The 288,358-nt window shown below is 41.5% G+C and overlaps 2 protein-coding genes across 27 annotated transcripts; one reads left to right on the top strand and one right to left on the bottom strand.

Moving 5' to 3' along the window:
- Positions 1-60,295: 60,295 nt before the first annotated feature.
- On the bottom strand, positions 60,296-224,382 carry LOC308612554 (uncharacterized protein). Of its 20 annotated transcripts, none has more exons than XR_014015116.1 (8): positions 224,271-224,332; positions 122,242-122,313; positions 121,152-121,228; positions 114,803-114,884; positions 105,590-105,650; positions 95,310-95,512; positions 88,570-88,638; positions 60,296-60,333 (listed from the first exon to the last, which is right to left on the bottom strand). XR_014015116.1 is itself a non-coding variant. In XM_081225090.1 (7 exons), the coding sequence occupies exons 2-6, from the start codon at positions 122,267-122,269 to the stop codon at positions 88,617-88,619; spliced, it is 270 nt and encodes an 89-aa protein (XP_081081216.1). In that variant the 5' UTR covers positions 122,270-122,313; positions 224,271-224,332; the 3' UTR covers positions 60,296-60,333; positions 88,570-88,616. The 20 variants fall into 20 exon arrangements, 13 of the variants coding, with proteins under 13 accessions (XP_081081216.1, XP_081081213.1, XP_081081214.1 ...); XR_014015117.1 differs by lacking the exon at positions 60,296-60,333 and adding an exon at positions 70,082-71,713; XR_014015118.1 differs by lacking the exons at positions 60,296-60,333; positions 95,310-95,512 and adding exons at positions 70,082-71,171; positions 87,501-87,535.
- PROX1 (prospero homeobox 1) lies at positions 224,300-273,891 on the top strand. Of its 7 annotated transcripts, XM_081225085.1 has the most exons (7): positions 224,300-224,387; positions 224,523-224,628; positions 230,285-230,327; positions 232,392-234,189; positions 241,114-241,215; positions 247,109-247,303; positions 272,128-273,891. In XM_081225085.1, exons 4-7 carry the CDS (start codon positions 232,459-232,461, stop codon positions 272,311-272,313), a joined length of 2,214 nt encoding a protein of 737 aa, XP_081081211.1. In that variant the 5' UTR covers positions 224,300-224,387; positions 224,523-224,628; positions 230,285-230,327; positions 232,392-232,458; the 3' UTR covers positions 272,314-273,891. The 7 variants fall into 7 exon arrangements, with proteins under 7 accessions (XP_081081211.1, XP_081081205.1, XP_081081208.1 ...); XM_081225079.1 differs by lacking the exons at positions 230,285-230,327; positions 241,114-241,215; positions 247,109-247,303; positions 272,128-273,891 and having other exon boundaries at positions 232,392-241,017; XM_081225082.1 differs by lacking the exons at positions 224,523-224,628; positions 241,114-241,215; positions 247,109-247,303; positions 272,128-273,891 and having other exon boundaries at positions 224,302-224,387; positions 232,392-241,017.
- Positions 273,892-288,358: the final 14,467 nt, after the last annotated feature.

The raw sequence follows: 288,358 nt of genomic DNA, 5'->3' as shown, positions 1-288,358 counted from the left end.
TGTTGACTTGTGTTTCCTCATCTGTCTAATTTATTCATTCATGAGCATTATTGTCCACTCCGTGTCAGGCCCTGCTCTAGACAATTAGAGAGTCAGATTCCTTACCTTTATGAAGCTTGCATTTTACCAGGGAAGACAGAATACAAACAGAGAAACCTGGTTAAAGCAAGCACTAAGAAAAAAGAGTGAAAGCTACCATAAAAATAACTACATCAGGATAAAAAGAGCATGAGAAGGGGGGATAGGGAAGGAAAGGAAAGCTCTCTGAGGACGTAACATTTTACCTAAATGTTAATGAAGAGAGGGTGTGAGCCAGGGGAAAGTCTGAAAGAAGAATATGCAAGGGAGAGAAAATAACAATGCAAAGTCTTCCTTATACTTAGGGAACAACGAGGGAGCTTGTAAGAAATGGCCGGTTCTACAATAGATAGTAAAAGTGGAGTTGACAATGCTTGTTGCTGGATTAGATGTGGGGATGAGGGAAGGGGAGGAGTAAGATGACTCTGGGGGGTTGGTTTAAGAGCAAGGTGAAAGAGGAAGATGGGATTTAGTGGGGGAGGGAGGCAAGAGTTCTGCTTTAGACATAATAAACTTGTAACATTTTTGTAAACTTTAGAAAACCTGACAAATGGAGATCATAACAGTACCTACGTACTGGTGTTTGAGATAATCATGGAAAAGGCCTAGAAGAGGATCTGTTATGGAGCAAGTGCTCAACAAATTGTACTTATAAGGAATAATGGACAGAAGTGTCAGATGAAGTTGTGGGGCAGGAGTGGTCCTTGTACAGTCTAGAAACTAGACAATGATGACAGTGTGGTGGCCACAGCACCAGCAGAAGGGAATCGAGTTTAGGAAGGAGAAGCAAGAGGGGACTAAAGACATTAAATGCCTCACAATTCTGCATTCAATCCACCTTACGTTACGTGGCATGGAGAAAAACAGAGGGGCTGTTTACAAGGGGCTACCAGATCAAATGGTCCATTCTGTAAAAAAAAAAAATTGGTTTTTACTTTCTTTTTGAGTTGAACGACTGAATTATGAAGACATTGCTTTGGTCCAGTAGGTAGAAATGATGTGTAGTGACCACCAAACTTTCCCTCCCTTGATGCTGCAGATGCAGCCTAGGAAATGTGCTCATTCTAAACAAAAATAAAATGCATTTTACCAAAAGAGAAATGCTTTCTGTTCCTCTGTGGTATAGTAAGTCTATGCCAAAGATTTTATTTACCAACTAGGTCTATCAAACTAACAACTTCAGAAGCTATTGTTTACCACCTACTTAGATGAATATCAATAAGTCTACTAGAAAGTTTTGCTAAACTTGACCTATTTCCTACTGTGCATTTCTTTTGAGTTTGAAAACATCAAAGCAAACCAAAACCAGAGCCACAGAAATTCCATTCCTCCCCCTGATTCCCTTCCCACACCCCTGTGCACACACTTATGAGTCATGCAGCAGCTGTGATGGAAAAGAGAACTACAGGAAACTTAGAGTTAATCGTGCCAACTGGCTACAGATTCTCAGGAGAGGGAAATTCTGGTCCTTCACCTGACACCACAGAGATGGCCCAAGCTACAAAGTCTCTCTTACACTCCTGGGTCTGACCCCCTAAACAATCTGCTACGGAAACTTCTGAGTTGGTGGATACAGGTATGCTGGTCTCGGTTGGACAATTGAGATGTGTGTATTTGAATGATAGAGTTGTACAGATAACCTTGAAATTTTCTATTCTCCATGCATAAACATATAGACTCATAGGTAAATTTCCTTTTGGGGGGGGTAGATGTTAAAACTTCTGTCAAATGACTTCTTGGAGGTGAAGGGGAAGAAAATAGCAGGGGTTGACCACACATCCCTATAGAAATCTGGGAGCCTGAGATTAACCAGTGTCCTTTGGGAGAGTCACATGGCCCTGAATATAGAGCCAGTGAGAAGGGGCCATGGGGAGGGAGGTAAAAGAATAATGGAGAGAAAAATGTAGAATTCAGCTGAACTAATTTACTTGAGAAAAGAAGATTTGAATTTAGTTAATAGCAGTGGTGAATTTTTTCCCTTCTGTTGCACATGAGTGATTAATTATGTCTCTCTTCCCTTCTAGACTGTAAGAGCCAAACAGGGGAGGAACTGAATATTGTTCAGTCATCCATCTCCAGCACCTAGGATAGTACCTGGCACATTCCGATCTGACATGAAATATTTGTTAAATTATTGAAAATGTTTGTGTGCATAGGCACAGCCTCTGAAAGAGTTTAGTATTAAAGAATTCTAGGGAAGTAAGCCTGAGCTGTTTCATGAACTGCCAAGGTAACTCAAATTGAACCATGTGCCTGGGTTTAACAGCTGTAACTCAGGTGATCCTTCTCGACTAGTAACTATGTCACCATGGGAGCACATAGTTCGCTATGCCTATTCGGCCCTTCTTAATCTTAGACAAATTTGTTCACAAATCGCAGAAGCTTTGGAAAACCATCCTGACCCAGGTGAGGGGATGAAAACACTTCCCTTGAAACAAAAAGGCATTCTGTCATGTCTATTTGATAGTGCAGTGTGACCGATTGCTTGGTTAAGTCTATATCTACTAAAAAAGTGACAAGAAAACAGTGACAAGAAAAATGAGAAAAGAATTCAGGATAGTGCTTTCACAAATTTGTCTAATGCCATCCACATTAGCCTCCCACACGATTCCCTACTGGAAACTTTTGAATAAGTCAAACTTGATAGGCTTTTGTTACTTGTGACTGTTAAATGAAAGTGTCTTTGTTCAAGGTCAGAAAAAATCATTTTCTCTTAAATTAACAACTTTTGATTATCTGTAATGTGAAAGGAATGTGATGATACGGATAATCCAAAGCATAATAACCTAAAAGCTCTGGAATGAGTCCCTTCTTTGGGCAAATAGTTTAATCACTTTCCCTTGGGGTACAAATCAAAGGAGAGGAGGAGATTTTCTTAAAAGGGGTGAATTGGCCCAGCAGTCCAAAGTCATCACAGCTAACTTACATAATAGTGAACCCACAAGTGGATGATGGAGGGAGGTAGAGTGGGATTGGGTGTGGTTACAAAGCACATTCCAAATTGGCTTATCCTGAATTCCTGTTCAGCTCAGATGCAGAATTCTAAATATTTACTTCAGATTTGAATCCATCCCATGGTCATTTGATCAGGTGAGTGATCTTTACCTTGACAGAGTGTGTGATCAATGATATCTATAACTTTCTCTCCATCATCATTAGTGAGCAAGGCTTAGGGAGGTGGAGTAGCGGCCTGACAGAGAAGACAAAGCTCTTTTCTTAAGGAATATGCAGTCAGAAAAGAACATGCTATGTTCAACTACAGATATTTTGTGTGCAACAGGAAATGCTAAGTTTAGAAGAGTTGTCATTGTAACCTCAGCTAAAAAGCAGAGGAAGTACTCCATGACTATTTTAAGAGGGAAAGAGAGAGAGAGAGAATATATGTTTTGCTATAACATCCACTATCCAGTGTTTATCCATGAAACACAAACACCCTGCCATCCAGAGAACAGAGCAGCAGCTGCGAAGATTGGCTTCTGAGTCACTTTCACTGAAGTGGAACTATTTGTACAAGTTCAAAGGCAACAAAGACCTTGACAATCATCTGCCCTAGTGAATGTCAAGACATAAGATGACATCACTGTATACTGGTAAACTTGAGGAAGATTTCCTATTTGGAATAGGGAACCTCTGGGGATAAACAAAGCTTTATTCCTTCTTTTAACTAGTGGCTTCATCCAGGAATGTCTCTGACCCATAACCCTTGATGATATATCATCCATCTAATTTAGCAAATTGTGAGCTCTCCAGAGAGAAACGTGGTTTCTGTAATAATTACAAGGTGGTAAAATGTCTTATTAAAGTGGCAAATGGCTTTTCAGACAAAAGAAAGAGAGTGGCTTCTATATGAAAACAAACTAGAAAAGATTAGGACCTCTCAGTTGGAAAAATCAAGGCCTTGGGGAACCATGGTAGTAAATCTATAAAATATAAAGATCTGGAATAGGATAATATCACACCTATTCAGGAATTCCAGGAAGACATGTTTCATTGTCCTGCATGGAAGCATGAAGCAGCTTTTTCAGGACACATAAAAAAAATGGCTAAATGAAAGCTAGAACTTGAAATTCCAAGAAATGATGTGGGCTGAAAATATAAAGCGATAGGAAAAAAAGTTTTAAAAGCTCTTATAGAATCTTGTTTAAAAGGAAGTTTGAGTAGTCAGTCTTATGTTCTTCACATAAGGCAGGATGTTGGGCAGAAATGTGATACAGTCTTTCCTAACAAACTCATTGTATTCCAGACACCAACAAAACAGTGTCAAAAATTTGTATTAAATTTCACAAATATGTGCATGTAGGCCACTGTGTTAGGTACTATTTCTAAAGACTCATTACTCTGTTCTAGTGGAAGAAATTTCTTCTCTTCTTATGGGAATTTCAACAGGAAGCTGATTCACTCAGAAATGAAAAGATAAGAATGCAAAAGCAACAAGATGGGAGGTAGAGGGGAAGAAAGGGGTAAGTGTTAGGGATCCCTACTGTCCTAATTTATCTGGAAATAATAGTCTGACCTTATGTTTACATAGTATTTCACTTTTACAAATTGCTTTATGATTATACCTTACTCTAGCTTCATCACATTTCTATCAGGCTTGAAGGCAGACGTATAACCTCATTAAACAGATGAGGAATCAGACGAAGAATAGCTACTTAAGCTCAAGGTCACCTAATGAATGAGTGGTCAAGTGAGGTCTAGGTCTCCACTTGCCCATTGTTGTTACCTGCCTACCTCTGCTGGCCACCTCTGACTTTAATATTTCCTTGTGCACAGGATCCAGATGGCTCTGCTTTCCTGTAACTGCACTTCGTATGCCATGTTCTAGTGAAGGGCGGTGGCATTTTGATGAACCTCTGAGATGCATTGAAGCCGTTAGGAACAGTTGAGAGATCACAGACCAGATCACCTGTTTTGGCCACTAACTCTTCAATTCCCCAACACTGTGCCCCTGGCCCTCCCACCCTTTCCTCCTTCTCTACCTCCCATGGTGCATCTCAAAGAACATTCACACACACAAAAGAGAATCACAGAGCTGTATGAAGAACGCTTAGGCAAGTCCAAAACTCCAGGCTATGTCACCGTTTTGAACATGCACTTTTGATAGTCTCTCCAGTTTAATAGGAAGAGTGAGATTTAGAACCAAACGAAGCCAGGTGAACATAGCATTGGAGCTCAAAATGAGTATGGTCCTTCTCTCTATTTCTTCTCTTCCTGTCGGCCACTGTCACCTGGTCTATAGGCAGGCCAGCTCTCATCTCAGCTGGCCAGCTCTACCTGAAGTATATGGAAGTCTGACAAAAACCCAGGTTAAGGCTTCAAATGTGAGTTTACCTTCCTGCAAACTCTCCCTCCCTTTAAATGGGGACATTTGTTTAAGCCCAACCCTTCTTTCAAGTGAATAGAGAATGCTGTGGGCTCTTATTTGGAGTCCAAGAAAGAGCTGATATTGCATGGACTCAGATTCTGGAATTTTCTCTCACAGAATCACATGGGTGGCATAAATATAATTAAAATCGAATGTGAATGCATAGCACTCCTCAAGGAGAAAGAGACGAAGTCCAGATTTTAGTCCTGTAAAGCAATCCCTTTAACCTATGGAGAGTCTGAAAAAGCAGAATTTTCACAGCATCTCAGAGGTTCATTTGGGACTGACTTATCCAAGGGAACCTTCCCCCAACCTCCTCCATCCCCTTCCCGGCTGCTTCCTCCTAACTCAGGCACTCCTGACATTTATTTGTGCATCTTGGACGGACAGCCACCCCTTGTGTCTGACCAGGCAGCAGTCTTATCATGACACACTTAATGGATTTGGCTGTCATTTTATAGATGGGGAAAAGAGCAAAAACAATAGCACATAAAGAAACAGAGTTCACAGTTTTCCCCAGAGAACAGGTGGGATCCAACAAGGACCCTCTTCCCCATATGATCTCTCTCTCCTCCAAAAGATACCAATTCCCAATCTCTGCGTCTGGAATTACAGGTTCAGTCGTGGGATTGGTGAGCCTTTTTGAATGGTTTGCCCAAGGTGGTAATTTTGTAATCCACCGTAGCTGAAGTGAGTATAGACCTGAGCTGGCTCTGGCCTCCTTCCTTCTCCTCCCTTCAGCCCCGTGTCCCCACTTAGATGAAAACACTTTGCATATAAACAAACTCCTCTCAAAGACACCTCAACCTTGACATTTCTTTCTCCCTTTTCCAAACTTGCTTCCTTGTAAAACACCTAGTGCGCTGCCATGCTCCCACGTGAGGCCCAATTATCAGAATAATAATTAACAGGTTCTCATTATTTAGGATCAAACAATGCCCCCCTAATGAAGCCAAGAATAGCCAATGTGATCCCTTAAAATGGGGTGTGAGTTTTCCTTACACCTTGGGGCGTCTAATCCACTGAAACCATTAGGCACCGAGCTGCCCATAACAGCCTGGATAACATTGAGTCAAGGACAGTTAATGGATGCCAGAGCACAGACCAAAGTGCTCCAAGCATGTCAGTCAAGACTAACCGGAGGCAAAAACATCAAAATGCAGGTTGGAGTTTTGACATTCCTGCAGGCTCTGAACGCCTCGCCAGTAAATTTTTAAAGTCAATATCCCCCTTATGCTCATGAACACTTTTCCGTCTGATGAGTAGGACTAATGTGGATCTGATTGAACTGTGACTGAGGCAAGACTTTAAAGGCAGCTTTGAATGTGTGGGGGGCAGAAAGGGTTTTTTGGTGTGTGTTTTGTATGTGTGTGTGTTTTCTTTTTATTTTTTCCAGAAATGTCTGTGATAATAATGAAGACAGTGTACACAGATTATCACAGGCTGTGTCTTTCGACTTCAAGGTTATGTGATTAGAAAATTAGAAAAGCGACGAGATTAGAAAAACCGCAGAACATTTTGAAAGAAAGCTTTTTTTCTTTTTTTTACAAATTATCTGTGTGCTGGATTTACACAGAATCTAATAGATGGATCTTCTAATGTTTGGAAATGGATAAATGCAACAATGCAAATAGGAAGAACGGGCTTTGGAGCCGATTCCTGGCAGAAGTTCAAAACCCATATTAAGTATTCTAATTCTCTTAACGCCTGTTACTTATATTTTTTAAAAAATTGCCGTGTACAGACATAAAGCAAAATATAACCGTTTGGTAAATAAAAAGGTAAAAATAACGACAAAGTTGTTGTTTATCACAAGGCAAGAATTTCCTTCAGATTTGGAATAAAACCTTCACCTCCCTGCCCTTTCTCTTCTCAGAGCTGAGAGCAATAGTTAGAAAGACACGTAGCAGGAAGTCCAAGCAGAATTGGGTTTGGGTGGTGGTCAGCATCCTGCAGGTGGTAGCTCAAGGTATGATAGAAGTGTTGGAACTCCAGGTCACAGCTTTACTCAGCTTTCTTATGAAGGGGAAAATAAAATTTTCCTGTGTCGAAACCCAAGCTGGTCTAAATAAAAATTGCATTTAAAAAATCCTCGCCCCACCTTTTTTTCCTGCCTGATGACAATGGTGTATTTCTGAAATATATAAGCAGATGGCTCTGTCATCAAAAAGGCAGGCTGAAAGAGTGTCAGAGGCTAACCTGTGTCTGATGACACATTTTTAGGGTGATTTCGGCACCTAAAAGAGGGCAAAGGAGTGTTTTGTCTGAGGAGAATAGATTTAGAAGCCTCTAATGCATCCATGTCCATATGTAAAGGCATAAATGATAGCGAAGTCATAGGGATCTTTAAACTATTTAATTGAACGTTTGAGTAGGTAGCATCCTGAAATTCTTAGGAGTCAACTCTTTGTCACCTGATTTTGACTTCCCAGATGTGAAAATATAAATAGGCCAGAAATCCACTTCTAGATCAGACTTGGATCTTCCAGACCTCTGCTGGTGATGACGGCAAGCTTTGGGAATGAAGGACATCACACTTAAAGTTTAGGGATGCGCCTAAAGCACACATGTTGTCCTTAGGACCTGATTTAAAAAAAAAAAATTTAAATCTACTACTTGGAAAATTATTTAAAAATTTGAAATTCTTTTGATATTCAACTCCATGTATCTATCTATCTATCTATCTATCTATATATATATACAAGCATGGCATGGAGATATTGCGGGTTCAGTTCCAGACCACTGCAATAAAACAATTATTGCAATAAATTGGTCACAGGATTTTTTGGTTCCCCAGTGCATATAAAAGATATGTTTACACGATACTGTAGTCTATTAAGTGTGCAATAGCATTCTGTCTAAAAACAATGTATACACCTTAATTTAAAAATAATTTATTGCTAAAAAATGCAAACCATTCTCTGAGCTTTCAGAGAGTCACAATCTTTTTGCTGGTGGAGGGTCTCACCTTGATGGTGGTGGTTGCTGAAGTTTGGGGAGATTGTGGCAATTTCTTAAAATGAGACAACAATGAAATTTACTGCAACAATTGATTCTTCCTTTCACAAGCATTTTGTCTGTAGCATGCAGTGGGGTTAGATAACATTTTACCCCCAGTAGAACTTCTTTCAAAATAAGAGTCAATCCTCTCAAACTCTGATGCTGCTTTATCATCTAAGTGTTTGTAGTATTCTCAATCCTTTGTTGTTATTTCAACAGTCTTCACAGCATCTTCACCAGGAGTAGATTCCATCTCAAGAAACCACTTTCTTTGCTCAACCATAAGAAGCAAGCCCTCATCTGTTCAAGTTTTATCATGAGATTGCAGCAATTCAGTCGCATCTTCAGGCTCCACTTCTAATTCTAGTTCTGCTGGTATTTTGACTGTATCTGAAGTTACTTCCTCCTCTGAAGTCTTAAACCCCTCGAAGTCATCCATGAGGGCTGGAATCAACTTCTCCCAAACTTGTGTTAGTGTTGATATTTTGACCTCTTCCCATGAATCACCAATGCTCTTCATGGCATCTAGAATGGTGAGTCCTTTCCAGAAGGTTTTCAATTGACTGTGTAATAGATGTTGTATTAGCAAGCATGAAAACACTAATCTTGTACATCGCCATTGGAGCTCTTGGGTACCCAGATGCATTGTTAATGAGCAGTAATATTTTGAAAGGCATCTTCTTCTCTGAATGGTAGGTCTCAATATTGTGCTTAAAGCATTCAGTAAACCATATTGTAAAAAGATGTATTGTCATCCAGGCTTCGTTTTTCCATTTATAGAGTACAGGCAGAGCAGATTTAGCGTAATTCTTAAGGGCCCCAGCATTTTCAGAATGGTAAATGAGCACTGGATTCAACTTCAGGTCATCAGCTGCATTAGCCCCTAACAAGAGAGTCAAAGCCTGTCCTTTGCAGCTTTGAAGCCAGATATTGACTTCTCCTCTCCAACTATGAAAGTCCTAGATGGCATCTTCTTCCAATAGAAGGCTACTTCATCTATATTGAAAACCTAAAATCTGTTGTTTAGTGTAGCCACCTTTATTAATGATCTTAGCTAGATCTTCTGGATAACCTGCTGCAGCTTCTACATCAGCATTTACTGCTTCCCCTGGTTCTTTTATGTTATGGAGACAGCTTCTTTCCTAAAACTTTACGAACCAACCTCTCCTAGCTTCAAACTTTCTTTTCTGCAGCTCCCTCACATCTCTCAGTATTCATAGAATTGAAGAGAATTAGGGTCTTGCTCTGGATTAGTCTTTGGCTTAAGAGAATGTTGTGGCTGGTTTGATCCTCTATCCAGATTGCTGAAAATTTCTCCATATCAGCAGTAAGGCTGTTTCACTTTCTTATCATTCGTGTGTTCACTGAAGTAGCACTTTTAATTTCCTTCAAGAACTTTTTCTTTGCATCCACAACTTGGCTAACTGTTTGGCACAAGAGGCCTGGCTTTTGGCCTATCTTGGCTTTCAACATGCCTTCCTCACTAAGCTTAATCATTCCTAGCTTTTGATTTAAAGTGAGAGATGTGTGGCTCTTTCTTTCACTTAAACACTTAGAGGCCATTGTAAAGTTATTAATTGGCCTAATTTCAATACTGTTGTGTCTCAGGGAATAGAAAGGCCTGAGGGAAGGGAGAGAGATGGGGGAAATGACCCGTCAGAGGAGCAGTTAGAACACACACATTTATTAACTTCACTCCCTTATATGAGTGCAGTTCATGGCACCCCAAAACAATTACAATAGTAACATCAAAGATCACTGATTGGGCTTCTAGAAGAAGCCTAATTGGGCTTCAGAAGATCACTGATTTCAGACCACCAAAACAAATCTAAGAATAATGAAAAGTCTGAAATATTGCAAGAATTACAAGAGCACCAATAGGCTTGCTCGACACAGGGTTGCCACAAACCTTCAATTTGTAAAAAACACAATATCTGTGACTTGCAATAAAGCAAAGTGCAATAAAATGAGTTACATCTGTATATTAAGAAAGATTCTGAGACTGTGTGTGTCTATATTCATTCGTATGTGTTTATCATTCTGAGTTTAGACCTAAGTGCCCTTGGTTTCTGAATCTGTTTAAACCTCAGAACACAAGAAAGGCTATAAAGGATTACAAGGCCGTTGACTTTGTTGGGAAATATAGATGTTAATTTCATATTAGGCACCTAGAGCTCTCTGGAGAGAAGTCCTCTGCCAATCTAATGAATAAATAAAATACAAATAAAGCTTCACACTCAAGTCTGTATGCCCCAGGGAGATAGTCTCTTGGAATTCAGTAATCAAGATGCCTGGAATTCTGTTCTGGACCAGTCAGGGAGACTGGGCTGCATCAGTGCCCAGATTCTCAGGGCCTAACAGTAGCAAAGCTAGCCCCAAAGAAAGCAAATAATTAAGCAGGTCATTAGGAAGCCTATAAAAGTACGGATGTGCAGCTACGCCCTGCCGTTAACTTCAAAAGGTGACCAAAAGGCAGAGATTCTTTGCAGCAAAGGAAAAAGCAATGGAAAAAGTGAAGTCTCATGACACCTAAGGGCTTACTTGGGTAGGAGTTCATTCCATAAAAATCCAGTTGAGCCCAAGCAGACCAGTGGCTTCTTCATTTGCTTGGTCTGTGCTCTCAGAACCCACCCAGGGTTAGGCTGTGGCTGAGGTCGGCTCTGCTTCATAACTATAGTAGGGCTAGAGGTGGACAGCGCTTCCCCAACAAGGCCAGCAGACCTGGGAGTCCCAGAGCTTGCCCTTCGGCCTTGGCTGGGACAAAGCTGTGAAGGGTGTCTCTCTGTTTCCTTCCTTTAGGGCCCTTCCCACTTACATGCTTAGTGACCTCTGATTGACCAGGGTCTGTCTTGTTTGGGCAGGGGATGAGATAGGATTAAACTCACTCACACTCAAATGTAAATGACCTAAGTATCCTATTTAGGCTCACTCAAAATTTCAACAGTTCTCCAGAAAGAGGACAATATTTAATGATGGAATTTTAGGCACTGTGACCCTTATGTGGAGGACAATGTTTTAGACTCTTAGAAGTCTGCTTTGTCTGGTCCCCAAATCGTATTTCCCATTCAAGAAAGGTGAGGCCACGCCTCTTTGCCCTAATGGAATGCAGACCCATAGCTCCAGGTCAGTGCCACAGTCTCTGGGCTCCTATGTTCTGAGCTTAAAATGGACTCCTGTGGTTGGACTGGAGCATACTGGTCCCAGGACATCCTCCAGTTCCTCCCAATTCTAATCTGACCCCAAATGGTTTGGAGATGCCGAAAAAGAGTGTGAAATGCCAATAAGAGAGAATGAATTTGGTTGGGGTAAGGCTACTCTTAAGTGTTCATTTGGGAAACTAGCCAGAATATTTTCATGAATTCTTCCTTCCCCTCTGTCTGCCCTCCTGCCATCCATTGGAAATAACATTTCATTGGGTACAGTTTTTCATTTTTAGAAGACCTGTGTTCCTTTACTAAATTTGTTTATCTAGTGGAGCCCTGATGTGATGTAATTTTGGGAAAGGACAACACTGAATTGGTGTAATTATTTCTTAATATTTAAAAGCTCCCTTGGTTAATGTGTTTTTGGGAACAAGCTGTTAAATGATTAGGGATGGTGTTTTGCAGCCTTTTTCTAAGCAGCGGCTATTGCTGACTTGAGCTGTTGGGCTTAAAGACCACCCTGGCCTGAGCTCCCCATGAGCGTGCTGGTAATAGAAAGATCAGCACCTAACAGGCCTATTTACTAAAACTCTCCTTGATGGATGTGATCATAATTGAAAATTTTTATTTAAAAAAGAAAACTAAGGGAAGTTTTCTTGTCAAACTTTATGGTGTTCCCTAGGAACCGAGGGAAAGAGAAGAAACTTCTGGAACCTGGAATCCACAGGTGACTTAAGAACTCCTTCAGCTGTGCTTATTTATTGCAAAGAAGTAGATGATGGTGCTGAGAGCAGTTTGAGATAGAACAGGAAAAAAAATGATCTGTTGTGGTGCCAGAGAAGAGAAACAGGAGTAAAGTATGATAGACACAGTGAGGGAAGCTTCAGCTCCATTTGAGGATGACTTTTCCTATAGACACGATTCCCAACTGACAGGGAGGTGCCCTTGCGATAAGGAATTCCACATCATGGGTGGTGCTCCAGAAGAGTCAGGAAGAATACAGCCCTGGTAGAAGAAATTTACATATGGAACAGGAAGCTGGAGTGGTTTACCTCCAATTTCCTTTCCGAGGCTGATGTTCCCTTAATTATTCTCTGATTCAATATGGAAATGGGAAAACTGGGAGCCAAGGATTCAGGTTGAGTTATTGGTGGAGGGATCACTATCATGGATAACACGCATGGTCAAGAATACTAGCTTGGGCAAATCTTTGATGGAAATAGGAATCATAATCTCACTGTGCTGTCCATATGTGCCTCATCTGGTTACTGCAAACAAAGAATAGTTCTCCTGATGGATTAGATGGGTGAAAAAGAGAGGAGCCGCAAGTCCAGAAATAACACCAACCTGATCGTGTCATCAGTCTTTCTTAACAGACACTAAAACATTTCATGGTCTTTATCTTTTCTTCTTTTAATCTGGGAGCAGCAAAACTACTTCAAAAATTCAGTACGTGTGATGGTGTGAGGTGATTTCAACTTTTACTAAAGTTTTACTTGTTCAGCATCTTGTTATGATTAGAAATGAACTAATGATTTTCCAGACCAGTGATAGTGGACCTCAGCTGATGGGACGGCGTGGCTTTGTGAAACTCACAGTGAAAGCCTTCTGAGAGAAGGTGGCAGGCTCAGCCTGACTATTATTGCCCAAGGCACTTCTTCACAGCTCTGGAGTCCGGCAGCCTCAGTCTCCATTCCCTTGTCCTGAGGAGCTGACGTGGAGCTCAGAGAGACTTCTGCTGACCTGAATCTCTCTTCATCACCTGGTTTCTCCCTTGAAATTGCTGTCATTTTTGTCATCTTAGTGACATCTTAATGCAGTCTCATCTTCATGGACTGGTGACAATGACATGCTTTTGATATTCTTTCAAGAGTTCAAATCATATCCAAGGGAGAAAGAAGGCAGGCTTACTCTTAAAGAAATATACACATCCTCACACATATGAAGCAAGTTTTTTAAATTTCACTTTATTTTCCTTTTACTGCATTCCCAAGACATAATTGTGATTTTGTTTCCTCTTCCATGTAATACTGTAAATAAAACTTTGATTAAATTTGTCATGTGTATATGTCATATATAGGATGGTATATATGTTACAAATTAAATATACATAAATACACAGGCAGAAAGTAAAAAGAAAGGATAAAACTGACTAGAAATAACTTGCTTTATTAAGGAGAAGGAAACTGCACAGGTAGGTGGATTAATGATGTACACTTAGGGTTTTCGGAGCCCATCATTATGTAGGACAATCTTCTTTGAGCTATGCTTTGGGAAGAGAATGGATAACGCAGAGAAAGGAAGTGGCTTGTTAAAGGTTAACTGGCTAAGACACTGTGTGTTAGAAAACATGTATGGAAGACAACTGCCCACTAGATTAGATTACTTATCCCCAATTCGGTTTTCAAACAAGGGCAAGATATGTGAATGTATGAATACGCTACTTGTGTTCAACCTCTTTTGTGATATTGGCAGCCCCAGTTATTTTATCAGTTGGCGCCATGCCACAAACTGGGAATTTGAATTCAGAATAAGTAAAGGCACTGTTTCCACCTATGATGAGTCTTAAACTATAAAGAAGGAGTTACGCCTCTCTAACACATTCTAAGAAATATATAAAAACAAATGATTGGGAAAGACGAGCTGTGTACCAACTGTAGTGGGGATGGCTCTAATGGAATTGAGTACACCAGCCACGGGGCAAAGAACCACCAAATGGATTTAACTGTTACCACTTTAAGTATTTTTAAGTCATCTCCTACTGGAAAAAGCAAATCCAATGAACGCAGAAAAGGGGTGCTCAGAAATTCAATCTGCTGTTGCTGCTTTGTAAAGCTAAACATAAATGATTTTTAGACTGTTTACTGCTTAAGATTTTCCGTACCAGTAAGACCTCCAATAGATGGATCATAGAAGATGAACTTGACCTCCTATGTAGAGATACACCTTTCGCTATCAGGGAGAATATGGACACGCACCTTCCTGGCTGGCAGATCTGTATCTCATTTTTATAGCATAGATTTTTGTGTTTAGGGAGTACCATTTGACATCTGTTAGGTGCAAATCTTTATACCAGTGTTAAAGGCCGTAACTAGGATTTGTCCAGGACATTAAGTTGGATTCTCTTTGCCCTTCTTCATCTAGACTCTTCTCATTTCCAAAGGCACTGGGAAATTGTAACAAATGCTTTGTTTTTTTAAATTGGGTAGAGTTGATTTACAATGTTGTATTAGTTGCAGGTGTGTAGCCAAGTGATTCAGCTATATATATATGTATATTCTGCTTCAGATTCTTTTTCATTATAGTTTATTATAAGGTATTGAATATAGTTCCCTGTGCTATACAGTAAATCCTAGTTGTTTATCTATTTTATATATAGCAGTATATACCTGTTAATCCCAAACTCTTAATTTATCTCTCCCCCTGCTTCCCCTTTGGTAACCACAGATTTGTTTTCTAAGTCTGTCAGTCTGTTGTTGTTTTGTAAATAAGTTCATTTGTATCATTTTTTAGATTCCATATATAAGTGATATCATATGATATTTGTCTTTCTTTGTCTGTCTTACCTCAGTTAGTATGATAATCTTTGGGTTCACCCATGTTCCTGCAAATGGCACTATTTCATTCTTTTTTATGGCTGAGTAATATTCCATTGTATATATCTATATATCTATATCTATATATCTATATATCTATATATATATATATACCACATCTTCTTTATCCATTCATCTGTCTATGGGCATTTATGTTCCTTGGCTATTGTAAATGGTGTTGCTATGAGCACTGGGGTACATGTATCTTTTCAAATTAGAGTTTTATCTGGATATATGCCCAGGAACCATTTTAAGGAACCTTCATACTGTTTTCCATAGTGGCTGCACCAATTTACATTCCCACCAACAGTGTAGGAGGGTTCCCTTTTCTCCACACCCTCTCCAGCATTTATTATTGAAACAAACCCTTTCTTAAAGACTTCTCTCATGGGATAAAGACTTGGCCAGAGTCTACTTTGGATATTCAGACTATAGACAGAGTCAGTTGACAAAGAGCACAATAAAGTTAATTCTGTGGATAAGTTTCTTGGCCTTCCTTTTAACCTTCTTAGGTTTTCATGGAAAACTCCTAGTTCAGTGTCTGACATAATAGGCACTAATAAAGTAGGTATAACTTAGCTGGGATGAGGCTGGGGTTCATTCGTTAACTTTTTTTTTCCTTGTTGATGCCCACCTACATTCTTTACTATAAGTAGGTCCTCCTCGCCGTTGATATCTAGATCTGCATAAAAACAGAACTTCCCTGGAATCTTGACTACTGAGTTCTCATTTTTTTAATCTTTTTTTTAAGTCTTTATTGAATTTGTTACAATATTGTTTGTTTTTTGTTTGTTTGTTTGTTTTTTGTGGTACGCAAGCCTCTCACTGTTGTGGCTTCTCCCGTTGCAGAGCACAGGCTCTAGACGCACAGGCTCAGCGGCCATGGCTCATGGGCCCAGCCGCTCCACGGCATGTGGGATCTTCCCGGACAGGGGCACGAACCCGCGTCTCCTGCATCGGTAGGCGGACTCTCAACCACTGCGCCACCAGGGAAGCCCTGCTTCTGTTTTTTATGTTTTGGTTTTTTGGCCACGAGGCATGTGGGATCTTAGCTCTCCCATCAGGGATTGAACCCACACACCCCTTCATTGGAAGGCGAAGTCTAAACCACTGCACCACCAGCAAAGTACCGAGTTCTTATTTTATCAGGAACTCTGGGAGAGTAATTCTTATGGAATGTGGTATTTTATGTCATATTGTCTCCCCCCACCCCCACCCCGCCAACCTTTTTCCTCTTTCTCTGCATTGCTGTGAATTCTGTTGACTAATTTCTGGTTGAATTTGACACCTAATAGTCATCAACTGATTGCATTCAATTAACAGCCATTATATTCTTCAGTTACTCTCTGTTTAGACATGAGTTTATTGATCTGGTATGATTTTATTCTTCAGAAACATAAACAACATGCCATTTAATTTGGCCTCACTACTGTCTCTAAGCACCACGAGAGAGGCATTTAAAGAGGCAGTGTATGGGAGGGGGGGAAGGCTATCTTTCTTTCTAAGAAGAGGGGGAAGAAATCAGGTTAAACTTTGATCACTATAATCTCACCTTTGGACTTTTATTAAAACTGTTTGACACAGCTGTGCTGGCAGATAGAGTAGGAAGATAAATGGACCTGTGTGAATAGGTTTAATATCAAACGTGGGTATGAGACATGGCAGGTTATCTCATCCAGGAAATGTTCACGTCCTACAAGATTTGCAGGTTACTGTTAGTGATCCTTTCGGGCTCAGGGGGCCAAAAGGTGAACATGACTGAGGTACCTTTTGCCATGAATATTTCACAGCCTGAGTATCCCTTTCTCATTTGGGGCTGTGCTGACTGAGGCCTTCTTCAGGATGAGTCCTCAGTTGACTGATGAATACAAAACGCCTCTCTGAACAAAAGGCATTCAAGATTCGCTGAAGACAAGACAACCTACTTTGGTTTCTGTGTCTGGTACCGGGGTATCAACGGAGATAAAACACTGAGCGACAGGGAAGCGAAATACAGAATAACACAATCTATTGTTCTTCCATTGACTGTAAGTATAATGGGAAAGTTAGCGAGTCACCGTAATGTCATGGACCGCTGTGAACTTGGGAGAACTCAAGGATCAGAAAGTAACATGAAACAAGGAGGGAAATGAAGATAATATTGGGTTACTGAACATTCTCAAATTGTACTGAAACGCATCCCATCCCTTTGGCGGGGGCATGTTTTTGACAAGGAAGACAATGGGAAGAAACTGTTGGCTGTAACAATATCACCATTTTCTTTTACTACGGGCCGTAATGTGAACTTCTTAGAAGACACCTTCTTTCACCACGGCTTTGTTGTTTGGTCTATTGAGGAGTCCAGAGACCAAAGTCGTTGCCTTGTTCTGGGGCTGTCTAAAACCAAGGAGCCTGGTTCTCCCAGCCAACGACAGCTGCTCTGTTGTGAGTTACAGAGCTGGTTTGCAGCCAAGGGCAGAGGAAAGGAACTGAGAGGGAACGAGAGAAGCAAAGACAGGGAACAGGCAGGGTGAAAAATTTGGAGCATACAAGAGAAAGAGTAGGAAGGAAAAAATTAAGGCAGGGAGGAAAGAAATGAGAAAACGAGCTTTCATGGCAGGGGGTGGGGGAAGGGAGTATGGCTGCTTTACCTTTCCAGGGTCTGAATGACGTTCCCCTCAAACTAAATAAAACAAAACAAAAACAGCAAGAACAGAATTGCTTTTGGAGTGATTTTGTTGGAACCAGAAATCTACCCTTGGATTAACTATTTTCTGAGAGAAATTTCACAAAGGCATGGTAACTTTTTGTTTTTTTAATCTGTGACATTCTTGCACTAAAGCATCCTTTGCCAAGCACATACCATGGAGAAAATAGCTATTTATCCCATGTCTTGACATAAAGTCTACTTATAACTAGCAATGGTGCTGATGGGTCTCTTTTCTTGTAGGAAAATGAACATAAATAGACAGAGACAAAATTTTGCACAAAAACTTTTGTGTGTGTGAGTTTGCACACTCCTGAAGTCCATTCATAAACCTCTCAGAATTCTACAGAAATAAGTTAAGAATTGCTACTCCAGAACGTCTAACAAAGAGCCTGCATAGAGTAGATTATCAATAAACTCTTACAGCCTCAAATTATGCAAGTGTTCTGGTTAACTGAATATTCTAGTTGGCCAAAGTTTACCATATATGCTTTCACAAATAACTGGTTTTCAAGGAATTAGAGATAAGTACAATAATTTCAATATCAAAAGTATACTCATTGCACTATAACCTCTGTGTTTTTTATTTTTTGATGTTTAATGCTATACGTAGAAAGGATGAATAAGATGGGTCTGAATCCACGGTCACCCTAATACATTCTCTAGAAGTAATTTTTTATTAACCCATTCTGATTATCAGTGTGTTCCCTTGTGTTTTCATCTCCCTTAGTAAAAGTGGAGTTGAGAGCAGTTTTGAATATTAGCTGCTAGCTTATGTAGAATATAATTGCATTCTGAGGATGAGTGTGAGAGGGGTGTAAATATACCACAGCCAGCCTCTCTCCTCTCTGCCATGAATACCAACCCTTCCATCCTCTACCCTCACCATTTGGTTTCTTATCATTGAAACTGACAGACCTTGGAGGGCCTGGCTGCTTAATGTTCAAGATAACTTGGAATATGGCAGGTTGCTTCCTGGAGCAGTTAACTGAGGCACAGAATGAGGATGAAGCATGCCTGAGAAGGAGGAAGTCTGAACTAGCAAAGCAACAGTGGAAGCTGATCTCAAGGAATCAGTAAGAAGATGTGGTCAGTAATCCAGGGAGGAGGACTAATTCCTGGGGACACCAGGAGCATGTAGAAAAAGACACATTCGATAGAATAGGGAGAGAAGTGTCAAAATTACTCATATTATAAGAGCATCGCCCTTGTTCCTCATTGCATGCTTCACCCTGCAGAGGGTCACCGGGTTTGAAGACACAGAACTGGCTTGAATAGGAAAAAGGAGATCCAGAAAACCACAATGAAATGAAATTCTTCCTGACTTACCAAAGTGCTACGAGGGGTTGGGTGATAAGTATGGAAGCAGGAAGCCCAGAAGCTAAAAGAGCAGACACCTCCCAAGTTATGAAGGAACTAAATTAACAGAAGGCGTCTTCAGGACACAAGCATCATTAGCAGAAAGTTCATTCTAACTTGCAGGAGGGTTTGAATTATAACATTTATTCCCACCTCCATCACCTCCGCTACCAGCACTTCCCAGGGGACAGGGGTTGGACTCATTTTCTTTTTGTCTGTTAACCCAGTTCATGTATGAATGGAATCTTCATTATGATCCATGAAATAAATAGTACCATCCTCATTTTACAGATGAGGAAAATGAAGCCTAGAGGTCATTAAGTGTCCATCCCAAGGCATCCATCCAGTAAGGGGCTGATGTAGAATCCAAATCCAGGTTCTACTGAGGCCAGAAAGTGGCCCCTCATGAGAAATGGTGTTTATTTCCACGGGCAAAAATGGACTTCTTGGGACCAAGAGAAGCTCTGGATTTTAGAGAAACAAACAAACAAAAAACAGTCCCCATGCCCGATCTTCCCAGCGGGACTCTTCCCAGTTTGGTTTGTGGTTACTTCCAGCACTCTTCTTGTAACTCTGGAGTCACTGGTGATCTTGGCCACGTTATCTAAACTGTTTAAGCCTTAATTTTCTTTTATGCTAGATGAGGCAATGACATTTAACACTCCAATCTTTTTCACCTCCAACATTCTTTGATTTTATTAGCATCTATAATATAGCCAGCGTGCACGGAAATTGTAGACACTGCTGGAGATACAGCATCGTGCACGGTGGGGCTTGCTACCTCAAGGCTCCCCACCAGACCCTGAGCTCTTCCAGAACAAACACCATGTCACTCATCTCTGTACCTCTGCCCAGCCCCTCCCCATGCCTTGTTCTCTGTTCACGTATTAGAGATGCTCAATGAATGTTTATCAAAATTATATGAAAAAAGGGAGCTAGTCATGATCAGTAGTTAATACAAAACAGAATGTGGCAAATTCCTTAGAAGCAATACAGCATAATGAGATATGCCATAGGAAAGGAAAGAAATACCAGCTGGAGTGATCAGGAGACCTCCATGGAAGAGCTGGCTTCTGACTTTGAAGGATGGGCAAGGCCTTGATAGGCAGACATGGGACATCATGAAGAATCTGAGAGGTGGGCAAGTTTCTGTTGTCTAGTTTTATCTGTCAAATGGTGTGTATAAGAGATGGTAATAGCAGATAACACTAGAAAGGAAATTGGGGTTGAATTATTAATCACCTTGAAGTTTTAGCCTTAGATTTTAGATTGTTCTGTAGGAAATTAGGGGTCAGTGAATGTTTTTAAATAAAAATGTGGCATCAGTGGTTACTTCATATTTATAATCCAGTCAACATTTGCACTTTGTATGGGGACTTTCACATGCTTTTGTTTTTTTTTTAATCTTTTAAAAATTTTAATTTAATTTAATTTTTTAAACATCTTTATTGGAGTATAATTGCTTTACAATAGTGTGTTAGGTTCTGCTTTATAACAAAATGAATTAGCTATACATATACACATATCCCATATCCCCTCCCTCTTGCGTCTCCCTCCCACCCTCCCTATCCCACACCTCTAGGTGGTCACAAAGCATCGAGCTAATCTCCTTGTGCCATGCGGCTGCTTCCCACTAGCTATCTGTTTTACATTTGGTAGTGTATATATGTCCATGCCACACTCTCACTTCGTCCCAGCTTACCCTTCCCCCTCCCCTAGTCCTCAAGTCCATTCTCTACGTCTGTGTCTTTATTCCAGTCCTGCCCCTAGGTTCTTCAGAACCATTTCTTTTTCTTTTGTTTTAGATTCCATGTATATGTGTTAGCATATGGTATTTGCTTTTCTCTTTCTGACTTACTTCACTCTGTATGACAGTTTCTAGGTCCACCCACCTCACTACAAATAAATCAATTTTGTTTCTTTTTATGGCTAAGTAATATTCCATTGTATATATGAGCCACATCTTCTTTATCCATTCATCTGTCAACAGACATTGAGGTTGCATCCAAGTCTTGGCTATTGTAAATAGAGCTGCAATGAACATTGTTGTACATGACTCTTTTTGAATTATGGATTTTTCAGGGTATATTGTCAGTAGTGGGATTGCTGGGTTGTATGGAGTTCTATTTTTAGTTTTTTAAGGAACCTCCATACTGTTCTCCATAGTGGCTGTATCAATTTACATTCCCACCAACAGTGCAAGAGGGTTCCCTTTTCTCCACACCCTCTCCGGCATTTCTTGTTTGTAGATTTTTGGATGATGGCCACTCTGACAAGTGTGAGGTGATACCTCATTGTAGTTTTGATTTGCATTTCTCTAATGATTAGCGATGTTGAGCATCCTTTCTTGTGTTTGTTGGCAATCTATATATCTTCCTTGGAGAAATGTCTATTTAGGATTTCTATCCATTTTTGGATTGGGTTGTTTGTTTTTTGATATTGAGCTGCATGAGCTGCTTGTAAATTTTGGAGATGAATCCTTTGTCAGTTGCTTCATTTGAAAATATTTTCTCCTATTCTGAGGGTTGCCTTTGTGTCTTGGTTATGGCTTCCTTTGATGTGCAAAAGCTTTTAAGTTTCATTAGGTCTCATTTGTTTATTTTTCTTTTTATTTCCATTTCTCTAGGAGGTGGGTCAAAAAGGATCTTGCTGTGATTTATGTCATAGAGTGTTCTGCCTATGTTTTCCTCTAAGAGTTTGATAGTGTCTGGCCTTACATTTAGGTCTTTGATCCATTTTGAGTTTATTTTTGTGTATGGTGTTAGGGAGTGTTCTAATTTCATTCTTTTACATGTAGCTGTCCAGTTTTCCGAGCACCACTTATTGAAGAGGCTGTCTTTTCTCCATTGTATATTCTTGCCTCCTTCATCAAAAATAAGGTGACCATATGTGCATGGGTTTGTCTCTGGGCTTTCTATCCTGTTCCATTGATTTATATTTCTGTTTGTGTGCCAGTACCATACTGTCTTGATTACTGTAGCTTTGTAGTAGAGTCTGAAGTCAGGGAGCCTGATTCCTCCAGCTCCGTTTTTCTTTCTCAAGTTTGCTTTGGCTATTCAGTGTCTTTTGTGTTTCCATACAAATGGTGAAATTTTTTCTTCTAGTTCTGTGAAAAATACCATTGGTAGTTTGATAGGGATTGCATTGAATCTGTAGATTGCTTTAGGTAGTATAGTCATTTTCACAATGTTGATTCTTCCAATCCAAGAATATGGTATATCTCTCCATCTGTTTGTATCATCTTTAATTTCTTTCATCAGTGTCTTACAGTTTTCTGCATACAAGTGTTTTGGCTTGTTAGGTAGGTTTATTCCTAAGCATTTTATTCTTTTTGTTGCAGTGGTAAGTGGAAGTGTTTCCTTAATTTCTCTTTCAGATTTTTCATCATTAGTGTATAGGAATGCAAGAGATTTCTGTGCATTAATTTTGTATCCTGCTACTCTACCAAATTCATTGATTAGCTCTAGTAGTTTTCTGGTAGCATCTTTAGGATTCTCTATGTATAGTATCATGTAATCTGCAAACAGTGACAGTTATACTTCTTCTTTTCCATTTTGATTCTTTTTATTTCTTTTTCCTCTCTGATTGCTGTGGCTAAAACTTCCAAAACTATGTTGAATAAGAGTGGTGAGAGTGGGCAACCTTGTCTTGTTCCTGATCTTAGTGGAAATGGTTTCAGTTTTTCACCATTGAGAACTATATTGGTTGTGGGTTTGTCATATATGGCCTTTATTATGTTGAGGAAAGTTCCCTCTATGCCTACTTTCTAGAGGGTTTTTATCATAAATGGGTGCTGAACTTTGTCAAAAGCTTTTTCTGTGTCTATTGAGATTATCATATGGGTTTTCTCCTTCAATTTGTTAATATGGTTTATCACATTGATTAATTTGCATATATTGAAGAATCCTTGCATTCCTGGGATAAACCCCACTTTATCATGGTGTATGATCCTTTTAATGTGGTGTTGGATTCTGTTTGCTAGTATTTTTTTTTTTTTTTTTTGCGGTACACTGGCCTCTCACTGTTGTGGCCTCTCCTGTTGCGGAGCACAGGTTCCGGACGCGCAGGCTCAGTGGCCATGGCTCACAGGACTAGCCGCTCCATAGCATGTGGTATCTTCCTGGACTGGGGCACGAACCCATGTCCCCTGCATCGACAGGCAGACCCTCAACCACTGTGCCACCAGGGAAGCCCTGTTTGCTAGTATTTTATTGAGCATATTTGCATCCATATTCCTCAGTGATATTGGCCTGTAGTTTTCTTTCTTTGTGACATCTTTGTCTGGTTTTGGTCTTAGGGTGATGATGGCCTCATAGAAGGAGTTTGGGAGTGTTCCTCCCTCTGGTATATTTTGGAAGAGTTTGAGAAAGATAGGTGTTAGCTGTTCTCTAAATGTTTGATAGAATTTGCCTGTGAAACCATCTCGTCCTGAGCTTTTGTTTGTTGGAAGATTTTTAATTACAATTTCAACTTCAGTGTTTTGATTGGTCTGTTTATATTTTCTATTCCTTCCTGGTTCAGTCTTGGAAGGTTGTGCTTTTCTAAGAATTTGTCCATTTCTTTAAGGTTGTCCATTTTACTGGCATATAGTTGCTCATGATTCTTTGTATTTCTGCAGTGTCAGTTGTTACTTCTCCTTTCTCATTTCTAATTCTGATGATTTGAGTATTCTCCCTTGTTCCTTGATGAGTCTGGCTAATGGTTTATCAATTTTGTTTACCTTCTCAAAGAACCAGCTTTTAGTTTTATTGATCTCTGCTACTGTTTTCTTCATTTCTATTTCATTTATTTCTGCTGTGATCTTTGTGATTTCTTTCCTTCTACTGACTTTGTGTTTTCTTTGTTCTTCTTTCTCTAGTTTCTTTAGGTGTAGGGTTAGATTGTTTATTTGAGATTTTCCTTGTTTCTTGAGGTGAGATTGAATTGCTATAAACTTCCTTCTTAGGACTGCCTTTGCTGCATTCTATAGGTTTTGGGTTGTGTGTTTTAGTTGTCATTTGTTTCTATGTATCTTTTTATTTCTTCTTGGATTTCTTTATGATATCTTGATTATTTAGTAGTACACTGTTTAGCTTCCATGTATTTGTGTTTTTTACAGCTTTTTTCCTGTAATTGATATCTAGTCTCATAGCACTGTGGTGGAAAAAGATACTTGATGTGATTTCAATTTTCTTAAATTTACCAAGGCTTGATTTGTTACCCAAGATATGATCTATCCTGAAGAATGTTCCATGGGCACTTGAGAAGTGTATTTTGTTGTTTTTGGCTGTAATATCTTGTTTCAGGTGTCATTTAAAGCTTGTGTTTCCTTATTTATTTTCTTCTTGGTTGATCTGTCCATTGGTGAAAGTGAGTTGTTAAAGTCCCATGCTATGATTGTATTACTGTCGATTTCCCCTTTTATGGCTGTTAGCATTTGCCTTATGTATTGAGGTGCTACTATGTTGGGTGCATACATATTTACAATTGTTATAACTTCTACTTGGATTGATCCCTTCATCATTATGTAGTGTCCTTCTTTGTCTCTTGTAATTGTCTTTATATTAAAGTCTATTTTGTCTGATATGAGAATTGCTACTCCAGCTTTCTTTTGATTTCCATTTGCATGGAATATCTTTTTCCGTCTCTTCACTTTCAGTCTGTATGTGTCCTTAGGTCTGAAGTGGGTCTCTTGTAGACAGCATATATATGGGTCTTGTTTTTGTATCCATTCAGCCAGTCTACGTCTTTTGGTTGGAGCATATAATCCATTTACATTTAATGTAATTATCGATATGTATGTTCCTATTACCATTTTCTTAATTGTTTTGGGTTTGTTTTTGTAGGTCTTTTCCTTCTCTTGTGTTTCCCACCTAGAGAAGTTCCTTCAGCATTTGTTGTAGTGCTGGTTTTGTGGTGCTGAATTCTCTTAACTTTTGTTTATCTGTAAAGGTTTTAATTTCTCTGTCAAATTTGAATGAGATGTTTTCTGGGTAGAGTAATCTTGGTTGTAGGATTTTCTCCTTCATCACTTTAAATATGTCCTGCCACTCCCTTCTGGCTTGCAGAGTTTCTGCTGAAAGATCAGCTGTTAACCTTATGGGGATTCCCTTGTATGTTATTTGTTGTTTTTCCCTTGCTGTTTTTAATATTTTTTCTTTGTATTTAATTTTTGATAGTTTGATTAATATGTGTCTTAGTGTGTTCTCCTTGGATTTATCCTGTGTGGGACTCTCTGTGCTTCTTGGACTTGATTATTTCCTTTCCCATATTAGGGAAGTTTTCAACTCTAATCTCTTCAAATATTTTCTCCGTCCCTTTCTTTTTCTCTTCTTCTTCTGGGACCCCTATAATACGAATGTTGGTGTGTTTAATGTTGTCCCAGAGGTCTCTGAGACTGTCCTCAATCCTCAATTCTTTTCATTCTTTTTTCTTTATTCTGCTCTGTGGTAGTTATTTCCACTATTTTATCTTCCAGGTCACTTATCCATTCTTCTGCCTCAGTTATTCTGTTATTGATTCCTTCTAGAGAATTTTTAATTTCATTTATAATGTTGTTCATCATTGTTTGTTTGCTCTTTAGTTCTTCTAGGTTCCTGTTAAACATTTCTTGTATTTTCTCCATTCTATTTCCAAGATTTTAGATCATCTTTACTATCATTACTCTGAATTCTTTTTCAGGTAGACTGCCTATTTCCTCTTCATTTGTTTGGTCTGGTAGGTGTTTGCCTTGCTCCTTCATCTGCTGTGTATTTCTCTGTCTTCTCATTTTGCTTAACTTACTGTGCTTGGGGTCTTCTTTTCGTAGGCTGCAGGTTCGTAGTTCCCATTATTTTTAGTGTGTTCCCCCAGTGGGTAAGGTTGGTTCAGTGGGTTGTGTAGTCTTTCTGTTGGAGGGGACCAGTGCCTGTGCTCTGGTAGATGAGGCTGGATCTTGTCTTTCTGGTGGGCAGGACTGCATCCGATAGTGTGTTTTGGGGTGTCTGTGAACTTATTATGATTTTAGGCAGCCTCTCCGCTAGTGGGTGGAGTTGTGATCCTGTCTTGCTCGTTGTTTGGCATAGGATGTCCAGCTCTGTAGCTTGCTGGTTATTTAGTGGAGCTGGGTCTTAACATTGAGATGGAAATCTCTGGGAGAGCTTCTGCTGGTTGATATTATGTGGAGTCAGGAGGTCTCTGGTGGACCAGTGTCCTGAACTTGGCTCTCCCACCTCAGAGGCTCAGGCCTGACATGAGGCCAGAGCACTAAGACCCTGTGAGCCACGTGGCTCAGAAGAAAAGGGAGAAAAAAAGAGAAAAAAAGAAAGAAATGACAAATAAAATAAAGCTATTAGAAATATTATTAAAAACAAAAAAAATAAAATAGTAATTAAGAAAAAAAAAGAAAGAAAGAAGAGAGCAACCAAACCAAAAAACAAACAAACAAACAAACAAATCCACCAGGGATAAAAAGTGCTAAAAACTATACTAAAAAAAACAAAACAAAACAAAACAAAACAAAAGACAGTCAGAGCCCTAGGACAAATGGCAAAAGCAAAGCTGTACAGACAAAATCACACAAAGAAACATACACATACCCACTCACAGAAAGAGAAAAAGGAAAAAATTATATATATGAAGGAAATAAAAGGAAGAGAGCAACCAAATCAATAAACAAATCTACCAATGATAATAAGCTCTAAATACTAAACTAAGATAAACATAAAACCAGAAACAAATTAGATGAAGAAAGCAAACCCCAAGTCCACATTTGCTCCCATAGTCCACTGCCTCTATTTTGGGATGATTCATTGTCTATTCAGGTATTCCACAGATTCAGCGTACATCAAGTTGATTGTGGAGATTTAATCTGCTGCGTCTGAGGCTGCTGGGAAAATTTTCCCTTTCTCTTCTTTGTTCGCGCAGCTCCTGGGATTCATCTTTGGATATGGCCCCACTTCTGCATTAGGTCACCTGAGGGCGTCTGTTCCCCACCCAGACAGGACAGGGTTAAAAGAGCAGCTGATTCGGGGGCTCTGGCTCACTCAGGCTGGGGGGGAGGGAGGGGTACAGTATATGGGGAGAGTTGCAGTGGCAGAGGTTGGTGTGACGTTGCAACAGCCTGAGGCGCACCATGTGTTCTCCCAGGGAAGTTGTCCCTGGATCACAGGGCACTGGCAGTGGCGGGCTGCACAGGCTCCCGGGAGGGGAGGTGTGGAGAGTGACCAGTGCTTGCACATAGGCTTCTTGGTGGCTGCAGCAGCAGCCTTAGCATCTCATGCCCGTCTCTGGTGTCCACGCTGATAGCTGCAGCTCACCCCTGTCTCTGGAGCTCATTTAGGCGATGCTCTGAATCCCCTCTCCTTGTGCACCCCAAAACAATGGTCTCTTGCCTCTTAGGCAGTTCCAGACTTTTTCCCAGACTCCCTCCTGGCTAGCTCTAGTGCACTAGCCCCCTTCAGCCTGTGTTCACGCAGCCAACCCCAGTTCTCTCTCTGGGATCTGACCTCCGAAGCTGGAGCCTCAGCTCCCAGCCCCCGCCTGCTCTGGCCCGTGAGCAGACAAGTCTCTCAGGCTAGTGAGTGCTGGTCGGCACTGATCCTCTGTGTGGGAATCTCTCCTCTTTGTCCTCTGCATCCCGTTGCTGCGCTCTCCTTTGTGGCTCCGAAGCTTCCCCTCTGCCACCCCTGTCTCTGCCAGTGAAGGGGCTTCCTACTGTGTGGAAACTTTTCCTCCTTCACAGCTCCCTCCCAGAGGGGCAGGTCCCATCCCTATTCTTTTGTCTCTGTTTTTCTTTTTTCTTTTGCCTTACCCATGTACGTGGGGAGTTTCTTGCCTTTTGGGAAGTCTGAGGTCTACTGCCAGTAAGTGTTCTGTAGGAGTTGTTCCACATGTAGATAGATGTATTTCTGATGTATTTGTGGGGAGGAAGGTGATCTCCACGTCTTAGTCCTCTGCCATCTTGAAGGCCCCCCTCGCATGTTTTTTTAAATTTAATCTTATTTAACTTATGACTCGAAACAGCTTTGTAAATTAGATAGCTTTATTGTATGTTAGTTATATCTCAATAAAAATATGTAATAAAAAAATCTCCATTTTTGAGGTGAGAGTGTACAAGCTCCCTCCCAAGAAACAAACAACCAAAATCAAGAAAGCTGTCATCTCCTAAAACTTCATTTAAACTTTTGTGTGGTACTCTTTTTTACCCTAGAAGAGAAAGAAAGAAAGAAAGAAAGATAGAAAGAAAGAAAGAAAGAAAGATAGAAAGAAAGAAAGAAAAAGGAAAGAAGGAAGGACGGAAGGAAGGAAAGAAGGAAGGAAGGAAGGAAGGAAGGAAAGAAGGAAGGAGGGAAGGAGGGAAGGAAGGAAGGAAAGAAGGAAGGAAGGAAAGAAGGAAGGAAGAAGGGAAAGAAGGAAGGAAGGAGGGAAGGAAAGAAGGAAAGAAGGAAGGAAGGAGGGAAGGAAAGAAGGAAAGAAGGAAGGAAGGAGGGAAGGAAAGAAGGAAGGAAGGAAGGAGGGAAAGAAGGAAGGAAGGAGGGAAGGAGGGAAGGAAGGAAGGAAGGAGGGAAGGAAGTGCAAATGGAGGGAGGGAGGGAGGGAGAGAGAAGAAAATCTCAAAATTGCAGCCCCAGTTTTCTGGCTGGATGGGAGGAAATTGTGGTGGACCATAAACCCAACCTGTCCAGATTAGGTCAAATGAACCATTACTGAGCTTCAGGCTTGTATAAGAAATCTGTTTCTTCCACTGCCAACTCCATAACCAGATATATGAAGATTTTTTTTAAGCATCTGAATTCAATTTGGCAGTTTTTAAACTCTGCATATTCTGTGTCTCCAAGCAGTCTATCCCTGATATATATATATATGTATTTTTTTTCTTTTTTTTTCCCCTGAAGGTAAAATTTCCAGGACTGACAATGCTGCTGCTAAAACCTTTCTTGAGACAGTTCATTTAAGAAGATTGTTTCCCATGGGACATGCCTCTTGGAGTTAGTTGAGTGTGTTAAAGAGATTTATTTCTAGACAAATTGGCTTATAAATATGAACCAGTCTGTGAGAGGGAGTCCATAGGGCAAGTCTTGAGGGAACTATTCTTTCTACTTTAGGGACTGGTTTTATGAAAGATTTAATAGGTAGCTCCTTTTCCTACTACCAGCCTTGTGTATTTTAGCTCACACAGAATATAACCATTCCTCTCAATGTACTTAAGACAGCCATCCCCAAAGGCCTGTAAACTCGTAATTGGACAGTGGAGATTAGGAGGTTAAGAAACTGACACAGAGAGAAGGCTTATACGTCTGTAAGCAACTTTTTATTGGCTGAGGATTTCTTAAAACACTATTTTAATTGTCTCTTGAGAGAAGCTTCCCTTGTCCCATCATCCACCAAGAGAAAACTGACAAGATGGAGCTGGCAAGCCTGTCCCACGTTCAGAAAGCACTGGCTTCAGCCTTCAACTCTTCATTATAGAAGGACTTCTTGGAAGTGAATGGAGAAGATAAAGTTGTACTCAGGTTAACATTTAAGAAAAAATACAAAAAGCCACTGAAGGACTTTAATTTAGATCCTAATGAAAGCCTCTTGTTTCAAGTGCCTCATTTAAAGTGTCCTGAAACATTCCAAGTTTCTCTTTATTTCTGGAAATTTTACTTACTGTTAGCTTCTGACTGCTGTTTATACTAAAAACCCTTAGAAAATCCCCAAAGGCTATGTCCTTCTGGGGCAGGTAGGCAGGGAATCTGTTCTGTGGTGTTAATGGGAGATAGAGCCATAGTTGGTTCTGGAAGCAGGGAAGCAGGAGGACAGTGTCTAGGGCTGTGCCTGGGTTGGCTCACGACCAGCAAGTTTGCTTCTAGGAATCTATAGCGAAGAATGCTCCAGCCCACCACTGTTTCCTACTCTCTTCACCTCGAAGCTTTGGATCTGAAACTCTTTACAGATAGGATGAACCTCAGACTCACCTAGCAGCTGCCATCAGGGCAAAGGTTGGGGTTAGAGCAACCTGAGATGCCTATTAAGTTGATAGAACCTTCCAAAAGGGTTCAAGGTCTCTAGAGCAATGATACACTGCTCCTAGATTTTGTACAGAATTTGAACACATGGGTGTCATTCTCAAGGGCTGTCAGGAACCCCAGAGGGAAGAGGCACGGCTGTGAGGTCCAGCCCAGGTCTTTCTGCCCAGACATCTTTCCCAGTGTGCCCAGTGGAAGCACACCCTTTGCTGCTGGAGTCCTTTGCAGCATCTTCCTTTCTGCAACACTCCTGCTTGTCTGATTTGCATTCCAGAAGGCTCTAGAATCCCTCCTTGGAGCAAAGACACCAGGAGGAATTTGGGGGAGTTCTGGAGGGCCATAGAGAGATGGAGTAGCACACCCGTAGGGGTTGATGGCAGTGAGGCCCAACTTGCGGGGCTACTTCCAACTAGAGGGAAATGCACTGTTGTCCTTCCTCTGTGCTGGCTGGGGACATGGCAAGGGCAGGTGCAGAGAGGAGGATGAGAATCACAGAATCTTAGAAGCAGAAGCAGATATATCTTCTCATCTGTTTGTTGGTAAGGACTTAGAATATTTTCCATTGTGGGTCCCAATACAAGTGCTTTGGAATCCGCCAGGCCTGAGCTGGAATGCCAGCTCCTCCACTCACCTCCATGAATCCTCATTTCCTTCTCTTTCCTTATCCCACCTTGCTGACAACATTTATGAATAGCTATTCTAGGTCAAGCACTGTTAGAAGGACTTTACATGCATTAACTCATCTAATCTTTAGAGCTACCCTATGATGTAGATTAGAGTCTGTGAGCTCCCATCCAACAGATAAAGACCCTGAGGCACAGAAAGGCTGAGCAACTTACCCCAAGTCACACAGCCAACAGACAATTGAGCAGGGATTTGAATCCAAGTAGTCCAGCTCCAGCGTTCATGCTCTGACACCACTTTACCTTGCTTCTTCAGGGTTAAATGAGAGAGCAAAGCCATAGATATTCCATGAGTAATAATTATTACTACTCCAAGTCATCAGCAAAGTAAATGAGCCATTACCCCTTGAGCATTGTTTTTTTGTTTTGTTTTGTTTTTGCGGTACGCGGGCCTCTCACTGTTGTGGCCTCTCCCGTTGTGGAGCACAGGCTCCGGACGTGAAGGCTCAATGGCCATGGCTCACGGGCCCAGCCGCTCTGCAGCATGTGGGATCTTCCCGGACCGGGGCACGAACCCGTGTCCCCTGCATTGGCAGGCGGACTCTCAACCACTGCGCCACCAGGGAAGCCCTGAGCACTGTTTTTTAAAGCTAGAAATCCAAGTAAGCATGTTAGCCCAGTAGACTTTAAACTTTTTGATCATACACCCAAGTTGTAAAATATTATCGAACTTGGAGGCATGCATCCTGTAAGTATACATATACTTATTTGTGTATAAATTAGATAAATGTCATATTATACATATGTCCATTATAAAACACCTGGAAATCAGAAATTAAAAAGAAGAATTGATAACATATAGAAGTTTGAATAATGATCCATGTTCTTCAGGAGATTATCTTGCTCACTCTACTCTGAAGACCACTGAGAAGCTCACACTTTCCATCTTGCCCACAAAGACTGAAGAGGGAGCCCAGACCATCAGATTACCCTACCTCACCACACTGGCTCACTCCTGATCCTTTCAGTCTGGGTTTTAAACCCAGTCGTCTCCTTGTGGGGCACCAGGGCCAGTCATGGGCAAATCTGTGAGCTCAGCAAGGTAGTGTCTTCAGCCTCTCTTGTTTCTGTGTCCTCTTCCCCTCATCAGCACCCTGTTCCCGGGCCCTCTCAGTGCCTGGTGGTGACTCACTCCTCCTACCTGAACAAAAATATCTAATTTCCATCCACCTACTTGAACTTGTCTCCCACAGGGTTATTTGCATTTCAAGCCTTATCTCTGATTAAATTCAAAAGCTCATTTTCCTCAACAGCCAAATGAGGAGGTTAATTCCTCATGTATACAGTGCTGTGAAGTTTAAACGAGGAATCACTTATGACCATGCCAGCACAGAACCTAGAGAGAGCTGGGCACTCCATAGGGCCCCATGCACGGCCATAGAGTCTGAATCTAGAAGGGAAGACTCTCTTCTTCCTTACAGGGAAGTAAATGAGAAGAGATATTACCCTAAAATGACACTATATCCTGCTAAACCCTATCCAAGCCAAATGACACTATGCTGGCTGCGAGCTTCTGGGGCCTTGTACCCACCGAGAGACTCTGGGTGAGTGGTACCAAGATGTGGATGCTGCCTTTGGCTTCCTCACTTGGGGATGGGGTCGTGACAGTGACTCCCTGTAGCTTAGTCTCCCCAACCCCACAGCATAGGCAGACTTTAGTTCCCCTCCTCCCCAGAGCCCCTCTCTGTTCCTAGACCTCCCTGACCACTCATGAGAGAGGCACTGGGCTGAGGCCAGAGAAGGAAGGGGGTGGTGAAGCTTGCCCCACAGGGCTGAAGGGCAACTGTTTATATTATAATTAAGGTTTTACAGCATAAGCTGAAATGTAGCTTGACTATTCCAACAAGGCCCTGGAAGTAATTACCACTGCTAGAGGCGTTCTCCACTGCCAATTATTTCCCTCCTTAATTGAATAACTCAGGCCGCATTGTAGAGGGACAGGGAAAGACAGAGGTTGCTTTCAAATATGGCTGTTCCTTCAGAGGCCTCAGAACAGCTCAAAGCTTAACACACCTTTCTCCTAACATCCTTTCCTGGGAGTGTGGTATACAACACGGGTCCTGGGGTCCTACTACTTACTGGCTTGGGCAGATTACTTAAACTCCCTAAGTCTGTTCCTTCATCCATAAAATGGGTCTAATGGAAGTGGAAACTTCATAGCACTCTTGTGAGGATTAAATAAGTGATAATTATCCTGGTACACAGAGAACATTGAATAATTCTGGCTACTGGAAATGGCACCAACAGAGGGTGTGGCCGTGGAGGGGGAGGTGTTTTGTCTTCTCTGACCAGAAGGGGGAAATTGAGGCAGAAAGCACACCTCAGTCCCATGTGAAAGAGCTTGGTAAGTGAGGCCCAGTACCAACAGAAAATGTGCCTCCTTAACTTACAGGGAGTAAATTCCTGTGAGTTGTAGAGGAAATAGCCTCTCCTAAGGAGGTTAGATAGATCCCAAGATATCCAGTCCTTGGGAGGGTCCACCGCTTCCTCCGCCTTCTCCGTAGCCACACAAAGTGTCCAGCACTATGCATAGTACCCTGGTCACCTCCCCAGACTCTGGGCAAATCTGTGATTAATGTCTGTAGATATTAATATTAATATTTGTAGAGCACTTTCTTCTATTTAAATGTTATTCTACTTTCACATATGTTTTCTCCTTTGATCCTCACAACCACCTTGAAAAGAAAAGTATCATTCTTTGTTTACAACTGAGGAAATGGAGGCCAAGAGAGATTAAACAAATAGCATAAGCTCAAGCAAGGACTAAAACACAGGTCTTCTGCCTCCAACTTCCCCACTGCTCCAGGGGGTGGGGAGGGCCAATTCTGCTCCTAGGGTTAACCACTCCCTTCCCAATGTCCAGCTCCTTGGCCATTGAGATCATAGAGTGTGTTTCAAATATCTCAAAAGTCAGAGATGATAGTGAGTCTCAAACTTTGGTGTGTGTAGGAGTCTCTTGGGAAATGAGTTTACAAATACATTGTCCAAGGCCACCCTCCAAGGGATTCTGATTACCTGGGTCTAAGAGGGGCCCAGGAATCCGAAGGTTAACTAAGTCCCCGAATCTTTCTGATTTCAGTGGTTTAAGAGCCACACACTGAGAAACACTGGACTGAGGGAACTTAGTGGGGGCTTAAGAATGGGCCTCTGCAGTACCACCTATTTGACCTCAGTTAGTTGACTTAAACTTTCTGAACATTAGTTTCCTTAAATGCAAATGAAGATAATAATATTTACCTTTGGGGATTTTGTGAGAATTAAATGAGGTAACGCATGTAAGGTGCTGAGCACGATGCCCAGCACATATAAAGTACTCAGCTATGTTAGTAATTATTAACATACTGCTGCTGTTGTCATTAACACTGAAATATAGCCGAGTCTGGTGCTACTCAAGGGATAAGTTACTATAGCTTGAAACCTTATCATTTGGAGTCACTAATTCTATAGCATATTGGGATATAGAAGAGATAAATAGGATTTGATAAACAAATCATTTTAAAATGAGTGACTCATTTATACTCATTTAGCTGCTTTGGGGTGGGGTGCAGGTAGATTAGCAACTCTTTGGACAAACAAGAGTTTGTTCTCTAATTTGTAGATGCTGATGAACAGTAGGAATGGGAGGCAATTTGCGGATAAGCCAAGAAGGGCTTCTTGAGAACTGGATTTAAATCAATGTGCTTGGCACATTCAGTCAACAGCAGACAGCACTGATGTGGACAAGAACGTTGACACCCATCCCTAGTGATGCCAGATTCCTCCTAATTATCCCTCATTCTCCTGGGACCTTAGCAAGTGCATCTGGGGACCTCAGGTGTCTTCAAATGGGTCTGATGTTAGAGCAGAGGAGGACGGACTCTGCCTTTCTCCCGGAAAATGCTTGATCTGAGGCTGTCCTAGGACTGCTCTCCCATGGAGGAAAGAAGAAGAAATAGCAGAAGAAAGTAAAATAAACGGAGCTAAGAGATGGCCAACAGACAGTCTGCAGTGCAACCTCTGTCTGTCTCTTCCAATCTGTCTTGCTCCCCTTAGGCGTGAAGTGACTTTGTCAGCAAGGACGACAAGGCTCCCTCACCAGGGTCTGGGGGCCTGAACTTTGTCAGAGAGCCTCCTAGAAATCTATCATTTTATCTGGGCCCCCTCCCTCCCACACTTTATTGTGGCCAACACATGAAACCAAATTTCTGATTAGAGAAGGTCCAGAGACCTACTCCAGTGGATTTTGGCATCTTGGGGAATATGTCCCAAGAGAGGAACCTTAGCATTTGCACGACCCAGTAGGATGGGAGCAGGTGTCCATCACAGCTGAGTGAGAAGCATCAGCCTCAACCTTCCCTTTGGGAACCTGAATCTCACAAGACATTTTTGGGTGAGAGCAAATTACTGTAGAGAGTTGCCTTATATTTAAGCTATGCAGGCAGCTAACTGCAGAGTGGGAATTGAGAGCCCCTGGAAATCCTGCCCCAAGTAACCCTTCCCACAAGGGCAAGTATTTCTGTCTCCAAATGGTCTTCTTCTGGCCCAACATAGTCAGTCTCTAACCTTCCTCTCAGATCCAAGCCCCTGAGATGACCCAGGAGCAGAAGGGGTCCTTCAGAGGGTAAACTCTACAGAAATAGGAGACTAAAGTCAGTCTCATTCTAAGTTTTTCTCTAGATTGCTACCCCCTTTTTATCTTCCCTTCTTAGTCTACTATCCTTTAAGACCTTCACTTGTCTCTGCCACCTGATCCCTGTGGCTTTTTTCATCTCTGAATCCTGTGTGATGCCAGCTCAGTGCTGGGCACACAGTGAGCTCACGGATGAATGAACAAGGCAGAGGAGCTCGGGGGAACCATTCAGGGGGAGGGGGGCAGCACACCTATTCCTGGCCTCCTTTTCCCCCCTGGAAGCCCAGAAGGAAACAGACCCTGCAAAGAAAAGACTGGTCATGTTTTACCAAAAGTCCAGCTCCACAGTAACGTTCTTTGCTTGTGCTAACTGGTGGCAGTAAATGTGGTAAAAGCACATATTTGCCTGGAAATCTGCTGCCTTTTACATGAAAAGAGTCAAGACTGCCTCTATGTTTCAGTCCTTATTTTCTCTCCCTCTTCTGGTATCCATTTCTATAATCCACTTCTCTCACAGGTCCAAAGAACTTAACCAACCACTGTCACCTTGATACCCTGCAATATACCTTGTCCCTTGCCTGTTTCCTTCCCCATCACTCCTTCCCAAGCTAGCCCCTCCAGGGCAGCAGGTTAGTGAGGTCACGGTGCCTGAGCCACTCAGATATCTTTTTTTTTTTTTTTATGATTCATGCCCTAGGAGGTGAAATTATCAAGAACAGGAAATACACATGTGATACTGCTGGGGAAATATGGCTTCAGACATGACAGGGGTGGGCAGGGATGGAGGTTACCTGCTTCATGCAAAGCAAGGAGCTGGGGAGAGGCTGCCCTCAGTGGGGAATTTTATTTGCTTTAATATTATCATTCCAGGAATGTAAGATAATACTTCTCTTAATTGCCCTCAAGAAGGAGCCTCTTCACGATAGGTTTGTCATGCTCTTGACGAGTTGCCATCCTCTAAAATGAAAACATCAAGGTTGCATTCAGGCACTAAAAAACTGCTGGGTGGGGCTTTCCTGGTGGTGCAGTGGTTGAGAGTCTGCCTGCCGATGCAGGGGACACGGATTCGTGCCCTGGTCCGGGAAGATCCCACATGCTGCAGAGCGGCTGGGCCCGTAAGCCATGGCCACTGATCCTGTGCATCCGGAGCCTGTGCTCCACAATGGGAGAGGCCACAACAGTGAGAGACCTGTGTACTGCAAAAACAAAACAAAACAAAAAAACAAAACAAAACAAAACCTGCTGGGTGCAGCAGAAAGTGCCCCTGTTAGTCTGATAGTTCTCATGGTCAGGAACTTTCACTGGGTGACCCTGGGGCCAATGTCTCACAATCCCCTGTGTGCCTTCCTCTGACTACTCAGCAACATTTTACACTAGACACTCCATCTTTCCCTCTCAAAGTGCTTTCTGTATTTGGTTCCCAGGGACTCCTGGTTTTCTCCCTACATCCCAGGACACTCCTTTGCTGGGTCTTTCTCCTCTTCCTAAGTCCTAGTATTTAGAGTAACTTGGGCTCAGTCCTTGGACTTTTTCTCTTTTATTCTATTTTCCCTTTTCATCTCTCTCACTCATGGAGTTAAATACCAGGTTGAATCATAAGAAACATCTGATATTCAATCTTCTTCACCTACGAAAATGGAAATGTCACTGGTCCCACCTAATCCTAAGTCTATGATAACTGCCAAGTCCATATCTGTATCTCCAACCCCTGACCTCCCCTTGAGCTCCAGATTCACTTATCCAACTGCTTACTTGATGCCTCCTCTTAAATGTCTAATAGGCATCTCCACACTAACCAAAGCAGTTCAGAGCAGTAATCTAGGCTTCCCTGCCATATTAGGTCCTCTCCCAATTTTCCCCATCTCAGCTAAGAACAAGTCACTTTTCCAATTGCTCAGATCAAAAACCTAGCAGGCATCCCCACTTCCTCTCTTTCTCTCACATGCTCCAGAATTAAATTCTACTAGCTCTGACTTCACTTCTCACATCTCCACTCCTATCATCCTGGAGTTGTTGCCTGGATTTGTGTAACAACATCCTAACTGGTTTCTGCTTTGACTCTTGGACCCCCTATAATCTACTTTGTGTTCAGCAGTCATGACCATGATCTTCCCAAAGCATAAGTCATATCATGCAATTCTCCCCACCCTCCCCACCCCAAATCCTCCAATATCTTCCCATCACACTCAGAATAAAATCTAAACTCCTTACCCTGTCTATTTTCCGGCCCCTGCCTGTCTCTCTAACCTCCATCTTCTTTGCCTTCTTCACTCAGCTGTCAGTCAAGGCCTTTGTACCTCCTATTCCCTCTGCCTCTAACACCCTCACTCCACTCATTCAAGCCTCTATTCAGACATCACTTCCTCTGGAAAGGCTTTCCCAGGTCATCTCATCCTCAGGTAATACTTATCCCTTGACGCTGCTCTATGTCATATATTTACCACCAGATAGTATATTTTATAATTATGTGTTTATGTATCTATCTCCCAACTAGAATCTGTATTCTCTGAAGGCAAGGATTTTTGTTGGCTTGGCCAGTGCACTATCCTATTTTCTGGCATATAGTAGACACTCAAGTATTTGTTAAATGGATGAATGAATTGGTGAATGAATGTGCAAGGCCCCCAGCTCTCTAGCTTATGAGAGCTCAAGATATGTTTGATAATTGGCAACCTGGGCCAACAGTTGAATAATGATGTGGGATTAACCAAAACACGAAGACTTGGCTCTTCATGCAGGGACCGTGACATCTTTGGTGTTGGCCATCACAACCACACACAAGTCACAACCACATCACACATCATACCATATACAACATCACAGCCACACACAAATCACGTACCAATAATGATAAAAACAATCAGACTTTTATCAAGATCGTATATGTCCGAAACACTATTCTAAACTGTTTACATACCTTATCTCGTTTAGATGACTTAACAGCCCTATAAAGCAAGTACAAATCTGATCCCCAATTCAGATGAACAAACCGAGGTAAAAAAGAGATGAAGTAACTTTTCAAAGTTCACACAGCCAGTAAGAGAAAAGGCCAAATGTCTCTGAGATTTTTAGTTCTGGAAAAGGTCTCTTATGAGTACTACCCATAGAAAATCTCACTCTCTCCCCTCACACCTGTCTAGATGTAGTTCAGATTATTCAAAGCTCCAAAGAATCCCATAAAGTCAAGGGCAACAACCAGTGAAACAGTAAGGACAACCAGTGAGAAAGACTCTAGATCCTGTGCTTCCTGAGGGGATGTGATTCCACCAAAAATGTAAGCGTGTCAGTGACACGATGAGAATCTGTTCCCTCAGGTTCCTGTGAGGGCACCCTGCATCCCTCTCTGCTGACCCTCATCCCCAGCCCAGTTGAAGGACCTGTGTTTACCTCACACCCTCGAGTGAACAGCCAGAATCCATGTAGCAATTAATTCACCTCCAGCCTCATGCGTCAGTTCAGCTCCATCTGGTAAACTGGAGTCCTGAGGCCTCAGGTTCTCAACCCCCTCGCCTGACAGGTAGCACCTAAAGAAGAAGGCCTTCTGAAAACATCACAGCATCTTCACTGCCAAGAAATGGGGCACCCCCAGGCCTGTGTGCTGATGCTCACCTCCTGCCTTCCTGTCAGTGGTACGGACGGGCTGCTTGGAGACCCGCTGCTTCTCTCTGAGGAACAACTGACACGAGGCAGTGGGGCCCGGCCCCCAGCAGGCCCCTGTCCCCTCCCCTGCAGGGCCAGACCAGAGAAAAAGGATAGGGGCAAGGGAAGGCTGCCTCTCCAAGTAAGAGAGCAAGTGAAGAGATAAATGGAACTGATTTCAAAAGGAGTTGTAGGGCATCTGGGGAAGCAAGACTCCTGGGTTACAGTTAAACCTCTGAAGCATCAGTAATAAGTTTCACGTCCATGTCACTCTTCTCTTGGACTCACCAAAGGCTCTCAGGGGTGACCCTGGGGTCTCCTTCTCACAGCTAGATAGGACTCACCTTTCACAACACTAGAAACAAAGACTGCCAGTACTCAATATTATGTGCCAAAGCTGCTGGTCTGGATGTGGACACAGAAAGATTTGAAGGCAGACTCGCAGTGCAGGTCTCCCAGAGAACGTGTGGATAAATAGAAGACATGAGAGAGAGAAACCATTAGCTTAAGAAATCGCAAGCCTCTGCCCCACTGAGCTCTCCAGGCTGGATGGAAGCTGAGCCAGGACTGACATGCTCTTGTCTCTGCCTTGTGAGGTAGTCAGTACCAGCCCCGGCCTATTTTCACTGGATTGTCCAGGTTGGAGTAAGTTGTCTGTACCCCAGACTCTGCCCCATCACTCTGTCCAATGACCCAGGACATTGGTGAACCCCTTGCTAAGCACCAAGGGAGTGTACCTTTCAGAAATCTCCTCAACTGCAAAATGAGCCATGGAGAAAATGATTTCTGAGATCCGATGTAGTGCCAATATTCTGGAATTTAATAAGAGCCTATAGTGGAATATTATCAGGAAAAATCCTTTGCTCTTCATGGAATGGTTGCCAGCAATCTCAACAAAAATAAGCAGTAGTGTCCCCTATATAACCTGGCTCTTACATTTTAATCAAAGCTCATGAACTGAAAAACTCATCACAATATGTGATGGGGGAAGGGGTTGATTGTATAGTAACTTCATTGTTACCCAGATATGTTCACTATCTCTCATGAGGTGTGTGATCACCTTATTGGTCATATTTAAAATTACTTATTGACCAATAACTAATGCCCAGGACTATGATGGGCTTTTTGGGGAAGGCAGAAAACTAATAATATATCTCCATCTTTAGGAGAAAGAAAATTAAAAATCTATTTTTAAGAACTAGAAATTAATACAAATTAATTAAACAATAAATTGAGAATCACACTATAATTTTTAAACCTTAAGATCTGACTACTGTTCAGTTTAAAGTTGACCAGCTATTGAAGTCCAGCTAATGCTAAACCTTTGAAGCACAAATAAAAATTATATCCCTAAAGACGAGTAATCACTGGTTCCATGTAAATGTGCGTAAAATATTTACCTTAGCCCCGTTATCAAATTCTCTTTAGGCAAAATCTGACCTTTCTTTTTTTATTTTTATTTCTTTAATTTTTATTTTATATTGGAGTATAGTTGATTTACAATGTTGTAGTAGTTTCAGGTGTATAGCAAAGTGATTCAGTTATATGTATACACATATCTAATTCTTTTTCGGATTCCTTTCCCATTTAGGTTATTACAGAATATTGAGTAGAGTTCCCTGTGCTATACAGTAGGTTCTTGTTGATTACCTATTTTACACGTAGTGTATATGTGTTAATCCCAAGCTCCTAATTTATTCCTCCCCCAGAAAACCTTTCCCCTTTGGTAATCATAAGTTTGTTTTCCAAGTCTGTGAGTCTGTTTCTGTTTTGTAAATAAGTTCATTTGTAAGTTCATTTTTTTTTAGATTCCACATATAAATGATATCATATGATATTTGTCTTTCTCTTTCTGACTTACTTCACTCAGTATGATAATCTCTAGGAAAATCTAACCTTTCTTGATAAGGTAATGCTAAGGTTGGTCATTTTAGTATCAATACATAGACTTTATTTTTATTTATTTATTTTTGTGTGTGAGTATATTTTTATTTCTTTTGGGAAGAATTTGGGGGTCTGAAAATAACATATTGTTATTTTTATTTGTTTCTCAGAGTGAAGTTAAATAACTTTTCATATGTTTCTTGGTCATTTATATGTGACTCTGAGGTTGTCACCTTTCCAGGACTTGCAGTGACTGAGGGCCTTTTGCATGTGTGTCACTGGATGTATGTGGGCAAAGCAGTGTAAGTGTCCTGGCTACACAGCCCTGTAGACTTTGATAGAATTGTGGACTTTCAGGACTGGAAAAGGGGGCTGGGGACCATTTTTCTTGGACCCTCACATGCTGTCGAAAGCCTACAACTGAAGCCTGCTGAAGCTTGACAACTAAGGCTCTGGGTAAAAGTGATTCAGACCAAGAAATGCCACCGGGCTCCGATTACGGAAGAGAGTCTTATGCTGAAAGGATGGGGTCTCTGGGCAGAACAAGGCTTTCCCGTAACAACCTTGACCTCCAGCTCATGGTTGTGACTTCGACCCCGGGAAGAACCTCCCTGCTGGGGACTCTATCTTCTCTATGAGGCTATAAGTCAGTTACAACGAGTGTGAAATGAAGAGCACTATTCCTAGAGGGAAGAACTAAACAGCCTGGCCTTCCACCTTCTAGAACTGTGATTCTCCAACTTCAGCTATGATAAGAATCACCTGAGCAGCTTTTTTTTTTTTTTAAATGGAGTTTCCCATGGTCTATCCCTTTGGGGTTCTGGGTACATGGGTCTGGGTAGAGCCCAGGAATCTGAAGTTTTAACAAGCCCTTCAAGAATTCTGATGTAGGTGGTTCATTCTTTGGGAAACATCATCTACAGAATGGTGGGAATGTTCCCAGAGAAGGCTTAGCAACCACGCTTCCTTCACCTTAAGAGCAGCGTGAGCGGCAGTGCCACTCCTAGGAGAGTTTAAGCAAGTCAGATAACACACCAAAAGAAGGAGGAAATGCTGCCCCGAGACTCGCAAGTGGATGATAAATGCCAAGGCCCCCTTTTTTTTTGGTCTTTTTTACTTTGGTTAATAATATTAACCAATATTTTTCTTTTTCCTGGAGAATGTCATGCCCCACAGCATGACTTGCCATCCACGAAATGATGAGGCTTTCTCAGGTAAACTTTTCTCATGTAAATGGCTTTCAGGACCCGTCTTTCTCCCTCTACCTGCTGGTTCCTCTAAATACCATTTAGCTTCTAAGGCTCTAATTTCGAGGAAATTCCTTTTTCTCAGAATGAATGAGAGTCATCAAATGTTATTGCTGAAAAAGAACTTTGGGAGAAGTCTGTCCAGCACTATCACTCTATAGGCAGGGAAATGATGCCCAAGGAGGCCAGTTGGCTGACTAGTCACACAGACAGGTCACTCTTACAGGCATGGGTGTGGCCACGTGAGCAGACCACACAGACGCACAGTTCACAGAGCCCCCAGGAGGTCCCTTCTCCCTGCGGTGCCACATCACACAAGCAAGCTGACCCTGCAAGCATGTCTAGACTCTCTTCACTGGATTTCCCATTAAAGAGATGCTGAAACAATTTTTTTTTTAATCTCCAGAAATAAATGGATATATCATATAGCAAAAATACAGCAAAGAGGCAGGAAAAATCCACCTTGCACATGTTTTAAAAAGTTATAAATAAACAGGATAGTCAGAAACCAGATTAAACTTCCAAGTTGAAAACGGGAAGTGGAAGATGAAAGACCAGACCTACTCCTGACTCATGCTCTCGCTCAATGGTAGAATCCTCTGCTGGCTACACAGCCCTGTAGACTTTGATAGAATTGTGGACTTTCAGGACTGGAAAAGATTGCAGAGGTCAGAGATTGTCTAGCCCAACTTCTCACTTTGGGGATGAGGAAACTGAGGCTAAGAGAAACGAAGATGCTTGCCCGAGGTCACACAGCTCAGGTGTGTTAATCAACCAGGGCTATTCTTCCAGCCAGTGAAGGAACCACAATGGATGGGTTATTTGGTCTCAGGCAAAGAAAAGTTATTACCTAATAGTTTGATGTCTTTTCTGTATGGTATAAAAATCTTAAATGGATCACCTAGTAGGGAAATGTAATCACAGTTTTTAATTAACATAAAGTCTCTGCAACATTTTTTTTGTTGTTGTTATATTACGTCTATACAGTGCAAATCAATTAGGCGAAATGGGCTAGTGGATGCAGAGAGTGGCGGTCAGTCCCTGGATGGATAATTGCTCTGTGGCTGAGATTAACACCTTCTCATGCTATTAGGACCGCTGATGAATCTTGTAGTCCTGATGAAGCCTACAATTTAGGGACTATCCATTCCAGCTGTCTCCATTTCTGCAGCCTCCTACATGCAAACAATTGTGAGCTAAGTGCTGCATTTAATTAAAGGCCCTTCCCATGTCATGGGTATAGTCACAGGAAAGACAAGAGACCTCGTTTATTTAAAACACACACACACACACACACACACACACACACACACACGTTTTACCGGTGATTAGTTAGCTTTAAAACAATCAGGATTAAAGTCAGGGAGACCACCAAAGAAGGGTAAGATATTGATGACTTTTAAATTGGAAATTGCAATGTACACATCATGTCTCCTTCTAGGAGTTAATATCGAGTCACAGATGAGAAATACGACCCTGGGTTTCTTCTCACTTTAAGAGGTCATTTCATCAAAGATTGGCTTTCTCTGCCTCTTCCCAAAAGTCTGACCAAGCCTCTCACCCGAATTGTTTTTAACTACTAGATTCTGATGTGAGAGGCCTGAATCTGGTGATGGATGGGACAGGTTGAGTAAAGCATGGCCATAGGCATTCAGGTTGCTTATAATATCAAAAAGAGAAATTCATCTACAATGTAGCTTTGCTTCCAGTTTAACAAAGGGAAGCTTTTCCTGGGACAATTCTTACTGGAATAGGAGACAACCAAAAAAAAAAAAAAAATCAAACAGGCAACAAATAATTTTACCATTACCAGGTAATATGTGTTAATTGCTCAGTTTATATACTCAGAGTGACATACCATTAGAGACTGTGTATGCATTGTAACCAGAGCATTAATAAATTTAAAATGTGCCTGTTAGGATGACAGCTCTGGAGGTGCAAAGGAATAACAGTTATCACTTGGCAGAAGCTGCTCTCACCCCATCTGCTGAGACTTTGCATACATTTTCAGCTTCCTGAGCAATGATTAGGCCTGTCAGAACCTCTTTAACCTTCTAACTGCTGGTCCCCACTGGCCGTAATTAGAGACTAATGAATTCAGAAGATGCAGGCCGTGAGGAAAACTGCCTTGACAGTTTGTGTACAAATTAAGCCCCAATTACTTCATGCATCTTTTGCATCGCTGATACAAGTCTCTGTTATTATTTTTGAATATGGTCATTTTAGCAGAAATGAAGAACTTGGCTAATGTATTTTGTCATTTTTATGGCTCGTCATAGAGAAAAAACATACTGGGCGGGTCATGAATATGTGAAATAAACTACAGCGGATTATAAAAAGAAATTAATTTTCCTCTTGGGAATACCATGTCACCTTTTCATCCCCCCTGGTGTATATGCTTATTAATATGGTTATTGTTATTCAGATAATATCTGCCATTGAAGGAGGCTGACTAACTAGCAGGTTGTCTGGTTTAGGTTTAGACCCTGAGTAAGGAGCATTTGGAAGTGAGATGTCCCTCATCTTTCCTCCTGGCTATAAAGATCGCTTGGAGCACACTGGCAGGAAACTCTTTGTTGTCTGCCTTTACCTGCCCCTCCACTATCTGTGGCAATGACAAAAGTTTGTAACTCCAAAAGTTATGACTTTAAACCAGTACGAAGGTTCAATGTCACATTCCCTTAAAAACTCTTAAAATGATATTTAATCTTGTCTCAGTCCCCACTGGTCAACCCAACCAGATAGTCAATCTCAATCATTTGGGGGGACCCTTTCCCCTACTCTATGAGGTCACACAAGAGTCCTGGCTTATATGTTTCTAGAATGGTAGAGGAGTAGGTGGGCATTTCTGCATGATGGTCATCACCTTTATGGCCCTTTCTTTAGCTATAAGAGACTGCTGCTGAGATCTGGTCCTGCCATCTGTCTGTGGTTCCCGCTGCTCTGGGCAGCTCAGAGATCACTATGTTGGAGGTCCCTCCCCACTGAGAACCAGTGTCCTGCAGCCATCCCCAATGAAGTTCCTGCATGCTGAGGGACTCCTGTCTCTGTTCCTTGTTCCTGTCCTGCATCAGCCTCAGAGAATGTTTAAACTCTCCGTTCTGTCTGGCCACCTTTACCTCACCAGCTCAAAGCACTTCCCTCCTGTGGTAGGTAGAATAAGGCTGCCCCACGCCCAAATCTACCTCCTAATCCCTAGAACCTGAGAATATACTATCTACCTTACATGGTAAAAGGGAATTTGCAGATGTGATAAGTTAAGGATCTTGAGATGAGGAGATTAGCTGGGTGGACCCAATTTAATCACAAGAGTCCTTATAAGACGGAGGCAGGAGGATTAGAATCAGGGGGAGGAGATGTGAAGACAGAAGCAAGGGGTTGGAGTGATGCAAGGAGGGGGCAGCAAGCTAAGGAATGCAGGATGCCTCTAGAAGCTAAAAAAGGCCAGGCAACTAACCCTCCCCTAAGTCTCCAGAAGGAACCAGCCCTGCTAACACTTTGATTGTAGACTTTGGACCTCCAAAACTGTGAGAGAGTAAACATGTGTTGTTTTAAGCCACTGAATTTGTGGTGATTTGTTACAGCAGCAATAGGAAACAAATACACCTTTTTCTATGGAAACATAAAAATTTGGGTTTGACGGGCTTCTCTGGTGGCGCAGTGGTTGAGAGTCCACCTGCCGATGCAGGGGACATGGGTTCGTGCCCCGGTCCGGGAAGATCCCACATGCTGCGGAGCGGCTGGGCCCGTGAGCCATGGTCGCTGAGCCTGTGCGTCTAGAGCCTGTGCTCCGCAGCGGGAGAGGCCACAGCGGTGAGAGGCCCGCGTACCACAAAAAAAAAAAAAAAAAAAAGATTTGGGTTTGAGTTCCAACAATTATTATTCCAATAAAAATAATTATCCCAATAATTTATCTGGTCTTATATTCTCTGTCTTCTCTAAGATTGAAATCAAACTATCCTCATGAAGTTGTTATGAGAATTAAAGGAATTAAAGAAACTAATTTGATATGTGGAACATGGTAGATAACAATAAAAAGTTGACCAAGTGCATCTCAAAGCTGAGACTTTGTGTGAATATGAACCAAGGATGTCAGCCCCTTCCTGATTCCCTCACAACTGGATCTATTGATGGTTTCCTCATGCAGGTTCCATCCTATTTGTTTCTGAAAGGCTGGAAACAATAGTCTCTTGTCCAGTAGACTTGTACCTGACCTACTCTCTCAGGCTCTGGGTCCTGTGACCCAGACCCGTCTATTTGGTCTCAGGTCTCCCCTCCAGGTCTCTTTATCAACCAAAAATTATCTGGGCCCTGAATCTGCTGAGGAAGATTCTGATGCCTGAGTAGCTCTGAAGTTCTAGCTGAACGTCCCTACAGTGTTGGCTTCATTTTAGAATGGGTATCTGCCTAAGTAATTCAACCTTAAGAGGAAGAAGCCTTAATTCTGTTTGCTTGCTCTGCTGAGGACTCCTGTTCTAGGACTAGAAGCCAAACCCTCAACCCAGCTAAGGCGTAAGACCCCACCTTACTCTTATCCACCCCTTTTCTGGACTTATATCCTTCCCCTTTACCTCCAGATTTAACCATATACATCAGCCACCCTTGGAAAGATTCCTGGGTGAAAACAAAAAGCCAGCTCAATTCATAGCATTTGACCCACATCTGAATGCCTTACTGTTATACTCCAAGCAACTGATCAGATATCTTGGGGCCAACATTTTTCAGAATTAGGACTGAGGTTCTCTTACTCCATCAATGTTCCTGGACCACTGAATTATCCTCTCCATACCTACCTCAATAGTGGATTTCCCTCAGATCAGCAAGTTCTCATTCTGGATATTCCTCTCCTCATGTTCTATGTTGCCATCAGCATATTGTAATGGTGGCTTTGAGTTCTAATTATTAAAGAGAAAGGCTAAATAAAATCTTGGGCCATGGCCTTAACACTAACTCAGAAATTCACTTCACTAGAGAGATTTATTAAAAAGCAATACTTAGGGCAAGCATAATATTAATTTCTTTAACACTATTCTATTTTATAATGGAAATGTGGCATGAATTGCTATGGCATAGCTTCTCCTGGCTCAAAGGGATTCATGCTTGGTGGGATGCTCTCCATTATTCTCAGGGTGTGCAACAACAGGTTAGGTTAACCATATGAAATTGCTGATATTCAATTGTTTTTGACTTACAGAAACAACAGTTTCATATGGTTCAACTTAATATAATGTTGTTCACTGAAGAGTAGAACAGGATACCATTAGTTGAATATGTTGAAAATTTGCCAGTGAACCTAACCCTGTGGACACTCCTCTTTTCCTGAAACATGGTAGCAGATCAGATTCAAAATTCCTATAGAGAAAGTAAAAACTTAAATTGACAAAAGTTACATAATTAGTGTAACACTTTGAGACTTAGAGATCCTCTGTTTCTGGCTTTGCTGCCCATTAATACAAAACTCCTATTGCAGAATTGACTGCCGTTAGCTGTTGAAAGCCAATAAGAATCATAATCCTTCTCTACTTGGGTGCCATGTGAGAGTGGCCCAGGTGTGAGTGCTGATAAAAACACAGCTGTCCACAGAGGGTGTCTCATTAGCAAATTTCCCTTTAAGTCTATCTTCACTGATTTTGCACAAAAATTTCCCTAATCACCATTCAGAAGCTTTTCAAAAGACAGTCCACGAACACCTTATACAGTTCAATTTTAAACTCTTTTTAGTGGTTTGGATAGTTTACAGATAAAAATGATAAGATCTGTATACAGAAGTCCAGCTAAGCAATGTCCAAAACAGCATGATCTCGGAAACACTTATAGTACCCTCTCTTAGCAGCTGGAATTCCCATCATTTAATATTCTCCTTAATTAAGGGTTGGAGGGCTTAATAAAATTTCAGGTATGCCATATAGAAGAGGTACCACACAAATTTTTAACCAGATATGTATTTGTACCTTAGTGTGAGCTGTTTAGTATATCAGCTATTTTGATAAATCTGGTATGAGAGTACACAACACAATTAGGGTTAAGTAGACAGTGAGTGGCATGATCTCTATCACAAGATAAGTTTAACTGGCATGTCATCACGGAGGGCCTATGGTCATTGGGGTTAAGGGCAGCGGGTCAAAGAAGAATGGAGATTCCAGAATAGTGGATATTCGATCAAGTTTTCCTGCATCATAGTTTTCATAAAGTTCTACTCTTTCTTATGGGGTGGGTTGCCTGCCTTATAAGAGCAGTATATTTCAGAGGAAAGGGTCTTCTGAGCCACCTTGACACAGTTGGCTGGTATAAAGTCGAGCCTCTATGATAAATACCTATTAAGAATTTATGGGGGACACTGGCACCACCACACAAAGGAAACACTTGAAAATCCCCAGCCTAGATAAGGATCAAGGGTCCCATGTTATTCTAATTTGCATTCGAGTCATTTTTCTAACGATACTTTTGGAGTTAGGTTTACAGAAGAATAGACTCAGACTAGTGGAAAAGTATGCCCAGAGACATGGCCTGCAGTGACAAGGTACAGATGGCCACCGACTCAGGGCTTCTCATAGACCTTGCCTTCCTGTGAACTCTGAACTTGGCCACTGCTTGATAGAATGGTAATGAGAAGTGTTAGAGTTGGCGGAGGGGTGGGGAATAGCTCCCCAGCCTTCTCCAGACAAGCTCTAGGAAGGGCTGAGAAGAAGAGGGAAGACTAAATGACACAGTCCACAGCTGTGTGCTAGAGTCACAGAACGCAGAATGGAAAACTGTGGCCCAGAAAAGCCAGGTCATGACCACCTTTTTCCTCTCTGTGATGGAGACACGGCAGGCTACCACTGCCCCACTACATACTTGGTACTTAACTGGCAACTTGAGACACTCATTATGTAATCACATCTTCATGGTGATGGTCTTGAACTTCAAGAAGTGATAGTGTGAGCTGGGGTCAGAAGACTGCACCCCACTGATACCCAGAGCACCAGGTTCTTATACAGTCTCCAGGAAGCCAGGTGTTATACCTTCATTCTCCCTCTAGGAAAAAGAAAATCATTTCAGAAGATTTCTACTCAAATCTGGGATCATTACTTCATATGTTAGACTGACATTTAAGACTTCTGATAGACCTCAACCGCTGATGAGGTCCTGCAGTAATGGCTCCACCATGCTGTCTGGAATCTGGAACGGCTTCTCTTTGTGTCTATTCTACTGCCCATCCTCCAGCTCTTGGCTCTGAGATTTCCACACTCATCCAACATAGGATCTCTTTCAGAGGAGATTCTGTGGCCAGTAGAAATGTAAAAATTCACATGGAAGCTTGGTAAACAACCTAAGATCCAAAGAGAGATGCGCCTGTCCCCTCCACACCCTGGCACTACTCTGCACAGAAGCATCATCCAATTCTAAGCTAACAGACTCCTCAAGCACTGGAGTCAAGTGGGAGGAGGCAACACGCGTGCAGGTGCTGAGCCACAGATTCCAATTCTATCCCAGCCACAGGAGGGACGAGCCAGGCGGCCTGCTACTGACTGGGTTGGAAGCTTTTAATCTCATTCCTGCAATATTCATTTTTAGAACATACCACAGGATTTTCCTCAGAAAGCCTCATTCATTCTCTGGGTCTGCTTCTGAATTGTAGATCAAATTACCATGACTTCTTTTAGGGGGAGAATGTTAAGTTCACCCAGATGGGTTTAAATTCAACTGTGATTGGTCAGTAACGGTTTACTATGAAAAAGCAAAAAAGGTTCATCACAATACTGGACCAACCTGAGCCCCAGTGTCCCATAACTGCCCTTACAAGGGCATCCTTTCCACCGCTGTTCAAGTCCATTGCCTTACCGTGTTGTTACAAGTTACTTTATCTCACTAAAAGCATCCTCCTTCAAGGATGGAGACAGTTTATTCATCTGAGTATCTCTCCAGAAGTTCTGTGTTTAGCTATAGCAAAGTCTTCAAAACACATTGTAAAATCAAATTAATATATATTCTTAACAATGAACATATTCTTTATAATTAAAATGTACCTTTAGCATTTAAAATATATTCTCAGTAGTTAATTTCTAAGGGGCTCCCTTTCACATAGCCCTGCTTGTACACACACAAACACTAAAATGATTTCCTAAAACAGAGAAGGTAATTTTCACAGCATCACTGCCCTCACAGTGTAGAGTGTCTGAAGATAAGGACTGAGTGTTTTCTGTACTCTGTATTTGGTATAGTTCCTAGTTTATGGGACTATCCATTAATCAAACATTTATCTAGTGCCTTTGTAGGGCTGGGGAGATATCAGTCACTAACAAAGTCTCTATTCTCATGGGGTTTGCATTTTAGTGTGTGGTGGGGAGGTGGGGTAGTGGGAAATAGATAATAAAGAAGCAAATAAGAAAATAGCAGATATTATAAAGTCTTAAAAAAGATAATGGATAGTGACTAGATGTATGGAGAGTACCACTTTATATTAGGGTTCAGAACAGGCCTCTCAAAATCAAAATTAAATAAAACATTTGTTTGGTGTCCACACGACAAGAAGGAGCTAGCTTCGTGATCAACGTCTAGAGCAGGAGCATCCCAGGATCACAGGAAGAGACAACAGCCAATGTGTCAGAGGATGGACAGGCTTTGAGTTGAGGGCTTGAAGGAAGGCCATTGTGGCTGAAGCATCATGAACGACGAGGAAAAGTTCAGGAGACAAGTTTGGAGAAATGGGCAGGAACCTAATCACGGGGAGCACTGTGGGTCTTGAAACATGTTTGGATTTTTGCAAAGGCAGTAGAAGCCATTAGAAGTCTTAGGGAGGGAAGTGATTTTTGTTTTTGTGATCTGATTTTTGTTTTTCAAGATCATCCCAATGGCTATGTGCAGAATGGTGGGTGGGTAAGAGGAGAAACAGAGTGACTAGTTAGGGGGCTACTACTGCAGGATCCCTGGGAGACAGCTCCACCCGGGGGGCAGCCGAGCAGTGGTAACAACTGCTCTAACATCCTCAAGAAATGCAGGAAAAGGCTTTCTGCACAGAGGAACAGCTTGAACAGAGGAGGGAACACATGGAAGGCATCTGCAAGTTCTGTGAGCCTGAGAGTTCAGTACATCTGGAGAAAAAGCTGTCAAACAAATAAAACAAACAATTAGAACCGAAACATGCCAAACACATAGGTGTCAACAAGTAAAACAAGAAAAGCTTTTTAAAAAGATAGCATAAACAGACCTAAGGGATCTAGAAAATGACTAGAATAAGTGTAGACACACCCCATACACTTGGATTGGCAGATTCAACTAAGATGTCGATCCTCCCCCAAATTATTTTATAAATGTAATGCAATCCCAATCAATCCAAATGGTGTTTCTGGATGAGTAACTCAGCAAAAATCTCCTCCAAGTCGTGTGGAAGAATATCTATGTGCAAATATTGAAGATGTACACGCTCACAGTTACATGTGCTAGCAGCCATGGCATGTGTTAACAGGGACAAAGGAGCCCAGGGACTCTACATCCCCCCATTTCTCCACCTCCCCTTCTCCTTCCAATCAAGGTTGTAAGAAAAGAGCGACTGTCCTTTCACACTTAGCCCTGCAGCAATATTTTGAAACTTTTTTGACCATGACCCATGTAAAGAAATATGATTTACATAAGGACACACATATATTATTGAAACAAAAATTTTATAAATAATACTCTGACTACATGTGACTTATTTTATTTTATTCTATTCTGTGGAACTCTATAAGAAATAATACACGGTCAGATCCCTCTTAATTGAGTTCATGGTTCCCTAATGTGTCAGGATGTACAGTTTTTAAAAGCACTGCCCTTGGGACATCTGTCCTCCTTCCTGGTCCTCTAAGGTGATCTCATCCCCAAACCCATCTTACTGGCCGAGCAGCAACCCCTTTGGCTGAAGTCTCACTCACTTTGCTTAAATATGAAATTCAGAAAGTGCATCCTTTAGATTTCCTTCTGGCCCGAGAATGGAGAGAACAAGTCTGTCTCAACTGATTGGGAAACAAAGGAAGGGAAGTGGAATTTGCGGTTTGTTTTTTTATATAATGATGATGGTGATTAAATAAAGCTCCCAGTCGTTGCTTGCCGGGAGCCGAGGCTCCCGTCTCTGCGTGATAGCTTTTCCTGTCCATTTGGTAGACCCATTCAGCTCTTCTATTCCATCAGTTTTTAAAAAACAGAAGGAGGATTTAAGAACATATTCAACATTATTTCATGGAAGTCAGTAACCTTCTAATGCAAAATATTTGTTTTTAACTACACAGATCTAAAGTGCCTTCTAAAAACAAAGTCCAAGCTACAACTCTGTTCTCTTGCCATAAAAAATTTAAAGCACATTGATTACCCATCTGGAATATCTTCAAATTATTCATCTCTTAGTAGACTAATACTCCCTTCAGAAGCAAAACAAGTAAATATACAAAGAGAAACATGATTAATAATTTATTTGTGTTCTGTTTTTCAGGACAAGTCCCTGCTCATTCATGCTCTCCACTGAAAATGTTTCATAACTATACCCCAAAACAGGTATGATAAACTGTCCCCTGACTATCAGTTTAAAGGAAAGGGAGAGACACGGGAGCGTGTGTGTGTGTGTGTGTGTGTGTGTGTGCGCGTGTATTTTTAAACACGTTTTACTAACTCTTATCTCTATTCTGTCATATATCTAAGAAGTTCAGTTTTGCCTCAACAAATCAGTCTTCTGGATAATCAGGCAAATGTATTTGATTGAACAAGCCACACTGCTTACACTTAAGACAACATACTATTTTTTAAGATGCTGTATCATATTAGGCTCATTGTTCCAGAATGCCTGATATCCTACTAGACAAATTGCTAGACAAATTATGTACACTCAATCAAAATTGCACAGAGTCCCCTATGAATTGCCAGTAATTCATCTTTAATGCTTTTCTATCATTTTCTTTTTACCTCTGTCCCCTTTCAGCATCCTTTCCCCATCAACATCCTACAGGAACCTCCACTCCCTTGTTGCCATACAAAGAGAAATCACCAGTTTCCTAGTAAAATTTTATATGCAGTTTCTATCATGAAAACTTCAAAATGTAATGTTTTTCTTCCTTGAAGTACATAAAGAGAAAAACCAGGCTATATCTTACATTGTTAGTTATCTATTCAGTATCCACACCAATATTCTTCCTTGAGAATAGAACCCCAATATTCTTTGAAGTGGCAATATGGCTAACTAAATATTTATTTTCCCAGAATTCTTTGCATCTTAGAGTGACCATGTGACATATTTCAGGCCAACAAGCCCTAAACGGAAGTCTACTGGAAGTCTCCAGGGAAGTCTTTATTTTCTTGATTTTTAGGGAACAGAAATGGCTGGCACTGCCTTTCCATCTTCTTTTTGCCCTGAGCAAAAATGTGATGTCTGGAGCTGAAGCAACCTTCTTCAGATCATGAGGCAAAAAGCAAGAAAATCACAAAGACATTAGCTCTGAGATCTCTGAGCCACTGAACCAACACTGGCAGCCCACTCCCTTCAGACTTCTATTTTTATGAGAAAAATGGAAAAACCTTATTTGTTTAAGCCATTGATTAGTCAGATATTCTGTTACTTGCATCCTAACTGAGGTACATGAAAGATTTCATAGTAAGTTCCACAGCCCAGCGACTCTGTTGGGGGTGCCTCAGGAGCTAAGGTGGAGAATACAGCAAAGGCTAAGCCAGCAGAGAAACCCTCATTTTACTGGTATCTGATTTCCCCAGACTAGCTCACCTTTTATCTCACATGCTGAGGTTATAATTAAGAATTCATTTGAGAAAAATAAATTATTCTGTTTAAGACTCTATGTTTAAAACCACTGGATTAGATATATTTGGATCAGAAGATTTGTTGGCTTTATTATGGAAAAAAGCCTAAAGAAATGAATCATTACTAATGGGATTTTAGCAATATGGTGTCTATAAGAGGAAGGGATTTTGATAACAAAAAACTAGCTTGGATCCTCTCTGATTACCTCTCTCTCTCTCTTCCCTGCATATGGCCTGTTCTGAGTACCAGGCTGACATCATATATTTTTTCCAATTAGGTTGATTGGTTGTTCTACCAAGAGATGCAAAGAGGGCCCACATAATCCTATATTGTCACAGAATTCAGGGATCCAAGCCTGAGTAGGAGGTAAACACAGAGACCTCGGGAATGTTTCTAAATTAATAACAGGTGCTTCATAAGAGCAGAAGCTGCACAGAGGTGGGGAGGCATTTCTCTGCAGTTGTATCTCTCTAGAGTCCCCAGTGACCCTGGTCCTGGGGGAAGGCTGCTTTGCTGAGAAGTCTTGAGACCAACATTCTCATGAGTTTCCTTCTGTACCAAAAGGGCTTGATGCCTATTTAATGTAATGTTGGTGTCCTGAAATGGTCTTCATAACCTGAATTTTGGTGTTCGGACTGGAAGTTTAAATTCATTATGGCCTTTCACTAGTTAAAACCAAGAATTGTTTAAGAATGAGAATAATGCCCACCCACCTCTCCTCACCTCTCACAAACACACCCTCCTGCACATTGAAACCTCCTCAGACATTCAGTGTTGTAGAGTGTGGGCTTTAGAACTAGAGAGGCTTGGGTCTCATCCCAGGTCAGCCATTTACTGCCTGTGTGACCTTGGCTAATCGCTGAATGGCTCTGTGTTTCAATCTCCTCATGCCTAACTGGGGTATGTATAAGAATAGTACCTACATGTGAGGGTGGTTATGAGGCTTAAATAATTTAAAATATGCAAAGTGCCTAAAACAGTTCCTGGAACTTGTTAAGTACTAAATGAGTGTTAGCTATTATTGTTCTTGTTGTTCCTTACCTGCTCCCAAGTTTCATCTCCCCATTTGTAAATGGGGATAACAATGCCCCATACAATTAGCTCTTAGCAAGTGGATGGACAATCAGTTGACTTCCTAACCTTTGTTGGTGGCTCACAGTTTCCCCCATTGGAAATGCTTCTCCCCTAGGCTCTGCCTGCTCAGAGCTTCTTAGCACCTTAGATCCTGCATAATTCAAACTTCCTGTGTGAAGCCTTCTCCAGGTTCAGAAGTCCACCTTGTCTTCTCCTATTACAAATACCCACAGCTATTCGTATTGGTACCTTGCAATTTAGTACCAAATCATAGGTTGTCTTTTTTGCTCTTTATCACTTCAATTTCCTATTAAAACTTTAAGCTTCCTATGTGCAAGGATTCATTCCTCCATGTTCCTTAATACGCTTTGGTATATCACCCAATGCTGGGAACATGGGACACGCTTAATAAAAATTTGTTGATTGCTCTACTTATCTTTAAGTCCATATTTTTATATGTATGCATGGAGTTCCTTTCAAAGCAGGCTATACCTGTAGGACAGCAAAGTACCACAAAAAGCATTCAGTTGATCTCACCTAAACTAGAATTGGGCATAAACCCAGTAACAGAGGAAACTTGGAAAGAGTTTCCTCCCTCTGTGATGCTGGGGGGACACAGATGTCGAGTGAGGCAACATCTTCTTGATCTTATTTCATCAATTGAAATTCCCCCTTCCCCTAGACCTTACCATGGCCAAATTCGAGAAACAGACGTTTGCATAAAAAAAACTCCCTGGAGTTAGTGTGGCTGTTTATCCAATTTTCACTCTGCCATCCAGACTTAGGCTATGTCCAACAGAGCCCAAACAACAAGCTGGAGTGTATGAACTTCAGCCTGTGGAAGAGGTCAAGGAGAGGTGAGCTGGCCATACATGAGGAGTGCTGGAGAGAAGATCTCCCTTTCATGAGAAGTGGGACAAGAGAAATTCATTTCCCACAAAGAGAAAACTTCTTTTCTCAGCTCTGGATCCATAATCCTTTCTTTCTTTTTTATTGATGTATGCAGTTGATTTACAATGTTGTGTCAGTTTTGGGTATACAGCAAAGTGAGTCAGTCATATATATATATTTTTTTCAGATTCTTTTCCTTTATAGGTTATTACAAAATTTCTAATATAATTCCATAATCCTTTGATTCCTACTATTTTCTATGTGAAGGCATTGTCTTTGGACCACCTTTCTCTGCTTCCATTACCCCTCTCTGGTCCCCCAACAGAAAAAGTAAGGTTTCAAAATTTTCTAAAACGGATAGGTCCACAGAGCTGTTCCATATTGATGAACTAAGGGTGTGTATCTCTTTCTTTTTGATTTGCCTGTTGAATCTGTACATTTTGATTGTAACAATAGCTGTGAGTAATTGCTTCAAGTCTCAGTGATCTACAAATCTGTTAAGTTCATCTATTTCAAGTTTTTTCCTCCAGCATTACCTTAGTAAGTTGTATGTGAAACATGAAGAGTGTAGGAGAGATGTTTTTAATGCAATTTACAACATCTCAGAGGTGAGAATTGAAAGCCCAGCTCTGACTGAAACATCTGCTCTGAACAAGGGCATCGAGGGACCTGCCATCAGATTTTTTTGTCTTAAGGATGATCACCATGTATGTTCACAAATAAAAACGTGAAGCGTTCTGACAGCCAAGCAAACCGTGAAGAATTAAACTTCCGAAACAGGAAAACACACTGCAGCATCCTTGCTGCTATTCATTTGAAGAAACCACTCTATTCAGAGCCTTTTCACTTCCTTCCCTGACTGCCTTCCCAATCCCTGTCAGGTTCATCCCTCACAGACATGTTTCTGCACAAGGGCAACATTCCATTTGGAGAGGGATTTGTCCAATGTTGAAGGAATCAGTTTCTTAATGATAAAATCAGACTTTTCTAGTAAAGATGTTTGAGTCAGTGTATTCAGTAGCAGTGAAAAGTGGTTTGTAAAATAACCAGCACTGTCCAAGACATAAGTTTTCAGTGACTCACCAATGCCTTCCCAGCAAGTCCCTTGAAATTTCAGCCCCTCTGTTCTCTGGCCTCATGTCTATCATTTTTACTATAGCCCCTGCTATACTTCAGTGAGCTCCAGACAACGTGGACCAGCCTGTCTTCCCTGACCATTTTCATCCTCATGGTCTTCCCCGACTGCTTTTCTTATGCCAATATTTACAACGCAAATCCTCTCTCCACCTTGTCACTGACTGAAACCCTACCTCCCTTCAGTGCCTAATGCAAGGGCTCCTTCTTCAGGACCCTCCCTTGATCATTCAGCTGGATGTGACCACTCCATCCCTTACAGTGCTGTAGACCCTTGCTTTTAGCATATATCACATTCTGACTCACGTTGTAGACATTTGTTCCCTTGCTCAGTCCCCCCTACAACATTGCAGTCTCCAGGAGAGTATCCGATAAAGAAATATTTTGAGTACAAAACAGAGGGCCTCGTTGCTGTGGACTGATTGTATCCCCTGCACCAAATTCATGTGTTGAAGTCTTAGCCCCCAATATGACTGTATTTGGAGACAAGGCCTTTAGGAGATAATTAAGGTTGAGTGAGATCATAAGGATGGGGTCTTTCTTTCCACATGCAATGAAGAAAGACCATGTGAGAACACAGCAAAAAGTGGCTGTCTTCAAGCCAGGAAGAGAGCTCTCAAAGGAAACCAAACCCCACTGGACCTTGCTCTTGAACTTCTCAGTCTCTGAGCTGTGAGAAAATACATTTCTGTTGTTGAGCTGAGTAAGACATTCATTCGTACATGATGAACCATCAATAAGCATAATGATTTTGAACACTGACTCCATGAACGGGGATATCAGGAAGATGGTAAAGGTGATATCTGAGGGGTTTCCTCCCATCTATTGACCACATTTGTACCCCTTTCACTGGCTAACTGGTAGTGTGAGATATTTGGGGGAATGGGGTGAAGGCTAAAGGGACTATTAGATGTTTTTATTTAATTTTGACTTTTAAAACACATGGTTCAAAATGTAAAATAATATTAAAAGGTATACATTACAAACACAGTGTAAGAACTGCTTCTTGGTCATCTTCAAAAGCCAATCTTCACTGGGACGTTCAGTCCATTCCAATAAAAGCCGTGCAATACTTCCACGGTCTTCAGACATCAAAAACTGCACACAATGGACAAATTCTTAGCGACTTATTTAAACCAGATTGATGAGTAAAAAGACTGTATGTATTTATCAAATAGGATATCTGGTATCATGTAGACAAAATCACAATGTGATTGGCTCTTTAATCAGTTTGTTATATCATGAAAACCTGGCCTAAAATCCAGTTCTATTATACAGGCCAAGCAGTTAAGAGAACATGTTTTGTACTGTAAACTTATTACTCATTTTACTTAAATGGTGTATTGGATTAGTTAGCGTTCTCCAAAGAAAGAGGACCAATAAGATGGAGATAGATAGATAAATGTAAGGAGTTGGCTCACATGATTGTGGGGGTTGGCAAGTCTGTAGTACAGGCCATCAGGTGGGAAATTCAGGGAGGAGTTGGTATTGTAGTCTTGAGCCCAGAATTTGCAAGCTTGAAAATCAGGCAGAGTTTCCATGTTGCAGTCTTGAGGCAGAATTTCTTTCTTGGGGAAGCCTCAGTCTTTGTTCTGATTGGATGAGGCTCACCCTCATTTTTAAGGATAATCTGCTTTACTCAAAGTCTACTGATTTAAATATCAATCACATCTAAAAAAAAACATCTTCATGGCTACATTTAGACTGGAGTTTGACCAAACAACTGGGTACCATAACCTAGCCAAGTTGACAAATAAAATTAACCATTAGAAATGGAGACAAAGCTCCAACTAAAGGTAGAACTAAGTCCCAAAATGCTTTTGCTTATTTGGAAAACATTTTAGGGACCATCCCAATGAATCCTAGAAAAGTACTGGCAACCCAGTTTCCAAAGAACAACTTACTGATTTCATCTGAAATAAAGTCTAACAGTTTAGCTAAATAATTCTTCAATGCTATAACAAGAAGTTGATGAGAGAATGAAGTTGATGACAGAATAAAACAATGAGTGGATTACTGCTCAATAAGAGAAAGATAGTTTTTTCTTCTCTACCTCTCTTAAATATTGTTTTTTATGGCTTCTTGGTAGGAGAAAAAGACTCTTTAAAACTATGACCCAATGTCAGGGAGAAAACAGACTAGTCTCTTAAACTAATGGCTGTTGTTGAGGACTCCTTTAGCTATATTCAGCCTGGAAAAAAAAAAAAAAGAACTTTGCAATAAACGACCTTCATGGAAGAAGACTATTCATGTTAATTAGTTGTTCTTTTCAAATATGATTCATATATGCATTAGGCCATGCCATGCTGAACAATGCACGCATTGTAGTAAACATCAAGATAAGTCTCAAGTATGGTTATCGAAATTTTAGACAAATCTAGAGGGGATTTTTTTTCATAAGATTGTGACTTGCTGCTCCTAGTACATTGCACAATGGTATCTCTCCTAATGGCTTTTAGCTTTTGCCACTGCCAACTTTTATATTTAAAATCCATACAATTATGAACAATTTATGAACATTATGAGGCTTTTCTTTTTTGCACTGATTCTTACTAATTCAAGCCAGCTTTTATCCTTTGCAACTCAAATGCATTTTGCTTACAACACGAGATTCATTCTCACATATTCCACTTTATTCTTATTATTAGTATTCCTTATTATGCATATTTAATTTAAGAATGCATTTTCTCCATTAAAAAATTAGAATACGTGGAAAGAAGTACCAGAAGGTGATTATTGGCTTTAGTTTGCTTTTATTAACTATGGAAGGCCTCCTACATTCTTCCCAAAGTTCCAAGCAAGAGACAGAAATGCTCAAAAGCAAAAGAATTTTTTTTAATTAAAATAAAAATCTTCTATCGTGGAACTTCTTTTTTTTATTATTAGTTTCTGCTTTATAACAAAGTGAATCAGTCATACATATACATCTGCTCCCACATCCCTTCCCTCTTGCGTCTCCCTCCCTCCCTGTGGAACTTCTTTATGGTATATAAGATATCAAATTCAATGAGGAGAATACTGAAAACCTCTTAATAGTATGTGAATGGAGAAAGGATATACATTTGCTAGCATTCCTTAGGCAGATACACCACTAACTATGGTTCTTTGGAGATTAACCCAGCAAGATTCACCTTGAAAAAAGCAAAAAGTATGAAGTCAAGTGTGCACTTACCCACCTCCACACCCCACATCTCCTCCACATCCCGCTCTTCTGCTAAAACAGAACAATTAATGGGTCAAGTCTTAGCATCTGTCCTTACGTTAAACTCCTTTAATAAAATAGCTGGGAGTTTAGGGTCTGCCAGAAATAAGTAACCAGTTGGAGTTCCTTTCTTAATTTTGCAAGCACTGATTGGGGGCTATCAGCCAACTGATCAGATTATTTTTTCCATGTGTTGCCTAACAAGTTTGAATCTTCCCACTTCCACTCCAAAGTTATTGATTTAACTGGTCGTTTTAACACAGTGAGGGCAAATCAAAGAACTCCACGTGATTGATGGGAGCAGTCTCCTCTTCCTCACCCCCCTCACCAACCTGGCTTCTCCACCACACACACTGTGTACTTTGGTTTGCAGAGTAGGGTCCTATATCGACCACACTGACTGCATATAACAGGAAGAACAGAGCATGTGTGTTATTTCCCCCTTACACTGTGTTTAAGGATTACAATTTGTTATCGGGTTGAGACTTTAAAATCTGTAGACACCAGCTGATTTTGTCTTACTATGAAATCCAGATCAATTAATGCCATTTGATATTTTTGGCACCTCAAGCATCTATTATGTGTAGGACACCGTGCTAGCTACTTTTGATAAAACATATTACCTACTAATCATAATACATCTACAAGAATTTCGGCCCAGATTGTAGAGATGAAAGTCTTTGTTCCTCCACTTAGTAATTTTGTGAATATGCACAAATTATCTCTCTGTGCCTCAGTTTTCTTACCTGAAAAATAGGGACAATAATACTACTATCTCATAGAGTTGTGAGGATTAAATGTAATGCATGTAAAACCCTCAGAACAGAGGACCCTATTCCTCCCTGTGTATCTAGATCTTATGCCTCTAGGGGTCCCTGGGCTATTTCTCTCCACCTATTAATACCTAGTATTTTGGAATTTTCAATCTCATTCTTAGCTTTTTAAAAAAAAGGATAGAGTACAGTCAGCTCTGCAGGACCCCATACTCCCTGTTCTCCCAGATAACACATTGTGCCGGCACTTGATTGCCTCACTACCCTTTAGTGGGCCCTAATATCTTGAATGAAAATAGAATCTTTTAGTTAAGACCAATAAATGCCTTGAAAATACAATTATAAACAGACCTTACTTAATTAGCCTCCTAGTTATTCTCTCCTGAAACCATTTATTTTAGTTCTTCTACAACTATGATCAGAAACAAAACATCAGAAAATAGTAAAGAGTACTCTTTTCTTTGCTATCTTGGCAATTAAGGTTAATCAAGTATACAATTGATCACATAGAGATCAGTTACTAATATTTGGAAAGTATCTTTCAGCAATATCATATATAAATTTTCTACCGAGTTTTGAAAAATAGAAGCAAGGTAGGAGGGGAATCTTTCTGTATTCTCAATAATGATGCAATGACGAGTATCAGCAATCTAAGTTTAAATTCTAAAAACCTAAATCAAAATATCAGAAGTATACCTTATTTATAATGTTAATTGTCCTCTTTATTGGGGTCTAAAGAGCCAAGTATTTATTTTCACCAAGTGTTATTTTTAACAATGTATTTTATGATTGATACTTCACCCCCAAATGTCGTGTTGATGTATCACTTTACAGTAGTTATAGGAGCCTGTGAATTTGTACCTCTTGACCCTCCCATGAGGGCTAGGTCAGATTAATCATGGCACTATTATGTCATGCATTCTAACAGTCTGCCTCTGGAAGAAAGTCTTGTCTGCTGCAGTACAATTATCTAAGACTGATGATACAGACTAAAGTCATTATAATACATTTATCTGGCACAGATCCTCTCAGCCATAGTTCCAACCTCACAACCCAGTTAGTAGGCACGTAGGACCCTCCTAAGCAGGACTACATTTTCACCATGCTGGTAGAAAGCAAAGGATCTTCAATGGACATACTGCATGCAAAATAGTATATTCCTTTTAGCAAGGGAAGACCAGGAATGTTGCTTACTGGAGATGGATCTACATCATGAGTATCATGCCTCCATCAGCTGGAGAGAGACCAGATCTGGTGATTCTTAAGAAAATCAAACAAAGACCTATCAATAACCAGGGTAGAAGAACCTCCATTTCCTAATTTCTCCACATTGAACCTCTAGACAGTTGTAAAATATTTGTGAAGTTCAGATCTGAGAAAGTAAGGTGGGTTGATAATCAAAGGTCAGCAATGTGCTATTCCCCCATGGACATCATAGGAGGAGAAGGGCCTGAAAAAACACTGAGAGCACGAAGAGGGTTCACCTTGTTCTGGAGTTTCCTGATCATCCCTTGACCTTCACCTGTTTCAATTTAACCGTTTATTCATTTCTTGTTGACTTCTATAGTGCATTGTACTCTCCTCAACTACCAGTCCATCCAGGACCATCTTACAGAATATGTTATTTTTCATTTGTGGAACATTTGAGGTTATCAGACATGGCTAGTTCAGATTCTCATGCGTCCACCTCAAATTTTCCAATATCCTGTCATCACTCTCCAAGTCCCATACATCCACCTGTACTCTGGATTCCAAGCCTCTGGAACTTTCTCTTCACCAAAAATCCCCTAGCATTTTGGAATTTTCAATCTCTTCTTTCTCAGTTCTCCCTCTCTCCCTCTCTCTCTCTCTCTCTCTCTCTCTTACACACACACACACACACACACACACACACACACACACAAAGAAGCAATTATAATTGTATCCCTAAATCTACTATAGCAAAACAATAATAAGTAGGAGAACAGGCAATAAGCAAAGAAGTAATCAAGATTGAGTAGTTTTCAGCCAGCAAGGAACACAGGAAGAAAATAATTCTTAGATAACTTTATTGATGTATAACTTATATATTATTAACTATCAATACATCCATTTAAAGTGTACAATTCAATGAGTTTTGACAAATGTATGTATCCATGAAACTTCCACCACTATCAAGATACAGAAAATTTTCATAATTCTCCAAAATTACCTTGTGTCCTTTGACCAACCATCCCTCCCTCTACTCCTGGCCATAGGCAACTATTGATCTGGTTTTGATTAGATTAGTTTTTTTGGATAGATTACATTTATATAAATGCTATAGAGAATGAAAACTAATCATACAGCATGAAATCTTTTGTATCTGGCTTCTTTTACTTAGCAAAATCACATTGAAATTCATTCATATTGGTGTATATATCAGGAATTCATTCTTTTTTATTGCTGAAAAATATTTGATTGTATAGATATACCACTATTTGATTATTTATTCACCAATTGATGGACATTGGATTATTTCCAGTTTGGGGCTATTTCAAATAAACTGCCAGGAATATTACACACAATATTTTGTGTGGACATATATTTTTCTTCCTTTTGGGTAAATACCTAGGGGTAGAAAGGCTGGTGGTATGGTAGGTATATGTTTAACTTTTTAAGAAACAGACAGTTTTTCAAAGTGGTGGCACCATTTTACATTCACACAACAACATATGTGAGTTCTGCTTGTTTCACATCCTTGCCAACATTTAGTATTATCAGCCTTTAATTTCAACCATTCTAGTGGGTACATAATGGTATCTCTTTGTAGTTTAATTTGCATTTCCATGATAACTAATGATTTTGACCATATTTTCATGTGGTTAGGCCATTGTATATCTTTGTGAACTGTGTATTCAAATATTTTGCCTATTTTCAGAATTGGGTTGTCTTCTCATTGAATTATAAGGATTCTTCATCTATTCTAGATAAAAGCAGTTAAAAACACACATTGAAAATATTTTCTTTCATTTTGTGGCTTGCCTTCTAATTTCTTAAAATTATCTTTTGGGGAGCAAAATTTTTAAATTTTAATAAAGTCCAATTGTCACTTCTTTTTTCTAAAATCATAAAATAGTTTGAGCTTTGAAATCTGCAACTGCCTCAAGGTCCTAAGATTTTATCCTATATTTTATTCTAGAATTTTTATAGTTTCATCTTTCACATTTAGGTCTATGGCTCAAAATCATTTAAAAATAATATTTTATGATTAAGAAATTAGCAAAAGTTATTCTAGAAAAAACACACCAGTGACTCATCATTAATTTTTTTTTAATGTTTGTGCTTCCAAACATTCCGTAGTTCATGTTGAGTTTAGTTTAGTTTTGTCTTGGAGAAGATGTTAAAGGAGAGAAGAGAGTTGCATATACTGTGTAAATCCTTTGGGTTTTTCTATTTAAAATTTTATTTTACATAATTTTATAAGCAGTTTTTTATATTCCAGCATATGTTGAGGACATTTTCCCACAACATTTTGTATATGAAAATATGAAATAGGTGCAGAGAATCCCATCTTATTAATATACAAAAATCTATTTAGCCAGTCCCTTTCTTTGGTGTTTGTCTTGTTTCCAGGTGTTTACAACAACAAGAGACCATATTGCTTTAAATATCTTTCAACATAAGTCTTAGATCTCTGATCATTTCCTTAGGATACATTTTTATATGTGGATTTATTAGTTTAAAGGATAAGAAAAAAATGAAATTTTGGTATATATTTCCAGAAAGAACATACCAAATTACAGAACTCCCAGTAGTTTGTGAAAGCACATTTGCACCCTCCTTGATTTGGGGCATTGCCTTTTGTTTTAACCTTAAAAAATCTGTTAGAAGAAAATAATAAATTATTGTTGCTTTCATTTGTGTTTCCTTGATTTTAGTAAGCCTGAATTTTTTTTCATAAATTTTTCAATCCTTTGGGTTTCTTTTTTGTGGATTACTTGTTCAAATTCTTAGTCTAGTTTTTTCTGTTAAGATTTTTAAAATGTATTTATTAAGTGCTTCTTATATATTAACTTATACCAATCTATTAACGTATGTTAACCTATTTCTGTGTAAGGCATTTCAAATATTTTCTTTGTTATTTGTTATTTAATTTTGCTTATGATCCTTCTGCAAAGGTTTAAGATTGTATAAAGTCAAATCTATCAAATTTTGGAGTAAAAAGATTTTCTGCACCTCTGTATCATACATCTTTATAGATAGATACACTAATATTTTCTTTTTCATCTTTTATGCACTGTTTTTACGTTGTAATGCTCTAATCCATCTATGATGTATTTTAGTATGAAGTGTGAAGAAGGAATGTGTCTGAGCCCCAGTTCCTAGTAAAGTAGAGCCTGAGGAAAAGCTTACATATTAGAGGTTTGGGGGGAAAGGGATACCAGGGCATCAAGAGTAAGAAAAGGAAAATGAGGAAGTAAGGAAGGGAAGGAGGAAAGAAAATCAAACGTGGTGCATTGTTATGAGACTAGCCACAGTTTCACAGGAAAACACAGCCATTGCCCAGATGCAGGATTTCAACAGAGGGAGAGGCTGACACAGCCAATGCATGAGTCCAATGGAGAAGAGGAGGATGAGGAGAGAGGAACTGATCTGTCAGCTCTGTCTCCTTTCTTTTGATGGTCATGGTTTGTGCTTCTGAGTTGCGTTACCTAAACATTCCAGGCAGCTGCTGGGAAGTCTGGGCTCCATCGACTCAGTTGAATCTTACGTGGCTGCTGGAACTGCTATGTCTTCTGTATGACAGAAAGAGCAAAGGAGGCTGTGCCTGGAGCCTGGGGGAGCAGGGCTGTTAGAAGATGAGGAATGGCAGCTCAGGAGGAGGCAGAGGCTGGCAAATCCAAGCAGACACTTACACTGGTCTAGTAGAGGTTATAACTTATAGTCACCATTTATCCTGCTTCATCTAGTGGGTACTCCACCATTTTCTCACAAATTTAAATTTCAACTTTACCTTATTCTAAGTTCTTAATTATACTAGGGTTTCTTTCTGGTTCTAAACAACCTATGGATATACAAATGTACATTTAAAATAACTTATAGCTTTCTGATGGTACAAATTCCCTCTCATTTTTTTCAGTGTTTTTTCTTGGCTTTTCATAAATGAATAAGCTCATGTATGTAGGTAAAGTCATAATTTTAACTAGTTGTATAAAACAATTGGGGATTTGTGTATAAATATGTCTGTTTGAGGACAATCAATATATTTATACTCTTCTATCTCACCATTCATGAAAACAGCAGCAGCATCAACTTTTTAAAGTTGTTTTTAATGTCCCTCAGTAAAATTTTCCAGTTGTTTTTCATGTAGCTCTAACAGAGCTTTTATTAAATTTTTTCCTAGATATTATAACTTTTTGTAGTTTTTGTTACTCTGCTGGGCAGAACTTTTTTCATTGTGCTTTTTAATTGATAATTTCTGGAATCTAGTAAATTGTTCTATATTAATTTTGTAACTGATCATCTTTTTAAACCTTCTAACTAGTTCAAATAATTTTCAAATTTATTCTCATGAATTTTCTAGATAGACATATAGTCTGTAAATAATAATTTTTCTTTCTTCTCCAATAATTATTTTTCTTATTTCTCTTTTCTGCCCTTTTCCATTGGCTATAACTTCAGAATAGCATAAAATGAATAATTATGATGTCATCCTTATCTTAGTCTTACCTTTAATAAGAATGTTTCTGCTATTTTACTTTTAAGTATTGTAAGTATTGGCTGTTGGTTTCAGAGAGAAATTTTATTTAATTAATTAATTTATTTATTTTTTACATCTTTATTGGAGTATAATTGCTTTACAATGGTGTGTTAGTTTCTGCTTTATAACAAAGTGAATCAGCTATACATATACATATGTTCCCATATCTCCTCCCTCTTGCGTCTCCCTCCCTCCCACCCTCCCTATCCCACCCCTCTAGGTGGTCACAAACCACCCAGCTGATCTCCCTGTGCTATGCGGCTGCTTCCCACTAGCTATTTTACGTTTGGTAGTGTATATATGTCCATGCCACTCTCTCACTTTGTCACAGCTTACCCTTCCCCCTCCCCATATCCTCAAGTCCATTCTCTAGTAGGTCTGTGTCTTTATTCCCGTCTTACCCCTAGGTTCTTCATGACATTTTTTTTTCTTAGATTCCATATATATATGTGTTAGCGTATGGTATTTGTTTTTCTCTTTCTGACTTACTTCACTCTGTATGACAGACTCTAGGTCCATCCACCTCACTACAAATAACTCAATTTCGTTTCTTTTTATGGCTGAGTAATATTCCATTGTATATATGGGCCACATCTTCTTTATCCATTCATCTGTTGATGGACACTTAAGTGGCGAGAGATTTTAAATCATATCAAGGTAGTACATTTTTATAACGAGGTTACTAAAAGATTTTAAATTGATGATTGATGTTTAATTTCTATCTTTTCTCTTGATTAGGCTGGCCAGAACATTGTCTGTTTTACTGGGAAAAGGAGGTTGGAGCTTTTGATCCAATGTTCTTCTTAATTGGACACTGGCCTTCCATTTAGGACTCAGATGTTTCTCCAGGGAAGGACCCTCTGCTCTGTCCTTCTGATACACAGGACACAAAAACCCTCTGCTTTGGGTTCAGAGTGGCCATCTACCATCTGACACTGTTCTAATGGCTGAGCTGCTAAGCATTCTCACAACTGTTTAAATTCATGTCACCTCAAATTTATGGTCTGCGAACCTATCTTGCTACAAGCATAGCAGTACAATCTACACTTGGGCTTGGAGTATTTTATTATTTGTTTGTTAATTAGGGGGGCACAATACATTGATTTTTATCCATGGGCTATGCTATTCTTTCCCTCATCTTTGACATTTGGACACTAGTGATTCCAGTCCCAATATATCCTAATGCTTAGTTGCTTGGCTTTTATTTTGATATAAAAACTGTGGGTTTTCATACTTCATTAAAATAGAATATGATCTCTGTTTCACAATTTATTTAGCTGATTGCATGTCCTTAGGAAATTTTTATTCTTTTTCTGACAGTCAGAAACAAATTTCCCTCAAGAAATTAGGAGGGACGTGGGATTCCATGAAATCCTTCCATTTCTCTATTATGCTTATACCTGGTTAAGCCTTCTCCCAATTCCCAGATTTGCTATTCCACCCCTTTATCCATTTTCTTACTCCTTTGCCACCATCAACCCTCCTCTTTCAGCAAATGAATTTGCCTCTTACTTTACTGAGAAAACCAAGGTTAACAGGTGGGAATTCCCATCCTTGAATCTATAACTAATTCTGGAGTCTTCCTTGCCCAGTCGACAATTTGCCCCCTTTCCTCCAGGTTCATGGGATGCACCATCTGCCCTTCAGTATGAGCTCAACCCCTTCAACTCTTCTTCATCCAATTCCATCACTTCTCTTCAGATACAGTATTTACCTCTGCTGGACTTTCCACCTCTCCTTCTTTGTTGATTTGTAAATTTTAAATTTAATTCTTCACTTTGTCTTTGCATCTCTCTAGTTCCTTACTTCTTTATCTTTTTCCTGCCTGGTCAAAAATGTAGAACCCCAGCAGTTCCTTCTCTGGCTCTTCTTCCCCTGCCTGTTACTTAATGTTGACATGCTACCTCTATCCCAAGATTTTATTTTTCGTACTGTTTTTATTTCACAATACATTGAATGAGATTTCTCCCAGGTAATCTCTTTTACTCCCTGAACTTCTACTGGTCTCTATGTTGCTGAGGCCAGTGTTGTCATTTCTATATCAAACCTCATTCCTAAACTGCATTCTGCTTACTGAACCATCTCAACCTGGTGTTCCACACACATTTCCAAACAATATACATAAAACTTCACCAATCAGATTCCCCTCCCCAAATCTGCTCCTTCTACCACCTCTTTTACTGTCAGGAGTGGCATAACTGTCCACCCAGTCATCCAGGCTGAACTGGGAGTCACCTGACCCCCGCACTCGCCCACATATCCAGTTAATGCCTATACTCTGTCTTTTCTTTTTAAGTTCTCTGGTGTCACTTCTCCCTTCTGTGCCCCCTGCTGCAGCTTGACTCTAATCGTTTCTCTTTGGAACTCCTGTTATTGTCGCTCTGCTCTGAACATTTTTTTTCATGAACCATGCTTTTTCTGATCTCTAGCTTTCCAACATTCTTGCAGTTGTTCCCTCTCCTTAAAACACTGTCTACTCTGATCTTGACCTCGTGAAAAATTCCTGAATACAATCATCAGCTGAGATCTTCCTTAACAACAACACAAAAAGTAGTTTTATTTAAATCTCTTTTGTGCTTAAAACCCTCTAACAGACTTCCACTGCCCTTGAGATAAAGTTCAAACCCCTTAATTGGCATATATATTCTCTTCTCTAGAAACTCTCTCAACAAACTTCTGCCCACAGCTTATGTTCTCATCACAGGAAACATCTCACACCTCCCATCTCTGTCATTCACAATGCTATTCTACATCACCATGATCCATACCTTTGCTCAACTTTTTTTTTTTCTACCTGCAATGCTTCTAATATCCTCCCCCCTATCCCTGTCTAGCAAACCAACATTTATTTATCTTTTTAAAATTATCTCAAAAATCACCTACTTTTTAAATCTTCTTTGTGTCACCACCTACTTCTTAGAACTAATTACCTTTCTTTCTCACACTCCTTTGTGGACTTTAATCACAGCACCTTTAATGGGCATATTTGTTTTCAAGTCTATTTGTCTCCCTGTAATAATATATAAACTTGTTATAGTCTTTCCCTTATTACTTTATCCAAAAAATGTATTTATTTATCCAGAAACTATTTTTAAGCACTGTGGTAAGCATTGGGAACACAAAGTTAGATAACATTGACTCTCTGCTCCAAAGGAGCACACAGAGAGTGAACACAGAGACAAGCACGTAAATATAATGTAGCAAGTACCATGATAGTGATAGCCATCATCTATTTATCTCAGCTGCACTGAGAAAGACCATCTAATTCACTTAGTATTGCTAGCACCTCATACTGTGCCTGACATGATACCTCAGTAAATGTGTACAGCTTATTGGGTGCATCCTGATTCGTTGGGAAGGAGAAAAGGAGTGGGCAGTCAGACCATGGAATGACCCAAAGGAAGCTTCCCATTGACTCAGTTCATTTTCCCTATAACTTTTACCTTCATAGTCATTCAATTTTGCATCTGGACCATCCCTTCTGGGGGGCTGAGGGGTTCAAGGCAATTGCCAATGTGTATAACAGCTAATCTGTGGTCTGCAGGTAAGTTTACAGAAGTTCCTGCCATCCTCTGCTTCAACCTGGAACTCAAATCCCTTGCTTGATATTGCATCCAGGAGATGAATGGTAAGAAATAGCTAATCAAGCCATGGCCTTCGGTTTCATGTTGGAGTCCAGTAGGTTAAACACATCCCCCTTCCATCCCACTCAGAATCTGACAAACCATCCAAACCCAGTGGAACCAAGATGAAAGGAGGAAGTAAAATTTTCTCTGTTTGCAGATGACATGATCTTATACCTAGAAAACTTTAATTTTTTTTCTAAGTGTTAAAGCAGAAATTTATTAAAATCTATTTATATAGTGTTTTACATACAAAAAAATATAGAGTCCTCAACATTCAGACAATCAACTCTATTCTCAAAAGTGTTTTGTGAGAAGACAGATTTCTTTGCTTCCCCCCTAAAAAGATACTTCTGTTTATACTCCTAAAAATGATGCATTTATTACACCACTTCTCATAAGAACAGTCTGGCTGAGATCACAAAACTTCTGCAGAGAGTGAAGAGATATTAGGAGAGAATCTTCTCCAGAATGCAATGCCTCATCACAGAGGTGTAGGCAAGAGATACATAAAATAGTAGCTGCATCAGAGGAGTACACACAGCAAGTGGGCCATGAGAAAAGCCTGAGGCCCAGCAGGGTGGCCCCTAGCCACAAAGCATGGCCAGCTGGGATGCATGGCCTCCAGGGACTCTTCCTCTCCTTCACTTTCTGAGGTGGCCGTCACTCCTGGAGATTCAGGTTCCATAACAGCATTGGTCACTTTACTAGGTGCTTTGTCCAAGGCCCCTGCTGTAATTTCAAACAGAATTTTGTCAATTTCCATTTCTGCTGCTTTTTCCATTTCTTCTTGATCATCTATGCTTTCAAAAGTGTTCTCTAACATCTCTCCATGTTCCCAGCCTTCTTCATCTCTTTGGACAATGACTGCATTTATTAATCTATTTATTTTATCTGCATTCTATAATCTATTTATTTGAACTGGATTTATATAATCTTCACAAGACTCTGAATAGCCTTCATCACTTCTGGGCTCTTCTACAGGAACCAGCCTCTCATAAGACCACAAGCTGGTTCTTCATCCCTGTGAGCACAGAATTCATGTGAGCTTTAGATGAATAAAGCTTGCTCACAGCCTTCCTTGATCTGATCTCCTCTTTGGCCAGAACTACACAGATATCCTTCTGGTTCTTCTTAGCAGCATCTTTCAGAGATAGTTTTAGTTTTTCTGCTTCTCTTTGAATGTTCCATATTTGCCTGTCAGCAACTCTCATTTCTTTTCTTAATCAATATGCAAAAATTGGTTGCATTTCTATATACTAACAACAAACTATCTGAAAAAGAAATAAAGAAAACAATCCCATTTAATAGCATCAAAAAGAATAAAAGTACTTAGGAATAAACTTAACCAAAGAGGTGAAAGATCTGTATACTGAAAAGTATAAAACATTGATGTAAGATATTGAAGACACAAACAAATAAAAAGATATTCTATGTTCATGGACTGGAAGAATTAATATTGTTAAAATGTCCATACTATTGAAAGCAATCTACAGATTTAGTGCAATCCCTACCAAGATTTTAATGACATTTTAAAAATGGAAATAGAAAAAGAAATCCTGAAATTTGTGTGGAACCACATGAGAGACCCTGAATAACCAAAGCGATCTTGAGAAAGAAGAACAAAAGCAGGATGCACACTTACAGGTTTCAAACTATATTACAAGGCTATAGTAATCAAAACAGTATGGTACTGGCATTAAAAGCAGACACACAGACCAGTGGAACAGAATTGAGAACCCAAAAATAAACTCATGCATTTATGTCAACCAGTATTTGTCAAGGGAGCTAAGAATACACAGAGGATAAGATAGTCTCTTCAATAATGAAACTACATCCCTACCTTACATTACTCACACAAATTAACTTGAAATGGATTAAGACTTAAATGTAATATCTGAAACTACAGAAGTCCTAGAAGAAAACATGGAGGTAAGCTCTTTGACATTGGTCTTGACAATAATTTTCTTGGGTTTGACACCTAAAGCACAAGCAACAAAAGCAAAAATAAACAAGTGGGACTATATCAAGATTAAAAGCCTCTGTGCAGCAAAATAAATAATTAATAATATGAAAAGGCAACCTACAGAATGGGAGAAATATTTGCAAACCATATATCTGATAAGGGGTTAATATCCAAAATATAGTAGAAGTTCATACAACTGAATAGCAAAATAAACCCCAAACCAAAACTAAAACCCCAAATAACCCAATTAATTATAGTCAAAGGACCTGAATAGGCATTTTCCCAAAGAAGATATACAAATGGCCAACAGGTACATGGAAAGGTGCTCAACATCATTAATCATCAGGGAAATGCAAGTCAAATCCACAGTGAGATATCACCTCACACCTGTTAGAATGGCTATCATCAAAAAGACAAGAGATAACAAGTATTGGCAAGGATGTGGATGAAAGGGATCCCCTGTGCACTGTTGGTGGGAGTGTAAACTGGTGCAGTATGAGAGAGTACAAAGTTTCCTCAAAAAATTAAAAATAGAACTATCATACGATCCAGGAATTCCACTTTCAGGTACATGTCCAAAGGAAATGAAATCACTATCTTGAAGAGATATCTATATTCCATGTTCAAAGCAGTGTTATTCACAATAGCCAAGGTATGGAAGCAACATAAGTGTCTGTCAATGGATGAATGGGAAAAAAATGTAATATAGATAGATAGACAGATAGATACAGATATATATAATGGAATATTATTCAGCCATAAAAAAGAAGGAAATCATGCCATTTGCAACAACTTGGATGAAAATTGTGGGTATTATGCTCATAAATACTATATGAGCTCACTTATATGTAGAGTCTTTAAAAAAACCAAACTCATAAAAACAGATTGGTGGTTGGCAGGGATTGAGGGAGGTGGGATGGGATGGATGAAGGTGGTCAAAGGATACAAATTTCCAGTTTTGAAATGAGTGATTTCTGGGGATCTAATGTACAGCAAGTTGACAAAACAGTACTGTATTGTATACTTGAAAGTTTCTAAGAGTCAATCTTTAAAGTTCTACACACACACACACACACACACACACACACAAGGTAACTGTGTGAGATGATGGATGTGTTAACTAACCTTATTGATATAATCATTTTGAAATATACACATATATCAAATCAAATCATCACAAATGTACACCTTAAACTTACACATTATATGTCACTTATATCACAATAAAAATGGTAAAAAAAATCAAACAAATATGAACAAGGAAAAAAAGGAAACAATAATAATAAGGCAAGAAAGCAGGAGATATGTTCCATGTAAGTCTGTAATTCTTCCAGGACAAAGGGACAGAAGCCAGAGAACTTCCCCTTCCTTTCCCCCACTGTGATACAAATAAAATATTATAATTTATCTCCTCTAGGAGACCAGAGAATTGCTGTCTCCAGCAGGAACTGGATTCCTCACTAATCTCTGAGACTGTACATTTTTGTAACTATTCTGAACAAATCACTGAATTAATTTCCTTACAACAAAACTAAATTACTAATATTACCAAAATGTTCTCCCTTACTGGAAAATTCCCGATTCTAGTGTTTGGGTTTATATGACTCCATTTGGAGTTGGTTTTAGGAGACATGATTTTTTTTTTTTTTTTTGCGGTACGCGGGCCTCTCACTGTTGTGGCCTCTCCCGTTGCGGAGCACAGGCTCCAGATGCGCAGGCTCAGCAGCCATGGCTCACGGGCCCAGCCGCTCCGCGGCATATGGGATCCTCCCAGACCGGGGCACGAACCCGTAGCCCCTGCATCGGCAGGCGGACTCTCAACCACTGCGCCACCAGGGAGGCCCCATGATTGTTTTTAAAGGAAATACTCGGTACTAAAGTTAGTCTAAGTGTTCTACTCCCTGTAGGCCAATATAAGCATTATTTTTTTGTTCTTGAGTTCTCCCTCTCGTATTTTTTTCACACTCCGCTTTTATAGTGCTATTTTCCATATAACATTTTTCATCTTTAAAAAAGTTTACAGACTTTTCAAGAGAAATGCTGTGCCCCCCTCCCCACAAATACAAACCCTGGGACTCAGATGGATTATTTGGGGTTAACTCCTCAGCACCATACAGAAAGCCAAAGTTTTACAAACAGCCTCTGGCTTTACAGTCTCATCTGAGCACATTACAGGAAATCGAGCTTGCAGATACTTAAAGCATCTCATGCCCCCACACCCCCATCCCTGTCTTCGTCTACGGGGGCTGCCATAACAAAATACCATAGACTGTGTGACTTAAACAACAGGAGTTTATTTTCTCAGAGTTTTGGAGACAGGGTAGTCGAAAATCAAGGTTCCCGTTCCTGCTGAGAGCGCTCTCCTGGCTTGTAGATGGCTGCCTTCATGCTGTGTTCTCACATGGGGAAGAGAGAAAGAGAATGAGCTCTCTGGTATTGCTTCTTATTAGGACACTAATCCTCTTGGATGGATCAGGGCTCCATCCACCTTTATGACAGGACTTAACCTTAATTACTTCCTTATTCCAATTATAGGCACATTGGGGATTATGCCTTCAACATATGACTCTGGGGGGACACAATTCTGTCTATAGCATCCCCCCAAAACATTATAAAGTTTAAATGGACAAAACCCCACAACAGATGTCCATTTCTTTAAGTCAATTACCCAGTGGCATAAGTTCACCATGAAAAAGAATTAGCAAGTTATATCATCCACCACTACTCCTTCTGCCACTCAGTAGGTTGAAAACAATTTCTTTTGTGTTTCAAAGCACTTTAGGAGAATTCTTTTGCTATGTTGAGTCTAACTCTACAACCCTGGCACCTGACACTGCCTGGGAATTTCAAAATAGGCTAGATAGGCTCCTTCTACCCACAGGGCACACTTCCCTCTCCACTGGAACAACTAAAAACCTCTTCATGAGACAAGATCTGTCCTTGGGTGCCTGCCATTTTCTCTCTCTTCTCTGGGGGCCAGAGTGTGCCATGCTTCTTTCTCCCGGGCTGAAGTTTCCCCTTTCATCTTTCCTGCAATGGTTCTCGATGTTAGAGGCCATCTGATCCCTCTGCAAAGTGCTAACCAAGAGCTGGCTACCTGGTCCACTACAACCACTGCTCCTTGGCCTCTCAGCTCTGTGTAACATATTGGCCACCAGCCTCTTCTGGAAGACATGGTGGCAGCCTTGCCACCCTCTGTGTGGGCTGCCTCGCAGGTAGAGCTGTAATAGGCTTGGGTTTAGGAGGAGTTCTCCATCTTGGTGTGATGACCGCAGAGTGGCGGTGCCTGGTGTGGTTACAGGCAGTGCCACTGGATGCCTGCAAACTCCCCATCTTCTATAATCCTCCTGTCTGCAAGGGCAGAAGCCTCCAGGGAGCTGAGAAAATCTGAACCCCTGAGATGTGATTGGATGATGAGAGAGTTTGGCTGTCTTTCACTCCTTCTTCCAGGCTAAAGGGAACTGCCTGTTGGGGCTTGTCCTTTGGTGTCTTGAATGGGGTTGCTCACAGAACCAACACTGTCATCAGTCCTCTTTCACTGTAATTCTGTGGACCTTCTTCTCCCCCGCATTGGGGGATATAAACTTATGCTCAGGATATGGTAGTTAGAATGTGTTGGGTCACTACTAGACCTTTCTCTGAAAAGTGCACACTGTAAAGGAGCAGGAAGCATGAAGAAATATGAGAACTTATAATGGAAAGATGCTTTCATTCTTCTTCTTACTGCTTCTATACAAACACACACATACACACTCAACAGTTTCTATCTCCATCATCAAATTAGTCTCATATCTTTCCCTCTTTCTTCCTTTCCTCCCCCTTCTCTTCTCTCCCTCCTTCTTGCCCTCCTTCCCTCTCTCTCCTTCCTTCCTTTATTTCATTGTTTCCTCCCTCCTTTCCTTCCTCCTTTCCTCCTTTCCTTCCTTCCATGTCCTCAGACTAATCACCAAGTGCTTGCTCTACATGATATAATCTACTTGCTTTGCATAATTTTTACTAAAATTACACCCATACAAAAATGGTTGATGCCAAGTGTTGAGCCAAATGTTGAGCCAAGAATTAAAAGGCAGTCAGTTAAAGAAGCATCTTAAGTGGACATTCCCCGAATTCAATGTTTTCTTTCTTTTTAAAGCCACTCATTACTTTTATTTTTTTATATCTTTATTGGAGTATAATTGCTTTACAATGATGTGTTAGTTTCTGTTGTACAACAAAGTGAATCAGCTATATATTTACATATATCCCCATATCCCCTCCCTCTGGAGCCTCCTTCCTACCCTCCCTATCCCACCCCTTCTAGGTCATCACAAACCATCAAGCTGATCTCCCTGTGCTATGCAGCAGCTTCCCACTAGCCATCCATTTTACATTTGGTAGTGTATATATGTCAATGCTGCTCTCTCACTTTGTCCCAGCTTCGTCTTCCCCCCCCCATGACCTCAAGTCCGTTCTCTACATCTGCGTCTTTATTTCTGCCCTGTCACTAGGTTCATCAGTACCAGTTTTTTTAGATTCCATATATGTGCATTAGCATCTGGTATTTGTTTTTCTCTTTCTGACTTACTTCACTCTGTATGACAGACTCTAGGTCCATCCACCTCATTACAAATAAGAATTTCCTTGCCTTTTATGGCTGAGTAATATTCCATTGTATATATGAGCCACATCTTCTTTATCCATTTGTCTGTTTATGGACATTTAGGTTGCTTCCATGTCCTGGCTATTTTAAATAGTGCTACAATGAACATTGTGGTACATGTATATTTTTGAATTATGGTTTTCTCGGGGTATATGTCTAGTAGTGGGATTTCTGGGTCATATGGTAATTCTATTTTTAGTTTTTAAAGGAACCTCCATACTGTTCTCCATAGTGGCTGTATCAATTTACATTCCCTCGAACAGTGCAAGAGGGTTCCCTTTTCTCCACACCATCTCCAGCATTTATTGTTTGTTTGTAGAGTTTTTCATGATGGCCATTCTGACTGGTGTGAGGTGATACCTCATTGTGGTTTTGATTTGCATTTCTCTAATGATTAGTGATGTTGAGCATCTTTTCATGTGTTTGTTGGCAATCTGTATGTCTACTTTGGAGAAGTGTCTGTTTAGGTCTTCTGCCCATTTTTGGATTGGGTTGTTTGTTTTTGTGATATTGAGCTGCATGAGCTGCTTGTATATTTTGGAGACTAATCCTTTTCAGGATTATTTTCTCTCATTCTGAGGGTTGTCTTTTCATCTTGTTTGGATTGGAAGAATCAACATTGTGAAAATGACTATGTACCCAAAGCAATCTACAGATTCAATGCAATCCCTATCAAATTACCAATTGCATTTTTCACAGAACTAGAGCAAAAAATTTTATAATTTGTATGGAAACACAAAAGACCCTGAAGAGTCAAAGCAATCTTGAGAAAGAAAAACAGAGCTGTAGGAATCAGGCTCCTGGACTTCAGACTATACTACAAAGCTACAGTAATCAAGACAGTATGGTACTGGCACAAAAACAGAAATATAGATCAATGGAACAGGATAGAAACCCCAGAGATAAACCCACACACATATGATCACCTTATCTTTGACAACAGAGGCAAGAATATACAATGGAGAAAAGATAGCCTCTTCAATAAGTGGTGCTGGGAAAACTGGACAGCTACATGTAAAAGAATGAAATTAGAACACTCCCTAACACCATACACAAAAATAAACTCAAAATGGATCAAAGATCTAAATGTAAGGCCAGACACAATCAAACTCAGAGGAAAACATAGGCAGAACACTCTATGACATAAATCACAGCAAGATCCTTTTTGACCCACCTCCTAGAGAAATGGAAATAAAAACAAAAATAAACAAATGGGACCTAATGAAACTTAAAAGCTTTTGCACAGCAAAGGAAGCCACACATTACTTTTAAAGTAAGTCTAGTGCCTGCACGTGGTTTGATGGGATCTGAATCCTTCAGCCTGGGTGGAATTCAGCTCCACCACTTCTAACTCTATGATCCTGAACAAAAGGCTATTATTTCTTCACCTCTGAAGATGGTGATAATAATGCTATCTCATTAAGCTATTGTGAAGATAATATTAATCAACACATATAAAGCAGTTATAAAAAGACCTGACATCTCTCAAGTGTTTAACAAATATTATATATTATCATTAAATTAGTCTTAAGGTTTTATTGAATACCTATTATGTGCCTAGAACTTTGTTCAGCAGGTGAGGTGTGGGAACAAACTAATTATTGTTGAATGACCTTTCTTACTGAATTGATTGACCAGGTAGATGTTTCAGAGCCCTATGAACAAGGCCTTGCAGGGCACCCATTGTGTATCCCACCTGTGAGGCATGTGACACCAGAGTTTGAGATGCCATTGTCATGACTAGTAGCTGTCATCTTGAGCATCTGTGATTTCTTCCGATTACATTTGATTCCTTATGAAAACCTGATAGAGACCACTGTGCAATAATCTTCCTCATGAAGCAACACTGAGATGTATTTATAAAGAATAATGGACTTGAATATATCCACACCTTCCCATTATTTTCAAGGACAGCCTTGATTCCTTCCATCTTTTCAAGTTATGGCCAGGAGGAAGATCACTTCACCCAGCCTGCTCAAAGTGTACCCCTTGTGCACTAGTCTAAGTAAGTAGGAAAGCAATAAATGCCTGTTGAATGAAACCATTAGGCTCCCAGGCCAACTGAGGTAACACATTTCAAACACACCAGGAAATTGCTTCTCTGTCCCATCACTCCCCCAGGTAGATGGCTCACATGCTTGCTGCCTTCTCTGGTAGAAATCCTCTTGCATTCCCTCAGTGACTGCCTCAGTACACAGCAAGAAGTGCAGTCTAGGCAGCATCCAGGCCCAACCTTGATTCTGCTCAGAAAGAGTCCCACCAGCACAGCTGCTACCTCCTCACTGGAGTCAGCTCATCAGAATGACTGCTTACCAATAGGCCATTGGTCTCTCAAGGGTTTGGAAAAATGAATAGTAGCTTCTCCTTCTTTTTTTTGCTTTAAAATTAAATTCTCCACTTTTTTTTTTTTATGATTACAAACCAATTACTTTATATTATTACCTTGTGTTTTTATAATTGTTTTGAATGAAAGATTCTTTAACTTCTATAATTCTTCACAATTTTCAAAAGTTTCACATAGATTTCATATAATTCCATAACAACCCTTTTTTTGCCCCTACCCCTATAGTCCCTCCCCGCTTCCTTCTCTCCTCTGGTAATCACTAGTTTGTTCTCTCTATCTGTGAGTTAGCTTCTTTTTTTGTTTTATTCACTAGTTTGTTGTGTTTTTTAGATTCCACATACAAGTGATGTCATACAGTATTTGTCTTTCTCTGTCTGACTCAGTAGCTTCTTATTTCAAAAATATTGGGGACTCTTGGTCAGAGAATCATGTTGAAACACGTTTTGGCAGAACCTCTCTATGCAATTACCCTTCCTTCCCACTGAAACAAGCAGTCCTCACATATGCTGCGTTCTGCAGATTCACAGAGCACTTCAATATCAGTTATTTCATCTTCACAACCACCATGTGCCTTAAGTAAGATATATATATCAATAATAATGATAATAATAATATTAATAATAAAAACTTTTATTGAGAGCTTCTTTGGTGCCCGTTACTGCACCAAATGCTTTATATGGATTAGCTCAGTTGTCATAACAACAACTCTAATTATTCCTGTCAAAAGATGAGGAAACCAAAGCTCAGAGAAAGTAAGTGACTTGTCCATTTTACAGACCCAGGACCAGGCTCCCCAAGGCCCTTTCTAAGGCACCATGCTGTTTCTCAGCATCTCTAAATCACCCATGGGGTCTGAGACCACTTTGGTGCCACTTTGGGGGCTCACTGTCCCAGCCTAGAAGAAGTCAGTCACAGTGGTCCATTAGTTGTGCCTGCAGGCCATGGTTTGTGCACACACTCAAAGATATCTCATAACCAAAGCAAAGGGCATGATCCCAGTTGGAAATGACTAAGGGATCCTTTGCCTCTGAGGCGAGAGCTCAAATCTGCAACTAGTAGCGCCAGTTCCACTGGCATGCTGTCTACATAATGCAAACCATGGTATTTGGCAATGGCCCTTAAACTTGGCACACTCCACACTCCTCCTGGACCCAAGAGATAACATAACCAAATGTTTTCTGGGGTTGTAAGAAATGAGTGTTTTGCAGGTAGGAAGAAATACAAACATCATCCCTATGGGAGCTTGCTCCATCCAATCCCAAGGGCAAAATGGCTCACTCTCTGCCGGCCCTTCGAAAGGTTAAATGTGAGCAAGGGCCCAGATAAATAGTCACAATGCAAACAAAGTCATGTAAATAAATGCATCTCTGATCGACGCAGGCTGGTGATGCCAAATATACCATCTGTACCATTTCTCATGGTGAGATTAATTTTTTTTTCCTGCATGTCCCAAGCAGTGAGGAGATGACCATCCTAATGCAGACCAAAGCATGCCTCATTTGACACTCTTGGAAATTTTTAAAAATTTTCAGATCCACAGAGAATCAGTAGCATTTGTGTTTTTCTAGATAAGGTTGAAGTTAGAAGAAAGAAATCTCACCGGAAAGTAACAGGGCACATGTCCAGGGCCTGAGAAGGTAGTTGCCATGTACTGTGATTTTTAGAGGGTCTAGTTACATCTGCAATCTAAGATTCCTCACCTTGCCGACTCACTCATTCACTTGACAAAAGCATTATTTGCATCTAATTATGCTTAGAGCAGTGTTAGGCATTATGGATGCAAAGGTAAGTAAAATATGGTGCTTGCCTTAGAGGGACATTCCTTGTACTATGAGAATTTGCTTGGCACGATTTATGGATAACTTCTTGAAAAATAAAAATTAAGAGCCTGTACTCAGAATCACATGTGGAGCTTCTTATATACACAAATGACCAGGTTTTACTCTTCCAATTACTAATCTATCTAAGGTAGGACATGGGCATCTGTTTTATCTTAAAAAATGAAACAAAAATGAAACTTCTAGGTCAAAAGTCAGCAAACAATTTCTGCAAAGAACCAAATAGTAAAATTTTCAGTCTTGTGGATCATATAGTTGCAACTCTTCACCCCTGCCATTGCAGCCTGGAAGCAGCTATAGACAATTTGAGAATACAAGGGCGTGGCTGTGTTCCAGTAGAACTTTATTATTACAAAAACAGGCAGCATGCTGGATTTAGCCTGTGGGCTATAGTTTTCTACCTCCCGTTCTAGATGATTCTTATGGGCAATAGCCTTAAGATCTGCTTGTCTAGAAAATGTTGTGACTTTGGAGGGTGTATGACAGGCACTGCCATAGATATGAAATGGAGTAACGCTGCTTTTCCCATCTACATCACAGTACAGAAAACTATATTTTTAGCATTCCTTCAATGCAGTCTTTGTAGGCTTACATTGAATCTGATCAGACACTTTTCAGAGATCTATACTTAAGTGCCATTCTCGCTGGAGGTAGGGAGTTTTACTAGATACACAGTTTAAACCAAGAAATAAATCTACTTACATTCTAAGTTTTTCTAAGATCAGAAAAAAAAATAGATATTTTTGTAATTATTAGATGTATCACTGCATCTTATGGTCTGGAATAGAAAAACATATATATATCCCCTGGAAGAAAGTTCTTAAATTTAAAGAATAGGTCTAAGCTCTTAATTTATACATTTTTATATTTGATAGACAAGGAAAACAAACAAACTTTTGAATATAAACTCTTTGATGTTCTTTCAGTTCTAAGATCTTGAAATACTCTTAGTGTTTATTAAAGGGCAAATTCACTTCAACAAATATTTATGAAATAACAGCTTTGGAGCTAGTATTCCAACTCTTGCATAATACACAATTTTGTGGGAGAAACAACAATAAAAATACCTATAATGTGAGTGATAGTTGCTATAGTAGGGGGATCACAGCTATAGGGGTGAATAGTTCTTCTTGAGTGGGAACAGGGTGGAGGATGTGGAAGGAGGAGAGAGCACGAGGGGAGTTCAGGAAAAGCCATAGAGATGAAGAGGCATTTGACTTGGGCGCTGAAGGATAAGTAGGAGCTCTCCATGCAGGCAAAGGGCAAAGGAGGGAGTGTTCTTTGAGCAAGGACACAGGGAAAGGAAAAGCACTTCTGTTTAAGGAATGATGTCTAGGCTACTCTGACTTGAGTCCAAGGTGTCTGGAGATGATGGATGAAAAGGAAAAAACACGGCCTGGGGGTGGTCTGGGGTCAGAGAGTGAAGGCACGGTTGATAATGCTAAAGTTTTGGGATTTCTTTTAATAGGCCAGGGGAAACCATTTGTTTACATTTTTTTTTTATTATTGTTTGCGGTACGCGGGCCTCTCACTGTTGTGACCTCTCCCGTTGCGGAGCACAGGCTCCGGACGCGCAGGCTCAGCAGCCATGGCTCACGGGCCCAGCCGCTCCGCGGCACGTGGGATCCTCCCGGACCGGGGCACGAACTCGTGACCCCTGCATCGGCAGGCGGACTCTCAACCACTGCGCCACCAGGGAAGCCCCCATTTGTTTACATTTTGAATCAAGGAACTGTCCTAATCTTATTTGAGTTTTAGAAAGGTTATACTGGGCTAAGAGCAGAGTGGGCCTTGAGCCTGTCAAAATGTTCATAATTTGCTCCCAAAACAGGGGTGTTGGAATCTTTCCCCAGGAAGTTAAACAAATTCCCCAAATGCCAGGATCCTAGGGAAATGCATCCAGGGAGCAGGCCCTTATCCCCCCACTCGCTCTAGGAGAGGGCACGGTACCCACTTGGGCCCAGGGCTCAGCTCTGTTGCCTACCTCACTGATAGCCACGCATGGAGAAAAATGTTACAAAGCAAGGAAAACAAGAAAACCAACCAAAAAAAAAAAAAAAAAACCTCTTCAGTACTCTGAGAAAGAGACTTTTTAAACACAAGACTCTTTCTTGTTAGAAAGACAGAAGCTGTGGTCCTTGCTCTCTCTACATTCAAGCCCACTCACCTCCACAAATATAGGCAGTTTGTGGATAAAAATACATTCGCCGCCAATGCTTCTGTCAGGCACAGGTTTCCCTGTCTTTCAACCTTTATGTTTTTAACACCCTCATTAACATAACATGCCCTTAGCTGTAGGTATGATGCAAACACTCCACTGTCCAGTGGTGTCTTAAATAAATATTTTTGTTCTCTTGACTATCTATCCTGCCTGTGCATAGCCCCCGAGTCAGAAGCCGATGGCTCCCCATTTCCCCTCTGCATGCAGCACCTTTAGCTCCTTCAGCGGGCAGCTGCCCCCCACCTTTCCGAGGGTCTCCATCACTCTCTGTATGTCCTTCACTCTCCATCTCAGAGGAGTCATGGGACTCAAAGAGGCTGCCAAAGCAGGGACCCCTCTGCTGAGAAGGAGGGCCAGGTGAGCAAAGTTCTGAGTGGAAACTTGCACAACCCTGGCAGGCAGGCAGGCAGGCAGGCAGGCACTTAATTAGGGCTTTTAAAGAGATTCTTCCAATGAGCATTTATTGACCATTTGCTGTGCCTGTTACAAACTCCTAGTAAGGCTCAGCAGCAATAAGAATCTGCTCTGCAGTGTCCACTGCTTTATCACAGAAGCCAAGAGGTTTTTCTAAAAACATGCAAAGGGAAGAATAAAATCCTTCCAGGCCACATTTAGCACCAGGGTCAGCATTGTGGTCTCAGCAGAGGAAAAACAACGGGTCCTGGGCCAGAGAGCAAGCCACTGGTCTAAGGAGAGACAAAACCCACAGAAGTATGTGCTCACTTGACTTTATTTCTGGTCATAAAACAGCCGATTACTTTACTAGGATAAAACAGCAAGTTTTTTCTATTCTGCTTTCACAATCATCTTTCTTCCCTGTTTCTAAAATTGATTTCATTCCCATTTAGCTATGAGCCACACAGAGCCCTCAGCCCACTGTTTCCCAGTTCATTTTCCATCATGTCATTTTATTTCAGCTTTAGAACCCAAATCCTTGTTTACATGTAAATAACTCAGTGTGATTTACACTTATTTAAAAACAAATAAGAAAAGATCACTAATCATCAATTGTTTTACCATTTACAGCAAAAGATCCTATTCCCATTGATCATTTTTCATTATTAAAACATCATTTTTAGCTCTTTTTCTCTCAAGGACTGGGTTTGGATAACTGAGCTTTGAAGAAAGATTGAAAACTTTTTGGATATAAATTGAGGGGAAAAACCTGAAATGTTAAGTACTAAGTTGTAGTTCACTATTGCCCTTATCTTTAATAATGGAAATACAGTTTAGTGCACCATGCAAAAGAGCATCCTTATATTTTTCAATTGCAAGTGTCCAATTATGCACAAGGGTCAAGGCAAAATTGATCTGAAGGAGCTCAATTTTAAAATCATTAAAAAAAATCAGGACAAAGGATGCCATAGTATTAAGCTAAAATGTTTAAAAACGAAAAGTATTATGCATGCCGCATGGTGGAAGATCAGATTTTTGTTAATGCAAGTTTTAAATGCTGATTAATCCTCTTGAGAGTCAGTTTCCCAAAGCATTGGACTGTATTCAAGTCTTTTTCAAAACGGCACATCTCTTCCATTATTCTGAATATTAATTGAACAACGTTATAACTAAGGATACAAAGCAAGATTTAAAACATGATTACAGCTGTCAGTGCTTACATCTAAATAAGTCATTGGAAATTCAAGCTTAGAAGAAAAAAATGGTGTAAATCGGTCTTAGAACAGTGAAGCTCTCTCTTAGCTTTTTCAAAAATGAATTTGCTGTTTAGGACTCGAGAAAGCTACACCTGTGACTTGGTCTTAATATATTTATCTGGGCAATTCTCAATCAGAAATCAGAGTTATGTTTTGACTTGAAATTTGGGACAACGTCAAGGACATTTTCTTTGTGGGAGAAGGAAAGGAAGAGCCAAAGAATATTATTAGTTCATAGAATTTTCCCATTTCCTTATTTTATATTTCTGTTTCAGTCTCTTGTCTATACTCAAACATCAAGGAATTAACCAAATTTAAGCAAATAAGACATTACTATGGTTTCAAAACAACTCATTAAGCTCAGAGTCAAACAATGGCAAGTAACTAATGATTTATTTTCACAATAATCAATTGTCAAATTCAACTTCTTTTATCTCCCAAATCCAGTTTGGGGATAGCTCAAATCCCCATTTCCCCACCAGAAGCAGTGTAAAATATTGGCTTCTATTAGAACCTTGGGGAATTTTAGTTTAGTTTTGTTTTGTTTCCTTAAATGGTTGCTGTGTATTTGAGTGATAGCTCTTTGTTCAAAAGGTTGCAAAAGCCACCCTCACATCTAATTCTAGTGAGATAAATGGCATTATGAAGGGAATATTAAAAATTTACAGCCCTTTTTACTAAGTTTATTTGTCATCCAAACATGCTGAATATTGCATAGCACACACACAAAAGCATGCCATCCTGACGATGAAAAAGATATGAGCAAATAATGATGCAGTGATAACAAGTCTGATGGAGTTTGCATGTCTCCGTTGCTATTTGGCATGTCATTTAATTACATTGCGCCAAACCAGCAGAATCACACAATATGTTAGTGTAAAGGGTCCACAGTTTAAGCGGAAAATCTTGAAGTGTTAACTATACACTGTCTAATTATACAACCCTACTGTACCGGAATGTGATTTCAGAAACCATTTCTGACATATGGGAAAAGGGTAGAACAGCTGGTCATTAAGGTTTTCTCAAGACTATTTAGCAACACACTTGAATGTAATTAAAGTGAGACACTAAATACTGCACTTGTGGTACAATGTATTTTTAATTTTTATGGCATGTGGTAAAAGTAAATAGATGCAAAGCATTCAACTTTCTCCATTCGGCATCCAGCTTGTCAAAGATGCAGTGACTGTTTGGCTGATTGCAAGCCGGGTCCTGGTGTAAGTCACAGACATCCAGTTGGGATGTTTAAGGCTGCCTTAAAGGGACTGAATTCGGCAATATTCAGAGGGATGTCTAATTGGAATCCCCGACAATTCATGAGATGAATTCGTTCATTTATTTATTCATTCATTCATCAAACGCAACCTGGAATAATTTTAGATGACAAAGACATTAGCCCTGCCCCGAGTTGCCCCCAGCTTATGATGCTTAAAATACAGAGTGATGCAAGGTGATTAAAGGGTACTATGGAGCCCCAAGAAGGGGCATCTGGCCCAAACTGGTGATGTCTAGCAAAGCCCCCTAAATTGGAATCATCTTAGGCAAGTAGAAAATAAGGGAGAGAGGGATAAGACATACAGAAGGACAACCTAAGCAGAGGGAGCAGATTATGCAAAGGCTTGCAAATGAGAATATTGTATAATAAGAATATAATCTTTACATTTATTGAACACTTACAACATCCTGTCACTAGGCTAAGTCCTTCACACATATTATCTCATTTAATCCTCACAGAAGCACTGTGCGGTAAGTACTACGGTCTATACTTTACAGATGAGAAAACTAACAGAATAGTCCATGGCAAAGCAGTTTGTGGGTGACTGAACCAGGATTCAAACTCAGGTTTGCCTGAGTCCCAAATCAAACTTTTCTCCATATTGCCTTCCCCCAACTGACAGAAAAACAGCATGTCTATTTAGTTTTTAAAGAACTTAGTGTATAAACACATTAGTCCTTATTAAAGCCCTATGATTAAGAGAAAGGAAAAGATAAGCTACAGAGTGGGAGAAAATATTTGCAAATCACATGTCTAATAAAGGACTTATATCCAGAATATATAAAGAACACTCAAAACTCAACAGTAAGAAAATAAATCACCCAATTAAGTAGCTGAGCAAAAGATTTGACAGACACTTCTACAAAGAAAAAATATAATGCTAATTAAGCACATGAAAAAATGTTTACCATCATTAGCCATTAGGGAAATGCAAATTAGAACTACAAAAAAATGCCATTACATTCCTATTAGAATGGCTAAAATAATAAAAAATCATGACAATACCAAGTGCTGTCAAAGATGTGGAGCAACTGGAACTCCTACACATTGCTGATGCGAGTGCAAGATTGTACAGCCACTCTGGAAAATTTTGGCAGTTTCTTATAAAGTTAAACATACACTTACCATATGATCCTGCAAATCCACTTCTAGGTATTTATCTTAGAGAAATGAAAACTTATGTGAATATTTAGAGCAGGATTATTCATAATCTTTGAAAACTAGAAACAATACAAATGTCCTTCAACAAATGAATTGGCAAACTGTGTCACATCTGTGCAATGGAATGCTGCTTGACCATGAAAAGGAATGAATTAGTATACACAACCAACATGGATGAATGTCAAAGGCATTATGTTGAAGAAAGGAGACAGTCTCAAAAGGGTACACACCCTATGACATTCTGAAAAAGGAAATCTTATAGGAACAGTTGCCATGGGTTAAGAGTTGGAGGATAGTTTGACTACAAAGGGAATTTTTAGGGGGAGGAAACTGTTCTGTATCCTGGTTGTGGTTGTGAGTATATAAATGTATGCATCAAGACTCATAGAACTACACACCAAAAATAAAGTCAATTTTACTGCATAAAATTTTTTTTAAAACCCTATGAGGTAGATGTCTTAGTCTGGGTTCCCCCAAAACAAACCCTGGGATAAGAAATTAGGGACTAGGAATTTATTTGCAAAGTGAGTCCAAGAATCATAAGTGAAGAAATGGGGAAAGTGAGACAGAGAAGGGAGAAAAGTAAAAAAAAGTTGCATTATTGAGTGGGTTTCCATGGTGGGTGGCTTCAGCTCAATCACACTGAGAATCTTCTGAGAAAACATGTGGAGTATGTCTCAGAATTGCTCCACCTATAGGCATCTTTCATTTGGTTGGGGCTGAAGTTGCCCTTGGAGCATAAACTCTTATGCTTCTAGGTTGTGTAAGTGCCTTTGAATGCCCTTAGGCAAAGAAGAGGAAAGACCTAGGTCCTTGAGGTGGGAAGATGTCACCTGCCTATTGCAGCTGCTTGTGAATTCTGGTGGGCTGAGGAGTAAAGGAAGGCAATCGACAGCATCTGCTAATGAGGTATTAGTAATAGATGCTCTATACATTTGGTTTTGCAATAAAGTGGGGGAAGTTTGTCAGGTGATTAAAATAAATATATGCAATGTCAATAATAAGAAATTTAGTCATTTGGGAAAATACTTACAATAGGCCAGGTACCACGTTAGACTTGCCAGACTTCTCCTTATTCTATCATCTGATTCTTCCAACAGCCCTATGAGATAAACATCAATACCCCCATTTTACAAGCAAGGAAATTGAGGCTCAAAGCAGTTAAGTAGCTTCCCCAAGTATGCGCACGTGCACACACACACACACACACACACACACATAACTGAGTGATAAGATCAACTTAGAAGCCCATAGTTTTTCCATCATGCTTGGTCAGTGCCTACTTTGATTTATGTTGCTACATAACATTACAGAAGATATAGTAATTCTGAGAAAACAGTGCATAGCATGAGGAATTATGAATTGTGATTTAAAAAGCCAGGTCTAAGTCACTCCAGGGCTGAGCCCTACTTGTGGGAATACTCAGGCCTTCTATTTCTGGGTAACTGTGGGCATTTCATTGTTCATTAGAATCTTCAATAGATAGTGGCTGAGAAAAAAAAAAAATCTCAAACCAATTCACTTTACTCCTTACACAGATGCCTAGAAATGTTGAAACTTTGGCTAGTAAGAAATTGAAAATTGGCTGTGAATAATAATCATCTGTGCAACTGCTATCTTCTTATTAGCATAAATGACCAAGCGATGCTCTAGCTGTGAGCATTGATCCTGTAGCTTCAGCCTCCTTACCACCACTGTGGAACTATACCTTTCATTTTCCTTACTGTTTCTTAATGGGCAGTGCTTCAACCCTGAAGATGACTTTGCTGCAAAAGGACATGAACTTGGAGTTGTTTTCCACTGTAGGAAGAATAGGATTATACTCATCCACATTCCCTTACTCTCTCCCAATTGTCATCTCTATTCTCATCATAGTAGCTGGGCACAGTTAAAGGATATAGACTTTTGGCCAGAGAACAAAAGAAAGATAACAGACCCACGTGGGCACTGAACCCCTGACCTCATTAGCATTGTTTTCTCACCACCTCTGCTAACAGAGAGCCCAATTATGAACACTGAATCAAAGAGGGAAGTCACCTCTTCACCTGGAGCCAAGAAAAGCCTACGACAGCTGGTTTTTAAGAAGGGAATGCTTCTCCAGTCAAATAACCACAGTACGAACATCCACAAGCAATTTCTAAGCATCTTCCATCTTTGCATGGCTCAGTATAACAAGAATTGCTGTCGATGTGGTTTCCAGTCTGGGAGGTGATGAAGGCTTTGGGAGCATCACCCTACGATGGATGTGATGGAGTATGCTGGGTGTACCTTCTTACAAAGACTCTCAAGAGTGAGCCAACTTGAATCTTCTGCAGTTGTAATCCCCCAATCTTAGTCCCCTCTTTGAAACCCTTCCACACAGTCTTTTTTTTCAAACTTTTAATTTTATATTGGAGTATAGTCGATTAACAATGTTGTGATAGTTTCAGGTGCCCAGCAAAGTGACTCAGCCATACGTATACATGTATCCATTCTCTCCCAGACTCCCCTCTCATCCAGGCTGCCACATAACATTGAGCAGTGTTCCCTGTGCTATACGGTAGCTCCTTGTTTGTTCCACACTCTTAGTCTTGACACTCGAAGCTCTGCCTACTTCTTTTGACTGTCCACTGAAGGATCTGTGGCAGAGATAGTTCCACAGTGGGTTTTACAATTGAAATGACTCATTACTCTATGGCATTATAGAGATTCTTCAAAGTGGTTCTTAAACTGCTAATTACAACTTCCTTGTTCTGAAAGGTAGAGAATTTGTACGATTTGTGTCTCTGTGTGCATGAGTATATGCGTGTATATAGTTGTTTAGGAATATTTTTAGAATATAAGTTGAGTTACATCTAATTAGTTGTATTCCATTTTTTGAAAACTTAAGTTATTTCAATAAGCTCCTGGGATGCAATGACTGAATAGGTCAGTCAAGGCATGATGCTGATAAAACCAAAGATGACTCAATTCCCAGACCAGTTACAGGGCTTTTTAGTAGCCATGGACCACAGCTCTAGGCAGAGCCAACCAGCTCATACATGATGTGATTTACATAATGAGAACAAGGAGAGAGAGAGCATGGACAGTTCATTGCAGAAACACTTTCCCTACTGGAAAAAAAATGCAGCCAATTCTGATGGCAGTGGTTTAGCTTTATATTGTTCTCATATACTAAGGGCGGCACTATTTAATGAATTAGAAGACATATGCCCAGAAGCTAGAGTTGGCCCATCCAAAGGTGAATTCTTGTTCTAGACTCCAAATTGTGGTTATGTTTCAGAATATATTTTACTTTATAGAAGATTTTGACACTAAGGATTTGGCTGCTAACTCTTCCTTCTACTCTACTCTACTCTACGCTTCCCAGCACCAGACAACAATGAACTTCCCCCCATTTCCCACCAAGCCTATGCATATAATTTACAGGCATACCTTGGAGATATTGTGGGCTCAGTTCCAGGCCACCACAGTAAAGGGAATAATGCAATAAAGCAAGTCACACCAATTTTTTCATTTCCCAGTGTGTATAAAAGTTACATTTATACTATACTGTGGTCCATTAATTATGCAATAGCATTATGTCTAAAAAAAGAGTGCACATATTTTAATTCAAAATACTTTATTTCTAACCATCATCTGAGCCTGTAGTGAGTCATAATTTTTTGCTGGTGGTGGGTCTTGCCTCAGTGTTGATGGCTGCTGACTAATCAGGGTGGTAGTTGCTGAAGGTTGGGAAGATTGTGGCAATTTCCTAAAATAAGATGACAATGTGGTTTGCTGCATCAATTGACTCTTCCTTTTTATGAACGATTTCTCTGTAGTGTGCAATGGAATGGGATAGCATTTACCCACAGTAAAACTGCTTTCAGAATTGGGGTTGGTCCTCTCAAACCCTGACGCTGCTTTATCATCCAAGTGTATGTAATATTCTAAATGCTTTGTTGTCATTTCAACAATCTTCACAGCATCTTCACCAGGAGTAGATTTCATCTCAAGAAATCACTTTCTTTGCTCATCCATAAGAAGCAACTCCTCATCTATTCAAGTTTTATCATGAGATTGCAGCAATTCAGTCATATCTTCAGGCTCTACTTCTAATTCTAGTTCTCTTGGCATTTTGACTATATTTGTCATTACTTCCTCCACTGAAGTCTTGAACCGCTCCAAGTCATATACGAGTGTTGGAATCAACTTCTTCTAAACTCCTGTTAATGTTGATATTGTGACCTCTTCCCATGAATTATGAATGTTCTTCATAGAATCTAGAATGTTGGATCCTTTCCAGAAGGTTTTCAACTGACTTTACCCAGAGCAGTTGGAAGAATCACTATCTATGGCAGCTATAGCCTAATGAAATTTATTACTTAAATAGTAAGACTTGAAAGTCAAAATTACTCCTTGATCCATGGGCAGCAGAATGGACATTGTGTCAGCAGGCATGAAAACAACATTAATCTCATTGTACATTCCATCGGAGCTTTTGGATGACCAGGTGCATTGTCAATGAGCAGTGATATTTTGAAAGGAATCTGTTTTTCTGAGCAGTAGGTCTCAAGAGTGGGCTTAAAATATTCAGTAAACCATGCTATAAACAGATGTGCTGTCATCCATGCTTTGTTGTTCCATTTATAGAGCCCAGGCAGAGTAGACTTAGCATAATTCTTAAGGGCCCTAGGACTTTCAGAATGGTAAATAAACATTGGCTTCAACTTCAAGTCACCAGCTGCATTAGCCCCTAACAAGAGTGCCGGGGGGCTCTTTGAAGCTTTGAAGCCAGGCATTGACTTTTCCTCTCTAGCTATGAAAGTCCTAGATCGTATCTTCTTCCAATAGAAGCTGTTTCATCTACACTGACTATCTGTAGCCACCTTCCTGAATTATCTTAGCTACATCTCCTGGATAACTTGCTGCAGCTTCTACATCAGCATTTGCTGCTTCACCTTGCACTTTTATGTTATGGAGAGAGCTTATTCCCTGAAACCTCGTGAACCAACCTCTGTCAGCTTCAAACTTTCCTTCTGCAGCTTCCTAACCTCTCTCAACCTTTTGAATTGAAGAGAATTAGGACCTTGCTCTGGATTAAGCTTTGGCTGAAGAGAATGTTGTGGCTGGTTTGATCTTCTATCCAGACCACTAAAACTTCCTCCATATCAGCAATAAGGCTGTTTTGCTTTCCTTTGTGTTCACTGAAGTAGCACTTTAAATTTCCTTCGAGAACTTTTCCTTTGCATTCACAACTTGGCTAACTGTTTGGCCAAGAGGCCTCACTTTCAGCCTATCTTGGCTTTTGACATACCTTCCTCACTAAGCTTAATCATTCTGAGCTTTTGGTTTAAAGTGAGAGATGTGTGGCACTTCCTTTCACTCGAACACTTACAGGCCATTGCAGGGTTATTACGGTGCTTTGCGACCTCCTAGAGGGATTGGATAGGGAGGGTGGGAGAGAGACGCAAGAGGGAGGAGATATGGGGATATATGTATATGTATAGCTGATTCACTTTGTTATAAAGCAGAAACTAACACACCATTGTAAAGCAATTATACTCCAATAAATATGTTTTAAAAAATAATAATAATTGGCCTAATTTCACTACTGTTGTGTCTCAGGGAATAGGGAGGCCTGAGGAGAGGGAGAGAGATGGGGGAATGGCTGGTTGGTGGAGCAGCAGAACATACACAACAATTATCAATTAAGTTAGTTGTCATATGTGAGCTTAATGGTGCCCCCAAACAATTACAATAGTAACATCATAGATCACTGAACACAGGGCACCATAACAAATCTAAAATAATAAAAAAAGTTTGAAATATTACGTTAATTACATAAATGTTACACAGAGATAAGAAGTGAGACAATGATGTTGGAAAAATGGTACGGATAGACTTGCTCAATGCAGGGTTGCCACAGACCTTCATTTGCAAAAAACACAATCTGCGAAGTGCAATAAAGTGAAGCACAATAAAACGAGGTCTGCCTGTATAGCCATAGAAAACCTAGTTTATGAGTCAATTCTGACTCTGTTTGATAGGCATTGCTAGTATTCCAACATCTCATTCTCCTCTCCTTCCAGGTACAAAGAAGATTATGTAGCCCTACTCTTTGAAGTTAGGTGTGTCCACGTGAGTAGTTTGGGTCAATGAAAGGTGAGCAAAAGAGTACAGAACATTTAACTGCTTAAACTCAACTCTCCAGACTTCATGGCAGCCAACCCAGAGGCAAATCTGAACCTCCTGGTGACATATCAGCACCAGAAATGATGCCACCTCGTCAGCCTGTGAGCCTGAGTGACGTCTCTGTGAAGCAGAGCTGTCCTTGACCCTACACCACCACCTCTAGATGGTAGGAAAGCAAGAAATCAACCTGTGAGGTTTTAAGCCACAGACAGTTTGAGGTTGTTTCTTTCCCCAGTCTATCCTGACTGCCTCACTAGAGAAGAAAGCATTTCAGCACCTCAGCCTTTCCTACTTGGGGACTGGGTATCTGAAGTTTTGCCAAGAGTTCCGGGATCCAAAGGGCTCACCGAGGCACTTCCTACAATACTGGTCTTGTCTATGTTACTCAGCTCGTGCCTCAGTTTCCCCTCCGAGTAGGGACCTGACTCTACTGTGGCCTAGCTCTCTTGGGCCCTCCATAACATCATGATCCATGTAGCTGTAGGTATCTCCTGCCTCCACCTGGACTGTAACAGCAGCCCCTCCCCCTTGGTTTGAGCTTAGAGCCCATCTGAACCTCTCCTGGTTACCAAGCTCCCCGGTACATCTTCACTGCACTGCTCTCCCAGGGTTCACCCACAGTCTCCTCCTTTCCCCTCCTGTCCTTCACTTCACGTCTTGGTTGTCAAGTTGTCAATGTACCTCATGCTGAACCTTACTTGAGTTTTGATGACACTTGCTCTTATTATTTCCCAGCATATGGTTAAGTTACATATAAGAGCCCAGGACAACCTGAGAAAGATGGAGCTCAGAATAAATCCCACTTGTATGCTAAAGCAGGGAGAGTCCAGATTCTACCACAGGCCTGAAAGAAGTTGACTCCAACAGATGGAGTGTGGACTTAGGTGAGAATTAGGCAAAAGACTGGTGTCAAGAAATTTAATACAATTTTAAAAGGGAAGCCAGTTGAGGTCAATACCAAGAGGCCAGAGAGCCAGGCAGAAACAGGGACATGTGCAAGGCAGTATAAACCCTCTAAAAGACAGATGTTGGAATACTGATTGCATTTCTGAGACAGAGAATAAGACAGGATCCAGATCTCAGATCTAGAGCAAATGTGGAGCCCAAGTCTCCAAAATAAGGCCAAGGTCAACTATTCGACCTTCCAGCCCAAGGTCTGGAGTATTGGAATCACAAAGGACTGTTGTCATTCCTTAAATGTGTCATGGGAAAACGTATGTTTTTTCTTGGAGTTTGGGAGACGGATGTGCCTATAAGTGGGGTTAAGGACACTTGATATGAGACAAAGAGGCTGAGAACTAGGCAGGATCTGACAGACGTCATCAGTGAAGTACGTTGGCAGCATGGTCAAACCTCTGTGCAAAGCAGGAAGTCAAGATTTCCAAATTGAAACAGTTTGATGGAACAGCTGACAACTCATGGTCTTACATAAAGGTTGATATGTCTTTCGTTGCATAGAACTCTTCTGGATTGGGCAGAAGGGCTGATAAGTGCGGACTTTGATTTATCCCTCAGAGTATGTGTGGGGTTGTACTACTAGCTTAGATGGTTTTGGCTGAGGGATAAGGAAAGAATACCTCCATCAGCTAGTGTTCACCAACAACTGTGTGTACCTACCAAAAGTGTAGGAAAGGGCTTCCCTGGTGGCACAGAGGTTGAGAGTCCGCCTGCCGATGCAGGGGATACGGGTTCGTGCCCCGGTCCGGGAAGGTCCCACGTGCCGCGGAGCAGCTGGGCCCGTGAGCCATGGCCGCTGAGTCTGCTCGTCCGGAGCCTGTGCTCCTCAACGGGAGAGGCCACAACAGTGAGAGTCCCCCGTACTGCAAAAAAAAAAAAAAAAAAAAAGTGTAGGAAGATTAGGACTCCTTCATTAAGAATCCCTTATTTCTTAGGGCAAAAACAGTTCATGCACATGAAACACTATGCAAGCATTATTAAACAATAGGTACTTTATTGTCAGCTTGCATTGATATGCCTCTGGCTACCAAAGGATTGCAGAGAAATGAAAGATGAATCACTGGGAAAAGTCAAACGATTTTCACACAGAAGGTAAAATTTTATGTGGAACTTAAAGTAAGGGTGGAAATTGGATAGAGCTAAGGAAAGAATAAATCTGAGAAGAGAAAGAGAATGAGCAAAAGCCTTGAAGTAAGAAGGGGGAGGGAGTCATGTTAGACAGCAGGAAGGCAGCCAGTGAGAGAATAGGGGTGCTGAGCAGTAAAAATAATTTGAGGTTGGCGGGGAGATTGTCTAGAATGTAGCAAAACTTGGCAAGTAGGAAGCAGAGAAGTTTACACTTGCTGGGGTAGAAATTGAAAATCCCTAGTACAATTCACACAGAAGACAGAAAGGTAACAAAGGAAAGGAAACGGATGTGAAATAAGGTAACTAGATCACAGTCAAGGGAGACCTTGGGCAAGTAACCTCACTGCTCCAAGGGGTGTTCTGGCTCTTGACATCCCGTGCCTCTGTGACTGTGAGTGACTTACACAGTGCTATGAAATAAACATCTGTTGAAGGTCCACTCTCAACTCAGACAACAGCCTCACGAAGATGCTCAGCAATTCCAGAGGCCACTCTTCCTAGGACTGAGAACAGGTCTGGGTTTTCAGCATTCGAACCCATGCTCTTTCCATTCTTGCCTAGCCCTCTCTAGCCTCTGCATAACCTCACCAGCCATGTGTCCTTAGGTACCTCCTGTCACCTGCACTCTGACAACACTCCCTAGACTGAGCAGAGTGAATGTGTCCTGATATGGAGGCTGTGACAAGTCAGAAACTCATTCTCACCTCATTAAGTCTGTGCCCCTATTCCTGGGCACCTACAAAATTCACCTTTCCACCCTTGTTTGGAGCCCCAGGGCAACCCAGGTCCTCCTTTTGCTTCCTGTTTTCAGAGAGTAGGCAGAAGAGATCCATGCCAGCCTGTATGGCCAGAGTTACACTGGGCCCTGGGGACTTTCCAAGAGGGAATCTTCCTCAATTTGCTGTGAAGTTCTTTGGTTTGTTGATTTAAGTCTGTGGTCTCTGAAACATACAAATCTAAGTTCCAGAATTCACAAGCTCTTTACATGCTAGACATCATGTAATTCAGTTTGAAAGTTAAAGTGGAAAAATCAAGCAATCACTTGGCTAATTAGTCTTTACCAATTTTCAAATATCTGAGCATTTTTAGAAATGATTTAAATCTAAATTTTCCTGCAAATTTGTGAAGTAGAAATCCCAGACTCTGGTGGCAGAGGGTGGACAAGGGGACCAAAGCCTCAGAGAGCTGGGAATGTTAGAGTGGCTTTCCTAGGTATGGTGGATGCTGCAACGCATCTCCCAGATCCCTCTTTAGGAATGAAGGGATTATGCCCCAGCTGCGTGGAGAGTACTAGCAGCTGACTGCCCCCGGCCATCTGCTTTTTCTGGAATTGCCCACAGAGGAACAGAGCTGCCTTTCCCAGGGCCGTGGCCCCTTCCTTCCCAGGGGCAGTCTGCACACAGTGACTGAGGTAGGAGTATAAATGTCTGGCCCACTTGCTCCAACTCAGGACAACTCAGAAGGGCAGGCCCTACCTCAGGACCCCACGAGGAGACAGCTGGGTCTGTTTGGCAACTGCGTCAGAGGCCGATTTCTCTCTCCCAGCTGCTGATCCCAGGAGCATCTTGAATAAACTTCCTATGCACAAAATTCCATCTCAGGGTCTGCTTCCTGAGGATCCCAACTTCTGATACTAGGTACGTGTAAAACATCTAGTTAACGGGAGGACCCAGAGCAGACTCCATTCACGGAAACACTGAGGAATACATTAGTGAGAGGGGCACCAGGGTCACTGGGGAACCCAGTACTGGCTGTCCTCTGTTGACCAGAGGAGAGAGATAATAGGAATTACTGTTATAAAACTGGGTGCCCTGTTAACAATGGGGATGATAGCCTGGCTATAGCATAGAAGTCAGGTGGTCATATGTAATGATCAGAAGCAAGGTGAGTCCAATTATAATAATGAGCCTGTAGGTCAGTAAGGCAACCAGGGACAGACAACTGTGAGACGACTAGTAGAACACAGTGTTCCCAGGCTTCCCATACTGTATGAGCAGCCAGCAGGGTACTGCTGAGTTTATACAACCAAAAGTATCAAGGAGGAACAATCAAGAGATTGAGCACGGTTTCCTCAATAAAAGACATGATTCCTTGCCCAGTTTCTACATCTGAGCCCATGGTCTGAAGGAGAGACCAGGCCCTATGAGAAGGATCCTGAAACACCATGACAAATGCTGACAATAATTATTCCCCCAGCCCTTCCCTAAAGGTACCTCTATGGTCATTGATTCAGGTAGCCATACACTAGAGAAAGGGGAATATCCAGCTATTTAAGGACTGTTGAACAGACAGCCTGGGTGATATTGATAGTTGGGGGCCCGAAGTGTCATCATGATCCCTGTTAGAATGGGAGCAGATGGGGGCCAGGTAATAAATGAAGCTCCTGTTGGGCCTAGCTCACAGTGGGTTCACTGGGTCAATGGATCCACCCTGTGGTCATTTCCTTGACTGCTGACTGTATAATTGGAAGGGACACACTTGGTAGTTGAAGGAACCCCCAGACAGGCTCCTTAGCCTCTGGAGTAAGAGTTATTGCAGTGGGGAAAGCCATGCAAAAAGCTCTAAAACTGTTCTTGCCCCAGGCCAGGATAGTAAATAAAAGATAATATGGCTTCCTATGTGGGAATGGCAAAGACTAAAGCCACCCCTAAAATCTAAAGCATGTATGAGGTGGTGGTCCCCATCACATCCCCATTTAAGTCTCCAGTATGGCCCCTACGAAAAACAGAGGGGTCATGCTGGATGATGTGATCTCCCCAAAACTCAACTAAGTCATAGCCCCAGTTGGAACTGTTACACTAGAAGTAACATCTTTCTACAGCAGGTTAACACAGCTTCAGTTACATGGTATAAGGGCATTGACCTACATAACGAGTTAACTCTTTTCCATCTCTATCAGCAAGGAGAATTAGAAGCAATTCAAATGAAACTGACAATGGTATACATTTATGGTCTTGCCCAAAGGTGATGTGAACTCACCATCCTCTGTCTCAGTAGAGTCTGAAGAGACCAGGACCCTCTGGGCAGTCTACATATATAGTGAACATATATGTTCACTATATCCACACTCTCTTGCTAATCCACCTGGATGAGCAAAAACTGGCAAGGGTGTTGGAGACTTTGTGGGAAAAAAGTTCAATCTATCAATAGGTAGAGATAGAGAGATAAAGGGCAAGGGTGAGAGTACTAGCTAGAGGGAGAGAGAGAGAATGCTAGCCAGAGAGAGGGAGAGAGAGAGAGAGAGAGGAGAGAGAGAGAGAAACTAGCTAATGAGAGAGACGGAGAGGGTGGAATACAAACTTTATGCCAATATCAAATAATCTGCAGCATTCCAGGACATCCCACCCCCCTGAAGATATTATTGTATCTTATACCTCTCACAACTAAGAAGAAATCACCATGCTTGCTTGGTAGTCTTCTTTGGGTTCTTGAGAGACAGTACATTCCTGACTTGAGAATACACAAGTGACATGTAAGGCTGCCAGCTCTGAGTGGGGCTCAGAAAGAAAGGACCGGGCAACAGGTTCAGAGTGTGGTAGGAGCAGCCTGCCACTTGATCTAGTCAACTCATTGGATCTCATGATACAAAAAGATATTGTGCAGAGTGTATGGCAAACCCCACAGGAGAATCAGAATTTAGAACTCTAAGCTTCTGGAGCAAGGGTATGCCATCTATAGCAGAGAACTAAACACCATTCAAAAGAGGGTTCCTTGCATGCTACTCCATCCTGGTAGAGATGAAACATCTGACCATAAGACACCAAGCGACCACGCAGCCAGAGCTACCCATTGTGGGGCATTTATCAGACCCACCAAGTCATAAGGTTGGTCAGGCATAAAAGCCATCAATTGTAAGATGGAAGTAGGACATCCAGGATCAGGCATGAGCAGGGCCAGAGGGTGAAAACTGCAGAAGCCCTTGTCATCCACCACTGTTGCACTTGCCCTTAGCAAACATCTATGACCACATAGGAGGCCCCTTATGACCACCTGATGAAGGTGGGAAAAGGCCAAATTTGGTTTATGCGTGGCTCAGTGTGTGGGCACAAGCTGAAAATGGACTCCTGGTGAACTGCAGCCCCATTAAATGGTGGCCTGCAGCAATGAGGGGAAATCCTTCCAAAAGGCAAAGCTTTAGGTGGTATATCTGATCATAAACTGTGTATGGCAAGAGAATTCAGCCGAGGTAAGAATTTCCCTAGACTCATGAGTAGCGGTGAATGGCTTGGCTGGGTAGGGACCTGGAACCAAGATGTTTGGAAGATCAGAGACAAGAAAATCTGAGAAAGAAACATGTTGATGGATCTATAAGAATGGGTGTGAAACATGAAAATCTTTTTATATTATGTTAATGACCATCAGAGAGTAAACACCATGGAATAAATAGTCAAATAAACATCCAACTACACATAATAACTAAGCCAGTTGATGTCATCCAGCCTCTGTCATTAGTCACCCTAATGCTGGTGTGATGGGTTCATGAATAAGATAGCAATTGTGACAGGGATAGAGGGCATGCCTGGGCCCTAAAGTACAGGCTCCACTCATAAAAGCCAACTTAGTTGTTATCACCACCAAATGTCTCATTTGACACACAAAGACTAGTGTTGAGCCCATCCCTTGAGCTCAACCACCCACTTGGTGGTAAATTGATCAAAGGAGATTCTTTTCACCCTGGATAGGGCAGCAATTCTTCTTAATTGAAATCAACATATATCCTGTTTGCAAGGCTGTGGCCTGCTTGACTATAGACGTTTAATCTACTGACATCCACTTAATATGTCACTTACTATCCACTTAATATTCCACTTAATGTCACCTCTGACTAAGGGACCCACTTTATAGAAAAGGAGGTGTGGCAGTGGGCACACAACCAAAGGATCCATTGGTTCTATTAAGTATCACAACACAGAGAAGCTGTAAACCTGATAAAGCAATGAAATGGTTTTTTGAGGGCACAGCTTAAGTGCTAGCTTAGAGATGATATCTGCAAGAACTGGGTACCATCCTCCAGGATAAGACATACATCTTTAATCAACAACCAACATATGGTGATGTGCCCTGATAGGGGGAGTTAATGGGGATGGGGACCAAGAAGTGGAAGGAGGAGTGGCCCTGCTCACCATCACTCCCAGTGGCCCACTTGAGAAACCTGAGTTTTCCATCCCTACAACTTTAGGCTCTATGGGTCTAGAAGTCATGGTTCCCAGAGACGGGGAGGGATCCCCTGCTCCGGAGCAGAGATGGCCTTGAAATATGGATGGGCCTGACCTACTCACATGATAATCACATAGGTTATCCAGTGATTCCCAGTAATGTCCAGTGATACCCAGTAATAGCTAATAATGTCAGGCAAGTCCCCAAGGAATCCGTATGTAACTGAATTTCCCTAGAGTAGAAGATTCTTGTGGTTAATTTCTTGGGCGCTTTAGAGACAGCCCTAAAAGAGCATCAGAGATAGGCTTGCAGTCAGACATTCAGAGGTATGAGTAAAGCAGGGTCCCTCTCCTTTCAGAGAGCCTCCCCACAAGCACACCTGGGTAGAGGGGAGCCATGCTTCCTCACAAGTGTGTCACCATACACCCAGGTTCCATGAATGCGTTACAGGTGTGTGTGGGGATTCTGCTCTCTGAGCCTGCAGGGCAGCTGGGCGGGGCCTGGGGCAGCCAGAGAGAGCCTCCAGCAGAAATCAGCCTCTTCCAGACCTCCTCACTAGGTTTTTCCAAAGAAGCAAGATCTGATGTTGCTTCCCTCATGAAAAACTCAACAAGCATCTGAGTAGAAGAATGAAGGATATGGGAAGCCAGGTGGGTCCTAGAAAGATCTTGTTTTGACGTTTGCCAACTTAATGCATACTTCGTGGTGGCCATATTAGAAGGGATCAATGTGTGAGTTCTCTGGACTTTTTAGATTTCCCTAAATAATTCTCCATAGAGCTGTGTTGTTTCTCTATTCTGTGGCCAATTAAATCGGCCATCAGATCTTACTATGAAGAAAAATTCACCTGAAAGGGCATCACCTGGGTAAATATCCTTGAACAGAAGTGCTGAGTCAGTTTAGAGCTGGTCCTCACTCAGGCAGGTATTCTCCCGTCCTGGGGTGAAGCGTTGTTTCGATATTGCTCAAGAAATGAGAAAACATCTTATTCTCTCATACGAGTTGCCCTTGAGGTATCCAACATACTTTTGAATCTTCCCAGGCATCCTTCTTCCCAACCACCCCCCCGCCTTGATGGTGCCATATGCTTTCATCTTAGAAAGAAGTGCTGGTTTTTTACTTTCCCTTTATTTGCTGCAGGGCAGGGTCAGACAGTGCATCTATCCAGGGAGTGAGGTTCAAGGAGACTGTAGGGGAGAGGTATTGCTTCTGTCAGGAAGCCACGCTTGCTGAGCTTGTGGTCTACTCGGGCCCTCCATCGTGGCCTTGGGCAGGCCACTTGACCTGGGCCTCAGAGGGATTCAGTCACCAATGTAGAGCTGGTGGTGGCTTAGGGTGGGCTACTCTGACACCCAAAGAGAAAAGAAGCCTTGCAATTACCAAGAGCTTCTGCTGTGACAGGCTCACATGGAACTCCCCAACTCAGAATAGGACGTTTCTCACTTCTTTGTGTGAGAGGTTTTTTTGGTGTTTGAGTCAGAAGCAGATACAGGCAAAGTTACACTGGTTCCTCCAGTCTTACCAGCATTGGCTCCGAGAGCAAAGCAGTGACCGTTCCAGATTTTCATCTCAAACCAGTACCAACTGTTTGTCTTCCCACTGTTGGGTGGCAGGCCGAGCAGGGAGCAGGATGCTGAAGGGTCTTTTGTGTTTATCACCTCTTGTTTTTTATGATAACTTTATATGGTCGTTCCCAGCTACTAAACTCATACAGAGATCAGGACAAGGTCTCTTTGCTTCTACTTTTCTCCTTTATAACAACAAACAGAGTCTCCCGAGACTGGAAACATTTGTTTTCTCAGCCCACTAACTCCAACTACAGTACATTTCCTCCTTATCATCACTATTTAGTTTGTAATTATTCCAGTCTACGAACTCCCACAGAGGTTGGGGATAGCTGTGGCTAAATTGCATGAATCACTGATTTGGGGTCCTTCATTGTCATTAATAAACTCAGGACATAGGAGTCCCTAGAGGTCCAGCTCCTCCAATTTGATGAATATTTATGTTTACACTCCAGGGACAGAAATGGAAGCTGTTGGCAATGGACCTTGCCATGAAGATCAGAAGTTTCATTTAAGTCTATCGTGATTGCAGGTTCTGTTTATTCTCTTGCTGTAAAATGGCTAATGAGAAGCTTATCTGGCTAAGTTATGAGAATGGCATCTAAAACAATGAAGAAATGAAACTCTAATCAGGCACAAACCACCTTTTCCCAAAGCTACAGATCAACAGATCTCAAGTTACCCTGACTTTTGGCTCTATAGGGAATTGAAAGGAATCAACCTAAAAGACAGCTGCTAAAAATAGCTCATCCCCAAATATTTTAAACTTACATATGAAAGCTATGTTTCATTGAATGGCTGTGAACATCAACAATTGTTGGTGGCTGTATGGGGGATGGGGAGACCTTTAGAGTTTGCCCTCAGTCTTAATTAGAAATCATATTGGCTTGCAGGCCTACATTAATTTACAGGACCGGCTAAGCTATGTATGACTAGATGTGCACAAGTAGAGGCACCAAAAGGAGTGTTAAACAGTCATCTTCATCATCAGCCAGCCAACACACAAATTACATGAAAGCCCTGGATACACAGAGAACAAGAGCTACACAACACCCCAGATGTTTTAGAATCATTTATCCTGCAGGAAGCTATGCAGTTTTCTTGTGCATCTTAAGTGAACTCATCGGCTGGAAATCTAGTTGTTGTGGATATTAGGAAATTGTGATACAGTGGCAGAGACCTGGGCTGTTGCTTGGCTTTGAGTTGGTGATCCATAGTGGGAAGAAGGTAGCCTAGGGAGTCCCTGCAGTGCTCCGTGGAAGTCATTTACATATGCTCTTTAGAAGTGTCCCTCTCTCACCAGCCCTTGGGGACATCACAGATGGCAAACAGGGAAGGCTCACAGAACCCCAACATCTGGTCATATGGTTCCACATAAGGAAAGAGGGTTAAATCTCTTTGATTAGAGTAGGTCACACACCCCTCTAGGACCTCCATTCTCTCTGCTTCAGGAACAATGATCTTAAAGTTTCAGACAGATCTTGAACCCATTCAAAACCCAAGAATAGGGCTTCCCTGGTGGCGCAGTGGTTGAGAGTCCGCCTGCCGATGCAGGGGACGCGGGTTCGTGCCCCAGTCCGGGAGGATCCCACATGCCGCGGAGCAGCTGGGCCCGTGAGCCATGGCCGCTGAGCCTGCGCGTCCGGAGGCTGTGCTCCACAACGGGAGAGGCCACAACAGTGAGAGGCCCGCGTACCGCAAAAAAAATACAAACAAAAAAAAAACCAAGAGTAGCTATCTCAGTAAGAAGAACTTATTAACACAGAGATGTACATGAGTGAAACTAGTCAATAAGAGAAGAGACTTTGGGAGGATGAAAGGAAATGAAGAGAAAAGGGAGTGAATAACTAAACAGTTCAAGTCAGAGTTTGATTTTATTTCCCATCCCCTAATCTTCATAAACCAAGATTTTTATACATTGGGTCTATCGATAAGAACCTGTTAAAAAATAAGGGAGAAGAGAGCCTTAAATAAATAGTAAAGCTAACAGAGACCCAGGGACAGATCCTTCTCTCAAATGCACAGCTTGCTGCTCCACATATAGTATCTTGAAAAATCTTTACTGCCTTCAAAGATACAGCCCTTGGCACTGAGCACCATGCCTCCAAGTTTAAAATGTGGACCTCCATATTTATGTTCCCCAGATGGTGGGATTTATAAATGCACCATGGGGTACTATTGAAATTAATAATTTAATTCATTTCCGTGATTGTGCCATGATTGCTAGTCATTATGGCAATAGCATAGTTAGCAGAGTCTCTCAGTTCTGGGATGTAGCTGAAGGGTAATCTCAGTGAGAGTAATTCCTGTCATCCTATTTCAAATGCAGTCAATCCCTTCTGAATGGGGAAGAGCCAAAAGTTTCTGGAATTAAAATGAAGGCAGCATCAACCTAGTTAGATGAAGATGGCTTCAATTTATGTGATTTCAAAAGTTTGAAAGCACTTCTCTAAGGACCAGTGAAATGATCTGTGATTATTTAGCTTGGAGAAGGAACAGATAAGGAGAGACCCCAAGCACTGTCTCCAAACACACAAATCTCTCTCTCTGTCTGTGGACAATCTACATCCAAACGCTTGAGAATTAACTGCACTTTTACTTTCTATTCCCACCTGTCTGCTTATCAAAGGAATATATTGGCAGCTGGGCTAAATGACTTCTGAAGTCTCTTCCAGAGATTCTCAGAGATTCACCGAGTCAATGGTGGAGTGGAGGGAATAGTGGAAAAACAGTTCTGTATTTCCTCAAGGGAAGTCCTTGCTTCTCTCAGCCTAACGATCTGGAAGCCTAAATGTGCAAGAGGGAAAATTATTGGGCAATGGCACACATAAGTTTGGCCAATGTGAGCCCATTGGAATTTTGAACCCAAGAGGCTGTAGGAAACTGCCTTGGATTTATAAAGTGCCTCTTCTTCTTTGAGAAACCTAAACCTATTTCCATATTTCCCTTATTATCCTCAAAGTTTTTGTTAATCATAGAAGTAAGGCCTGACCTATAGATCCTCATTCAATAGCTAAAGGAACTAATCCATGAATAATAACATAATCCCCCAAAACGCTGGAAATAGATTCTGCTACCTTCACTCCTCACCTTGGTTCCATCCATTCGATTCCGCCTTTGGATGACTCTATTTCTGCCCAACACTCAGAGCCTGAATGAGCAAGAAGATAAGCAGAATGATTTCTTACATCACTTCCACCAGCAATAACCCTGCACGGGGCACAAGCTCAGACTCTGCCCACCACTGCATTCAAGAGAGGGGAAGAGTTAGTTAGGAAACAGAAAGCAGAAGATGAATACAGATACTCCCACCTCCCAAGAGGAGGACTGGGACCTAGCAACTCCATAAAAACCAGACCCTTCTCTTTTGCTTCACACTCCTGTCTCATGTGGGTCAAGGAGCTCTCAGGATGGGTCCAGGACACAGGAGCATAACTACCTTTTTGTCCCAACCTAGTATCAAAGAAAGCTTTAAAAAGGCTGTGGGTTTAGGGAAATGGCAACAAAAATTTGCCCTACTGTTGTTTTTCAGTAACTACACAGTAAACGTCACTGATGAAGTAAGTACATGATGACTGCAGGCAGGACACCCCAGTAATTGTTCTGAGTGATAACGGTGAACATTCCATGCTAAATGCCATGGGCTCCTTCCTTATCTCCCTAACTGCCTCACCTCTTACTTTCCTGACAGTTTGTACCTCTTCAATAGTGCTTCTCATACCATGTTTGAACTACAGGCTCTGAGAAAGTCTGCCCTACTCACCTCCATAGCTGTCCCTGTGACACCAACACAGGGATTCCCACATAGGAGAAGGTCGGGAGATGTTACTGAATTACATTCATCTGATTAGTGGAAACAGTAGGTATCACTAAAGGGTGGGTGGTGGAATTTGCTCTATTTTCTTTCTGGTAATGAAAAGAAGAGGTAAGGAGGACCCAGACTCCTTAAGTATATTGCACCTTACCTATGTGACAAAAGAGAATGAAGTTAAGGTGGCATTTTTCACAGAAATGAAGGATCTCCTCTACTTGGCAACATTGAAGACGTTGAGGGACAGGTGGGAGATTTGGAGCCACTGATTATTTTTCCTCTTCCCATTGCTCTCATGCAGTTGTTATTGTGGCTGCTGTCAGTGACACTTCACAGGTCATTACTTACTCTTGAAAACGCCTTCCAGTGACCTGGCAAAAGTATGTAGAAAACAGGCCCTTGGACTAAAAGTCAAGTGAATTACATCCTAATCCCAGCACTTTCCCCAACTTGCTGTGTGAACTTGTGCAAATCTTGAGCTGCCCTTGTTCTCAGCGTCCTCTTTTTAAGGGTGCCGTAGTGGAAGGAGAGTGGGCTTGGGGGTTAAGCAAACATGGGTATAAATACCACACCTTACTTTTATGTTATGTAGCCTTGGGCAAGTTAAGTCACTCGCATAGTCTCAAGTTCTTCATTTTTAACATGAGGATAGCCTGTCCTAATACAGAGAACTTTAAATGAGCTCATACATGTAAAATGCTTTGCCAAATACCTGGCATAAACTAGGCATCCAAATATGTTATTTGCTTCACTTTTCTATAAAATGGGTGTTATAGGCTGAATGATTATATTCCTCCCAAATTCATATGTTGAAACCTAATGCCCAATGTGCTGGTATTAGGAGGTGGGGCTTTGGGGGGTGATTAGGTCATGAGGGTGGAGCTCTCATGAATGGGATTATTGCCCTTATAAAAGAGGCTCTAGAGAGCTACCTCGCTCCTTTTACCCTGTGAGGACACAATGAGATGTCAGCCATCTACAACCTGGAAGAGGGCTCTCACTAGAACCTGACCATGCTGGCATACTAATCTTAGACTTCTGGCCTCCAGAACTTTGAGCAACAAGTTTCTGCTGTTTATAACCACCTGGTTTGTGCTGTTTTGTTATAGCAGACTAAGACAATGGGGTTTCATCACCTCCTTGTCAAGTTGTTTTAAGGATCAAATGAGATTATAGATGATAACGTTCACTGAAAACTGCAAAATATGGTGCATTTGTATTCATGTGGGAATAAGAGAAACAGAACATAAATAACTAGGCACTATTGTATTATGCTCCAATATCCAAAGAAAATTATCTAGTGTTCTCAAAGTTTTTTTTTTGTTTATTTTTTTGGTTTTTTTTTTTTTGTGGTACGTGGGCCTCTCACTGCTGTGGCCTCTCCTGTTGCAAAGCACAGGCTCCGGATGCGCAGGATCAGTGGCCATGGCCCACGGGCCCAGCCGCTCCACGGCATGTGGGATCCTCCCGGACTGGGGCACGAACCCGTATCCCCTGCATCGGCAGGCAGACTCTCAACCACTGCGCCACCAGGGAAGCCCTTCAAAGTATTTTTAAAACAATTTTTAAGAAGGAAACCAACATGAATTGTTTTTATTATAAGAAACCATTTGTGGGGTTGGGCTAGGGAGAGGAAATGAAATTCCAAGTGTGATAAGATATAGAAGGATGACAGAGGTGGCTCTAATTACACCTATATTCTGGCTCATCAGCAAAAGTGAGTTCCAATCCAAACTAAATGTGTCAGCACTATTTACAATAACCAGGACATGGAAGTAACCTAAGTGTCCATCAACAGAGGAATGGAGGAAGAAGATGTGGTGCATATATACAATGGAATATTACTCAGCCATAAAAAAGAATGAAATAATGTCATTTTCAGCAACATGGATGGACCTAGAGATTGTCATACTGAGTGAAGTAAGGCAGACAGAGAAAGACAAATTTCATGTGATATCGCTTATATGTGGAATCTAAAAAAGGGTACAAATGAATTTATATACAAAACAGAAATAGAATTACAGATGTAGAAAATAAACTTATGGTTTATTTATCAATCTTCCAATTATTTGGAATTATTATTAATTATTATGGTTATTTATAAATCTTCCAATTTATCCCTCCCCTCTTTCTTCAGGGGGGAAGGAGGGGAGGGATAAATTGGAAGATTGGGATTGACATATACACACTACTGTATATAAAATAGATAACTAATAAGGACTTACTGTATAACAAAGGGAACTCTACTCAATACTCTGTAATGGCCTATATGGGAAAAGAATCTAAAAAAGAGTGGATATATGTATATGTATAACTGATTCACCTTGTTGTACCCTGAAACTAACACAACATTGTAAATCAACTATACTCCAAAAAATTTTTTTTAAAACACACAACAAACTAAATGTGTCAGAATAGAAAGATTAGTCCAATGACCATTTCAGTCAATCTTGAGTGATTCATGCTCATTGGAGACTTTGTGAAGATGGATAATGGCTAGAGTTCTTTGTTATAGCCTCCTGCTGAGTGTGCCAGGCAAATAAAAACACCTTGGCCACTCTAATTCAGTAGGACAACTCTTTCCAAACTCTGATGAAGGGAGCACTTTTCCACAGAATGTTTATAGTGCTCTGGAGTCAAATATGTTTAGGAAAATCTTTACCCTTATCTCAGATATTCACAGCACATATTTGTAGAGTAAAGCTTCTGGGAGGTCTTGGAGAATTAAGTACATTTGTTTAACCCAGAATTTCCCAAACTAATTAAACGATAAGACTTTTCCCCTTTCCTCTGCAAAGTCACAATTCATGGCTATTAGAACAATGTTTTATGTAAACACAAATCCAAGAAGATATCTGTCTCCCAACCATGGGCCCTGTTCTGTTATACAGGGGCCATAGTCAGTATGCCTCAGAGTGAGGTTGGTGGGAAACAAGAGCTTCAGGGCCTTTGCTAGATAATTGTGCATATTCTTCCATCAGTGTTGTGGAACCAGGCTGTCACTTGGAAGAGCAGAGATCATAGATGTATACTTCAGTATGGCAAATATTCACCACCACATGGATGCTGCAGAGGGTCTTGGGCGAGGGAGGCCTACGTAGCACCACCCAATGCCAGAGCACATTTCATTCTCATATCGAGCCATCAGCAAAGGGGAGTATGGAGAGAGAAAACTGAGGCACTGCCCTCATTCCGGAATGATGCAACAAATGCACTAAAAGTCAACCCACACCCCTTACTCTCCCTCCCCTGCTCAAAACCATTTCAGACCCAAATAATAGCTAAACTTGCCATTGAGAGAAATCTGGCATCTTCAAGGTGGTTATACAGTTTCTAAATTCACTCTCTGAACATGGTTCTAGCTTAAAGAGCAGAAGCTTAAATCGAGTAGTAAAAATCATACGGAGTAACAGGACACAGGTTTCACATCCTTTTCCCCCAGCGCCTTGTGCCCACACACACACACTTATTCTTCTATTTATTTTCCTCCACTATTCAGATTCATTGGCATCATCCTTTCCTCCCAGCGATGATCTATACCATTGTCTTCTTGCCACACAATCCAATTCAAGACAATTGTTTCTTATCCACTGTGTGCCAGGCACTGACTTAGAGTCATCCGTTCTCGGGGTCATCTTGGAGCAGACTCATCTTGGATTCTGCCCTCTCATGCACGGTATTTAACTGATTACAAAATCCCATCGATTCTACCTCTGAAATATCACCCCACTGTTACCAGATCTACTTCCTTAACTATCCTCCCACAGCCCTCCTTCTGGTCCTCATCATTTCTCACCCAGAAAAATGCAGCAGCCTGATGGGTCTTCCTGCCTTCAGAATTAATCCACTTCCATGCTTGGGCAGCCAAAGATCTGACCATGAACTAATGATGCTCTGCATCATCTACCGAAAACAGCCTCAACCTTAGGCAACAGCATGAGGGGCCCTTCATAGTCTGGCCCCTCACTACCTTTACAATTCCAAGTTTCCAGGACTCTCACCTTCTCCCTTTCCTCCATCATACCTCCCCCAGCAACAATGGAGTCTTATTCATTATTCTTAGTATATAATGCTAGGTCTGGCACAAAGCAGGTACTCAGCAAATTCCTGTCAAATGATATGTGGCATAAATGTATGAATGAATGGATGAAAAAGTAAATATATTACTTTCATACTGCTGCTGTAAAAAGTTACCACAAGTTTATTGGTTTAAGACAGCAGTCCTGGGACATCCCTGGTGGCCCAGTGGTTAAGAATCCACCTGCCAATGCAGAGGACACGGGTTCTTTCCCTGGGCCAGGAACATCCCACATGCCACGGAGCAACTAAGCCCGTGTGCCACAACTACTGAGCCTGCGCTCTACAGCCCATAAGCCACAACTACTGAGCCCTCATGCCACAACTACTGAAGCCCGTGCGCCTAGAGCCCCTACTCCACAACAAGAGAAGCCACCGCAATGAGAAGCCTACGCATCACAATGAAGAGTAACCCCCACTCGCCACAACTAGAGAAAGCCCATGCACAGCAATGAAGACCCAGCGCAGCAAAAAAAAAAAAAAAAAAAGACAGCAGTCCCCAACCTTTTTGGCACCAGGGACTGGTTTCGTGGAAGACAGTATTTCCATGCAGGGAGGGTGAGGGGTGGGTGTGGGGGGATGGTTGTTCAGGCAGTAATGTGAGCGATGGGGAGCGGCAGATGAAGCTTCGGTCACTTGCCTGCCGCTCAGTTCCTGCTGTGCAGCCCTGTTCCTAACAGGCCCCGGACTGGTACCGGTGCGCAGACCGGGGGTTGTGGAAAACTGGTTTAAGACAACACAAGGATATTATATTATAGTTCTGGAAGTCAGAAGTCCAAAATGGTTTAACAGGGCTGCATTGCTTCTGGAGGCTCCAGGGAAGAACCTGTTTCCTTGTCTCTTCCAGTTTCTAGAGGCCACCTCATTCCCTGGCTTAATGCCTCTTCCTGTATCTTCACATCACTCTAAACTCTGCTTTGATCATCCCATATCCTTCTTCTCTCTATATCTCTGACTTTGACACTCCTGCATCCTTCTAGTAAGGACCTTTGTGATTACATCATAGAGTCTACCTGGATAATCCATAATAATCTCCCTGTCTCAAGTGCTATAACTCAATCATATGCAAAGTTCCTTTTGCCATGTAAGGCAACATATTTAACAGTTTTGGAGATTAGGATGTGAATGTCTTGGGGTGAGAGGCATTATTCAGCCTTCCACAGTGAATCAATAGATTTTTTTTTAATGAGAAGTATCATAGTAGTATAAGCTGCCAGGGAAAATATTAAAAGGTGAGTCTAAACTCTGCTTAGAAAATCAAGGAAAAGCTTCACAGAGGGAATAGTGTTTGAGCTGAGTTTGAAGCATATGCAGGAGTTCTAAAGGGACACAGGGAGGCAGCTCTTCTATGTGGAGGAAAGAGCATAACCAAAAGCAGAAGCATGGAGACAGGGGCCAGTGGGTTGACATGAGAGAAGCACAGGTTTCAAGTGGAGGGTACAGTGAAAGGGAGAGTGGACTGGAGGGCAGGATCTTACATGCCACGCTAAGGAGTTTGGAGTTTACTCTGAAGTATGTGGGGAATCATTTGGGAAGCAAGCAGGGATATGAAACAATTATGTTCTAGAACAGCACTATCCAATAGAACTTTCTGCAGTGATGCAAATGCTCTCTATCTACACTGTTCAATGGGCAACCATGAGCCACATGGGCTATTGAGCACTTAAAATGTAGCCAGAGTAACTGAATTTTAAATTTTATTTAATTTTAATTAATTTAAATGTAAATAGTTATATGTGGCTTGTCGCTACCATATTGGACAATACTGTTCTGGAAAGATCACCTGGAGGATGGACTGAAGGTGATTTGTAGGTATGGGAGACTAAAGGCAGGGAGCCCAGAAGGCATCTGCCCAGATGAAAAGCGAACACAACCTAAAATACTGGCAGTAGTGATGACAGTTGGTGGAGACATTAGAGAGGGTTGTCATACTAGGAGTGTTTGATTGACTGAATGTAGGTAGAGTCAAGTCTAAGAAGAATCTCAGTATCTCATGTGGGTGGTTGAACAGTGCTATTCACCAAGTTAAAGGAGCAGAGTTTAAATGTTATGATGATAAGTTTAATTTAACAGACCTACTTTTAAGCTTCCTATTAAATGGAAACATTCTAAAATAAATATGTCTACAGCTCACGAGAGGGAGATCTGGGCTGAAGGTATAGGTTTGGAAACTATCAGCACATAGGTGAAGGCTGAACCCCTGGGTGAGGATGGTTTTACCCAGGAGGAGTAAATAGCCTAGAAAAGCAGAGGGTACAAGACAGAACCTCAGGGAGAACCAGCATAGGCTGGGAGGAATGGATTCTTGAGCTATGAGGAAAACGAGGAGAGAGTGGGGTTGTGGACTCCGAAGGAAGAAGAAATAAGGAAGGAAATGATGAGTTTTTCTTACAGAGCTCAAATGTAATAGTGACTGAAAAGTTGTCATGGGATTTGAGACATGTGACAGCAAGAGCAGTTTCAGCAGAGTGGGGATGGAGGTTGATGGGCAATGGAAGCCGAAGGAGTCATGGGTAATTGTGAGGGAAAAGGCAGAGGCACCATTGTAGACCCTAAGCGTTAACTCTTGTCTCAATGAGCTTGACTGAGAGAAAAAGAGAAGGAGACCAAAGGGTAAAGGGGAATGCAAAGGCAAAAGATAGGTGAGATTTACTCCCATTTACATGCAGAAGGCAAAGAGACTAAAGCTTGGGGGATGCTGAAAAGATAGGATAGAGGAAAAGGGGATGGATAACGCTGCCAGCTGTCCAAACTAAGCAGTCTATACTTAGTTTTCCATATGATAAAAGCAAACAAAAACACATAGGTGTAGATTCCATTTTAAAAATTCCATTTGAAAAATATAATTATATGTGCACAAGTAGTACAGTCTAATGTAAAATGTAAGCTATAACATAGATTTTTATCAGTATGCTTTCCCTGTCAGGCCATCTTTGGTCCACAAATTTAATTAAAGAGCCTCTGGTATTTCTGTCAAAACCTCTGACACATCAGAGAATGACTGATAGAGCAAGGTCTCTGCATCTCAGAGAATTAGCCCCTTGTCATTTGCTGAGCCAAGGCCAGAATGACCTTCTTTCCAGAAGCATCAGAGGTGACTATAGGAGCAAAGTTACAAAAGTATAAAATCATTCCCAACTTGCCCCTCAGGTTTCCCCACTGCTTCACTACCAGCACCCTACACACACACACACACACACACACACACACACACACACACACTTACACAGACACACGCAAACAGTACTTTACATAAGGATAACTATCTTAGTCTGTTCTGGCTACAAAATACCATAGATGGGGTGGCTTATAGATGACAGAAATTGATTTCTCCCAGTTCTGGAGGCTGGTTGGCTTCCTGATTCATAGATGGTCATCTTCTCACTGTGTACTTACATGGCAGAAGGATCTCTCTGGAGCCTCCTTTATAAGGACACTAATCCCGTTGATAAGGGTTCTGCCCTCATGACTAATCACCTCCCTAAGGCTTCACTTCAAACACCATCACATTAGGGCTTAGGCTTCAACATATGAATTATGGAGGGGGTGGGAGGGACAAAAACATTGTCAATGACAATGAGATAGTTGTGACCTGGGCTCATCTCCCACCTTCACTCTGACAGCCACCAGTAGGTTTAGAGTTGTCTCTAAGAAGTGGCCTCAGTAGAGTCAGGGGAACCGAAAGGAAGAAGAGAAGGGTCAGGAAGAAAAAGAAGATGGAAATACAGAGGTTCCTGCAGGAGGGAGTGTGAAATTAACACTCATGACACTTGAGGACACCTGGACATTTCATTAGCCATCATAGATTTTGGTCTTGGGAGTGTCAAGCCCACACAGAGAGTCAGATTAAGTAATATGGGAAGAGTGACTATAGGCCAGTGCTTTGTAAACTCTCTGAGGAAGAGGAGGAGGAGTGGGGCGGGAAGAAGGAGAGGAGAAAAGGGGAGGGGAGGGGGATAGAGAAGGTGAGGAGGAGGCTGCAGAAAAGGCCAATGCAACTATCTTCTGCTACTCCCTGAATTCTTCACATATCCCCATGTCATCAGCCCGTAGTCCCAGTCAAATGCTGGGGCTGAAAATCTGTTCAATGCTAATGGGACTCTAGTGGGAGATTTCTTTCTCTTTCCTGGCACTCCAAACGGTGGCAGCCTGGCCCTGTCTATTCATTAATGCCTGTTGGTCGATACTGAAGGAGATGACAGAGCACTTGCAAATGACACAGCCAGCATGTATTCCTGTGTCTCCAAGGAAGGGAGAATCTGCCAAAAACTCAGATCTTTTTCTACGGAAAGCTAAACAATAAAAGAGAAGAAGAAGAAACTTGGAGCTGGAAGAGTAATTTCAGGTTCACTATCATTTTCAGATAAGGAATATGTGGCTCACAGATGCTTAATGAATTGCCCAAAGAAACAAACCAGAGACCAGGTCTCCTGACTCCCCATCACGTTCCCTTTCCACTGCTTCAGAGGCTTTCAGATTCAGTTCCCTGGAGGCATCCTGGAAAAAAGAGTGGAAGGAAGCCCAGTTGAGTGAGCGGACTCTGGGTCCCCCACCCCTTCAACCACATTTAAACATAGTGATTGCTTTTGTCTCCCCTACACACACACACACACACACACACACAGGGCTTCTACATAATATTTATTTGAAGCAAATTTCTGTTCCTAAAACTAAGTTAAGAAACACTGTGTATACCATACTTCTATTTATGTTTTACATACAACAAGAAACAAGTCCTTGTTCTAAAGACTCATTATCAAATACAGAAGGCTTTTTTCAATATGAATATGACGTGAAACTGATGAGAGAGTGAACTGAATAGTGAGAGTGGGTGGAAAAAGAGTTAGTGCAGAAAGATTCCCATGCAGAAGGTAGACCTTTCTCTGGAGAGCGTATGACAGTGTTTCTCAAACTGTTTTTGTACATTGAAATCACCCAGAGAGCTTGTTAAAGCACACATCTCAGACCCCACACCAGAGTTTCTGATTCAGAAAGTGTGGGGTGGAGACCAAGAATTTTCACTTCTAACAAGTTCCTAGATGCTGCCGATGCTGCTGGTCCAGGGACCGCATTTCGAGAATCACTGGTGTAGAGTATAGACGGTTGAACAGGAGTAGCTTCTACAGGAGGTCCTCACGATGCTCCCAACTGAACTTTTGGTATAAAGCAAGAACTTCTTTCTGAGGCAGTATTATTCAACTGGTGCAAATAATATCTGGGACTTTTTTAAAAACATCTTTATTGGAGTATAATTGCTTTACAGTAGTGTGTTGGTTTCTGCTTTATAACAAAGTGAATCAGCTATACATATACATATATCCCCATATCTCCTCCCTCTTGCGTCTCCCTCCCACCCTCCCTATCCCCACCCCTCTAGGTGGTCACAAAGCACCGAGCTGACCTTCCTGTGCTATGTGGCTGCTTCCCACTAGCTATCGATTTTACATTTGTTAGTATATATAAGTTCATGCCACTCTCTCACTTCGTCCCACCTTACCCTTCCCCCTCCCTGTGTCCTCAAGTCCATTCTCTACATTTGTGTCTTTACTCCTGCCCTGCCTTTTTAAGACAAGGAAAAATGCTTATGTTATGATGTTGAATAAAACAGAATATGATTTCAATGAGAAAAGATAATAGGAAAGAAACTGAAATGTGCTAATTATTTTCCCTGCTGCACAAAGCAGACAGTATTTGATCTCTAGACATTATGTAGATATGGTAGTTGGTGGCTGGTATGGGAATAAATGCTTATATCTATATGTGTATCAGAGCTACTCATCCATTTAAAAACCATTCATAAACATTGGGGTTTGGGGTGGAAATAAATTTCTATTTATATGCATATGAGTGTCATATGCACTCATTCCTTCCACAAATATTTATAAATGCCTACCAGATGCCAGGCACCGTGCCAGGCACTGGGGAAAAGACACATGTTCATTGCCTGCAGTCCCATGAAAGAAACAGGAAGTGAGATAAGAACTAATAGAAGTTTATGGAAAATTCTGTGGAGAGGGAACCATTTGTTTTGACAGATATTGAGCTCCATTTTGGACAATTTAAGTTTGGGTTTGTGGAACATACAGGGTGAGAGATCAAGCAGAAAGCAAGCTGGAAAATGTGTAACTCTTGAGGGAAACCTGGGTTGGAGGTGTAGATTGGAGTCTCTAATTACAGGTATAGATGATTCCTCCATGAACATGAGTGACATATGAGGAAAAGAACACCAGCTAGATGAGGAGGAGCCAGTAAAGAAGCTTGAGAAGATCATGCATAAAATTAAGGACATATCGGGGCTTCCCTGGTGTCACAGTGGTTGAGAATCTGCCTGCCGATGCAGGGGACACGGGTTCGAGCCCTGGTCTGGGAGGATCCCACATGCCGCAGAGCAACTAGGCCTGTGAGCCACAACTACTGAGCCTGCGCGTCTGGAGCCTGTGCTCCGCAACAAGAGAGGCCGCCATAGTGAGAGGCCCGCGCACTGCGATGAAGAGTGGCCCCCGCTTGCCGCAACTAGAGAAAGCCCTCGCACAGAAATGAAGACCCAACACAGCAAAAATAAATAAATTAATTAAAAAAAATTAAGGACATATTAATACTTCTTTTTTAAACAATAGTGATTTATTTGCTTGATATAAGATTCCTGTAGTAATTTAGTCAGTATACCCTGCAGGAAGGAGATGATATGCTGAACTACTCATAACATGTCTAATACTTCCTGGTGAGAGTCAAACCATACTCAGTATTTTCATGTAAATCATGGTGTCTTATTTAAGTGAGCAAAGGTTTATCCTCACAAACATAATGCTCAAACCCTAATGAATAAATTTTCTAATAGTTTTCTCCTTAAGGCCATTAGCTTTCACTCATTCAGTCATATCTATGTGTGTGTATATATATATATATATATAGTATTGGTCATGTGCAAAAAATAAGTCAATTTCCATCAGTCTAGGGCGCTAACGGATTTGTAATGTAATCTCACATGTTTTCATGTGTGTGCATGCACACACACACACAAACACAATCTTTTACCTTCTTCCTTATTATCTTATCTCTCTTTGGGTGTTTAAGGTACAATTACAACGCTGAGACTGTCACACCTCTAGTTATAGTTGTCATGAGCTTTTACAATTTTAAGTAAAAATCACTCCTCAGTCTGTGGGTTAATATTCAATTCAATGTACATTTAATAAGCTCTTTTGTCCATGTTGATACAATAGTGGGTTAGAGGACTATTTCTGCACTCACTGAACTTACTGAGCAATAAGTAGCCTTTTTGAGAAAAGAAAGTTGGCTTTCCAGTTATTTATGTATACAGCAGTATATATATATATATTTAAAATGTGTAGATGATGTTTTTGTTATTTTGTTATATATATGGTTTCAGGTTGTCATTTTGGTCATTGTGCAAGTTATACATGTGTAGTACTGTACTTATAAGAATTTAAGATTTTCAAGGTTTGGGAGTGAAAGCTTTGACTACAAAGAAACAACACAAGGGATTGTTGAGGGTGATGGATCTGTTCTGTATCTTGATTGTGGTAGTGCTTACACAATTCTGCATTTGTCAAAAGTATAGAACTCTACACCCCCAAATTTACTATATGTAAATTTTAAAATAAATTTAAAAATTTAAATGCTGAATCTATAATAGTTGCTACTTTAAAGGATATTGTTTAAAATAAATTCAACTTGTCACTTTATGGTCAAACCACTGATACACACACACACACACACACACACACACACACACTCTTCTCTTTATAGAACTTCCACACAAGGTTACTTATTTGCTTGTAATCTTACTCCAGGGAAGTTCGGTTGACTTTCTCAAGATACGGTGGAAGGGGGTTGTTCAACACTTTTTGCCTGCGATACCTCCAATTTCTACTTGTTTGTTAAGAGAATTCTCCAGAGACATGTATTACAGCACTCTGAGAACAATATTCACACCCACTGATGAAGAGTGAAAAGAGAGAGCTCAGGGTTCAACTCTGGGAAACAATTGAGTGGCTACATGTGTTACTTAGGAACTAACTTGGAGCAGGTACTTGGAAAGAAGCAATTAAAACTGGTGACAAATACCTCCCAGAGTATATGGGGATTAAGACTTGTGCTCAAGTCTTCCATCGCTGCCTCTGTGAACACACTGGACTTCAAGTACACATCTCTTTATCCACTCTATTACCTCATGGCCATTACTTGCGGGTGATAGATGCTGGTGTTCACAGAACAGCGTGCTGATGCATTTTTTCCTGCCATTGTATGTAACATGTTTTCTAATTCTTTTGCTCTATTCAGCATTTGACCCCAACGATAGGGGATTATGGTATTAACTCTCTACCCAGCACACATTCTTTACAGACTCTCACTAAATACTGTAAGCCTGCTGCAGATAGGAATAAAAGTGAAAGCATACCGTCTGGTCTTAAGCTGAGCACACAGAGGGTCGTGATCCAATTGGAAGGGAAGCAGAATTTTTAAAAAGAAAGAGGTTTGACCAAATTTTAATCCTTGTCATTTTCATTTCTCTTACCCTGTGGATTTGGGTGATTTTATTTACACTGTCAGCTTGAGCCTAGGGATTGGAAATCAGGCTTTTATGGAGATTATTAAAAGTACATAGAGTACACTAAAGGTTGGGCTAACTGATATATGCTGCTAAAAATATGAATGTGAATGCCCTGGTATTAGATGCCACTGGCGTACATTTCATCCTCCTTAGAAGGTTATTCTTGGGAGCTGGACCTGCCCTGCCGCAATGGTAATGAGATGCAGGCTGTCAGGGTATTTCTAATAGGTAGTGAATGACCAGGGATGGAGACGAATTAGCATTACTCAGATGAGAAGGTAGCTCTTTATACCATTAATTCCAGTGCAAAGTAATTCCACCTCCGTCTCCTGAAAGAGAGGGTATTGTAAATTGGGGCCCAGGGGTGGGGAGAGGAGGAGGGCAGGGTTAAAGCTTCAAGGGTTTATTGATGGCGTGGATGGGCTGCGATGTCATCCAAGTCCCTAGGCTGGGTTTTTTTGGCCTGAGCTTCTCTAGTGACTAGATGCATGACTAGTGACTTGGTTAGGTAATGTTATATAGGCCTAGATGACAAAGATAAAGCTCTAGACCTCAGTCACAGTCTTTAAGACCTCAGCAGATAAAAATGAAATGGATTACTCAATCTCAAAATACTAGGAGCATTCATGCTTTGACAAAGCAGGTTTAGGATCTCAAAGACATGGAAATACCATGTTACAAAGTAGTTGACTATGCAAGACTGGTGTCCTTGCAAGGTTATAGATTATGATAATCTTAACAGGCTTAAGAGGGATTTAGATAGATGCATAGGTCACAGCTCTATGCTGGCCCACCATGAGAAAATGGGGTATTTTAGGGACTTATTTCCAATTATGAGGGCCAATAGCATCCCCAGGCCTGCTGCATAGCCTCCTTGGGTGTCACTGATAGATCAAGAGTCACTGCTATGCTGAAGCTTTGAAGTGTGATCCACACCTAGAAATGGGGAGGAAGGCAAATGGCTTGAAACAATTGACCATGTGTTTATTTCACCTGGTGCTCACAAGTCCCAAGATCTGGACCATGATGTTGAGTTTATGAACTGAGGTTTGTATCTCTTTGTCATGTCCTAGATGCCTGTGTATAAAAATGTGCTATCCAGGCCACAGAAGAGGAACCACTGTGAAAGGCGGACCTTCAGTGTCTTCATTGCCTGAAACCTTAGCTCTGAACAACTTGTCCCAACTCTCTTACATTCTACATCCTGACTTGTTCCTCATCCTCTTGGCTTCAGATCTGGTAATTTATTTTCCATTTTACAGCCTTACCCACTCACCCCTAAAACCAGCCGCCCTCTGACTAAAATGTTTATTTCCCTCTTAAACTTTGATCCCAATTCCTGCTGTGATGGTACTGCCCTCATTCATACTGAGTAAACAGCCCCACCTGCCCACATGGACCGCTCTAATCAGTGTGCATCCATCTCCCAAGAGAGGCTCGCCCTCCAGGTGTCCCACAGTCCGCAGGTAAGATCTGTTTGAGGACACTGAGTCAACTGCTACCAGAAAGAAGTAAAATATGTCCTTTAGTGTGATGGCATACAAACTGCTATGACTCTGACTCATACCAGCCCAATCCTCCCTCATTAATTGTCCTTTTAAAACATAAACGAACATGTTATGCTATTTATATGTTTTTTCAAATCGGGTTTCACACGTTTTATTTACTGGATTTGCATAAGTCAGGAAGGATAAATATGAGTTCTCTCTTTAGTACAACAGTACTAGTGACATAATGACAAGTCCAGTGTCCTGGCCCATATTACATAGCAAGTGAATTACAGAGTTTAACGCACTTGGTCATTGCTTCATCTGCTACCTATGTTCCCTTGGACTGAGATCCTCCGGAAAACAGGGATCAAATCCATGTGGTCCCTCTCTATGAAAATTAACAAATAAATTAGATGATAGGATGATAAAATCGATGCTGATGAGAGTGATAAATATGCTTTTCATTTCTAACTGTATAAATCAATTTATTTTCCTGATTTTCATATCTGCATGCCTTTGCACTGTTTCCTCTACTTAGAATGCCCCAGAGCAGCAGTCCCCAACATTTTTGGCACCAGGGACCAGTTTCGTGGAGGACAATTTTTCCACAGATGGGGGGTATGGTTCAGGTGGTAATGTGAGCTATGGGGAGCAATGGGGAGCTGGAGATGAAGCCTCAGTCTCTTGCCTGCCACTCACCTCCTGCTGTGCAGCCGGGTTCCTAACAGGCTGCGGACTGGTACCAGTCCACGGCCCTGGGATTGGGGACGCCTGCCCTAGAGATTGTGAAGTAAGTCAGAAAGAGAAAGACAAATATCATATGATATCAGTCATACATGGAATCTCATTTAAAAATGATACAAATGAACTTATTTATAAAACAGAAGTAGAGTTACAGATGTAGAAAACAAACTTATGGTTACCGGGGGCAAGCGGGGGAGGGATAAACTGGAAGATTGGGATTGACATATACACACTACTACATATAAAATAGATAACTAATAAGGACCTACTGTATAGCACAGGGAACTCTACTCAATGGCCTATATGGAAAAGAATCTAAAAAAGAGTGGATATATGTATATGTATAACTGATTCACTTTGCTGTACAGCAGAAACTAACACAACATTATAAATCAACTATACTGCAATGAAGTTGTTTTAAAAAAGGTAGTCCCTTTACACTCACTTTACAACACTAAAGTTAATAACATCATAACAATATATAAATAATGTATAATAGTATAATAGACAATAATATATATGCTATATATAAAAAAGAAAGAATGCCTTCCACCTGCCTTATTTGACTAGAAAATCTCTCTTCATCTTTTAGAACCTGACACCTGTGTAACCTCCTCTCTGAGATCTGCACCTATCACTGCCCCTCCCCACCTCCAAACAGAATTAACTATGTTATAAGCTGTTACACTTAGCATATAATTCTTTATGTAATTTTTGTTTATCTGTATGTTTTACCCACCAGATTATGGACAAGGTCAGCCTCAATTTCATAGTCTTTTTTGCACTCTAATCTCTGCCATGGTGCCCAATAAGTTACAGATACTAAAAAAGGATTTTTGGAACCAAATGTTATGAAGATGATGGTGATGAAGATGATCAAGCAGGAGGATGATTTCACTCCTTTCAAGAGAAATAGAGCTTTTCCAGCTTTATGAACTAGTCTTCCATTTAGAATAGTATATTAGTCAAGATAATCAACACAGGCTGCTATAAAAAGCAATTTCCAGATATAAGTACTATTGCCCAATACAAAGCTATTACTTACTCGTGAGCATCTGGTGTTGCTTGGGCATCTTCCATTGTGTGACTCTTCCATCTTAGAATTCTTTGCTTCCAGCTATTTAGATGGGAGAAAATGTAAAGAAGACACATGAGGTTTTTAACACACTTGGCCTCAAAATAACAGTCATCACTTCTGCTCCTGTTCCATTGGCTGGAGCTTGGGAATCACATAGCCTATCTAACTTCAGAGTGACCCAGGAAATGTAATCTTCCTACATGTCCAAGAAGAGACTCCAAAATTGTGAACACTAAAAGTTTCTTGCAATAGTCTAAACTTCTGGACACCAAATACCTATTTTACTTTCCTCTCACTCACAGAGCATGCTCACTTCACCCCATGGAGGACAATGCAAGGTCTCATCCAATCACCACCACCATATCAATGTCCAGAACACCCGGGGAATGCAGCATCTTCTCCATCAGTCTTATGTAGGATCTCTAGGTGTAGTAGCCTACATATTAAAAAGACAAGTAATCTGTACCCTATTTCCCCACCAATCACAACCCATTTAGAATGGAAAAAAGGACAGAAAAATAATCCCGTTTGCAAAGGGAAATAATAGGTAACACTCAGCATGATGGTCCACAGCCATGCTGAGCCCCTCTGAGTCAGCACTGTGAAGCCCATAACTTCTGGGCAGGGTGGATGTGTGTGAAGTTGGCTCTAAGAAGGACTCCATTTTTTGTTCTTCTTCTTGGCCACATATGAAGTGGGCTTGGTGGTGGGGGGCTACCCTTCCTTCAGAACAGTGCACCTCTAAAAGCTTGACTTCCGCTCAGTCTGGAATGGGCTGGCAACTCGAGAATTGTTTTAAGCCTTGAGCAAGGAAAGACGTTTCAAGTCCAGGCCCCTGGTTTCTTTGGCAATGCAATTCTAAAACTTAGAAGGCATATGATATATTTGCTTCCAGTCAGGTCCTTGTGCCAGTAAGCACACCCAGAGTTATTCTCTAGACATTGTTATCAAATCTACTTTTGTTTTTCTTCTTTCCCTCCATGCATTTCTCTCTTTCAGTGTAATTACCTAAATGAATTGAGGCTATCAGAAACAATAGGTGGGAAGGCCATACCCTTGATTTGATATTTTAGCTCAAGTAACTTCATTCAATTGAGAACTTTTACTGGATATTTGCCACTTAAAGCCTACCTTTAGTACTACGTCTTACTGTCGGAGTCTAAAATAAATTTATTTTCTCTAATCTGATAGCCCGAATTTCTGGACTCTGTATTCTGTTTTTGCTAGCAAACTCATGAATTCTTTCCTGAGTCATCTCTTTCCTGTAATGCATATATCTAGATTAGCCAAAAACACTACTAAGACTCTGTTTCCTAACCATTTCCTCTGATGATATTAGCTGTGATGTGACTACCTTCTAATTAATAGCAGGCAATAATTGTACCAAATGATTTGTCACTGCATAACCTGAATTTCCATCTTTCCAGGTTCTGGTATTATGGGGTTGGCCAAAAAGTTCGTTCAAGTTTTTCCATAACATCTTACAGAAAAACCCAAATGAACTTTTTGGCCAACCCAATAGTTTCTTTTCAGCCTGTTGCTAAACTCCTAAACCAATGATATACATTAAGTCTAGTGTAACAGTCAAAGAAATCGATTTGGTTATGTCAATACTCCACTTCTGGTACCAATTTCTGTATCAGAGCAATACATACCAGTTGCTGTAACAACAATCTCAGTGATCTCACACATAGGTTTATTTCTCCCTTGTGTCACTGTCCAGTGCAAGTCTGGCAGCTCTCCTTAGAGGCTGTCTTCCAAGTGGTTATTCAGGAACTCAAACTCCTTCCCTTTCATGATACTGGAATCATAAATCAGTGGCATCTAACCTCACTGTGGAAGGGGAAGCAAAAGCCAGAATATTGTTTAAGATACTTCTAAGGGGCAGAACTAGAAGTGGCTTATATCCTTCAGTCCAAATTTTTTTGGCCAGGACCCTGTCACATGACCCCAATGCAACAAGGAGGAAATGAAATGTTTCTGTGTGCTCAGGAACAGGAAATGGGACTGAGGGGCTTAGAGCTGTCTATCCTGTATTAGAAAGTGTCATTTACTTGACTCTTTACTAATGACTGACCAAACTGAGAAGAGAAGCCCTTTCTTTTCTCAGTTATCAACTAGATGATTGGATAATGATGACATTTTATTTTTATACTAAAAATGCAGGATCAAAGTACTTTAAAATTGTGAGAACTTTAAGGCAAGTATAATTTTTTACCACTTAAGATAAAATGGAAATACTAAGAGGTTCCAAGGGACGCACTGTGAACCATCCAACAAGCCACCGGATCTTTGGCTTTGAAAAATAAACTGCTCTGACCAAATCTTCATAACACAGGCAAAGTAGTGTGCAAACTGGCCATAAATGAGTGTTAAGCATGACCGCACAGTTCCTCACAATGGCGATGGCTCAGTCTAAGTGAACTGATTACCTTTGTGCTCTAGTCAGACTCAACAGTCACCCAACTCCCTCTCCTTTGAAAGGCACATCTCAGCCCAAGGAGACAGAGGACCTGATCCACCACCAAGTAGTAATCAGAGTAGTAGTACAGTGGAAAGAACACAGGTGTTGAGTGCAACAAATCTAGGGTCTTCAATTGGTTGTATGTCCTGAGCAAGTAATTTGAAACTCCTCTGAAACTCAGGTCCCTCATCTCCTATCTGTGAAATGGAGAGTAATATATCCATCCTGCATAATATTGTGAGCATTACATATGTGTGTGTGTGTGTGTGTGTGTGTGTGTGTGTGTGTGTAAGTGTGGCTGATATTCAGACAATATGAATTGGTCAGAGTACTCTCAATGGTCAGTGTTCATGCTATACTAGGTATTAACTATTTTAGCATCATCACCTACCTATTTATTTATTTAGGCCTACAACATGCATACAATTTTCCTAAACATTATGGAAAATACAAAGAAATTTAAGAACTAGATCCTTCCATCAGTGTAGTTTTGAGATCAATTATGTGAATCGAACTAGAAATATGACAGAAATTCAGAGAGAGAATTCGTGTCAGCATTGGCTGGAAGAGTCAAAGAAATTTCCATGAAGAAGGTGACCCCATGAATTCGGAGGACACCAGGTTGTAGACAGCACAAAGCTTGGTAAAGTAGAGAATGCTGAGGAGACCAGTCAGACTGGAGAGGAGAGCAATTAAAGACAAAAGAACTTTATCACCAGCACTGCAAATTCATTCTGAGTAAAATGATACTTAATTTTATGATTAATTTATGATTAATAAAATTTATTCATTTTTAATAAAGAGCAATATTCCAGTTACTGAGGGTCCATTGTGTTTCCAGAGGGTACTGATATGGGTGCAGTTATAACAGATTCCACTGACTGCAAAACTTTTGCAGAGAGGCAAAATTATCATCATGATTTTGATGATGTATGGTGTGTTTGGTGCTTTTCCAGTGCAATTAATCCTGCCCTTTCTATTTCTCTTCTCCTCAAATTGTTCTCTTTTTCTACTCCTACATACTTGGTACTACAAGAGAGACATGCCAAGTGCCCAGAACAGTAGCTTGGCACATAGACACTCAATGAATATTTGTTAAATGGATTCAATAAAGTTCTGAGAAAGTTCTGCTAGGCAGGATTGTAGCTTCTTATGGTCTTTAAATCAAGCAAGGTGAGTAGAAATTCACCTCCTAAAAACAAAGACAAAAAAGACTGCTGATCAACTCTTACAATGAGTTTATATGAATCCATAAGGAAGGAAATTAGTAAATGCTTCTAATGTTGAGATATAGTGACCAGAAAAGGCAGACAGCCCAGAAAAGTCCCCACCTTTGGAGGCTTCAGTGTAGGCATTGTGTAAGTGCCACTTGCCCAGGCTCAGCACAAACTGGTAAAACGCTTATAGCGGTTTTTTTTTTGTTTGTTTGTTTTGCGGTACACGGGCCTCTCACTGTTGTGGTCTCTCCCGTTGCGAAGCACAGGCTCCGGACGCGCAGGCTCAGCGGCCATAGCTCACGGGCCCAGCCGCTCCACGGCATGTGGGATCTTCCCAGACCGGGGCATGAACCCGCCTCCGCCGCATAGGCAGGCAGACTCTCAACCACTGCGCCACAAGGGAAGCCCTGCTTATAGCTTTGATGGGCCCTTCAGCAAAGCACCTTCCTTCCCCAATGCTATCCCTAAACTCCACTTACATAGTTGAATGACAGCAGATAATCAAGGTGGCATAATCTCCAAACCATGCCTAACAGGTATTATTTTTTTAAGTTAAAGTGATATAATCTTCCTTTTCCTTTAAGTCATGATTCCTTATGGTTTCCATCCATCAAATCAATGTTTCTTATTCTTTACATGATGAGTAAATACCTGCTGGAATAAGGAAGGCACTGCTCAACTTTCACCCTCAAATTAGTATTTTTCGGGTGCTTAAAAAAATGATAATCTTGAAAGCTAAGCTTTGAGCAAAAGAGATTTCTAAACTTTAATAACTCCCTTTATGTAAGCAAAGCAATACATTGAGTGACAATATGGAATTTTACAGGTATAGAGAATTTAGAATATGGCGTAAGGGGCATTCCCACGTGCCTGGAGTGCAAGTTGAAAATTGTTCTGGAGCTGGGAGGAGGAAGAAATGGAAAAAGGGAGGAAAAATGAAACTAACCAGTTATGTCTGTTCCTGACGCCCACACTGTGCACATGAGGAATTCCCCTGAGCAGTGGGACTTCTTCCTTGTTTTCCTGTGAACATACCCCTCCCTCCAGAAGCCTGAATTTTTACTGAAACTTCAGCAATATGGTACCATTGCCAGGTAGGTTAACCTGGCTGGGGTTGTTGTTTAGGTGCCCTGAATTAGAGCTTCTGGCTTCCCAAGGCCTGCACTTGGTACACATGGAATCCAGAAGTTTCTATATACTCCTGTGGGATGATACAGTGGTACTAAGAACCCAGAGGATTTCCAGGTGCCTGGAGTTGGAACAAGATGGCCACAGAGTACAAGGATTCCACCTCCAGAGGCAATCAGCCAGGACCATGGGTGGGATTAAACACTAACCCCAAAAGACCAGATGAAAGAGCCACTTCTCTGTGCCACCAGTCCAAGGTACCCAGGGAGTGGACCAGAGTCATCCCACAGCAAAGACCAGCAAGGAATCAGAGGTGAGAAGCTGACCCAAGTTCCCCTCCCACACCCCCACGAGGGTACATAAGCCTCCTCCCAGGCCCAGATGCTACCCAGCTGACAGGTAGAAGGAGAGAAGTGAACTACAGGAAGTCTGGGCATTTGCCCCAAAGAGGCTGATGTCAACAAGAGAAGGGATTGTCTTTAGTTGTCAAGTTTATTTGGTCTCCCTCCACTTCCCTATGAGAGAGAGATGAGAGGTCAGAGCAAGATGAGAAATTATATTAAAAATATAAAATGCTCTACGCTTTTAACTCAGCTGAGTGTAATGCATGTGATTTTTAACCCCAGACTGTATTAATGATGCAAAGTCACTGGTCAAAATGCCCAGAGGCCCTCTCCCTGCTTTAAATGGTAGAACGCAGTTTGGATAGAAATAAGTGTAATGTCATCTAACTTGTATAGCTTTGCAAGGTTTTTCATCTGTTATTAAAATTTTTTCACATCATAGGTCCAATGAAGGGGTGGGATTTAGTCACTACACTTTTATCTAAGAAATGTTATTTCCTTACCATTAGTGGAGAGACTATAGAAAACATAAAGTTGCTCACATTAGTCGTGCTATGAATCAATATTTGGTATTTAGAAAGATAACAGTACAGAAATTTATGGGAAAGACATCATTTGCCAGGTATTGTCAGGCACTTTACATACACTCACTGTCTTTCATACTCCTTCAACCACCGTTGTTCCCATGTTACAGATGAGGAAACGGAAACAGATTAATAAATCAAAGTCAGTTTGTCCAAGGTCACCGAGGCTAGAAAGTGCAGAGCTAGAACTGGAATGCAGCTGGATGACTGTGGCGGGACCCTCGCTGCTTCCCCACATGGTCCAAGGTCCCTGCCCCTCTGCCCAGCGTGTCACACACAGACCTGCCTAATAGCCACACACCCAGTGAACAACACACAGGGCTGATGCCTCCTGTTCTCTGGAAATAGACTCTGGAACTTCAAACTGCCAACCTCAGACTTTATTTGACCTTAATGAAGACCAGCAGCCCAGGCTACCTCCCCTCCTAAGACAGGAGACTTGCTTTTCTCACCCAGGTTCCCAGTTTTGAAGCTAGGTTGAAAGATTTATTTTTCTCTCTGGCTACTGCATTTGCATTCCCTCCAATTAACGCATTCATTCTTTAAAGAAATACCCAAGTTGCTTTTCTGGTTTCTCAGCTTCTCAGTCTCCTGATCTGAAGGGTCATTGTCTTGACAAATCAGGAGTGTGGCACCTAGTCACTGGGTTACTCGGCCTGGCCCAGGTGCCTTCAAATAACCACCTGTTCTTTTAGATACTACAAGAAGCATGCAGGAGCCAGAAGGTAAGGTGTCATCGTCCCTGGAACACAGCAGCCTGAAGGAGTACTTAGGGAGAGGATGCTGGTCTTCAAACACTTAAAAAAACACTTTCTAATATGCAGGCCTCAAATCCTGTGGAGCATGAAGCATGTGGTAGGACAATTATGGTGGGCTTTCTGAAGTCGTGGAAAAAGACTAAAAATGGCCCATTCCTTAGGACATAAGGAAAAATAGGCATTGAGCCAGTGGAAACCAAGAAGTAAGCCAGAAAGAAATGGAAGATTTTCTGCTTTTCTTTGCTAGTTCCTTTCTGTAGTAAAAGCCAATTTTACTAGCATTTTGTCAGCCAGAGCCCTTTGTAAACAAGCACTTGCAAATCCTCAGACCAGTGAAAATGGAGATTCATAAAGATATTTTGAGGACTGTAACCCTTAAATGTTTTTGTGAATTATTAATACAAATTAAAGAGAGTCTGCTTTTTTAACCATTGAGTAATGCTATCTATTTTATGAAAACTAGTCATTCATACTGAGAATGTTTAGAACATTTTGTTAACCAGAATATTTAACTTATGGGAGAATTTGGTACTAAATTGACTAAAAATTTTCATAGATCGTGAAAATCTATGTACTTCAGAATTAGGAGGAGGAGGCTGCCTCCCAAATATGATAATTTATTAACTGTGCGACCTTCAGGTCCTTTCAATTCCCTGTGCCTTATTTTTCTCATTTTTAAATGAGTATAATGACATCTACCATCCCCGGTTATTAAGCTTAAATGAGAGAGGCATATGCGCATGCCTAGCACATACTTGCATATAGGAGACACTCACTGCATAAATATACTGCAATTATGATGATGATGATTAGCATCCTTTTTAATGCTGCTACCACCATTTGTGTGAGCTTATTTCTAACTCTCCTTCTCATTTTACCAGCCTCTGCCCACCCTGGAATTCTGGCCTTACATACCTCCCCCTGGAACACTGCAAGTTTTCCCAAATGCTATGATCAGCCCTTCCTTTTCCCATTCAAAGAATAAAGAGTGGTTTGGGAGTGTCTGAGCCCTCCAGGGCTGGCTCTCCCCTCCACGGAGACACCACCCCTGGCTTAGTCTTGGTTCGTCCCATCATTTCCTCTTTCTCTGGGCCAGACCTGGATAAACTTGTGGTTTCCTTCCTTCGTGCTCTCTGGAGAGCTGAGTACTGCACACTTGAAAGCCTAAAAACTTGTCATTTCCACCTTGAACTAGTGGCTGACCTCACCAGACAGCCTGGGAAATGAATTAGTGTCCTTAAGCAGAGACAGAATATGAGCAGTGACCCAGCTCTCCTAGGCAACTATGGAAACTGTCAAGTGGTAGTTAAAGTTCCCTTTTTCCCAACCCCTTTAATTATGTTGAAAACTATGTCATATTGTTTTTGAAAAAGTTAATGAAATAGTAGGTAAAGGTGAACCAAGGAACGTAATTTACTTGGATTTCCTTGCAAGCTTTTGATAAGGTCCCTCATAAAAGACCATTAAGGAAAATAGATGGCCAGAGGGCTCTGGGCAAAAGTCTTTTTGGTGTATTAAAAACTGGTTAAGCAATTTTAGAAGGAAGAATCACTGACGCTGGCTACTTCTTGGAGTGGAGAGAGGTTAATCACAAGCTGTCCCCAGTGTTAGTATTTGGACTTGAAATGTTTGAATGATTTATGAAGGAAAAGAAAGCAAAGTTGGTCAAAGACACAAAACGATGATGATAGTACAAGCTGTCCAGAGTGTTTGGTAGGAGTGAAGGTTCCTTGTCTATCGACCAGGAATACAGTCCCTAGAGGGAAGAGCTGGGGGCCTACCCTGAAGATGAAACCTCCAAGGATGAGAACTAAGCTCTGAAAACCTTTCAGAGAAAGACAGAGACACTTCTCATTTGTGGCCCCAGTGCAGCCAGGCCTGAGGCTGGAGGGCAGGACACAATGACCTTGCAAGTGTCCTTCCCACCCTTCCCACAGATGATGGTTTAAGGCCATGAAAAATCAGAAATGAGTGGCATGGGTGGAAAGCATTTAAGCAATATGAAGACACCATTTTGCATAGTTTTCATTCCAAAATTGTAGAAGAATAATTCTACTGGTAAAGGAAAGCCAAAGAAATGTCATGGGGACTAAAACATTAAACACATCTTCTGGTAATTCTTGTATTTGACTTGATGCAGCAGAAGATAGACAAGAGATACTGAGGACCTGTTTACTGCCTACTATACGGGCAATGGGAGTACTTCGTTTTTTACAAAAGAAGACAGACCTTCCTTGAAAGTGCTTGTAATCTAACAATGTAATTATTCTCATAGTTATCCTCACTGTTGCCTTCCCCCCTCCAATATTTTCACTGCAAAATGAAACAGAGGGAATTACACAAATATCTGGATGCAGATGAGGCAAATAAACCCCAGGTGTCCTCCCAGCCATGTTCTTCATTAATCTTTATGACACTTCTTATCAAGTCCCACCTGCGTTTCTTCAAGATCAAAAAGTCTAAAACCCAAAAGTCACATTGCAATCAGGGGCAAAGTGAATCCAAATCTGTATTTACCCAAACTTCTTTTCTTTTGCCCAGTCGAGTAATAATGCTAGTTTATACATAGGGTGCTATTTACACAGTAGGAACGCATTTATTTTGAGACAGACATAGAGAGGGAAAACGTCAGATAATACATTGGACATTAAAATACTGCTCTCAAAGAGTCCACCAGTAGACCCACTCAAATATAGTCAACTTACTTTTGAAAAGTTGCAAAGGCAATTCAATAGGGAAGAAGTAGTCTTTTCAATGAATGGTACTGGAACAATTGGATGTCAATAGGCAAAAACAAAAACAGCAACTCCAACAGAAAAGCAAAAAACCTCTATACACACTATATATACAAATTAACTCAAAATGGTTCATAGGCTTAACTGTAAATGTAATTGTAAACTCATAAAATTTCTAAAAGAAAATATGGAAGAAAATCTTTGCAACACTGCGTTAGTTGCAAAAAGTTCTTAGATACAACAGCAAAAGTGCTATCCATAAAAGAAAAAAATGGATAAACTGGACTTGATAAAAATTCAAAGTCTTAGGATCTGAGTCATAAACAGAAACTGAAACAAGAAACAAATCTTCCATGTTTCCAACCAGACTTAGAGATATAAACCTTTCCTCAGGAACGTAAGAAGCTGAGTGAGCAACTAATTTGAAAAATGGCAGCTCCTCAGCTAACTTTTCCCCAGACTGGGTCAAGTAGAAATCAGTGACTCTTTGCTTTGTTTTCCTAATACTTTGTGGGCGTTTTGGTACTTAACACACTCTATCATCATCAATTGTCATAGACTCGTGCACAAATGTCAGCGGCAGGGCCCAGTATATTGTATCTGTGTCCTCCCAGAGCCTAGTAGAGGGATTGATAGAGAAGATGTAGTCAATAAATGTTTGAAGAATAAAATAAAGAAAGAGGAGGAAAGCAAGAAAGTAGGAGAAAGACATTATGTGAGGAGAGAAAGGGGAGGAAGGGAGGGAGGAAAGGAAGAGAAAAGGAGAGGAGACGAATGGAGCGTAAGGAAGAAAGAGCGAGAAGGGAGAATGAAAATGAAGAAAAGGAAAGAAGGGAAAAAATGTGCTTCGGGTGAAGAAAATGAGGATGGGTAGGGTCTGTGGAGAGATGGGGTAGTGTCTGGTGTGGGACAGGGGCAGCCATGGGCCAGCCTGATCATCTGGGCCGTGTTACCCAAACCAGCCTGTGGTTTCAGGCCACTCACCCTGAGATCACCAGCACCCGTTGTCCCTCATGCTACAGCCCCATAGATGTCAGCAGCCATTGTGTGGTTCAGCACAGGGCCAAGGCAGCAGCTGAGGCAGGAAGAGGGAGGCCAAAGCTGCTGGCTGGTGCTATTGGGCCTGCTCCCCTGCTCCGCGGCTGTGGGCCTGGGTGCCAGCGCCAGAGAAGCCAGGTCAGGGTGGCGAGGAGTGCTGGCATGGCAGGCCTCTCACACTCTCTCCTTTCCAATGGCCCGGCATTGCTGGGGAAACGGGAGGGGCCGGGCAGCCAGCAGCCGAGAGTGAGAACTTCCTCTTGCCAGAGCCAGCTGCTGGCTGCCATCTGGGCAGGGGCAGTGCCAGTTTCCCAAATCTGCCTTCCCTTTGGAAAACGGGGAGAAAACTCTGTGCTGCGGAGATAGCTTCTCCTTCCATCCTGAGGCTCTCAGTTAAAAACCCAACAAAACCAGCCTTTGAAAAAAGAAGGGATGAGAAATGCCACATGTTGGGCTGTTTCCAAAGGAATTTGCTTCTCCTAGGGCCTTTACATCCAAGAAAAATCTCTATTTGCCCTCGATTTCCCTTGGTTCTTTCCTTTTACTTAGTGATAACCTTTACTTTTAAAAATTAAATCTGTTTGCACTAATAAAATGCATATCTGTGTATCCTTGCTTTGTCAGATAGAGATGGAATCATCCACTATAAACTGGAAATTTTCTGAGAGATGTGATCTAGTCTTTTTAATTCACCCTCTACCATGAATAACCCAGCAGCTCACGAAACTGATGCTCACTGGACACTTTCTGGAGGATTTATTCATTCACTGAATGCATTCTGAGCACCGTCTAAACATTAGCACAGGATTGTTGATGATGAAGAATTGAAGAAGACCTGGCTCCTGTTCTCAGAGTTCAGCCACTTGAATGGAAGCATCCCCTCAGACCCTCCTGGACATCAGGACAATGGGAGCCTGCTGCAGTGTGTCAGCTCTGTGTGCGGCCCGGACCCGAGCCCCCAGCGTTATTTCCTGTGCTACCGCTATGTTCCCAGGAGGCAGATGGGACAAGAGTTGGCACCTGACAGAGCACAGAATCAAGGAGAGCCTCTGCAAAACCAAAAAGCAGACGAGCTTTGTGCAGGGGTGAGACTCAATATATGTAACCAGCTGCTCGCCATGGGCACTGACCAATCAGAGCAGATGCTGGCCGGGAGAGATCAGTACGCTCACCTTGATACATACCAGCTGAATATGAATGCTGGATTTATTTTTATTATTGCCTTAGCTGTCAATTCCTTCTTCTCTGTCTTGATACCTTTCCTCTTAGTGAAGCATGGAAGCAACCCAGCATCCCACCATAGCAACTGGATGGATGCAGGGATAGAAGTGCTTCATGAGGACCTCAAGTTAGCAGAGATCTTCACAGAGAGGCTTCAGTTTGGCTTCCCCAACTTTGCTGGTATCCTAGTCCCAAAGCAACTCTCAACATGCCTAGTATTCATGGGATAGTTGGAAGAGGCAGGCTGAAATCCAGGGAAGGGTTCAAGAGTGAGGTTCACTCTCTAAAATATAGGGTTCATCGGGCTTCCCTGGTGGCACAGTGGTTGAGAGTCCGCCTGTCGATGCAGAGGATGCAGGTTCGTGCCCCGGTCCAGGAAGATCCCACGTGCCGCGGAGCGGCTGGGCCCGTGAGCCATGGCCGCTAAGCCTGCGCGTCCGGAGCCTGTGCTCCGCAACGGGAGAGACCACAGCAGTGAGAGGTCTGCGTACCGTAAATAAATAAATAAATAAATAAATAAATAAATAAATAAATAAATAAATAAAATATAGTGTTCATCCCAGCTGATGTTTAGCCTGTCTGGGGGCAATCAGGCCCTAAGGAAAACTGGTTCACACTGTCCAAACTCACAGGAACAACACTATCTTGCATTTTAAGTTTCTCCTAAGTTATTTAACAATAATAAAAAATACATGTAAAAATACATGCAGTTTGCATAGGCCTGAGCCTCCAGTGAGCACTGATTATTGGATAAATTTGAAAGTGCATGATCTCATTTGACCCTCACCGTGGTCCCTGAGATAAGCAGGGAAGGCATTATTTGTTCCCATTTGGTAGCCCAGCAGAAGTAAACAGTTTGTCTCAGCTGGCGTATTCAGTGGCACAGTTAGATCAGAAGTTAGGTCTCCTGACTCCTAATTCAGTGCCCTTTCTATAAGCCAGATTACTAACTGATAATATAAACTCCAGCATCCTAGACAAGACCTACCTGAGAAATGAAATTAAGATCAGAAATTCCCTTGATGGAAACATAGATGAAAACACAGAGGATCAGTTGGTGAAGAGCTCTGACTCCTGGTGCTGCCTTTGCTAATCATGTGATGTTGAGTAAGTTAACCAGTCTCTCCAAGCTTTTGCTTTTTCATCCACAGGAAAGAAACAGCACCTCATGAGGTTGCTGTTAAGAACAGAACTAGGCAATATAGGACCATGAACACAGGGTCCAGCCTAAGGTAGGTGCTCAATACGTAACGATATTCTTTTTGTTGTTGTTGTTTTTTTTTTTTTTTTTTTGCAGTACACGGGCCTCTCACTGTCGTGGCCTTTCCTGTTGTGGAGCACAGGTTCCGGATGTGCAGGCTCAGCGGCCATGGCTCACGGGCCCAGCCGCTCCGCGGCATGTGGGATCCTCCCGGACCAGGGCACGAACCCGCGTCCCCTGCATCGGCAGGCGGACTCTCAACCACTGCGCAACCAGGGAAGCCCTCTTTGTTATTTTTATTATTTATTCCTGAGAAGGTGACTTTTGCTTTCAGGTCAGAAAGCCCTCCCTGGGGCTTTTCTGGACTGGTCTGTGCTACCAGGAGCTCCCATGGTCTACCACCTCTCGTATGCGGTAGGAGGAAGCCATTCATTCACACACTGGTACTTCCCAGTGTGAAATCTATCCATGTCCTCCCAAGGAATATTTGCTCATCTGCATACTGAGCACTGATTCTCTTCCAGGTACCTTCTAATACTTTAGAAATATTAATTCATTTCATCCTCATCACAACCCTCTTAAGTAGGTTGCTATTATTATTCCCATTTCATAGACAGGAAAACTGAGGCACAAACAGGTCAAGTCACACATCTAGGAAATGGCAGAGCCAAGATTCCAACCAGAGGGCCCAGCCCCAGAGCCTGGGAGCTTACCCACTACACAGGTGGCCTCCTCATTTTAGCAAAGGATGTGTCTTAAAAAAACTGTGTGGCCTTGTTGGAAAGGGGCTTCTAGGCAGGGTTTATTTCTGAGTCTCTTAAATCTCATTATGAAATCTCTCCCCTGCTCTCCTACCAAAAGCTTGGGCAGCCCTGGGGTGTCTTCCTAGAGGTTTCTTAAGCCTTAAGCCTTGAAGAGCCAGAAACACTGAAAGTGACCAACTTGCCTTAGAGTCCTCAGACATGGATTCTTCACCAAAATCGATTTTCTAAGTGTTTATCAAGACATAGCTCTCTGGCAGGCACTGGGCTGAGATATTACTAAGATGGTATTTAGGGTCTATAGTTAAGGAAGACAAGACAGTTGCTGATACATGTGGAAATGCCAAAGGACAGGGGGTTCAGAGAAAACGTACAGTGATCACAGGAATGGAGGGAACTTTGTGTGAGCACAGCCTGAAGGAATTAGGCCTCATGCTGCAAAAGCAAACCTGGAGGGAAGATGAGGGGAAACTTACACAATCATGTAAAGTGCAGGCAGAGTGAAAACAGGTTTGTTCACAAATTCCAAAACTCTGAACCCAGGGGACATCTCCTGGTTTGAAGGAGGAAGTTTCAGGACAAATAAAAGGTAATCCTACTTCAATACACAAGCTGTCTCAAGAGATGACATGGGGTGAAAACATACATAGTTTCAAGAAGGTTTTCATAATGGTAGGGATGCTAGAGTTAATAACCATATGGTAAAGAGAAGTTGGGGATGCTTGGGTTGCACTGTCACTAAGGCCCCAACGATACCTTGCTTTTGAATAGAGCTGGATGTTTCATGTACACCCACGCCTGCCTGAGGTCTCATCAGAGCCCTGGGAAATTGTCTAGGCCGGTATTATCAGGCCCACTTTATGTAACAGGAAGTGAAAGCTCTGAGATGTTATTTGCCTAGTATTTGTAGCATGGGGATCCTGTCTAACTCCAGACTGAAGGTGAACCTGGCTTCTCAGGCAGGTGAAGACATCTGGGGATAGCACACTCAGATTTTGCCATTTTCATCTGAACCACCAGGATCCAAGATGACCCTGAATAGGAACTTTTCTGGACTGGACCAAGCTCAGCCATTCAGAGGACAAAACGTCCTATTCACAAGCCCTTCGGTCTCCCCCATTAAGCCCAGGCTCTCATGCATAACAGGCTCACGTGAAGATCTCACAGGGAACTATGCTGTTGATTTTTTAAAAAAATAATAACCTATGAGTTTTATCTCTTTATCTCCTCAGTCCAGAGGGAAAAAAAAGGGACACAATCTGTCCTCCCAGTGGGACATCCATCTGATTAGATGTCATAAAACAGAGTAGTCCTTTAGTCAATAATGGCTGGAATACCTCCGACCCACAGTTACTGGAAAGAAAAAAAACCTGACTACAGATAAACTCCCTAGGGTTTCAGATCCATTTTGCAATAAGCCATGTTATGAAGGAAACCTGGCCCCAAAAGATAGTTTGAATGCAAAATAAAGATAGTTCACATGCTTTGAAGCAGATACAGGGCTCCTGTGGAAGCAACAGTATCATATTTTCGGAGGATCATTATATTTCCTGCTTCAGACTTTATTTGGGTCCCACCGTTCTTTTATACAACTCCTATTTTTAGTCATCAGAGGCGCCATGTCCTGCCAGGCAGGGGCCTCAGCAGGGCAGGTCTGGCAGGAATAGTGAGGGTTGGATGCCTGAGGAGTCGAGAGAGCTGGGCAGACAGCGGGTAGGCAAGCTTCAAGGAGCAGGTGTGGCCCGCGGGGCAAGACAGGCCAGAAGCCGGACCTGGGGAGCCTCAGGGAAAAGATTTAGGGGGAGCGCCATGGGCTTAGGGAGAGGATTCCAGGGTTCAGGAGGCCAGAGAATTATCAGGAAGGGGCTGGAATATAGACAAAGCAGAGGTGGGCAAGAACCCTTTGAGATACCCTGCCACAAAACAATGGGCAGGGGCTGAAATGCATGGGCCTGAGAACCTTGAAGACGTTATGCAAAGTGAAATCAACCAGTCACAGAAGGACAAATACTGTGTGATTTATGTAAGGTATCTGAAATATTCAAATTCGTAGAATCAGAGTGGAATAGCAGCTGCTGGGGGAGAGGGGGAAATGAAGAGTTACTAACTGGTGGGTAGAAAGTTTGAGTTGAGATGATACCTATATGTATACATAGTTAAGTATATGGTATGTATTGTATACGATATATGAGGTATACAGTATACCTTAACAAAGTAGCTATACTTAATCGTTAACAATTCTGTACTATAAACTTTAAAATTTGTTAAGAGAGTAGCTCTCACATCAAGTGTTCTTACCACAATCAAATAAATTTTTTAAAGTAAATAAAAACTCATGGGTTTGAGCCAAAGGGGTACAGGATGAGTCTGATCCAGGCAGGTGCAGATGCGCCAGGCTTGCTGGGAAGTTCCTACAACCAGGCCTTCAGAGAAGAAAACGAAAACACCTGTGGTCACTAAAAACTGTCATATAAGAAAATCTTAATCTTCATTAGGCATTCACTCATGTCACCTCTAATCCTATGAGATCTAACTCTTGGTGAAGAGGAAGAAAAAAGAAAGGGTCTTCTAAGTGAGAATTAGCCAGGGGGAGATGGAAAGTTCTTTATCTGCACAGATGTTAGAGTTTCTTTATCTGGGTGATGAGTCCCAGTGTCTAGGCTGACCTCCAGACTTCCTTAGGTGTTAGGTAAAAAGATACCCTGAAATTCCTTTCTGACTCCCACCATTTCATTCTTGTTTGGCATTTTTCATTTTTGGGAGTTTCCAAAAAATAGCACAAAGCAGTCAAAAAGAAATGCCATGGCACAGAGCAAGGAGCCATACAAAAACTCCCAAGAGATGGATTTGACCCAATCATTCTGCCATCTTTATTTCCACGTAGAACAGGCCTACCTTTCTTCTCTGTGGAATCCTCTCTTCTTTCCCACATCCCTCTCCTGCCCCTTCTGCCCTTTATGCAATCAATATATCTCTACATTTGTCTCCTGATGTCTTCCTTCTCCTGACCCTTGTGTGGTCAAAGGAGGCCTAGGGAGAAATGTGAAAGAACAGGGCCCCAGACAGTTCAGGTCCCACGTAGGAGAGGCTGGGAGGAACCACGTTACCGGAAGGCCAAGGTAGAAGGTGGAGCCCCATGGCAGGTCATATTCTAGGAAATGAAATTGGAAATTCCCTCCTGGATTGGCCCAATGCTTTATGAAGGAAGACACAAAGGGAATTAGAGAAGAAGACCGTACAAGCCACTAGAGTAAAAAGAAAATGCACTAGAAGTAGAAGGGCATGAACTGCTGGGCCTTACAGAGCTGCCCACGTCCTGGACAGCAGTGAGCACACCAGTGGTACAGGGTCCAGCTGGCCATACCCACTGTATTCCTGAGGTACACAGGCCAAGCCTTCATCATTGATTTGTCTGTATGTTCATGTGTCTTCTAAGTTCCAAATGCTGTGCTAAGTAACGAGAATACAGAGGAGACTCCTTACTGATTGGCAAGCATTTACTGAGAACATACTTTGTGCAAAGCCCTGGAGGAAGCATGGGAAGAAAAGGAAGCTGAGACAGGACACAAAATGAATGGCAGAACGTCCTTGTTACGAAACTGGATGAAGGGACAAAGCAAATCCTGGTGAAGTAGCTTGCTGGAAAAACCTGGAAAAAAAAATGTACTTTTCTTAGAGGAACCTCTCCCACAGGAAGATGTTCACTTTTGTTGAAAAAATGCTGGCTTTCCTGGGCATTAGGATCAGCTGAGGCCTTTGATGAAGAAATTCAGAAGAGAGCTGAATTTCTCTGACAAGGAAAGGAAGAGATAATCAGTGGCTGCTTTAGGGAACGGTTCAGAGAGAGGGAGAGGGAGACCCGGAGACCCATGACTAAAGAGGAGCCCTGACAAGAGAAGGTGAAAATCTTTGTCATTATTTATTGCCGGGTGTCATATCATGTAGCTTTCTCCTTTATCTCCCCGTAAAATTGTAGTCAGTTCTTCATTACTCACTAATGCTTTGTGGGTTGGGTCTGTTTTGAGGGGAGGTGATAAAGCCTGGAATCTCATTTCCAAATGGTCAGAGGCAAAGGCAGAGAGTTTTCATGTGAGAAAAACTATATAAGAGTTATCGAGGACACATTTTTAGCAATGCATTTGCAAGTTTAGATGTGAAACACATGTGCTCAGGAAGTTCAGAGGGAAGTAATCAGAGGATGAGTGGATAATCAGGGCAGTCTTCCTAAAAGAAGCAAATTTTGAACTAAAAGTCCCTTGGGAGATAGATTCAGGTCATGGAAATACAAAGGTATTATGTAAGTTCACAGAGCCCCCAAAATACACGTATGGTTTCCTAGTCTCAACTCAAGGTACAGACATGTCCATAGGCAGGCACAAGTACATTCAGCTATGCCAACACCTACCATAGAGGAAAATACAGGCATGCACCAGATCGTACATCCATTACCACAACCAGACAACACACAGCGTCCCTTTCAGTCTATGCAAAAGTGGTCCGTCCTCTCACTAAGATGTACAAAAAGTGGTCCATTAGTATTAAAACGACATCACTACTGAAGTGATTTATAACATGTTAGACATTTTTAGTGGAAAAATGCAAATGCATAGCAGAGGAGGTTGGGCACAAGTCCCTTGAAACCATTGCCTCACAAAGCTTAACAAGGGTCTAGGTCTTTCACAGAGAAAAGCTATTCAATCTAAGCAACATCCAAGATCATCTCATCAAAGTCAGAGGCTTTAAAGAATACAAATGGTCAACTCAGAAAATAAGAAATACAAATAGCCAATAAAAAAATACAAATACTATTTTAAATGTGTATATAAAAAATAAAAATACAAATACTGTTATATATATACATGAAATCAGCTTTACCTGAAGTTAAAGAAATACAAATAAAAATGACATAATACCATTTTGCCCGGATTTGCAAAATTTAGAAAGAATTAAAAAGTTCAGCAATGCTTCATATGGGAGTCTGAAAAACTGTGCTCTCAACTACAGCAGTAGGGATGGCAATTTGGTACATAATCCTCACGGGAGGCCACATCTACCAAAAGCCCTACACACGTGCATACTCCCTAATCTGTAACTTCACTTCTAAGACTATATCTTGATGGAATACCCAGGTAAGGGCATAAAGATGTGTGTGTATAAGGATTTCATCATACTGGTTTTGAAAATAGTGAAAAATTGGAAGCTATTTAAATATCTAATAAAAGCTGGTTGTTAAATAAAATATGGTATCCATTCAATGAAATACTATATCACTATTATAGGAATAATATAAGGTTCCATGACACCAAAAAATGTTATAATACATAGAAAGATATTGTAAATGAGAAAAGCAGATTCCATACAGTATATAATATGATACTCTTTGTAATAACAAAGCTAGTTAATGTACTTGGTAGTTAAACCAGAATATAAGCTGCATAACAGCAGTGGCTCTTTTGGCTAAGTGCTGTCCAGAAAAATGTCTGACATAAGACAGGCCCTCAATCATTTTTGTTAATTAAATAGATTCATGCTTACTATGCACCAGGTACTGTTGTAAGCACTTGATAGAATATTTTGTTCTCTCAACAGCCCTGTGCTCTAAGTCTTATTATGAACTCCACTGAGCCATGAATAAGTCCAGAGAGGTTAAGCCACGTGGCCAAAGTCACCCAGCCAGCCAGTGGTAAAGCCAGGATTCAGACTCAGGCAGCCTGAATCCAAAGTCTTCACTCAAACACTTTCTGTATGCATGTGTAGAGAAAAGTCTGAAAGGATGTGCACCAACACATCAACAGCAGTGATTTGGGCAACACTGGGTAGTGGGATCACTCAAGGTTTTGTTTTCCATTCTACTTAGAGTTTCCTAATTTCTCTACAGTGGTCTAAAAATTATTTTTTAAGGTATATTAATATTACTTTGAAATAACACACAGTTTCCTTTAATGGATGCTTTCTCTGACCAAAACAGAAGAAATGTAAAGCAGAGGAAATGGGTTCTCAAGAGGGAGGGAAAAGATAAGGAACAAGTAGAGGGACCAAGTTTCCAAAACTAAGGTTTAAAATTTCAGAAACTACAAGCCCCCTAACTTCCCATGTGTTCTTCCCTGTGTCCTTCAATCCCACAGGGTTCCAGGACACTTCTTGGGGTCGCCGCTCACCTGGACAGACACACAGTAGCCCAACGTGCAGGGCCTCTCGCAAGGCCATCTGCATGCGGACGCAACCATTTATTTGTGGAGGTTCATTTGCCCAAAGACGTTTCTTGAAGTTCTGTGCTGGACAAGGGGTGGGCATGAGGGATACAGCTTGAGGAGGAGAGTCCCTGCCTTCAAGAAATTCAGAGATTGTTTGGGAGACGGGCCAACTGAAAACACACAAAGTATTACAGAGCTAATAAAACAGAAGGAAGTTCAGGATGCTATGGGAGCATCTGATTCCTGTAACATCCTGTACCTGCCTCTGTCACAGAGCTCACTGCATTCTCTGTTTTAATTGTGTGCTTCCTCGTCTGCCTGTCCAACCATCTATGAACGTCTTGACAACTGGCACCGAATCTCACTCATGTTTGTGTCCCAGCGCTTGGCACAGAGTAGGCTGCTTAATCAGCAGCAGCTTTGCCTGAATGGTTATCTCTATGGGGAAATGGCTCTGTCGGCAACATCTCTGGGTTTGGACCATCGAGGATCAGGCCAAGAGAAAGGCTGCACCTAGAAAAGAATGTCCTAGAAATCTCTCTGGCTCAGGTGGAGCGAACCAGGTGAACAGACAGAGGAAGCAAGAAATTCCTAGGCTGCATGAACATCAGTGTAAGATACAGCCGATTTGTTTTGGTCAAAATAGATGTGGCTGCAGGAGAGATGAGTGACAGAGGGCCTTTTAGTTACACTAAGGTCAGATTTAATCCTCCAAGCTATGAGGATTCCAAAAAAAAAACAAAAAAAAAAAAGAAGAAGAAGAGATATGGGCAGATTTGGTTATAGGAAAATCACTCTGGTAGCACCGTGGAAGGTGGAAGAAAAGGGGCAAATCAGAGGCAGAGGCTCATTCAACTAGGAGATCACTGCAAGGAAGCAGCTGGAAAATAATGACCTGGATGAAGGCAGGGTCTTTGAGTGTGCAGGGAAAAAGACACCCTAACATTATTTTCCTCCAGGCCAGCTTGAAATCATTCTCAGCCATGCAGAACAGTTAAAAATGGCACTTGAGTGCGAAAAAGGCAAAGCCGATCTTGAGGACTTAGCCCGCTTGCCAGCTCAGCAGCGTCAATCCCCCAAGGCTTCACACCCCACTAGCACCTCGGCACACACCCCTCCCGCAGGCAGGGACGAAGACACCCAGGCAGCCAGAGAAACACTCAGAAGCGGCAGCAGAGGGGGAGAAAGTACATTACAGAGCCCAGCATCTGTGTCTAGCAGCTGCCAAGCAACCTCCATGTGTTCCTGCAGCTGTCGGCATGATCGCAGTGGAAGATGGCACAGAAGGACGAAAAGAACTTTCGGCAAGTAGTGCCAGGCAGGTAGGTGGGCCCTGGGGCAATCGAGGCTGGTCCACTGGGTGCTCCCAGGAGCTGCCTTGGAGAATTGCCACATAGAGCCCCTAGGTTGCCAGACCATTCCTGGGGCTGGGCATGGCAGGATACCAGTCCCCTCACCTGAGCCAGGGACCCAGGGAAGCGGAGACTGGGAAGCTTGCTGAGCCAGCTTCCTTAGTTTGATTTCATGGCCCCTGTCTCTGTTTCTCTGAAGGTGCAGTATGACTTATATCATTTTGTGTTCAAATCTGTGAATCAAAGCTAAGTATGGTGGGAGAACTGTTTGAGAAATTCATGACCCCCCTCACCAGCAAATAATCAAGGAGATGACCCAGGGTATCTCATTCAACCAAAATAGGGAATTACTGATTTTGATAGCAGGTTGGAGGCATGTATCATGTTGATTATCCACTCATTCATCCATTAATTCAGAGATTTATTAAGTACCTACCAAGTACATAAGAATATACTAGGCTTAGTGGCAGCTAAAAGAGGCATAGAAGGCAAAATAATAATGCTTGGAATATATGTCATGCTGTACAACTTACAAAGAACTTTATCCATTATTTTTTTTACAACTAGAGCTAATATTCAGTCATTTGCATGGTACAGGTGTTCCAGATATTTATAGCCATTGACTACCCTGATTGGCCAGTGTTCTTGTGAACCAGTTGTTAAATACAGCATTTTGAAGACTACCCCTGCCCACAGCAATGCTGCAAGGTCATATTTACATTCTCAATGATTCTGGCCTGTGACCACCTCCTAGTGGGTGACACAGTCAGGATTAGAACCCACAAGTCGCTTATGATATAGTTAGAAGAGGAAGATATTAGAGAGATATGAAATAATTCTGGAGTGACATGAAAACAAGTGCCTGACTGTGTGAGCCAGAGAGCAGACACAGCAAGTGGGTGAAATAAAACCTAAGGGAAAGATCATCAGGTACACAGGTAAGCTTAGAGGGGGTGTCCTTTTGTGGTGGGGTTTGACAGCTGATACAGGCCTTAGAAAATATTTGGGATTTGGATTGTGTTTGGGTCATGGTTGCCAGGGAAAAAGGCTCTGGAGACATAATGCCTGGGTGACAGAATGCAGTGAGCTCTGTGACAGAGGCAAGTACAGGATGTTATAGGAATCAGATGCTCCCATAACATCCTGAACTTCCCTTCTGTTTTATTAGCTCAGCTTTCCATGTATAAAATGAGGATGATAATAACAGTGTGTACTCAAGGGTTGTTCTGAGGATCAAGAGATAATCTAGGTAAAGTGCCTGATATAGCATGTGCTCAATAAATGACTGGTGTCATTCTTTCATTTCCCTTAGTATATATGGTAAACGGTAAATATCCCTTTGCAGAAGCTCTTCATTTCCCACATGTAACATCCGGAATTCCTAGTTGCAAGCAACAGAAACCACCTCTGGCTGCTGATGATCTGTGAGTAGCTAAACAGAGAAAGAATTTATTGAAAGGTAATTCACAGAATCACTAGAAAGGCTGAAGAACCAGCCCAAAAAATGGGCAAGAAACAAGGGAGCCTGGACAGCCAGGACCACAGGGAAAGTCATGCCTGAAGAGCCACCTGCAGAGAATACCCGGGCTCCTATTGGACAGAACTCCACAGCCACGCAAGACAGAGGACGCGACTCTCAGCACTGCCACAGCCATTGGTTTGAGTACCCTGCTCTCTCCTCCTCGTAGCTCCAGAATCAAAGTTTAGGAGGGGGCATCTGACTGGCAGGCCTAAGGTACGTGCCCTCACACTAGCTGCCATGGGGCAGGGGAGGACTAGCCTCTGAAAGTTCAATTTTTCCAGTTGAAATAACCCGGTCTCCCACAAAGATTCACGCATAAGTGTAGTGTCCACACACCAAAAAAGGGTTCAGAGGCTGAGCAGCTTAAAAACAACTATTGTCCAGCACACCATGCCAGGCCTCCCTGTGACCAAGTTCCTGCCTGCCTCTCCAGTCCAAAGCCTAGGGCTGCCCGACTTAGGACTTTACAACCTAGTGATACTTAACGCACTGTGCTCCTTCAGGCCTCTGAGTAGATGTATTTATTCTTCCTCTACTTTTTCACCTGCTTGCTATCTACATAAACTTCCAGATGCAGATATAACTTCCACCTACTTGAGAAGCTACCTTTGACCTCTACAGGCTGGATTAGCTGCCTTTCTCTGGGTTCCCATGGCAGTTAGTATATGCCTTCCTATACCACTTCATATATTGAATTGAAACCATGTAATGAAGGATCTGGCTTAGTGGTTCTCAAGTGTTAGAGTCAGAAACCTCAGAAGCAACTGGAGAGCTGGTTAAAGCACAGATGCCTAAGCCCCATTCCTAGAGTTTCTCACTCAGTTATTCTGGGGTAGGGCCTGAGCATTTGCATTTCTAATGAGTTCCCGTTGATTCCAGTAACATTTCACTGATGCTACTGGCCTAGGAACCACACACTAAGATCTAGTGACTTAACTCACACTTTAACCAATGGTTCTCGACTAGGGGCTATACCCACTACACCTCCTCCCCCCTGGGACATTTGACAATGTTTTGAGATATTTTTTGTTGTCACAACTAGGAGGGGGGTGGCTACTGACATCTAGTGGGTAGAGCCCACACCCTACCCCAACGAAGAATTATCCAGGCCCAAATATCAAAAGTTTTGTGGTTGAGAAATTCTGATGTGCAAGATCCTGTAAGATTCCTAAGGGCAGACACAGACACTTATTCAGCATCATATTCTCACATCTAACACATCATATAGTCTGTAATATTTGTTCACTTGACGGTTATTAAATGGAATCATATGACTAAAGACTATGACTATCTTTTCTTAACCCAAAGTTGAAAACAAGTCTAGGGAGTACAAAGGAGGCTCGGACTGAAGACATTAGATGGGAAGCAGTCATAAAACCAAACTGTTGGAAGTGAAGTCACGGGAGAAGGACCATCTAGACTTCTCATCACCTGGTTCGCTGCCAACCCCATATTAATACCCCTTTCTGCATTCCCAAGCAAGCAACTTTGGCCTTCCAAAAGTTTCTCCCCAGGCCTGTTAGTTAGACTTCAATAACTATCTCCCCTTCTCTTTCACGGGGGCAAACCCTGGCACATGGACACAGAAATACAGATGGCATTTTCCAACCTCCCTTGCAGCTTGTGTGGAAAGACCTGGCCAATGCAACATGAGCAGAAACCATGTGTGCAAATTTGAGCCACATCCTTAAAGGGAGGGATGTGCCCCCTTTTCCTTCCCTTCCTCCCTCTTGCTGTTTTCAGTGTGAATGTGGCAGTGAGGTACCTTGGATCAAGCAGGTATGGGCCATACCCTGGAAAGGCAGAGCAAAAAGTTAGCGTGAGCCTGAGGCCCTGGAAAATCTCAAAGAACAAAGCCACCATAGGAGCACTGAAGCACCTTTTTCCAGACGGTTCCATGGGAAAGACATTTGCATTTTGTTTCGTCCAAACTTATTTTGAGTTTCTGTTACATGCAGCCAAACTCCTATGCTAGCAAATATTACTAGTCAAACTTGAAATCCAGCTACTGTTTTCACCATCAACATACACACGTGGAAAGCTAGAAAATTATCTCTGTGTGGTGGGACTCTAGCAATTTCTAAGTAGATCTCTCTCCTCTGCCTCAAACCCTACTCTACCTACTCTTCCAAAGATTCCTAAAGGCTCTCTCTCAGAAAAGCCAAGGCTTCAATCCCTGGCAAAATATAAATACTCCCAGGAGGGGTAACACTTTATGTTATTATCAGGTTTTGTACCTGTGAAAGACAGAATTGAGAATGTTCTGCTAAGAAGGGAAAAAGGGGCTTTAAAATAAAAATGTGGCACCATTGAAAACCCATAAACCTCACAAATTTGCCTAAGATTGGCCTGAGGATAGATCCAAACCAAATACTGCCACAGTGCCCCCCTCCCTGTTATGAATACCTCCTAAGTCTTAATACTCTAGTTAACAACTGAAGCTGGCCTCAGCCCCTTTGATCATGTTGAGGAGAGTGGGGCCTTCTAGGTGGAGCCCGTACCCTCTGGAGAAGGATTGGCTGCATTATCAGGTAAGTTGAACAAAGTTCCTGTCCCAACCATGGGAAAGGAGCAGGACAGGGGAAGCCTTCCTTGTGAGAAGGAAAGTCATGCTCTTCTTCCTGGCTTTCCCAGCTCTTTGGCTTTAGTGGGTGATATTCCCCTTCCCCATTTGTCCTTGACTGAGTAGACATTCTAATTTATCTAGAAGTCACTTTTCATTTTGGTTTGGGATCTGGTAAACTTTACAGTCTGCAGTTGACTCAGTATGCCCTGAAGTGAAGGAATCTGTATATTCTGTCAATCTTCTAGCTTTGGGGAATGTTTTAAATGACATTTGGTGATTGAAAGTAAGATACAATTGCCCTGTGACAAAAAAGCTAATGATCAAGGCCCCTCTAATAGCTTTTACATTACTGTTAAGTCACAACACTCTCCCACTACTTTTTATTCATGCAAATGAAGTACAAATCAAATGAGAGCAAACTGTCTGTCAACAGGTTGGCTTAAATACCAGAAATCTCTTTCTCTTCCCTTTTAAATAAAGAGCAAACAAGGACAGAAAAGAAACAAGATGGTGCCTTTTGCTTTTGTTTTAATAGTTTGGTTTTTTTTTTTTTCTGTCCTCCTCCTGCAGTAGGCCTGAAAGGTCACAAGATACGTGTTTTTTTCATTCATATCCCTGAGCTGAAGGTATTTGGAGATGATAAAAATGCACTTTTTTGTTCTCCCTTTTACATTTGGAGTCCTCCTGTCAAGGTGCCCAGAATAATGCTTCTGGAGCAGATGGGAAAGGCACACGAAACCATGCTGGGAAACCGCGTTTCCAGAAACAGTGTCTGTGTCAGCCCTGTTCTACAACAGAAAAAGCCACCTGGGGGAGCCTACCACGCCATCCTCTGTACCCTGCACCCATGTCCAACAGGACCTTTAACACCTGGCCATTTCTAATACTTACTAATTTGGCACCTGCTTCCAGAGACCCCATATTTTTCATCAGGCTTTGGCCTGATGGTGGTATTGGAAAGAATCTTGAGATAAGAGCCATATCTGCAGCCAAGATAAATGCAGTCATACTAAGGAGTAAAATACTATAGGCAGCCCCAGGAAGACAGCTGTGCTTGTAGGGTGTCTGCAGCCTTAAGCCAGGAGGTAAGAATTTTGTGGGAAAACGCCTAAGACTGCTGCTTCTCTTTCAGTATCAAAGATTGTTGTCTTATTATGTATGTTGTGATTGGTATTACTCAATTATACCTCCAGACTAAAGGGATCTGGGGAAAATAACCAACAATGTAACTCTCCAAACCAACCACTGCACCCATACCATCACTGTGCCATTTCATTATTTTTAGGTAGACCTCACTAACTAAACCCAGGGCCGGATGGATATGATTAAAAAATAGTCAGTCCTTTTGGGGTCTCTGGAAGGGGCCAATAAATAGGAGGCTTCTTCACCTGAGATCTGAACAATTGATAAATAAAACAAAGGAGTGGCAGAGGGAAGCCAAAATAAAACCTTTATTATAAATAAGGGTCAACTGGCAGGACATTGCTCAATGTGAGAGCCCCAGAATTAGGCAAAGTTGCTCTCCCAGGCACAGGTATGCTGGACCCTGGAAGATGGCCCGTTCAGTGTAGAGGGGGAAGAGAAATCCTGCTTCCTGCAGGAAGGCAGATGGCTCTGCAGAAGGAAAAGAGGAGGGGTAGGTCACACATGTCCAGTTTATTTTTCCTAAGTGTATCAATCGGATAAATCACTCCACTGGATCAAGTGAGTAAAGAGATGGAGTGGGTCCAGAATGGCACACCTCCTACAAGGAAAGAAACATCAGGAGTGGGGGACAAGTTCTCCCTGCCTGGTAACATTGCAGGGGGAGGAAACTGACCCAGAAAGAAGTCAGGAGATTTCGCTTATGATACCCAATTAATAAAAGGTGACATCAAGTCATTGGACTGCCAAGCCCAAGGGTACCATGTCATCCACATAGATTCACTCTGAAGGACAGGAGGATGTCACCCTCATTCAGTCATTGGCCATTTCCCACCATTTCCCATGTGCCACATCGTCGCCTAGTTTGGCTTCCCAATTTTCATTCAAGTCTGCCAATACTCTCCTTCTCTAAGTTGATGTTTAAAGCTATCCAATCACCACCCAATAGCCTCGTAGAAGACCTACATCAGAGAAGATAACCCCAAATTCTTTACAACTCAATTTACATGAGAAGCATGCTCTGGAGGACGGGGCAGATTGTTTACAGTCCAATCCATCCTTAGTTGTCTTGGCCTCCTCATATAGAGCATTGCCTCCCCCAGGTTGATATTTAGAAGGAATTTCAGAGCAAAATTCTCCATTATATTTACTAAAGGGATATTGTTGAAAACATTGTCCACTTTGTTTCTCAGTCTCCTGAAATCAACACACACGCACACACACACACCTTTTTTAGCTCTAAGAGTTGTGTTGTTTTCCTAGTTAGGATACCCTTTGCTTAAGGTCACTATAGTTAATGTAAATTTTGTTTAAATCATGTCAATAAATTGCGTTTATCTTTTTTATTTGGTCATCAGAAAACTCGAAACCAAATTTGTGGTTCTGTGCCAGTTGAACAGTGTAAGGTGCTGAAGGCTGTGTATCTGCAACTTCTTTTGAAACTCTCCCTCTTACCACCCCCCCACCCTGTGTCTTATTTATAGTCTCAAGACAACAATGTTTGTTTTCTATTTTACAATAGACTAGGTATTCTTGCAGGAACTCATAAATTCCATGGAACGACAGAGACAAATAAAATGCATCCTTAATTTTCTTCATTAATTTGCAATAAATTCATTTTAAATTTTTATTAAAATATCCAAGACATACATATTACTTGGCTTTAAAATTTTAGAATCAGAACATAAAATTTAATTTCATATGAATTTCCAAGTATTTAACAAATTTTCATCTTGTTCATCAAATTTATGAAGTTAGAATAGATTTTCCTTTTATTTGGTTGCTGACTCATTCATTACCAATTACATTCTATTTTTCAACACAGTGACTTATTTAAACTTACTTTCTTTTATCACTTAGCTAATTCACAGTGTTAAGAGAAGCATTCAAAGGATGAAGCATTTGACTCAGTTAATTCTGTTTTATTTCTACAAGTATATTCTAGATTTAAAATCATTAAATATTTTATATTACCACTTTATATGCCAGGGAAAGTATATTGGCTGTTAGTAAATTTTGACAAAAGATTCTCACTAAACACATCTTCCAAAGACTCTCTCTGTTGGCATCTGCAGCTAAATTTAATCTCTTTTATATCCCATTGCCTCTTGAGATTGGAAGGCACTTTTTTGGTTCTTGTTTTGGTTAGTGTTTTCCCCCCAGAAATATCAACTGTTGCTGTCATTCTTACCGAAGTAGATTATCTCATTGTTGGTTCTATAAGCCAAGCTTATTCCTTGCAAAATATTTTTTAATAATCCGAAGTCCAACCACTAGACCAGCTGTCATCAGTTTGGTCTTTAATATCAGAAGTAAAAGGGACAGAAAATGAGACCATTTTATTTTCTATACCTTCTTCATGTGTTCCACTCTTTGATTTAGAGAGTGAAGAGAAAGAAACCAGTGAGGATTTTGTTTTGTTTTGTTTTGTGTTTTTAAATGTCAGGTATATGGTAACATTTATTTTTTAAATAGAAATGAGACACCGAGTTCTTATATTCATATAGATTGTCACACACTTGATATTCATTAACTCATTTCTTCATCCATTCACTCACCAAATATTTACTCAGCACCCACTCTGTGCAGACATTATCCTGAGGGCAATCAAGGGAAGGATAATCCACATTGTGGAGGAAGCCAGAGAAAGAGGAGACAAAACACCTGTCCCTTGCGGAGCCAACAGGTTACTTAAGGAAACACGGCATGCCCAGGGCCTAGCATACAGTAGGTGCCACATAGATGTGGTCCATCTTGAACTGTAACCACAAAAACATTTTCAGGTCTCTAATTCAACCACATGTCAACATGTCCACATGAATACAGATCAGCCTGAGAAGCTGTGGTCTGATACCATGTGCATTACTCAGAAAGCAAGACCATTAGACTCTGCTAATTTAAGTTCATTCATTTTATTTCAGTAAAATTTCCCCATGCAGTCACTTCCTCTTTTTCCCCCATAAAACTGGCAAGTATTTTAAGAATGCATGCTCTGGAACTAGGTTATCCAGATTTAAAAAAAAAATTGATATATAAGTTACATATAATAAAATGCAGGATCTTATGATTTTGAGCATTCAGTTCAATGTTTTACCAATTGCATACACTTAGATAACCACCACTTAAATAAGATAGAGACCATTTCCATTACCCCAGAAAGATTCCTTAAGCCCCTTACCAGGCAATCACTTTCTGATTTCTATTACTATAGATTAATTTTGTCTGTTCTACAACTTCATGTATGTGGAATCGCGGAGCATGTACATTTTCATGTCTAGCTTCACTCAAATCATGTTTTTGAGACTTTGTGCATTTATCAGTAGTTTATCCTTTTGTATTGCTGAATTGTACTCCACTATACAGATAGACTACTGTTTGTTTATCCATTCTCTTGTCAGTGGAAATTTGGGCTGTTTCCAGTCTTTGGCTATTATGACTAAGATTGCTATCATCATTTTTTAAAAGTTGTTTTGTGCACATGTGTTTTCATTTTTCTTAAGTAAGTACCTAGAATTTAGTATTTCTGGGTCATAGAGTAGATACATGTTCAACTTTCTAAGAAACTATTCAATAGTTCTCCAAAGTGGTGTGTCATTTTACACTACTGCCAACAGACACATCAAAGTTCTGGTTGCGCCACATGCTCACACTTGGTATTGACTGTCTTTTGGGTTTTAGCCATTTTCATGCGGGTAAAATAGTAGCTTTTAATAGTAGTAAAATAATAGGTTTTAATTTGCACTTTCTTGATGACTAATGGCTTTTCATTTGCTTCTTGCCATTTGTATGTGATCTTCTGTGAAATGTCTGTTCAAGATTTTTGCCCATTTTTTTTTTGGCTTGTCTTCTTACTGTTGATTTGTAGGAGTTCTTTACATATTATGGATATAAGATCTTTATATCTCTATCTATCTATCTATCTATCTATTTATATCTTACATTTTTTTTCCTCAGTCTGTGACTTAAATATTCATTTTCTTCATGATGGATCAGACCTCACCTGGTCCCTTCTCCTAGTTAAGTTCTCTGGGGAGAAATGTAGAAATATCGTCCTTCTAATATCACTAATCATCAACCTTTTCTTTTCATCATACAAAGAAAGACATTTCTCTAATTCTCTCCCTATCCACTCTCTTTTCCTTTGCTGATGGTCTTTGTTGAACTTGACATGTCCTTGTAGTCATCTATGTATCCCTAGTCTGAATTAATTACTTCATTTTCTAAACACACATAGCACTTATCTCTTCATTTCTTTCTATATTAAAAGTTTACATGTCCTCACTCCAGACCACAGTATTTAACCACATATATTTAGCATGTCTACTTGGACATTCCCCTCGAACTATGCAGCCTCCAAATGGAATTTTTTATTCCACCCCTTGCAAAGATATTCCCTCTTTGGGCTTTCTGTCATGGTAAGTGGCACCACCATATACCAAGTTCTTATTCCAGAAATCTAGGTGTGTTTTGACTCACATATCCAATCCCTCGGCCAAGGCCATTGATCTTACCACCTTCCATGCCAAAACTCTTGAATTTATCCACCTGTTTCCATCCTACTGCCCCATCCTGCCATTTCCCATCTAGATTCCTGTTTTGGCTGTGCTGTCTTTCTTTCCACTACACTCCAACTGTGTGGTCTTTCAGGTAGTTTCTAGAATATACCAAGATTTTTCTTCTCAGATCTTTGCATTTGAAATTCCCTTTGCTGTCAGTGCTCTTCTCTAGGGCTTCCTTGATCTGAAATAGCACCTCCCTACCCACTCTGATACTCTCTATCACAATACCCTCTTTATCCCCTTCTTAGGATTTATCCCAAACTGTGGTCACATTTTCCTTGTTGCTCTCTCCCACCAAGATGTAAATTCCCAGAACGTAGACCCCCTCTTGTTCACTAGCATATCTCAAGGATCCAGCAAAATGCCTAGCACTGATAGACACTTGCTGAGGATTGTTGCATGAAGGAATGTTTTCCTCACCAATTCGAATGTAGGATCATTTTTCTTTCCATTTTCTATCCACCCCAAAACATTTCTTTGCAAATAAGAGTATTATAAATGCCTCCTTAGGTGGATTACATTGATTTCCTTCAATGTGTTTAGCAAACTGCATCACTTTTCCCAAATCAGCTTTTCTGATCTCGCTTCATATATCCTCCAATCTTTTCCCTCCCTAGCTTACACGTACCTCACAGCCAAACCCCAAATATGTTGTTTCTCTAAAGATTAATGCACAGCATATATACAGCTACATCTACAAGATACCACATATTTGGCAAAAGTAATTTTATATGGATTCGGTCAATTTGGTGAAGAAAAACCAGCTGCTTAACAGAGCTGAGTAGTCAGCTGCATCAGACAGGTAGACATTGTGTCCAGGCACAAACGCTTGCTGTTTCCTGTACCTTCCTCTCCCTGGTATCACTCTCCCCTCTCATGAGGGTGTTTGAGTCTGATCCTCTCAGCCAAGTGGCAGATGGAGAAATTGTTTGCAACTGAGAAGAGAATATTTTATCAGACTTCCTACAATTGGGGTCCACTGAATTTTAATCTGCCAGCAAAGCACTGACAAAAGAGGAGGAAAAGCCTCAACAGGACATCCTGTAAGGTCGCCTCAGGAATTAGTATGTTTTTGGTCAACACTCAGTCAATAGATGATAAACTTTCAAGGGCAAATGAGAGAGTCCTGAAACAGATACCTCCTTGGTCCCTTTGGCCTGCTGGTGAAGGCTGCAGGGCAGAAGGGAACATGGGTCAGGAGCCAGGAAGTCTGTATTCCAGATCTGGTTCTGGTCCTGACTCCTTAGGTCACAGCCTGTTGGTGATGTCACCTTTCAGTGTCTCGGTTGCCCCACCTGTACAATGGAAAGGATACATCCTACTCCTCCCACCTGGGTTGTGAAGAAAATTAATTGGAAAATTAATATGATATCCAGATAGATGAACAAAAAGTTGTTTGTGAAATTAATAATATTTTATTCTTTTTCCTCTCATACAACTCCACAAAAGGCTCTGTACAATAATGATAGCCACTGATGTTTATTGAGCAGTTACTATACACCAGACGCATGCAAAGCAAATATATACATGGAAAGTGCTCTTTGCATGAATTATCTCCTGTAACTCATATTAAACCCTGGGGGAGGATGCTAAAGGGGGCGCAAAAATATGAAAAACAGCATATCTTATTAACGGATTTCAATATTACCTAGGGCCTGACCAGTAAATGCTCCTGGAAACCAAGGGTTGTGGCAGTGCACTATGCCTCAGAAAATATTTCCACAGGCAAACTGAAACAAAGAACCAGATATCGATCCCCCAGAACTGCATTGCTACCTCCTGTGAAGTATTCCTCCCTGCCTCCCTCATAAATAGATACAGAATATGTATACAAACACATACACAAATAATAATAGTCCAAATTTATCGTGCACTATTATGTGCCAAGTATTTTACATATATAATCTCAATTACTCATCACATCAACCCTCGGAGTAGGTACTATTTTTAGCCCCAAGATAATGAAACAGAGAAATGGAGAGTAACTTGCCCAAGATGTTGGGGGTGGGTAGTGATAGAGCCAGAACTTGGACCCGGTTTTTCTGAAATTTAGAACTTGCTTTTCTATCCACTATCCCATACTACTTCTCGATGCAGTTTTTTTCTCATTTTAATATTCTTAAATTAAGTTTTACAACTGATGTGAACATTTAATATGGTAGTAGTTGTTTAAATCCTCGAAAAACAAACAATTGTTATTCAAACAATGTTACCTAAGAATAGGGGAAATAGGATGGGACACAGGACACAGGACAGAGTAGAAGGTGCACATAGCTGTGAGGCAGGAAACCTGGTTGTCATTTCAGCTCTGCCAGTATCAGCCATATGACCTAAGATAAAGCACTTGGTCTCTCTGAGTCTCTGGTTAGAAAATGAGGGCATTGAACTAAAAGGTACTTAAATTTCATGCATGTTCTAAACTCCCACATGGAATCTAGAGTGAGTGTGTATAAGATCATTCTCCAACCAATAGCCTGGGCTGTGCCTCCGTAGCTCAGGGAGGTTAAAGGAGACACACTCAAGACCTCAGCCCCCAACTGCTGCACAGTCCTCTCCATCCCAGGCCCTTTCTGCAGCTCTCTGGAAACACAGGCTGGATCCAAGGCGCCTGTTCCAGCATCACTTCTGTTTACTCCACCATCAGGATGGTGTCATTTAGCCAGAGCCATCATTCATAGTCACACCAAATGGCCCATGGAAGAAAAGTTGGTTACACTCGAAGAACAGATGACAAGTGACAGGCTCCGCTCCTGATTTTCCACAATAACAGAGGAGACCAGCAACTGCCACGGTGGTCCAACACCCGAACAAAGTATTCCCTTCCAAGCAGACTCAGTCTGCTGACATCCACTCCCCTCTGGGGACTAAAGAGCATCCCTTGTCCCCTGTGAAGCTGGGCAGCCCTGTCTTTCCAGGGATAATATCGGGAGAGTCACTCACAGCAGCCCCTGCTCATCTGAGTTCTGCTGCTAAATAATTTTTATTTTGTGAATAAAAGTTAATCACTTAACTCCTCTGCATATCCAGTGCTGCTAAAGTAAGCAGAACAGGCCTAGGATGGTGGTGAGAATGAGCTGAAAACCAAAAACATGAGGGGGAGGAAAAGACTATAGAAATTCTCAACCAAAAGCAGTAACTGGAGACAACTGAGTTGACTTTGCCAGTCCCCACGCAGGTCTACACTCCTTTATTTTGGCTAATGAATTGCAAAATGAGACTGCCCCCAGTAAATGACTGGAAATCTGCCTGCTGCTTATGGGATCATCAGAAGTTTCAGTGATTGAAAGCAAGAATTATCGGAATTTTTCCAGTCTGCTCTGCGGAGATCATTCAGTTCTAATTTAAAAGTTTTACTAAAAAGGACAGGTCCAGTAGTATCATTTTTTTAAAGTTTTATTGAAGTGTCGTTGACTTACAATGTTGTGTTAATTTCTGCTGTACAGCAAATTGATTAGGTGTTATATATATCTATATATTCTTTTTCATATTCTTTTCCATTATGGTTTATCACATGATATTGAATATAGTTGTGCTATACAGTAGGACTTTGCTGTGTATTTGATTTATCATTTTTTTAAAGTTGAGCTATGTAAAATTGCTATTTGCCCATTTTTGACCTACAGGAGTAGAAATATCGTGTGGTTCAATCTAATACTTAATGCAAGCCACTGTCCTAGGTGTTGAAAATATAAACAGAGATAAGGCACAGTGTATCCTCAAGGGGCTGCCAAAAGAGAATCTCATAAAGAATTAGCTGCAGATTGGGTGTGCTTGATGCTATAAGAAAGAGGTACAGAGGAAAAGGGGTGGGGTTGAGGTAGAAAGGCAGTGTCCTGAAGTAGGAGTTTGCTCCTTTCATTAGTAGGAGTCCAGATCCAATGGAATAAGCACTAAGCCCCCCTTCCTGCCATCTCAGCATCTGAAGACCAGACAGCAAATGCAGAATCTCCAAGCGAGTCTAAGAGCAGGCTGAGTTCTGAGCCTGCCAACTTTGACTGAGTCTCTTTAGCATTTGTTATTTTTATGGGTCTCTGAATGCTTCCCTTGAATATTAATTTTCCTGAATTCTTTAAGTATATATTAGTTATTACATATTTTTGATTAATATTTGATGGCCGCTTAGGCTGCCGAGAGCTCCCATAAATTTCCCAAGTGGATATCTGGCACTGGGTAAGTGTGGGAGACCCTTTGTGTGGAGCAAAGACATCAATCATTTTAAGTCTCTGACTCCACACCTTAATACCCAAAGATATATTGCTAAGAAGCCCATAACAAGTCATTAAAAATGAATATCTTGTGGCAGTTTTCATGCCTGCAGAATTCCGCAGCAAAGGGAGGGGAACTTACGATGTGGCAGAGGCCAGTTGGCTCCAGCTTACCATGCTCTCTGGGCATGTTTTAAAGATTCCCTATTTCTCACTCCAGGACCAGCTACATAATTTGCGAGGTCCAGTGCAAAATGGAAATGCAGGGCCCTTGTTAAACAGTTATTAAGCATTTTGACACAGCAACAGCAGTGCGTTAAAGAAGCACAGGGCCTTTCTAAGTGTGTGACTACTCAGGTCACACGGGTGTGAAGCCAGCCCTGCCTCTCTGCCCTCCCCAGCACCCTCATCTTCCTCTGTCTGGGACTTAGTCCCTAAATGTAAGTGCTTTCGATAAAAACAACAACCATGATAGCATTTTTTGAGGTACCATAAGGGCACTCTATTTTCGTGAACTTTTCTTTTCATTCACTCATAAGATCAGAGAGGGTTCTTCTCAGCAACCTGATAAGTACTATTATTACCTTTGTCCTACAAATGGGGTGATTGAAGGCTGTGATGGTTAATTTTATGTGTCAACCTCACTGGGCCACCAGGTACCCAGATATTTGGTCAAACATTATTCTGGGTGCTTCTGTGAGGTTATTTTCAATGAGATTAACTAGGTAGACTGAGTAAAGCAGATTGCCCTCCCTAATGTGGGTGGGTCTCATCCAATCAGTTGAAGACAAAAAGGCTGACCCTCCCTCAAGTAAGGGGAAACGCCTGCTTGACTGTCTCTGAGCTGGGACATTAGTTTTTCCTTGCCTTTGGACTCTAACTAAAATATTAGTTCTTCCTGGGTCTCCATCCTGCCAACTGCAGATTCTGGGACTTGTGAACCAATTCCAATTCATATATATATGTGTATATATATATAGTGAATATATGAATATATGTATAAAATTCATAGATGTATAGATACATGGATAATCTCCTATTGGTTCTGTTTCTCTACAGAAACTTGACTAATACAAAGCTAATATAGGCTGAGTAACATGCCCAGCATCTCGGAGCTGGTAAGTGGGAGAATTGTGACATGAATACAATAGATGTATACCTGGGAATGACTGAAGTGATGTTGCATGAATGTGCGAACCTGGCCTTGTTAGGAAGAAAGGACTAATTCCATTAAAGCAGGGCAGAAGCCCTTAAACAACTTTCCTTTGGTGCAGGGCAGAACAAGCCGAGCCGGGAAATGCAGAGGATGGCACTGTGAGCTCAGACTGATAAAAAGGTATGGGAGAGCCGGGCTCTAGTCCCAAGACTGCTTCGATCTAACAAGATGGTTTTGCTAGGTGGGAAAACCCCTGCTCCCCAGAACTATGATCCCTGTGTGGCAGGAGAGTGGGCTGGACTTCATGTCCTCAGTAAAGCCCCTTCCTGTCTAAAGAGGGAGGCTTTCATGGTTCAACCCTATGAGTTTCTGGAAGGAAATTGTCTAAGATGATACACATATCCTCTCTTTTGGTTCCTTGAGATGACTTCTGTATTTTACTCACTATGAAGTACCTCACTGTGCTCAAGACACGGTTGCACATCACGGCCTCCAATTGCACAGAGACGTGAACAGGGTGAGGAAGAAGATTTTTGCCTCCAAACACCAGCAGTGCCCAGAGGCCCTACTGCCTTAGGATAAATGTACATATACTCACCCAAACCTTCAGTCTGATCTGAGGCTGATGCATATTTTATTAGCTGTCAGCATTCTGAAAGTGAGGAGAATGGGACCGAAGGCAGTTTCAAGGAACCTTTTCTCAGAAACCGGAAGTCTCTGTCCTTTCCCACACACTTAACCTACTGGAGAAGAATGATTACAAGACTCAGTAAGAAGGGTGAGAAGGAAAGTAATTAACACTTTTTTGAGTCCCTAATTTGTGCCAGTCTCCGGAGATGGCAGTTGATGTATATCATCTCATTTAACCCTCATGACAGCCTTATGAAGCTGGAAACGATCCCCATTTTACAGATACTAATCTAAGGGGCAGAGACATGAGATGAGTTGCTTGTTGTCTCAGATTCTGAGCAAGGAGCAGAGCTAAAGTCAAAGCCAGACCTTCCTACGGCATCACACATCCCCTGAAATGACCTGAGCTAAAACCCCAGCCCTATAAATGGAAACAGAGTCTGGGATAGATTCGGGCACTTTGAATGTATCCTGAAGCCACTGGTTTATTTTATCAAATGCATTAATATTTGTTTACTGTTTACCAATATTCAGATCAAGTCAGGAAATTTAAGGAGAATAAGCCAGCTCCCATGAGAGAGTTTAAAATGGATATGATTCCAGTTTCCTTCATCTCCTAGGGCCCCAGGTCCCATTGCTCATTAAAAATTCCAAACATCTTTGCTGTTCCCCTGCGTCTGGGCCCATCCACCTTCTCATGAGCCCCAAGGAGAAGCAGCATCCTTGCAAACTGAGATCTCCAGCACTGAGTACTTCATCTTCATTGATGATATGATCCAGAGTTCCACCAGTCTTATGACTGAGAAACTATACCTCCAATCCTTCCTACTGTGCTCTAAGACTCTGTTCCCCAGGGTCCTGGTCTAGTTGTGGAGATAACCTGAGAACTGTGGAATGTAGCACAAGGCACAGCCTGTCAGGCAACAGCAGTGACCGGAGACTTCTTCTCTGCCATCGCACATCCTACCATTTCCCACACAGCTTCATCTCCTCTCAAAAGCCCTGCATCCTTCCAGCCTCTTTCACCTTCTCATTTACTTCCCTATGTTTAGTTCTGTGGTAATTATTTAGACAAGTGGTTTTAAAACAGGGGCAATTTTACCCCGCAGGGGACATTTGGCAATGGCTAGAGACAGTTTTAGTTGTCACAACTGTGAGGGTGCTACTGGCATCTAGTGTGTAGAAGCCAGGGATGCTGCTAAACATCCTACAGTGCACAAGACAGCTCTCACAACAAAGAATGATCCGGTCCAAACGTCAATAGTGCCACAGTTGATAAACCCTGATTGAGACCCAGGATGGCAAGTTTCTGCCACGAGTGCTCCTCCTCCCCACTTCCCCTCTGTCCCTTGCTGTCACATCAAGTTGATCAGGGCATTCATTCCCTCTGAGCCCAGTTCTGAGCTCAGAATCCTCTCAACACAGGGCTCCAGGCAGCCGCTAATACGTGATAGGTGCTGAAATGCAAAATCCGTACATTAGACACTTCGGGGTTGGTCATATTTACCTACTGATATGTAACCCTTTTGTAGCAAAGATCATGTTTTCTATACTTTATAGTCCCTGATGAAGATGAAGACAGGAAATGACAGAGGGAGGAAGAGACAAAGGGTGGGCGGGTGGAGGGTAGCAAAGAAAATTAAAGAGAAAAGAAGGGAAGACAAAGAAATAGTAGTGTAAAAGAAAAAGGAATGGAAAATTGAATAAATAAAGTCCAAAACGAGGCACCACTGAGATCAATACCTCTGAAATAACTGAAGCAGCCCCTCTACTTGAAGAGCTTATTTTGTATATTCTTTTTTTTTACTGTTGCAATTTTTATTAATATTTGAATTATTCAAAATAATCCTATATATTCTTAACATGGTTCTTCCAAGTCAAAGGAGCCAACACTGTGAATTTCCCTACAGTCAAGAGGTTGACTCCCTGTCATGAGAACCTAGTCACTGTATTCTTTTCGTTGTCTCAGTTGACCCAGGCTCCATGTAAGAATTCCCCAGTCCCCCTGTAAGAATTCCCCAGTCCCTCCCAGTCCCTTCACCGTCCCCCAAGTACAGAGCTTTCTTGCGAATTGGTGAGGAAGAGCTGTCATTCTGTTGTCATTTTCCCTAAAGGCCACACAGAGTGCCCCATAGAACTGTATTCAAGGTCCTTCCCAGGGACTTCCCTGGTGGTCCAGTGGGTAAGACTCCGCACTCCCAATTCAGGGGGCCTGGGTTTGATCCCTGGTTGGGGAACGAGATCCCACATGCATGCCACAACTAAGAAGCCCTCATGTCACAACTGAAGAACCCACACGCTGCAACGAAGATCCCGCGTGCTGCAACTAAGACCCGGCGCAGCCAAAAATAAATAATAGATAGATAGATAAATAAATAAATATTTTTTAAAAAAAACAGACAAGAAAGAAAAACCTGTTACAAAAAAATAAATAAATAAAGGTTCTTTCCAAATGTCTGTCAGCCTTCATCTTGGTGTGGATTGCAGATTCAGGCAAGGGCCGGCATCCTCATAATAAACGGCCAGCCGTGGTGGCTTTGAGCTAAAAGAAACTCCTACACAGTGCTGACTGTTGATGGTCTTGATGGATTCATTTTGAGTGTTTTTATAGCTTAGATCTTCAGAAGAGAGTTGACGGGCCCTTTGTGTTTAAGGGTTTATGCCATTAGAATGGCATAATCACATGTCTGTTTTGAACTTTTCCCTAACAAATGTGGAAATGTACGCAAAATGCTCATGTATACAAAGGGCACTTCTGAGAAAATAACAAACCTTGCTATTGAGTAATCAAAGTGATCAATTTGTTGGAAAAAAAACACTCTTTGAAGGCACGTATAATTTTTGGCAGCGTGTGTCTTGGGATTTTTTTTTTTCTCCCACAAACTGCCAACTAAAAACCCAAGCACAGTTTGTGTTTCAGATGCTTCCATGCATCTCTACCAGCTGAACTCACCCTGTCTAAGGTCCAAAGCATTTGCTCAGTGTGGCTTCCTGCGCTCAGCTCCTACAGTGGCCAGACTCGCCACCCGCTTCCACTGATTTTTTTTTAATGTTTTTTCTTTTTCTTTTTTTTCTTGAACGTATTCCTATTCTCTCAGTCCATCTGTTAAGTCTTTTCATTGGTGGCACATTTGAGACCCCATGCCATGCAAACTCCCACAAAGGAACCTTCTTTGTCCATTGTGAAATGAAGTGATCCCTCCTTCCTCTCTGCAAAAGAGGGCTGCTTGGATGGGATCCCAATGCCTGGAGAGAGGAGACGGAGGAGGCAGGAAGAGACCATCGTCCTCCTTGGAGTCCTACTTAGTTCCTACTACTGCCCTTTCCACAAGGTGGACGAGAATAACACAAGTGGCTGAACCTCATGGAACAACGAGCCATAGCATGCAAGTAGTTCATGAAAGTTTAAAAGACTTTAGCCAAAGTGAGGACAATGTGTAAATTCAGCATCTGCAGAGCCATGGCATTTTCTGAGAAAACTCCAGTCAAGAGGCCAAAGGACCACCGCCCCCTTCACCCCTTTCCCAGTGACTTCTGAGCTGCTCGCTTCGTGCCCCTGTAACTTTCAGGCAGTCAGGCCAATCGGGGCCTGTGTGGGCAATGGCTCTGCTTTTGCTCTTACTGAGAAAGCAAAGGCATCTTTCGTCACCTTTGCCTCCTGTAGAGAAGGGGCTGGTTCTCATGTTTTCCCCCAGCTCAATAGCTCAGGGCTTTGCTAATCTTGCTGAACACTTCAGTTTCTAGATGGTATATCAATGAGGCATTCAAACAGAGTAGTTTATACACAAAAATTCTGTCTGCTTTGTAAAAGATTATCCTTTTATAAACACTCGGCAGAAAACATAAAAGCAAATAGGGGACAGCACATAGAACAGGAAAGATGTTAGCAGGGAGATTAATACTGAATGGGTCGAAATGAATGGCGCTTACTAAAACGAGGTCCAGATACTTTGGCTGCAGTGAAACATAAATAATGGGAATGACACATCGTTTATTCGGGATAATGAGTTGATCCAAAGTAGAGGCCTAGGACAAGAGATTAAAGATTAAATATCCATCTCCTGATGAATATCAGTAGCCAACTTTAACCTTTTCCTTCCAAAAGTACAATTTTACTGTAACAAGTATACATGCTTATGCTACAGTACAGAAGTAGGATTTTTAGAAAACAACAAATACCATTTGAATCACTTTCTGATCCTGGTGGAAAACATTGTTTCATGTTTCAAGACAGGAAGTGCAGTTTTGTTTGGTTTTGTTTTTCCTAGTCTATAGCCCCTGGAAAGTGATTTAAAGAAAAGTTTTCCCCTCAATACTCTGCATTGGAGGAATCTAGTTTAGGGACTCTGCTTACAGTTCCTCATTCATCCATTTAACAAGAAAGTTTTTCGAAACAAAAAGGAAAGTGAGACTGGCACAGCCCCATATGGATTTCACGTGACCAGTGAGCACCATAGAATGACAGCATGAGACAAGCCTTAGAAATCATCTCAGTCTGACTTACCATCCCGTCGGGGAGGAAATGGAGGCTGGCAGCCAGGGCGTGTCCCAGCCAGGTCCCACAGCCAGTTAGAAGCAGACCCGGGACTAGGACGGGGCCTTCTGTCTCCCAGCCCCCCTCTCTCCACTGCACCCTGCTGCTTCTTTATTCCCTCAAGTTGGAAATAATGACCAAAGCAGCTTGCTGGAAGTGCCAGCACCCACATGCTAAATTAAAGCCCTGAATTCATGAAAAACTTAGAATATTGGAAGCTCTGAATAAATAAGAGTTGGAAACAAAAAAAGGGGCTGGGAGGAGTTGTAGCAGTGGGAGAAAATATAGAAGAGAAGGGTGCAAAAGGAACGAACTGCAATCGCAGATGCCCGCGATGCCAGCCGCAGACCCTGCCACCCGGGCACGATTTTGGAACAGTCCATTCGTGGCCCTTCCCTCTCAAGGGGCAAGAAGAAATCAGGTGGTTTGCCCATTTCTCGCAGCCAAGTAGTTGCCCACTGTTCACAAGCCAAGATCGGGAGAGTGGTTCTGTGGCTGGTAGATACCAGTGGAATGAGGAGAGCAACAAGATTCGACTGTGGCATTAGGAAAAAAAACCCCAAAACAAAAATCCAGCCTACCAACCAGGCTGGAGCAGGAAACCATCTCAGGTTAATTCCACAGCCACTCACCTACAGAGAGCAAGGTCAGAATTTGGCTGGTGTTCCATGTGATATCAGTGTGGTGGTTTCAGTCTATGCTCCAGGGAACATTTGTCTCGGTGCCAAACCAACATGCATGCGTGGTTGGCAGGCTGTCCTCCAGGCCAGGGATGAGGAGCTGTGGAAGTGTATCCATTTTCACTTTGCAAGTATCTGCATGCCAACGCCTCACTACTGCTATTCTTTGGACAAAGAGGGGAATTTATGCTTGAGAGGGAGGCTGTTTTCAGGTATTTTACTTCACATGGGGATGGTGAAGCCAGCGATTCTAATCCTTCCATCCTCTCTCCTTGGGCGAATCCTCTGAAGTTCATCGTTTTGTCAGAGATGAAAATAATTGAACCACTTCCTAGATAAGAATAAGTATTACTGGGACCACCTGCCAGATCTTCTTAGCAGGAAAGAATTTTTTGTGATTACCATGTATCTCATAGGTTTCCACTTCGAAGGGGTAATCAAGAGAAAAGGCAAGGTATTCACAGGACGTGAAACTGCCATTTTGCAAAAGAAAGGATATATTAAATAGAGAGCTTTAAAAAGGGGTTCAGAAAGGGAGACCATCATAAACTCAATCCTTTTTTGAGCACTGAGCATGCTCAGTACTACAGACTCAGAAAAGAACCTCACCACCCAGCCTCCCTAAGTTGAAAAGGTACCCAAAAGGAAGCCCAGTAATAAGCAGACACATTTAATATTTTTATCAAGTGATACAAGATACTAAGGCACACGTAATAATGGAAACAAGAAGAGGGTAGCTACAAGGAGAAAGATGGTAGAAGGACTTCCCAAATGAAGCATCATGTTTTCATTGAATCTTTTCAGTGATGTCCAGTCCCAGTTGAGGTGACTGTCAACGATAAGGAGAAAAGACCAAATGTGGCATTGTGCTAGAGATGATGTTATACAGCATCAGAAAGATGATGCTACGCAGACCTTGCACCCACCCACAAAGGATTTCCAGTTAAATATTCCCAGTAGTTAAAGATGCAACCCACACTTTTCCAGGTATTACTGACATTCTCTTGTGGATGGAGCCTATTAGTAGATTCAATCATGAAAAGGCTGCAGCCTCCAAAAAGGAGATCATTGCATCTTTACCTCCCCAGAGACAATTCAGTGATTTGTAAAAGCAAATATGCTTCCCTCAAATTAATGGCCTGGTGGTGAGTTGGGCCTGGGAATGTCTCTCGAACTGGCATTGGAAAACATTGATCCAGGGCATTTCCTGGCGGCCCAGTGGTTAGGACTCTGTGCTCCCCATGTCGAGGGCCTGGGTTTGATTCCTGGTTGAGGAACTGAGATCCTGCAAGCTACAGTGTGCAAATACTGGTCTACTAGCAAATAGCTATAGAGGAACTCCCTAAATTGGTTCTTTTTCTCAGATTATCAGATTCTTAGCACACTGCATGGTCATTCTCATAGCTCCCAAATGACATGCCTACATGCTTGTGAGATTACTTTTCTCCTTAAGGCCAAAGCTGCTGAAAACCACAGGGATCTTAATAGAACAAATTACCATTTTCCCCAAATATTTTCACTGAAAAAAAATCAATATTTTCATAGGTTAGTGGGTGCAGTAAGAAAGAAAAAAAATTCCCTTTTTATGGCTAAGACAAGTAGTGAGTTCTGGAGGGCTCTGACATGTTTCCCCAATTCTGGACCTGCCTTTAAGATTGGTTCATAGGTCAGAGCAAAGTTAATTTTTTTTACAAATCTACAAAGGTAACTTAGTACCTTTAGTGCATGTTCTTCACACTTGGACTTACAACTCCAGAATACTCAAGTCTATATTTGTGTGAGGCCAGCTAAGTTGGATCCTCATTAACTTGTTACCTCCACACATTCTTTACAACTTTGACAGACTCAGGCATCACACAGTCCAAGACCTTAATGTCTGCTTGATGGAGAAGCAGAACTAAGAACTGAAGGAGGCAGGGCCAAGACAGGTCCCACCAGGTTAATAGCAGCAGAAGTCTCCAAACAGTGAAGACATTCTGCTTGCTATGACAACTGCTCTTCCTGCATCAGGTTCTAGTCTTAGTAGTTCTCAGCCTAGTAGTCTAGGAGTTGTTTCAGAGTCACCTGGGGAGCTTTTAAAGAACACCCATGGGACTTCCCTGGTGGCACAGTGGTTAAGAATCCACCTGCCAATGCAGGGGACACGGGTTCGAGTCCTGGTCTGGGAAGATCCCACATGCCACAGAGCAACTAAGCCTGTGCCCCACAACTACTGAGCCTGCGCTCTATAGCCTCCAAGCCACAACTACTGAGCCCACGTGCCACAACTGCTGAAGCCCATGTGCCTAGAGCCCATGCTCTGCAACACGAGAAGCCACCGCAAAGAGAAGCCCACGTGCCGCAACAAAGAGTAGTCCCCACTCGCCGCACATAGAGAAAGCCCGCGCACAGCAACGAAGACCCAACACAGCCAAAAAATAAATAAATAAATAAATAAATAAATAAGATTAAAAAAATAAAGAATACCCGTGCCCAGGCCTCAAACAGAGATCCTGATTTAAGTGATCTAAGGTGGAACATGGGCGATGCATATTTAAAACTTCTTCCTGGACTTCTAATGCAGTTCAGAGTGGTGGGCTGAATAACGGTTCCCAAAGATATCAGGTCCTAATCCCTGAAACCTGTAGATGTTACTTTGCATGGCAAAAAAGGATTTTGCAGTTGTGATTAAGGTTCTTGAGATGGGGGAGAATATCTTGTATTATTCGGGTGGGTTCTAAATATAGTCACAATTGTCCTCATACAAGAGAGGCAGAGGGAGATTTGACACACACAGCGGAAAAGGTGACATGAAGGTGGAGAAGAGAGAGATCTGAAGATCTGGAGTGATGTGGCCATAAGCCAAGGGATGCCAGCAGCCACCAAAAGCTGGAACAGCAAGGAATGGATTCTCTCCTGGAGCCTCTGGAAGGAACACTGCCAACAGCTGGATTTCAGCCCAGTGATACTATTTTGTACTTCTGTTCTCCAGATCTATGAGAAAGTAAGTTCTGTTGTTTTAGGCCCTAAGTTTGTGGTGATTAGTTATGGCAGCCACCGGAAACTAATATGGCCAGGGTTGGCAATCAGTGCTCTAGTCTCACTGACCACTATTAAAATCATCAAAAAGGCCAAGCTCAGTGCTACCTCTGAGCCCTTTCACCTGTTTTTTTCTCATCATGGAGTGCTCTTTCCCATAGCATCACTTGGCTGACTGCAGGAGGCCTTTCCTGACCTCTGACCCAAACCAAATTAGATCCTGCCTGGTATTTCCTTTAAGAATTTTGTTCTCATCCTTCATAGCACTTATCACAGTTTGTAATTAGATATTTGTTTGTCTTGTTATTTGTTTAATGTCTTTCTTCCCCACTAGAATATAAACTCTCTGAGAACAAGGGTTACACCTTTTTGTTCACCACTATATTTTCAGCACCTAATATGGGGGCAGACACATAGTAAGTGATTGATAAAAATGTATAAAAACAAACAATGAATGAATGATACTCATGGTATACAAGACCTAACCCCAGATAACAGCTAGTTATGTGAGATCAGGATCTATCTCCTGGGAGAGAGAATGGCAAGATCTAGGAAGGAAATCTGGGCCCCAAATCAAAGGGCCACAGTCCTAACAGCAGCCCAGACTCTGTGGGAGAACTGAATAATGAGGGAGGTTACGTGCAAGGGGTTAATATGTGCACATTTTGTTCTTGATTTGAGCAGACAAGCACAGTTCCAGACTGTACTGGCTATATGTCATGAGGATCTTGATACAGTACCAGGTTTGACTTGTATCAGCTCAAGAAGTGAACAGGGAAAATCAAGCAGGTAGAACAACCTGAAAACTGCAGCAAGGCCTGCCTGGAAAACTGTAGGCTCTGACAAATATTCAAATTAGACAAGTTACATCTATCTCTCCATCTGAATACAAGATAGGACACTGGTTGAAATCCATCAGTCTTCAGGGGTTTTAGTATGCTCCCACTGTCCCAAGTCAGGTACAATCTATTTTGTTGTATTTGTGTAGCATCTGCTTTACAAAACCACTTGAGCAAATCCAGAAAAGCAAGTAGAATCCATTACACTGTTCCTTTTTGACTGCCTATTCCAACTGTAGTAAACAGACCCCAAAGGCAAAAGTGATTGACTGGACAGTGCTTTTCAGGGTCAGTAACCAAGATGGTTCTCTCATCAGAACCCCCCAGGGAGGCTCACTCACTTGGTTGCCAGAGAAATACAACTGTGAAAATCTAGGAATTCTAGGATTAGGAGAGAAATTAAGCAGAACTAAAAGCCCCACCTTCAGCCAAAAAGCTAGAATGGTCAGGTAAGGGAAGAAGAGGCTTGGTAAGGTAGAAATACTCAAAGGGGGATTTCAGTTAGATTCTTTGGTTGCAAGTAGCAAACTTACTCAAGCCAGAAAAAGATGATGTCTTTTGTTCTGATATGGTTTTACTCCTCCAATTTGACCTCAAGAACATGTTGATTTTGTATTTGTAAATGTAAGCATTTTAATCAGAGTAGCACCAACATCAGTAAATTTTCACTGAGAAGTAATTTTCTAGAACAAACTCTATTGGTTCTGTGTATCTCTGGTTTTTAACAGTTGCATTATGATGTACTTAATTGTAGTTTTCTTTGTATTTATCCTGCTTGGAGTTTGCTGAGCCTCCTGAATCTATGCTATGGGTTGATGTCTTTCATCAGATTTTAGAAAGTACTTGACAGTTATCTCTTCAAATATTGCTGCTTTCCCATTGTCTCTCTCCTATCCCTCTGGAACTACAATAACACATATATTAGAATATTTGACTATGTCACATATATCTCTTCTATTTTGTTCAGTTCTTTTGATTTTCTTTTTCTTTCTATGATTCCATTTATCTGTTTTCTTTGCGTATACTAATCCTATCTTCTGCTGCATCCAGTATGCTATTAAACCTACCCAATGGGTTCTTAATATCAGATGTAATATTTTTAGGTTATAGAATATCTGATTGATTCCTTTATATAGATTCAAATTCTCAGTTGGTCCTCTCTACCTTTTCATCTCTTTTGTTATCATTTCCTCCATTTTCTTCAACATATTTATAATAGTTATTTTAAAGCTTTTGAACTAACTCCAACATTTGGATCATCTATGGGCTTGTTTTTATTGCTTGCTTTTTCTCTTGATTGTTAGTCATGTTTTTCTACTTCCTTTGTTTGTTTGTATGTTTTGTGGTACGTGGGCCTCTCACTGTTGTGGCCTCTTCCGCTGCGGAGCACATGCTCCGGACACGCAGGCTCAGCGGTCATGGCTCACAGGACTAGCCGCTCCGCAGCATGTGGGATCTTCCCGGACCGGGGCACGAAGCCGTGTCCCCTGCATCGGCAGGCAGACTCTCAACCACTGTGCCACCTGGGAAGCCCCGTTTTTCTACTTCTTTACACACCTCATAATATTTTACTGTATAGTGAACATCACGTGTAAAGAGTCTTAGAGATTTGAAGTCTTTATTATTGCCCCCAAGCACACACTTTCCTCTAGAAGGAAGATGGAGAGAGGGACTGATTACCACCATCCAATGAGGAATTGAGCTGGCTTAGAGCTAGACTGACGCTTCATTTATAAACAATCCACCTCTGTTTTTGAATATCTCAAGGACAGCGTTTGCTGTATGCCCTTCCATCTAGAGAGTTTCCCAAGCACTTGAAGCAGTGAGACACTTCACTCTACTTTCCTAGCCTAGCCTCGCAGGCTCTTGGGTAACCCTAGCACTCAGCAAATGTCCCTTGGGAAAGCTGGCTAAAACATTTAGAGCTCTTCTAGAACCCAGCTTATCAGTTTCCTCTGCAGGTTTGTCTTCCCTAGTACAGTCCCAACATCTAAGCCAAGGCTGACTGACCCTCAGCCTGTGACCATATTAGCAACTGTCCCCAGGAAAGAAAACAGCCAATAATCTCAGCTAAACTTAAAAGGAACTTGCCTCTGGAATTTTAATTGATCTAATACTTTTGGCTTCCTAGTTCTCCAATGTCTTTAAAAATATAATTTTTGTAATGTATCCCATTTTTTCTAGTTGCTACAGCAGGAGCCAGTAGCCTGCCACAACATACTACTCAAAATTAATTCCACAAATAATTTTTATATAGAATAGGCAAACTTTTCCCAGTATTCTTCTATTTTGTTCTTATTGACATGATTTTTATCTAGTTCAATTTTTTCTATGCAAATTTGCAACCAAGGTTTGATTTATTGCTCAGTATTTTTGACCATATGAAATTACATCATTCACGGCATCTGCCATTGTGAGTTTCATCTGTGACCATGATTTCTACCAAGTTTAATTTTGCCCATTCAAATTTTGCAGCTTTAAACTTAGTCGAGAAATCTCCATTCTTCAGTCAAGCTTTAGGCTCTAATATATTTTACCAAGTACAGTGTTAGATATTGTAATTTTTATTTTGTATTATTTTACCAGCAGTATCCATTGTAAACTCAATAAAGGCTGATGACGCACACTTAAGTCTTATTTAATCTCTAAGAAAATTGTGTGAAATTCTCAGATATTCCAAAATTTTTCAGCATCCTGAATTGGTCTATTGCATTTCTAACAAATTTCTTCTACAAGTCTTTAATCTATATAGTGCCTAGCGTTGGCACTGCAAAGAGCAAAATGATGAAATTGAAGTGGGCTTGTGATAGCAAGGTCAGCATGTGTTGCATCATGGTTGGAACAGAAAGACCCTGGGGACTGAAACAGCTCTTAAGGACTGGGAGTTGACTCCATCTCAACTTGCTTTGCCCTTACTTCTCTCTATGCCTCTGCTCTTGCCTCCTTTCTCTACAAATCTTGCTATGATTAATCATGATTGTTCTACTGCCTTATAACTTCAGCTCTCCTGGAGTCCTTTATGGCTGACCTCGTCCCTCTTTCTGTACTATGACCTCTCTGTTTAATCCCCTCACCTTTTTTGATACGATGTCTGGGTTCAAATTCCTGAGAGAAGGAATGTGACTAGCACAGTGTGACTAGCTACAGGGATACAAGTTCAGGGAATCTTGCTCAGGAATCTCTCTAAACCAGTATTTCTCAGTGTGATCTGCAGATCACCTTCAGGTCTGAGAATCACTTTCTACATTCCACAGCCCTAGGTCTTTCCCCTGGCTTATGCTTCCCTCAACCATAGGGAAACCAGGCAAGAGACTGCCCGGTCTCCCTGCAGCCTTTCCCACCCTGGACCCCAGGAAATCATCCTGGTGTAGCTGAAAGAGCTCCAACGTCAGATCAGTCTGGGTTCAAACCCCAGTTCCATTGCCTATAAATGGATCCTGGGAGAATTCCTAAATCCCTAGAATTCCTAAATTCTGAGTCTTAATTTCATTATCTTTAAAGTGAGAGAATTATATCTGTTTTACAGAAAGAAAGTACATGATATACATAAAAAAGAGCCTGGCACAGAAAAGGTGCTCAACAAATATTTGTTCCTTCTCTTCTGAGGGCAAGTCTGTGGTGTCATCTTCATACACAGGGAGGATGGCACAGTAATAGTGTATGGCTGCAATCAAGCAAAACACATGAGATGAACCCGGGAAATAAATGAATGGATTTGCCAGCAAGAGACATTGTTATTTTATCTCCCTGCCAAGGCTGATTTTCCCAGAGATAATGCATTTCTTTGGATAATTCAGCAACCACTCAATCCAGATATAGTCTCTCAGGCAGGCAACATGTTTACAGTCAAAATGCTCACTTCCACTTCAAGTTTCCAATCCCCTGCTGCTACTTTCTGCAAACTTAATTAATTAGTTGCAGCTAACATTTGTTCAACCTCATTCAGCAATGGGAGGCTGAAGGAAACGGGCTCTCATAAATTAAAAACATTTCAAAACATTGTCTTCTCCCAAGAAAACATTTCTTTTTTTTTTTTAAATTAACACTCCATTTGGATAACTTTAAGGTTTCAAAAGAAAACAAACAAGGGAGTTCCAATTAATGTTGAGTGTCTTTAACTATTTCACTGCCTTGATCTATGTTACCTAAGCAATGTCATCCCCTTAATAGATATGCAACAGCTCCTATACATACCTCCTTTGTGATATTTAGGTTATTATATCACATATGGTCCTGGTGTGAAAATGCCTGCCACACACTCCATCAGCCAGCAGATTAAAAGATGTCTAAACCCTAAGAGATAATGTTGCCTTAGAAAATTAAAAGCTTAAGTGCCATACTGAAGGCAATGATGTGTAGCAAGAGGGCACGGTAATATTTTATTTTTCTTATTGACTTGGTTGTTTCGTTACCAAGACATAATAACATTGCCTAAGATTAAATTATAGGAAGAGTGGCTAGGAAATGGCCCTGCAAGCAAATGTCACCTCATTCCAACAGATTAATCCAAGGGGTTCAGATTGGGACATTCTGTTCTGTTGGCTTGGTTAAGAGCTACCCGTTGAGTACGTATAATCTGTTGGGGAAAGTTCCTTCTAAGACCAATGAGTATGAGATAGTGTCCCAATTGCTGCTTTATCACTACCTGCCATGATTCTTATATGGTGTCTCCTTATCTAAAAAGGATCCATAGTATCCACTCTGTCTGTAGCACATGATTGGTGAGGTACTCTGTGCCATTCTACACAAATGTATATTGCTGCTTTTGTTGTTCCTGTTGTTGTGAATAACAGTACAAAGAGCATTGAACCTGGAACTGTGACCTGAGTCCCAATCACAGCTCTGCTCATAACAGGATGGAGTTACTGCCTTGGGAGGACAAAAGAAAGCACAGTCAGCGTGGTGAAAATGACATGGTATGAACAGTGATGGGTAGAAGACCCAGTATTGGGGGATGCTTCTACAAATTCTCTGAGGCTGCTAGAATGGCCACGACTGTGTCGAATTATCAGCTGATTTCTTTTTAGTCTACTGTAGTGTATTTTTGCCTTTTCATTTGTGCTGATAATAATTCTAACATTCAAAAATATATCACAAACACAGTTTGAGGATCAATCCTTAAATCTTGGAAGTGTAAGAGAACAAAGGGAAAACTTAAGAATGCAGAAACTAAACCCCCCAATCACTAACTCAGTACCTTTAGCTTAGAAATGTGAGGGTATGACCATTTTCAGAGCTTCCTGTCAACAGTGCTGTTGACTATGGGCACTAGACAACTAATCAGAGCCACTATAACAATAGAAAAGCCTTGGTTTAACTTTGTGCAAATAATACCAATAGTTATTTATGTAAAAATAGCTCCACTTGTTCCTAACTATAATAGGCATGGCAATTGGCATCATATTTAATATATCAGATTATTTTATTGTAATTTTATTGGATTTTGCTCAGTTTTAACAATGTCTAGCTTTTGTGTGTGTGTGTGATCAAATACATATATATATAGAGAGAGAGATATAACAAATCTTTCTATATATACACATATATAATATATATCATTATATATTTTTATATATTATTCAAATATATAGAGATAAAGATCTAGAGATATAATATCATCTCTCCATCTCTCTCCATATATATGTGTGTGGGTGAGTGTAGCTGAACAAGAATACACACACACACACACACACACACACACACAAAGAAAGAGAAAGAAATAGGCAGAGACAGAGAACAAATAAATGATTGCCCGTGTGTTGTCAACAGCCCTTCTCTTCACAAAAATAACCCAGATTTTGTTGGGGATGGTAATATGTCCAACTGAAAAACCAATATTTGCAGTATTGCTTGCAAACAGGAATGGCTCTATATCTAACTGCTGACCAACAAAATAGAAGCAGAACTTGTGGGCTCGGAGCTTCCAGGGAAGCAGGTTAAAAGTAGGGCTGATAATCCCACTACTAGGCATATACCCTGAGAAAACCATAATTCAAAAAGAGACATGTACCAAAATGTTCATAGCAGCCCTATTTACAATAGCCCGGAGATGGAAACAACCTAAGTGTCCATCATCGGATGAATGGATAAAGAAGATGTGGCACATATATACAATGGAATATTACTCAGCCATAAAAAGAAATGAAATTGAGCTATTTGTAATGAGGTGGATAGACCTAGAGTCTGTCATACAGAGTGAAGTAAGTCAGAAAGAGAAAGACAAATACTGTATGCTAACACATATATATGGAATTTAAGAAAAAAAAACGTCATAGGGGTAAGACAGGAATAAAGACACAGACCTACTAGAGAATGGACTTGAGGATATGGGGAGGGGGAAGGGTAAGCTGTGACAAAGCGAAAGAGAGGCATGGACATATATACAGTACCAAACGTAAGGTAGATAGCTAGTGGGAAGCAGCCGCATAGCACAGGGAGATCAGCTCGGTGCTTTGTGACCGCCTGGAGGGGTGGGATAGGGAGGGTGGGAGGGAGACGCAAAAGGGAGGGGATATGGAAACATATGTATATGTATAACTGATTAAATTTGTTATAAAGCAAAAAAAAAAAAAAAAAGTAGGGCTGATGAGGTTGGCAAGCCCGCTCGCCCCTTGCCTTCCCTCTTCTCTCTGTCTGCAGCACAGATACTACACTTGATGAGGATCAGCCAGCTTGTGATTCTGAAATGACAAATCCATGCTAAGGATGGGCCAGTGGAAAGGTTAAGGGAGGCTGGGTCTTTGCACTTAACAAGATGTGCCAAACCAGATTTGGACTACCCATCTCCATACTTCTCATATATGAGAAAAATCAAACTCCTAATTTTTTACAGCCACTATTTAGGAGCTTATGTTTTTAGTAGTTAAATATAATTCTTAACTGATGCAAGAAGAACATCAATCCTTACCCTGAAGGCATTTATAGTTTTACTGACAAAACAAGATAGGTATTCATGTTTGACCTGATTAAACAAGAACATAGACAGGTATATGATTGAGTGCTTTACAAATAACACAAGCTTTAAATGCTCCAGGACTTCAAAAAAGAGAAGAGTATGCACTGGAGTTTCTGAAAAACATCTTCATGTGGAAAGGTCCTGAGCTGGCCCTAACACACAGAGAAATGCTAATAATTAGAGATTTAGGGAATGGGTTCCAGGCATGGAGAATAACAAGAATTTAGACAAAAAGACCAAAAAAAAAAAAAAAGCATAGTTTGCTGACTGACTGGACCAGGAGGAGGGGCACAGACTATGGGGCAGCTGAAGATGAATTTGAATAGGTAGCATGGGGCTGGGTGACAGCCACCTTGAAAATCAGGCTGTGGAATCTGGATTTACAGGCAGTGTGTAGCTGTTACTCATCAATTTTTTCCCTGGCCTTTTGGCTACTCACTAGTCGCATGTTTATAATTGCTTATAAGATAGTCCCACTGGATATCCCAATTGATCCCAAATATAACCTGTCTAAAAATAGAACTCATAATTTTTCTTCATCAAGAGATCAGTGGTGTTATCAATCATCCAGCCATCCAGGATAGAAATTCGGGAGTTATCTTTTACTTATTTTTCTTCTCCCAACCCCTATAACCAATGCCACCTCGTCTCAGCCCTCCTTCCTTCCTTCAAAATGTCTTTCAAGATCATTTTTCTCTATCCATTTCTACTATCACTATCTGGGGTTTTCTTTTAACCCTGTCTCCTGAAAGAGCCCCTAACAAATCTCTCCCTCCTGACAGCCTCTCCCTGCTGTAGTCATCCTATAAATCACTGCCAGAAAAATCTTCCTAAATTACTATTTAAATCCTATTAGCTCCCCCTCACCCTATACTTCAAAGCTTAAATTCCTCTGCTGAGCTCACAAGACCATTCAGATTATTACCACTAAACCAGTCTACCCTATTTCCCACTACACCAGAACCTGCAACCAGTGTTGCTGTCATCTGGACCTCCTCAAAGGACCTACCCACTCCACACTCATTCCTAGTTCCCACTCACTTAGAATGCCCATTGTTTTCCTTTTGGGTTGTCTAAATACTAGTTATTCTTAAGACTCAGCAAACTAACCTCTTCCTCAAAGGTTATTTCAATCAACATTGATCTTCCCTTTTCTAAACTCCCACCTCATTTACAGTTTATAGCACACAATGCATTATTTCTAATGGTTCATGTGTTTCAAGTTTGCCAGACTAAATTGTAAAAGAATGTAAGATCTCTGGAAAGCTGAAACATTTGTCATCAACTCACAGGGCTGCAGGACCCCTGTGCAATGCATCTTTACTGTTCCCCCTATGGAAGTCTTCAGTCTCTGCCAGAGAAAATCCAACTATATACTTTTCAATAGAGCAGATATTCAACAAATATCTGTTCAACTAATAACTTATAGAACTTTTCTAATACTATATTAGGCCAATAAAAACTCAATAAATACTTGCTGATCATTTGGGGACAATTAACTGATTCAGGTTTACAAGTGATGACACCATGAACATATGCTTTAGAGAGATTAGTCATTCTTGTTTTCCGTATCCATGAATACGGACTCTGCCATGAGAGTTTTAGATACTAAAGCCAGTATAGTTTACATTAATTATAAAAACTAAAAGAATTTCCATTGTTATGTAGAATTTATTATGGCTTAATGACCACTGATTATAGTTTGCTTAATCCCCATTCATGGACAAGTTTACCTTGAATTGCTGGACAACTAACTATACCATTGTTCAAAAGGCAGTAATTATTTCTAGCTGAAAACTGAGAGGTATGGAACTGAACAAGCTGTGCCCATCCAAAATTCCTAATGAGTTCTGAAAACCTACAATGTCCTTTTGAAGGGGAAAGTGTAGTTTCCCCTTCTGATTCAAAGGAAATAATTCCATTGGCAGGCACGAAGAGAGTACCTATTTAAAAGTGACTTTGAGGGACTTCCCTGGTGGTCCAGTGGTTAAGAATCCACCTTCCAAGGTAGGGGATGCGGGTTCAATCCCTGGTCGGGGAACTAAGATCCCACATGCCGTGGGGCAACTAAGCCCACACGCTGCAACTACTGAGCCCATGTGCTCTGGAGCCCGTGGGCCACAACTAGAGAGAAACCCAGGCACCACAACGAAGGATCCCGCATGCCGCAATGAAGATCCCACATGCCACAGCTAAGACCTGATGCAGCCAAACATAAATAAATAAATATTTTTTTAAAAAAGTGATTTTGAGCAAGAAGAATTGTATCCTTAAAGAAACAATTTATTATCTTATAAATAATTGATACCTTTGCTAATTTCTCAAAAACAGGAAAACCAAACTTTCAATCAATATATACATATTCTTGAAAATGTATTGTTACTAAGTCAACTACATTGCTTTGTTTTAGCAGGTCATATGATACTCAGAAAACACCCTTAGATAATGTGTTTTTAAAATTTTCCTTTCATCTTGACATCACTAAATGATTGGGAGTATTCACCACTAAGTTCTTTAATGACAATATCCTTTCTCTTACAAATGGCTTTGAAGTCTTCTACGCCTATTGCAAGTATTTGGATACTTCCCCAGCAAGGGTGGGCAGGAAGCCAACACAAGCCACCAGGTGCCAATATTACACCTGACAAATTAGCCACACGACTGGAAAAGGGTGGGTCCATCCTCCTGTTAGAGGTTCATTTCCTCTCATTTTCCCATGAACAGGAAGTCATTGGAATGGGGAAAAAAGGCTTTCCTTAAAGACCCATATGACCAAAAGTCTGAACTTGTTAACTCCTTGTTAACAAAACAATTTGGAAGCAAGTTCAAACTTATCACAAGACTTTATTTACATTGACTTGTTTAACCCCACTTATGGCTTGGGTTCCAGGATGTTGTGATTTCGTTAATGCACAGAGTGTTCATGAAGCAGGTGAGAAGTGCCCTTGGATGTCACATGGAATAATTACAACTGACAGAGGAGGTAGATCTACCACAGCCCTTGCACAAAGCTCAGGAACCCAAAGATTGAAGAGGTCTTGACAAGATTTGACCAAGACCACAGGGAGCAAGAACCCTATTTAACTGACCCAATTCAACAGGATTGATTTGAAGAAATTTAATCAGAGTTGACTGAGATTCCATAAAATACTGCACTATGTTCATATAATATTCAATTCAATTACACCCCATGAACTAATGACTTGTAACTGCCTCCTAAAGATCAGTTATTCAGCTTGATGAGTGTTAAATAAGGCATAATAAAAGGAATGTTTTCCAGCTGAAAAGTAATACAAAGAATAGAGATGTATACTTACACTCATCTTAGTACTATTCCAAGAGACAGTAACTATACAAGATAATGGCATGCATCTGTCATGCATAAATAATTTTTAATAATTATTAAAATATATTTATATACAAATTTTTTTTTAAAGCATTACCAAAATGACATAGTACAATGTATGATATTCTATAACTTGCTTCCTCCACCTAACAATATATTACCAACATCCATCCTTGACATTCTATATATTCATTCATTTTAACTGATATATCCAATCAACTCCCTTACTTTTTGCCAATCTGATACGTAGAAAATGGCAACTCACATTCTCTTATTGTACATTTCTTTTACCACTAATGAGATTGAGCATATTTTTCAAATATTTCTTAGCCGTTTGCATTTTCTGCTAAGAATTGCTTATTTTATATCCTTAGCCCATTTTGAATTATTTATATTTTTCTTATTAACTTGATGGATAGCAACTCTTTTTTCAGTAATGTATAATTCAAATATTTTGTCTCATTCTGCCATTTCTCTTTTAACTTTATGATTTTTTTTTTTTAAAATCAACTCTGTTAGCTTTTCTTTTTTTTTTTTTTTTTTTTTTTTTTTAGCGGTATGCGGGCCTCTCACTGTTGTGGCCTCTCCCATTGCGGAGCACAGGCTCCGGACGTGCAGGCTCAGCGGGCCCAGCTGCTCCACGGCATGTGGGATCCTCCCAGACCGGGGCACGAACCCGTGTCCCCTGCATCAGCAGGTGGACTCTCAACCACTGCGCCACCAGGGAAGCCCAGCTTTTCTTAATGGCCTCTGGATTTCCCATTTTATTTACAAAGACCTTCTCAGCCAAGAATATTTTTTTTAAAAGATTCATGTATATTTCCTTCCAATACTTGTATAGATTTGATTTTTATGTTTAGAGCTTTATTCCATCTGGAATTTACTTTTGTGTATGTTATGAGCCCAGATGGAGAGCCAGTTGTCCCAGTACCATTTCCTGAACAGTCTACTCTTTAGCTACTGATTGGAAATGCCTCCATAATATCTGTTAAATTCCCCTATATTCTTAGGTCTGTTTCTGGACTCTAATCTTTTTGGTTATTTTATTTCTCTATCACTAAACTTGTGTATTGCTTCAAATGCATAGTTTGTATACATAGAATACATAGTTTGTTTTGATAACTAGTAGGGTAAGTCCCCGCTCCTTCTAACTCTTTGTTTTTCATGGCTACTGTCACGCACTGCTCTTCCAGATGATTTTTAGAATAAGCTGCTCAAACCCCATTAAAAATCCCATTGGAAATGGGACTGCATTTCAATTAATGGAAAAACGGAGTGAAATTTTACATTTTAAATGCATCTGATTTAAAGCTCAAAGTTTCATAAAATAAAATTGAGTACAATACTTTTAAAGATTAAACCATTACAAATAAATGAGATGTTTTGTTATTATTCTTGTTATATCACATCAAGAGTTTCAGGGAATAAATAGAAACACTTCCTTTGGACTGGCTACTCAAAAGCATAGTGTATGTTATGAAGACATAGAGATATATGTGGCATGGCCCCTGTCCTTGGAAACTTACAACCAAGTTAACTAGATAAGACATATATACATACACATGTCAAGGCATATTGATATACACAATATACACGTTGATATAAGGCAGCGTATATTAAGAAGCAAATGAGTTACTATAGACAATAAGAGTTTAAAGGCAGGAGCTTCACAGTAGGGAGCGTTTAGAGACTCTCTCTTGCTCTTGCTTTCATTTTACAGAAGAGAACGTTAAGACCTAGTCTGGTTAAGTCATCTAGCTAATTGGTAACAGAAAGCATCAGGTCTGTTGATGCCTATTCCAGTGACTTGTCCACTGCAACAGGCTGTCACCCTTTTATACATTTATTTGTAGACCATTTTAGAATGGTCTAGAAATCTGTATCTGTGAAGTAGAAGAATCCCTTGGAAAACTCACATTTATAACTATGTCAATACCCACAAACTAGTTCCCCCAAATCAGTTAAAAATGAAAAGGTTGCATTCAAACCACTCTATTACAGGGCTTTCTTTTGATCGGTATGACATCAAATAACAGATATTAATGATGTTTCACTTTTCAACCAGTGGTTTTGACATTAGAACACATAGCCCATGTCTAGGTAATAAAATGTGAGAAATTTTTTTACCCCTATAGGCAATTCACCCCCTTCTCACATTTTAAAGCCCTCAGGTAACAAACCCTAAGACCCACAGGAATCTTTACACCTGTGGAGAAGAGATTTCTAAAACTCAACATCAAATCCACTTTTGATTTTCCCTTGAGTTTGTTTCTGTCAATGTTAGGCAGGTAACACATTTCAGCTTTTAAGCCATGAAGTGATCTTTTTTTAGAAAAAAAAAATTGCATTCACAGCTTTAATCTTATATTTCCATGCGTATTGAGTTAAATGTTGTAAAACTATCAATTCTGTCAAAACCTAGCAAAGAGAAAACAGGACACCATGCAATCTTAATGTCCAAACTGACTAGTGATTATCAGAAATTAAATGTGCAGGAATTCCAAATCTTTTTGATCTGAGATGTCTAGATAACTTTTGTTTTTCCGTAATTGTATGAGGTTTCTACATAGTATTTAAGAATCAATTATATTGCAATTGATGTAATTAACTCTAATAATCCATTAAAAGTCAGTAGGAGGGCTATTCAAGTCAATAGAAAAGAAGGAGTACATTATGAAGGTGTTATTAACCTATACAGAATTTTACCAGACATTTTCTTTTCTTACATAATAAATACACAGTGGATAGGAAGGCTGTCATTATAATTTAATGTGAACAATAGTCCATCACTTCTTTTCCTGTGCAATCCTTAACTAATTCCATGTACCCTGCACAAGTAAAATGAAACCTTTTCTAACCAGAGTACAGTCATATCAATCATCTATTACTCAATGATGAAAGAAGCGCTTCTTTCCCGGCTGGGTGGAAGGAAATTGGGGACAAGCAGAAGTTTCAGGCCCACCTCTTCTTTCTGTTGACAAGTCGCTGTTTCTGATGGCTGTCTGTATATTGCAACTAATCAAAGAGTAAACAGCCATCCAGAAAGTTCTGTTTAGAATATTCTAGCAACCACTAAATCGCTTATGCAAGTGTGACTACATGTTCCCTTGAGTGTCAAGTGGACTTTGGAGCATTCTGGACCTTTTCAATTAAATGAGAGGAAAACAAGCCTCCTTCACAGTGTTCTCTATGTCCAGACTCCTTCCTCAGGCATCTTGTTTGACCCTCCCTAGCTGTGAACGTTCCAGACTTCTAACACGGCCAACCTGAACAGAGCTGGCCCGGTCATCCCTAGGACTTCAGGTCACACAGCAAATTCTAGGGGCTTAATCTGCTTCCCATTCCTTCTCTGTTCCCAGTAAAATGAAGTCAGGAGAGCACAGTTCACCTGTCAGATGGTTCACAGGTCACCAAACACACAGACTGTCCTTCTCTGAAAGGACACCTTACCTTTCACCAGGTACCCAGTTCTGCTTTTCCAATATGACAATGAACAAAAATACTGTACTCTAATATTTGCATGAAAGGACAGGTCATTATTAGTCTTAGCCACTTACCCTTCTACAGACTTCATTAGGAGTACAGACTGTGTTGCTTCCTCTGGCTTCACATCTGTGTCATGGTAACTGTCCCCAGCTGTGTGGACAGCAAACCCTATCAAGAATAACATCTTCCACACAAATAACAGCAATGCCCGCAAAGGTATAGAGCTTCAGGGGTTGTGGGATAAAGAGCACAGCACCTGGAATCAGGAGACTTAGGATGAATGCAGGCTCTGCCACAGATTGACTATGTGAGGCAAAGACTCCTGGGGCTTCCCTGGTGGCTCAGTGGTTAAGAATCTGCCTGCCAATGCAGGGGACACAGGTTCAAGCCCTGCTCCAGGAAGATCCCACATGCCGTGGAGCAACTAAGCCCATGCGCCACAACTACTGAGCCTGCACTCTGGAGCCTGAGAGCCACAACTACTGAGCCCACACGCCTAGAGCCCGAGCTCTGCAACAAGAGAAGCCACTGCAATGATAAGCCTGCACACTGCAAAGAAGAGTAACCCCCGCTCGCCACAACTAGAGAAAGCCCACGTGCAGCAACTAAGACACAACGCAGGCAAAAATAAATAAATTTATTTTAAAAAAAGACTATCACTCCTCTGTCTCCTTATCTGTAAAGTGAGTGGCAAAAGAACCCACATCATAGGTCTGTTATTAATGTAGCTCCATTACATTAGGATTGAACGAGACAGACATGAGAAGTAAACTTTGTACATCAGAAAGCACGACGCAAATCTGAGATCATGTTTGTGTTTATAGAATTGTTCAAAGTCACCAAGAACTCTCAAAGCCAAGGAGAAAAAGGATAAAGCAATAATTCTCAAACTTTGGTTCACATGAGATTCATCTCAGGACTTATTTCAAAGTACATAGGCTTGTTTCCCAGATGATTCTGATTCAAACTATAGGCTGAGAGACAGCGGGATAAGGAGTTGACTGAAAATGGATTCCCATTCATCCATCAGATATTTTAAGCACTAGGAAGCCTTAGAGGATACAAATAATTATAAGATATGGCTCAATGTCGAGCAACTTCAGCTCTCCATGTAGAAAGAAGACAAACATCCAGAAATAGATAAAATACAAGCCTGTGTATATCAAAGCAGAAAAGGCAGCTCGTACATAAGACCTCTTCTAGTTTCTCTCTGGAGCCCTGACAAACTAATCCGTATTCCCCAGAAGAAAATTCTGGTTCTCTCTTAGTCCTCAAGTATGCACTGTATGAACCTCACTCCTAGGCTCTGAGAGTCCCCATGAGTCACAGAGCCTCTGACAGGAGTCAAGGAAAGAGTGTGGGTCCCAGTCCCTTTCCTGGAAAGCCAGGCCTCACCGTGAAGTGGCATCTCTTACTCAAAGTGTTCATCTCAGAGATGGAACAAAGAACCCTTTTCATTCTGGAGAACTCCTGTTTTATGTGACGCAGGTAAAGATTGAACAAACCCACCAGAGGCATGGGCAGTCGCAGTGACTGGAATATGAGACTTCCCCTCTGAAGGTTTCACTTTGAATCTCCTCCCTAAGGCCAGTCCCGGAGAGAGTGTTTGGACACAGCAAAGCAGTGGCTTCAAAGTCACAGTAACTTTGTATGTGCCTGGGAGGAGATGGAGAATGTCACCTTCCTTTTTTCTGAAACTCCCATCATTACTTTGTACAGGTCCCAAGAACACAGAGAAAAGAGACCTGGTCCAGGAGTCAAGAGACCTGGGTTGTCATTCTGCCCCTCTCAGTAATGAGCTAGGGAACCATCTCTCTTTGGCCCCATCCTTTTCCAAAGAGGAAAATTAAGGAGACTGCCATCTACCCTAGCTACTTCAAAGGATTCACATGAGGGCTAGATGAAAAGCTTCTTTGAAAAGTAAAAAGTGTTACTGAAATATAAGAAATTAATATGAAAACCCCAAAGTTAAAAATTTCAACTCCTGAATTATCCAATTTGATTATAAACCTTGTCCCCCAAAGTCACTCAAGTTCTCTCTGCCACTTTGCTTTGAAGGCATAGGCTGGTCCTCTGATAAGTCACCACCATTGATTCCTTTGCAGATAAAGACTTGCAGGAGTAGGATGCTGGTCCTATTGAATTCTCTCTGCCTCTTGCTGGTGTGCTTTCCTCACTCCAGGTCTACAGAAGCTTGAAATGCCCCTGCTCTCCTACCCCCAGCCTCCACCTGACCACACAGACCCCGAGGGCCCCCAAGAACATCTGACCCCTGTCGCATTCATGTGACACCTTTGTTCAGCGCTAAACTCACTTGAGAGGGGAAAAAAGTACCTCAACCAGGAAATACATCTTTTACTCCTATTTCATCCTCCCCTCACGTGGCGCTGGAATATCGCTTTAAAGAACATTTTTGTGGCCTTTCCAGCGCTTTTCCTTTAGGTCTGCAAACAGGAGTAGCCCGTCCAAGGGGAAACTACTCCCCAGCAGAGCAGTTCTTCAAAGGGGACTTCTTCGGGCAGGAAAAGGGAACGTCTGATACTGTAGCTGAATAAACAGACTCATCAAGCCCGGTGCCAGATTGGAAAACCAGGCCCTCTGAGCTTGCAGCCCATCAGCCATGAGCCTCATGTGCGCCTCGCTCTGGCTCTCCCCTTCCGTCTCTCTCGTTTTCTCTTCCATTCTGTCATCTTCTTCACCAAATGCCTTAATGTCCCCGGGTAGAGAACTATTGTTTTTATGATTATTCATTGGCTGATCTAATAGGCGCTGCAAGGTTCCAAGGCTATTTTTGACTCATGAACTCTTCCATCATCTCTACCGGGCCAGCTTTATTTCTCTCTCAATATTCACATATTCCCACAGTCACCAACCTTCCTCAGAAGGGAGCTCCTTCTAAAGGCAGGACAGATAATTCACACACTCAATGTTGTAAGCCCTGGATGGGCGGCTGACACAATGCTAGAGCTTGGTGGACCCTCCAAAGGTCATTATTTTCAGGAAAAACTACAAGTTTACAGACTCAGAAAGATAACTGTCTACTCTGGGCTTTGAAAGAGTCCAGAATCTACACACCCATTTTACAACTCAATTCAATGTCTCACAGTCTTTTGTACTTCCAAATATCTAGATTTATACTGTATTTAGTTTTTTTCCACTTGAATAGCTGGTCATAAGTGAAATTCCAAACCAAGGTCACAGCAGGGTTTAGGCTTTAGAAATGGGGATTTGTCTTTTCCATATTGGAAAATTGAAGACTTTTTTCTTTTTAAAAAACTATACCAGTAAATGTTATGGTTATTTGGATAATCTGGACAACTAACTAGTTTTAGTTATTACTTTGTATATTCATACATACTCACACAGACAGAGGCAATTCTCTGTGGATTTCTCACAACACATTATCAGTCCTATTAGAATTTTTTTCAACCGTCCAAAAATTAGGCAGTCTCACTCTGATTGCTTTGTCTTAATGTTTAAACCCTTTCTTAAATATTTATTTGAGAAAAAAAGTCTTTGGATGATAAATGTATTTGGAAAAAGTTTATAAAATTCTGCACTACCTAATTTAAAATGAAAGGTCAACTCTTTAATTTACTTAACTTCTATCCATAATTGCTTCTGGCTCATTTACTATCACACTTCATGGCTGTACTATATAAAATGCCTCTTTAACTGGATTTATAAACATCAAGTTCCAACAAAAACAACAACAAAGAGTCCAAAAAATGAGAATGATTAAGTAAGTATTTGGTCAGTAAGGATATCTGAGACCTAAAGCATTTTTTCCCATTAATAAGTTCTTAAGCTCAACCACTCAATCACATGCCACTTCTTTCCCATCAACATTTATGCATAAGGTGTTATCTTCTAAAAGACAGTTGAGCTTCACACTATATGTTTGTCCATTCTGAATGCTTGTCATTAATTACTATGGAGTAATCACAAGAACAATCCAGTTATCCTTGATGTCATTAATCACCACCAACAACAAAAGTCCAAATGAGGCCTGACTTAGCAAACTTATTTTAGTATTTGCCTGGCACTATGTTGTATCTACCTTTGGGGAAGGAGAAAACAATTCTAATTCAGTCACCCAGATATTGTCTGACAAGTAATACCTGGAGAGTTAGAAATAACTTATCCACAAATAGATTTTTTAAATGATTTTTGTATAGGCACCATCATCAGCTGCCTATCAGACCAAGAAGAGTAGAAGTCAGTGACTATTTTTAACCGGTAGGAGTCTAAAATGCACCTCCTCTCCATTTGACTTGCATAGATTAGTTTCTCAGTTACGCAACCACTGGCGCAAACATCCCCTTAGACAGGCTGAAGGGACAAGGTGGGAGACATTCATTTCAGTTACCTTTGCCCAGGCTTTATTTGTTCTGCAGATAATAAACTTTGGACTTCTTTACCCAACCAGTCATTTGCACAAACAGTAAACACCCTCAAAACTTTCTGTTCCCATGGGACCCTTGAGAAAACAAAATGAAAAAAACAAAAAAACATGATTAAAATCTACTTTCTTCGGTCAACATCCTAAAGTTGAGCAATTTCTCAACATCTTAAAAGGGACTGTCCTGTGTCAGGTTGAGAATTAGTAAACTACCTATTGATCAATTAACTGAAATCAGTAATAACTGGAGTCAGAATTCTGAGGCTGCAAACACTTGTTCTGCAACTATTTCCTGTTACTCCACGTAGCACTGTGAAGACCTTATCCACATTCATTCTTTGTAAGCAATGGTTTCTAACTTTTTAGAACATATCCCTCTATCAAAAAAATGTTGAGGCATATTCAATCTGTGTATTTTACTTGTAAGTTACATATGTATTTCTGTATTGTGTGCCTCAAAAAATATACACACCAAATTTCAAGATGAAATTTAAAATTAAAATAAATAGAAGATTTAATATCTTCTTTCTGCTCTCCAATGGATTATTTTGGATTCTCCATAGGTTATGGATATCCTACTTCTGAACCCACTGCTTTAAGAATACAGTGACCTACCATTGTCCCAAACTCAATAAATACCTTGCCCTAATCAAAAGTTGTTTTCAAGAAAATATCTGCTAGTCATTATCATTTTATATGAATAAGGACCCAGTATTATATTAATACTTCCAACAGGATTTATACCCTAAGTATGTGCCTCATTATGAGAAGAAAGCTTTATTCCAAGTTAATGTAATATCAGGAACATAGAAATAATTCATGATGTTTTCTAGTGGCCCTGAAATCAGACAAGTTGGGATGCCCCTTATCTAGCAAACAGGCAGCAGCAGTACCAAACTTTGTATATAAAAAGTTTTAGGAACATCAAATCAGTTAGAAAAGAGAAGAGCAGGGGTGACATGATGGTTAAGAGATTTTTCCTGAGGCCAACCTCAAGTTTCTACTTAAATTTAGGTTCATTTAGGGAGTCTGAGTGGGAGGAATATTCAGGCCTCATAAAGGAAGAGATTAAGTACTCCAAGCCATGCTTGTGACTACCTCACAACCAGTAAAACAAAACTTGATAAACTCCCACAAGGCCAACATGGAAATTCAAAGGCTTGGTAGCCTCAAGTTGAGAATTAAGACTTCAATAATTCTAGAAAAAAAAATTTTGCCCCAAATAATCAATCACAAGTACTTGCATAGTTCAAGTACTTATGTTTGTCATGGATTTATGAAAAGAATTTTCTCAGAGGAAAAGATGAGCAATAATCTAGATTATTTTCACCTTTATGAAGTTAAGGTGCTTTAAAAATCTTAATAATCCAGTATAATATGTATTGATCCAATTCATCAGGTAATTATAAAATAATCTACTTGATTTTAACCAATAAAAACAAAAGGAAAGTGGAGCATAGAGCATGTCAATAAGCTGTTGAGAGATGTCTCCTGTGTATGTATGTATGTATACACATACTACCCATATAATGTGTGTATGTATGTATATGTGTGTGTGTGTGTGTGTGTGTGTGTGTGTGTGTGTGTGTGTGAATAGAGAAGCCCCTGCCAGTTTACCAACTAACTGGGCAAATTAGATGCCTATGAAAATTTATAAAGTGATATATCTATCAGCAGGCACAAAATAACAACCTACCACAAAACACATCAAATAAGTATGTTCTGGCCGAATGAAGAATAGGTTATAATTAACATCTATTATGAATTTCCAGATAAAGTAGAAACAGGCATTTCAGATAGATAAGTAAGTTGGCATGAGAAATGGAAAGAAGTTTAATTTAGCATATGATACCCAAGGGACACAAGATTCGCTAGGGTGAGAAAAGTATGCATATTGATGAAGGATAAGCTATAAAGTTAAAGTGAATGGATTGATATAGGAGAGTCACTATATGACAAGCCAAAATTTAGTTTTGCTTGAACCAGTCTTGTTAAGGCCAAGTACATATTATTGTTTTTGTTTTATTTAAAATATCCCCTAGGATATCTTTTCATGCTCTGTGAGATAACATAGTATACAGACATAACCTAAGAAGGCCCAGTATGATACTAGTTTCATGACAGGGAACTTGGCAAGTGTGCACAGGAATTCTGCGTGTTCTTGGACCTTTTCAGGCTTTGACCTTTGTCTCTGAAATGTCAAGGTATCTCTTGTGTCATCATGAGCCCCCTCCCCCAGCTCCTCATAGCTGTTACACTGAATGGACACAAACTGTGCCAAAAACAATAAGATCTGAGAATTGCTGAACAGCACTGATTCTTCTGTCAACATTCCTGTCCTGAAATCTCCTTTTACTTAACAAACCTAGATCACCTTCCTTTAATGGTATGAGAGAGAAGAAAATGCAGCCATTACTTCTCCCCAAAAGATAATTCTCAGGAGAGAAACTGAAAGATCTTCCTGTCTAGTTTAGCAGGTGTTGTCTTGGGTTCCCCTCTTGCTTTGTCATTGTCACCAGTTGCCCCAGCTGCACTAGATCAGAACTGCTCAAAAGAATAGAAGCTAAACCTGACTTCTCAGCTTCTCTTATATTCCCTATTATGAGTTTAAAAAGCTAGTTTCAGCCTCCATGCCCAGCAGGAACTCAACATGTTAAGCCACAGATGAATATCCCAGTTTGGCTCAGGCCATGTTTTTAAAAATACAGGGATGAATCAGCTCGTCAAGTTGGTTACCAAGTTATAGATTAGATAACCACAAATTTCATTCAGTTGGGTTACTGAGAAAGTCATAATGACCAGACCACAAAGGATCACAGTAGCTGTTTTGCCAGTTTCATAAACAAATATACTTGATTTTGAGATTCACTGTTCAGCAGTTGATTGTAAAGACCATCACATCACACTAAAATTAATTAAGCTAGATTTTCACCTCCACAAGAGCAGAGGCTGTGTCTCATTTATTCAACACTTTTCCCCAGCACCTATCATAGGGCCTGTCAGATAGCAGGTGCCTGTGGTAGCTTGGCATTAAGATGACCACCATCATCTTTCAAGGCACAAGTCACTCCACTACTTTGAGGTGGAATCTACCCCTCCAGCTCCTGGAGTCTGGGTTCACTGGTAACTGCTTTGACAAGCAGAAGAGAGAAGTGATCTGCATGACTTCTAAGGCGAGGTTGGAAGACGTTTTGCAACTTCTACTTGGACTTTCTTAGAACACTCATGCTGGAGAAAGCTGGTCACAAAGTAAGAAGGTTGATTACCAAAAGACCAACAAGCTCTGAGGATGCCCAAGTTAATCACGTAGAGAGACAGAGAGACTCCCGAAGAGCACAATGATAGGCACAGAGTGAAGGAATCTTTAGGTGGCTCTAGCCTCAGCCACCATCTGACTACAACTGTATTGTATGAGGGGACTTAAGAAAGAACTGCCCAGCTGAGCCCATCAACATCAAAAACTAAGTGTGATAATACTAAATTATTGCACTAAGTCACTAGGTTTTAGGGTAGCTTATTACACAGCAGTAGATAACTGGAACAGTGTTCAGAGTTTATTGAATAAAGAAATTAATTGATAAAAGAAGTCACTAAGAATAAAGGGTTCCCAAATGAACCCAGTAAAATCCATTAAATAAATTTTTAAGCTGATGTCAACAGCAGTAAAGACTATCAGAAAATTGGACAACGCTGTGGATAATTAAGGCCGAGAGGAAATCTGCTACAGAGTAGAGAAAGTAATTTTTTTGAGAGTGGAATTTTCCAGATTCACTAACCATCTTGACTGTATTCATTAGATGATTGCTCAATGCCCTACTTCCCTTTACACAAAGTAAACTCATGATTGTATTTCAGCCATGATTCTAGGTGCAACGTAGGAGAAAATACATTAACCAAGAAGGAACATGGGTAACCAAGGGAGATACACATTGTGAAGCCTGATTTTTCTATGAAGACTCTGAATCTTCTCTCTATTCTTTTAATTTTGTAAAACAGACTTTGGTCCAGGTACACTGTGTAAAACAACTAAATATAGCCAGAGATCAGGGTGGGTGGGAATGGAAAAGAGAGGCTAAATGCTGGGCACTAGCAGCTGTTACATCATCACATCCCCCATAATTGTGCTATTATGCACACAGCACTCTTCAGCTGGATACAGCCACCACTTGATAATGATAAAAAGATTAATTAGTGACATGATCCATATCTTTCATTTCTTTGATGATTGTAAATAAGTCTGAGTCATTCTACCATTATTTTTGCTATAGGCACAATAGTCTTACCCTTTTTTTGGTGAGGAAAATAGATATCAAGAGGATATCTTTAATCTTCCACAGAGCTTTTTTTGGTTGTTTTTTTCTTTTTTTTAATAAATTTATTTATTTATTTTTGTCTGTGAACTCTGTGCCTTTTCAGATGAAATCACACCAGGGTCTGGTCCTCTCTATCCTGAGTATCCTTTTCTTGTGGTTGAACAGGTCCTTCCTAGCACCCAAATCCACCCCATCTCCTTTTCAATTAGAATACTCCAAACCCTGCCCCAAGGTGAACTCATAAACTCCACATTCCCAAAGAGATCCCAACTCTGCCAGAGCATGAAGGTTGTGTATGGAACCTTCATATTTCTATATGAATAAAATATAGAAATTCATATTTCTATATGAATAAAATATAGAAGTACTTTGACTAACTCTACACGACCAACTTGATAATGCAGTTTAAAGCAAAAAGTATGTAATTAACAGTCTCCATAGATCCAATAAGCCAGACTATTGTCAAATCCCCCTCCTTTTGGCTGTGCAGACAGGCCCCAGAATTCAAGCTTAAGGTCACGTGATGAGCAAACAGCTCTTCATGTTCACTCTGAGCAGGCTAGGAAGGAAAATGGCTTAAGCTGGGACAGAATCTAGGGCAGTCATTAGGGGAAATTTTCAGATTCTATGAACAGGAGACCTTGAAATCTAACTTCAACACAGGGGGACAACTTTCTTCTTTGCTATTGATCCTGTTCTCATTCCATTCAACTCAACTGAAAACAATTTATTTTCTGGTTTTGTCTGTCACTGGGGTTAGAGAATGGATTAAGATCTGCCTTCAAGGAGTCTTCAAGAGAAAATGGGCTGTGGAGTAATGAACACCTGAATATCCTATGGGAAAAACAAGGAGCACTTGTAGCAGAAATTTTTTATTGAGACTCTAAGTACCATCTTTGTCCTTCTAAGTGTCCCTCTGTACCAAAAGGGCTGACAGCTTGGAAACTACATTTCCCAGCCTCCCTTGCCAGTAGGGTTCTTGGTCTAACCTGGCACTGAGAAGGCAATCATCGGAAGGTAGACGTAAAACCGTTTTTCTGTATCAGTAGCTACAAGCAGGTGTGTGGGCACTAGCAGACAGCGGACCTGGGGCTTTGTGCCCATTCCTGAGCATCCTCCCAAGAATCACCCCTTTCAGTGCTGCAGGCAACTGAGATCATCAGCATCAACTTGGCTTCATGGTGATTTTTTTTATTTTAATTTTATTTATTTATTTATTTTTATACAGCAGGTTCTTATTAGTTATCTATTTTATACATATTAGTGTGTACATGTCAATCCCAATCTCCCAGTTCATCACACCACCACCACCCCTCATGCCACTTTCCCCCACTGGTGTCCATACGTTTCTTCTCTACATCTGTGTCTCTACTTCTGCCTTGCAAACTGGTTCATCTGTACCATTTTTCTAGATTCCGTATATATTCATTAATATACGATATTTATTTTTCTCTTTCTGACTTACTTCACTCTGTATGACAGTCTCCGAGTACATCCACGTCTCTACATATGACCCAGTTTCGTTCCTTTTTATGGCTGAGTAATATTCCATTCTATATATGTACCACAACTTATTTATCCATCATCTGTCGATGGGCATTTAGGTTGCTTCCATGACCTGGTTATTGTAAATAGTGCTGCAGTGAACACTGGGGTGCATGTGTCTTTTTGAATCATGGTTTTCTCTGGGTATATGCCCAGTAGTGGGATTGCTGGGTCATATGGTAATTTTAGTTTTAGTTTTTTAAAGAACCTCCACACTGTTTTCCAAAGTGGCTGTATCAATTTACATTCCCACCAACAGTGTAGGAGGGTTCCCTTTTCTCCACATCCTCTCCAGCATTTGTTGTTTGTAGATTTTCTGATGATGCCCATTCTAAGCAGTGTGAGGTGATACCTCATTGTAGTATTGATTTGCATTTCTCTAATAATTAGTGATGTTGAGCAGCTTTTCATGTGTCTCTTGGCCATCTGCATGTCTTCTTTGGAGAAATGCCTATTTAGGTCTTCTGCCCATTTTTGGACTGGGTTGTTTGTTTTTTTAATATTGAGCTACATGAGCTGTTTATATATTTTGGAGATTAATCCTTTGTCTGTTGATTCATTTGCAAATATATTCTCCCATTCTGAGGGCTATCTTCTCGTCTTGTTTATAGTTTCCTTCACAGTGCAAAAGCTTTAAAGTTTCGTTAAGTCCCATTTGTTTATTTTTGTTTTTATTTCCATTACTCTGGGAGGTGGGTCAAAAAAGAACTTGCTGTGATTTATGTCAAAGAGTGTTCTTCCTACGTTTTCCTCGAAGACTTTTATAGTGTCATGTTTTATATGTAGTTCTTTAATCCATTTTGAGTTTATTTTTGTGTATGGTGTTAGGGAGTGTTCTAATTTCATTCTTTTACATGTATCTGTCAAGTTTTCCCAGCACCACTTATTGAAGAGACTGCCTTTTCTCCATTGTATATCCTTGCCTCCTTTGTCATAGATTAGTTGACCATAGGTGTGTGGATTTATCTCGGGGTTTTCTATCCTGTTCCATTGATCTACATTTCTGTTTTTGTGCTAGTACCATACTGTCTTGATCACTGTAGCTTTGTAGTATAATCTGAAGTCAGGGAGTCTGACTCCTCCAGCCCCGTTTTTTTCCCTCAAGATTGCTTTTGTTATTCGGGATCTTTTGTGTCTCCATACAAATTTGAACTTTTGTTCTAGTTCTGTGAAAAGTGTCATTGGTAATTTGATAGGGATTGCATTGAATCTGTAAATTGCTTTGGGTAATATAGTCATTTTCACAATATTGATTTTTCCAATCCAAGAACATGGTATATATCCATCTGTTTCTACCATATTTAATTTCTTTCATCAGTGTCTTATATTTTTCTGGATACAGGTCTTTTGTCTCCCTAGGTGGGCTTATTCCTAGGTATTTTATTCTTTTTGTTGCAATGGTAAATGGGAGTGTTTCTTTAATTTCTCTTTCAGATTTGTCATTGGTAGTGTATAGGAATGCAAGAGATTTCTGGGCATTAATTTTGTATCCTGCAACATTACCAAATTCATTGATCAGCTCTAGTAGTTTTCTGGTGGCATCTTTAGGATTCTCTATGTATATTATCATGTCATCTGCAAAGAGTGACAGTTTTACTTCTTCTTTTCCAATTTGGATTTCTTTTATTTCTTTTTCTTCTCTGATTGCAGTGGCTAGGACTTCCAAAACTATGTTGAATACTAGTGGTGAGAGTGGATATCCTTGTCTTGTTCCTGATCTTAGAGGAAATGTTTTCAGTTTTTCACCATTGAGAATGATGTTTGCTGTGGGTTTGTCATATATGGCCTTTATTATGTTGAGGTAGGTTCCCTTGATGCCCACTTTCTGGAGAGTTTTTATCATAGATGGGTGTTGAATTTTGTCAAAACTTTTTCTGCATCTATTGAGATGATCATATGGTTTTTATCCTTCAATTTGTTAATATGGTGTATCACATTGATTGATTTGCATATATTGAAGAATCTTTGCATCCCTGCGATAAATCTCTCTTGATCATGGTGTATGATCCTTTTAATGCATTGTTGGATTCTGTTTGCTAGTATTTTGTTGAGGATTTTTGCATCTATATTCATCAGTGATATTGGCCTGTAGTTTTCTTTTTTTGTAGTATCATTGTCTGATTTTGGTATCAGGGTGATGGTGGCCTCATAGAATGAGTTTGGGATTGTTCCTTCCTCTGCAATTTTTTGGAAGAGTTTGAGAAGGATAGGTGTTAGCTCTTCTCTAAATATTTGATAGAATTCACCTGTGAAGCCATCTGGTCCTGGACTTTTGTTTGTTGGAAGATTTTAAATCACCATTTCAATTTCATTACTTGTGATTGGTCTGTCCATATTTTCTATTTCTTCCTGGTTCAGTCTTGGAAGGTTATACCTTTCTAAGAATTTGTCCATTTCTTCCAGGTTGTCAATTTTATTGGCATAGAGTTGCTTGTAGTAGTCTCTTAGGATGCTTTGTATTTCTGTGGTGTCCATTGTAACTTCTCCTTTTTCATTTCTAATTTTATTGATTTGAGTCCTCTCCCTCTGTTTTTTTTTTTTGATGAGTCTGGCTAAAGGTTTATAAATTTTATCTTCTTAAAGAACCAGCTTTTAGTGTTATTGATCTTTGCTATTGTTTTCTTTTTTTCTATTTCATTTATTTCTGCTCTGATCTTTATGATTTCTTTCCTTCTACTAACTTTGGGTTTTGTTTGTTCTTCTTTCTCTAGTTCCTTTTAGGTGTAAAGTCAGATTGTTTATTTGAGATTTTTCTTGTTTCTTGATGTAGGATTGTATTGCCATAAACTTCCCTCTTAGAACAGCTTTTGCTGCATCCCATAGGTTTTGGATCATCGAGTTTTTGTTGTCATTTGTCTCTAGGTATTTTTTGATTTCCTCAGTGATCCCTTGGTTATTTAGTAACGTGCTGTTTAGCCTCCATGTGTTTATGTTTTTTACATTTTTTTTCTCTGTAATTTATTTCTAATTTCATAGAATTGTGGTTGGAAAAGATGCTTGATATCATTTCAATTTTCTCAAATTTACTGAGGCTTGATTTGTAACCCAAGCTGTGATCTCTCCTGAAGAATGTCCCATGTGCACTTGAGAAGTAAGTGTAATCTGCTATTTTGGATGGAATGTCCTATAAACGTCAATTAAATCTATCTGGTGTACTGTGTCATTTAAAGCTTGTGTCTCCTTATTAATTTTCTGTCTGGATGATCTGTCCATTCGTCTAAGTGAGGTGTTAAAGTCCCCCACTATTATTGTGTTACTGTCGATTTCCTCTTTTAGAGCTGTTAACTGTTGCCTTATGTATTGAGGTGCTTCTATGTTGGGTGCCTATATATTTATAATTGTTATATCTTCTTCTTAGATTGATCCCTTGATCATTATGTAGTGTCCTTCCTTGTCTCTTGTAACATTCTCTATTTTAAAGTCTATTTTATCTGATATGAGTATTGCTACTCCAGCTTTCTTTTGATTTCCATTTGCATGGAATATCTTTTTCCATCCCCTCGCTTTCAGTCTGTATATGTCCCTAGGTCTGAAGTGGGTCTCTTGTAGACAGTGTATATATGGGCCTTGTTTTTGAATCCATTCAGCAAGCCTGTGTCTTTTGGTTGGAGCACTAAATCCATTCATATTTAAGGTGATTATCAATATGTAAGTTCCCATTACCACTTTCTTAATTGTTTTGTGTTTGTTTTTGTAGGTCCTTTTCTTCTCTTGTGTTTCCCACTGAGAGAAGTTCCTTTAGCATTTGTTGTAGAGCTGGTTTGGTGGTGCTGAGTTTTCTGAGCTTTTGCTTATCTGTAAAGCTTTTGATTTCTCCATCAAATCTGAATGAGATCCTTGCTAGGTAGAGTAATCTTGGTTATAGGCTCTTCCCTTTCATCACTGTAAGTATATTGTGTCACTCTCTTCTGGCTTGTAGAGTTTCTGCTGAGAAATCAGCTGTTAAGTTTATGGGAGTTCCCTTGTATGTTATTTGTCATTTTTCCCTTGTTGTTTTTCATTTTTCTTTGTCTTTAATTTTTGTCAATTTGATTACTATGTGTCTTGGAGTGTTTCTCCTTGGGTTTATCCTGCCTGGGGCTCTCTGCGCTTCCTGGACTTCGATGGTTATTTCCTTTCCCATGTTAGGGAAGGTTTGACTATAATATCTTCAACTATTTTCTCAGGTCCTTTCTCTCTCTCTTCTCCTTCTGAGACCCCTTTAATGCGAATGTTGGTGTGTTTAATGTTGTCCCAGAGTTCTCTTAGGCTGTGTTCATTTAATTTCATTCTTTTTTCTTTATTCTGTTCTGCAGCAGTGAATTCCACCATTCTGTCTTCCAGGTCACCTATCCATTCTTCTGCCTCAGTTATTCTGCTATTGATTTCTTCTAGTGTATTTTTCACTTCAGTTATTGTATTATTGTATTGTTCATCTCTGTTTGTTTGTTCTTTAATTCTTCTAGGTGTTTGTTCTTCAATTCTTCTAGGTCTTTGTTACACATTTCTTGCATCTTCTTGATCTTTGCCTCCATTCCTTTTCCAAGGTCCTGGATCATCTTCACTATCATTATTCTGAATTCTTTTTCTGGAAGGTTGCCTATCTCCTCTTCATTTAGTTGTTTTTCTGGGGTTTTATCTTTTCCTTCATCTGATACATAGTCCTCTGCCTTTTCATTTTGTTTATCTTTCTGTGAATGTGGGTTTTGTTCCACAGGCTGCAGTATTGTAATTCTTCTTGCTTCTGCTGTCTGCCCTCTGGTGGATGAGGCTATCTAAGAGGCTTGTGTAAGCTTCCTGATGGGAAGGACTGGTGGTGGGTAGAGCTGGGTGTTGCTCTGGGGGGCAGAGCTCAGTAAAACTTTAATCTGTTTAATCTGCTTGTCTGCTGATGGGTGGGGCTGAGTTCCCTCCGTGTTGGTTGTTTGGCCTGAGGCAACCCAACACTGGAGCCCAAAGGCTCTTTGGTTGGGCTAATGGCGGACTCTGGGAGGGCTCACACCAAGGAGTACTTCCCAGAATGTCTGCTGCCAGTGTCCTTGTCCCTGTGGTGAGACACAGCTCGCCACCGCCCCCCCCACAGGAGACCCTCCACCAGTAGCAGGTAAGTCTTGTTCAGTCTCCTATTGGATAACTTCTCCTTCCTCCTGGGTCCTAATGTGCGCCCACTACTTTGTGTGTGCCCTCCAAGAGTGGAGTCTCTCTTTCCCCCAGTCCTGTCAAAGTCTTGCAATCAAATTCCACTAACTTTCAAAGTCTGATTCTCTGGGAATTCTTCCTCCCGTTGCTGGACCCCCAGGTTTGGAAGCCTGATGTGAGGCTCAGAATCTTCACTCCAGTGGGTGGACTTCTGTGGTATAATTGTTCTCCAGCGGTTATGGGATTTGATTTTATTGTGATTGCACCCCTCCTACAGCTTCATTGCAGCTTCTTCTTTGTCTTTGGATGTGGGGTATATTTTTTGGTGAGCTCCAGTGTCTTCCTGTCAATGACTGTTCAGCAGTTAGCCATCTTGAACCCAAGGCATGATTTCTTCACTTGAGGATTTTTTTTTTAAATTTAGTAATAACCCCCTTGACCTTTATTCCCCAGCTCTCCCAATGACCCTGTAAACCTCTAATTGCTTACATTGAATACCTTCCTGATGGGAATATTTCAATTTTTAGTCAGAATGGGATAGGTATATTTCAGTAACAAACTCCATACTCTGAATAGTACAGCAAAATATTCCTGGGTATACATCCAAAAAACAAAAACAGTAATTTGATAAAATACATGCACCCCAATGTTCATAGCAGCATTATTTACATTTGCCAAGCTATGGAAGCAACCTAAGTGTCCATCAACAGAAGAACGGATAAAGAAGTTGTGGTATATACACACGATGAAATACTACTCAGCCATGAAAAGAATGAAATTTTGCCATTTGCAGCAACATGGATGGACTTGGAGGGCATTATGCTAAGTGAAATAAGTCAGACAGAGAAAGGCAAATACTGTATTATATCACAAACTAGTGACTATAACAAAAAAGAAGCGGACTCACAGATATAGAGACCAAACTAGTGGTTACCAGTGGGGAGGGGGAGGGGCAATATAGGGGTAGGGGAGAGGGAGGCACAAACTCCTGGGTATAGGATAGTCTACAAGGATGTATTGTACAACATGGCAATATAGCTAATATTTTGTAATAACTGTAAATGGAGCATAAACTTTAAAAATTGTATAAAAATTGTTTTTAAATCTTCGCTAGCCCTCCCAAAATAAAGAATAACAGCAACATTGAATTATTAAGAAAAAATGTTATTTCTTTTTCAGGATGTAGGCTGAGTGGCTTCTATCTTGTAGCTACACTATCTGAACACATGACCTCCAAGTCTCCTGAGGAAGAGGAGAGAGCACAGAGAAAGCACACATGTACTCTGAACTCCCTGGACCAAAAGTGGCACAGGACTCCTGCTGACATTCCATTACAGAAAACTGGCCCTGACACCCCAATTAAATTGCAGTGGAGAGGGGAGTATGGTCTTCTTCTGTGTACAGGGAGAAGAAATGGTTGGGTGAACACATTGCCTTATATCTTCCACAAGAGGCTTCTATTTTTCTGACTAAACTTGACTGTTCTATTTGGTACAAGATGTGGTGTCCTGTAACAAAATCCTAAAATGTGTGGCATTCACTTTGTGGTCAAGTTGCTAGAAGCAGATATATTAGGCTGGATAGCTGGAGACCCATATCGTGCAGTGGAAAAACACTCGGCAAAACTGTTGCCTTTAGTAACTTGAGAGTCTGGCCACACAACTCTTGTGCTTATAGGTGAAAAACAGCATGTGCTGGTTGTTATTGGCTGTTTTTGACAGCATAAAAGAAGAAAAAGAGGATATCAGAAAATGATTAACTGGTTTTTAAGCAAAGAGGAAAAGTAAAAGTAACTACTCTGGAGCTTCCTTCTGGTATCAGTTTCTATGAGTCAAGGTAAGAAATGTTTACTGGTATAACAAACAATCCCCCAAAGCTCAGTGGCTTAACATATGAAAGTGTATTTCTCACTCCCCAAAGGTCTAATGTGAATATTTCTGGTTGGGCAGCTGTCCTGGGCTTCTCTCCTTCAAACAGTGAGTCAGGAATCAGATTCCTTCCATGTAATGGCTCTACATCTCCTGTATATGGATGACATTAAGATTTTCCTGGCATTACCCAGCCAGAGGATAGAGAGAGACAGAGAGAGATAGACAGAGAGAATAGAGAAACTACATATGATCTTAACCGAGAACAAAAGTGACAACTATCTCTTCAATTCAGCTCATATTGCACTGATAAGAGCTCATCACATAGTCCCACATCCATGCAAGAGAGGCTGGGAAATTTAGCCTCTGGCTGAAAAATTGCTTTCCAGAAACCACTCTGCATTGTGAAAGGGGAGGATAAATCTTGATTGGTCAGCTAGCCATCTCTGTTACAATAATATAAAGTTCTTTTCTTTTCTCTTTTCCTTTCTGCTATATCATTTCTTTCCCCCATTTTAATAATATAGCTTCCTCGTATTCTTTCCAACTTTTCTTCTTTTTTCCTTTGACATGTACTTTCTCTCTTTTGCCTCTTGTTTGATCTTACTCTCCTCTCCTATTTTACTGTTAGTGATAATGGTAGCAATTTCTATGTGTGAGGTCAAGAACAAAGATGGACTGTTATCAGAACTGAGAAAAGAAGTCATCTCAGTGCCTTTTCCTTCCACTCAACCCCATCTTATTCTTACTGTTAGAAGTCATAGGCAGCAGAAGAGAGAGGTCAGAACAAATCTAAGAGGGCACACAAAGTATTTGCAAGATTGTTGACGTTTTTTACACTTCCTTGTTCCATGTTCTTCACTTTTTTCAGGTTTCATGCTGGCTTTGAGGCAAAAGTTTCAAGGGTTCAGTTGTTTCTCTTCATTCAATTATTAATAGAGACCCATAAACATCAAGGGCAAAAGTGAGTTAGACAGTTTTCAACTGTTCAATAACACAATTATAGTGTTTAGAGGGTTTTCTTTCACTCACAGATGCAACTTCTATCCATTTTCAGTTTGAGGCAAGAAATAAATACGTTTTTGAAAGTGCAAAATTTGAATATTCCATAATGTATAAATGCCACATTCCTCCCTGAGAGGTAACCAGCACAAGTAACTTTTTCTTCCTCACAACCTACCTCACTCTGTGTTTTCTTCTGGGGGGTTTAGCATAGAGGAATAGGCTTTTGCTCCTATCACAATAGTTCCTATCCTTTGGAATAACCTTCAGTGTAGTGAGGTGGGATTGGCCTGCTCAGGATGTGAGTTTTCTAACTTGAATTGAAATCCATGTTGAGCAATACTCGACACTGTCAAATCTGTGTCATGATTTGGCAAAGAGTCCAGGTCAAGTCATGGCCTTACAGCATCTTTCTATTTCTGTGCTTGCCCTCTTTTCTGGTGGGGCAGCTGACATAAAGCTAGAGCTCTGGAGCCTTGACAAGTTTCTAGAAGCACTTTTGGGTAGAAGAGCCCTACCAGCATATTTGGAGCAGCAAAAATAATGACAATACATAACATGCTGTATAGTCTTGCCAGACACAATGCAAGCATTGTCTCATTGAAGCCTCTCAAAAATGTTATGAGGTAGGTACTGTTATCATCATCCTTATTTTATAGATCAAGAAACTGAGGCTTAAAGAAATTGTCACTTGTTGAGAAGATATATCTATGAAATGTTACTTCAAGAATTTCAACTTGGTCCTGTTTGACTGCAAAGCCTGTAGTGTAACCACTCTATCACTAGCCTATTTCCATAAAATTGACCCAAAGAGTTAGCATAATGATGATTGGAGTAGGGCAGTGTCAATCAGAAAATGGGAAAAAAGAGAAAATTCCCATGGAAAGTAATCATAACAGCAACACTGATCAACATTTCTTGAGCACTTGTCATATGTCAGGCACTGTTCTTAATCCTTTAAGAATGGATTAACTCATGGAATCTTAACAACAAATCCTAAGAGATAAGTGTTATTTTTATTAGCATCTTAATTTTTTTTTTTTTTTTGCAAAAACTGAAGCTCAAAGGAATTAAGTTAAGGGATCATACAACTCGTAGTTAGCAGGCTGTAGAGGAGTTGAAATAAGAACATAACGAACCTATTTGTCCTCCATGGAGATAGAGATGGGAAAACTGGAAAAATAACTTTCAGAAGTTCTCCAGCACAGCTTACTTTCTGTGATTTGCTCACATAGTCAGAAACATCTGTAGGTAACAAGAATTCAAAGCCCTGGCCCAAACTCCTTCCTCAGACTGAACGTAGGAAGTTTGGGATGACGCCTGCATATCCTCAGAACAGTCCCTTAACCATTCCTCCCTCCCCAGACCAGGAGGGTTCCAGTGCCAAGGAGCTCTTCTGTCCTATTGAAAGCAAAGAATGGTTGCCTCTGAAATAAGTACAAAGAGCAAGCAAATTTAGTCAGTTTATGCAAAACACAAAATGGCATCTGCCATCTGGAAAAATACACCAAAGCCGTGAGCCATCAAGGCTCTTTCAAGACTTTGGCATGTAAAATCAACATTTTTTTTTTTTAAGTCTGAAAGGTCCACGTGAAAGGTCCCAGCTTCATTAAATGTAATTCCCTCTTCTCCCATTCCTGTGGCTGGCCATCCACTCTCCCATCGCATATACTTCCAAGTTAAAAAAAAAAAAAAAATATATATATATATATATATATATATATATATATATATATATTATATATATATGAAACGTGTATATATATACAATAAATATTTATATTTTTTCCCTTCTCAATGTTGCAAAGGCCTCTGAGAATATGGATTTGACAAAGATGGTTTTTAAAATGAAAAAGATTTTTAAACCCTTCATAACTACCTCCTTTTTTACATTTAAAATGGTTTAAATGAACAAACTTGCTTGTATTACCTATGTCTAGTTTGTCACTGACATTCCCGAGGCCCCGAAGGCATGGGTGGGCGCTGCTGCTCTCTTTGTGATCACAGGCTCTTGGTACTGCCTCTCCCTGCACTCACTTCGAGGAGTTCAAGACGGAAGAGAACAAGGAAGGCCGCTGAGGCTTTGCCATGGTGCCATGCTGGGTAAGCAGGGCATCCAGGCAAAAATGTGTCCATCAGACAGGAGGTGAAATGGGACGTTGGCAATGCTTATTGAAGAGTTATGGTTAAATGGACAGCAATTGAGACCTGGAAAAATCACTGATGCTGTGTGAGGGGGAAGCCGGTCAAACCAAATGGACTGAAAAGAGACAGAATCACAGCTGAGGATGGAGATATCTATAGGCTTGAACTCGAGGAGATGGGAGCACGGTCAGAAAAAGCGAATAACACAAGAACACGGGGCCAACATATATGTAACAGCATCTAAAATGCAGTAAGTGATTCCCATGGGACAGCTGCTTCACAGGCATTAGCTCATTGTCACAACAACTCTGTAAGGGAGAAATTTTACATGTGAGAAAACTGGGGGCCAGAGAGTCTGGGTGACACTGCTGATGGCAGTGTCTAGATTTAAAGATGGGTAGTCTCATTTCAGAGTCTATCCCTGTAACCACCCTGTTTTACCGCCTAGCATATAAATGGATAGCCTAGACTAGAAAGATCTGTATCATGAGACTATCCATGTCCCCCTAATGGTAGAATAATAGGGGACTTTTATTTAATGTTTGCTTTCTATTTCCATATTCTATATTTTATAATCAAAATGTTTTGAAGGGTTACTGGGGAAAGAAGCTAAAATTTGCTTAAGGAAGGAAAGAAGCTGAAACTTGGTTAATGAAGAAAACTTGGTTTTCTCGGGTGCAGAAGACCACACAAGTTCAGAAGCTGGAATGATGGTCTGAGTGGCAGCCAGCATCAGTCCTGGCGCTGTTCAGACCAGAATTCACTGCTGTCTGTGACTGATTGGGATACACCTTCCATCTGCAACCTTTCAGTTCTCCCCAGGTCAACCCCCTTCCAAGGCTGAGGATATGATTCCGAAGGTTGGACATTTGGGAGTAGGGGAGGGATTGTGGGGGGCAGGGATGATGGGCTGGGGAAAGTTCACATCTTCAGGGCTAATCTGAGAAGAGCATCAGATTCTCCACTTCTTTTCTTCACACAATCTACCCATGTTTGTTTGATACCTGACTCATTCAGTCACACCCTGTCCCTGTTTAGATGTGCCTGGTGACAGGATATTTCTCAATTGCATTAAAATGAATATGCTTTTGATCATTTCTTTATCTTTTAGCTTTAGAGAGACATGCTGTAGTTTCCTGGGCGTTGGTGTGATGCGTGTAGCCTGTTCTAATGGAAAGAGACATAGCTTGGAGTCTGCCAGGCCTCAATTAAAATCTTAGCTCTGCCACTTATCAGCTACAGATAATTTATTTAATCTCTTTGGTCCTCAGTTTCCTCATCTGTAAAATGCAAGATGCTAGATAGAAGGTTTGGGTTGGCAAAATAAATAATAATTATTATATAATATATAATAAGTAGCACCTATAAAATCATTAGATGCTATCCACACACAAATTCCAGCAGAAGACCCATTCCTGCCACTTCTGGGAAGTTGCCAAGTTGCTACAGAAATGATGTGACAATGGACTCCAATATATTATTGAAATGACATTCTCCAACTCCAGGGGCTGAGGAGCTTGCTGCTATCACAGAACCCCCTTTAGGCCAGTCTTTTGAGTGTCACTTACACCAGTTTGGAAGTAATCTGCTTGCTCGCCCTTCCAGCAAAGGATGTCATGATCAGCTAATGGAAAGTGACAAGAAGGGATATAATGAATGAGAGGGAGTTAAAGTTTGGGATAAAAAAAAAAAGAGCCTTGTTCTTTTGGGGAATGCACAATGCTAAGCATACCATGTTAAATCGTGCATGCCAAATAATGGACTAATTAAGAATCTTCATCTATTTTTTTCACATCTCATTTTTGTTGCCCTTTCAAAGATGTATTTTCAAATTAGCTCTTAGCTCTTTAAATAAGTACCAAGGGGAAAGAAAAAGAAACCTTGGCTATCAGGAAGCAGAAGATAAATGTAAAAAAAAAAAATACACAGAGAGTGAAGATGGGGACTTTGTGGGAGACATCGGGAAGTTTTAGAATTATAGCAGCAACTTCTTGAATAATGGAATTTAATAACATATAATAAACTATGATCCAGGAGAACTCTGATTCAATCCCACTAATTGCTCGAGCCAGTGAAATGAAGGCGAAGTTTATCGTGCCAACATGCTGCTACTGCCACAGAGCACCGCAGGGGACAGACCATTGTTCCCAGCTGCCTACCTCCTCACACCCAGAGGGCACATGGTCCCTGCCCTCCAAACACCAGGCTGAATCTCCAACGTTCAATGACAGTCCTCGTTCTAGGACTTTAAAGTCACAGAAATGTATTTTTTTGCAATCAACAAACTATTGTATTAAGGAAAGAACAGAGGGGTTACTAGATACAAAGCCTTCAATTAGGTTAGAAAGAATAATAACCAATATGCTTTCATGCTAATGTCAAAAAGTACAAAAACCTATAATAAATCTAATTGAGCACATGATCATAAGCACTGTTTTTCTACCTACATAGTTCTGTTATATTAAGGTAGACTCCAAATAGAGAAACACATTTTTTTTCATTGTTATTGAAAAGGGTGGATTTTTTTTTTCTTTTTAATTTGGATCATTTTACCAACGTCAAAAACTGGGAAGGTATAATTAAGGAAAAAATGATTGTCTCTGTCCTTACTCATTGATTATTTCTAAGCATAAAAAAAAGGAAGGAATGAAAGCAATTATCTGGATAATTCAGGTCTCCCCCAAAAGATGAGAGGTTTCTAATAAAAACATACTGGTTTTGCCTAAATTATTAAGATAATAGCCTTACTTTCCATGTTATTTTATGAGTGTGGACCTGTCTATTGATGAAAAATCTTTTGTTACTATTTAAAAGGTTTTTTAGGTTTTTCTGACAATTAAGTATATAACTTTTTGTACCTAAACATTACTGTACCTCAAAAATAGCCGGTCTAAAATTCTACAGAGCATTTTGCAAAGCAGCTATTTAAATTACTAAACCTAAAAAAAGGTTAAGTGTTACCTTCCCTTTCCCAAAAAGGTCCATGAAATCTGGAATACATTTGAGGGCAGACGGGGGAGTGAAATACCTCTGTAAACTGATAGTCTAAAAACAGCAAAATTAGTATTGTGCCATGGCCATGAGCAGCTAATAAAGAGAACATGGTCAAAAGAGATTAAGGTTCAAGTTAAGGTCAGAAAAGAGACTGATTGAGGAAAACTGCCATGTTCTGTTGCATGGCAGTTTAAGTGAGACAGTTTCCCCCCTGAATCAGTCTTAGGTTGAAAAATTACACTGTTGGGGTTAATAAAGAGGCCGGGCATTTGTTTGGACTGAGACTTCAATTAAAATGTTATTTGGGGCAGCCAGAGCTAATGTCTTGCTTAGAGGTAAACTGAACTGCCTTTTTAAGAGGATGGAAATAAAAGAAGAAGAAGAAGAAAAAAAGACCACCTAATCTGTCAAAGACCCTGAATAACTGGCAGAAAGAATTGTGTTTGCTGGACCTGTGCCCAACTCAGCAGTGAGCATTCTTAAGGGTTTTGTGACATCATCTGAGGCAGCTGAGGTTTTCTGAGTTTTTGATTGTTACACTGGGTGAGGACTCTAGTGTTCAGCGGAGGCTTCTTCGAGACAAAGAAAAAAATCTGGTTGGTGTAATATGCCAAGTTTTTTGTTGTTTTGTTTTTTGTTTTTTTAATGCCACAAAAGGGGGAAGACCAAGAATTCTGGGTCTTCGTCTCATGACTCTATCCCAGAGACAAATATTGATGAATACAGTTAATTGAATTTCTCAGTCCATACGAATTCGCCCACAGTGAAACAAGACCCACCGAAGTTGGCTTTCATTTCACTTCTTTAAGGTGAGTGGAAATCCACCTTGAATAAGCTCCTTCCCCTCCACAGAGATTCACTGAACATGTTTACTCTGGCCAGCATCCGGCATACCTTGGCCAGCAAGGCAGACACTTTCCCAATGTTTATGGGAAGGGAGACAGTCAATAAGTGAACAGATAAATAAATATACAATTACAAATTGATAAGATTGAAGGAAACAGAGTGAAAATGGGGAAACATTCTATTGCTCTTCAGTCTTTTTCTTAACAAATCCCACAAGCAGCAACTATTTGAAGACCTCATTATTAGTGCCTGGGGTGGTTGAGGAAGTTGGTTAATGCTAGATAGAAAATATGTGATTTTCTGTTGGGGCGTTGGGGATCTGGTCACGGAGATAAACAGTGATGCACAGAGAGAAGGGGGTGGGACAGTCAAAATTGCATGAATTAGAACCAAAATGAACTTAGGGTATGGATTTTTTTTTTTTTTTCTCTGACTGTGCCTCGCGGCATGCAGGATCTTACTTCTCTGACCAGGGATCTAACCCGTGCCCCCTGCAGTGGAAGTGTGGAGTCCTAACCACTGGACCGCCAGGGAATTCCTTTAGAGTATGGATTTTGATTGGCATTTCTTGTCCAAAGAGTGGTACAAACAAAGCAATGGACTTCTATGGAAGTGCAGAACCAGAAAAGGCCCCCTGGGGCATAGAGGAGTGAAGCCAGGTGACAGCACAAAAGAAAAGATGCACTAGGGTCCAGAGATGAGGAAAGGAACCATTCCTGTTGCTCATTTCCTTTATGCTATTCAATTTTTTAAACCAAGTCTAGAGAATGGACCCAATTTGTCTGGATCTCAATCCACATTGATCTGCAAAAGTTCTTTCATTCAAATTGAAGAAGATAATTATGAGCACGTGAATTTCTCTCTCTCCCCAACCCACCAAAATGAAAACAAAAGAAAGCTAATAGAAGATGCTTAATCTTTAGACTACTCTTTAAGAAGTTCATCTTGGTTGAAAGAAAAGTGGCAGACAGTGCCTCAAGTCCAAGCCACACAGAGGCATAATGCAAAAGGGGAAGATTTGATACTTTGAAAATGAAATGCCAATAATGAGATCGCTGCAGTGGGAACCAGTGTACCAGCGAGCTGAGAAGTAACACAACATCATGAGTGCTACGTCTGTCCAAGTCATGGCAGAAACCTGCCAGGCCCAGATTGACATCATTAGTCATTTAGAAGCCCATAGATTACAGAAAAAATTCTCCTCCTCCTCACTGAAAAGAGTTGATTATTAGTTTAAATAGAAACTGATTAGAACACCAATTCTTCAAAGCATAAATATTTCATTCATCAACCAGTTGCAATTTATCCCAGGGCAATTAAGAAGAAAGTATGCAAAGCTACAACACAAAAGGTGTGACTACAGTCAACTTGAACAGGGAATTAGGTTTGACATAGATACTGGATATGGGGTGAAAACACAGACTACACTGTCCCAGACATAGTCAGGGACTGTGGGGGGAAACATGCATAACTATACAACCCAGTTAGCCCTCTTCAGTACCCTTCACCCCTTGAGTCTACTTGAGCCAATATGATTCTCATTCAGCAAACATTTGTCAGATACTTTCTAGATGCTGGGTGCTGCGTTAGGTATTGGAAATTCTACCCTGGACAGGACAATCACATGCCCTTCCTTCTCTTTTTTTTATTTTTATTTTTATTTTTTTATTGGAGTCTAGTTGATTTACAATGTTGTGTTAGTCTCTGCTGTACAGCAAAGTGAATCTGTTATACATATACATATATCCACTCTTTTTTAGATTCTTTTCCCATGTAGGCCATTACAGAGTATTGAGTTCCCTGTGCTATACAATAGGTCCTTATTAGTTATCTTTTTATATATAGTACTGTGTATATGACAATCCCAATCTTCCAGTTTATCCCTAACCCCCCTTACCCCCTGATAACCATGAGGTTGTTTTCTACATCTGTAACTCTATTTGTTTTGTATATAAATTCATTTCTACCCTTTTTTTAGATTCCACATATAAGTGATATAGTAGGATATTTGTTTTTCTCTGTCTGACTTACTTCACTCAGTATGACAATCTCTAGGTCCATCCATGTTGCTGCAAATGGCACTATTTTATGGCTGAGTAATATTCCATGGTATATACATACCACATCTTCTTTATCCATTCCTTTCGAAAAGATACATGCACCCCAATGTTCATTGCAGCACTATTTACAATAGCCAGGACATGGAAGCAACCTTAAAGCCCTTGCTTCTTAACCATCTCCAGCTTATCTTCAGTTCTATCTGTCCCCTTACCCGGCTTCACTTTTTCCCATAGTATTTATCACTACCTAACATTGTATCATACCTATATTTGTTTCCTATTCATTGCCTCACTTATTAAAATACAAGTGCCATGGGCAGGCACTTTGACTGCCTTACTGCATGGTATCCCCAGCACCTATGCCACATTAAGGGCTCCAAGAATATGTGTTGGATAAATAAGGCTTATGTTCAAATAACTCCATTTCAATTATGATAAGCAGAATAAAAGAAAACTATAGGTGTTGTGAGCATGTATCATTAGGAAATGAGGGAGGCGTTTCCTGAGCAAAGGACTTTTAATAACTAAAATCAGTAAATTAATAAGATAAAGAGAGGAGTTTGTCTGGAGAAGGGGTTAGGGAGGGCCTTTCAAAGAAAGGCAGCAACAGGTATAAAGGAGCTCCTGGTGCTGAAATGACAGGAAAAAGGCCAGTGACATGGAGCCGAGGGGAGAGTTTCAAGAGATCAGGTGGGAGCTGTGGACAGGAGCCAGATGATGCCAAGTCTTGCAGGACACACTCAGGATTTTGGACTTTACTGAGCAATACAGAGAATTTTAGGCAGTGACATGAACACAATTCCCAATTCAGGAATCTCTCTAATAAGCACCGAAGCGAGCATCGTAGCCTGAGCATTCTGAAATCACCTGGGTGTACGAAACGGCTGAGCTACTTCAACATGCAGAGAAGAGGGACGTATGAAGACCTGGCCATATTTATCAAGGATATGGTAGAGGCTCCACATTATAACAGGCAGTATGGGGAGGATGAGATCAGCAAAAAGATGGGTGCCTCGGTCCCTGAAGAGAATATAACCAAGCTACAGAAAGGCAATCTGCATTCATGGAAAACTTAAAGGGAACTGAGAGCCCCCAAATGAACATGTGTGCCTGGGTCCTTCCAGCTTTGAGGCCAGCGCTGCCCCATGAGGCCTCTCCTGGTCCTGCCAGGCCTCCCCTGGGTTCTATACTCCAGCAGTAAGAGGCCACCTCAGGCTCCCCCGGCACAGATACAGTGTGTCTCCTCCATACCTTGCACAAGTTACCTGTCATTCTACCCCTCACTCCACCCTCATGGTGCCTCCTGACAGGCTGCTGGGCTCCTGTCCAGGACGCAGGACTAAGATGTGACACATGGTAGGTACCCAATAAACATTTGTCAGATCAACTTTAGAGAGTATGCTAAAATCTGTCACTCTTTTCATACCTTTCTAGCACACGCTTATTGCATGTCTACTTTGTGGCAGGCACAGTGTTGAGGCCTTTTCATGCATTCTCATTTAATCTTCACAATAATCTCAAAAGGCAGATATTGTTATTATCCCCAATTTGCTGACAAGGAAACTAAGGCCCAGAGAGGTACAGGAACTTGCTTAAGATTTCTCTCACCATGTACCAGGGACACGAACTCACTTCCGTTCCTCTCCTAAGGCCCTGGTCCGATTCATTACTTGCTTATGCTCACCTCCTCCCTGAAGGCTTCCTTGATAGTCCAAACTGCCATAAAGAAAAGCTTCAGGGCTCCTGAAGTATTTTCATAACTATCCTGTCTAATGTCTTCCCAACCACTGTGAATGCCTCTGATGGGTCTTCTTTATCTTGTGCTCAACGAACGTTGAACACAGTATTTGGCACATGATAGGAGTGTGAATGATTATTTGTTGAAGAATAAATGGGTGGAAAAATAAGACCTTTTAAGAAACTCATTAGGAAAATACATTATACACGAATTCTAACAGATAAATTGAAGAATGACCATCACGTTAACAAGAATTCTACATTTCCTATTGTTTCCTCCCTCTCCACCTACCACCATGTTCCTTTACATACTGGTTTCTCTGGTAAATTGAAAATCGGGTTCATTTTCAAATGAGAAACATTGTCCTGTTACATAAAAGGAGAAAAGGAATTATGAAGACATTACATGACCACACATGAGTCATGGGTCCACGCACAAGCTGAGAGGACATCCAGGAGAGGAGCAAGCAGAAAAGGGAATTATTCACTGCCACCAGATTCTCCTTCACAAGCATCAAAAAAGCTATACCTCGGGCTTCCCTGGTGGCGCAGTGGTTGAGAGTCCGCCTGCCGATGCAGGGGGCACAGGTTCGTGCCCTGGTCCGGGAAGATCCCACATGCCACGGAGCGGCTGGGCCCATGGGCCATGGCTGCTGAGCCTGCGTGTCCGGAGCCTATGCTCCGCAACGGGAGAGGCCACAACAGTGAGAGGCCCGCGTACCGCCAAAAAAAAAAAAAAAAAGCTATACCTCATTTAAAAGGGCAGAAAGATGAGTGATAACACTTTTTCAACTTGGAATATATCCCACAGAAATATTTAACGCAGACCTACAGAAGCTGAAATATTCCAAACCAACCACAATTCAGAAGATGGGATCTCCCTGATGCGATCACTATACAAGAAACAGCATGTTTATTGTCTCATAAGAGACATGTCACCTAACAATTCATAGGAGGGGGTCTGAGGGAAATAACTCACCCATTGTGAAGTCAATGTTCAAATCAATATGCCTTGGGGAGAAAAATATTGCTCATTGATGGAGATTGATTTTTCTTTTCCTTAAGAAATTCTCGAGGGGTAAACAACATTTTTTTCATAGTGAATGTAAATAAACATGCCACTGTCAAGGTCTACATTTTCCTATCATCATTAGTATGATACTCAAAAATTATTAGTGTAATTATGAGTGCCTTTTGACCTAGTGAAAAATAGATGTCGGTTCCATTTTTTTAAATCTCATTTTAATATCCAAGCAACAGGACCACCAGACAGACAACTTGAGGTATGTCTTCTGCTTTACTTAACAGCACTCTTACCAGTGAGATGATTTTGATGTTTTAAAACAATCAAAAATTAGCATAAAAACTAAGAAAACTGGATCCTAGATTTGTTTACCTAAAAATTGAATAATGACTACTTTTTTTTAAACTTCTCACTGTCTCTCTCTTACATTTCCTACTCCCAATCCCCCAAATGATTACAGCAACATTGCATCTAGCCATTTACCAGCTGCCTTCCGAAAGAGAAGGAGTTTTAATGGGCAAAGGAAAAGAAGGCTGAATTTAGTTGGTTTATATTTAACATGTTGCTTCAGGCTTGTGAATCTTTCAGATTTCTTTACAAGGCTACAGCAGATTATATTGCCTAATTCATAGATTGTCTTCTTAGGTGAAATGTGTGCCAGAAAGAAAGCTTGCCGTCTACCCTTTTGAAACTCAAAGGTTGCATAAGAAAGGACAGATGGATGATTTGGGGGAAAAAAGAAATGTCACTCAATTAATATTTGTGAAAAAGGGTGTCACAGATAACTGGCGGAATTTCTACCCATTGGCAACTCCCCTGAGCAGCCCAAGATAAACTGAGTACCCAGGCTACCAAGTTCTATGAGGAGAGGAGAATAATTGTGCAGACGATTTCAGAGGCCGAGCCGGGGAGGCAATAAAAGTGTAGCTCGATGAACCATCTTCTGTATGCAGGAATAACCACTGACACCCTAGGAGGCAAACAGGCCATTTTTGTTGTTTTTCTCCTGTGATGGAGATGGATTCATATCAAGACACACTCCCACATCCTATTCCTCCCATGTCTAAAAGAGCATGTCAAGTGGCTTGAACAGATTAAATTAGGAACCAAGCTCATTGATTGACACACAATCATGACTTACAACTTGACTTTAGGAAAAATTCACACTACACTTAATACTCTGATTTTTCTCATCTAATAGATTGACTGCAAGCTTATGGTAGCATGCTGAATGCTGTACAGAAGGACAACAAAGTAAAGCAAAACAAAAACAAAAACTAAAAAAATTTCCATTAAAAGAAAATGTAAGACCTAAACTCACCCTTCCTAAAAATTTGCTTCTGTAAGAAATAAAAAGACCTGGATCCACCAGAAGTACCAAAATCAAATCTGTGTTAGTCTTTTAAAGTCCTACTTCTTTAAAATTCAAGAATTATCTGCATGCTTTGGTAGGGATGTGTGGTTACTTATTACTCACAACATATTTCTGCTTTGATCACAAATTGAGGAGGAGCTAACATTGAGAAAAAAGGAACAGAAATATCTATAGACACTGAGAATAAACTGCAGACTTAGATGAGCAAGGCTGGGGAGAGAAAATATGATCCTCTAGGAAGAATAATGTAGTAACCATCAGAACACATCTGGGATTTGATTCAAACTGACCTGGAACTGAATGGACCTCCAAGCTGTTCTGTACACAACACACACACACACACACACACACACACACACACACACATTGAGATTTCTAAAAGTGAAATTTCAAAAAGTTATCCAAAGGAGTTAAACTAAGAAAAGATTTCACTGGCAGATACAGGAATAACTTTACCCCTTCTATGGTGACCTGCGAGTGGAGTGAACAGCGGGCTAAATAGATCTTTCTATCAAAAGGTCCCACCTAACCCTCCCACTCCAGCAGGGTTCTGAAGGTGTCAGCAGGATTTGGTTGACTGGACCATTAACGGAGCTTCGGTTAATTATTGACTGATTAGGGATTTGCCTTATCTTTCCATCAGGAGCTGGTTCAAGACTTAACGGTAAGCAATTTAGAGCCAGGGTGAACCTACCCACATGCCTTTTCTTCTTTTCCTTTGGGTCACTTTAGCTTGTCCTTCCCCTTAATTCACGTTCGGGTCAGAATGGCCAGTCCTTCCCGTGCTTGGGAGTCCTCAAAAGGACTGCACATGAGAGGGGCCAGGTTCATGGTGAGGCATGTCCAGAGACAGAGGCCTAGAACAGTGCTGCCTTTTGCAAAACTTTGCTTATTGGCCTGGGTTCTCCCATTAAGTCCCTGGGAGAAAATCGATGTCTTTGTGTTTCTAAAAATGCTGGTGATGCCTGTGGGTAAGAGTCAGCCCCCCGCCCCCAAAAAGCAGGCAGCCTCTGCTGAAGGCCTCTTGGCAAAGCTGGGGAATCAGCACAGGCAGCTTGGGCCCAGCTGCCCCAGATAAGAGGTGGCCCGTGTTAATGTACAGGCTTCCTCTGCACCTCAGCAGGGCCTTCCTTTTCTAAACAGTCTCCCTTTAATGTTGGCGAATGTTGTTTTTCCATTGACTCAACATCTCGCCTCTGGTGGTGAGCCAGTGGGGAAAGTTGGAGCGGGGGAGGGAGGAGGAAAGTGGGAGAGAGTGATGCCAGGCAGAGGAGAGAGGGACAGTGAGCCACGCTTCCAAACAAGCTGGACACCTGCTTTGGAAAGACAGTGACCAAGCCTAAAATTCTTTCTTCCTCACGATTTAGATCAGCTCTTTGTTCCCTGCATGTCTGTGATCTGCCCTGGCCCCTTCCCCACAACGTTGTCTCCTTCCCTTCGCCAGGAACTAATCCAGCATGGTAACTACCATGAGGGATTCCTAGCTTTTCTCTGCCAATTTAACTGTCTTATCTGAAGGAAAGAAAGAATAAGAGAGTTATTGGAGTGTATTAAAGAGGAAAAAGAAATTCTAGGGAAAAAAATGAAACCATTGATGGGAGGAAAGCAAGAGAGAAGAATGAAATTAGAGAGGAAAACAGGGAAGAGGAGAAAGGGGTAAGGGAGGGGAAAAAAGGATGGAAGTGAAAGGCAAAAGGGAGAGAATAAAAGGATAAAGCAAAAAAGAAAGAGAAGAAAAGATGAGGGAGTGCAGAAAAATGAAATCTGAAATGAGAGGTTTTCCCCAGAAGCTTGGTTTTTTAAGCCACAAGACAGACCCCAGGTTGAGGATGGAGAGCAGTCAGTCCCCTCTGGGGCTTCTCTGGGCAAGACAAGGTCAAGGGGCATCTTCAAAACTAAATCTTGATTAGAGCCAGCTAAATGTTTTGACTTGAAGGAGACATGCAGGATTAAAAAGCAAAATAGAGCAGCATGGGTAAGAAAGGAACAGGAAAAGAAAGAAAATTGAAAAAAGAAACAAAACTCACGGGAGACACAAAGGGAATGATAGAAAACACTTCTGAATCAGCTAGTCATCTACTAACAAGCTGCAAAGATTTCCAATGACAAGTTGTCACATTAGTTTAGTGAAACTGAAGCAGTACTTATCCCCTTTCCTGTGCTTAATCTCTCCCTGCGTGCCACAGAAACATGCTACCACGTTTAATAGGATTAGTTTCATTCACTTTCTCCCTCCACCCCTTTTATTTTTTACAATTCTATTTTCAGCAATACAGGGATCCTTGAATTCGACTTCCTGCGGTGCACAGCAAAACCTGGCATGCATGGGTTTTACCCTTTAAAGACTTTATTTGAATCTGAAAAATGTAATTTGACTATTTTGTACCCCCTCCCCCAAATGAATTACTTTGTCCTCCTGGAAATCTCCATAACTTGGAGGGTGGGGGAGGGAGAGTTGATGGTAAAAGGGTCAAGAGAGAACCTGGGCTATGAAGAAGCTGACAAAGCCCCATCCCTGCAGAGGCCCTGTGCCCTAGGAGGAACTGTTCTGGCTCTGAAGGCAGGCAAACCTGGGTTCCGATTCTGACAGCTACTTACCGGCTTTGTGGCCTTAAGCAGGTGGTGAAACCTTCCCTGTCCCCGTTTACTCATCCATACAATACAGCAGGGATAATTCTCATCAGGGCTGTTGGGAGAACTACACCTAATGTACTTATTTCTTCACTGCTAAGGTTCACTTTTTCTCATATTTTATTATGTTCCTGCAATCAATATGTCCTACAATCGATTGTGCATTTAAGGTCATTATGTTTTCCTTTTCTCCCAAAGGGCACATTTAAATGGATGGTGTGTCTTAGAGTCTATGGCATTTTAGAAGAAAATGGAAATGCTGGACATAAAGCATCTGGCGCAGTTCTGAGGTAGGAAGTGCTCAGAAGATGCTAGAATTATCTATCACTGCTCATGCCCCTCCCTCCCATATTCTCACAGAGAGACCACTTTGAAACATGGAGAAAAGGAGGTGTTGACACTTTTGTCTCTCACCCAGATTCCTTTAGACTCCTGCTCCGAATTGAGGTTTCAGAAACCTGGCTAAATCGAACACATCATAACTGTCCCTCCGTGTTGGATAAGAACCAAAATCGTCCGGTCCACTCGCTCTCTCAACAGGGTCACCAACTGCCACGCTCAGCAGTGTCTTGCAAAGAGTAATTATCTGCTGAATGATTCTATCTTCTTGGAGCCCACTTTGGGTTCCGCAGCCCCTCCTGCCCTCTCCCCCCAGGCACCAGCCCCGAAGATTAGCATTGAGACCCCCGAAGATTAGGTGAACTCCACCTGCCCCGGGAGGGAAAAGGATGGGGCTTCGGGGACCTGGGGGAGTGAGGGAGGCACCCTGGGGCCTAGGATGGGGATGGAGGGGAGGTGGAGCTGGGAGGAAGGAGGAAGCGGGCTGCCCGGAGCCCGTGCGGGGCGCTGGGGGGACACCCCCCGTCGGAGCCAGGGCGCGGGGAGCCACGGGTGGAGGACGCACGGCGACACCCCTCCGGATCGGGAACGCGCACCAACAGCGCCGCGCACGGGGGGAGCCCGGGCTGCCCGCCCCCGAGAGGCGGCTGCCGGGAGGGGGGCTGCCCGAGGCCTTCCGCCAACCGGGATCAGCGGGTGACCCAGAGCATTCCAGAGCCTCGCCAGACTGGCAGGAGGCGCCCTTCCCGCGAGCCGGAGCAAGGGTCCGATTTAGCCTCCAGCCTCGCCTTCGCTCCCGCCTCCCACTCCGTCCCTCAAACCACACTTCACACCCCTTCCGGCACCCCACCCCCCAGCCTCCTCGCCCACCCCCGACCTCCTGCACCCCCCATCCCCTCCAGTTATCCGCTTTGGCCCTCGCACTCCCAGCCCCACCTCTCCCCTGAACTCCACACCCTCAGCCCCACTGCCAGCTACCCACCCCGCCCCTTACCTTGTGCAGGACACCTAGTCCACCCACCTCCACCCACTTCACCTATAATCTCCCCTCACCCCTACCTGGCACCCTCCCACACGCTCCCTTCCCACCCCCCTTCTCCCAACCCCCCACACTCCTCCTCCAGATCTTCCTCTCAGCCTCTGCCCCTGCCCTCCTCCCCTACAAGAATAGGCAAAAGTACTCCTTCCACCACGACCACCACCAGGAGGGGGCTTTGGGATAAGGAACCAGAAGCTGATACCTGTCTCCCTACAGCCTGGCTCCAGATGTGTGTTTCTCTATGGTTGTTGAGAGCCTTTGTTTTGTCCCCTAGAGTCACAGACATATCCCTCTCTCTATCTACCCCCAGTAGTCACAGAGCAGGAATCTTCCACACTGGCCCAAAGATATCCACAAACGCTGGAAGGACGGGCATCTAGGGGTCAAGCTTGGGTTTTCCCTCATGCAGAGAGTAAAGGGTGCCCACTCCCAGCCCCTGAGCTCATTCAGCCTAGGGGCTGGGCCCTTGGATGCCCCAAGCTGGAAATCTCTTCCTTAACCCAGGAATAGGCAGTGATTACTAATCTCAAGCCTTCTGAGGATACCAGCAAAACACCTTCCTTGGGATGGTTCATTAGCCACTCACAGCCACCTCCAGTTCTAAAATTGTCAGCCGTCTTGATCTGTTCTCTGCTGGCTATGCCCATTCCATTCCTCTGGCTTTCTTCCCCTCACCCTTCTGCAGAGTCACAGCCAGTGATGGCCCCTTCCCGCCTATCTTTCTTTCCCTTCTATCTTTCTTTCCCTTCTCACAGCTGTCTTTGGCAGGGCTCTCCCTTAATTACCTTGGGGTGTGTTCCTATTCATTGGATCGAACATAATTTTACGAAGGGTTGTATTTTACATGACATAGATTTGGGGGAGTTGTTCATTCACACATGTAAAAACATATGGTAGGTGATATACATTTGTTTTAGTTTTACCTAGGAATGTTGTCCTTTTTTGCCTTCTTGTTGTTCCCTCCTTGAATAGAACTTTTTGTCCTGTGGTTTTGTTGGTGGGACAGGCAGCTTCTATAGGAAAGGTTTGCCGTCTATAAAGCAGGGAAGGTGAAAGAAAGAAAGAAAAGAAAGGAAGAAAGAAAGAAAAAGAAAGAAAGAAAGAAAGAAGGAAAGGAAGAAAGAAAGTAAGGAGGAAAGGGAGGGAGGAAGGAAGGAAGAAAGAAAGAGAGAGAGAAAGAAAAAAGAAAGAAAGGTTGATTTCACATCGGTAAATGCCTCCTGTCTGCCAGTGGGACTGATGGACAGTTCTAAGTCCAAGAGCACAGGGCCTAGCTTCCAAACATACACCAATGCTATTTTTTATGGCTTAAAAGGTGAGAGGTGAGCATATAAAGTGTCCAAAGTAGCAAGTATGCATAAGCTAAAATGTGCATGCACGTACACATCCAACGACAGTCCACTTAGCTTCGCCAAAAGATTGGATGGGAGAGGGCTCTGTGCAGGAGGAGTACAGGTCAGAGCAAGTGTGAAGAACACACATTTGTAGACCAAATAGTTTCCATTTTTATTGAGCACCAGTCATGTGCTGAACAATATTACTTATGTAAAACTCTCTACAATTAGGAGTTGGATATTATCCCCATTTAACAGATAAAAAGAACTGAGGCTCAGATAAAGTGACACACCCACGGTCACAGAGGCAGCGACTGGCTGAGCAGTAACTGGAAACACAGCGTGACCCCCAGATTCCCACGTCCTCCTGCTGATTGCCTAGCTGGTGTGGGCCCAGAAATCCTTATTTTCGAAAATCTTCCTTGGTGATTCCTGTTGACTAGCCCCGTCTTGGGGACCGCTGCTCCACCTCAAACCAGCCCGCTATATCCCTGTCACCAGCCTTGCCTCTGAGCAGCCTTCTCCGCGTTGGATAAAGTATTTAAAACATATTTAAATAGCAATTTTGAAAAGCTATGCAGCATATGGATTTTCCTTTTGATCTCAAAATGATGACAAACAGACACTTAGATACTTCATAAAAGAAATATTACCAGAAAAATTATAGAAATCTGGCTTTCAACTTTGTCTTGCTCTAATTTAAACAAAATGCAACTTTCCAAAGTCACTCTCTCTCCCCCCAAATAAATCCAAACTGGGAGCTTCCTTCTCTTTTTCCCTGCGTGCGCCTGGCCTACACCTATTTATTTCTAACTCACTGGAGTCCTGAATAAAAGCCTTGTAAGATGGGCAGTAGGGATTACTTAAATCCTACCATCAAAGCCCCTGAAAAGAGCATCTCCTCCGAATTCACACCCTTGACTTAAAAGACCGAAGAAAGGGAAGCTGCGAGTAACGGCCAAATATCCTTAGACCTAAGAAATAAAGGGGGTGGGCAGAAGGGGAGGTCTCCAGCCCTCCAAAGGTCCCCGCCCCTCTCTGGGTCCCCGGCGGTGGCCCCAACCTCCCAGGTTAAGCGCGTCCACCGGCTCGCCGCCGCCTCGGCCCCGCAGCAACAGGCTGGCGGCGGGGGCAGGGGCGGCCGCGGGGCTGCGCAGGCCCGGAGGCGTCGGACGTTCCCCGCTCCGCGGCGCGCGGGGAGCAGGTAGCTGCTCTCTGCGTCCGGTGTGTGCCCAGCTCGGGTCAGCGGGGACGTGCGGAGGCCCCCGGGAAAGGCCCGGGCCGCGGGGTTGGCGCGGGGCGACCCACACTCCAAGGGGCACGCGGGAGGGAGGGGCGCGCCCTCCGCCCTCCGCCCTCCGCCCTCAGCGCGGCGCCACGGCCGCCTCTTCCAGCGCGCGACGTCTCCGGGCCAGAGAGGCCGCGACACCTAGCGCGGGGCCGAGGCTAGGAAGGAAGGGCCGGGCGGGAGGAGGAGACCGGGAGGAAGCTGCAGGCGAGGAAGCCCCATTGCCGCCTTGGGGCCGGAGAGGAGACTCCCAGCGTTCCCTCCCGACCCGAAACTTTTCCAACACACGCAGGCGTGTGCCGCGCGAGTTTCGGCGGCCCCGAGTCGCCAGCGGGAAGGAGGCTCGTCAAACAAACCTGTCCCCGGGCACGCACGCGGAGGTACACAGGCACACGGGGAGGGCCTGGGCCTCCGGGGAAGCGCTGAGGGCGTGCAGGCAGCGGGCGCCACCCGGCCCGAAAAGGGCTCCCCGCGCGTGGGAACCAGTGCTTAAAATCCTGCCGAAGCTCGGAAGTGTAGCGGTGCCCAGAGACTCTGCGTAACTTTGCCCACTGCGCCCCCGCGTGCAGAGGCGTCCCCTCACACTCACACCCTCACCCCACCCCATGCCCCCCGGCTGCAGCTCGAGACTACCCTTGTATTTCAGGGACAGGGAAAGAGATGCTGATCCGCGCCAAAGAGGGAGGGGTGTAAATGGCGCGAATCCCACTCCCTAGCACCCCCAGATTCGGAGGGAGAGCGCCCCGTTCTCCCCGAAAGCGTCCCCTTCACTTCCCTGTGCCCTTGGCTTCTTCACTACCGTGGACTGAAGAGGATAAAGCACAAGCAGATCGATGTGTATTTTTTTCTGAAATCACGACGTCTCCAAATCCTAAGCCCTCAAAGAGCCGGGTAGGGTTGGAGAAAGTCAACTTATTTCGGGGCGGGGGGAGGGCGGTCGGCAACGGTACCCCTCGGAAAGCGCGCGCGCGGCCTGGCGGGCGCCTCGCCGGGCTCAGCGCGGCCAGGCGGAGTGGCTGGATTATGTAAGTAACAGCCCTCCATGTGCTCACCACCATCTGTTAATATCTTGATATTGGAAAGTTCGGTGCCTGAGGCAGAGCCAGGGTTGGCGACGCAGAGCTCCCAGCCTACTCCTTTCTACTCCGAGGCAGGGAACGTACCTCTCTTTGATTGTTTTCGCCTTCTTCCATAAAATCAAGTAGGAGTGTGCCCCTTCAGTCACTGACAAGCAACCCTCTCTAACCGCGGGAGTGTGTTTGTGGGAGAAGAGTGATTTTCTTCGAGGCCACTTTATTGTAAGGAATCCTTTCAATGAGTTTTCATTTTTATGACAATTCTAGGCTCCTTTAGGCGTTGTGACGGGCCCTGATTTGGGGGTGGGGGCTTTATTATTTAAAAAATTACTTTTTTCTGCCAACACCCCTGACCCCAAATTCTTGTAAGCGTTATATTTCAGCTTCTTTGGAGTGATTCGCTTCTGTTTACTTTGAAAGCTGTTGGTTAAACAAACATCACTCGGGAGGCTTCTAAGCAGTGGGGTTCCCAGGAGAGAAACCGTGCAGCTGCTACTTGCTACTGATCTCGTGGCATTTCACTTTCCCCCCCATTCAGAACAAATCCAGGTTGGGCTTGGCGTCACACTGGGCATAGGGATTGAGAGAGAGAGAGGGAGAATATGGCAGGCAGGCAGTCTGCCTCTAGACAGCCTGAAGCAGGCCGGCCTGCACCCTAGAGTTGTTTATTTCTTTCTCTTCCTCTCTTCAGGGTGGTGGTGGTGGTGGTGAGTGGTGCATGGTGTTGTGTGTGTGTCCAGGCTGGATCTCCAGCATCCTTCTCCTGAAATAAACATCCACGTTTGTCTCTCAAGTGGTCTGGTTGAAATTCCCAGAATTGGTTTGTTTTAAGATCTGCTGACGGTTGTTTGTAAGGTTTTAAATTACTCATATGCGGTCTTCTCTCCTACCCCCACCTACTGGCTTTAAGAAAGAACCGGAGGGGTAAAATACACCGAGAAAATGTCAAGGCGAAGTGTGTTTAACCCAGAACCAGATGCATAAGTGAGAAGTGCAAGAGTTTGACTAAGAACGCACAGATCACCCTTCAGATAAATAAGTAAATGTAGCTTGCACGGATGGGGTTTGTTGGAAGACCGGTCAGAACTTGTGTTAACTTTTAAGTTATTGGGGTTGTGTTGGCATTGGGGCGGAGAAAGGGACTGACCCTAGGCTTGGCCGCTGGTTTCAGAGATGGAGCTAATATCTAGGCGACTTCTTGTCTCCGGGGCTGACTGATCGCTTCTCGCCTATCAGAAAGCAAACCGGGAGTAGCCCGAGATAGAGGGCTCGGGCCTCACGCCTTGCTCCAGGGCGGTGCGAGACCCGGGAGAGCGCCGCAGCTCTGGCAAGAGAGGTTGCCAGGAGCCTGGCCTGTACGTCGCCTAGACATTAGGGGACAGGACCGGGCTCCGCGTACGCAGCTCGCGGAGCTGGGCTGTGGACCGAGCTCGCTCGTCCAGCGTCGCGCGCGCTATTTCAAAAAACCGCTCTTGTGCCCAAATGCGGGCTGCGAACCTCCGCGGCAGAGCTGGCAAGCCGCGAGCCTCCGTCGCCGAGGCTGGGGGTGGGGGAGCTTTCCTGTTTGCCAGGCGGGTTACCCCGACTAAGACTGGGGCCTGCCTTCCCCCGGGAGTGATAAAGGACTTACTGGGGCTCGCAGGGAACTTTTCCCGCCGCCACTTCCCGGGCGTAGTGTGTGCTAAACGTGCACCCGAGCGCTAGGTGCAATTGACATAAACTTGTGGGCTAAAGTTAAGCCGTTTCCTTCCAGGGTCTGAACCTTTTCTCCCTCCCAGCTTCCTTTCTTCCCCCTCTCCCCCTCCTCCTTCCCTGCCCTCCTCCCTTTTAAATGTCAAACTGAGCAGATGGTTTTAAGGTGTGGAGGGCATGTATTCTTTACTCCTGCCAGTTTATTTGTGGGCTGGCGCTCACATGTACATACTGGGATACTTAAGGAAAATAATAGGACGAAAAAGAAGAAAGGAAGTAGCCTTGATTCATTCACAGAACCCACATTTCCCCGCTCAGTACACCCGCTTCCCTCGAAAGGACCCAACCAGCAGAAGCATTATTCCATCCTGTATGTAATGGGCACGTTGATAGATTATTTCTGTCCCCAGCCTAAATTGTCCCTTCTCAACCAGAACACTTGATACAGTAGCCGATCATTGGAAGTGTGAGTAGTGTGTTTGTGAGGGTCTGTGTTGTTTCCGTAATGGGGTGGGGTGGGGAGAGTGTCAGGAGGCGGCAAAAGGGGAGAAATGAAGGCTGGAGATGCTCAAGCAAGTCTTTTTTTCTTATCCCCAACACCTAACCTGGACGGCCTGATTTTTTTCTTCTTCTTCTTCTTTTCAATGTTTGAGTCCCGTGCCAAAAGTTTCCTACAAGGTATGGACCATCACTATTCTTATTCAAAGATGTGACTTCACGGTTTGATGAATTTGAGGCTGAGATTGTAAGTGTCCTAGGAAAAGTGTGTGCGTGCGTGTGTTGCAGAAGATGGTGGTAATGATCGGCCAGTATACTTGTAACACACTTCACAAACACTCTGTTGTCACGACGCAACACGATTCAACCTTTGATCTGATTAAATTCGAGGGACACACGAAAAATACTTGTTCCCATTCTACCAAGAAATGAGTGTCTTATCGACTAGGTATGAATGTTTCTGCTTCGCAGCCCTTGCAAGTCCTAGCTTTTATAGGATCTTTAAGTCATAAGCGCAGTTGCTTTATTAAAAGCCATTTACTGTGCCCGGTGAAAGAGACATTCTAGCTGCGGCTGGGCGCTTGCGCTTTAGCATTAGCAACTTTCAAATCCCAAGAAGCCCTTTAAGAGCCACGTTATCTAAAGAAGTCTTGCTGGTTATTTTTCGTCCAAGAAATGTCAAACCAAAGTGAATTTTCTATAGCTTGACTTAGAAGCCCGAAGTTTAAGCGTTTGAAATTTCTTACCGAGTATACTTTAAAGTTTGTTACCCAGAGGTCAAAACGGTGTAAATCCTATTTGAAACCTCTCTCTTTAATCATTCTGGGGTGAGTTACTGAGCGGTAATCGCGTGGTACTGTTTGTAACATTTTTTTTCCCGTAAAGCTTGCTGTACCTACAATCCAAATAAAGTTGTAGAGGTAACCGAGGACAAATATTCTTCCTAACAATTTTGACGGGAGATTGACTGGGATTCAGCCAATACTGGTCTTCTTATATCAGATGCAGCGGAGCCGGTGTGAAACCTCTGGCACCTATTATTTTAATCCCAAACCTACCTGTACTTTATTGTCCACCTCTCCTTTAAAAGGAAGCAAGGGTGACATGTATTCCTGATACTAGCTATGATCATTTAAAAAGTGGAATGTTTTGAGGATCCTCACTCCCTCCTCTTAGACCACCCCACCCCTAAAACCTCCACTTTTTCTCCAGTATACTTTTCTGTGCCTTCCTCCACCCCTGTCCGAGGAGCGCTCACTCGCTCTGCCGCTCAGCGAACTCGATCAGCTGTATCTGGGAAATGAAGGGGGAAAAAAAAAAAAAAAGACCTGCGTCCTGGAAGAGCGAGTGTGAGCTGAGCGGCGCTCGCGCGGTCGCCGGCTTTGCACAGCGCCCGCAGATGGCTCGCTCCGGCCCGGGAGCGGCGATCCGGTCGCCCCCAAGCAGTGGCTGCGCGCGGGTGAGGGGGGGTGGGGGCGGGGATGGAGGCGGGGGAGGGGAGCGCGGGGCCCCTCTCCCCTCCTCTCCTCCCAGCCCCTCACCCCCACCCCTTTTATATTTTTTTTCCTCCCAAGTTCTCTTGCCTCGCTATCCCCCCTTGAATCCGAAGGCGCCTCGCGATTGGGTGCTGGGGCCGGGTACGTCAGTCAGACTGTGACGTGCAGTCTTCCTGTTTCCTTCAGCTGTGTCTTAAAGTAAATCTTGTTGTGGAGCGGAGCCCTCAGCTGAGGGAGCGCTCTGAAATAATACACCATTGCAGCCGGGGAAAGCAGAGCGGCGCAAAAGAGCTCTCGCCGGGTCCGCCTGCTCCCTCTCCGCTTCGCTCCTCTTCTCTCCTCTCCTCTCTCCTCTCTTCTACTCTCTTCTCTTCTCTCTTCTCCTATTCTCCTCTCTCCTCCTCTCGCCTCTTCTCTTCCCCTCTCTCCTCTCTTCTTGTCTTCCCTCCTCTCCTCCTCTCCTCTCCCTGCCCACCCTCTCCTCTCTCTCCCCTCATTCTCCCCGTCGGCCCGCTCGCGCGCTCCCGCACGGACTCACCGTCCCTTGTCCAATTATCATATTCATCACCCGCAAGATCTCACCGTGCGTGTGCGCGCGCGTGTTTTCCTCTCTCCGCCTGCAAAAAAGGCTCGGTCCCACTGCTCTCTGCACCGAGTAAGTATCTTCTCCCCCTCGCGAGTCCCCTCCCCTTTTCCAGAATCACTTGTACCGGCTTGTTCTTGAATGAGAAGAAAAGAAAAGAGACTCCCATTACTCATACTCGTGTAAACATCTTTCCACCCTCCCCAGGAGAAAATGGTGTTCTTTAAATGAATCATAATAAAATAGTGTCTAAACAGTTTCTAAGCAGAAGCCTCAGTGGAACTCAGCGCTCCGCCTCTCCCAGTTCCTACGAGTAAGTGATCCGCTTGGCTTTTCTTTCTTTCTCTTTCCTGCTGGTGGCTGGAGGGTGGTGTTGGCGAGGGGGGGGAGGCTGATAGTGCTGGACTTGTCGCTGATCTTGTCACCTTTTGTGTACTGTTTCTGGAGGGGGAGGAGGCTTTTCCTTCTTTTCCTTCTTTCTCTTGCCCTCTCTTCCCAGGAGAGAGGACCGCGAGGGGGACCGGGTCGCTTTTTGTTCGTCTGGATCCCTGCTCTCCTCCCAGCCTCATCCTTCCCGTCTCCCCCGGTGAAAACTCCTGGGCTAGTCCCCACGTCCTTGCTCTTTGTCTAGTTTATTATAGCTGCCTTTCTTCCAGGATCTTCCAATTTGCTTGTCATTTGCATACCTTTCACTTCTCCTTTTTAACCCCAGCAGAGGGCCTGGGAGTAGGGAGGAAGGGAGTGCGGGGGGGCGGGGGGCGCTCTGTTACTTTCCTCTCAAAACGCTGTCGAAGCCGAAATGTTGAAATCAGGGTTGGAGCAATGGAGAGATGGTCCTGGGAAACGAGCACGGCGCCCCTCCCCTGTGCTCCCAGGACCCAGGGCTAGGTCAAGTTGAGTAGGGTAAGGTGGCACCGGGAGCCTCAGGGGTCCTGTGGTGGGAGGACTGGGGCCCAAGCGCGGCGGGAGGATGGAAGGATCGAGGTCCGGGTGGGGGTAGAGGATGTTCTCGGGCAGCGGATGTGCTCGCAGTCACCGCTGGCAGTCGACGTGGTTGGGCTGCTTCGATCTGATCTTGGTTCGTCTGGGTGGTACCTGCAATTTTGCCCCACTCCGGAGGACTGGAGAGGGAGGAGTGAAGAGGTGAGAGTGATTGTTACTGGGGAGAATAGTGAGGGGGCGAGAAGAGCTGCTATCTTGCCTGAACCGGCAAGGAGGGGGACGACGGGGGGCAAGCTGGGGGGAGACATTACCCAAAGCCCAGGTTGGCAAATTGTTGGTTCTTCTGCTGTGCCCGCCACTTACTTCTCCTGCTAAAACTGAACGTAGGTGGAGGGTATGGATTGGAGGGGCGAGGTGAGGGGGGCGGGGGGCGGGAGGGAGGTAAAGGGGGAGTAGCTTTGGAGAGAGACTCACAGGTCTCCCGCCACTTCTCAGCTTTTTTTCGGAAGTTGAGAGTCCTCCAGGCTGGCCGACAGAAGACCTGGGAGGAGGGGTTGAGCGACAGTCTTAAATAGCCCAAGGAGGCAGGCTGGAGTGTGAAACTTCTGTTCTTGGCAATCCAGAACCCACTCCGCCTGGGGGAAGGCTGGGAACTCACCTGCTTGTTTTTATTTTTCCCAGAAGGTCTGTGTTGTCTCCTTGAGCTTATAATAACAGTGCAAGCACAGGGTGGCCTGCTCTCAAAGTCAAGGCTAGAAGTCTCTTCTCTTGTTCTCCCCCCCCCACCCCTTCTCTCCCATCTATAACCTGCTTTACAAAAAAAAAAAATTATAATAATGTCCTTTCCTGGATTAGGTAGACAAAGGTCTATTAGCCGAGAGCTGCGCCATGGGCAGGGCCTGACAGGTGTGTTATGTCAAGAAAGACAGGTGCAAATTTCCTCTGTGTCTGTGTGTGTCTGTACAGTTCCAGACCTCAGGGTGTGCTCCAGGGTTGCGGAGGTTTATGGGTTTATGGTTGCCTTGGTTAATAGGATTGTCCAGGCTCATGGGAACTGCGCTGTTGTTATGTTTTGAGCCCTGCCATGTGAGTTCTTTGGTTGGGGGTGGAGGACAAGTTGGTATGTGTTTGTTTATTTTTCTTAAGGATGTTGGCAGGCTGCTGCTGAGGCTGTGTCTCGGGCTCCTGTCTGCCAGGCAGCTGAAAGTACCCCCACTTCAGGCAGCAGGTGGAGGGAGATTGACTTTCCCTTCGCTTCCCTCTGGTTTACGCCTATTTCCCAGGTCTTTGGGGCCATTCGGGGGGAGTAGTGAGAGCGTCTTGTGTGTGTGTGTGTGTGTGTGTGTGTGTGTGTTTTGGACATCCATGGGTGGTGTGTGTAACTGCCAAGAATACCAAAGTCAGTTTGAAAGTGTTACTGTTTTTAAAGCTTATCTTCTTTAGCGTGCTTTCTCCCTGCCCAGAAGGAATAGGTATGTGCATAAACTCTTTCAGGTCGTATGTTAAATACTCTCATAAAGTAGAATGAGCCTGTCATTGTACCAGACATGTGCCAGATGTCCTAGTTATTACTTTGATGGAGAAGGAAAATCTCAAGTATGTGAGAGGTAACTGTGCTTTTCTATTTGATGCAAGATGTAGGCAGTCAGTTCTCTGAAGTTTCTTGCAAGAACTTCTGAGCATTTTCACAATGAAATGGGCTGTGGGTGGTGAAGAGGAAAAAGGGGAGTAATTTGGTTAACCTGTCCATGTGCTACAACATGGACCTGTTTCTGCAATAGTAAAACAGATGAAAGTAAGGACTGTGGCTTCATGTGTGAGGGAAGCTATTGAGAATTCAGTGTAAGTACTGTATATGGATTCTCAAAATCTGACCTTTTAATTTTTTTTCTTTAAACAGGCTACTTCTTGAGTTGCATAGAAATAGATTAGATGGTGAATGGTTTTTGTTGGTTGGTTTGGTGGCTTGGGTGATCATCCTTGTTTCATGAAAATGAGATAGTATGGGTCATTTTATTCTTTTGACTTAAACATCCAAGTTCTTCCTAATACTTTCTTTGGATGCTTTTGAAGTTCTTTCATAACTAAAATGTCATCTATGGATATGTCATTTGCTTTATTTTTAATAAGGGTTATCTGTGCTTGGCACTTATTGATATTTTTATATGTCCATTGTGCAGAATTCTATTTAGGTTAATCACCAAGACCTTGTGGGGAAAAAGTCATGCATACCTAACATGCATCTTTGTTCTCACTTTATTCATTCCCTTGCACCTTTCCTCTATAAGTAGCACTTACAATCTTAAAACATAACCTAGCTGCCAGGCGTACTCTTTATTTGTTCAAAGTGAAATAGGCCTTTTTTCATGAATTTCTTAGAGGCATTGTTTTGCATTTGCAACTGTAAATATAAGGAATATTTAGGTTCAAGATTAACAAAAGATTATAAAACGTTACTGATTTTATAATATGAAGATGGATTGTGCATGATATATTATTACTGGGTTCTAATTAAGTATCTGTATAAATTGGAAAGGACATATACATAAGGAATTTCTAAAGCCTTATTGCCTGGTGTATTCCAAAGCTTCAAAGGACATTTAGAGTATTTCAATTCTCTTGAGAAAAAAAATAAATGTAAGTGTTTCTTCTTGAAGTTATTTCTCACTCTCTTTTATTCACTAATTTGGTGACTTATTACTTTTTAATATTTTAGGTATGTCTCAGAAAATATTCTGTATTCATCTTGCAGGTGAAAAATGTATGAAATTTTTGATAGAATGGAGGAATTTAAGATAGAATGGTTCTGATTTGAGATCTCTATTATCATAGGAAAATTTAAACCTGATATAAGATTTTGACAATACAATGTTAGTTAATTTAAGTATTAACTAATGTCAGGTGGGTTCTTCACAGTAAACATCAAAGGCTTTCTTAGCCTGATAGTGAGCAGAAACATCTCCAAAGGAAAAGTTGCTAATTAGCAGAAATGAACTCTTAAATGCAGTGAAGGGGACAGCTTGGTAAGGGGCAGGGGTGGGCGAGTACCTAAATCAAATCATCTGATTTTCCCCCTTGAATTACTGATTTCCAGATGGATTTACAAGGTTCTTTGTTAGTGTTATTCCACTTGCAGTTTCACAAGCGGCTTGACCCAAGTAGATCAGAGGCCCACTCAAAGGTTGTTTTCTAAAAGAAGTAAAGTGTAGGCTTGAGCAATTTCTTCAAATCATTTTATCAACAGATAGTCTAAATAATCCAAGCAGGAAACCATGCCAACCTTACCCTTCCCCTTCTCATGAAAGATTTGACTGAACTATTTGAGTAATAATCATAGTGATCACTTCTTTGTCTAGAATCTGGACTCCAGATCGAGGCATAAAAGTTGCATCCCCTTCCCCAAATAACTTCTTTATTAAAGCAGAACACTTCAGCACTTTCTACTTCACACTGCAGTGTTCCTTTGAAATGCTTCCCTGAAAATTCTTTTCTACTAACGTTGTCATCAGCTTCCCTAGGATTCTCCATGTTAAATTATCTGACGTTCTTCAGATAATTCAGATTTTAATGAAGAATCTTTTGGAGTAGTTAAAATCTGACTTGATCATAGTTGAACGTTCTTATCTTTTTCTGGGAGGAATCTGCTAATGTTAAGATACCCTTCGTATAGGAATTATTAAAGTGTTTATGTAGTTAGATGCCAAGTGGTACAACACAATATTTAATAACAAAAATATTCTATGTAGATTTTCAAATTAATTACAGAGGAGTTTACAGGAATAGAATATGTGTATCCAATCGATAATACATTTGGGTTCAAATGCTACGTCAGTATTTTTCTGCATACTTGCTGATATTGATGTTCACCAGTGCTGATCAAAAGGTTCATATTGCTGGGTTAAACTCAAAATTAATATAAAAATTAAAATATAATAAGAATCAGTAATAATTGTAGTTGAAACATATGGCTTAGTACATATATTGAGAAATAAAGGAATTTTTAAAAATCTTAATGGACAGGATGATATCAGTGATAAATTAATTCCATAGCATTCTCTAAGTTCTGAATTGGGAAATCATGGAAGCACCTTTGAAAGTGTTTTCAAGTGATTTAATTTACATTATAGTCATTTAACAATGCATTTTCTTATGTGGTAAAATATTCATATATATATATATATATATATATATATATATATATATATATATATATATATATATATATATATATATATCTGGTTTGTGAAACATGATGCTAATAAAGTACTACAGTCAACCAGTTATAATTATTTAATCTTGCCTATAGCCTTCATGGGTTATAATCCCAATGTGTATGACTACTATACCTTTATTTCTGAGTTTAGGTCAAAGCTATACGTAGAGATCTATTTATTCACGCCTACTAATATAATGCCTTGTCTTGCTGGATTATATAATTTTTCCTAGTTTTCTCATGTGTTTTGTCCTGATTGTTATGTCTCAGCTGTACATTTTACAATAAGACCTAAAAGTATTTAAATTTACTTAGCCCCAAACAGAAACAAATCATTATTTAATCCAAGAATGCTGACCAGTTGAGAGAAAATTGCAAAAATCAGTTTCGTTTGGTGAATTTGAAAGAAGTTACAGGATATTTTCTTCTTAAAAGACCCAACAAGCATGTCTAATTAACATGTATTCTCCACTGAAGATGAGAATATGATTTCTTTCCACCTTAGGAAGAGCACAGCCTTCCCCTTGGCTCAGGCATGAGGTAGGGATGCAGCTGTTGATACCTAGGCTAGATGAGAGGAAGTGCAGTTGACGCAGAGGTAAATGGCAGCTGGGAAGGGAAGGATGGCTGGGGATGACCTTGTGCTCATCTCTTACAGCAGCATGTTGTTTCTGAGCCTCTGTTGCAGAGATGCTCTTCCTGTAACAAGGATGGGTAGGGGGAAAACCCAGACTGGATGTTAAGAGGAACAGGGGAAGAAAATACTGCAGAAAGTTTGTTCAACATTTTGATTGGTGATCTGTGTGCTTTTCAGGTGATATTAAAGAGAAAATGATTTGCACCCAAAAAGACAAGAGGTAAATTTTTTAAAGAATGGCAATAAACTCTGTCTTTGAAAAGCTGATCTACACACACAAAGTCCTCCTCGCAAAGACATCCCACCTCAATATGCAAGTCTTTCTGAGCTTTAAAATAATTCATCTTTTTTCTTGTTTGTCTCCATCTCCCCTTTTTTCTTTCTCTCACCTGACAGCTGCACCTGATTTATCAGATCTAACATGTTAGTGAAATATTTGCCATTGCATTTTTGTATTCCTGAAACCAATTTCATTTATTAATGTGTGAGGCGTCACAATCATCTTGAATTCAATTTTGAACCCTATATATTGAAGTTATCAAGATCTGTTTCCATTCCAAGTTCAGGAAATTTTATCCCGAGGCACACAAAAAAGTATTTTAGCCTCAAGCATACAAAAAAACATACAAAAAAGCATCATGTTGCTTTCTTGACACTCTGATACAGCCTATATTTAAATGTTTTATCTTCATATAAAAACTGAGAACAAGGGCTACATGATGAAATCTTTGTCGCTTGAAAAAATACACATTGCCATCTAAGCATTGAGCATTTTCTTGATTTTTACAGGTTATTTCATGCTGAAATTATGCCTATTTGCATGGATAGTCATTCTTTAAAACTAGCCACAGATGCAGTCCTAGGGAGCACGTAGATGTTTTTACAGGTGAACCGAAAGAGATGGGAGCTGTTCCAAACACTCTGCACGCTGCCTTTGGCAATAGACCCTGTTATTGTGAAGATGTGCTCTGTTAAGCAAACGTGAAGTTTAATATTAGATAAACCCTGTGTGAAAAAAATATTTTCATTTTCTTCATAAAACGTTCATTGTAAGCAAAAAGATGCGACATCTTAACGTTTATACAAAATTTGGGGTTAGCATCACTGGTTAACGTCACAAAAAATGTCAAGTGCCTTTTGTAAGATGCAAGTGCCTTTTTATATTGTGTTCCCAAGAAACAATGGAAGTTCATATGCAGAGACGGTATTTCCCTTTCTCACATATATAATTGATGTTATTTTCTTTCTTCTTTATATATCTTCCTTCAGTCTTTTTTTTCCCCCTGTGTTTTTCTCATCCTTTAATTTGGCACAAGAAATAAGATTCACAAATGGTGTATGTTAAAGAGCTTCTTTAGGCATTTGAAGTCTTATTTTGACAGATTATAGAAAAAAAACTAGCACTGAAGATTTATCCTTGCCTAACTCAATTTATTGTTCCACATATTGATTTCTAAAATGTGACAATGTCCTTCTTCTGCACTGAGTCCAACTTTATAATAATTGAAGTCATCAAAACGACATCATGAAAATTTATAAATATTCTCATGCTTACCTTAAAATCCAGCAACAGATACCGTCTTCAAATGTGATTTTAGTAATGAAAAGCACATATCTGTGCTAAATAAGCAGACCTGTAGAACGAGTATTTGTGCACTTATTTCCATGCTAAATTGGCCATTTTTGTTGGAAAGATGCTGATGGGAGTGTTCTCCTCCCTATTTCACATATGACAAAAATGTTTTAAAATTCAGTAATAAAGGGTGTGTGTGAAATATTTGCATTTTTAGGGTCACTTTTTCCCTTAATAGCGTTAAAGCCACAATAATTTTATTGCAGAAATGGAATTTTTCATCCAAATTTCACGCATCCTCAAAATTTAACCTTATTTCTTAAGTGTAGACCACTTTTATCTTCTTTTGTAATATGAATCTCAATGCCCAAAATTTAATCAATTGGTTGTCAGAGGCTGTGTTCTTATAATCTACTGTTTCTTCTGAAGATAAACAGTATCATTTTAGGCATTTGTGAAAGAGAATCATATTACTGGTGCTTAAGCAGTTTTTGCTTTTTTTTTTTTTTAATCTTAATCCATCTTAAACCAGTGGAGCAGAAATATTTAAAAATGTTTCATTTCAAGCAGAGTGCATAATAAATTGCAATAATTGTAATGTGCCATAAATCCCAGAGCCTATGCATTTTGCATTTGATTCAGGATTGAGGTCAGGAAATTTGGAGAAATTTAAAGAAAATGATTCATCAGTCCTTTTGTTCTGTTGGCCAGGGTCCCAGGATTCTTGAGCTGTGCCCAGCTGACGAGCTTTTGAAGATGGCACAATAACTGTCCAGTGATGCCTGACCATGACAGCACAGCCCTCTTAAGCCGGCAAACCAAGAGGAGAAGAGTTGACATTGGAGTGAAAAGGACGGTAGGGACAGCATCTGCATTTTTTGCTAAGGCAAGAGCAACGTTTTTTAGTGCCATGAATCCCCAAGGTTCCGAGCAGGATGTTGAGTATTCAGTGGTGCAGCATGCAGATGGGGAAAAGTCAAATGTACTCCGCAAGCTGCTGAAGAGGGCGAACTCATATGAAGATGCCATGATGCCTTTTCCAGGAGCAACCATAATTTCCCAGCTGTTGAAAAATAACATGAACAAAAATGGTGGCACGGAGCCCAGTTTCCAAGCCAGCGGTCTCTCTAGTACAGGCTCCGAAGTACATCAGGAGGATATATGCAGCAACTCTTCAAGAGACAGCCCCCCAGAGTGTCTTTCCCCTTTTGGCAGGCCTACTATGAGCCAGTTTGATATGGATCGCTTATGTGATGAGCACCTGAGAGCAAAGCGCGCCCGGGTTGAGAATATAATCCGGGGTATGAGCCATTCCCCCAGTGTGGCATTACGGGGCAATGAAAATGAAAGAGATATGGCCCCGCAGTCTGTGAGTCCCCGAGAAAGTTACCGAGAAAACAAACGCAAGCAGAAGCTGCCCCAGCAGCAGCAACAGAGTTTCCAGCAGCTGGTTTCAGCCCGCAAAGAACAGAAGCGAGAGGAGCGCCGACAGCTGAAACAGCAGCTGGAGGACATGCAGAAACAGCTGCGCCAGCTGCAGGAAAAGTTCTACCAGATCTATGACAGCACTGATTCTGAAAATGATGAAGATGGTAACCTGTCTGAAGACAGCATGCGCTCGGAGATCCTGGATGCCAGGGCCCAGGACTCCGTGGGGAGGTCAGACAATGAGATGTGCGAGCTGGACCCCGGGCAGTTCATCGACCGAGCCCGGGCCCTGATCCGGGAGCAGGAAATGGCCGAAAACAAGCCGAAGCGAGAAGGCAACAACAAAGAAAGAGACCACGGGCCAAACTCCTTACAACCCGAAGGCAAACATTTGGCCGAGACCTTGAAACAGGAACTGAACACTGCCATGTCGCAAGTTGTGGACACTGTGGTCAAAGTCTTCTCGGCCAAACCCTCTCGCCAGGTTCCTCAGGTCTTTCCGCCGCTCCAGATCCCCCAGGCCAGATTTGCAGTCAACGGGGAGAACCACAATTTCCACACCGCCAACCAGCGCCTGCAGTGCTTTGGCGATGTCATCATTCCGAACCCCCTGGACACCTTTGGCAATGTGCAGATGCCCAGTTCCACAGACCAGACAGAAGCACTGCCCCTGGTGGTCCGCAAAAACTCATCTGACCAGTCTGCCTCCGGCCCCCCAGCCGGCGGTCACCACCAGCCCCTGCACCAGTCGCCTCTGTCGGCCACCGCAGGCTTTACCACGTCCACCTTCCGCCACCCCTTTCCCCTCCCCTTGATGGCCTACCCGTTTCAGAGTCCATTAGGTGCTCCCTCCGGCTCCTTCTCGGGAAAAGACAGAGCCTCTCCTGAATCCTTAGACTTAACTAGGGAGACCACGAGTCTGAGGACCAAGATGTCATCCCACCACCTGAGCCACCATCCTTGTTCACCAGCACATCCACCCAGCACTGCAGAAGGGCTCTCCTTGTCTCTCATCAAATCCGAGTGTGGTGATCTTCAAGACATGTCCGAAATCTCACCTTATTCGGGAAGTGCAATATCCTTTCATTTGCCCCCAAGGCAAACAAGCCCAAACCAAAAAGGCTTCCCAGAAGGTCAGGTTTACACATTATTTAGAATGATGTAGATTACTATCTTCTTAAGAATGCAGTCTTTCCTCTTCTTCAGAGTACTAGGCTTTTATCAACACGCGTGTGGCACTTCTGGTTGCACAAAAGCTTCACAGGAAACGAACATTTTTGTAACTTTCACAAGTTGTTAATTGCCCCAAAGTGGTAGTATTTAATTTGTGCTTTTGCAGCAGTGTTTTTTCTGCTATTTCTTCCCGTATTATCTTCTTATCCTTTTTTTTACCCCCAAGAGTAGATTTAGAGGTGGAAAAAAAAAAAAAGATCTCATTGTAATATTGAATTTTATCAGATTTTATTTTAATGTAGTAAGTTTCATAGCAGAGTAAAGAGAGAAAAATCAGTTTTCAGATCCCTAAGACTCCATAAGAAGAATTCTCCCTTTAGTTATCTATAAGGTCCCTGGTCTGTTTAAAGAAGGCCTGATTAAGTCTTATGAGGGACAGTCTACTGATGGGAGGCTGCAGTGGGAGAAAGATGGTTGTGGACAGGGAGTTAGAGTCTCTCCTTATTCTTTAAGTGGGGTGTGGTTTTTTGTTTGTTTTAAAGGAAATATACAGGTACTGATTTATTCAGACGGTATCCATCTCTCTCCCGTTCACCCAAGGTCTGTTCTTTGGGTCTGGTGCAGCTGCCTCTATGCATGATTAACCTCTGTTCAGCCATACACAGAAATCTTTTGTCCTAACATACACAAAGCAAATTATTTTGGAAAGCGAGAGAGCACAATTAAATATAAAACTCAGCCGTATTCGACTTTAAAAATGCCTCTTTTTATGTCTCTTTTATATTTTGAACCTGACTTTTATGTAGAGATGCCAGTTATGTTTTTTTATTAGACCTGTCCTGAACTCTAGCTATTTTTAACTCACGATTTTTTTCTCTGTAAATTGGTCCTTTCAGTAAATTTTTAAAAATCTTGTGGTTGTTGATGTTTTGGGGGAGTAGAATAGTAGCACTGGGGGGCAACTAGAGACATATTTCTTTTATATAAATTGCCAGATGGATGTAAAATTTAGCAATTAAATTGGCTGTTGCTAAATTGAGGGTTTTGAGCAATCGTCTTGATGACTAGAGATTGACATTTTCATATCTAACCCTACTCCAGAGGCTGCCATGTAAGTGCAAAGTCCCAGCTATGGTGGAAATGTGTTTTCCTTGATATGAAGGTCATCCTTCCAGCCAGCTCAGGATAACAGAGAAGATTTCTGATAAGGTGAATGTGAGCCACAAGTATGAGACACACTTGGGTAGTTAAGCACAGAGTCTCTTTCCATAGAGAGGAAGAAGAGAATAATGTCTTGAGAGAAAGATTTGAGGACTTAAGATGTAAATAGAAATCGAGTCTTGGTTTGGTTAATGATTTAACTTCTAACTTTCAGAGATCTAAAGTTTAATCCACCAGTCATGAATCAAAGCTGTGCCAGGCACCATGCCTTACACATCATAAGCAGGCAATAAACATTGGTCAAATTGGAATATAGCTGTTGGTGATGAGAAAGGCAAAGTACATAGACACAGACCTTGAATGGTTTTTTTTTTACCCTCTGCAGGAGAGCATCTTCTGGGGTTCACACCAGGCTCATGTCCAGGGCTAGGCCCCATTGCTCCTCAGAGATCCCTTACTTCATTTTGAAGCCAGTTGTAGTGATGGTGGGTTGTTTCTCTCACTTGTGCGCGTGTGTGCGCACACACACACACAGGAAAGGGACGTGCCCATTTGGTTGAATATTTGAAGCCAGGTTTCAAAGTCTTGTAAGGCCATACTAAACTCTTTAACTCAAGATTCCAGTTTCTGGTTTTTTTTGTTTGTTGTTGTTGTTTTTTTTTTTTTTAGACTTGTCACCGTATCCAGATAATTATGCCTGTGCTTTTTTTTTTTTTAAATAAGTTGGGTCTTCTAAGAAAAAAATCTTTAGATTGCTCTAAGTGTTGGCTATGCTCCCTGTCTCACCCTCTCTAAATCCCCTGAGGAATTTTGAGGATTTGAATAGAAAGAACTTCCTTTTCTTTCTATACATGTCAAAGACTTTAAGAAAATTTAGTGGCTTCTTCTTCAGAGGAATAACTCCACCTCTCTCTTACCATAGAAGATTCTGCTCAACAGCGACGGTTTGGAAACGCCTGTATTCATATGAAATGTTAGTTGCTTACACCTGGAGCTGTTTATTTTGTGTAGCTAAATAATTTTGGCCTCTTGCTGCAATGAATGATTACATTTCCCATATGCTGGCCTTCCAGCCTCTGTTTCTTTCTCTTTTCCCTTCTGTGATCTCGCCCTTTTAGCCGTTTATCTCTTTGCTCTATTATTTCTCAGGAAGAAGATAGGCAAGCATCCTTTTCTAGAGTTCACACAGTTCTGAAGCCAGTGAGGATGTGAGTGTTTGCTGAGAGGCTGGGTCTGCTTTTCTCCTGTCTCCATCCTTGTACGGCGATGAGTTCTGCCCTTGACTTACCTGATGGTGTCTAGGCAAAATTCTCAAGCTTTTAGTTTAAAGAAATCTCTGGGAACCACAGCAAGTCATCTTACTTCAGTTTAGGTAGACAAGGCCACATGTGAACCTGTTATGCAGTTACTCTTAGAAAAGATCAATAGAAATGAGGAGAAATGGGATGAAATGGTACCTTCATGATTGTCATTATTATTTTGATTTTTAGTCCGTGTCTTTCCAAACTGTAATGAATAATTGAATTCTTAAGGAACAATTCTTTCCCACCGCAAAAGACATCATCTGTTTCCCTGAACAAAGTAGCCAAGATAAGAACTATTAAGAACACCAACTTATCGGATAAATCCATTCTGAGTCCAGCACATTAGGCATATATGTTCTACATAATAGAGCACACTACCTTGTTATCCCTTCTAATAGAAAGGAACTAGCGAATGTGTGTGCATGGTAAACTGAATGTCAGTGCACCTGCACCAAAAGGTCAGGTCTTGGATATAAAAACTGTGTTCAGTATCTTTGCAAATGAATCTATTTAATCAAATATTGAATTTTATTCAAATTCCAAAAGAAACAGCCAGCCAATTGTTTTCCCTCCTGATGTTCCTTGTCATTCATCCTCTTTGCATCTCAAGAAAAATAGCCTCGTTCGGGCCTCAAACATTTGCATGCCCCCAGTTAAAGCACAAGAGCGGTGTTCTAAGCACTTGAGACATGCAAGGGAGGAAACTGAACCTCTTCTCCGTGACAGTCAGCTTTCCCTGTTCGACTTTTAGGGAGAAGGTTAAAAAACACGTGAAGTTCAAAAAGGAAAATGATTTAATGATTTGAAACTAAAATCCATCTAGAAAACCTGAATTAAAAATGAATTTCTAAAATGGGAATTAATCCATAGAAGTTGATCTTTTACATGTTTGGAAGTGGTGTGGGGCCATGGGAGTTCTGTTAAGTGTATTAGCTGTAGGGAAACATGTATATTAAAGATTGGAAGACTCTGGATTCCCCATCCCCCTCCCCCCCAATTCTGGACTAAGTAAATTTAAAAAATATATATCCATAAACTACACATCCCACCGATTATGTTAAACTTCTTTGTGGAGCAACAACTTGCTCTATCCCTTTTATTAAATGTGAGAGTTTAGATCTTTTCTCCCCTTTTAAGGATTCTAAGGGGGGAAAACTAGAAACATAGCAAATCAGAGCCTAAGGAGCAAGCTGAAATTCTCCGGGTTTCAAAGCGCTTTAGAAATTGTAAGAAAGTGGTCCTGATCCATTTGGTTGGAACTGCAGCATGTAAAACCTCTAGCCACAATTCAGGGTTCAGTTGGGAAAAAAGAATTTTCTTCCTGCAGCCTTCACAACCTATTATTCTCCCATTTGCCTTTTTGCTGCCTCTGCTGCTTCTCCCGCGGCTGCTGTTTAGGTGAAGTTATATTGTGCTTGGTAAACAGACAACACTTAAATTCTCAGGTTGTTTGAACACCATTTTAGGTTCAGCTGCAGTACCCTACTTCTCTTATCTTTTATATTCCCGAGCAGATGTCTTTCATTAATTTATGGATTTATCATCTTTTTTTTCTTTTTCTTTTCCTTTCCTTTCTGTTTTCTTTTTCTTTTTTTTTTTTTTTTTACACCTGGCAGCTGTCTCAAGTTTCAGCAGTTATTGTCTATTTTGCATTATACATAGAATTGAATGTCATCTGTCTTCACAAAGCTATGGCTAAGAGAATTGAGGCAAAGCCACATGAGCTGCCGGGACAGATCTTGTTTGCGTTCCATCCCCCCTCAACCCACCCCCCTTTACCTCCTTAATATTTATTTGTGCTCATTTTCTTTCCTGGCCTTGAATGGAGCTTAGCTCGTGTTCAGTACAGCTGTATGTTTACTGAATCTATTCCATCATGAGTCATTGTGCGTGTGTAAGTATCCTGGAAACAGCTAGTGCTTTCTTGGAAGAACAGTTGCTTTTCAGCACAAGCACTTAAAAGGGAAATTAACCAATTGGTCAGTTCAGATTTATTTTGAAGAGAAAAAAAAAGGATTATCTAACTGTTGGCTTTTAAATCTTTCATTAGCTATTTTTAATAGTTTATTAGAAACATGTATTTTATGGGAATTTTATCTTAATTACACGATGAGCAAGAAATAAAGATGTATTCTGTGTTTCATTTCCACTGATTGATTCCAAGTATTTCCAACAGGAAGCATTTTAAAGCAAAAAAACGTACTTGAGAAATTCAAATTAGGATGATTTTTTTCATGAAATAAAAAGCCTCTAAATCCCAACCAAAATATGATGGATACTTTGCTGTGTTTTTTTAAATAAAAAAAGACGAAAACATCTTAGCATAATTTAAAGACACTGAAAGCTTCAGGAAGTTTTGGTGGCTCAATAACTATCTGAGAACCACAGCAAAACAGTTCGTTTTGTATGAGACCAAATTTGAAAAGGTTTGGAACTTTTCCCTGCTAATAATTAATTGTACTAGGTTGTTTGGATGTAGCCTTCTGAAAGAACAGATTAGAACCCAGATCTGAGGATGTTTGTCAAAGTTTGGACTTGCCTAAAACTCTTATCACGAGGCAATAGGAGACAGCTTGCAACTATTATTTCACTTATCCATTTGGACAGATGGTCCTGAAGTGTGCCGGGCTCCTTTAGTCCCCTCTCTCAGTCTAATGGAGGTTACTGGAGGGCCTTTCAGCCCTTTCCTTGGCACAAGAAGTATGTCAGTCATAAATTATCGTCTTTGTAATCATTAAGGATCTCAAACAAAAACACAAGTTCAGTTAAACTGCTTTGGCTTACAGATAAAACATCAAAATTTCTTTCTTCAGTGTTTATTTTCAGTGAAAACAAAAGGCTCAATATTTAACTTTTCAATTTACAAACTAAGGTGATCTTTTTCAAATTGCGTGATATTAATGGGAATGCTAATTGATCAAATTCTCAGCAGAATATTTGGTTAAACCCCCTGTTATAAGCAGTCAAGAACTTATCAATATTAATTCGATTATGCTTCTCTAGGAACTTTCTGCTTTCCCTCTGTTCCTAAGATTGGTCATGCTGTACTTGATGATGGTAATTTAGAAATGTTCACCTTTCGTAAATATCTGTGTTTATTTGACCTTGCTTCATACGGTGTGAAATTTTTGTTGGGTTTGTTAGCCAAGTGTGTGTGTTTGCTTATGTGTGCGTGTGTGTGTGCGTGCACACCCACACGTGCATATTTTCTTTTCTTTTTTTCCCTTATTTTTTCCCCAGACTCTCTTTTAAGAGAAAATCCTTAGAGAAGCTTCTAGGAAGGACCCTTAATTGACCTTGTGGGGGACCACATTGATTTTCTCCACGTGCATCTTCATTTCTGATAAATTATAAAGCCATTAATTTGCTGAGGAAATGGCAGGGCCAGGCTGCGGCACAGATGTGACCAGAGCCATCCCAGCTCCGAGTCTGCTGAGCAGTGCCAAGAATCGGGGGGAGAATCAGGAAGCCTGGATTGTTATGGTTAGCCTCACATTCTCTTGGGAACTGTTTTAGTTGCTGCTGTTTACAGATCTAAAAGGTAATGATGTTTCCAGATAAATAGACCTTCTTATTTTGGGTAAGTGGCCATTTATTGATCTGCTAGCCCACAGTTATTGATTTGTTAGCTCCAACCACTGCGCCACTCTCAAAGGAGTTAACTGTAAATCCAGGAGAGGCAAATTGTATTTGGTTTTGGATCGTTGCTCTAACAAAAGCGACACCCCCTCCCTGTTCTCTTGCTGCCCAAACTACCCCTCCCAAGTCTTAGCTGCTATTGAAAAGGAAACAATTAAAAGGATATAATAATAAGACAGGAAGAAAGTGAGTCAAGATGTTCCATTATATTAGCGCTGAAAGGTAAAATGTGAAGCTTGCCTAACGGTGTTCAAAATAATGCATTTTATATTTTCATGTACATTAGTATAATAATTGGATGTCACCTGCAGAGAGCAGAGAGAACAAACAGAACTGTAATTGTGAAGAAGGAAAAAACTCATGATAAGGGTTGTGCAGTACCTGTTGGGTGCATTTGTCTCCTTAGCAACAAGTGAACGTATGGATAGCGTAAGGACCTCAAACAGGGGGAACGTTTTGCCATCCTCACCACGAAGTCTCCAGGATTCCACAACTAAATTGTGCATCTTCACCATTATATTTGGCAATTTCTGACCGGCAGTGGTCATTCTGAGCAGGCAGCAGCAAGTTAGTGATGGATTCCATGGCCAGCGCCATTTATCTTCCAGAATTCCTATGGCTGCTGGGTGGGCCTCCAGGTTCCTGGGGTGGGTGGGGGGGGAGGGAGGGATGGTAGGTGCTTGTGTTTCAAGAAATTGTTTCCTTAACCAATTGCATCCTACATGCAGGAAGGATTGTCACCCAATCACTTGAAAAAAGCAAAGCTCATGTTCTTTTACACCCGTTATCCCAGCTCCAACATGCTGAAAACCTACTTCTCTGATGTAAAGGTAAGGACATACTTCATTATTAATGTTTTCAATTTCTGTGCATGAGGTAGTGATTTGAACTCTTGGAAGTTGATGGAGATGAGTGTGGAGTTGGTTGGTGAATACACCTACGTTGTAATTGATTTAATGCATTCGTCCTTTGGTCTAAGGCTTTGCCAAGCAAAGAGGAGGCTCCTTGTGTGTTAAAACCAAAGGACTGGGTGCACAGATTTTCATTCTAGTCTGGGAAACTCAACCTCTGTCTTTATATGTCTTAACTCCTTGGAAGAAATTTCAGTTGGTCCTGGAGGGATGTGCTTTAGAGAATTTTATTTTCCTCCCCTCAGCCACAGTAAACTGTTTCTGTTTTTGTTTCTGTTGGTTTCCCCATATTTGTGCTTAGGAAAGCAAACACTAGCACCTCTTTTTCCCCCTGTCGAAAGGAGCGTACATTGAAATTCTCTCTGCAGTAGCTGCTTAAAAACAAAAGTGATGATTGTCTCTTATTTACAACTTAATTTGTTGTTGATGTAGAGTACACTGAGCATAAGGAGAATGAATAAAGTGACAGATTCAGGACACATTATTCAAATGAGGATATGAAAGCTGTCGGCCTACAGCTGCAGCCTCCCTCATTCTACAGAATATGGGGACCTCCTGGTTCTGTGTGTGTGTGTGTGTGTGTGTGTGTGTGTCTATGCGTCTGTGTCTATGTGTGGATTTTAAGTAGTTGTTTGCAACAACTTGATGTTGTGTTAATCATCTGTAACTTTTTAAAACATAGATTGGGTTTTGATGATGATAATGACACACATGGTATCATTAGCCAACAAACTCGATAAACATTACATTAGCCGAGATTAGTTTATTAAGGCTGGATGCTCTTCCCCCCCACCCTCTCCTGCCCACCCCCGTGTGTACAAGTTCTTATTTCTGCCACGGAGAACCCACGAGCTGCCAAAATGTGCTCCTTCCTCCCCGACTCCCCTCTCTCTGCAGTGGGTTTTCTGCCCAATGTCTGAGTTGTTTCATTGGCCCCTTTCGCAGGCCGACCCATTTCAGTCTTGCCTTCACTGATGTTTTACTTGGCCTTGTAAGAAAAGTTCTGTTTTCCCTCCTGTTTGCTTTTAAATTGTGTAGCAACTTCAGCCTTTTATCTCTCTCCTTCCCTGGCTGAGCTCCTTAAGGAAGGCATGTTTCCTCCTCCTTCAGTGCCAGCAAACTGGGCAGGATGGGAAGGCAGAGAGAGGCAGTTACTTAAACAGCTGGATAAGAATCATTAAGCACAAGAAAGGTCAAGTGCCACAGTAGACCAGGACAGGGTTTGGACCTTGTGGGGGACCATCTGAGTCTGACAAACTGAAGGGCATTTGTCGATTGGTTGAGGACCAACCAGCTTCTAGAGCCTAGTTCTTCTTCCAGGGCATCCTCCCTCCTTAGTTCTAGGAGGGGGACATGGAGGAGAGGGAGAAAATTGTTATTTGTGTGTGTGTGTGTGTGTGTGTGTGTGTGTGTGTGTGTGTGTGTGTGTTTAGATGTCCATGTTACCTCCTTCACTTCTCTTGGTGCTGTGATCTGCAGTGTTGTGATATAATGATAACAACACCTTATATTATCTATAATATAATATCCTTTCATTCAGGAGACCAAAGAGCTTTACAAGCTGCATACATAGGGATCACTCATCTACCACTGACATGCAGACACCTGGAGGGTGCAAAGTAGCAGCCATTCTGAGCCAGCAACACTATCCAACAGTAGATGTAAATATTAGAAGCATTCATGTTTTTGCACACGTGTGGCGGGGGGAAGGGCAAGGGTGGGGGAGATTGTGGATTTGTAGCTTTAGAAATACCAGGCACTGTAAACCAACAAGAAATTGTTCCCATTCCTTTAGAATACATCTAGTAATTCAGCTTTGCAAATAATCACTCACTTTATGTAAATAACAATTAAATACCTGGGTGACTATTTCATTTAAAAAAGCATTAATATTCAGATTATAGATTCCATCCATATTCTATCCATACTGGGAAAGAAGGCTGTTAGAATGTACGTGAGTCTGGTTAACTCCCAATTATCCACTCTAATGGAGGGGAAACAGTAGGGCATATAATGCAAAGCAGAAAATCACCGAAGGTCATTCCTCTTTTATTTTTGGAATGAATTATACATTTTTAACTTTCCTAATTGTGTTTTTTCTTTGGCTGGTAATAAATGAATTTATATTCCCTGAGCTTACACTAATGATAGTGGAAAGTCATGCATAGAAAGGGAAGGATAGTCCAGGCAAGGTGTTCCAGAAACTTTCTAGGAAGCAATGGCAGAGCATTCTTGGATTTCTTTAATATTAAGGAAAATCCAGAATTTGAATATTGACAATGCATATACTCATGCATATGTATGTTATGTTATATATATATATATATATATATATATATATATATATGTAGTGTGTTTGTATGTATATATGTATATACACATATCTCTATCTAGATATAGATATATAAATGTGGATACTTATTTGCAAGGCTGAAATAACTATACAGATATACGATCCAAAATTTTATTGCAGTCCAGATTCAAGAAACCACAGAATTGAGAAATCCCTAGAAATTGGAGAAGAGACCTTAGGGTTTTGTCAGAAATGAAACCCTGCATCATATATCTTGAAAAGGACATATTCTTGTGACTCTGGACCAAGTAATACTTGTCGCAATGATACAAGCATATACTTGTTTGTGGCCACGTACATGAAGAGAAAATTTCTAATTCCAGCAAAATGTCACTTTCTGAATCACAGAGTCACTTCATTTCAAATAGTGATCAGAAGTTCGTTTTGCAAGTAAAAAAACCAAGAGACTCACACGAGTGGAAAATACTTCGTTTCATGAATAAGGTGTAGCCTAGGTGTCCATCCAAGGCACAGTTGGGAGGTAGTGCTAGACTGAGTTAATCTCCAACCAGCTCCTGATAGGCGAGCCTCACCAGAGCGATCCTCCCTCCCTTGTATTTTTCCTTAGGAAGGGAGACAGTGCTTCACTCTCCCCTCTGGGAAGGAAGTGAAGGCTTTTAAATTACCTTGGGAAAAAAAGAGGTAGGAGGAAATCCTGTACAATTCAGAGACGTTGGCTTGGTGAGAAAAATTCTTCTACGTGAAGGATGAAACCAGGGCCGTCTTAGTTGAACTCCCAGAGTAAGAATCTAAACAAAGTTCCGTGTTCTCACAGAGAGTCCAACTTAATTCCCTCATCCCAACATTCAGCCGGACAAAAAGCTCAGCTCATGGGCCTTCAGCTCTTTGGAGAAGGGCAAGGGGGCACGTGGGAGACAGAGGCCGAGGATCCGTGGGCCTCCACCATCTTCCTGGGCACTCCTGGGTGCTGATTTTAATGTACAAACTAATAACTCTTAGACCACTAAGTACAACAGATTCAGTGCCATTTTAGCTTTGAAGAACAGACGCTCACGGCTTTTCAAGCCGGCGGTGTTAAATGATGTATCTCATTCCCTCCACCCCTTGAGTCAACTGCTGCCCGGCCAGATTAAGGTGTCAGATTGATTTGTTTTATACATCTTTTGACCATGCTCATTGAATATTTAGGAAGTTTCTCCAGCCCATATTGAGGCTGAGATGTCCCGTGGGAAGCATTAATCAAAGTCACAGAGACTCGTACACTGTGGAAACACAGCCTCTTTATTGTAGCGATCAGTTTTTGCAGTAACACATTAACACGACAGAGCTCGCCTTGATAGAACAATTGATCCTTTTCTGGGAAGCCACTACAGAATGGGGGACATTAACTCTTTCAAGTTGCACACTTTTTCTCCCCCGAGGTGACTATCTGGAAAAGAGGGGGCCGGCCTCTGCTGGTGTGGCCAGCAGCCCAAACCGAACGAATTTCAGCAAATTTCAGTTACCTCCCTGTGGAGCAAACCCTGCTCTTCAAGCTGTTGTGCTGGTCATTTTCCTTGTCTCATGTTTGGGGAGTCTGTTGTTTTTGCCCATTCTTCCTCTCTGGTATTTCCATTCTCTAACAATAAGCTTTAAATCTCCCTTTATGTCCCATTCCTAAATAATGGCAAGTGCACTTACTTTTTTGTCCTTCCCCATTAGGTCATTCATGACCATTCTAGAAAAAAAATACCCTTCTATTTTTTTCCTCTACAGTACTCTTGTCCATATGAGACAATGTCTTGTAACAATACAGAAGCCTAATCTCCATGTCAAAGCAATTTTCATTCCCCAGTGCACAGCCTGCTATCATTTTGTAATGTTTTGTTTCTTATTCTAAAAGAATTAAAAAGGAACAGTAAGCCGTCACGGGGGCCTGTAGTCCTTATCTCAGTGTCTGGAAATTTGGACAGTGTATTTTACTGCTGAGATAAAATGGAAAGAACTCCAAGTTCAGCAAATCGTAATGGGTTTAAGTTCTATTGAAATCGGCAACCAGAAGATCAGATAACGGGGGTCCTTCAGTTGTCTTTTTAATCGGGTTCCCCGCAAGGCTGAATAGACAGAGCAGACACACAGAGTGAAAATATAATTCTTGGATAGGTTAAGTACATGTTTGAACTCTAGCAAGCAGAAGCGATTTGCTGATGACTTAATCATTTTCTGGTCAATTATCTGTAAGGGCCCTTGCAACTCCATGGCAATTATGATGCAAGTTGGCCTTTTGGGAGAAACACCAGTCTCCCTGCTTCTGTTTCCTTGTTACTTCCATTCTCTGCCATAAATTTTCATTCATTTATTATCTTTGCTGGTATAGAAACAACTTTCTGTGTAGTAATTACAGCCCCGATACACACTTTAGCTGTCATCTTGTTGGAGTCTGGATGTTCTCATGGCCAGTGTTTGATAAGTGGTCTTTGTTGATTTTTGATGAATGTACATCTTTTTCTGGGGGCCCAGGGAAGGGAATGCCTGTGATGACAAAAGGCAGGGGGTTGTCTGTCAGCCTGCCTGATATAAAGCTATGGATTTATTGGTTTTGACTTGGCAAGTTGAGATGCATCTGTCCTTTACGTGCTCAGAGGACTGTCAATAAGAATGGTATCACTTGCAGTGAATCCAGGAAGACATCTTCATTTAAAAGGTCATTGGGAAACCGTGGTAAACAAAGTCTTAAAGCCTAATCACGTTGTTGTAACTTGGCATTTAAAAAAATGTAATAAAGATTCTGTCTATGCTGTCTGTGGACTGTGTCTTAAGCACACCTCCCAAACTGCATAGACTCCAGTGGGAAGGGGGCATGGGTCCTCTCCAGTGCTGGCTGTAGGAAGTGTATGAACAGGTACGGAGGTTTGACCAGACAGCACCAGCCGTGAGTACCGGGTGCAGACATTAAGCGGAATCATAGCCGATGGCCACGGGGATCTCCCATTACCAAAAACTAAGCAAGTGCCAGATTCCTCCCCTTTTGTGTGAAAGCCATTTTCCAGCATTGAATGAGATTGTCCTGTGGTGACACAAATTCTCTTCAAAAAAAAAGTCATGCTAGTGGTGAAGTCATGTGACTCACCATCTCTGGTACTTGAATATAACGACTTCCCAGGATTCTATGGCTTGAACGAATTTCCATAAGAAGTATACAAATGCAGTTTGTTCTACTGAAAGATGAAGAACAACGTTTCAAATAAGATATTCAGCTTAAGGAAAATCAGATTTAGAACATGAGGTTTCCATTGGAGACGTGGAGGGTCGTGACGCAGTCTCCATCGTTAGTTGGTTTTATAATATCCCGTAAGTATATCATGGCTCTTGCCACCCTTGCCACCATTTTGGTGGAATTAAAAACATACCTTTCCAAGTAAGGAAGGGAGGGGAACTTTAAACATTCTTCAAATGCTTAAAGAATGAATGAAGAAAAATGGCAATGTTCTTATCCTTTTCAACATTTAAATTTAACAGTTCAACCGATGCATTACCTCTCAGCTCATCAAGTGGTTTAGCAATTTCCGTGAGTTTTACTACATTCAGATGGAGAAGTACGCGCGTCAAGCCATCAACGATGGGGTCACCAGTACCGAAGAGCTGTCTATAACCAGAGACTGTGAGCTGTACAGGGCTCTGAACATGCACTACAATAAAGCAAATGACTTTGAGGTAGGAACTCATCTTTGTTTTTCGGTCATCTCCCTTTTTTTAAAAAAAAAATTATTTTCTTTAGAAATGCCCCAAATCTGTCTTTTTTTTTTTTTTTTTTTTTTTTTTTTTGCTTTGGTATCTCATACAAGCATCCACCCAGTAGGGTAAGAGGTCGAGTGGCAATGAAGAGCCCCCCGTGGGTCCCGTCAGAGTCCTGGGAGCTGACCCACTTCCGTTTCCTTTCCCATCCCCCGCCTCTGCTGCTTGCTTGGAAGACCCATGTGGCCACACAAGAGGGAACTGATGAATCCAAAGAAACGGCAGCAAGGAACACACACAGAGTGGTTCCCTTTCCAGAGAAGAGGTCCCTACCCCAATAGGCCTTTTTCACATTTAGGTTCTGGCATGAGGATTGAGTTGACATATGCTGTGTTCAGTGGTAGCTTCAAAAGTTGTTTTCTTAAAAAGTCTAGGAAGATTGATGGGGAAGTGATTCCATGGTTTCAAACTTTCATCAGCATTCATTTCCTTTCTGGAAGAAATGGTGTGAGAATTTACCAGTACCTATTATAAGAGACCCATGGACATCTTTGTTCGTTTGTTTGTTTCTGTTTTTGTTCTTTTGGGAGGACAACCTTGTGTGTTCATTTTGCATACGTGCAGCTGCACGAGCTTGCTGCTCTTCATTCATATGGTTTTATACATACTTGTATGTGTCTGCAACCTGCATATTCCAGGCACATATGAAGCAGTATTCATGATTCCCAGAAAGCCGTATCTATGCAACAATAGGAGATGTGTGGCTATGAGTAAGGCATTTCTTTACTGGCTGATGTGGCACCTCAGCAAGCATTTTTCATTGAACGTGATGACTTTCCATGAGACAACACTAGCGAATCTCCCAGTACCCACAAAAGCATTTTGCTGAGCCCTGCTGACTGGGGCAATGATGGCTGGAAGTGGGAATGTGGGAAGGGTTCTGCAGGCTGAACCTCTGATGATGAGAATGGACAGGCTGTGGCTTGACAAAGTTGGTCCTTCTCCTGTAGTACCTTGAGGAGGAGAATTTTTCCTCCACATCTGCTCGTGCGTGGACCTTATGTTAATATTCTTGCTTGCCTTATGCAGATAGGTACCCCCAAATGCCCACAAAGTTCTCAGTGTCAAAGGAGAAAGGCCTTGGTCTGGCCTTGTCAATAACGACCTGACCCCCACTGCCCCCCGCTGCTTGCCCATTCCTCTGGGGACCCTTCTCCCAGTGGTCTTAGCAGATCAGTTTTTGTGGCTTATGAAGAACTGAATAGGGAAGTTTAGCAGTGGGAAAGTCACGGTTTTTACTTGAAAGTTGGAGTGTTTATACTGTAAGCCACCAATTTCTCTTTGCTATCCAATACCAATGTATTTTTCTTGCCAAATGGGTTATAAGCAAAGTTTTTCTTTGGCCAAACACATTAAAAGTGAGGATCCTTCCTGTACTTACTGTTTCAGTATATATATATATATATATATATATATATATATATATATATATATATTTTTTTTTTTTTTTTTTTTTTTTTTTTGCGGTACGCGGGCCTCTCACTGCTGCGGCCTCTCCCATTGCGGAGCACAGGCTCCGGATGCGCAGGCCCAGCGGCCATGGCTCACGGGCCCAGCCACTCCATGGCACGTGGGATCTTCCCGGACTGGGGCACGAACCCGTGTCCCCTGCATCGGCAGGCGGACTCTCAACCACTGCGCCACCAGGGAAGCCCTACTGCTTCAGCATTTTCAAGTCTCTGTTGGAACAGAGCTCTGGTTTACTGTTTCGACAGAACACCCTAGCAGATTTCTTCTAAAGCTGAAGAATGTGACAATGGCTAAACTTTTTTTTTTTGGCCACACTTTGTGGCATGCAGGATCTTAGTTCCCTGACCAGGGATCGAACCCGTTTCCCCTGCATGATGACCATGGCTAAACATTTTAAAGAAATCTTATTAAAAGCTTCACTTCTCCCCACCCCCTTTCTGATAAGTCTTTTGCTGTCAACTTTGAGCTAAGAGAATTCAACGGTGTGCTAGTGAACTAATTACAGTTTATTATGATAAATATTCGTTTGGCAGCATGCGTCAAGCTTCATAAACAAATTGCCCAAGATCCACGGGACGGTTTGTGCATTTTTGCTGAGTAACATACTCAAGAGAACAAATCCTGACAGTGCCCATTAGGATTTTTTAGGGTCGTTTAAACCTTACCTGGTTGGTTTTAATCCCCTACTCAGCGCAAGGGCCAAAATGACACAAACAGGGGATGGCTGGAATCAAGAGATACCCAACAAGCTGCTCCATTTAGCATCATCTAAATCCTTCTTTAATATGATTAACATCTGATATTCCTCCCTTTGTGAATCATATCCACTTCCAGCCAGGCCACCTCTCCTTTATCTGCAGTGTCTATTTTAAGACTGCTTCAGTGCAAAGAGTATGGGGCCCAGGGAGCAATTTTGTCACTTCTCATGTGACTTCAGACAAGTTATTGGACTATTCTGGGCCTTATTCCTCCTTCGGTAAAAACTAGGCTCTTTCCGGAAATGTGCTAAGAACAAAGCAGGAGCTAGATTCTGCCCTGCCCCCTCCACTTACCCACACATATGCACATACACACCCCTACCACCATGTATGATCCTAATATCATGAAATAGTTTTTAATTTAGCCTCTCAGTTTGGGGCACTTACTAATAAAAGCTTCAGATAAGATGACCCTTCTTTTCTGTGCCTTTGTGCATGGAGGTCAGTGCTTAAGTGAGATGCTTAAAAAGCCACTGGTCTAATTGCGGTGAGTAGGGGCTACTCTTCGTTGCAGTGCGCGGGCTTCTTACAGCGGTGGTTTCTGTTGTTGCGGAGCAGGGGCTGTAGGCGCGCGGACTTCAGTAGTTGTGGCTCACGGGCTCAGTAGTTGTGGCTAAAAAAAGCCCACGCGTAGCAACGAAGACCCAACACAGCCAAAAATAAATAAATAAATTTGTAAAAAAAAAAGAAAAAGAAAGCCACTGGTCTTATCATTGTTGCTCTTCCAGTGTGGACTGTGGCTGTGAGCCAGAAGTAGGCCCAGCACCTCTATCTGATACCTCAGCTGCTATTGCATGCACTGCTTGACTTTTGCATCTAAGTTTCTCCCCTGAAGACCAAGTCAAGTGAATCTGCAGTCTGAAATGAGCAAGTGAAGAAGATGGCAAAGTAGAGAACTGTGCACCTGGTTTATTTTTAAATTTTTAAACAGAGATGGGGCCTAGTAGAGAGACTGAAGTTATGCCTACATGATGCCCAAAGATCCAATCAATTTAAAGGAATATATTAAACCAACTATTAGCTGGCCAAATAATAAAATGTCTTCTTGATTACATTTTAAAATTTCTCAATCAGTTAATCAGTGGTTTGTAGCAATGATAAAATAGCTCACATTTATTGACTGTTTAGTATGTTCTGGGCACTCTTCTAAGTAGTCTACCAATATTAATTAATTTAATGTGAGTACTAATGATATGGATATTAATACAAGAAATACTTCAGCTTGCCTAAAGCTTTATACTGTTTTTAAAGTAGTTCTAAATGGGTGGGAACAGGGGAGCCAGGGAGAGAGAACGGGGTTGATGCTAATGCTTTTCTGTCCTTTGCTACCTTCTCCTTCCTTCTTTCCCTCCTCCTACCCTTGTCTTTTCTCAGCTTTCTGCTCCATCTCTGCCTCTGTCATAAGCTTGCTGGTGGCACCTCTGTCACTGCTAAGCACCACCCCCCTCCAGCCCCTGCTGCTGATGGCTCTCAAGGCTGGAGTGGCTGCTGACCCCTGGCCTGCGGGAAAATAAAGCAGATGGGGAAGGTTTATCACTAGTGCAGAGGGAGTGGCTTGCATCTCCCTGCTCTTCTAGACCCTGCGCATTTCCTGTCTTGTATGAGTCAGAACCTTCTAAGTGACAGGAGAGCCTGTTCTGCCTTTTGTATCAGTTTACACAATTGCCAAGATTCTTGGCACGGCATTCAGACTTGGGGTGGTGAGAGCTTGAGAAGACCCAGGGGATGTGGAAGAAGACACTGAAGGGGGCGGGTAGGGGGGGATGAACCACGCTTTCAGCTTGTGCTCAAGGGAAGGAAGTTGGCTACAGGACAAGGGTCGAGCATCTCCCTCCCGACATGAGTCCGTGAAGGTGCTCAGAGAGGCACGTTCAGTGACAGGCCGCTTTTTTTTTTTTTTTTTTTGCAGTACGCGGGCCTCTCACTGTTGTGGCCTCTCCCGTTGCGGAGCACAGGCTCCGGACGCACAGGCCCAGCGGCCATGTCTCACGGGCCCAGCCGCTCCGCGGCATGTGGGATCTTCCCGGACCGGGGCACGAACCCACGTCCCCTGCATCGGCAGGCGGACTCTCAACCACTGCGCCACCAGGGAAGCCCAGGCCGCATTTTTAACTCCCGCTTCTCATGTTAAATGAGATTGGTAACAATAAATTTGTCGTTCCAGGTGTTATGGTATATATTGCCATGCTTCATTCTCACTTCATTTTGAAGAGCTTCCAAAATTGATTTTTATAGGGAGGGAAAGGAGGTTTGGGATTCCTTCCCAGTTTTTAAATCACACTGATACTTCTGACTTCAGGGGCATAGGAGTTGAATTTTATTACTTCTGTTTCCCTCACAACTGCGGCAGGGAAAGAAGGCAATGCGCGCTGTCAGTTTCCAAGGCAGGTTTACACGTTTTTGCAGAGAACTCAACTAAGGCAACCGATCTGTGTTAAGTCCCAAAGTTAAACGCACTGCTCATGGAGCCAGAAGACAGCCACCCTAGGTTGACTGAGGTAGGTTGGCCGCTGAGAAAGGCAGGACGACCCAGAGCTTGGGGTCTGGAATGGCCTGCGTGGAGGTTGGGAAGAGAATGTAGCAGACACCTTCATCCGGGCTGACCCTTCTGACCGTAGGGGCATGTGCTTTGGACTGTATTGCTTTTCTGTTTCCCTCACAACTGGGGCAGCAAAGAAGGCAAGGCTCACGATCAATTTCCAAGACTGCCCTGAGCACTCCTTCTCCTTTTCTCCATTCCCATAAGCTAGCTCTTCCCCCGCCATGGTCAGCCAGGCGTCCCCCGTGGGCCATTAGTGGCCAGCCAATTAACTGCGGGCAGGGTCCAAACTCGCAGGAGGAGTGACTAACTTCCCTTGCCCTCAAAAAAGACCCAGGGTTTTGGATGGAAGGCTTAGAAACAAATGGAAAAGAGAACCTGATTCATTGATTCGTGGGCTTGTAAATGTCATTTCCTAAGATACTAATAACTCGGGGGGCAGACGCTCCATCGTGGAGCCTGTGGTTTGACTTTTTTCTAGGTGTCACATGACAGACAAGAAGGGTACTTCTGCAGGCCTCTCTCTGGGCTTCTCACTCTCCTCTTAGAAAGAGAAAATGAAAAGGCAGCACTCCTCACATCCCCCCACACACACCCCCCCCAAACACGTGACACTTAAACACATATAGTGCATCTAACTCCCTCCACCAGGCTCACCCCCATTCCCAGCCCACTCCCGCTTTCCACAGGACACACGTTTAAGAAGATTTAATATATTTGGAAGTCTTTCATTCGCCCTGTCACCTCTTTAAAGAAAAATGAGGACAGGTGGATTTAGGAAGCGCTTCCCTCTGCTCCAAATAGATACTTAAATATGAGTGATCGTTTGGAAAACTGGCACAGGAGGGAAACCCTTTTACTGCTCTTGCAGTCTTTTGGCCTCAAAGCCGAGGTGCCATTTAAACGATCACACAACGCACTCTTGGTGGGTTGCAAGGAGGAAAAGAAACCTTTACCATTTCTTTTGCTGCCAGTCCCCCCATTGACAAGCCAAATTGATCTTTTAAGAGACTAAATGAATGTTCTCTAAATATATGTACACACATGGCTGTCTGGAAACATATTCCTCGTACAGAATGATTGCCTGAAATTTGAAGGTGGGAGCAGTAAAGACGCCAGGCTGGGTGGGGAAGGGGGGGTTGGCAGGGGTGGGGGGGGGAGGGCACCGGGAAAACTGCGTGCCTGAAGCTTTATTTTTGCACCGCTGTCCCTTTGGGATTCAAGGTGTTGATGAGTATAATGAAGCAGGCCCATTGATTTATCATCTATTTGGTAATGTCATTGCATTTTTAGCGCCCCGTGTCTTTTTTGTCATTGGGTTACATTCAAGCACAGTAAGATCAACGTTAAACCCTCCTTACTCAACAGCTTTATTAGTTATAGCATTCCATGACCTTTCTCAACATTCTTAAAGAAAAAGATACAGTGTAATGTCGCTTTACTTTGCTTATTGTCCTTTGTTGGGGGGAACAAAGCATTTTCTACAGTGGCTATAGCACATAATTATACAGCTTTCAATGGCAGTGTCTTGGTATCAAAGTTCAGAGGAGCCTTTAGAAAAAAAAAAAAAAAAGATGTTTTGTGGCAGCCTAGGGAGGGTCTCATCTTTCCTTCAGAAAATAGTTCAAGGCTCTTCTGTCAAGCTTCCCTACTTAGAGCTTTTTCTCCTCCTGCTTCATAAAGTTTAAAGCAGATTCAGTGGAGTTCTATGATCTATTTCCTTTGAAAGATTGTTCCTCGGCACAGAGAGGCCCTTTGACTTCAAGAGTTCACAGATTCATGTCTTTAGGTATCATATGTCTGACCTTATCAGTTACTCCATTTAATGTCAGAGAAAAAGTCTCAACTCTTTGTGTTTGTCTGTTTTGCCTCTGTGAAATGATTTGGTGAAAAGACCATCCTTTTTAACACACCACTGAGAGGCCGTTTCTGCTGCAACCTACCCTGTGGCTTTTCTCTCTTTAAAAAAAAAAAAAAATTGTCCTTGTGTTTTGTGTATGGATGAGTTCACAGTGAGAATAGAATTATACAAGGGCAGGCGCACACACAAAAAAATCTTTTGCTTTCCTCCCACACCTCCCCCCCTCCCGCCCAGTGATCTATTGGCTCTCTTGGTGGCTGTACCCCAACAGGCAAAGCCATTTAGCAAACACAGAGGTGGCAGCCGCGTCCACTGCTGGGACAGCATTGGGTTTTTCCCTTGCTTCGACCTACCCCTAAGGCCTTCATAATTAATTGTCCTTCAGAGATGAGGAAAGTTCAGAGACAGTGTGTGGCATGATGGCCATTGTCTGACGTTCAGTTCTCCTCGCCTCGCCTCTTTCTCTGTGCCCCACAAAGGGTTATCAATAGGAGAAAGGGAGCCCGTTCTCTGCTGAGAGCCGCCGGTGGTGGTTGGAGCTTTCAGTGGGCCGGTATCATTGTGTTCGGCCCATCCTGGATTAAATGTCTGCAGGTCTAACCACCTTTTGAAAAGCAGCCTGTTTATTTCGCCTAGATTAAACAAACTCATTTAGCGAACCCCAGGCTTGTTCAAAAGTTGGTGATCCCTTTTCACGTGGCCGATAACATTTTAAATCACATTTCCTCACCCCATCCCACCCCAGCCCCGCCCCCAGGATTTTATTGCACTTTTAACTGTTTGGTTCATTTTCAGCCATAGGGCAGAAAATGAAATGATCATTCACTCACTTCTCTTAACCACTTCAGTGTACATTTGCCAGAATGAGTGTTTTTTGCAAACATTCTTTTGATGAAGCGTAGGACTTTGGTTCTTGAAAGTAGATTATCCTCGTTTTAAAATATTGTTTCACCTTCAACGATTGCCTCAAGCCAGTCTTCAGTGCTATCTGGTAACAGGACATAAAACAAATACAACCTGTTCCCCTCCCCTCCTCCCCACCCCTGCCCTTTTGGCTGAGACACCAAATAAAGATGCACTATGGAGACAGCTATTTGAAAAGTAAAGGGAAAAGAGAGCGATTAATGATGATTATACTACTGTTCCTGTTACATAGAGTGAAGCCAAGAAAACAAATAGAATCGTTCTTCCTAGGAGCAGTTGAACTAGCACGTTAGAGAGGTTTAAGATCGCTTCCCTGGGGCTTCCCTGGTGGCGCAGTGGTTGAGAGTCCGCCTGCCGATGCAGGGGACGCGGGTTCGTGCCCCGGTCCGGGAAGATCCCACATGCCGCGGAGCGGCTGGGCCCGTGAGCCATGGCCGCTGGGCCTGCGCGTCCGCAATGGGAGAGGCCACAACAGTGAGAGGCCTGCGTACCGCAAAAAAAAAAAAAAAGATCGCTTCCCTGTAGTGTTCACAGAGACCTCAAGGCAGAAGGAAACCGTATTTAAAGAGCATTTCTGTGTCCCTGAGAGCAGTGTCTTCTGGAGAAAGGGGCCTGCAGGATGGCCAGAATCTATTCTGTCCCTGTTGCTCTTTGAAGATACTTTCACAACAGACCCTTTGCTATTTAAAGAGAACCTGGCTCTGGAAGTTGACACAACTAATAGAGTCATACCAAAAAGGGGGTCATAAAAAATTAAAGTTATTCCTATGAATCTTTCATTAGAAGTAATGAAAAGGGACAGTGGTGTCGTCTAAGTCCTTTGTGTTGCCAGCCCTTCTTCCGGCCTCTGGGCTATTGTTCTTTCAGCTCCTCAAACAGACTTTTCACTTTCAAACTGACAAAAGTCACTTAAAAGCCAGACAGCTGTACTAACACACCCACCTTGCGGAGCCGGAGCCAGGGCAGGTGCCGAGGCCAGCTGAGAGACCTTGTTTAAAACGGGCAGGGGCAGCTCCCTCCTGCCTTCCTGTTGTTTTCATGCTCGCTTTGAGGTGGACCATCGATTGCTACTGTGTGATCCTCCCTCCCAGGCGCCCCCAAATATTTCTTGCATTTTCTTTGCAGCAGGAAACCTTGACAGTCATGCTAATGTTTGTCCCTCGGGTTGAATGGCGAGGGTCAGGTTCGTGGGAGTTGGAGCACAGAACTTAGCAGAATCACAGGGAGTTTTACTCAAAACTCTTTGCTTCCATTTCTCCCCTTCCTTCTCTTTTTCCAGCCTTTTCCAACCAGTCTGAGTCTCTCGTAAGCTTTTCAGATTTCTGTGGCCTCTTGAGGAGTAGCTGGGATTGGGTAAAACACAGCCACCAATGGTGGGGACAAGACTCACCTTAGGATGTGAGATACAGCTAGAGAGAGGTAGGCAGCTAGTCCTGCCTGCATCCCAGGCCTCAGGGCGCAGCCGCCGTGGGCCCCGGAGAGTCCTCCCCGTGTGTGTATTACAGCCCCCCTGCTCCCCTGTCACCTTGTGTACAGTCTGGTCTGTGACACTGATGGTGATTATGTCATTATTTTGCTCTGGGGGCCCTGGCACATCTGCAGAGCCCAAGCACATCTTCTTTGTTGCGCTGGCAATCGTCCTGCACCACAAATGCTTCATTAGCCCTGCTGGCGGCCTCCTTGCCAGACGCGAGTGCCCAAATCCAGGCTTCTTTCTGCTCCGTTCTTTTGTGTAGCTGATGATCGCGTATTCATCTTCCTGGTTCTTCCCCATTTTCCTCGACTTCTGAACTCCAGATGTCCCAGTGTTCTTGCCCAGAGCCCTTGAAAGTGTACAACGAGAAACAAGGCGACTCTTTACCCCTTAACCCATCCTCACCCCTTCCCACCTTCCTACTTTTCTCCTCCCCAAACGAATAGTGATTCTGAATATCTCCCCAACGTGAGGACTAACATTTTCAAACTTGCGGTTTGAAAAGATACCACGGGATTGCTCCCAACTTACAAGGGTACTTAGGGTTAGAATGAGGACTTATTAGACATTTGCTTGGAGATGGATGCCTTTCTCCTGAAGCCCCTTCCCTCTCCTTGGCTCTTTTATTTCCTTCTGCACATTGCCGCGTTTTACCAGTCTTCAGCAAGCAGTCTAAAATGTGAGTACAGAAAATATTCTTCATGCCTTGCTGAGCATGTTATAGTCATCTGAAGGTTCTTTTTCTCTGCATGGAATCTTCGTCTGCACTCTACCCTCTCCCAAAATCCCCTGCCCCCTCCTCCTGCTGTCATAACCTTTTTTTTTTCTTTTTTTAAATTTATTTATTTCTGGCTGCCTTTGGCTCCCCAACAATGACCTATTATTAGATATTGAAAGTGACGAACCCGTGGCTGTTTTGGAAATGAGCTCAAACATTTCTCTCAAGTTTTATTCTATACGTTTGATGGCGCCACAGCTTTTCTTAAGGTGTGCTGATTTCTACATTAACTGCAGTAAATTTTAGAGCTTAATGTCTTGGGCTGTGATGGGTACTACATAATCGGTATGTTTAATTTCCCCTTAAATGTGAATTGATTGATCTGTGTTAGCAGCTTCTCCAATAGAGAGTTTAACCGGTTCTAACCCCCCACCACTGCAACATAAGATGTTTCCAACATGTCTCTGTTTGAGTAAAATGTAGATTTTAATTTTAAGGTCCCCTGAAAGGAGTAAGTTCATATTTTTATGGGAAGCATGGTCAGATCATTGTCCTGAATTCTAATTCAGAATCCGAGGACAAAGACCCTGGCAAGGATTAAAGAAAACCCCCTCCGAGGAGTGAGTTGCTATTTTGTACTAGGTTTCTGAGCTTACCAGTCATTGACCCCTGTTCTGAATATTAGGAACAAGCTAGGTAACAAAGTGAGGACAGAGGTGGCCAGATCAGTAGGCCACCAGCCCTGGGCAGGGAGCATGTTGGGAGAGGCGGGTACCTGTCACTGATTGCATCATTTTCAAAAGACTCAGGATGTCCCCAGAACATTCCTAACCTGCCATTTTTAGATCATTATGGTTTTATCACCCCTGGGTTTATTTAAACCTTTTTAAAAATGTAACTCCATTCTCAGAATACACCACTTCTCAAGGTAGTAATTCTCTAAATTTATTACCTGCTGTGAAAATAGTATCTTCTTTGTATGGCTGTTAAAGTGATTTCCCTGGAACTCCAAAGGGATATCCCTTGTTAGAATATCCTGGGATTTGTGAACAGGACTGTGGCCATATTCTCCATTTCCTCTCTGATTTTATAGACTTTGATCATTACTCCCTCTTAATCTTCATTTCTCCAGATTAAGGAGCTCTAATCCTTTTTAAAAGTCTAATCTCATACAGTAAGTGGGCTGCGCATGATCATTTTAGCAGCCCTTCTGTAATGCTCTTCCGGCAGGACCATGTTTTCCTGAGGGACAGTTACAATTACAGGACAACAGGGCAGAATTCCAGTGGGCGGCCACATCACGGTTTTATACCTCACATACACCTCCAATGCGACTTTTTTGATTGCCCCCAAAGTTCATCCTCAGAAGCTGGATTTCTTGACTAGCATCTCAGTAGCACTTACTGGTTAAAATGATCCTATGAGACCAATTTATGAGACCCTTGGCAAGTATTCTTGCAAATCTGATTGTGTCTACGGAACATATCCAGCCAAATAAAAATTGCACAGATCCACCCTGCTGTGCAGATGTTTTCAGTGTCTTTGTAGGTAACGTATTGGAGTGTTTGACATCATGAAGACACAGCCTTAGCCTTGGGCTTGAGTCTATAAAAATGACAACTAAGGCAAGAAAGCTCTGATCTCTGTATTATTCTCAAGCAGGAAACAAAATGTTCACTTACAAGTAGGTATAATTTTATATAAAAACGTCACCTTGAGATCTTAAAAGGGACTTCCTTTGGGGGAGTCTTTCCAATGTCAGTGGTCCTGGACTAATAATAGTGTAGAACTTAAGAGCATGGTTTCTGGAACCAGTCCCTGGGATCAAATCCCAGCACTGACACTTTCTAGCAGTGAAACCTTGGCAAGTGTCTTACCCTCTCTGTGCCTGCCTCAGTGTCCTCATCTGTAAAATGGGGGAAATGATAGTGCCTACCTCACAGAGTTGTTGTGAGAATTAAATGAATGTCCATGAATATGTTAGCACCAAGTCAGCGCTATATAAGCATTTGCTTTCATTCATTTGTCAAGCCAAAGAAAAGTTCCCTTGTCGCCACTGTCAGTAACCCAACTCTTGCATCATTTCCTGCTGACCCTAAACAGGAAAACAAACAAACAGAAGAGCAAACAGGGAGTTCCCGTTAGAATTGGGACAAAGAGTCAGTGCAAAACTGGTTTTGAAAAGAGAAAGTGATTCCTCCTGCCCCAGGCTTGGCTATAACGATGACAGCAGCCCGGAACAGCTCCAGGCTTCTGGAGTCATGGGTTCCAGGTGAGAAGGACAGCCGTGAGATGACAGGGTAGCGTGGAAGGAGCCCCAGATTGGAGGGTCTGCCCCTGGCAACACCTGCCTCTGTGGGCTCCACTTTGTTCACCAGTAAAGTGATAAGATTCAAGACAGAGCTTTGTTCTAGCTCTGAAATTCTGCGATTCTAGAACAGAAGACATTGTGCCTTCTCTACATAAGTCCTGTGCAGGATGCAAAGCTTTAAGCAGTGACTGTGGAGGCCCTGGGAATACAGATGGCAACCAGGTGGAGCCACTTCCACCCTTGGGGTGCTGCTGTGTCTTAATTATGTCAGTAAAAATCTCCAGGGTGCCCAGTTTAGTGTTCTCCCAAGGCCCTCTTTGCAGATCTTTTAACAGTGGCCTTGGAGATGTGGCAACTCCCTTGCTGGGATTATAGAGGTGAATTTTTCAAATTCATAGACAATTTATTGGCATTATATTTGCTGCCTACTTTGTTGTGGTGGCTAGGGCAGCCAAACAGTGAGGTCATTCATCCAAGAAGCCCTCATGCCTGTGGGTTTTCTAGGAGACGATATGGACCTGAACAGACTAACAGAGAGCCTGTATACCTGTCCCCACACACATTCCACCGAGGCCACAACTCAGCCCAGACAATCGGCCTGTGTAATACGTATTAACTTCTGTAGAATATACAACATCTCCCCTCTTTCAAGACAGAATTAATTGTTTTAGATGTTATAACTACCGTCACTGCTAGGCTTGGTTGGTAGTTTTTGTAAAAGCAACATCATCCTTCCCCTTAAGCATGTCCCAAATGATAGTAATCAACCAGGAATGTCTCTTCCACTGGGATTTTATATGTACAAGTTTGTGTTTGGGAGGTATCAAATCCTCACACAGGTCACTTGGATATGTTTTTTCTATCTTTCTTACAGTAATTGTACCCGACCTCTTTTTTTTTTAAGGCTACCTTAACGGTGGAAAATAAAATCTGGTACTAAAAATGACTTTTAGTAAAAGGTAATATATTCACTGAGAACAGATATGGGGGTTTGAGTAGGGGTGAAGGCAGAGGCATGGTCAGAAGCAGAAGTCGGCTATGCTTTCAAGGCCACTGCACTTCCTTTAATACAGAGAGTATTTTTCAAAGATTTATCATCTTTTTTTTTTTTTGGCTGTGCTGCGCAGCTTGCGGGATCTTAGTTCCCCAACCAGGGGTTGAACCCGTGCCCTCAGCAGCGAAAGCGTGGAGTCCTAACCACTGGACTGCCAGGGAATTCCCAAATATTTATCATCTTAAATGACCTGAAGGTGTACAAAATAATTTGTATGTGGACTCCTGACCCTGCCTTTCAGCAGGGCCAGTCCCAGGTCTCGACAGCATCCTAAGTCTTCCCACCGCAAACATTACCTCAAGACCCGTGAGGTGTCGGTAGGGTTCTAGAGGACTTCCAAAGGCTCCTGGGGTCCTTCTGGAATCAGTTTCTCTGACTTTCCAAGCTATTTACCTTTCTTGAAAAAGGAATGTCAAAGCCCTTCACAAACCTCTTAGGGTGCTTTTGAAATACGGCTCCTGCTTAGTTTTGCAAAGGGTAATCCTGGAAGAGAAACCCATAGAGTTCCCTAGAACACAAAGCAGAATTTTTCTGACTTTTTTGCCTTTCATCCCAGTCCCTTCCCAAAACAACCCAGATATTATTGGGGATGCATCAGCTGTTGTCAGCAGAGAGGCGGTGTCTCCCGTGACCTGGTGTTCTCCGAAGCTCTGTTCATTGAGCATCCGTATCTCCCAGGGCCTTCTTTGGTGCTTACACCGGGCAATGCTCTTCTCATTGTCCTGCCTCAACCCCGCTTCCTAGCATTTTCTCCCTAGGCTTCTCCCTCACATTGCTCCATCCACATGAATCAAGGGCACACACTAGTTTGGATGCTAGCCTGGGCAAAGCTTAATTATGAAGGAAAACCTCTGCAGAAGGCAATCACGTAATGCATTCTCCAACGAAACAGGAGTAACTGCGGATTATCTGGGCCCCAGCTTCCTTCACGCAATATTGGAGAGTTGATGCCATGTTGTTATTGAATAATCTACCATCCAAGAAGAGCAGCAAGCTTGGCCCCATTTATGTTACTGCCTCACCCAGTCATGGTAGCAAAAGTTAAACTTCAAGCGCTGTCAGCCTGTCTTGAACTCAGACACGGTTGGCACGTAATTCATGGGGTTGACTTGAAGGGAAGTTAGTTAAGGCGGCAGAGTGACTGGTATCCTGCTTATTTTTCCATCGAAGCTGTTTCATTACCTGTGTCACGAAGGAGGGATGGATTCCTCCATAGGAGTTCGTTTGAATATTTGCTGGCAGGAAAGCTTCGAACGAAAAGCTCCCTGTCAAAGCAGGGCAAGACTGAGGTCCACCTAGCTCTTCGCATCTCTCTGTGTGGTCCATTAATGATTCCCGTAGACACGGCCAGCCTTACACGCATCTGAGGAGTGGCGTGACAATGTAGGTTGAATTCGGGTACGTTGATCCCAGCTCCCCTTGCAGGAACAACTAGTGTGCTGACCCAGTGAGGGCCACAGGATTAGAGGAGAATGAAAGAGCATTAGGCCTTCAGAAAAGTGGTTAGCTCTTAAGTTTGGCCGAGAGCAGGGTTTGGCACACTCTGGCCTACAGGCCAGATCTGGCACTGAATCTGTTTTTTATGACCCTTGCTAAGAAGGGTTTTTATATTTGTAAAGCATTGTGAAAAAGAAGAATATGCAGCAGAGACCAAATGTAGTCCACAAAGCCTATGTATTTACTGTCCAGCCCTTTATAGAAAAAGTTTGCCGACCCCTGGCTGAGGCTTTTTCTCTCTTTGGTAGAACATGAACTCTCTGAGATCCTTTCTAGTTCTGAAGTTCCAAAACTATGCTTCTTTGATGCCGTAGTCTCGGTCCAGATCTTATCCGAACAGCCTACCAGATGTGTCATTCCAGCAGAGAGCTCACCCTTGTTTTTAAGATGGGAGAGTATCTTTATAGTCTCTCGGGGGTGGAGGGATGGGAGAAAATATGAGATTTTAGTTTTTGATGCCTTTTCTATGATTTTGTTTTTGTTCTATTTTGATTGATGCTCATTTAAACTTGGAGTCATGTGTTGAGACGTGTTTGGGAGAGAAGGAAAATTTAACTCATTACAACAAATAACATGACAGCTATTGTATTTCCTAATACATACAACACCAAGACCTCCAAGCATGAGCAAACAAACTAGCCACTTCAGGCATATTTGGTGAACCAGATTTCAGCGGCACAAAATAATTTTGACAGCCTCATAGAGTTTATTATAAAGACATTCGTCATTCCATTCCCAGCAAGCTAGTACTTCCTTTTCTGGGGCTGTGGGAGACATGGTTTTATTTATCTTGGTATCTATAGGCAAAGTTGCCAATGGGTTGTCTACACAGTTTAAAATGTATACACAAATTATTAACAGGTAGCATCGATGTGAAGACAGTCTTTTTTATTACCTAAAGTCACAATTTTTCCAAATGCTCAATCCCAGCACATTTTATCAACGTGTATGTTATCAACATCTGAAAGGTATAGGAATTTTATTGTGAATTCTGTGTTTTGTGAATACCCACTCTTAAAAGGTAAAAGATTCAAATTCAGATGAGGAAACAAAGAAACTCCTCAGGGCAGCCTTGGCCCTTCCTTCGTGCTGTTGAGGGAAGTCCACGTGAGGGCTGATGGCCAGGCCCATACGGCCACACCGCAGACCAGAGTCCACTGCCTGGCATCCTTTGCCATGGCGTTCCACTGTCCAGTCCAGGTAGATCCTTAACCTCCTTCCTTGCAGTTCCCATGTGACTATTCGTTCTTTTTATTACATTCCCTCCAATGGACTGTTTGCACCATGTCCTAGCCGGGCACCACTTTGCCAGCATTTATAAGAGCTGGTGTGGCATCAGGGGATGGCGGGCAATTTCACTCGGAAGTGTATTCCCACAAGCTCAGTGCAGGTCCCTGCTGTGGCCACAGACAAGAGACAGGCTTTCCTTTTGCCACTTTTCCTAATTATCCCTGCAGTTCTTGCAGGCTGGCTGAGAGAAACCTTGAGGCTGTTGTGTGGATCTCGCCCACTTAGGGTCCTTCCCCTGGCCCTTCCCCAGCTTGGCCTCCCCGCCCCCACCTCCTCCCTTGCATATTAATATGACATTGCATGGTGCTCACAGAACGGAGCAGCTTCCACCAGCTGAAACCTCTGATCCCAAACCCACTAGAGAGTTTGGCTTTTGGATTTTGGCAAGAAAGCCTGTTGCCCATCAGGTCAGCATGAATAAAGATTTCTTTCTTCCTTTCTTTTTTTAAAGTCAAGCATCAACTGCCACTGCCCCCAGAGCTCTTTTTCTCAAGACAATTTAACCCCTTCTCCCAAGTACATTTATTTTCTATTCTGAATGTGCGCATTATTTTGTTTTTCTCTTTTCCTGTGAGACAACGAAGAAATCCACCCTATGTAAAATTTGAAAGCCAGATCAATTCTAAACCATCTTATCATTTTTAAAGTATGTTTATCCAGCTTTGTAGGAAGAATGAGCAGACTGTTTGAAGGCCACATACTTTTCAAACCTTGGTTGCAACACGTTTGCCCCGTTTTGAAACTGTCTTTATCAGGCCGAGAAAACGAAAATCTATTTGACAAAGTGGCACTCTGGCCAGTTTATCTTGCAATATGGCTTTAGTTCACTGAGTCTATTGATTTCCTTAAATTAATGTTTACAGAATGCTACTGAATTTTGCTCAACAGAACATTGTTCTTTTGAAGGTTTACAAAAAATTGATACAGACTGTTACTGCCATGTGTTCCTTTGCTTAGACGGAGGAAACATGGCGGGGGGGTTTTCTTTTTTCGTTGTTTTGTTTTAAGGATAGCCTTGAACTCTAGCCACTTCCTATAAACATTTAGCCTTCACATATTTAAGTAGCAAAACATGTAAGTAGGTGGTGAGCCCACTCATAGGCCTAAAATTGTGTGGGCATCACACTAACCTAATCCTGTAAGGTCCCTGAAAGCTGAAGCCACCTGGAGCATCAGAGTCAAAGAGACTTTAGTCTGAAGCCCGGTTGTGGCTGCAGAATCTTCCTCGGACTCATTCGGTGTAGCGTCTGCAAGCAGTTTTGTAGCCAGTGCTCCCTGAATGATTCCAGTCCTTTGAAACAGAGGTGCGAGCATCTTATTAAAATTTAAACGCCATGTAGCCATTTGGTAGGAACTCTTAAATATAACACCTTGCTCTTGGGCTGTGGTGCTCAGTGCCTAATACAGAAAACCTAGTCTCTAGAGTTGATTTTAAAATTGGCCTTTCCAGGGAAGCTTATGTGGCCGTTCAGCCCCTGACAGGATTCTATCACAATCATGAAATGACTGAAATAAAACTTGGGAAACACAAAGCAACTTTTCTCAATGTGTTGACTCGGCCAATAAAATCAGCCACATGAACCTCCTCAAAGCATCTCTCAAGACACTGCTTTGCATACACTTAATAATCCCAGTGAAATGGCTCCTAGGAAGTGGATGGACCCCTCCTTAAGGTTCTAACCACCACCTTACATTTGGATACTATTTTACGCTTCGCAAAGCACATTCGTGCTTGTTTTCCCATCCAATCCTTCCCCGTAATGAGAGGGCATTGGAACACAATCTCACCATCCCCTGCACCCTTTCTGCCCTTCTGAAGGGCCAGCCAGTCCCCAGCTGTACACGCAGGATAAATGCGTGTGTGACTGCTAAGGGAGACCCCCTAGTCACAGCATCTTGTCACCATCTTTCATAGCCCCGCGATTCCCCTCTTCCACCTCTGGCAGGAGAATTCAGTGAGAGTGAGACAGTGGAGAGGAAGAGCAGTAACGTAACTGTCCTTCCCTTTTTGTCTGATAATCTCAATGAGGAGTTACTAAAGCATCTGAGTTTATCCATTTAAGTCCCCTCTGTCTGCAGTCTAAGTCCCCAGTTTGTGCCACTGCCGTCAGGAGATATGTCTCTCCTTGATCAATATTTACTTAACAAACATCAGGGATGGGAGAGTTTGTTTAGAGGAATCACGTGCACACTAGGGTGAATGAATGCTCGGGAAAGTACTTCAACTTTGTCTCCTTTCCTAGGATCTCGATGTTTGTGTGTGTGCACATGCACGCAGCCGTGTACAGATGCCCTTTTTCTTTTTAACTTCTCCAAAGGCACTTAGAAGTTGTCTAGAAAAACGCCTCACTGTATATGGTTAGTACATTATGTATCCCTTAAGAGAACTCACAATGTCAATTCAGTTTCAAAACTCCTGGCCCAAAGTTTGCTTTTCCTTTTGTGCGCCAGTACAGGTTAAACATTTTGGAAAGGCTCTTAGGATGAATTAGATGCACAAGCATCTTCCTTTGACCCCTTTCAGATGAGTGGAAGGGAAGAAAATGCAGAAGGAAACTATAAAAGCAGTTTGATAGGGCAACTCTAACTATATACTACTGATGGCATTACATCTTTTTTTAGAAAGCCCAAGGAGAAAAGTAGCTCTCGAGATTTTCAAAGCCTCTTACCCAGTTTTCGGAATCAGACGTGTTTAACTCTAATAATAAATACAAACACCACAGTGTTGAAGTTTAGAGATCGCTATTCTTTCAACTTCACTCAAACAATTGCTTGAAGGCTCAAGTCAGTGCCTTCAATGCAGTTGACTTGGAGGCATCTGGGTCTAGTTTGAGGGGTTTTGTTTCTGTGTGGGTAGAGGCTGGAGCGGGGGGACTGTGGGAGTTATTTATTTATTTGATTTTGTGAATTGGAGTTGTAAAAGCCATCTGAAATATTCATGCAGAATTGTCTGAGAAGCCCGTTTCTGTTTTATTTACTGCACAGTAGACCAGCCACAGCGGATTAGTTCTACAATACCCGTAACAAAAGCCCAACAGCTGATGCATGTGATGTTAGGAGGTGACAAAACAGTTAAAGTATGCTGCTGGCTACAGGCAAGCAGTCAGCAGATGCAGACAAAAGGGTTTGTGACAAGAATAACTCTCTCTCCAAGGCGAGCAGTGAAGAGTATCCAAAATACCAGTACCCTTTTCTCCTTGACATGGTCTTCTTACAGTCAGCATTTTATTGCCCTTTTATAGTATTTTTTTTTTAATGGAGGAGGATGAAGAAAGAAAACCCACACACAAACTAATTCACCAAAATACTAGCCAGGATTTTACTTTCCCATCCGTTAGCCACTTCTGCCCATATGTATGTTTCCTTTTCCATTTCCCCACTGAAGTCTGAAAAAAAAAATAGTTTAAAAGATGAACCTAAAAGATGATCTCTCTTGATAAGATGGTAATCTACTGACTGATTAGCTTTGGTTATTGGGGAGGGGCCAGGGAGAGAGGTCTGGTTTCTTTTCTGTCCATTTCAGCAAAGATCATTCCACTGATGAAATTAGGCCAGTGGACCAGTTTTTAAAGGGGATGGAGGTTGGAAAGGTATCCACGGGGAGCTGTGAAAGGGGCAGAGTTTAGGTCCCCTGCAAGAGGCTGATGGATGAGCTTATGGATGTTTCAGAGGTGTGAAAAATCAGCTTCTCTATCTCCAGAAAATAGGAGAGGCTGTCTTCTTTTTAACCTTTGTAATTCCCCTTCTATTCTCTGTGACATTCATTCAGCTGCCAAGAGCGTTTGGCAAGGTTTGGGCCAGTGAGCACACTTCCAGTGACCGCTAACCTTGGTATGTCCTGACACTTATGATGAGTGTCTGCAGGACACAGAAGGCAGGCAGCCTGCTATGTCAGGCTTTTATTATGTACTGCAGAGGCTAGGGACAGTCAGTTTAATAAAACAAATCATCCTTGAAGGTAAAGCAACTGGGAAGAGGAGGAGGAAGACGGGGGGAAAATGTGTCTTTGCCACTCGTTCTGATTAAAAAAAAAAAAAAAAGAACAGCGAAACAACCACTCACCCAACACACCATGTGTGCGCGCGCCTGTGTGTGCGCGCGCCTGTGCGCACATATAGGCAACTCAGGCACGGGCTGACAGACTTGAAAACATCCTCCCATTTCTCCTGTTTCATCTAAGCCCACAGGGCCCTCATGTGCTCTGAGGAGACTCAAGTGCAAACAATTGTGATGAAATGGGAGGATGCTGATAGCCAACCCCCTTGAAATATATGAGTGCATTCAAGTACCTCCCTGCGGTGATATTCTCCTCCAAATATCAGGGCAAGGAGAAGCAAGACCATTTGGGGTGAGGTTCCTATATTGGGATGCCTTTTATCAAAGCAAAGTTTCCACTCTCCTCTCCTGAAGAACACTCAGCACAGCAGCTCCCACAATAGCCTCAGAGTCCCAGCCAGAGACTTTGGAAGCCTTTTGTTTTTCCCCTGTGGCATGTCCAAAGGCATGGCCTTCCCTCCCCCTCCCAGCGGCCTGCATTGTCTTGCATTCCAGGGACTTGATTGACTGTTGCCACCTGATGCTGAGGAGATACTCTAGGGTTCATTCTGCAGATTGTTGGGTTCTATTAAAAGAAACCTAGATAAGGGATTACTTGTCACTAAGGGATTTTCTGCAGATGTTTATTAGTGATTGGAAATCCATTAGGTGTGAAGAGGTACTGAAAAAATATCGGCAACACCATTCTCATAACGCTGAATTCGAAGATACCCCAAAAAAAAAAACATCAGAAAGGACTCCCCCACCCCTTACTCTGTTAAATGGAGTTGGGGAAACTTTTCTGGCAGAGAGGTAAGGGTCTCTTTTTCGTGGGTGATAGTTCTACCTGTGGATGGGATTCCTTGACACTCAGCTCAGTTGCTACACATCAATTTACCTCTCTGGAGCCACCAAAAAATGATTAATTGCTCTAGTACTAGAGGATCTCATTATAACTTTCTTTTACCTAGCCCAATCCATGCATGAGTGTTGCCTCAAAGTAAGCAAGAAATTAGCAAACCATTTGCAAAGAATTCATCCCTTCCCAAATATAAACCAATAACCATAGTCTACTCTTGGGAATCTTTTGTGTCATTTGCACTTATTTTGAAGTTACTAGCTCTTCCATGGTTTTTCTAAACCACAGATCCACAGGTTGTCAAGGTTTTGATGCCTCTTATAAGTAGGAAATTGCATTAAAAAAGAGCCATCATGGTTTAATGGAAAGACACCTGGATAAGTTATTTCACATGAGTCTCTTCATCTCATAGAATCTGTTTCTTCAGCTATAAAATGAGTTCTGAGATCTATTTCAAGTCTTTAAATTCTGTTTTCTATCCTTACTTTAAAATTCCTTTTTTTTTAAAGTATTTAGGGAGAAGATAAGTGTGACTCTAGAGCGGTGTAGAACAAAGCAGAAGGCAGGGTCTCATTATGAACTGTTTATCAAAGATGATGCGAAAGAACTCCGTGAAGCATTGTGAGGGATACGCAGAATAGAAGCCAGGACTTCCTCTCTAAAGACATCTTATGATAAATTCAGTACAACTAGAAATAAGTAGGTGAAAAGTTAAATAACATCAAGACACAAATACAAAAGATGTTAGAGGACAGCCCAAGACTACTGCCAAAAGAAATGAATGTTTAAAACAGGATAAGACCCACTAAAAACCAGTAACCAGCATGGCAAATGATAAGGAATAACAGGGTGGAGGCTGCACGCACCCCCAAAGAAATTACTTTGAGTTGTTCTCAGGCAAACCCTAGAAATATGCTTCTTCCCTCCTCCAGGGCTGATGCTGTTCTGGATGCACCTCCCTCCTCCGACTGTCTTAAACATCAGCCCTGCTCCCTTGGCCCCTGGCTCCCCAGATCTCTTGGGGGTCCTTGGAGTGGGTGGGACTTCATCTGGAGCCGCTGCCATACCCTCTGTCCCTACAGCTCTCCGCCAGGCCAGGCCGCATCCCCGAGTGTTCAAGGAACACAGATCTTCATCGTGGATCTGTTGCCAATGGCCAGGAAAACCACTCTGATGATGTTTCTGTAGCATTTGGCTAACAGCTCCCAAACCTAGTAGTTAGAGTGGGTAGTTGAACTGCATAACTGTTCTCTAGCCAGAATCCCTCTCTCAATAGCGCCCATTTGATAAAATGTGAAGGATCATCTTTGGGGAAGAGGGAGGGGTACTCAAAAAGGCTGCTTAATGACTTTTTTTGTTTTGTTTTGTTTTGTTTGTGGTACGCGGGCCTCTCACTGCTGTGACCTCTCCCTCTGCGGAGCACAGGCTCTGGACGCGCAGGCTCAGCGGCCATGGCTCACGGGCCCAGCCGCTCCACGGCATGTGGGATCTTCCCAGACCGGGGCACGAACCCGTGTCCCCTGCATCGGCAGGTGGACTCTCAACCACTGTGCCACCAGGGAAGCCCCTTTTTTAATTTTTTTTTTGACTTTTTATTTAGTATAAGGTGACTAGGAGGGGTGATTGCTCTTCCAGGCCCTTCCCATCCCACAAGTACTCATGTACGTGCAGGAGGTTGGGGAGAAAATCATCAAAGTTCAGTTGAAAATACAGATGAATTCTCAGCAGGGAATGGCCTTTGGGGTGTATGGGTTTGCACATCCATGGGGGACAAAGTGATGTTTCCATGATTTTCCAGGCAGTGGTGGGGACTGTGTCCTAAGAAACTAGCCAATGTCTTTGGGAGGGGCTTCTCAAACTTTTCACTTTTTCTAGATTCTGATCAGCCCCAGATGGGGGCCCTTTTTTTCTGGGGTGTTATTAGGTTTCCTTCAAAGGACAAGTGACTTGCCATGGGATGCACTGAACTTCTTTGTCTAACTCCAGATATGTAAGGCAGGGATGCCTGGTATCTTTTTCATTTTCTTTAACAGTTACTATCATTATAAAAAGGTCCACTGCACAAATTGAGAAAAGGCGTGGAGAAAGGAATCAAATGTGTTCAAAATGACAATCCCTCCCTTTTACTTTGGTGAGGGGCAAGTGTGAACCAAGATGAAAATATATACCTCTTGTATATGTGCAGACAGATCTGTCTACACATATAACTGCAGTGCATTTTACTTCCTCGTATGTCTGCACTTACTGTAAAAATAAAACATTATTAATGTATAAGTACCCCACTAAAAGAAATCTACAGTGTCAGTGTGTATTTGGAAAATTATGAGTACATGGAATGATTCTGTGAATCCATTTCCTTGTTGTGGGGAAAGATAGGCCATGCTTTACCATGTAACTTACAAAGGATACTGAATAAGTACATCAATAGCTATTCCTTTCCCTAGACAAGACGTTAGACTATTAAATAAACAACTATTTATAAATAATTAATAAACACACACAAAAAACACCCACATATATACTCACTGCTCTGGGAGAAAAGGATTAACAGATAGGGATTCTGAAAAGAATATTTGAAGAATGTTTATCTTAGAGTACAATGACTTTGAACAATTCCCTTAATCTCTCTGAGCCTCCATTTTCTCACTGTCAAATGGGGTTAATAATCACAGAGATGTTGGGGGAACTGAATGACATAATTCACATTCAGTACATAACACAGTGCCTGACACATAATAAGCAGTCCAAAAATGTGGGGTTTTATTATTGCTTTCAGCTGCATAAATCACTCTCTCATGGAGCAATTCTAATCTCAAGGTAAAGTATTTTCCAATGTAGGATTTTAAGATTCAGTACTAATTTTGTATTTTGGGACTCAGTATCATTATCTTACTCTTTTTTTGTACATAGAGGACAGGTATACCTCAGAGATACTGCAGGTTCCGTTCCAGACTACCGCAATAAAGCAAATGTCGCAATAAAGCGAGCCACATAAATATTTTGATTTTCCAGTGCATATAAAAGTCATGTTTATACTATATTGTAGTCTATCAAGTGTGCAATAGCATTATGTCTTAAAAAGTACATACCTTAATTAAAAATACTTAATTGCTAAAAATGCTAACCATTATCTGAGCCTTGGGTTGCATCTTTTCACAATAGTAACATCAAAGAGCACAGATAACCATGACAAATATAATATTAATGAAAAAGTTTGAAATATCTCGAGAATTACCAAAACATGACACAGAGACATGAAGTGAGCAGATACTGTTAGAAAAATGGCGCCAATAGACTTGCTCCACACAGGGCTGCCACAAACCTGCAATTTGTACAAAACGCACTATCTATGAAGCACAATAAAGCAAAGCAAAGCACAATAAAGCAAGGTATGCCTGTACTTTATAGTGCAGATTATTTTAATATACAATTTAACATCTGGGTCAACAATCCTCTGATACAAGCAGGAAACTAAGATTTTTGCTATCTTCATCTATAAGCGTGGGTTTAGTTTGGTTTATATCAAAGGCCAATTGTTATTCTACTTTTGAGAACACATTTTGTTTTCATAATGGAAATATGATTCAAATTCTGAACGATTAGGTGGCGACTTGCTTCTGGAATACACCTATTTAATGAAGTGAGGAATCCCAACAGTGTGTCCCCTTTTTTTCTACTCAGATATTCACAATGGAATCCCAGTTTTTCAGTAGTTCTGCATGTATCCTTTGCACAAGTCTTTTTCTAAAACTCTATAAAGCTGTCAACCCCACATTACAATGCTACTATATATAACGACTTTACATAAGAGAATAGAGGCCGGCCATTTTTAGAAAATGCAGGTGCCATGTAAGCCCCTTTCTGAAAGAAAGAACTTAGCTCAATTTCCTTTGAAGAACTGGAGACTTGAAACTGAAAACTTTATTAATGCCATTGTCTCCTTGTATCAGCAGGTTCCAGAGAGATTCCTGGAAGTTGCGCAGATCACATTACGGGAGTTTTTCAATGCCATTATCGCAGGCAAAGATGTTGATCCTTCCTGGAAGAAGGCTATATACAAGGTCATCTGCAAGCTGGATAGTGAAGTCCCTGAGATTTTCAAATCCCCAAACTGCCTACAAGAGCTGCTTCATGAGTAGAAATTTCAACAACTCTTTTCGAATGTATGAATAGTAGCAGTCCCCTTTGGATGTCCAAGTTATCCGTGTCTAGATTTTGATTTCATATATATGTGTATGGGAGGCATAGATGTGTTACGAAATCAGCTGGTAATTCCTCCTCCTCATCTTTCTCTCATTTTCTTCTGTTTTCCATTGCAAGGGGATGGTTCTTTTCCTTCCGCCTTTAGTTTACTTTTGCCCAAGGCCCTTAACATTTGGAGACTTAAAATAGGGTTAATTTTCAGGGAAAAAGAATGTTGACGTGTGTAAAGTCTATATTAGCAAGGAAGGGCATTTTAAAAAGATGCTTCTGCTGGATTGATTGTTTATTGCGCATGGCGGTTGACAGAGGGAGACCCGTGACACAGCACTACTCTGTAGTCAGTGATGTGTCTCTTGTTTTTCCTGCTGAGAAGGTCGGAAAACTCAATGAAACCACTTGATAAACAAATATTTTATTTGGTTTGAACTCAGTAAGTCGCTTTTTATCACACATTTAAAAATAATGCCGGTGGCAGATGAACAACTCACTTTTCAAAAGTACCCCCAAAAGGCCAAATTTTAAAAAGAAACATAATCACTAACCGTCAAGTCTTTCCTAGAGAAATGGCAAACACCACAAGCTAGTAGCATTTTCTTTGGAGGCAAAGCAGTTTTGTACAAAACTGACTCTTTCAAAATGAGACTGGAAATTCATTTGATTTCTAGTCACCTCTCGAAATTTTGCAATAGGTTCTTCTTGGTAATAAGTAAGTATCTGTCGTTCTTCATACAGAAAACCCCCTATAATGTGTTATCATTTTCTATGTATCTTGCTTCAGATACTAAAAGGCACATAAGTTTCAAATTTATTCTTTGCTCAACTTTATGTGGTTTAAAAGAATTATCATTTCTGTTTAATATTTAACACTTTTTTTCAAAAAACACTATTTTCTGAATTCCTTTCTATGGTAAGGAATAAAGGACATCCCAACTTGACCATAAGATTCCTGCCTACACTAGAAGTTTGTTAACAGCTGCTAGCTGACGCGATCTTCCCCTCCTGAGAGGAGTACATATGAGAATGACCTATTTTCCTATACATTTCCACTCTACCCTGATGGATATTCAAAGTGGTGACGGTCTAATTTTTAAGTGTTTCTTCATTTTAGGTACAGCGTTTTAAAGAAATTGATACAGTCTCTTCTAATTCAGAAGCTAGTAATTGACCAAAACGTGAAGAGTGTATAGAATAGGAGAGTTTGGGAGTTAACCCAAAAGACACAATTTCAGCACACATGAGAAAGCTAGCTGCTATTTAATGCTTTCTTCAATGGTTCTCCTCTTTTTTCTTTTTCTTTTTTTTTTCCACTTTTTCAAAGGTGTACAAAGTCCCATACTTGCTTTTAAAAAAATGTATGGCATTCACACTTGTTTTCTTAGATGGGTTTTGTGTGCAGATGCAGTAAGAATTCGTTTTTTATTCTAATAGTGTTTTCCAGAACCCTCCCTCCCTTTTGGTAACTTGATCTACATCTCCTAAAGTGACAAAGTAAAAAAAAAAAAAACAAAAAAAAACTGGTATTTAGATCGTATACAGCATAAATATCGTTTTTTCCTTGATTTTTATAAAGATTACATTTGACTTTGGAGACTTCAGGTTGACCCATGTAACTAGGTGACCCAATCGCTGTAATTTAACATCATTTATAAATTCTGCTGATGGACAGGAATGTATGAAGGCAATTATTGTCAGCACAAAGCCTTAAAACCTGCTGACTTTAAGTTAAACGGCGCAGTCCTATGATGCCTGCGTCATTCAGGAGACATGGCCTCTTGCGGTGTGGACAGAGTGCAGTGGCCCGGCCTGGAACACCCTGGGTCTCCCTCTGCACCCACAGCCAAACACATCGCCCAGCTCGCAGGCTCCTGCACAGAGCCATCAGAGCCAATTTGTTCTTGTTCCGGCTTGTTTGGAAAAAAAAAAAAAAAAAAAAAAAGTGTTCGGATAATCATCACATTGGAATAAAATGAAAACCAAAAAAAAAAAAAAAAATCCAATCAGCACAAAGTAGGGAAGCAATCTCAGCTTGTGGTCACACACTTTCGCCTTGCTTCACGCCCAAGAGTATGACATTCATTGTTCACATCAGTATAGAACTGGGTCTTTGCTGTTCCGTGTAATTCACATCACCATTGTGTTGCCATTTGCAAGGTAAAAAGCAAAACCGTAATGTCTTCACCTGTAAAGATAGATTGCTAGTATCTTCCTGATCTGGGGCAAATTCAGTATTGATTCCAGACGTATTTGAATTTTTAGTATTATTCTCCCCTGCCTTTCTAATTGAAATAGACAAATTAAGCAAAAATGTGTGTTCACAACCAAATGTTGATACACTTATCTACAATAATATCCTCTCCATGTTCACTGAGGCATAGAAATTGTTTCAGAGTAGAAATTGCAGCGTGAGGAGAAACTCACCTCATTGTCCTGGAAACAGAACTCAATCATTTTGCTTTTAGGTGATTCTTTTCTCTTTCACCATCATAAGATCTTGTGCCTCCCAGTGCATTGGAAAATGACAAAAGCCTATCTCTCAAAACTCCTATTTAACAAGTTTTCTTTAAATCACCATCTTTCCAATCTTAGCTCAACTCTCACCAAGTAAAAATTGGCGACTTGGGAGAAAGTTCACTTTCTCTGGTGGGAGGGTGAAGGACTAAAGACAGTTTACATAGGGAAACAAAATCTAAAGTCCATGTTGAAATACCACATTTCCACTTATTTTCTGCTAACCCTAAATTATTTTTGCATCTACACTTGAGGTTATAGTCTGTGCCTAGACCTAAATGCACCAGCGGGGGGATTTTTAAAAATCCTTCAAAATCCCAGTTTTTTCCCACAAGTACAATTGTTCTTGTGCCTTCTGTGGCTTTCGATTTCATCTTTTTGACTTTATTTCCAATTACTACAGCTGCAATAAACACTAGATTTTTTTTCTGGCTGTTTGACATAACGTTGATAGCTATGCATATTTTGTGTCTTTTTAAAACAAAGCAGGAGAATACGTTTTTGAAGAAGAGAATTTTTAGAACAGTTTGATACCGCAAATTATTTTTTCCTCAATTGTTTGAGCAGCATTCGAGTTTTGAAAATTCTTGTAGAAGCCAATTTTTTGTAACTGTGGTGCAAATCTTGTGTTTTCTTAGCCTAATGAAAAGTAGTATAGAAGCAATATTTCATACCATGTGCTATATGTGTGTGCAGATGTGTGAACATAAAAACACATACACACATATACACACATGTAAAAATATACATATATATATGCGTGTGAAGTGGAAAGCTTACCTTTTCCTATCTAGATTTAAGGACCTATTTTAGGCACTTGTTATGTTTTGTGAAAAGAATGTTCTATTTGCAACAACAAAACATTTAATTCTTACTGTATCTCTGGCTGTTTAACGAGGACATTTCACTTTAAATGGTAAAACAACGTGGAAGATGGTAGAATGTAGTAATTATTTAAGGAAATGTTCACCCACATATTCCTGAAGTTTGCTTTGTGCCTCCAAGTATTATTTCATTAAAGTGTTTTATGTTTGCAGAATCTTTGTTGCTGTGCTTAGGGATGTGGGTGAATATCATTTTTAAAAATTTTAAAAACAACAAAAAAAAGCAAAACAAAAACACTAAAGCAAGAGGGGAACTTTTATAAAGCAATGTAAATATTTAACCTCATGGCTGTTGTTACATAAGACATGAGATTTTAATAAATAACTACATTCTCACAACATCTGTTGAATTTATTAGGAACACTTCAGTGACTGTATAGACAGTTGAAAGCATTCTTGAAAATCCTGCTCTCTACTTTTAAAAGATAACAGTCTCTTTCATCAGATGTCAAGGGCAAGGGTAATGCAGTTTCTGTAAATTTATGAAATTTCTTTTCTATGTACATGAAGACATTCAGTACGTAACCTCCCTCCCCCCCCACACACACATACATGCATACACATACAGGTTAATATTAAGTCATAAAGCTAAAGATTTGGGGGCTTTAAAAATAAGATGTCCCCCAGAAGCAATCATAAATTCATCAAAGAAAAAGTGGTTTACAGACTCCCCTGAAAGAAGCAGTGTACATGTGAGGACAGAGCAGAATCTCTTTGCCATGTATATTATAGAATCTTCATTGGTGTGAATAGTACAAATGTTTCGTTCTGGTACAAACTCTGTGTTTGCAAATTACAAGAAGCATTGTTTTCAAAAAGCTCCCCTTAAAAGAACGTAACTGGTTTCTATGAGTAAGCAGTTACTGTATTGCACTTACATGTGATGTTGAAGGAAATGCAGTTTTGTTTTCTGTAGATCTGTTGGTTGTAAACCATCCATAAGACTAAAGCTAAAATGCTCATATTCAGAGCTGGGATCAAAACTGGTATTTAACCTTTGCATCTTCTTATAATGATCCTTCTAAGGATATAACAGAATCTGGAAGCATCTGGACTTTGAGTCTTTTCAACTGAGCCCTCTCTCAAACCTGACACCCCCAAAAATGCACAGACATGAACAGAAAAGGCAAACAAACTGGCCCTCTTCTGTGAAAATGGCTTCATTCTTTATTTTTAAAATATTCAAATATTCTCCATAGGTGGGAAAAGCAGTTTAAAATTGTATATTACCACTTCAAAATTAGAATTAGAAAAGCAAATGTATTTGGGGTTGGTCTCAGCAATACCCGGAAAAATCAAAGGTCCTGGCTTCCCCCAATATTATCCCAGCCATTTCTCATATGTATATAGTATAAACCGTGACAAAACACTGCCTTTATATTATTTAGCAATATGTTGTAAATAGCATTATTAAGCTCTTTTTTTTGTAATAAAGACCCTTTGATTTGAATATAGTACAATAACTGAACTGATAAAGTCAATTTTTGATTTTTTTTTTAGCTAGAGGCAATTTCAATTGTGGATTTTTGTTGTTGTCTATTGTTCTGAAGACTTTGCATAATTTATTGGTTTAATTTATCCTAATTTATTTGATGAAGGTGTACAATTTTGTATTACCAAGGATGTACTGTAATATTAATTGATATGATAAAAAAACAATGAGACTCCCTGTCCATATTAAAAAGTAAATAAAAAGGTGCAGTAGACAATTGATTTTAAAGTAAAAGTAAAAAATTTAGTTTGGCAGCTACTAAATTTTAAAACAGGAAAAAAAAATAGTTGTGGGGGGAAGGGTGGGAAGGGGGTTTTACTTTGTGTGTTTAAGCTTTTGTATACTCTCCAAACTTTTACCTTTTGCTTTGTACCACTTAAAGGATACAGTAGTCCAATTGCCTTGTGTGCCTTCCATCTTCTCTTAAACTGAATGTATGTGCAGTATATATGCAAGCTTGTGCAAAATAAAATATACATTACAAGCTCAGTGCCGTTTGATTTTTTTTAAACAGGTGACATTTAATTTTTGGACCTGTGTCCAGTTGTAGGACAGCAGGCTAGGTGTGACTGTAATATCAGTGATGGAGTTTTCCTTTCTCTCCCCACACTTGGCACTTTATTTTATTTATTTATTTATTTTTGGCCATGCAGCTTACAGGATCTTAGTTCCCCAACCAGGGATTGAACCCATGCCCTTGGCAGTGAAAGCACAGAGTCCTAACCACTGAACCGCCAGGGAATTCCCTGGAGTTTTCTTTTTATTGCGATTCTTAATTATGTTGATACAAACCTAGGATCAATGCATGCAACTCCTAGAAATGATCTTTTTTATTTCAGACGTTTGTAGTAAATGGCTAGATTTCTGTCTGAAAACTCTTCTCACAGATTTAACTTTAGCCCTCAAAATTTAAAAACAACAAACATTTTGGTTCAAAACAATGTGAGCTAAATTCAGTTCAACGATTGCTAATGTCTCATGATTTGAAGAACAAGGAAAGATGTTCCCCAAAATCACAGAATGGTAAATATATTATTTGAAATATGGGGAGTGAGAGCATGTATTGTTTCTACTTGGTTGAACTCAGAACTAAGTCCTAATGTAAATTCAAAACCTTTCTAAAGTGTTCCTTTAGACATGACTGGCAGCGTGTTTCATACTGAGAACATTGGTTGTATGGCTTTTGAAATTTTTCTTTATCTCTTTTGCTTTGGTTTAAAATCATGTCTCCTTTATCTTCCAATCAGGAGCATGAAGAATCAGCAGAAATCATTGACCCTATTAAATGTCATTCACAGCTGCACCTCCCTTTCCGTCCGCCATATTATTGTTCAGTGAGTCTTCATCTCTCAGATGGCTTCATTTGCTTTTCCCCTCAGTGATGGAAACTTGGTATTTTGACCCTGTTGTCCTGAGGGTGCTTAGAACCAATGCAATCTCAAAACTATTAAGTGCTAACAGTACTTTTCCACTTTCAGCTCTTTTTCTATCAATGGCACAAACTTAAATTCCAGTCTTCCTAACTAAATTGTGCAAAAGAGCATGCCTGTGTCCCTCTAGGCCAAAATATTTATTCCCTGATTGGAGAAAAAAGGGAATTCCCCCCAACTCCCTTCTACCTGCTCTTGAAAGGGAGAAGGCATTTGTGGTAATGTAATGACTCCTATCTTCTGATACTTATTTAACACCAATCTGCTTTAAATCAGATTGGATAATCCAGGTAGAGCCTAAATCACTAAGAAGTTACAGCAGGTGGTGATGTTTTCTGAGAGGAGGTTTATTTAAAATGTTAGCTTCAAATCATTGCTTTTGTGACTCTAATTATCTGACAGTACTAGTCCAGAATAATATATACCATCCTTCTTAACGTTGATCTGAACCCTGATCATAAAACTTTTTCCACATATGTCTGTCTTGATGCCTGGCAGTACCCTTGCTATACTTGAAGGTATAAGTTTCACCAACTAATAGTAAAGAAAAGGTTAATTTTATGCATCGGTACCTCCATTTGTCATCATAAATGATTTACAAGTTTTTCTTAAAGACTAACAGCTAAAGATCATCACATTTTTAAAATTAATTTACTCACACATGCTAAGGTGAGGGATAGATGTCCCTGAATACAAGTCATAGGAAAACATCAAATATTTACTGTGTGTTACCAAGTTCTGGGGTCTATGAACACTCCCGAAGGCATAAAATACAAGGGAGGTATTTATAAAGGAAAAGAGCTCATACAATTTTAGAAAACAGCTGATATGATATCTAAGCAAAATGGTGAAAGATTACTAAAGAGATAAATTGTGCCACACGTTCCCCCACGCCCCACAAGCAATAGAACCCTTTGGAGGGAGAGTCAATACTGTGGAGGAAAAAACCTAAGGGGTAACCTTTCTAACTAAAGGAGAATAAAGAGAGCACTGCTTTGGGTGTCAGAAGACCTTCCTCCAATCAATTCATTTCTAAAAATCTTTACGTGGCCTCCCTGGGACCCCAGGGCACAACACTTAACCCTTGAGTGTCCAGGAGACTCAAAAGAATTATAAAAGGCTAAAGGATTCTTAGAATCAGTGCAGACACCATATTGACTTTCTCCGAAGGATTTCTACATGCCAAAAGAAAAAAAAAGAGTTTGTTAAAATGTTTTTGCTTCTCATAAGAAAGGGAATTTAAGTTGCAGGGCAAGACAAGGGCAAAATTCTGAAGTTGGCCAAGTGTGACTTTGGATCTTTTTCTCTCTGTTCATGATCTATTCTCCCTTCAGTAAGTGCCTCTACCCCCTGCCAAGCATTTAATGCTCTCGTGTGGCCCCAGCCCTTCCTCTGTTCATGGGGAATGAGGCATCTACTAAAGGTAACATGAAGAAATCACTGACTTGGTGTGTTCCTCTTCCAGTGGTATAGGCATTAAAAAATATATGGTGCATTTTACGTTTTCATATTAGGGCCAAGGACACCTGAGTGATTAGGGGCTGGAGGCCTTCCCCACCAAACACAAGGCCAGGTCCTTTGAGCAGTATCACTCATGGCTACACCTTGCCTGAATGCAGTGTCGTCTGTCTGGGCATCCTTCCTCTCTCTGCAGGATTTGTTTCCTGCCCGTGGTCATACAATCCTTCCAAATGTCTCCAAAATCATTCAGAAGGAGAAACCCTTCTCCACTGGACATTGTTTTATTTTTCTGGTTAGAGAGGAAAATAACTAGTGCTGAAGAAATTTTAAAGAGAATATAATTCAGTGACTTTTGTTCCCGAGATCTCTAGGGTAATGTGTATTATCTCAGGGGCCATCAAATTGAGACCTCTTTTAACCAAAGGAGCTTTATCTTTATATTGGGGTGCAATAAAATGTTCATTTTTAAAAAAAGGTGTTCTCTGTTTAAAATAACAATGATCTCACCAGGTATAATAGAACAAATCTCTAAGTATGAATGTGAGTATTAAATTCAATAAGTAAGTTCTGTCAAACTTTCATTTAAAGAAAGGAGTTCCACGAACTTATGGTTACCAGAGGGGAAGGGTGGGGAGGAGGGATAGATTGGGAATTTGGGATTGACGTGTACACACTGCTGTATTAAAAATAGATAACCAACAAGGACCTACTGTATAGCACAGGGAACACTGCTCACTATTCTGTATTGAAATGGAAAGAGAATTGGGAAAAGGATTTGAAAAAGAATAGATACATGTATATGTATAACTGAATCACTTTGCTGTACACATGAAACTAACACAACATTGTTAATCAACTATACTCCAATATAAAATAAAGATTTAAAAAATATATGTTGACTGATAAAGTCAATCAATGAAAAAACAAACAAAAAAATCAAAATAATGAACGTGGGATCAACCTAATTTTCCACTTACAGATGAATTGATTTAACAAATGTGGTATATACATACAATGGAATATTATTCAGCCTTAAAAAGGAAGAAAATTATGACCGAAGCTGTAACATGGAAGCATCTTGAGGACATCATGCTAAGTGCAATAGGCCAGTCACAAAAAGACAAATGCTGTGTGATTCCACTTATATGAGGTTCTAAAAGCAGTCAAATTCAAAGAGTCAGAAAATAGGATGGTGGTTGCCAAGGGATAAGAGAAGGGAATGGGGAGCTATTGTTTAAGGGGTATGGGGTTTTAAATGGGGAAGATGAAAAAGTTCCAGAGATGGATAATGGTGATGGTTGCAGAACCATGTGAATGTACTTATTGCCACTGAATTGTACACTTAAGAATGGTTAAAAACATAAATTTTATTTTATGTATATTTTACAATATAACAATAAACATTTTTTACAAAAGGTAAAACAAAATAAAGAAAGGAGTGCTCTGCTAAACAACAACACAATACTCATTGGGTAGAGCAAGAGATCTTTAAGGATGAATGTGAAAATAAAAATAGTACCTTCTGTGAGTTCTGGCAAACCTTCAAAAGAAGAGATTATTTTTATACTATAGAAACAGCACAGAGCCTGCCTGACACATGGGTTTTTGCCGAATCACCATTAGTTCCCTTTCTTCTCCCCCAGCCGGTGGCTTTTGTCATCTTGCCATATTGTTTCAAATTGTGATCTAAGAACTACACCCAGACCCATGGCAGCTTCCCAGGACATTCAAGGTTTGAAGAACACAGACGTTCTCCAGGAACTGAAAGTTTCTTCCCATGCCTCCTGTTTCCTGGGGCCCTTGCCCTCAGCCTCAGGCCTATAGCTGCTGTAGCCCCACCTCCAGCCAGCCATGCTTGGGTAGGCCCCAGAATAGGAGTGGAGCAGCTTAGAAAGATTAAGGTGCCACAACAAGCTGAAACAATCATAAAGGCTGCCTCTACCCGGGCAAAGGGGAGGGTATTATTTGCAAAGCCCCCTGATGGGTGGCCCAGGTGCTAGCTAGACAGGCTCAGGAGATAGTTTGGCAGCCACCCTGGAAAAAATGCCTGTGTCTCTGCAAATAAATCTGCCGGTGGAGAAAGCACTGGGTTTTCCCCAGTGCTTGTGCAAACAGTACTCTGTGCTTTGCTGGTATTGGAAATTCCTTGGTGTGAGTAGCTCTAGACCATGAAAATCGGAGCTATGGATTTCTTGTCATTGTTGTTACCCTTGACCTGTTGGGAAATAATTTCAAAAATCAATAGTCCTATTTCCAATTATTCACAACATGAAAATTGTTGGTAACCAGAAGAAACATTTTCTCTAAATCCCTGTTCACTGCTCAGCAACTGACAGTGAGCAAGACAGTCTTGAAGTCTGACACAGAGGAAGGTTAAGGATCATGCACCCAAGCATGGTGTGGGCATGTGCATCTGAGTATGGGTATCTGCATTCTAGAAAAAAATTATGAATAATATATAGATTACCAACTGAGTATATTTATATCTTTTCCCCACTCAATATCCAAGAATTTGTAGAATGAACATTATGGTTAGATATGTGAAAAATCTCAGTGAAATGGATGCATCTCTAAGCAAAATGAAGGTATCAAAATTTACACTAGAAGTGAAAATTTTTAATAGAAATGAGATCCTAAAAGAAATTGAAAAAGCTGTCCAAAAAACAATACAAAAACAAATACAATCTCCTCTCCTCCAAAGGCACCCGGCCTCATAGGTTTATGGGTGAATTTTATTCAATATTTAAAAATATTGGATAAACAGTTCAGACACCTACATATATACATATATATATATATATATATATATATATATATATATATATCCCAATTTTTTATGAAGTTCACACTTATTAATACAATTGCAAAAATCCTAAGTAAAGGGCTTCCCTGGTGGCGCAGTGGTTGAGAGTCTGCCTGCCGATGCAGGGGACACGGGTTCTTGCCCAGGTCCGGGAAGATCCCACATGCTGCGGAGCGGCTGGGCCCGTGAGCCATGGCCGCTGAGCCTGTGCGTCCGGAGCCTGTGCTCCGCAACGGGAGAGACCACAACAGTGAGAGGCCCGCGTACCACAAAAAAAAAAAAAAAATCCTAAGTAAATTCCAATCCACCAGTGCAACCAAGCATATAGTAAAAATAGAATATTATACTATACTATAAACAAGCAGGGCTTGTAATGAAACTGAGATACAGGAAGACCCAGATTTACTGATTTTCTGGGTGAAAAGCAGGAAAAAGTTTATTGATATGCTGATTTGTTTTTTCTACCTTCTAATTACAATGGAAACAAATATATATTATTGGGGCTGTCAGCTAATTTTTTCTTTTACTAGGGCCAAGTAGCCTTTGCTCTTTCAGCCACTCTAGTTTGCCAGGTTGCTTAATTCAGAGGCCGTGTCTCATTTTAATATGTCTTTTTGGAACTCCGAGTCTTTAAAAAAGTCACATTCATCTAGTAGAGCTTTAAGGATTTCCCTCAATAATTTTTTTAAAAAAGAATAAAAAAAGGAAAAGAAATCGAGAAAAGTAATGCTAATTAAAGATAGGCTATTTCTTCTACATAAAAGGAATCATGACTTTTTCATTTTCTGGAATATTGACTTAAAATTAGAGCCTATTTGTTTATATTATGAGAGGAAAGGATAAGATACCAGGCTCTAAAGAAGTATTGACTTGGCCAGCACTGACCCCAGGCCATCTGGTGAAGCTTATGAGAGTTTCCATTGCTTAGAACTTTGGAGAAGGACGTGGCAATATACTTAATTTTTTTAAACGTGCATGTTTTTGCCTCATCAGCTCCACATCTAGCAATCAACCTTATGGAAATAACTGAATGCATAAGCAGACAGGAATCACAAAAGCACATATTCAGTTAGGTTAAAATGTGTGATTTTTTTTTTCTATAACTCAATCTCTTCCTCAAGCTCCTTTTTTGTCTGATGGTAGAAAATAATCTAGTCACTTTCAGATGTGCTCAACATTTTCAGACGAAGTTCCATCACTTTCTGCTGCTTTCCCTTAGGATGGCATCTAAACTCTTGGGTATTAGCAAGGAGAAGGAGGCTTCTGGTTCTTGGCTGATGTTTAATACTGCCAGGTCCTCTGATCCTTGAGCAAGGAGCCCTGAGACTTCTGATTCCAAGGTGTCATCAGGCCACCAGCCTTTGTTTGCTAACATGGCTATTAATGCATTGAGCTTCTGGCCTGCAGGGTTCATACCATTTTCCACGAAGGCATCTTCAGGCCTTCACTGGCTCACTTTCTTCCCCATTATATTTCCTTCAGGGCTCTGGACACAAGGATGTTGGACTCTTCTCAAGCCACTCTGAGGTCTATGCTTTCTGCCCCGGCACTCATAAAGTCTGTACTCTATGGAGCCACACTATGTTGGCCCATGGCATTTCTGCATGGCTCCTATATTCTAGGTGCCAGGCAGCACATAGATACAAATCCCTTCTTCTGCACTCCAAATGTACTTGGCTGTTCTGTCACCTCCACCCAAACCCCAGGCTCAGCCCAGGACAGAAGGTGCAGGGCCCCTTTGTAGGGAAAGGGTCTGATTAAGTCCCTCTTGTCTTAGCCATTTTGTCCCCTAGACTAGGAAAACTTCTTCCAACCAGTGAAGGTGGGCCAGGCTGGCTCCTCATCTGTTATCACTCTGTTCTTTGTTGAGGATGAGGCTTTATGCCTTGATTCCTTTGACTTAACTTTTGAGACTAAAAACACTCTTTTCTATCACAAAAAAGTTAGGCTCTGGCAAATTAAAAGCCTTAACTTTCAAGACTATTGTCTCAACACTGAGTTTTAAGACTCTATTTTAAAATTCAAAAGTCAAAACCTTGATTCTTTGTTCTCTGCATTTGCTCCATGAATCCCATCTAGAAGCAGTGCTTGCCCATGACTGAATGAGGACAAGTCACAGATACTGGTTTGCAGCTGGGAGGACCTCAGTTAATATGTCTAAATTTTATGTGACATGTTCAGAAATACGCATTGCAGGATTGTATGTAATAATAGAAAATGGTAGACAAAGTAAATATCCATCACAAGCTGAATTGTTAAAATGAATTGTGTTACTTTATGCCTCTTTCAGCTGAACTTAACTTGGGTAGAACTGACCCCAAGAATAACTGTTTCCCTAATATGTCATCACAGCCACACAAAAATTGTATCTGGCTTTTCCAAAGCTTTATTTGTGCTTTCAGTTGTAAGATTTGTATTTTGATTCCATGGCCTGTGGAATATTATGCAGCCACGAAAAATCTGAGGATGAGCAATAGCTATGTAGTGAAATGGAAAGTTTCCACAATACGTTCTTGAGTTTTACAAGTAAATGTAAGAATATGTCATATAACATGACTCCACTTTGGTGTTGTTTTTCAGCTGATATATCTATCTATATCTACAAAGCTCACACACGCTTGTGTATGGGCACACACACACACGTGTGCGCACACACACACATACACACACCACCACCACAGTAAATGCTACTTTTGAGGAGTAGAAATGGGTAAGGAAGCGTTTAGGTGAGGGGGTAATTGTCACATTTACTTTATACATTTCTGTAATGTTGGAGGTTTTTTTTTAGTGAGCAAGCACAACTTTTGTTTGTAAGGGGCTTACATACCAAGACAAAAGCAAAGAGGGAAAGTGCGCCCTTCACTTCAGAGGGGAATCAAGGTCCTGCCCTGGATGGATGCATCCCCTGTCTTGTCTTGCTCTGCAGTGGGCAGTCTGCACTGCCCAGCTGGCCTCAGGTGTCACAGACTCCTGAAGAAAGTAGGAGGCACAGAGCCCGATGGACCTGCCTTGGAAGCTTAATCCATGACTTGTTAGGCTTTTAGTCTTTTTGAATCACCATTCTTTCTTTCATAAAATAACACCTACCTCTCAAACTGAGGAGTAAATGAGATGTGTTGTGTGAAGTGCCTGGTATGGAATGTGCTCCTAAACAGTAGTAGGAGGAGAAAGTCAGGTCGGAAGATGTACTGGTAACCTTTGGGGAGTGGGAGCCATGATTGTCCCCGCAGGGCAGTTATTGACATGGTAATGTACCATTGGTGGCCTATTCCTTTTTCTTTTTTCTTTTTTTCCTTCAACTTAGCAGCCCAGATCCACCCTAATTGAGCATCTGGAAAAGGAAACAAGCAGGGTACACACACAGGAGTGAGCTCTGCATTGTCCTCAAAACTAGCTCTCTCCAGGTGGTATGTAGGTGTGGGTGTTATAGATGGGAGGGAGGCGTCAAATACACCCAAAGCATATGCTGTGTTTTGCTTGGGTCAATGTGATAATGGGTTTGCAGTTCCCTACCACGTATGAGGAAGAAGTAAGGAAAGAGACAGGGGAACTTTATTTAGGAAGACCAGAGTTTAGGGTGAGTGATCAGAAAAGATATTAACTTATGAAACAGATGGCACAAAATCATACTATAAGTCTGGGTACAAGGCAAGATAGGGCAACAGAGAGGATGGTAAACAATGCCCATTCAGACGTCAAAACTTGCTCTGGACTTAGTGAGATGTGACGCTTACACTTCCAGGAAATGGAGACTAGGGCAGAGCGTGTATGGAGGCAGAGCTGGAAGGCAGAGGAAATACAGGCCACCCACATCCCCACCTGCCCTGACCTCTCACCCTAAAGCCTCAGGAAAGGGAAAATCAATGGGCTCCCGAAGTGCAGGAGCCCGGGGTCTAGGGCTGGAATCTGACCCATGCAGAGTGTTTACTGATCTAAAGACGGATAGGTTCAAATGAGCTCATCTTTATCTTGAGAGGAAATTAGGGAGCCCAGACCCAGACAAAGCCACATTTTATTCAATGAAAATTTAACACCACCAGCACCACTGCCGCCGCCACCTCCTACCCCACAATGTACACAATATCACACAAGACGTCTACCCTAGTAACCTCATTTCTGAAGTTCAGTTCTGGAAGATCAACAGATAGGGAACTCTGAGCTTACAGAAAACCAAAAAGTGATTCCAGAATATTTTACTTTTACCCTTCTTGCTGATCTGTATCCTCTTTTTTCCCCCACAGTTTGCAAATATTGACTAAGTTCAAGGGCAGTGGTAGAAGGTCTAACTTCAGAGTTAGCATGAGGTGAAATACTTAAGATGGTGCAATCCTGTCCTAATGAAGAGCATATCAGATCCCAAGTTTGGTTATGGACAGTTCTTGTCCCCTGCCCCAGTTGATATTTGTTTTATCAAGTCAGAGACTATTTTTGTCATCATTGTTAATCTCCCTCTTGCCAGCTCTGTTTTGGCCGAGGGCATGCACTTGAGGTATGTTAGAAGAATGGAGTGCAGTATTGTGGGAAAGAATTATCACTAATTCTGTCTGCCTACAGCTTCCTCAGCCCTGTTCATCTGATCTTAACACACTAAGCAAACTTGTACATGGAAAGTCCTACAAGTCCATGACCTGGTTCCAAGAAGTAGATTTTGAAGCTGAAAGAGCAAGAGAGCAGCATTCCCATGATGACTTTAGAGCCTCATTCTGTTGGAAATTTTTTGATTTGCCCATCAGGGGAGAGCTTGATAGAATATTTTGCCAATAAAGAAACACACTGCTAAACGGAAAGCTCCAACTCATTTAAACTCCTCTTTGGCTTCAATATTACACAAATCTTGTCTTAAGAATTCCTGGAGATGTGGCCTAAGTCTAATAGTTCTAACTGGAACTGAGAATGAACTGGCACTTCTGACCCATGGGTTTTGGAGTTAAATAGACCCTGGCTCAAATCTTAATTTCTCTGAGCCTCAGTTTCTTCCTATGTGAAAATAATCATAACAGTGCTCTCCCTGCAAGATAGCCATGAGGATTAAATGTGGTATTATATCTGAAAGCATTTAACACAGTGCCTGTTGCTTAAAATGGGATTAATACATTTTAGTCTCCTTCCTTCCGCTCAGCTCCTCCAGCTGCTGGTGTATCCCCTTTCTCTGCTGCATACATTTGACATAGTGGAATCAGGCCAATGACACTTGAGGGGATACCATCCTGATAAGAATGAATAGAGAAAAGGAAAGGTTAAACAATGTTCAGAACAGCAATGTTCACTTTTAAACGATCTGAGTGTAAACTGAGTGAGTTCCACTGACATTTTGAAAGAATGCAAGTATATAAGTAAACTTGTAGTTGTGCTTTCTAGACCTGGACACTGTCACCAAAAAAATCTCCATGTGGAGACCTTTGG

This window comes from Mesoplodon bidens (genome assembly GCF_964165515.1).
Source record: "Mesoplodon bidens genome assembly, chromosome: 2".
In the NCBI taxonomy this organism is placed as follows: domain Eukaryota; kingdom Metazoa; phylum Chordata; class Mammalia; order Artiodactyla; family Ziphiidae; genus Mesoplodon; species Mesoplodon bidens.
Note: the sequence above shows the minus strand (reverse complement) of the source record. Positions and strands in the feature narration are given on the sequence as shown.

What these genes read in the sequence shown, in the direction of transcription:
- LOC308612554 (XM_081225092.1), bottom strand. Translation starts at nt 122,269, where the DNA reads ATGCCCAAGCAACACCAGATGCTCACGA. An exon ending in ACCCGGCTGCACAGCAGGAG is followed by an intron (nt 114,885 to 121,151) that starts GTGAGTGGCAGG and finishes TCTTTTTTCCAG; the next exon opens with GATGCCTCCAGGGAACTGAA. An exon ending in GTCAGGAGACCTGGTCTCTG is followed by an intron (nt 88,639 to 114,802) that starts GTTTGTTTCTTT and finishes TTTATCTCATAG; the next exon opens with GGCTGTTGGAAGAATCAGAT.
- PROX1 (XM_081225085.1), top strand. Translation starts at nt 232,459, where the DNA reads ATGCCTGACCATGACAGCACAGCCCTCTTAAGCCGGCAAACCAAGAGG. An exon ending in CCTACTTCTCTGATGTAAAG is followed by an intron (nt 241,216 to 247,108) that starts GTAAGGACATAC and finishes TAAATTTAACAG; the next exon opens with TTCAACCGATGCATTACCTC. An exon ending in ATAAAGCAAATGACTTTGAG is followed by an intron (nt 247,304 to 272,127) that starts GTAGGAACTCAT and finishes TTGTATCAGCAG; the next exon opens with GTTCCAGAGAGATTCCTGGA.